This window comes from Apteryx mantelli, chromosome 7, assembly GCF_036417845.1.
Source record: "Apteryx mantelli isolate bAptMan1 chromosome 7, bAptMan1.hap1, whole genome shotgun sequence".
In the NCBI taxonomy this organism is placed as follows: domain Eukaryota; kingdom Metazoa; phylum Chordata; class Aves; order Apterygiformes; family Apterygidae; genus Apteryx; species Apteryx mantelli.
The window spans coordinates 39905031-40154328 of NC_089984.1; the positions used below are offsets into that span (position 1 = coordinate 39905031).

General features: G+C 37.8%; 2 protein-coding genes and 1 long non-coding RNA gene across 6 annotated transcripts; 2 read left to right on the forward strand and 1 right to left on the reverse strand.

Moving 5' to 3' along the window:
• The first annotated feature begins 16806 nt into the window (after nt 1-16806).
• TACC2 (transforming acidic coiled-coil containing protein 2) lies at nt 16807-150242 on the forward strand. Its single transcript, XM_067299616.1, has 24 exons — nt 16807-16839; nt 18048-18107; nt 29025-29197; nt 39513-45287; nt 63941-64066; nt 72456-72596; nt 103310-103467; nt 111166-112486; nt 115834-115869; nt 117332-117392; nt 118459-118666; nt 122616-122677; nt 123529-123644; nt 124418-124589; nt 126021-126161; nt 127084-127173; nt 134203-134346; nt 135238-135314; nt 139999-140042; nt 143606-143614; nt 146377-146537; nt 147111-147217; nt 148316-148436; nt 149688-150242. Exons 1-24 carry the CDS (start codon nt 16807-16809, stop codon nt 149751-149753), a joined length of 9402 nt encoding a protein of 3133 aa, XP_067155717.1. The 3' UTR covers nt 149754-150242.
• A 14514-nt stretch (nt 150243-164756) lies between these two features.
• LOC106499026 (uncharacterized) lies at nt 164757-206786 on the reverse strand. The gene is made up of 3 exons (XR_001295096.2): nt 206646-206786; nt 184306-184377; nt 164757-164801 (listed from the first exon to the last, which is right to left on the reverse strand). It is a non-coding gene; the product is annotated as an uncharacterized lncRNA (long non-coding RNA).
• Nucleotides 206787-207131: 345 nt separating this feature from the next.
• PLEKHA1 (pleckstrin homology domain containing A1) lies at nt 207132-243144 on the forward strand. Of its 4 annotated transcripts, none has more exons than XM_067300344.1 (13): nt 207132-207229; nt 221374-221534; nt 224555-224611; nt 226429-226474; nt 228234-228331; nt 229851-229982; nt 231910-232053; nt 232926-232994; nt 235859-235923; nt 236726-236789; nt 238039-238128; nt 239307-239377; nt 241519-241842. In XM_067300344.1, exons 2-13 carry the CDS (start codon nt 221394-221396, stop codon nt 241742-241744), a joined length of 1203 nt encoding a protein of 400 aa, XP_067156445.1. In that variant the 5' UTR covers nt 207132-207229; nt 221374-221393; the 3' UTR covers nt 241745-241842. The 4 variants fall into 4 exon arrangements, with proteins under 4 accessions (XP_067156445.1, XP_067156446.1, XP_067156443.1 ...); XM_067300345.1 differs by having other exon boundaries at nt 239307-239347; XM_067300342.1 differs by lacking the exon at nt 239307-239377 and having other exon boundaries at nt 207134-207229; nt 241519-243144.
• Nucleotides 243145-249298: the final 6154 nt, after the last annotated feature.

The following is a 249298-nucleotide window of genomic DNA, read 5'->3' on the forward strand; positions in this document are numbered from 1 at the left end:
CTAGCATTCCCAGACTCTGCATGTTTGTTCTGAACTCCAGCACAAATACACAAATACTTCTCATGAAATACGCAGAACAGTGCTGACTTGCAATGTTTTCCTTAAGGCAGCAATCACTTTTAGCAATGCTGTGGTTATATATGTTAGTCCTGTGCTAAACTGAATAGTTTTCCCAAATTTAGCTTACTAAGTTAGGTGAAAGAGACAGCTTGAGACTTCATAGTTATAGTCCTGGGGTGAAAAGCCAGAGTAGAAAATTCTAGTTACATTTGTTTATCATGGAGCTTCTCTCACTGTCTTAAGCAAACAGTATACTAACAACAACAACGACAGCAGACTGTACCCACTTTACAGGACCTATCTCATGTTATTCTCATCCAGCAACTGAGAATTCCTGTAAAGAACTGATGTGTCATAGCCCTACAGCTCCCTGGGTCAGATTCCTTACACTTCATAGCTATCCAGCATAGTGTTCTCAAACATAAGCCAATTCACATTAATAGAACACTTTCATGTGATCCAGGGAGAAGGGGGATCCATACACCGACTAGGAGTGAAGGAGTGCAGAAGGTTATAAAAATCAGAGACAGAGTGGTACATTTTCATTTTTAGTCTAGAGGAAAATTGGGTAAGTAATTTTTATTAGTCCTTTAAACTTAACAATGTCCAGACTGAAAACAGTATGCTATGTTTTAGACATTACAAAAAGGCAAAGAAAGTGTCTTATAAGTAAAAGAAACTTTTCTGCTTACCAGAAAAATTAGCGGCTCCTTTGAGGTTCTGTAGTTTCATGATCTTTCGCCTAATTTGTTTTACAATCCATATAACCTATAATGTAATGTACAGGATGATGCTTACTTTACTCAGTATCTTTCTAATACAAAGAGACTAATTAAAAAGTGTGCATATCCTAAAATAAGTTTTTTTAAAACATATTACAACACTATAGACTGTAATAGCTATTTGCGAATGCTAAAGTTCTTAAATATGGCTCTCTCCCACTGTTGTTCTTTTTTCAGAAATATTTCTAAGAATTTGTTTCAGAAAGGACTGCTTGTTGACTTTAAGTTGCCATGTAATGACAAGAATGTGTGTTTCATATGCAGAATTTCAGAGATAATATTAGCTGGCTATTCATTAGAAAGATTATGCAGGTGTTTAACCATGTTCTTAAGTGAGAACTGGCTACCCTGTTTTGTCCTTTCATACACAATAAAGTCTACTTCAGGGTGTAAAACACAACACTCTGCACATCTAAGCGTAGAATATTACCTTTGGCAACCCAAACTTTTTACAGATCTTCAAGTAGTTGAAGTCACTTCTAGGCTTTTCTATTAGGAGAACTAACCAGGTTAAAATAGTACTTCGCTAGTTTGAGATTAATAAGAATTAGATTATTATTATTATATTGAAATGCTAACAAAATTATATTGAAATATGTTGTCACACAAAGAACCCTTAAATTATTTCTGGAATTTTTTAATAAAAAGGGTTTATCTTACTGCTGTCGAATATGTTGTGGAAACTAATGTTCAAGTAATCTACCTTTAACAAGATAGATTTATCTTCAGACAGAAATTTAAGACCATATTGACAGACACAGGGTGACAATGGTAGAGGTGCTCCTGTAGCACAGTTGGTCTGTATTATGAAGCTGGTACTTCCTGCAATATCTGATCGTATCCACAAAATACACTGCTTAAAACTTGGACTTATTTCTCATGATTCAACTATTCAGGATCAAGCTGCTAATGACCTAAGAATACATCTTGTTCCCTTTATAGTTCTCAAGAGAATGGGTTAGAAACCTGCCATACATGAAGGAGTTAAGGAAGAAATCTCCATCCCTTCATGCCAAAAATCTGTTATTATAGATTCAGAGATGAATTAGCTAGATGCTAATACATGTATCCATAAATGTTATTCTAAAGAACTTTGGGAAGGAGAAAAGTAGAAGGGCTGGCAGATGGCTAGAAAACTCATATAGGCCTATGGATAGAAGGTGTAAGCCTCATTGACTTAATTTGCAGGACCGTGCCCTTTTACATGTACATCCATATTTCCATCTTTAAAACAGAGATCTGTGACAATGACAGGCCTGGGTACCCTGGTCTAGGGAGATCTATAACCACTTTGCAAGTGCTCCAGAATTATCTAGTTAGTATTCTTGGTCAAGCATCTTGACAATCCCAGGGCAAGCTGTGGAAAGACACTTAAAGCGGCCTAGTCCAGGAAAAAGGTCTTAGCTGACCTGTATTGTATTATGGCTTGGTTATTTATTGGTAAAGGAAGTTGTCAGTGACTGGATGTCTTTGGATTGTGGACACTGGTTTGTGGTGCAGCTTAGAAAGGACACCTGTTCATAACCAGTCAAACAACCTACTGAGAAATAAAAAAGAATTCCCCCAGTTCCAACCCAATACTTCGTATTCATAGGTCTGCTTGCAGACTGTGTACCCCTTACACAAAAACTAATTTGCTTTGTAAATTGCTTACTAGTCATTTTGTGGGACTTGGTACAAAGCTAAGCAAGCAGGAGAGGGATGGCAAAAAGAAGCAATAGTTTGAAGCTCCTCCAGAAACTGGGGGAGTATCTCTGTGAAAGTTCACGTTGTGAAATCTACTCTAGGCTGTGGTAGAAGGCTCTCTGCTTTCATTTGCAACTTCCATTTGTCTGGATGGTAGGAAGCAAGAAGGTATTTTTGTAGAATATTCAGGACATTCCTCTCTTCTCACTTGAAGCTTTCTTTAAAACTCTGTTACATCTCTCATCTTTTATGGCAATATTAGAGAATGATTGGTCTGAACCACTGGGCAGCTTTTAATCAGTGCTACACTGCTTCTTTTAATGAGGACAGTCAAATCAAACTTTCATACTGCCCACTGAACTTTTTTCTGAAAAGTGGGCCTTCATGCTGAGGGAGGTTGGAGCCACTACCCAGGCTGCAGAAAAATTTCAGGTCAGCTTTCATGCTTTCTGATTCCAGTGAAACAACATTTACAGAAACCCCTTAACTCTGTAACAAGTGTGAAGAGGGTAAACTTTTACCTTGTATCTATGACGTAAGCCTAAAACTAAGTGAATAGCTTAAATTCAATTGATTGATTCTACATTCAATTGCGGCAAGTAATGGTTTGAAGAGTTGCACTACTGTCAGCCAGTATGAGAGCAGAACCATAACAGATTTTAATTTTTATTTTTCCTGGCATAATCCTTTTTAAGTACAAGTTTCTAAATATTGCATCATGGAACTAAGTTTAATTTTTGTTTGTTGTTTATCATTAGAATCTCTTGAACACAGGATACTAAGAAAATGTCTCAGTTGATCAGGATATATATATATACAGAATGTACAGTGCTCAGCAAATTTGACAAAATAGTGAAGTATATATTCTTGACAAATTAAATTTGTCATAAAATGCTACTTAGGGCTTGACAGACTCATTTACTTCTCTGGTTTCACAGTAAGCAAATACTAGCAACAGCTAGCCCTCTTAGTTCTGGGTCAGCTCCAATACTCAGCCAACTCTGAGTCTTTGCAAATGGATTAGGATGTGTTTGTTTGCTTCATGTATAAAGCAATGTTGTGCTGTGGGGAATTTTATACATCTCCTAGCAAAAAATTCTGCCTACATAAATAAAACGTAAGACTGTTTTATTTTATTATGTAGATGAAATCTGCTTCTCTGAATATTAGTAATTGGAAAAGCTTCTCTGATTTGTGGCAAGCTGACTGGTGTATAATATAAACACATTTTTTCTTGCTATCAAAACACAATGTGCTAGATATTGTGCTAATATTTCTCATCTATATGAACAGTTTCCATATTTACCACAGAAACATTTTAGAAGGAAACAAGACCAGTATAACTGTGAGTAAGAGAGCAGGACCATGAGACAGTCTCCTTAGTGGCTGTTCAGGCAATGAAAGAAAACAGAAATCATTAGTAGTGAACCGACATTATAGCTGTTTCTGCACAATAGGTCTTCTGAATGAGGAACTGATCAAATTAGACCAAATATCATGTATATTCTAAATAGTTCTATGGAAAAGATGTTTTCAAGACTTCTTCTCCCAATTCTAGAAATTGTTTCATATACCAGATCTAGAAAAAATTATAAATAGTTTGAGGAGCAACTCCTAGCTGAAGGCAGAAGCGCAAAGGTTGCTCCAGTAAGGGAAGAAACTTTGGACAAAAAAGCAGTTTATGAGTATCAAATCCTAATTTTTACAGCACAGATTAATAAATCTGCAGTTGTAGACCTTACATGTCTCGCTATTAATGTACTCCATTTTGTTTTCAGCATGGTATAGATTGTGAATTCTCTATCACTTCAGGAGGATATGTGTGTGATACATTATGCACAGTTGTCATTCACTTCTGTTACTATTTCCCTGTATAGTATGCACTGTTGTCCTGTTTTTCATCATCATGAAGAAAAGCTTTTGATTAGACTAAAATGATTATGTTTTCATATTTCTGTGTCCGTCTGTATTAATGTACAACATATTGATAGAATTGAAACTGTAGTAATTATTAGCTGTTGGAATATGTTGCATGTGTACCAGTTACATTGTCTGTTATTCACAGTTTCCATGCCACTTCCAACTGTAAACAGAAAATTATACTTAACCACTTTCTTTATGAAAAGAAGCTGCTTTTACCCACAAATTTGGAGCATTGCACAGCTTTATTGAACCCATATGAAAACCTCCCTATGATGCAGCGGGGCAGAAGGTTTAAATTCATGATCTACATAAAGCACTTTCTTCAGTTCCTCTTCTGGAAGCTTAGTTTGTTACAGTATTCACATCAAAAGGTGATTTGTGTCAGGAACGCTGATCGTGGAGATATTTTCATTAAGGAACACATTTTATCATTGTGATAAATTAGCTTAAATATTTCTTAATTATTGTATGTGCAATATTTAGTCTTTGCATGATGAGCTGCCAGACCAAAACAGATATTCTAACCATGGCACTATTAAACCATTTCTATTGGTAAAAAGATTTCAGGAGTTACTGAAACTGGGCTTAAGCTTTTTGTAAAACCTGTTATGACGTCCTTTAACATATCATGCAGTCTCATCCTAGCTTTTTATGACAAGCTCTGTATTTTAGTTTAAAGAGATTTGGATCAACCTATAGGCTACCACACTTTTCAGAGAAGAACATTACTCCTTTCCAGATACGCCAGATTTCACCAAGTAATCCTTAAGAGTTTGCTCATACAAGAAGAAAAAAAATCACAGGCAGGGACAAGTAGATAAAATCTTGATTCATTGCCAACTTACTTGTCTTTAAACTGGACAAAAATTGTAGGCCTTATTTTATGCTCATTGCATTGAATTGAAATATGGTTAGTACCTCCTCATTGGGAACTAATGAGTGATACCTTCTGTCATGGTTTCATGTTAAAGCTAGAAGTTTTGTATTTTTTAGATTTACTAATATCTTGAAGTGCTCTCTAATAAGTTAAATACAACTAATATAGCTGAGATACAAAAGTGGCAGCTATGAACTTGCAAGTAGCATAGATGCTATGGCTGATTGCCATAGCATCAGCCTAGGCATCATTTGGAATGTTAGATGCTGTTCTAACAAGAAAGGGTGTGTTTTTTCCAGGAAGTCAAAGATACGCAATACAAAAAGGCACCTGGACAGACATGAGGCATGTGTAATCATATAATATTTCTATCTGAAAGGTGGAATCTCAAAGAAATCTTTCAAGCCACAAAACTAGAGTGCTACTTTTCATGTAACAGGGGTCTCCTACCATCACTGAAGACATCAGTTTTGGTGCTGACTCTTGGGATTTTGCATTCCAGTGAATTATCATTTTTACTTTTTGAGTCCCCATCCAAATATGAACACAATCACTGAATTGCACAGTGATGGTAGTGTGTGCTAAGGTTATAAACATCATGGATGCAGCTGGAGGAAAACTAGGCCAATGTTGTTTTTTTCTATTCACTTTATTACCTTTCATTATTTTCTCAGGGATAAAAAAAGATCTACTGAATGGTATTTAGTAGATAAATAGATAAATAGGAAGCAACTGCAGGATCAAGTTTTATCTGTTTATCTGTAAAGTTCCATCTGTTATAATGACAAAAAACAAAATAATAAAAGCTGATGTTCAAAAACACTTTATTAGATTTTGGTGTTAAAATCTTACTGAGATGAACAGAGAAATTCACATCTTTAAGAAGTAGGCTGTTTGCAGATTCAGGAAGTCAATAATGCAGCCATTTGCTGCTGATTTCTGAAGATTTTCATTCCAAATTTTTATTTAATCCCTGCTTAAAATTTAAGCATAGTGCCTAATTATGTATAACAACAATTATGTTGTGGGCCTGGTCTCTTGGTAACCTCCAAATCAAACACAAGAATAAGTTAAAGTACTCCAAAACTCAGACCTAACATCTTCACTAACAATGAAGAAATGTCAATGGAAAAATTCACTTGTAAATTAAGAGTGAACTTCTGAAACTGGATACTGTTTATATTAGTGGAAAATGACAACATGAATATAAATAGTGTAGATTCAGCTAGACAAGGCAATGTGTTATATGAGTTTAAATCTGGCATTAGGAGAAGCTTAGGTTTATGTCTGTCAAAAGGCTGAAGACTTGTGCCATCTGTAACAACAGTGACCAGCTTAGTTAACTTTATCCCCACCAAATACTGTGGATCACTAGGACCACTTCCCACCAACACGGCATTAGATCATCTTCTAAAAAAACGAATACTACAAGAGCAAACATGAAGAGCTTCAATTTAGGGTAGAATAATGCAGTTCAGGAACAGTCGTCAGCAACAGATGATAAAACTGTAGGCACTGTATTTAACTGACTCCTTAACCTTTGTTTTGCATGCCTGCTTACTTGAATCAAAGAGAAAAAAATTACATATTCATCTTAAACATTATGACATTGATGGAATGATGGTAACAGTGCTGGGGAAACATTCTCATTATTATGCAATTATTATCCTTTCAAATTAAAAAATAATAGTAATTTTAGCCTTGCTGCTTTTCTTCCCTTCTTTATTTCTGATGCCTTATAATATCTCCGTGATGTTGCTGGGCACAACAATGTTCTTAGCTGGCCATTACAAATAAGCCTGAGCAAGTATTTCGGTCCTGTAGCCTTGAAACCATCATTGAGGGTAGAGTACGTCTTCCATGTAAACTATTCATTTAGAATGGCAATGCCAAATCAAATCAGTAACCATTTTCATTCTGTACTGATATTCTGAGAACTGAAGACTAGCCCTAGTTTCCTGATTAGTCCAAGATTACACAACATATTAATGGCCAAATCACTTAACCCCTCTGTGCCTCAGTTTTTCCTTTTGTAAAATGATGTCAGTATTATCCTGCTTTTTAAATCAGTGGAGAACTTGCATAAATAATCTTACATAAATACTTACAGTACATAAATGTAAGTATTGTGCTTATTTAATGTAACTATTTTGATGATGCAGAACATTAGAGAAACTCAAGTTTCTTTTCAAAGTAAATATTGTTTCAGCCAACTTCAGCATTTTTGTAAACAATGATTCATGATTTTAGGGACACTGTCTTGACTAAAAAACTATCTCAAAGAGGTCAGTGACTCAGTTCCCAAAGTTAGTGCTGCAAAGATCTAGTATCCTTGCTTGGACTGGAGTCTGAAACCAAACCTGGCCTGGCTATTAACATATGATCTGTAGTGCAAGTGTCCTGAGAAACTTATTTTGGTAGTCTGCCCTCACTACTGATAAAACACAGCACATTTGGGAGTGACAATATTGTTTACTGATAAACATTCAGTAGCTGAGTTTATAACCTTATTTTTTTTCTCACCCAGTGATCAAACAACTCTGATGACAGAATGAAAAGCAGTTTCAGGTGAAATTTACCTGTATAGGGCAGGACATATGCATTTATATATATATATATATATATATGTCTGTGTGTGTATGTATATGTATACATAAATATATACCTGTATTGGGCCAGCACAGAAAATGAATAAGCTCCACCCCTGCACACACACCCCGCCCAGGCATATTTCTGAGTGTTGGAGGCTTTGTAGAAACCCAAGAACTAGTTTTCCTCTGCTAGGATATTTGTGTGGGCATGAAGGGTGTGTTAGCACAAAGCCCAGAGAGCAGCTGCAACCTGCCAACTCCGCCATGTCAACACAGCCCTCAGTAAGGCCAGTGAACCAGAAGATGAAATACTGCTGCCATCCACAATTAGAGAGAAACAGTTGCTGACAACTGGTTCAGACTCCACAACTAAAAGAAAACAAGAAGGAAGGAATCTCTCACCTTCTGAGCAGCTTTATGTCCTACGCCTCCTCTCTGTCACTCTCTGCAGCTCTCAGAAAACCAGACCTTATCACAACTCTTTGTTCTCCCTTGTATCTTCACTGAGTCACTTGGCCAAAGAGAGGAGCAAAGAGGGAATGTGTGGACAGAGGAAACAGGTAAACTCTAAAGGGGTCTGCAAGAAAAAATAGTCTGAGGGAGGAGGAACCTGAAATGAGGCAAAAAATAATTCTTCTTGTTCAGTTCCAATAGGTGTTTTAGACAGATGCATTCTTCCCATGCTTTATATGTGCCTCTAGAGAGCTATTAAACCAACTGCCCCCTACCTTGCTTATCCCTCCTTTTCTGCCTCACCCTAACATGGATTTTGGTCTCTCTAAGATGCGTCCCACAGTCCCCAGTGCTGTGACTGGACACCACAGCAGACAGACCAGCTTTGGAAGCGGAGAGTCAGCAGGTTCTGGAAATCCACCCTTCACCTCAGACCTCCCATCACTCCTTCTGAAACTGTCCCAAATTAGAGTTAACGCTCTTCCTGCCTCATCTTTGAGATTTAGGAACAACAGGGATCCTTTGCTTTTAGTGAAGGACTGTGTGCATTCAGAGCGTGGAAACACCCATGCATCCTGCGAAGCTGGCTGTGGACCTGAACTATACAGTCATAGATGCTTAATGATATAACTATGGGTGAGGTGGATTTTGTAAATCTGAATTAGCTGTTTGTAAGAGACGGGAGGTAATAACAAGGAAAACATTTGTGGTCCTGCACAGTTTGCATGTTCAGTAATAGGCAAAGATTGACCAGGTGAGCTAAGTAGGTTTCCTCCCCTCCTTTAGCTGGTTGTGGTATTAGGAACTTACATATCGAGTCTTTATCCACCTCTCCATACCCAGATACTGCATGTGTACAGATAGAGAGTCTGTGCCACTGTGCGGAGCTGTTTGTTTCTTCTGGACCAACAACCTTCCCTCTGACTTAAGTGCTGCATCTGGAATCTGGTGAAAAAAATGCCTGTATAAATGTGATTTGGAAAGAGAGATGCTCCAATACTTGGAAGATATTTTTTTAAACACTTAAATATTTTACAAAGTATTTTTAACATTATTTTTAAAGACTAGGACCTCTGCTTTACTTTGACATCTGCAAACAGTGTGAAAAAGATGAAAAATACGTGTGCTCAAAACATTTGATGCTCAATGCACAAGAGAAAGATGATTCAGATCAACAAATATAGGCATCAAGTGCCATTTTAGACATCCTGAGGTGGCCACATCCTCATGAGACTTGCATGTAAAACACAAAACTTACCTGAGACTCGTGTCTTCAGAAGAGGCAGTTGAGGGACAGGCAGGATACCCTATGGTGTCTACCATGTCACCAGATGTCTATTTTAGGCAATGGAATCCCACCTAAGATTCCCAGAATCATTTTTATTCATTATTGCATGAAATTATACTGTGAAAATTCTGGTAAAAAATGAAATGACAGACTTAGTTTTTTCAGCTGGGAAAATATTCCTGGATAGAATGTAAAATAACATTTATTAGCACCCCCATACTGCATTAGGACTATTAGGAAGGGTACCTCCTGTTGGAGATTTTAACAACATTAAGACAAATTCCAGCATAGTCTGGTATACAGGAGCATGCCAAGGAAGTCAGTGCTGACATCCTAGCTTTGCCACTTTTTTTTTGATCTTGGGCAAATCACTTCATCTCCCAAGGAATTTTCTTCTTCTCCCACACCTTTTGACCCATGAATGTTTAGACTACAAGATCTGAAGGGGGGGAGGAGGGATTATTTATACAAGAGTCTAAAACAAGAGATAAAGTCTTGCAGACACTTGATGTCTCTCACTACTTTCTAAAACCACTTCTAATGGTAATATGCATAATCAGGCTTCTGCATCTTTCTATAAATGTTAGCACTGCTGTATCTAAGTAATTCATAATCATGACCTTGAATAAAACTTTTCCAAATGACGAAGATGTCTGAAGAAGTTAAATACCATTGGAAATCAAAGATGCTTTTGAGTGACTATTTTTTTTTTTCATATTTCACACCATAGCAAAATAATCCACTTGCACTTCCTCACTGAACATTGTGATGTTGCAGCCTGACCACCTCTGGTACCACAACTATGTCAGATACCTCCATGGTACACTGACAACTGTGGCACAGGAACGCCCTAAAGTGACTACTACACTGTGGTGATTAAAATCAATGGCAGTGTGTTCTGTAGAATAGATTTTTTTCCAAGTTGTTATACTGATTGTAAATTAGCCAGAAATGGGAAGAATAATCTTTTAACTTTCTTAATCTGTTTTTTTTTTTTTAATTCTTTTGTCTCTTAATAGCAGGGTACTCATATTCCCCCATTTCTTTTCTTTCATACTTGTACATTAAATGGACCAAATCAGCCAAGGCTGGGCTGTATCACAGAGCTCATTAGCTCTCCTTAAAATCCTCAGTCTTTTCCTATATCCAGTGGTGCAGTCCTGATAGACAATTTCTGGTTATCTTTGGGAGGAGGGCAGCAAAATACCATTTCACACCTCTCACAAAAGGCCAGCTCAGCTTTTGGTTGCCAAGCAACAATGCAGTTTTACAGCAGATCCAGCTGATGGTGTTGCTAAGCAACATCTTTTCCCATCAACTTGTGCCACTTTTAGATCATTATGTGTTTACTAATATCCACTGTAGGATTTATATTTTCTCTCACTATTGCTCTTGCTATTTTCTGTACTAGAATTTGTGAGAAAATTAGGGCTGAAGGACTTATCATAGGTCAGTCATTCTTGCAGATCTCTAAGATGTTATTCTAATATGCAGAAACTAAGAATGATTCTGCATTAGTTATATCAAGATTAGAGAAGAGTGAAATTCTGAACACTCCCTCCTTCCTCTCTCTTACATATGAGAATAGCTGGTGCATAACTGTACGCTCAGTGATTCAGCAGAGCTTTGCAATTTAATCTGCTTAGTACATAGCACCAATCATGTGAATGTAAGAAATATAAAAGCATTCTGTCTTATTTTGGCGGTATTTATACCATGAAGTAAAATAAGCCCAAACTAAGTTGTCCTGTATAAATACCTTAGGTAGCATTTATTCTATATATAAAAAGCTAAGGTGTCTGAGTAGTGTGTGTTTGATAAGTATGCCAAATACTGTATATACTAGGATTAAACCTGATCACTCATGATGAGTTATTTGGATCATACTGGAATGCCTAACTCACTAAACAGCTACATAGCTAACCTCTATGTCTGAGTTGTGTCTTCCCCTAGTTTGAGTCTTCCAGTCCTCCTGGATTAGATCCCTAATTAGATTGAGGAAAGTCAGTCTCCCTGGATGAGCTTGAGTTCCCTCCAGCATGAAGCATGGGTGAAAAAACACAGGGGAATTCCAACAAATAACAGTAAAGCAGCACAGTGCCAGTACTTCTTCTCCCACCAGTTCTATCATAAAATCAAAGAGATTAAACTGAAACATCAGAGGATGAGGAGTGCTCTCACAGTTAGTGGTTTACACCAACTGATTTGAATTCATACTGGAACAGAGCAGAAGAGCAGCATCTGCACAGGTGGGAACAACTTGCAGTGAAGAGGCATTGCTCAGAATAGTTGGGCTAGTGCCTAAGTGTTTCCCAATTTAGACACAAGAGCGGGTCAGAAAATTGACCAGGCCAAAGCCTTGGGCTCTAGCCAGGGTCAAAAATATAATGCCAGCGTTTCCTGTCAGAGTGTTCTCAGTCCAGAGATCGGAAAGTGTGGTTGCTATGTGTTAGCATGTATGTCACTCCCTTCCTTTCACATTACTCATGGTTCTGGCCATAGTGAAGTTGTCTGTGTGGCTTTGCAAACCTTACACAAGGTTAGCCAAACAGAGGGACTCTCCCTTGCACATGTTTTGATAGCAAATAAAAATACAAGATCAGAAATCATAATCAACTACCAAAAGGTTGTTTCCCCTTGAGTTTGTGTCAGACAACTGTTTTGCAAGGCAACCTCCTCACTTTTACTTTGTGGAGTTTTCTTGCCGTAGTATTAGAAATGGAATTGCACCAAATATGAGCTCAGTTTCTGTATATGAGGAAATAATGTGGCTAGCAGAAGTGAGGATATATTAACAATCTTGTGTTTTCCCGAGCTCCCACAGGATCTTTGTTTTTTAAATTCATGGCATAGGGCCCAAATACAAACATTACATCATTTGTTGTCTATAGGCAATGAATTTTACAGTGGCCCTATTTTTTTTTTTCTAGGGAAGAGCAGACTAAAATTTTGGCTTGATGAACTTCAGCTTTTCCAGATCCTGAAGCAGGATAGGGAGACCAGAGAAAAGGGGATAAGGCAGCCCCTTTCACATCTTCTTATTTCTAAGCTTCACTATAGACCTTTATTTTTCCAGCTGCAGCCATCTTGAACTCTCTGAGAGGTATAGCACAGATTGACATTTTGTATTACGCACATGCCACCAAACTCACTCATATGTACCATACTGTATAACCTGAAAAAGTTGGGGGAATACAAGTGATTTACTTCTGTCCTACAGAATTCTTCTTTGATCGGTAACAGTGGGTTAAAATGGTATAATAATGCTGAAGGCTTGTATAGCTGGATCACCAACTTGATAAAAAACTCAAAACTTTATGGGAGCAGGGGTAGTCATTTAGACCGTGACCTTGCAACCGTTCATTCCAGCTCTTCACATGGCTAATGTTCTCAAGCCAGATGTTTGTAGACCAGGACTTTATGGAACAGAGAATAACCATAGGAAAGCCAAGACACAGCAAATAGGTACCCTTTGAAAGTCCTGCCATTTCTTCATGTTAGGTAAGAATTTGACATGCTACAGTCACTAATGCTGCCTTGCGACTCTTCAGGATACAGTAAATTGACAGTTCATTGGTTGCAAGCACCATTGGTGTGTACAGAAACATGTTAACTGATCGGAGTTGCAACTAATGAGAAATTCACTGGCTTTTGTTGTCAGCTGTCTTACTGAGCACCCTTTTATGGGTGCGTTGCTGGAATCGACAGTGAGCATCAATAGTAGCAATTAGCTCACCCATAAACCAGTACTTCTTGCAACATCACATTTCAAATGGTTTTTATCATGTCTCCACCCTTCAGCATGATTAAACGGAAAATTATTTTTAACAAGTAACCTGAACAGAAACATCAACATTAGTTAACAGATATTTCTGAGAGCTTTCAACAGTCCTACGAAGAAAGGAAAAACAAGCTTAAACATATAAACAAACTGAAAAACAAAATACTGAATAGATATTCCCCCCCCACCATACAAATCTTCCCCTGAAAACACATAACATAACCTCAATGTATTGTTGATACTGTTTCACTGAACAATCTTTATAATGCAAGAAGCACTGCATTAGCACTACATAGGCCAAGAAAAACTGGAACTTAAATATGTTTTGACCAAAAGCATTTTCCCACCGATACTTTTGTGAAAAACATTAGCATTCAATATATGAAATGCAAGCCACAGCAGTCTCTCACAGGAGGGGGGATGGAGGGGCAGGTGGAAGAAGTATAACTCGTTTTCTTTTATGCCTGGGGTGGAGGCAAGTTGCTTGTTCAGCAGGTTATGAAGGTGGGTCCCTGAAAGAAAGCTTACGTTTCATGTCAGTCTGAGGGAGAAGTAGGAGGAAAATAAGGTGGAAACTCGTGAGGTGAAGATGGAAGGAATGGTTTGAAGACACACTCTAGAAGTGTCAGTATATCCAAAGCTGCCAGACGTAACCCCAGAATGTAAGTGTAAAGTTAGACTTTTTCTCTCTCCCTTTTTCTTTGAGGAAACAACTTGTTTTATTGTACATATACAAATGTCTCTATAGGCTCATCAGACCCATTTGGTACTAGTGAGCACTTCTGAAATATGTAGTGCTAAAATAATTTTAATAATGACATGTAAATTTTAAAAGATAGTATAGAAAGATGAGAGATTATCTTTTGATTAGCCCGGGTTTATTTAATGAATGGATTTTAGCATGTTTTTAATGTTTATTTTAAATTCTATACATATGATAAAGTGCATGTGTTTTACAACCTAAGTGTTGCTTGTGCATTGAGAAAATGTTTTAGAAATAATGTATGTAAAAAGCATTAAAATAAAATTTTAATTCGAAAGTTTATCTTAGTTGCTCTGCAGTGTATTTCATGTATATTATTATTATCACTTATCTTACTGGAGAATCTACAGAAAATTTATTCCCTATTTATGACATTTATCTTCATTACTGAGCAAATGTTGATGTGAGAATTGTGAAGTTTCATATGTAAGGAAAGAAAAGAGTAAGTAGATAGCCTGATGTGATATGTTAGTAGGGATTTGTGATAGCTAGCACTTTCACCGTATTTTTATAATTTTGTACTTTAACACCTATATATTTTAAAAAATAAACTGTAAAAAAAGTATTTTTGCTTCAACTGAATATCACTAATTCAGGCTCTATTAGCAGTTGCTGTTCTTAAGAGTCCATGTTGCTTAGTTGGTGCAGCAGCCTTGAAAGGATATTATGCACTGGAGTGAATTTAATCTAAAATAAATATAGCAACATTATGTTATACACTGTCTAATTTATTGAAGAACCTGACATCTCAATTTGCATTTTGTATCACTGATATACAAGGGCCCACCCTGATTAACCAAATGGCTCCATAGGGACTTGGAAAGTTTTGTTCATTCTCTAGCAGATGTTATTACTGCACGTGCTCATGAAAGGACTGATTTGAGAGCTTTGAATTTCCTGGTTGTTTTCACATTATGTCTGTGAGAACAGAAGTGCTTGGAAAAGAAAAGCTTGTTAGGTCAGCGAGACGGAAATGCCAATATATTCTCCCGCAGGGAAATGTGTGGCTGTTGGGGGAAACATATTGTTATAGTGAAGTTATTTCTCTCCTAGGCATTGTACCCTTAGTTATCTGCTCAAACAGCATGAGAATATTTTGTTTTATCAATGCATATTTAAAATATTATAATCTTAACCCGCTGTCTTGAAATGTTTCACTGAGCTGGGTCTGAAAACATTTGTGTGTGCACACTACTCTGTGATGGAGCACTTCATACTTGAGAAATAATGATTTTGAAAATATCACAGATAGTTTTTAACTCAGTTACAGCACTGTTTTAAAACGGTAGATGATTTGTCAATGATCTCTGCAGGTAAAAGCTAGTGTTGCTAATTAATCGCTAAGAGTACAATCCTGGTCCCAGCAATTTCAACAGAAGCAAGTTCAAGCACCAATATATCCCCTGCAGACACTCAAGTCTAAACAGAGCATAGTTTATAAGCACAACACTGAGCTTCTCTCTCTCTCCAAGCCTCCTGTGAAAAAAAATAATCATTCAAGTTTAAAAAAGTGTATTATGGTAATAATTAATAACACTCCTTAAAAGCTTATGCAGCTAACAAAGTGTAATCTTTCATTTAAAGCCACAAAACAAGATTGACTTTAATGGAGTTTTTCTTGACATATGCCATAGACCAATCTCACATTCTTTGGAAAAAAAAAGTTCAAGGCAGAGTGTAATTTTATCTATCTCATAATTCAACAAATACAGTGAATATTACTGCCTGAGCTCCAAAATAAAATGTCTAGAACAAGAAGTAAATGTCTACAACAGAATCTGTATTGTGAACTGGCTATGCAATAATGAATGTACAAAAAAATACAGAAATGAATAATGGCTGGGGAGAGAATAATTCCACAGCTGCTGGTTACAGTTCTAATGCCATGAGAATTTTTTGAAATTAAATAATTGGAGTTGAATTAGTATAAAACCAATATCAATTAAGGTGGGCAGATCCTGTTAAGTATAAAGAAAATGTGTTTTAAATGGTAGAAATGCAAACGGCCTGTTTAAGAACAGCAGGACTGCAGTGATAAGGATACAGAATGCATTTACTCCTCCTTAAAGCTGAATACATATATGGAAAGGTTTTTTTGTTATAGTAAATGTTCAGGTTTAACTTTGCTGTTCCAGATAATGTAAGAATGCAGCTCAGTCCAGGAACTCCAAGAAATAAAAGTGATCTGTTTATCGTTAAAAAGGGTTTTGTCTTGGCTGTCCATCCATTCAAAGTAACTTTGGCAAGGAAAATACCTTTCTGCTCCGATGATACATGCAGTGTACCAGGCTCATGATGAACCAGAAACAGTTTAAGAAAACTGAGTTTAGAGGAGTGTCTGTCAGCATAAGCAGAATCAGCGTAGTGGAGACAGCAGGGAGACATTACAGAGCAAAACCATTAGGGGCTATTTTTCCCTGATTTTATGACTTAAAATCATTGTAAGACTAAATGTCAGGAGGGGCAGTTGATAGAGGGACCGAGATGATATTCCTCCCAAATATTCAGGTTTTTCAGTTTTTTTACAGAAGACTCACAGGTTTCTTATTTCTTCCAGTGCTGTTTCTTTAATTGCTGTGCAACACTGGACTTCTGCATCAAAATGGGCAATGAGAACAGTAGTGCAGAAAATCAGGTGAGTGCATACATTTCCTCTGCCTACTACCCTACGGCAAAGCTCACAGCAATGAATTGCACTGGCCCCTTACCTCACGTTTATGTTCTGCTCTCAGTTACGCTCCCGATATCTCAGTATTGTCGAAGGTAGCAGAGGGAGGGCGGCGTTTTGTTTGTTTGTTTTCCTCAGCAGTGACACTGCTATGCGTCCCGGGGGCTGCAGCCCCAGCCCCTGGCACCGCGAGGGAGGATGGGCAGGGCCGTTACGTCCCTTTAGTGCCCTCGGGGGCCTGATACGTGGCAGCGTCTCCTTGTTCAGAAATCACTTCGTAGTGTACGTGCATTGACCCAGGAATTTATCCCCATTTTAGAAGACGGGTGCCCTGTTAATGCGTGTTGGTGTTCGGTGATCTGTTTTCAAATTGTTGAAGAGAACCTGCATGTTTTTGCTAATTGTGTACAATTACATTAGAAGTTACCATGTTGATGTAAGTTTGAATAAAAGATGTATTCCATCTGATTTCAACATTTAAAATACCAGAAGACCTTTCACCCTCTCTTCTTCCATATGTTATGGTAGATGGTCAAATGCATTAAGATTCATCTTGTTTCAACTTCAGGTTTCAGCAAATCTTCCTCTTTGAAATACTGCTGTACTTTCTGTATTGCAAAGTTTACCCTCCCAAGAATCATTATTACAAGTTACCCAAATTTGCTGATTTTTTTTTTTTAAATGACTATTTGCTGTAATTCTTGTTTGTTCTGGACAGAGTTGTGTTGTTAACCCAAGATTTGGTCCAAACTTTTTTCAGGGGTGGGGGAGAGGGGAAGATGTTAATTCCTGTACTTAAATAATGAGAATTTCAACTCCAACAGCTTACATGTTAGGAAGTTCTTGAAAGTCAAGTATGCTTCTTCAGGAGTCCACATAATACCCTGAAGCTGAGAAGAATTTACCTAAATCTCATTAAGTTTATTAAGACTTCTAGTAAACATCTTTTCCTTTCTGATAAGAAAAAGGAAGCTTCTGCTCTCCTTTACAGACAGGGAAAAAAAGCTAGAAAATCAAATTAATTTAAAAGTCACTCTTCACAGTGAAATAACTAGTGGTAGTAATAAAACTTTCAAAAGCCACTTAAGCTGCAGAACAGCCATTGAAAAAGTATTGCCTAATAAATAGTCAGAACTAATATAGTCACTGAAATGTTTAAATGTGGGGTTTTTTAGGCAGAAGTTCCCAGTGCAAATAAAGTCATCCTTATACCACCAAGCCAAGGAACGCAGCAGGTAGTGGATGATGAAACTGATTTACATGATTTGCATTTCAAAATGCTAGCATCAAGCTTGGCTGTTCTTTTTGTTATGCATCTGCTTTTGGCTTTTTTTTTTCTTTTTTTTGACACTGACTGCAAATTTGCAAAGCAGCTACATTTAAGTTTTCAGCAAGTTGTAAAAAAAATCTGGTTTCTTTTAACTTTTTTTCTTTGGTAGCAATCTCTATTTAGAAAAAATGGCCTGTATTTGACCCTCTTTGCATGCTGGCTTTGTTTCCCACTCTAACACAATTAAGATAGAGCAGTGGATTTTGTTGTTATAGTCGGTACCAATTGACATGAGTTGTTTTTGTTTATATATTTATCAGGCAACACCATTGCCCAGTTCTAGCTCTCAGCTGAGTCATATAGAAGTTGTACATATGGTTTACATTAAAGATGGGAGACTGTGCTAAGTTTAGAACGCAGTAAAAAAGAGGATCTGTGGAGTAAATGTTCTACTACGAAGAATATAGTAGGCACTTACAGAAAAAGTAAAGACAAACTGTGCTCTCAGGAGAATATAAACTGAATTTAGTAATAATAAGCAAGGGTAATAAATAGATAAAATAAGGCTGGGGCCAGCAGTTTATCTAACAAAGTGATTTTACATTGAGACTAACCATGTTCTGCTTTGCTCTTGTGGTACACGAAGCTTGAGTTGCTGTGTGCCCTGTCCTATTAGAATGGCAAAGCTCACTTCCAAACAAGGATCTCTGTCAGTCAGTGGCACAGCATGTTGGGCTTATGCTGAATTAAATATAAGCTATTTTTAAGATACATTTTCCTTGAAAGGCAAAACTCCACATAAAGAGAAATATATTTAAACTAAAAAAGAAACAAATCTAGAAGAACAGTATTTTAACCCAGTTTGACCCTAAAGATCTGGCCTTTAGCAGGGGAAATACAGAGTTACCTCCTTTAGTGGAGAAACTATGAAAAGTACAGTTATTTCTGGAACTCCAGAAGATCTCAGCTGTTGCAGTGCCCATTAGATACATCTTTCTTCATCCATCCGAATGCACTGGCTAGCATAGAGGGAATGGCAAGGTCAGTCCTCAGGTTTTCCCCTGACTTTTCTGGACAGCCAAATATCCAAGTATCACATACATGGTAATAATAAAAAGAAAAGGATCAGAGTTTCACAAAAACTGGGGTATCTCTGGATTTCCTCAGCCCTAGGCATCTTGATAGTCTGGGCTGAGAGGCCAGCTTATAAAACAAACCCTGCTTATGAAACAAGCTGAGCTGACTAGGACCAGCAAAACTATCTGCTGCCTAAACAGTTTGGCAGCATGAGGCACACAGCCTGCGTGACGGAGCGTGAGCTCAGCTTGTCACTTCTGCAGCCCAGCCTCTGCCATTGCCACTCTCGGGGGTTCTGCAGTTAACTCAGGGACCAGCTCCCAAACTGACTATACAATGCAGAACAGATGATTTTCATCATTATTTTTTATTGTGATCTCCCATCTACTAGAATTATGCTATTACCAGGACATCTTTGTTTTAATTTTAAAGGGGTGGGTGGAGGAAGTATAAACAGAAAGAGCTCGCTAGCATTGGAAACATGAGCACAAAACATGCTAAGGCTAGAATAGGTTTTCTTGTTTTGTTTTGTTTTGTTTTAATATGTAATGATTTTAACTCAGGGTTTTAATTTTGGCCACTAACAGTTTTGAAGAGGAGAGTAGTCATATTTCACAGCCTTTCTTGTGATTTCAGAAATGTCAGGTTACCCAGTAACTGTAAAGCTCTTTGAAGGGGAAAATTGCTGCTGAATTGAAATTCTAGCAGCAAGTATTTTTCCCCACAGTGGAAGAGGGAACTTCAAAGTCAGTTATCACATAAGTTATTTCTTTATATTTTGCTTTATCCTTTCCCCTCCTATGTTTTCTGAATAAGTATGTAGTCAAACAAAGCTAGTTATTTCACATCTGTATTATTGTCTGTTTCTCTGTAAACATAAGCATTAATGTATTGTAATCTTTTTTTTGTTCTTGTTTGTTTTTTACCTTGAAATGTGTAAGATGGGCAACAGCTGCATACTTGCTGGAGGGACCAAAACTTCTGAAGAGTTTATTTGTTTGTCTGAAACATCATGCTCTGATCTTGCTAGGGCTTCTCCATTTAATTGTTCTAAACAAACCTGACTGCTGCACATTCTGCATTATTACTTTCCGTGTATTTCAACTTCCTGGTGCTTATGCAGAAGTGATGGATCTAGTCAATCAGCACGGTTCTTTTCACATTCCAGTATTGTGGGGATCAACAGAGAACACATTAGGCACATTAGCAGGCACTTTTCCAGCCTTCAGTTTTCATTCTGTGGATGATAACTGGGCAAATTCCTGTGAGTGCTAGTACTTGTACTGTATGTTTGCTCACCTTTTAAATAGTGCAAAAGCGTCTGTATACATTACATTGTTAATATTCAATTGTGAACAAAAATACATTGCCAATTTTCTACATAATGATATTGCCAATAGGGTTTTAATTAGGTGCACTGTTATCCTGCCTCGGCTTTTCTTTGAGCATATTGTGTTGACATGATTCACCCCTTTTACTCTCTAAATCATTATTTTATTTCATTTCTTTTCCCATGTAATCCATTGCACATCGTGAGTACACAGGACAGCAGAATTGTTGCACATCATTTTAGTCAACATTTCCTTAGAACAGGGTGGCAGTAAGCTACAGGCCAATGTGCCCATTAGTGATACTAACACAGTTCCAGCATACATCCTGGCACCACATTCATTAATGCTTACTTTCAAAAATAATTAGTACTGGTCCAATATTAAATTTCCATGGTGAGTAATGCCAAGTATTTGTTTGAATTTAAACAAAAAGAACACTGCCTCTTTTCAGAGAATTACACATCTATTTATGTAAGTTAACAAATTCTGGGACCCTTCTCACTGCAGTGATTAATTATTATACTTGTCATCTTGCCTTTTGAATGAAGGTAGGGGGGATGAAAGAAGCAGCAAAGTGGTGGTGGGGTATTAACTTGAAAGCATAGTAAAAAGGAAGTTGGAAGACCATTCCTTCCCTTCCCCTGAATTAATGGTTAAGGCTTTCTTTGCATCTGTAAAGCCATCACCTTTTCTAACTGGGAATGTGCATTTACGAGTACAGATGAAAAGGAAAAATATTCTACATTTATGAAGAAGCTCTATATTTATTCATTACAGTTCTCTATTTAGAAATGGTGTGAAAATGCTGGACCTACATTTTCCACAGCTAATGATAGTTAGTAATTGCTAGACAAGCAAACACTATCAGCTGGTGAGCACAACAGAGTCTAGATCTCAGTTTGGAGACAATTTTCCTAATAGTACTTGGTATAAATCTAACAGCATCCTCTCAAGTGTTTTATTGTTAGGCTGCTAAGAAACACTTATTAGAATGCTGTTTTAGCTAAAATTATATTGGCTTGAAATTGCAAATTATGTGATGAAGGTTTTTCTCCCATGACTATCAACTCTGTCCTACTGTATCTCATACACCTATCATCTTTAAGAAAATAATTTAGGTACTCGTCAGGCCTTCATGCAATTGTCAGCAAAGGGACAAAGGAAGATTAAAAAGCTACAGTAAGACTTTTGGAGTTACTAGGATAACTGGGAATTTTCCTTTGCTTACTGAGCATAAACAGAAGAAAGACTGAAGGTGAAGAAAGACTAAGTGTTAACAAGAACCATGAAGCCAGTTCTATAGCTGTGTTTCATTTAGCCTGGTGCAGACTCATTCATCTGCTATGTATAGTCTCACAGAATAAGGCTGAAACATAGCAAGTTGTTGAGAAGACACTTTTGTTGATGTTACAGGACCTGAAGATAAACAGTTCAGTGCTCTCAGTAGGCTGGAAAGATCCTAAACATGAACAATGAAGCCTGAAGGACTGAACTGCTCTTGCTTTAGCTGAGAGGAAATTGTGTATTCTATTAAGAATGCTAAACCAAGGATAAGATGGTGACTAAACATATATACACAAGAGTGTTTATTTTTACATTTGAAGCCAGAGCCATTTCTGCAGGTTTGGACTTACTTCTCTGGAGAAAAAGCAATTTTTTTTCCACTAAGAAAAAGTGATAAGGATTTTCAATAGAAGGTCACAACCAGAATATTCAAATACTCATTACTCTACTGCAGTTCCCATTGCCTGTTGTATTGGTAGGAAGCGGCTTATATGAAAATTCTACCAAATGACATTTTTTGCATTCCTGGCTCTTCTATTTTTTTAATTAGAAATGCCATGAACCTAAAATTCTTTTCCTGTGGGAGACAATAAACCCAGCTAGAAGCAATAGCCAATTACTGATTAAAAAAAAAAAGAAAAAAAAAGAAAAAAAGACTGCCATTGCAAAATTCTGCATGGAATCTCCCATAAGGACAAAGACTTTTTGCTTTTCTCATATGATCATTTTGTAGTTGTGTTCACCTAATTAAGAAGGCCTTTCATCAGCTATAAGGGCAAAAATCCAAGAAGTGGTCATGATGGTCATCACACTCTCTAAACTGCTTTACCCTGTTATCAGCAATGGGCAGGTGCTGAATAATGCAGACTGCTGTAACAATTTGTTTATTAAAAGCAGAGTTTGGTTCTCTTGTGATGTGACAAAACCAAATTTCTTGTGTAATTCTTCAGATCTTAACCATCACATGATGTTCAAGCCTGGCTCAATTGTCAGTAACCAGTTTCTTACTTACACATCTTGTAACCAGTAATTTTGTTGACCAGTGTTTACTGATTTGATTGAAAAGTTCTGGTTGTTAAAGCAATATCCACTGGTTATCTAATTTTTATCTAATTCAGTACCATTTCTCCAACCACTAAAGATACAAACAGTGAAAAATCTAATTTACTAGCCAATTATAGTGCCTGCAGAACAGCAGGAAAAGCCACGAGAGCAAAAAAGTAGCTCCTAAAACTGCTCTGTCTTCAAAAAAATTACAAGAGCTATTTTACAAGTATGATTTCCCAACCGTGTGACCTATACAATTCTGTTATTACAAAAGACTTACAATATTTAACCTTGAAAACTTTACTTTTATCCACTTTTCTAGCATAGACTGGGATACTTATGTCTCATTGGTAGTGATTTCTAGTAGGTGTCAGGGCATTAGGTGGAGGTTTCAGAAACTGTTTTGTTAACTTGGGTGTGTTAAGAATCACTGCAAGCTATTTTCTGATGTCCCAGTTTCAGTTTTAAGAAGTGGATTTAATACTGAAGTATAATAAAAAGAATGAGGAACAGCCTACAGATTAAGGCTTTGAATGAATAACTTTCCACTACCCTTTCTGCAGTCAGTCCTGCAGTGAAAAGAGCAATCGATTAGATGCAAAATATTGCAATAGAACCTTTTCGACAAGTACTGCGGGTACACTTTTTTTGGCTTGATAATAGCCTGCCGAGTCACACTTGTGCAAGGCGTTTGGCTGAGGAGGTGTGCGGCTGCTGTCCTTAACGGGGACCATATGTTCATCCTCCCGGTTTGGTCAGCGTGGCAGTTGTTCCTGAAATCCGAGCCTGGGTGCCACGGGCTGACCTTTGCGCTGCTTCCCGGCATTCACCTGCGCTCACGTTGCTGGCTCCACTGTCCTTATGGAGGAAGTGGTTGGCTTGGAGTGAATGGGCTGGGCTGGTAACAGGCAAGCTTTAACCCCCCCGTAAAAAAAAAAGTTTGTAGTGGAAGATGTGGAGAAAAATAAAAGGTAAGTTCTGGTTTATCGACAGAGACTTTCAAAGGTTTGTTCTAGTCCTCCCGCCCTCCAATAAACACAGGGAGTTAGGGAGAATGGAAACTTAATGTAACTCTTCAAAGATTGCTTTCAGCTGCAGTCAGAGTTATGGCATGTTCCAGCAACTGCTATAAAAGGACGTGTTTAATGGAGGAATGTTGCAGAGGGGAAATGTAAAAGGACACAACTTTTTTTGAGAGAAAGGAGAAAGATAGGGAAATTAAGGGAATTCACTTTTGGGAGGGGGGGAGGGGACTGAGTGTGAATACTAGGTTTTAAACCCGGATCTGTTTTGTACTGTGTGATCGGGAGCCTGGTGGCTTGTTGGGAAACACACTGCTGTAGCAGCACAGAATGCTGTTGCTATGGCTTTGAACCAGGAGCCGGGAGTCTGTGTTTTGGGAGCTGTGCTGTGAACACGCTCCCATGTAGAATTAAAGGAATTTATTTCTGGTATGATAACTTTAGCCAGGGTATGGCAGCTCACATAATCCTTTTGGCTACAGTGTTAATAGAGTTCTCTCTTTAAACTTTTAAGCTCCTGTTCAAAGACATCAGAAAAGTAAAATGATCCTGTAGATTTATTTTGTGTTCTTGCAGAGAGTCTAACCTTTGTGGAAAGGTTTAATGCAAAGTACATTGTGTATTTCAGGAGAAATAGATTTATTCATTTAAATATGGTACAGGCTCAAAGGAAAATAAAAGTACAGGTTTTATGTTCCTTCTGTTGTTTGTATAGTCTCTGTGAAAAACTCTTTTTTCATTATGCTAGACTTAAATAATTCTGATTTTTAATAAATAAGTTCTCAGCAGTTTTTAAGTCTTTTAACTAAGTAACTTTTTAGAATCTCAAAATCTTAAAGTGTATGCCACATTTAAACTGAATATAAAGTAAATTTAGCTGCAAGCTTCTTACAGTAAATTCACTTCAGAATCTGTATGTGTTGAAACTTCAGTGGTAATTTCTCTAATAACAGCTTTCTGATGATAGTTTTGAGCAAAAAGTAGTCTTTTGTAGTCTTTCTAATTGTTTTCACAGATGTTAATTAAAAATAGTTCTGCAAAGCTAGGTCAGCTACTGAGTTGAATAACTTTGTACCTTAAATTTGAAAAACTTAAGAGAGAAATTAAATTTTGGTTTTGCTGGCTGGCATAGATTCACAGGCCATGTTCCTTTGTGATGACTAAATTAGTACCTTGAATGTAGATAACCATATTTAAAGCTTTTCTATATCTTGGAAGGTTAATAGTCCCTCTCTCACTTAAATATCTACATTAAGATTTATTTTTATATTGTTAAAATCCTCCTTTAAGTCTCTCTTGAAAATATTTCCTGGCCATATGTGCTCTTGCCAGACTAAGTGAAAGGATAACTTTACTTTTTGATCATTCGAACACCTGACAGCCTGGGAAGAAAGGAAGACGTGTGTCAACAATTCAAACTCCTCCCTTCTCCTACAGGAATTCTGTTGTACAGACAGGTTGTTTTAATATATGTTAAATTTGGTCATGTTTGAAAGTCAGAGAACAAGAGTCAGATTTTTCCCTAGCCAATTACAGTTGCTCAGGAATAGCTGTGAGCTGGACTGTATCTTCTTAAATAGGAGATCACTGAAAGCACAAAGCAACTGAAAGAAAAAAAACAAACAAACTTCAATTTATGGAAAATGTTAAGTGTAATCTTCAAGTTGTGCACCTACCTAACCTTATGAGATATATATTGCTGCTATCATTCTTCTTGTCTTCTCTGCCCCATCCACTGTGTTTTTCTTTTAATATAAAGACTTGGTGTAACAGATGATAAAGCATCCAGGTATAGTGTTTATTTAAAATGTGTATGCTAAGTAGCCAACTTGTGAACTATGGAGTTAAATAATGAAAATAAAATCAAACAAACTGCTACCAAAATGATTCTGACCCCATACTATAAAGCATCAGACCCAGGAACTAGAAGGCAAAATAGCCTGACTCCATGTTGCGGTTTCAAACTCTCCTGCAAGAATTGTACTGCTAGCTTGTAAGTAAGTACCAGATGTAACCACTGTGTTATGTTTCATCATATTTGTTACTGCTATTTGAGTTTTGATGGTAATACGCTGTTAGGTTTATTATCTGACAAGCTGATGAGTAGTGTTTCTTCTAATACCATAAATGAGTACACCTTGCTGATTAAATTCAGGTTATCATGTGGCTCTTGGGATTCCTGGCTTTTCATGGGGATCTATAGAAAGGAATTTTACTTTCAAGATTTGTGTGCAGGAGGCATCCCCGTGATGCTGTGGCTCTGCAAGTGGGATGACTTCGGGCCAGTAAAACAGAGAGGATGGTAACCTAAAGGAGCCCTTTGTGTGAAGTGGTTGATCTTGTGAAAGAGAGAGCAATTAGAAGGAATGTGAGGGTACAAAGAGTGCAGTAGGTTAATGACTTAATTCTTTGCTGTGTTCCTTTGTGCCTTGGAAGATGACAGAGGCTTTAGAAGGAGCAGACAAAACATGCAGCTTTTCATCTTTTGAAGAGAGCTGTGAGCTGTTCTTCCTGCCTAGCACCAGAATCAGCTGAAGCAAAGTTGAGATGGCGGTAGTAGTAGTAGAAGGGAGGAAAAATAATTAGTTCTCACTGCTCTCACCAACTGCTGAAGGCATCTGGACAAATTTGTAAATTGGCCTAATTTCTTGGGGTTCTTTGTGTGGTTCTCCCTACTCTCCCTGTCCTGCTTCCCCGCTTCTGGGAAAGGAAAAGAGGTCATTTTTGTCTGCAAGTGGCCTGAAAATAATAATTCATCTAGTTGCTACTGTGAGGCATTCATCTGTAACCCACCACCCAGACTGACCCAAATGTAGCTCTCACAAGAAGACAGAATACATTGACTAAACTAGAGCGTGGCACCTTGGCTGCCTCACATGGCTTGTTGTGAATTGACCGACCTGCTGCCCTGCTCGTCTTGCTTCCTTGGTGAATCAAGTCCCGTTCATACTCTGAATACTGAGCAAAGGTTTCCATGGGGTTAGGTCCATCTAGTTGAGAGAGTTCCTCTGCTGCCAGGATGGAAATGCCCTTCCACCCCAACTTGCTGCATTCTCTGGAACAGTGATAAGGTTAACAGGCAAGAGGGGAAGGCTCTGAGTTGTGGGGATAGTGCTGTCACATGAGTGGCCGTTGGGTCACAGACATGTTCCAGCAGGGCTATGTGTGGTTGCAGAAGTCACTGTTTTGTTTTTTTAATACTTAAATTAATAATGCATTTTCACAGTTGTTTCTGTATGCACATATCTGTGCATGCTGAAGTGAACTCTCCACAAAAACTCATGCAAACAAAACTAAGGTTGCCCAAAACAAAGCACTGAAAGCAAAACAAAACTCCCAAACCTAAGCAACCTCTATTGTCTTCTGGCTGGAAAAAAACAAACTTCCTTGTTTAAATCTGGAGATGTTCTAGTAGGTTTTTGCTGTATGTTGTGCTTCTGGGGCCAACATATATACTTAGATAAATATTTCAAATGCCAGATGTCAGCACATGCTTGGTAAGTGCTTAATAATCATGAAACCAAGAGCCTTTGGTCTCTCCCAGAGGAAAGTGATGTGATAAAGGAGATTTTGCAAACAAAGCTGTAGTGAAGGGGATCCTCCAGGGAAAGGCAGAGGATATGAGAGTTAATCAAATTTGCCTTAAGCCTAAAGGAAGTCTCTTTATATTTTCAGTTTGCCCTGACCTTTTCAATTGCTCATTACACAGACTTTTCTTGTCCACTGGGTGTCTCTCACTCCTGGCTCTGATCAAGAGAAGTCTTTAGTTGTGTGACAGCACACCATGTTCACACAGAGAGAAATACAATTTTATAAACAATAGCTTTCTGCAATGAAAAATTTACTGACTCCTTCTAGAACAAAATATAAATTTAAAATTGAGAATAAAATTAGGGGAACAAGAGATTATTTGGAATTGTGTCCTGTGCTTTTCATCTGTGACATTTTTCTGAAGTAGCTCTCCTGTGGTCAGTACGTATCCTTATATGTCTTTATCCTTAAGTATGCCTTAGGCTTGTTACAATTACAGTTAAGAATGCTTAAAATGATGGTGTGATTGTGTGTTGAAGATGATCTGATTAATCAGTTTTGCCTCTCTTTCACTATTGCTTGATATGCAAGAGGATTTGAAAAGGTAGCTTCCTCCTTCAGACTTCTTCTTTGCTTGACGCTTAATTCTTTCTCTCCAGTTCTCTTGTTATAATTGAAGAACATGCTCAGATACTGTTCAAAGCAACTGTTATCATCACTTCTTTGCCTTCTAAAGATACTCCTGCCAAATAAATTCATCAGGAATTTGCCCCTACCTATTGTAAGCAACTTACAGAACCCTAAGGGTTTGTGGGCACACCACAGTTACAGCTCTGGCCTTTGCCCAAGACTCTGCTACCTTCTAGCTCCCTAGAGCAAAACCAAGTTTGCAATACTAAAACAAAGCAGTGCTAAGGAAAAGGCATGTCTCCAGCTATTGGTGAAGACCCTGCGTAAGCATTTACCTTTGAGAAGAGGTGATACAGCATTACCAAATTAGCATAATAGCATTTCTGTAGCTGTTACTACAGAAATGCAACATAATGGAGAATCAAGCCCTCCATTTCATTTCAGAGAAGTTCTGAGCATTGTTGAATTGGGAGGGAGATAACTTAGAGTTGGGTTCAAGTGTTGGGACTTGATTGAAGTGGGCTTTATTTATTTGTCTGTAACTTGACTCCAAAGATGCTGCTAATATTACAAGTGTCAAAGTTTATAGCTTGTTTCTATCCTTTCTCCTTTTTAAACTTGCTTAGCAAGGAAGCATTTGCCAGGCTTGGAAAAAAGAGAAAATGATACCCTCCTTGGGTCAGTAAAGGCCCTGAGTAGCTTTAGAGCAATTGTTGCATTCTTCTCTCTCTGTTCTTTTTCTCATTTTTATTTTTGGCTCAACCACTTCCTTCTGTTTTTCTGTAGTTAGAAAAGAAAATAGCTTGGCTTTGGAACCTGCAAGTTCCATCAAAGTAGTGAAGTCTACTGCAGAAGCTGTCTGTCAGTGGGCAGAACAAAACCCCTTAAGCTACCTATTCTCTAAAATTTCCTGTCCTCCAAAACAGCAGTAGTTGTTTAAATTATTCTTTTTCATTCTAGAGCAGTCCACAAGATTCAGAATCAGGCCAACTTCCTGGTAATGGGCAGGATATAAAAAGGAGCACTCAGGAAAAGAGTATAGAAAGATCTGGAGGTCAGAACATCTCAGATCATCTTCCTGCTGCTGTGCCACTGGCTGAGAGTATCTCCCCATTAAATCCAGGACCTACAAGGTAAGAAATGAACTTTCTTCTTGTGATAGGAATAGAATTTAAGCCCTGCTGTTGTTGATAGTTGGGGATGTTTGCTAAGTTTCTGTTAACTGATTTTCAGAATCTGTACTCTTGATGGGTGATGATGCAGTCTTCAAAGTAACCTGACAAAAACGAGGCTACTTACTGTTTACTAAACTGACTTTCTCTCTTTACTACATAGCTATAAACAAAACTCTAACTGTTGTAGTAACCCTTGACCTAAACTTCCTTTGCTGTTTGCTCGTACTAATAAACTCTTATCTGAGGCAGAGAAACATTGAGAAATATTGAGAAATCTCTTGTATAGTCATATATGATTGTGCAGTAAGATATAATTGTAAATAGAATTGAAAAATGCCATGCCCAGCTCTTTACAGCAATCCTATGGTACTAGAAACTACCAACTTAGCTAATGCTTATTAGTATCTTACACTTCGAACTTCTTAAAATTCACCAGATGAAATAAATAGGACTACTTTCAGAGTTGAGGTATTTAGCGCGATTAAGGATGGCGGAAAGTAACATAATCTGGATTTTATTAAATGGCCCAAAGGGAAGATTTTCTTTGAAGCATTGATACTTTTTAAAAAGTTTAGTCCTGAATTTTCTCACGTTACCAAGGCTTTCAGCTGCTACAATGGAGAAATTGTCTAATACCAGCATGATTTTAATATGGGGCTGCATACATTCCAGATCATCAGTGTGACCCAGGATACAATGATAAATATAACTTATAAGGCATAGCAGTGACTTGCTGGTATACGGGTAGGATTTTTAGGCTGTGGGTATCTTTTAAAGTGTTAATACAAGCTTTCATTAAGATTGGTAGTTTACAGCAGACAGACTGGCCACATCCTTTTCAGGTGGACTATGTGTGACATGAGCCTTCCTCTGTTCCTGCCAGCCATTCTCCTGGCTATCTTTTTTTGATTGCCACAGTCTTTGAAAGGTGTAATCTTGAGAAGCAAAAAACAAGAACAAACAGAAGACAAGTAAAATAATGCTCTTCCAGGCTGGGTGGCGGGTGTGTTTTTCTGTTTGTGTGTGTTTTTCTTTTTTCTTTAGAGATGTTGAAAATCGAGCATAAAATTACTGATGTCGCGCAATAGTTTGTGGAAGTTTAAGTCAAAGTGCAGGTAGTAAGTAAGGTCATAACTGACAACTTCAGGGGAAACTTATGCAGAGAAATGGCATGGTGTAAAAAGTCTTACCAATAGAAAGCAGTTTACAATCTGTTTGGCCCGGCTTAGGAGCTTTTACATTTCAATCGATTGTCATACTTCAATACACACTGAATAAGGTATTTATTTTTAATTATGTTTCTTTGAGAGTGTCTTTCCATTTTGATCTCAAATGAGGGAAGCCCCAGATGTCATTCACATGAGTTAGAAAAATTTGAATTTGGAGTTATCTAAAACTTGAGCAGAAAGAGATTTTTAGACGCATGTGTTCTTGTTGTTTATTATGGCTAACATATCACATGCATCCTCTAGCTTCTAGTTTCTCTAGACAGTATCTTGTATAATCATTATACTGTGCATGTGCCTAATGATGAGTAACAATGCTGTCCTAGATGGTAAATATAAATTTCTGGTAAGCCACTGAAAACATGTGATACATTGTGATTTGTGTCAGCAACACAGTCGTTTCCTGCTATTTTTATCAATACAGAGATTTTATTAGGAAAAAGGTAAAAGATAGATGGGGTGAAAAGTGATGAATATTCGTAATTGCTGAATTTTGTATGTAGGCCTAGCATGAGTAACATTCTTGCAAACTAAAGTGCTTTGTAAAATGGCAATATGATGGGTATTGTGTACTTAGAACTGCTACTCCACCATGTCCGTGCACCCTTTGATAGACAGATTTGTGCCAGCATCCACCTAATGCAGTGTTTGTGCCAAATTACAAGACCTGCCTTAATATTGCTTCCTTGGTAGGAATGAAGCAACTGCAGAATTCCTCTCAGAGGGTTTGAATTATATATTCTTTTTCTGATCAAAAAGCATCTCTATATAATCACTTTCTTTTCTGCATTTTAAGACGTATACACAGCCTCTTTCAATGTCTGCCTGTAAAGACTTTTTATCTAGTTTACCAGGAAACTGGAAGAGACAGTACTGTTGTTAAGTGGTCAAAATGGAAAACATGCTTTCAACTCCCTGACTTAACATTAAGGCACAGGAGTGAGTTTTATCACAGCAATTAATCTCTCTGTAGTTCATTTTCTGCATCTGTAAAATGGGTATAGAACATTCAAGGTTAGTACATTAAATAATTTAGTACCTTCCAGGTTAGGTACATTTGGTACATTTAGAGCAAGAGAATCTCAGATGTCACTAGAAAACAGAACGAAATATGCAGAGATTTAAACTTTCTGACATTCACCTGTTCAAATATAAGGAACTTCGATATACTACATCATCAGATCCTGATCTAAGAACCCTGGGGAAACAGAGAGCTTTTTATCATTGCTGTTATGTTTGGTTCATCTTTAAATTCAAAATATATAAAATAGAAAGTGTGTGGGGGGGGAAGGAGGCTGTTTTTTTTTTCTGGTCAGCAACATCCTCCTCTGCTATTGTCTTGAAGAAAAATAGCAGGTGGCAAAATCAGATCAAGCAATCAGGAATGAAACTGTATTCATCTATGCAGCAGGATTGTTTTTCACTTTCACCAAAGCTGATGAAAGCCTTTCTTGATGAAGTGCATGTGTGAACACAGCTAGAAAAGAGGGACGAAATGTCCTCAGTAGGAGGGGGAAAAGTGTCAGCGTCATGTCCTTCCAGTTTCTCTAACTATTCAGATGTGGGAAACAGTTCAACCCGAACTACAGAGAGGTCTATATCATTATGGGGCAACTGGAAGGACATGGTAAATTTCTCAGAGTCTTGTCTCCTGAATATTCTGAGATTTCTAGAATTCCTCATGGATCTCATGTCTTCATATGGGTGGACCTTTGTATCTTCATCCTGTGGGCAGGATTGGGCAATCCTACCACCAAAGATGGCTTGGGTGGGAAACCAAGCTACACAGTCTTGGCTGAAGACCTCACTGGCTTTTAATACAGTAAGGTCTGTCTTCTGTTTTAGTGGTGAATTCTCCCTTGGGGATGCAGAAATCTATTATGTGTTGCTAAACGTACAAGCAAGTGCTGTTCTTTCTGTTTGTTTCACTAATTTTGGTGGCCTTGCTTTAGCAGTATGAGGGGGTGCAAAATTTGGCCCTCAAATTATTATATCCGTGCTATTTTTTTCAAAAGCTGTCATTCTAATACTGATGCTTTAGCATACAATAGTACTATTGAAGATTCTTACTACACAGGTTTTTAAAAATATTTATCTTTTATCTCAAAGTAGCAAGTATTTCTTTTCTTTCTGCTCTAGTGGTGATAGAAATAACTGGTTAGTAGTGTCTGATTTGAAGCTAGCAGAACTCCAACAAGGAATTGGGCCAGATAGTTTTTTCTTTGTGAGTCTGGATTTTAGAGGGGGCACAAGTTCAGACTAAGCATGAATGGAGAAATAACAAACACTGGAGCTGAGGTGCGGTGTGTGAGTTTACATTAGTGTCAGCAGTTTTTGCATGTGGCCTTCTGAAAGACTATGCTAACTGAAGAAGCAAGTAGTTATACACTGATGTGGTTTGAAACAATAGACTGAGGACACCTAACTTTAACACAAGCCTATGCTGTCAGCCACATAGCGTATTAAACTACCCAAACTAGTGTTGGAGCAGACCAACTGTAGTAACAAAGTCTGTGGGATGGAGTCTCTTATCTTGGGTTTTAACTATTTGTGGTTTGGCTGCAGCTAATGCCCAATCTTGCTTTTTCTTTTTTCCTTTTTTTTTATATTAGCGTTAAGTATTTCTATACTGTTCTGTAACCAATTTGCATTCTTTTTAAATGTATTGCTCAAAAATGGCATAGCTATAGTTCTTCAGGGCATTCCTTTTCAAAATACAGATATTAAGAACACTTAGACTTACAGTCTAGCTGGCTAGAACAACTTTACACTTCAGCATGCAAAATTATAACTCTTCTGTGAGATGAGTGCTATATGGATGAGTCAGATTGAAGGCATTCATAAGATTCCTGTTTCAGGAAACATATTGGATGGGCAGTAGCTCAGGCAATTACCTTTTAGTTAGCCTTATTCTGTAAAACGGCTGGCACATGCCTGTTTTTGAGTGACTTTTAAGTTATCACATCCTGCCAAAATAGGAACGCAGACAATAAACGGAAGAAGCCTTGATGTTTCAGACTACAGTCTGTTTATTTTTAACTCTCACTCCAGTATACTGCTTTGAACACATTTTCCACTCTGAAATGAACTCTCCTGATTTTAAGAGCATATGATCAGCCTTATCCTGATGGAGTACCTCTGTGAAAAGTGTGTGGAAAACTACCACGTTCTCTCTTTTCCAGTCTTCTGAGTGGCTTTCTTCCATCCTCCACAATTTCTCTGAAATTGTTTCAGTCAGTTTTGAATTCTCATGTTTTGGGATTCCTAATGTCTATGACTCTCTTACCTAAAATACTCTGCTTCAGCCCAATTTTTACCTGTTTGTCACTGGTCCTGTATGTTGAAAAGTGTCATCCTCAGCAATTATCTGTTAGCCTTCTGTGTGCAGTAAAAATGCTGAAGATTTAGAATAGTTAGCAAGCTTCGGGTTTTGCATTGGTGTCTTTGTAAAATGTAGTCATATTTTTCTGCTGGTGCACACACAGAAGGAAAACACCTGGAGAAACCCTTTGCTTCTCTTGGGTAGAATTGTCCAGCATTTTCCTGCAGATTTAGAAACAAGTAGGTATAGCAATTCATAAGGTACACTTAGAAGGAGTACAGAGGAATAAGCACTTTTTGTGGATGAATTTGGCTACTTTCCCCACATTGTGCTCTGGACAGATCCTGTGGGATCGACAGAGCTGTCAGACTGTCGTTACAGAATAAAAAGCTAAAGTCGCTGCACATCCTGTAAGACTGTCTGTTCAGTGCTGTGTTTCCTGCCAACTCTCCGGATGTCTCAAAGAGAGACCAGGAGCCAGCCGTAGAACCAGAACTGAAGATTTGGCCATGTTCACTTGCTGTGGCAGTAGTACAGTTTACTTTTTTTAATGTTAGAATAATTTAGTTTGGTCATATTTAAAATACTGCAGGCCTTGCGTTTTATTCTGTGTGGAACAGGGAGGCGAAAAGTGATTTGGGAGGGGTGGGGAGAAGAAGAAGGGGAGGACAGTTCCCAGGAGGATCATATAGATGGTTATTCCTGCCCCACTTCTTCCCGAAAGCTTAGATATACAGGGAGGGCAGGAGAATCTGGCTGCTGTTCGCAGCCCTTTAGCAATGATGGATTTCTCATGTGTTTGTTTACACTGAAAAGTTCAAATACTGTCCAGCTCTGCCTCTAAAATTATGATCATAGAGGGAATGTGAAAATGATTTTCATGTTCGTAATTAATTTTCATGCAGCACTCATTAAGTTAACTCAAGTCCTCCAGTACATTGTGTCCAAACAAGTGAAACCAAAATGTAGATCCTGGTCTCTGACGTGTCAGGGGAAACAAAACAGAAACATTTGAGAAGTGGGTATACGTGTGGTGGTTGCAGAGCTAGCTGTGTGTTTGTCCCCTTCAGTGCTGTCCAAATTCAGCCTCAGATTTCAGGCTCTTATACTCCTGGGGATATAATCACTTGGCACAGGCTCTGAGTTACGTCAGTATGGATAGCAGCTGTATGTGACCCCTAGGTTTCATAGGCTTCAGCACTTGTTTTTCTTTCCCCTCACAAGTGTGACTGGTTAAAAGAACAGTCAGCCTTTCCAACCAACTGCTGTATATTTTAGAAGCAAGCTAAGGAATAAGAAAAGGAAACTTAAAATAATCCATGATTTTCTGTTCTTAGATTATCATTTCTTGTGGATTATCACGTAGGCTAAACATATGTGGGCACTGAGTGATTGTGCCGGTCTGATTTTTTTTTTTTCCTCCCCCCACCCCCAATTCAGAGAGCAAATGCTCGCCAGAGAGCTTTCATCTAGCTACTCTTCTCCTGGCCCCTTGCTTTTATGCTGGGTGACAAAAGACAGTAATGGATGTTAGGACTTCAAATGTTAATGGCTGATAGATGGGGTATGTCTTGTAATCCTGAAGTATATATGGGAGATGCAGTATAAGTCATCAGTTCCTTAATATCCATCATGATTTCACTCCCCAGTTAAAAAACAGCCAATACAGTCCTAATAAACATCTGAGTAACCAGTAGTATTCTTAAATTATTCCAGGATAATTCTAACCTGTCACAATATATTCTGAAGGTGCAAGACGTTGACTGCAGGTATTAAAAAATTAATCAGTAAGTTTGCAATTTTCTTAGAAATAAACAATTCCTCAGTAATTATTTATATAAAACAAACACCTTAGTCATATAAAAATTTAACTTATTGTTGTTTGATGTTAAAACTGGAGGGATAGCATTCATATGGTCCATGTGTTACGCCAATAAACTTGCAAATCCTTAAATGTGTGCTTAACTTTTAAGACATGGGAAAATTTTCCATTCATAGTTCTTAAGTGCAATGAGACACTCGGGTGTTTCAAGTTAAATATGCACCTAGATCTTTGCATGACTGCATTTTTTACATATCATCAATTGTGTCAATGATTATTCCTAGCAAAGTGGTTCTTTATGCCCTAACCTCTACGAGAAATATGAAGAACTCCTATGTTCTTTTATGTTTTCTCATTTGCATATGTTTTTTGTTTTAAATATTCCCATAGAGTATGAATTTTTTCCTTAATAATATCAAGCAAGTACAGATTACAGACAAAAGAGAGAACTACAAAAAAGAATGTAAACCTCTGTATAAAAAAAAAAAAAAAAAAAAAGAGGTCATAGCCTCTGTGGATCATACTGAATGGGTTGTCTGAAAATGCATGCTCCATGCAGGTAATTATTGATTGCTAATACATTTTCATGGAGATTGGGTTTTACTAAGAGGGGAATTATCTTCAGCCTGTGGTGTGATTCTTTTTTTTTTTTTTTTTTTTTCTTCCCTGTAGTGTCATTCCCTCTAAAAGGAGTGGAAGATAATGGGACTAGGTGTGACCTCAAGAGGTCACCTATTCCATCCTACTGCCTTAAAGCAGGATCAACTGTGCTTAAGTCACTCCTGGCAGATGTTTGCCTAATGCCTAACAGAATCTTGCAGACAGCACAACAAGATTACAAAAACTGAAAAGGAAGATGTAGGATATATTCCTTGTATAGTTTTCTATCTTACCTATATCAGAAGGAGGAATGTAAATTGAGATATTCTAAAAGACTCTTGGATGTATTTTATTACAATTTGAAAGTAAAGCCTGACATTTCTATGTTATAGCCCAGAATAAAACATCGAGGCAAGATGAAGTAGAATAGAAGATGAACATGTATTACTTCATTTCAGAAGTGATAGTTTAAGTTGCCATTACAGCATGTGCCAGCACTATCACTTTAATTCTGTTCAGTGAGTGCACATTAATAAAGAAAAAATTGTCCCAATTTCTTCTTGTCATCTTGTCCTGAATAAAATGAACAGGGTTCATTATATCAAACACCAGAATTATAAAACACCTTATATCAAAACCCAGGATCATAAAAGGATGTTACATTTGTTATAGTTGATTCATAGTGATGAACAGTTTGTTCACAGGATTGTCATCTCTACTTGAATCTGCTGAGTTAGTCATAATTTTACTAATATGAATCTTTAAAAGTTGCTGTTAGCATGGCAATAGACAATACAGGTTTTAGCAATCATATTCTAGAAAACTTAACCACTTAAGACTTGTTTGGAGCTCTTCTGTATTGGATAGCTGCAAATATAAATCTAGTATGCCAAAGTCATGTTTGTAAAGGTCTTGGAGAAATTTTGGACAGCAGGAATCTGTCAAATGCACATATATAATGATGTGTGGTCTGTATAATGCACACTACCAGTGTTTCAATCCCACACTTTTTACCATGCTTTTTCATAACTCAACTGATAGGATTAACAATGAGTAAAGAATAAGATCTTAAAGATGAGTGATAAGGAGAGACTGTAACTGTAGGTGCTGTTGTTTTCTACTTCTTCTAACGCTCAGTCTCATGAAGGTTAGAGGGCTTTTCTTTTTCTCCCCCTGGTTCTCCACTTGTCCTTTATATGAATGCTGTATCTCTGACAGGAGCCTGCTTCCAGGCTGAAGAACCTTGGACACACAACTGTTTATGAACAATTTACTTAGCAAGAAGGTAAACCTGCAAAACGGACAAATGCTGGAATGGCAATTTGCTCCCACTTTTTCATCCCCTCTCCAATTCAATTTTGTGGTTTCTGCCCCTCCTCTTCTAATCAAACTTCCCTGAGCACAAAATTAATGTCAAATGATAAAGTTTATTCCTTCATTAGGGAAAGCCTCCTGGCATCTCCTCGTTGTTTGGTCATATCCCATTATGCACCATGTTGCCAGTGATCGACAGATACCAAGCATTGCATTGCCATCTGTGTTGTTCCAAGTGTCAGCGAACTATATATGGAGAAGTATTTTCAGTGTGCTAGGAAAAGAATTCCTTTGAGCAAAACAATTTTTAGAAGTTGAAATAAAATGTATGGGTGCTATAAAATAAATAAACTGATGCTGAACATCACTAAAGCTTGGTTAAGCTGTAAATTAATTGTATCTTATAAACACTTTACCTTGGATTTGAGACTTACCTTTAACATAGGCAAATTTCAATAGCTCATTAAAGACTAGATCACTTTCCCCCACAGTGGTACTTAATAAGTTTTGGCGGGTCTAAGATAGGGTAGTGTTCATTTTTTACATGCAGCCCTCTCATAAAGAAATTTTGTTTCATTAGGCAGTCCACAGTATAAGGATGGCATTTTGTATACCATAGCATAGCCCAGTGCTCTGTGGCTTCCATGCTGCTTCAACAGTTACTGAAGAGCCAATGTTTGTCTAAATACAGACCTGAAGCTCAGGGGCCAGAATATGTCACTTGCTTCTCTCCGTATCATGTGTTCTGTGCATAAAACTAGGAGAGAGATGCTTCTCAGATTTCTGGAGATAAGTTAAAATCCAATCTATGCTTGACCTTACAGAAGGTGTTCTAAGCACATCTGTAGGGCACTTGGAATTTCTAAAACACAGCCTGTTACTGCTAAATTGTGGTAAAGCTTTGTTGACAAGTTCATCATGAACAAACTCTCTATATGCAGCTGTGGACTGCTCCCCTTTGAGCACACTACCTTCCCATAGATTTCCAAACACTTGACAACATGATGTCTTTATACCTTGCTATGGATGGAAGGGGATGGAGGACATTTATTATTTCTTGTCAAGTGAATGACACCCTCAAGAGACTTCTTTTTTTAGAAATTCAAAACCAAATATAGAACTGTACATATTTAATGCCACATTACTTAAGGAAGTAAAAATATGCCCAGGCTACTCAGATGAGATGAGGGAGAGAACAAGGTTAACCTATTTCATCACCTACAAACCTGTGGGTGGGGAAACTGAGGCCCACACAGTGCACATGAAAAATATTAAGAACACCTTCAGGTTCTCTGCAGTTAGTGCATCCACATCATTGCTGCTTCCATTTTCTCTACCATATCAAATCTTCAAGGGGTGGGAAAGAAAGATCATACAAACACTGCACTGAAATCAAGCACTGCAATAAAATGACCTCACAGGGTGTTTATTACTGTAAGACAATGTAGTTCTGTGGGGGAGACCTCTGCCCTTATGAACGAATTATGCTGAGTCGTAGGAGAAAACACTTGACAGATGGGCCCTTCTTATCTTCTACTACACAATAAAGATATAGCCATGTAATAGAAGTGATTATAGATTGCACAGCCTTTAGCTTTCTACAAAGTAGACCCACTGAAGGAAAGATGAAAAACCTTTTTTGAGATGCTAGTATTTTTTCCAGTATTTCTGTCTCTTTCGCATGTTGCTCTGTTAGCCTTTTGGGGGGGGCTGGGGAACACTCTACTAATTAAGACAGCCTTTGAAGTGGTTAAAATGCATGCCATGAGTATGATAGCTGTCAGGCAAGACTGAGGACATGTTTTTCAGTGTAATGAGCATTTGAATTACTGTAGCGTGTCTCTGATGGTTTGGCTCCTGAAAGCAGATTGTCAGCTTCTCAATGCATGTGCTGCATGGCTTTAAACCTCAGTGGCATGAATTGTTTTTACTCTCTTCTTCATTTTCTTTACTGACATGAAAAAAAATAAACATTTCCATTGTTGGCAGCATCAGTAATGAAGGCATCAGTAACTACGGTGCTGAAGATTTATCCAATCCAGATTCAAGCATGGTATCTTCAGAGGTGACAGGACAAAGCAGTATCTTGCAAGAACATGGAGAACAAACTAGCTCCAACTCCTTAAAGCAGGCTGCAGAAGCAAGAGAGAACAGTGTGCCTAGCCCAATGCCTTTAGCGGACTGTGCCAAAGAATCTGTAGCAGGTCTTACAAGCAGCACTGAGAAGTTACCAACCTCAGATTGTAATGAAACAGTGCCGTCACCAGATCCAGTGAATGACAAAGCAGAGGGAGTAGCATATACCGTATCAATGGACAGGAGCCCAAAATGTGACAATATTGCTGCTGCTTCTATGAAAAATAGTGAGAGTGATCCCAGAAACACCAGCTTGGAACCCAGCCCTCCTGCAGCTATTACAGAAATGCAAGGAGTTGCACAAATGCGTTTGAGTGAATTAGAACCGTTCTGGCAGCCTGAACAGCAGGGCGGCATGAGGGAGCCACATGTCATCATGTTTCCCCAGAGTAAAGCAGCAGATTATTTTACCACTCAGGAGGCCAAGCAGGAGCTAGGAGTTTTGGAAGTAGGTCAGCCACAGAGTGTAATGCAGCTAGGTAGACAGAACACAGATGGTAGAGAGGGTCTGCTAATGAAAAAGGAAACCTTAATCCTAAATTATCCAGCAACAGGAGGCACAGACAGTGAAAAATATGGAGCAATTGTGAATGCCCAGAGTTTCATTGAGAGGTCTGAGATCAATGAAGGCTGTAATCTACAGATGGGGGCTGTAACAATAGCTAAAGAGAATAAGGCAAACCCAGTTCTATCTGGAAGCAATAGGGAGCAATCAGAAGTTTGTACTTTAATGTCAGAGTTGCCTTTTAACCCTCCAAATCTCTTGCTGGCACCAAAGCCAGAAGAACCTTCAAGGGAATACATGCCTGGAAATGACTATCAAGATCCAGTGATAAGTGAAACAGTGAAAACAGCCTCTGAAAAAATAGAACCCACTTTTCAAAGAGAGCTTCAAAAGGAAGATGAGCTTGTTAGTGCCAAGCATTTCAGTGTGCCTTTATTATTTAAGCAAGAGGAAGAGCAAAAATCAGCTGTTACAACTGAGAGCCCAAAAGATCAAGCCAGTAGCAACAAAATCATAAAAGCTGATTGTGTGTCTAGAGACAGCACTGCACTTTCTGAAACAGAAAACATTATCAATCCAACGAAGGAAAATGCCCTGTTAGATAAAAGATTAATGAAAAAGTATGCATTAAGTACTTCTTTGAGCAGATCCACAGAGCTGAATCAAAAGAAAAGTGATACAAGTGTAACAGGAGAAAAAAACAAAATCGTGATAGAGGAGGCACAAGTGACAGAAACCAGTGAAGTATCTGAAGGGTCAGCCGAGGCAGAAAGAATAGTGTTGAACTCTAGTTGTAGCCACAACCAGGAGGTAAAAGATACCCGCTGGGGACACAGTTCCAAAGAATTCAGTTTTTTTGAAAAGACTTCAAAAGGTGACCTAAAGGAAGAAGCTGTGGGTAAGCATCTGAATTCAGACTGTAACTTTAAATCACCTGAAGACAATTCACACTCTCTTTGTTGTAAACCTGAAGGACAAATGAGTAAAGAGAAAGCAGCTGCCACAGATGACCTACAGAATAAGAGCAGCTTTCCACTTGTGGCTTCACTGCAGTCATCCAGGAAAGAATGTCCATTGAGTTTTGATTGCTTTAACACTGAAGCAGAAGAAAAAACTTCAGGCTTGCCAGGCTCTAATGGGACTGAAAAGGGTTGTTTAGCTAGTGCACATAGTTCACCGCTCCTCCGCTCCGAGAACAATTATATTACATGGAGTAAGGAGGATGAATCCTGGGAACAGGCTTTTGCTAAAGAAACTACATTAGTGTCCAAATGCAAAACTGAATGTCAAGAAAAGCCTGAGATCTACAGCAAGTCAGAAGAAAGTGCAGAAATATCCAAAACAAAACTTGAACTTCAGGGCTTAAATGAATTGGCAGGGACTATGGAATGCATTGCCATACAAACTGAGAAGGCCGCACAGTTTTGGGACAATAAAGAACAGAACAGTTACTTAACTGAAGTGCCTCACAGAGATGCAGCACAAGTACCTGCAACTGTAACTGAACAAAGCAGTGATATGGATGGTAAAGAAAACAAGGCTATTGAACAGGAGAAGCACCAAAATGCAGTGAAAAGTGTTATGGAGGACAAAGTTTTGGCACTGAAAGCTGAATGCAGATCAGATGTGCTGGTGCAAGCTCAGCAGGAACAAATGGCTGCAGGAAGTCACAGAAATATGCAGATGGTTTGTTCAGAAACCTCAAAAATTGTAGTAAATGCTACAGAGTTCACTCCTCAGCAAGTTCAAGTGGAAGAAGTGGGTGATAACAGCATCAGTGAAAATAACTACCCCTCTGAGAAAAACAAGTGCAGATTTGAGACCCTAGTATGTAGTATCAGGGGATTGCAAGAAAATGCAGATGTTCCAACTGCCCTTCCACAGGCAGAGCAAATGGAGAACTCAATGTTTGTCGCTGATGAAAGCAATTGGATTTCAAATACAGGACTCAAACAACAGAAACCTCAAAGCAATCTGGCAACTGTCACAAGAACAGACTATCAGGAACACAAAGCAAAGGCTCCAAAACCTGAGCAGTTACTGGAATTAAATGATCACAGCAACATACCAGAAATGTCTCTAAATATTTCAAACAACCTTAATAAAGAATCTCCTGTGGTAGATCCAGCACCATTCCGATGTGATTCCGACACCTCAAAAGAAAAGGACAAGGATAAAAGTACTGATATGGTGTCAGAGGATATGTGCAGCAATGAACACCTGCAAAATATTTCTGGTGTGGCCATGCCAAATTTGCAAGATTGCAACCATCAAAACAAAAATGATCTCAAGGCAGAAGAAAACTGTCTCAGTAAGCAAAACTCAAACAAGCCTAAGCAGGATAATAATACTTTGATCTCAGCTACTCAGCGTGAAGAAGCTTGTCATAGTGATACGTTTTTTAAAGAATCCAACAAGAATGAACAGCTAGTCAGCACATGCAGGATTAAAGACAATACTGGCAAAAGCAGTGCTACTGCTATAAACTCTCTTCCAGGGTCACAGAATTCAGTAAGTGCCACTAACATATCACAGGCTTTTCCAACTGATAGTGAAGTAGCATGTACTTATGATAATTCTGAGAAAAATGATCCTCGAGCACCTAGTCCAGAAACTCAAGAGAGAATGCCATTAATGGCAAAAAACTCAGACAGAGAAAAGATAGAGGCTCTGACTGCTGATAGGCAAATCATCCAGAAAGATGAAAACATGAAGATGAGTTGTGAGGACAGTGCTTCTGTCACAGAAACAAGCAATGTGAAAACTTGTACAAGTCCAGGGGCAAAAGGCTGTCCTTCACCTTTACAGGCACACAGGGAAGTAATTCCCACTGATAACTCCAGCTGCATTCAAAAGACACCAGGGGAGCCTGGTTATTGTCAAGGAGATTTTACAGCCCTTTCTACACTGACCTCTGCATTCAATCATCCTAGCCAGCAACCTGGCAACAATAAGAACAATGGTACTGTGGGGGAATTACTAAATAATGAGTTGGCAGGTATAGCATACCAAACTGCCTTAGAAGGTAATTCTACTTTGCAGATTGCTACAGGTCTTCAGGTGTCTGTGCGCGTAGGTCCTTCACCTGGGTTAAGCACAGGTAAAATAACAAATTCAGAAAACAGCTCTGCAGGGAATATGCATGTGAACAAGAAAGATCTTCCAGACCAAAGTTTTCGGGGTGAAGGAGAGAGAAGTTTAACCCTGCCAGAGACTTCAAGTGTGGGACAGATTACAGGAAGCTTATCACAGTTTAATTTTGAGAAGCTGAAGGAAGAGGTAGCTGCAATTAAATCCAGAGAAACAAAAAGTGATGTAAACTTCAAAGAACAGCAAAGTGACAGTTCATCAGAGTCTCTGTTAGCGCTCCCAACTCTAAAAGAGGAGCTGCTGAGCCTTTCATCTATTGGTAAACAAGAAGGCTGTAATGAGGAAATTGCAACCAATATCTGCATAGATGACAAGCACAGTAAGATCTTAGAGAAACCTGGGAATTCAGATAAAATGGAAGATGCTTTAAAGGAAAATAGTATTTCTCAACAGTCTGCAGAGAACCCTGGAAGAGAGCATGAGATTTTGACTTGCAGCTCTCTGAGCATTGGCTCCAGTCTCCCGGACTTCAGGGAGCATATCAGCCAGATATTTAAAAAAACTGTCCACAGTGCACTGAGTACTGAATTGCCCCAGCTTTTACCTGAAAATCATGCAGGCTTCAAGCAGAGTCCGGTGGTCAAGGATATGGCAGAACTGTGCAGTACAGAGAACTTTTCAGAATCAAACAGGGTGGGCAAAGCAATTTCTGAGAGCACCTCAGAAGCAGAGAGGCAAGAGTTGTCTTTAGCTACGGAGACTTCCTGCAAAATTCCCAAAGGCAAATTTCTACAAGAAAACACAGTGACAGAGCTGCCACTAGCAAGTCTCCAGGACAGTGAGAAAAATAGGCAGCCAGGTAGCTGTTTAGAAATGGTCCCCAGACTAGATGACTGTACACCTGCTGAATGCTCTCTGGAAGACCTGCAAAATCCAGACAAAAACACTGAGCATCTAGAGACCAGTGAGATGGAAAAAAAGGAAGGCATGTGTGCTAGTAACGCTGATCCTGAATCACTAATAAGCTTAGAGATAAAAAAGCAAGGATCTGCTTCATTGGATGGGGCAGCACCTGAGAACTTCACTGCATATTCTGCCAGTAAGCAACAACCCACTGTAACTAGTATCTCTACAGGTGGTGTTCAGAAAAGGGACTTAGACGCTGCTACCACGCAGGAAAATAATTTAATTACACACTGTAATGCAGAAACGGTTTCATCCAAAGATGATGTGAGTCTTCATAGCAGACAGTGCCAGGATTCTGAGCCAAATGAACAGGAGAAAAATGGGCACAGTAATCCAGTCACTGCCAACAGCGTCTCTGACATGGCATCTTCAGCGCTATTACCAGGAGGATTTTACAATCATGAAAAATCGCCAGACAATTTTAATGTGTTACCTGGGGAAGATCAGGAGACATATATTCACAGCAATTTTATGCATGAGATTAAGTCTCAGAATGACAGGCATATGATACAGAATGATCCAGTAAATAGGAAATCCCTGGAAACATCAGAAAATATGCAAGATTCACAGCAAGAAAACAAAGTTACCATGTATGGGTTAATAAATTACTTAAAAAATGAAGTAAGCCATGATGATTCCTTTCAAACTGACTCTAAACTAGAATCTAGCAGTGTGACTGAGGGAGATGTGAAAGAAAAGAGCAACACAGTGTTAAGCACAGCAAAGGCAGGAAACAAAAAACCTGGAGACATCCCTAAAACAGGTACTGCAAGGATGTTAGTCACTGGCGAAGGTGACTTGGCTTTAAACACAAGCACTGAAGAACAAGAGATGGACCTATACAAAAATTACTCTCAAACCATTCCTGTGATGGAGCAGGGTGAGTGTTCTGCATCTACAGATTTGACTGTTGTTTCTGAAAATCAGCAGATCAAGACGAATTCAGAACATGAACGCTCACTTCAGGATGCCAAAAAAAAGCTATCGGCGTTTGCATTTATTGAGTCTAAGGAACTTGACCTCAATGAACTTCAAGACTCGGCTGTGGCAGGATTACCAACTGAAAGGTATTTACTTTAAATTAATATGTGAAATGGTTGTCAGGACCCTGGGGCTTGATAGCGATAAAATTTTCAAGACAGAAGTTCATTGTTTGGGAGGGCATGGCACTTACTCTGTTCTTACATTTCTATTGAATTTCTGTTGCTTTTAAATGTGAACTAAGTGGAAGAAATTTGAAATAATGTACAAGGGCTAGATATAACAGAAGTGCTCTAAAACCTCAGAACAGTTCTCAACTATTCCATTTATTGTTTGAGATTCCTAAATTTATCTGTGATGAGTCACTTATGGATCCCCGTGTTCCTTCTTGTAGCCTAAAGTGTGGCAACCAAGTAACACTTCTTAGCCTTAAGTTAGTAGGCTTTTGCCTAAGTTTTTGTGACCCAGTTAAATTAGATCTGCAGAATTCACATGGTGGATTGCACTGTTAAGAAAAAAAAATTGCTCACACTGTTAGTTGTCTAGGCTTCCCTCTTATCCTCTCACATATTATAATTGCATTGACAGTGCCTGTGATCAATGTATTATTCAGTGTTTCTAATGACATGAAGTTGTTTCAGATGTGAGTTGTTGTTAGGATTTGTGGAGTCCAAGAATTCTTTATTTTCAAAATGTAGCAGTAACTGCTTTAATTAAATTAATCCTTTTGTTCCTTGTGAGTTTTTACATTACTGAATTACCAGTTTGATAGTAAGTTATTTCAAAAGAATAATGATCTTAGAATCATCACTTTCCCACTATCTAATCATGTCGTTGCTCTCTCTGTAACCTCAGCAACTTTCTTGAACGCTGTCCCCCTCTCCTTTCTGCACCTGAGAAGGCTGCTAGAGCTGTAACTGCCAATACAAGAGATGACAGCAGAGTAGAATGGTACAGTGAAAAACTTAAATATTTTAGATGGCATTAATGAATGATCTGTGCAGATGGTATCTTCCTAGGTATTACCAAAAAATTAAATGCCATTAACTCAATAAGGAGGGAAAATATTTCAGTGCCATGTTCCTTAAAACTTGAAATGATAAAATAATACTGTAAGTGGAAAATTCCTGAACAGTTTCTGTTATGGTGAAAATGTAGAGGAATTCCTTCTGTTCTACATGAATCTGTGATGGAGAGATTGAATACAATCTAATTTTATGAGCAAAATGTACGTTATAAGAATGTAGAGTGTTAGAAGTCTTCACAGCTACAGGACTTTCTCTTTAAGGATCTATATATAAAATGACAATGAAATTAAGCCCTGGTATTTATTTCTGGTTTCTTTCCTTTCTTTTTGTTTCCCTTTATATGATGGAAAGCTTCACAGTTGGGTGGCTTTGAAATTACCAAATTGTTGGCATTGCCTGGTTCAGAAGCCTTAAGGGACTGTGCAGTAGTACATACATATGTGTCTATGCATGTGTTTCATATCAGGGTGGGATCATACTTTAAATAAATACCTGTGGCAAACAGGGCAGGGTTCTTGAAACAGCTGCTGGCAATTCATGAAGTAGTTGCTTAATACTTGCATAAGCTTTAAGAATTCATTATCACCTGTTTTTCCAGCATGAGGGTTTGTATCAACAGGCAGCTGCTACTTTTGGACTACAGCTGTAAGTGGTGTCACACGCATACCAAGTGCGCATACATACGCGGTAGATACTGTGTGTGGAGCAGTATGAAATTGCAGTGTTGTAGACTTAGACACTGAGGACTCTCAGAGGTAGAGAGGAGTCTCTGCCTTTGTTCAGGTTTGTTTCTTATAGCAGTATGCAATTAGAATACAAATGAGAGGTAGAAGGCATTAGTTAGGCCAGCTAGTCTGTCTTCAGCTGGTTCAACACTGACTAGTCTGCTCTTCCTCTAGTTACCCTGACACACTGCTTTGCAATCAGGTGTGGCTTGTAGCCCATACTTCCTCTGAGCTTAACATTTGTTTTGGGCAGTTAAATTTCAAACTATATTCCATATCCTGTGTGCCTTGGTCATGGCATTTTTTTGCCTCAGAGTGGTTTCCAGCTGTTTATTGTCCTCTAATCGTAACAGAGGATAAACTTTTATAGCCATGCAAAAAAAGTGCACATTTCTAAGGGCTGAGTTTGGGCCTGATGGAAAGATCTGCATGGACAAAGAATCCTTCCCCTTCCCCCTCTCCCTCTCACAAAATAAAAAGTGGTAAAGAAGTGTTTTACTTTTAGGAGAAAGAAGAGGTATATCCTGAATTACTTCAGGGTTGTTTTCTCCCTTCTTCACTGCCCTTGTACAGCTCCATCTGTTACAATGTCCCTTATGCTGAAACCCTATTGAATTGGGGTACAGGGGCAAAGTTGCGGTCTGACTCTGAAGTCCTTCGTAGGATTTCCTTTTGTAGAAGAAATGAAGGAATTTCTTTGCTTCCTTGTCATGGCACTGGGTAGGAGGGTGCTCTCGTGATGAGCAGTAGACCCAAGAACTTTCTGAAGTGATTTCTCTCCCCACCTTGCCCCTAGAGCTGGGATGATGATCAACAAATACGAACACCTTTCATGTTTGAAGGGAATAGTACAACACCAATAATTTCCCTTCTAATCTTCAGTAAAAGGGAGAATTATTTTAGAAAGGAGGCTGTGGCAGAAGCTTTAGCCCAGCTTTCTTGTGGAAGTCCAGCTGTACCATTAGCAGAAATAGGGAAGGGTGGCATTCAAAAAACCTGACTATAGGCACTGCAAAATGAGTCAAAAAAACCTTTCTTTGATGCTTTTGACACTTCTATCTCCCAGTCAAGTCCATGACTGAACCTGAGTTCACGAACTTGACTTATTTAGGGATCAAATGCCCCTCTTTCCAGTTACTATTGGGCATCTGGCTGCTCTGCTTTCCTGTCTGAGTTTTACTCAGACTGGAAGAACAGGACTTGAGGGTTTGGGGGTTCTGTTTTGAGGTGGGTTTTTTTCCTCTTTTGTAATGACCATGCCAATACTTAATTCCTGTTTGGAGGGAGAAAGGAAGCACGTGCATGAAGTGTTACACCTTATGCCACTGAAATGCCTCTGTTTGCATCATGGGATATGGCACTTTTTGAGCAGTGTGTGGAACAGATCAGGAAATGCTGGCAAAATTTTATGCTGTTTGGAAATGGTGTGGAGTTTTCTGATAACTTTCTGTAACTCTACTGGCTGGCACGTGCAAACTAAGATCCCCTCTTGGAAAAAGGGGGAGCTTTTTTAAGTGGAGACAATGATGCCATTCCCAGATCTGTATCTTTAAGGTGCTGAGAACAGATTGCATCATTTGCTGGTTTACTGGCTTGGCAAAACACTTGTCTTGTTAGTAGGTCTTTGGGTGTTCCAGGACTGCGGAGATCCTTGCAGGCTTTGGGCTTGGGCCTGGGTGTGCTAGTGAGGGAAGAGCATAAGAAGCCATAAACATGCTGTAAGCACTGACACTTATTTTGCCAATGAGGTCAGGCTCCCCTCGGCACCTGCTCAGCAGAACTGGTTTGCTGTGCCAGGCAGAACGTGCTGCGCTTGCTGAAATGCTGAGCAATATGCCTGGTGGCTTCACTTGCCTCAACTTCAGGAAGGCATTATGCAGTTCCCAGAGCTTCCAGTCCTAACTGCAAATTGCACTGACCTCTTCTGGAGCCTGTGCTATGGAGGCAATCCTTAGTCCAGCCAGTATATGCCAGTCGTAGGCATGATGGAGTGCTCTCATAGTTGTATTCATTCAGTTGCTCATTCTTCCTCTGTGGTGCCTGAATCTCCATCAGGACCTGCCCTTCACTACACAAGTGGTATGTAAAGCCAGCCTTAAAGGGGGAGCAGGCCATGCTGCTGTACAGCTTTAGGGGCCAGGCTTCCCAACAGCGTTTGATACTGCAAGAACCCCCCCCCCCCAAACCGAAGGGCCCTTTCCCACCTACACCAGTGTACTGTAGGCCCTCTTCTGTCACTGCAGTTGGTTTTCAGAGAATTGAGAGCTCTACTGAATTAAGTCACATCACTTGCAAATCTAAACAATATTCTCATATGGAAAGTACATTGCAGCAATTGATATCAGAGCACAGCTACTTGAAAAATGTTCTTTATGTCTGTCCTTCACATAGGTCAGACAAGATCTATAAGTAAAGTTATCCCAGACATACTTTTAGATTTTCTTCATGTTTTATTCTTGCCATCAAAAATTGGCAAATTCAGTAAATTCTGAAAAGAATGATGACTCCTTAGTAAATACTGACTTATTTTTTTTTTTTTTTTTGGTCTGCATAACAAATACAGTACTAAATAGTCTAACAGTCTTGCTGCATGAAGGACGGAATGTAGAACTGCTTTCCGGATCAGTCAAGTGGGTTTTGAGCACTGACATTTTGTGCTGTTAGTGTCTGAAAACAAGATTTTGGAGTTAAAATGAAATTATCAAAACTGTGATTGTGCAGCTTTATTTCCCATTTTTTTAACTTCAAAATTAGCTAACTTGTCTTCAAGTAGTGCAGCACCTAAGGATCACAAAACAAAGGGCAAATTAGCTGAAGGTGATTTACACATTAATGAAATGCACAAAATTTGCATTGCAAGTTATTTGTCTCTCCTGCCTTTCTTCCTGACATCCTTGCATTTTCTCTTGGCTTTTTTTTTTCCCCACATCACTGTCATTGTTATCCTCAGTAGGAGTAGGTTAGTATGATTATGCTTTTTGAGGTGCAAGAAGCACAGCCTACAGTCCTTAACTAAATTAACTGGCCAGTGAGTTCTGTGAGAATTTTGTCTGTGTGAAGACTGTAGGATGGAGCCTGCAATATTTACGAGATTCTCCTATTCATGGAAGAATAAAACTAACATAACTCACTTTTACTCAACAGAGGTCTTGTATTGCTTTCTTAGAAATTAAAGGGAGTTTTGCCATTGACCTAATTTTCTGCTGGTTTAGGCAGTGGCTAGGTCAGTGTAAAGCATTTATAAAATGCTCACTTAGTAGTATGCCCTGTTGTGTTGCCAGCTACTCAAAGGACATACCAGGGGAAAACCAGGTATCAGTCTGGGTAATTTTTTAAATCTATATATGCCTCTGCTACGCAAAAACAGAGAAGTAAATCATAATCTCTGTTCCTGCTGAATTGCAGGTACATCTTGCTGTATTGAAAATATATTCAACAGCATTCTTGAGAACCTAAGCCACGTGTTTTCAAGGTAGGTATTGACATGGGTGGATGCTGGATGAGCTGCCCTTTTTCAAACATCCTTCCATGTTTCTCCAGAAATTACTTTTGCTCAGTCAAATATAACCATTTGTTAAAGAAATCCAGCGAGACTTTGTGATACTTTTTCCAATGTCTGGGTAGGCAGTTTAGCACCAGTATTTGCCTTCTTTTCTCATTAAGCTAAAAATTACTTTCAGATTACTTTTTCTGATTAGTTTTCACCAGATGTATTTTTCAACCTTGCTTCTTCCAAGTAAGCTTCTTATTCTCCCCAAATTGTGTTTGCAAGTCTTTCTATAGATCCCTATATTTTCTGTATTCCAACTCTTCTCTTCAGGCTACTTGCAAAATTGGATACAGTGGAGCTAGTTCCATTCTCCCTGTTTCTAATAGAATATGTAAAGTAGGATTAGTCCCGGCTTTGAACCCTGTGGAGGGCAGCTCTAAGAACAGCAATTACAGACGCAGGCGTGTTCTCCATGACTTGGATGTGGCTTCCTTCCAGTAATTCTGCCTCTTGGCATGCTTGTAGTGCTTCTCAACAGACTCTGGAGACATGTCTGAAGAACCAGAACTCATAGTACTTGCCTTTTCCTCTGCTTTCTGTTCTTCCTCCTTCATTCATTTTCTTTTTCTTCCTGACTTGACCCATGGTCACATTCTCTGCCCTTCTTGAGAGTTTCTGTAGGTAAAAAGCTTTTTGAACAGGAAAAGGTCAAATATATATATTAAAATGTTTGTAGATGGATTTTCAAAATGAATCAGGCAAGCAGTCTTGTGCAGGCTATGTTTCCAAATCTAAGTGATCACAACTGGCAGTTGTCTGATGCCATCAGGATCTAGCCAAAGATACTGAAGTTGGCTTTAGCTGATGTTTGTTTGCTTTATAGGCTAACATTCAAAATGCCTATAGATATGTGCAATAGGTAATGTATCAGCTGGAGAAGTGTGTGTTGGCAAGCAGGGTGCCTACTTCTGCCTTGGATTGTCTGTAGTCATTGCTAATTTAAATGTAGATTCCAGTTAAGATGAGATCGTTCATGCCAGCATGGATATAGCATGTCTTATCAATCTTGTTCTAGATGTATGGAAGCCCAACTGTGTATCATTAATGGCAGGTGAGGCTTATTTATATTTAGCTGTGCCTTAACATTTGTGTACTGTGGAATGTAGGAAAATTTCTTTGTGGATCTATTTGCAGTCTGTACATTTACAGATACTTTGACCAGTAACTTACAGGTTAATTCTTGCAGAGCTTCTTATAGGCCAAAGACACTGAACTACATCTAGAATTATAATTAATGTAGAAATTCTAATTGTTCCAATCAAAGGCTTAGTTGTTCTGAATTCTAAAGTCCCTATGAAATGCTGAGTGCCATCATTTTGTGCTGTTGTCAAGAATCAACTTTAATATGTTATGTTGATCTTGTTCTCATTGTTGAAACATGAAACACTGCTCCCAGAATATGCATCTCCAGATAAACTTTTCTTTGTTCACCCAGGCTTAATCCTTCCTTTTCTGTACCCTCCCTGTTCTGTACTTGCCCTATTCAACCTTGGTCCTCAGCAAAATAACCACTAGACTGACAGTGCCCCAAGAGACTATGCTGTTGCTTCCATTTGAAACTCACTAATTTATTTTTTTTTCACCTCTTGGAACATTCCTTTTAAGAGAGACAGGGGAGAAAAGGCTAAGGCTACAGCTTACTCTGTAAGTCAGTAAGCATTGAGCCAAATTCTTTGCTGTAGTAGAGTGATATCAGCAAAGAATTTGGTCCTGAGCCCCTAAGAGATCAGCCAGGAAGAATGCTGCACACAGCCGTATGATCCTTTCTCACCCTGACCATCCTACCAGTACGATACAACCAGTTATCCCATTTTGTTTAAATGAGGGAGGGCAGAGGGCCCTCTAGTTGTCGCAGCTAACAAAAATCAAATGAAGAAAACAAGCTGTATGTAGACATGTAGAATTTAAATGATCAGTTGACCTGAACTAAAGGGTGTTTTCCAACCTTAAACCTATGAGGCTTGGCTCCTCTATGTAAATGATGCTCTGATAAATGTAGAGCACTTGCTTCATGAAACTGAAACTCATCAAACAGCTTTCTTTATTCTTTTCAGCTCCTTTGGCTAATGAAATACAAACAGTGTAATCAATAAAGCCTCTTTTTCTTTTTTTTTTTGGCACTCATGAGCTTATGTAAAATCTTTGGAATTTGTTAGCATGATAACATTGTTATGCTCTCCTAGCTGATAGAAATATCAAAGCCAGCTAAGAATAACTCTGCAGCAGGCAGAGAAGATTGGCTTTGTTTTTTGGAATGAAAGCAAAAAGCATGTGTGCATTGCTCACTTTCTAACAACTATAGAAAAAATTTTAGATGCCTTGAAAATAAATGGATGCTTAAAACTCCCTCCTCCCGTCCTTAACAATGTCATTAAATGAGTCAAAATACAGAGATAGTTTGTGGGGAATATCTGAAAGTGTCCAAGACTTTCCACATTGTCTTTTTCTTTTTTGAATGCTGCGATGGTACTTGAAACTTCTGACTCATGCAGGATTCTTCATATCTTGTTTTTCTGATAGAAATTCCAAATAAACTAGGTTTGCGAGAGAAGTTATCACTGGAGTTTGTGAAGCTTTGAGGCTAGCCTAGGTTCTTTTTTAAAAAAATAAATCCTATTAATTTGGAAATTTCTGAAATGTCATCGTTTCCCATCACTTTGATCCTCCAAAATTGAATAGCTTAAGCTTTAACTTTTCATTTCTTCAAACCATAAGCTTAAGGTAAAAGTTTGGACTTTTAAAGAGACAGCCATGTCAAAGCCTTGTGCAACTCCCAGCAATTTTTATTGTCAATTTAATTTTCGGCAACCACAAATGAAGTTGTGGGGAAATTTGTATATGGAAAGAAGCGGAAATACAAAGTTCAGGTGTTTGTTACAGAAGTGGCTTGGATATCTAAGCCAAGTCATAAGCAAGTAATTGGTTCTGTGGTTTTGCAAAGTGTATGAATATGAACCTCTGATTAGGAAATGCAAAAGAGAAACTGCTCTTTCACTTTAAACAAACATATAGTTTTATTTCTTGCAAATGGCCTTAGAATGAGCACAAAGTTATCACAAAGAATAATTAAAAATTTTTCCCGCCTTTTCTGAAATCAGTGGCATGATACAGTCTTATTGTTCAGAACAAATACATGCATTGCAATTTTGCCAGCTTTTGCAAGTTTATCACAAATATTGTAGTATTTGTATTCTTGTTTCTAGACTAGTGATAATCTTAACCTTATTTAAAGAGGCAGGGAGTGGAGAAGAAAGCATCTTGTTTTCATGCTTGCATGGAAAAACTTGACAATCTGATCTGAGTTCATCCTGTATTCTCAAAAACCAGAAGGCATCTTTTTTTAAAGAAGCTTTTTATTTAATGTAATGTTCTTTTCAAGCCAATTTCATGGGGTTTTTTGAGGGCTGACTCTTTTTTTTTTTTTTTTTTTCCCTCTCAATGCTTTGGTTTGGCAATAGTGACATGGTTTATGGGAAAAACCCTCAGATCAAATTCCCAGCTGACAGGAGTGAGGCAGAATTGCCACCATTAATGATATGATGTCCATCATAAGTTTTCACAAGGTGTCCACCCGCAGTCTAAAAGCACCTCTGACCATTGAGGACAGCCTAAACGAAAACACTATAGTGATTTCTCTTTGTGACCTTTGTCAAGTCATAGTCCAGACTTCTCAAAATGCAGCCTAAAATTATGTCTTGGAATCCAGCACTTTTGATGAGATACTGAACTTGAGAACCTTTGGTTTTTCTGTAATTCAAATTTCAGTGTTCTTGAACAAAGGATAAAATTTTTGAATGCCTGAGGGGCATATTTGTATGTCAGTGCCACAGTTTAGAGCAGTATGGGTCACGGGAAGCAGGAGTGAAAGAATATGCCTGCTACGCCTGCCAGCACCATGGAGCTATGTAACTTCATGTAACTGTAGTGTCACAACAATAACTTTGTTATAACTGTGTCATGAAATGCTTAGCATTTCCCAACTTGGTCTAGCCTAAAAAATGACAATTATTTAGTTTTTTTTAGGGTCTCTTCCTCCCCTAAGGTTACAACCTGACTAACTGCTCACAAATAGCTTGGTAAATGTTGTTTTAGTGGAGACATATATATGTTAAGGAGGAAAAAGTAGGGATATAGCAGAGGAAGACACCTGAAAAAGAAGTTACTAAGCTGAAGGACTGGGTCTGAGTGAACTGCCTCTTTGGCTGTTACTGCCCTTGGACAAAATTGTGCAATTTTTCCACTCCCAGACCAGACTTTTGGCAGCATCTCTCCTGTAATGGGTATGAACGTGATTCTTCTCTCTTTGACTGCTGCGATAGAATCCCTCACCCAAATGCAAAATACTGGTTTTCTCTAAAGTACACCCAAAAATGCAATCCCCCCAATATAAACCACCGCAACCCGTTCTGGCCGTTCTTTGAGGCTAACTGTTCCTGCGAACTAGGGAAGGGCCCAGACTGCAGCTGGGCAGTCCTGCAGGATAGCTTTTGCCGTTCAGTCCCTCTCATCAGCCTGCTCACTGCTCCTGTCCAGCCCAGCCCTCCCGAGAAGTCTTCTGCAGCACTTTCTTTTGTGGCTCTATGGTCTCTCGGGCCCCAGCCTCAGTTAGACAGCATGTAACTTCAGGCTGCCCCTGGCCTGTAATTGTCTTCCAAGCCTCGCTGGGAGCTTGCTTGTCTCTTGGCTTTGTATTGCTTTTCTGCTCGCTTCCTCTCCCCTCCCCCGAGCCTTCTACGAAGGCAGATCAAGGCATTCCTCCAGGAGAGTCGGATAATCAAGCACACCTTCGCACTGTGTTCCTGTGGTTATTGCATATCAGGTTTCCTATGTTTGAATAGCAAGTCTGTACCCACCACAGAGGGCACAGGGAAGAAGGTGAAAATGTTTTTGCGAAAAACGTAGTTTGACGTTGTTTAGCAGTAGGTGTAAGAACAAAAGGCTTCTGGTGCAACAAGAGACTAATGAGTGATCAGGGAGAGGCGTGTTATTTGAGCAAATTAACCAATTAATTTCAAAAATGCTAAATTCAGTTTTGTTAGCAGGAACATAGCTAAGATTTGTGCCAAACTGAAGCGCTGATTGCAAAGAAAATCAAAATTTATTTTAATGAATCTTAAATGAATTTTAATGAATCTTTAAGGAAATCCAGGGTCTCCCTCCTCCCCAGGGCTGCTGTACCTGCAGAAGCTATTTGTGAAATGGTTTCCAGGTGATAAAAGAGTTTAATTCCCCCCAAAATGAGAGGGTGGCTGAATGCCTGTACCTGTGTCAGAAATCACAATAACTTTTTCCATCCGTGCTTTCCCTCTTCTTGGAGGCAGGATATAAGTGAGGTGTTCTCCCCAGAAACTTTAACTTTGCACTTGATCTTAATCCTTGCTGTCAGAGTGGATGCTACTGGCTCCCAGTACTGGAACTAAATGAATTCTCCATAGCACGCAGTTCTGTGTGTGAAGTTTACCCCTTGATAAACCACCCCTTGATGCCCCCTTGCACCCGAATGATGTTGATGTTCTACATGTTTTTCAGCCTTTTTTGCCACTACAGTATTTGATTTACAGTCTCTGGGGGGTCATTTGGTATATTCTTCTATTTCCTGTACAGATATCTGAACTGTTAAAAGCAGCAATGAGCACAACTAGCGAAAATCCTTAGCCTCTGTCTTCAGATATGTGTCATGAATGTGAGTGTTCTCTAGTAACACAGAGTTTATTTGAACAAAAATCTGTTCCCTTCTTTTGTTCAAAAAAAAATTGAACAGGGGCTAGAAAGAGAAACCATTTAAGAGTCAAAAAAAAGATGTTATGAGTACCTTTTTCCAACAGAGGTTCAGCTTTCAGTTCATATTTTGAGAGGTCTAAGTGCTATCTTTGCTGGACTGAGTTCTGAAGAAATGTTACTTTTGTCACCCAGACAGGATTAGCTGGCACCACAGTTGAATGACCAGAGTCTGCCTTGCCCATGGAGTGAGCTGGGAAACTTTAGCTTGGCTAAATGAAATCTCTGTAGCTTCAGTATTTTATCTGAAATACCTAGACTGGGCTTTTGGTAAGCAATGAACCTATCAAATCTTTTGCTGTGGGATACATATTATAAACATTTAGTCTATAGTTATTGTATGACATGTCATAAACATGATAATAATCTCTCTGGGTAGAGTCTAAACAATTAATTCCTTGGATGCTGGCAACTTGTGTATGCACTTTGGCTTCAGAGCAGCATATCTCAATGCAAAGACATAATTACCTATGAAGCCATTCTTTAGTGCTGTAACAAAACTATAGCAAACCAAAAAGATAAGGGCACGAGTTAAGGCTATTCCATTTTCTTCTAGCCAAAGCAGTGTGACTTTAGGAGGTGGGAATTAACACAAGAATTAAAGCGGAATAACAAGTTTTGCTTTAGGTTTACATCTGTAAACAAATGAGGTTTCAGTAGAAGTTGTCAAAACTTTTCCTGCATCCTGAAACTTTTTAAAATTAAAGATGGGCCAGACAGCATCAATTAAGCAAAGATCTGCTTAGGTTTTTTAATAGTTGTTAGGAGACATTTGTGTATTTTTTTTTAAGTGTTGCAATTTTATAATTTAATTCGTACAAGTCTCTCGCCGTGTACAGCAGATGGAGTTGTGAAAACTCTAAGCAGCTATCAGGTTGTCATGACTCAAAAACTCCTGGAAGAAATTCCATAACAAAAAAGGAGGAGAAAAGAATAAAAACCACGTGTCAGTCTTGCTGGCATACAGCATGTGTGAGCGAGCCACGCAGGCTGAGTGTTTGTGTGCACAGGCTTAAGCTTGCTGCGCGTTTGGGGTAGTTTGCCTAGTGATCGATGGGGTCCTTTTCTTTCAAGCATGCTGTAAATGTTCAGAAATGCAGAGGCGTGCCACAGTCCCGCGGCCCCACATTCCTCCGACCCCAGGCAGGATCAGATGCCTCTGGAGCAATTGCATGTTTGGTAGATATGGCCTTTCCTTGGGGAGCCTCATGGGAGGAGCCTCCGACAGACGGCTCCAGTTTTATAGTCATTGGCCTTTGTGCGCTTCAACTTTCAAACAGCCTCCCATTCAGAGGGGAAGCGCTCTGGAAATGCAGCACCAAACTCCCGTTTCTGGAATGTTGCTCAGGCTGCGCAGGAGAAAAGTTTGCTTTCAGTGGATTCATCAGTGAGCGCAGTTAGGGGAAGTGTCGCTTTCGGGGACTTGTGAAGCCTGGCCTGAAATGGTGGAACTTGAGGAATTGCTGCCGTACAGGAATCCGTGTTAAATTGGGGGCCTGTTTCGGGCTGTTTTGTTTGAGCTGAGGATGATTCAGAATATCAAAGCTGGTGGTTACTTCTTGATCTTGGTAAGTAGGCACTTCTGAATGAAAAGTTGGCCAAGTAAACAACTTAATAAAATCCAATGTACAATTATGAACTGTATTTAAAACAGCTTTTAGAAATAAAAGTTAGCTGTTGTTTCTGACCACTTTTCTCTCTCTCAAAAATTACAGCGCTTTTTTTTTTTTTTGCTTTCTTCCTGTCATCCGTTGAGCAATTCTTTTCAAAATAACATTTCTACAGAGTAAAACACTGTCTTTTTCATGCAGCTCTTTATTGAGCTCTCTAAGAATCTTGAATATGATGGGATTAACTATCATTATCTCCAAGTAGCTGAAAAGACTTTTTGGTTTTGTGGATCCTGCCATAGACTGTGATCGGATTTCTGTTGAACCGGCGTGTCAGCATGGGCTGCGACTTGGGGGTTAGTTTGATTGCACTAGGAAACTTCTGGTTCAGGTTTACTAGCTGGGATTTGGATACTTTTCAAATCTATAGCAGTGACATCACAGCATGGCTGAGAGGACTTCAGAGGTTCTAAAAGCTGCGTGGTAGTGACATCATGTGCTTTTTGTAAGGGTTGACAGGTAGGAAGCAAATACGCTTATTCCTCCTGTGCAGGGGTGATTTATACTTTCTACCATTTTATTTGGCTTTCTGCTGTCGCTCTTTTAGTTTATAAAGGAAATAATACTGCAGTGTACATTTCAGTCCACTTACTTTAGTCTTTTATTCTAAAATCACATATTTATGTGTTTTTATATATTACATAAATATATTTCATAAATATATATATTTATGTAATAACTCACCTTAAGTTTTAGATTTTAATGTGCTCACAGTAATGTAGGCTACCCAGGCAAAAAAAAAAAAATCTGTTTTATAGCTATGATTAATCACATTGGAAAAAGTTGGATATGTGTGTTAAAAAAAAAAAATTAAGGGACTTCTAAAATGGTCTATGCACAGCAAGAAGGGATGGGTGAGAGAGGAAGTCCCAGCCCTCAGGTAATCTGTGACTAAACATCATCCCCTGCCAGGATAACTTCTCTATCTTGTCAGGATTTCCACAAGCATTGCCAGAAAAATATCACTTCTGAGAATTACTCCCCATCATCACGCGTCTGCCGTGGCTGACCCAGTGATGCCATTATCATCCAGCTCTGTGGGGTAATTCGGAATTGCCTGCAGGGATTGCCAGCTGCTGCGCAGCTGGATTTTTGGGGTTGCTTTCAGCAGGTGAGGTATTGCCCTAAGAAAGTCTTTTAAAAGATGCTTTCATTCCTCTAGAAGGCAGTTTCTGCATCTGTTTTCCTTTCGTACTTTATTAACGCGGAAATTTGCACTAAGAGAAGGGACTGCCTTGTGCCTTGAAGCATAGCCTTGTATTTGGAGCAGGGCAGGCCTGCATTCCAGCATGGATTGCAGGAAACCTCGTGTCGCAGGCAGGCAGGCTGGAGCCTTTGCCACCTGCGCTTTGGGAGGCGCAGATTGTGCTCCTTGCTCAGCCAGGATGATGCTAATTCTCTTCACTGGGGACAGGTATGAATCAGGATAGTTCCAGTGGGCCTACACAAAATGCAGAGGGCTCAGGTGCTGCTTAAGCTGCAGTGGGTTGAGTTGACTCTTCCTGGGCTTTCCAAGCGCAATCCCATAACATCCAGACCCCTTCTGCTGATTGGACTTGTTTCCTGATTCTGGCTCAGAAAAAGAGCCTGTAAATCCATGTCACTGGAATACCTCCCTCAGGAGCCAGTTCTGATATCTTGGTGATAATGCCTGTTTTTATAATTGTAGAAATGTTGCTGTACTGTACACTTAACTTATGTGGCCCACATATGACAGTGATCTTGTTTAATTAACACATGCCAGTTTGTCTCTTGGATACCTTCATTACTCTGTTTGTACAGCATCCACCACAGTGGGACTCAGTCAGGCTCAGGCATTTAGAAGGTACTGCAGTTAAAATGCTAAGTGCTGATGTGAGGCATTTAAAGCATAGTTTCTCCCTCAGAGTACAGAAGAAATTTGATATATTTTTTTTCAAAATTACATGTTTGGAAGCGTAAGTAAACTTTGGGTTTACAAAAGGCAGTGTATTTTCTAAAACTTGAGAACTTTTGACTGGGGGTGTGTTGTATTTTGCTTTTAAATTAATCCTCTGTTATATCCTATCTAGCAACCAGCAAAAGTAACTAAGGACACCATAATTATTGCTACATCTATGTGTTTTTAAAGCTATTTCTGGTGTATGTACTTATGCTGTAGTGACATCATTTGGTTGTATGGATGTCCCCTTAGTTAACTAGGAAATAAAACGGGGCTTTACATTTTGGGATTTTGTACAAGAGACTGGATCTTAGCCTCTGACTTTTTTTCATAAAATGGTTAATACTAAAATGGATCTTATATTACCTCCAAAGAAGCACTATAGAAAAAAAGAGCATTTTTAACCTATGCTGGTTGCTAATTCAGCACTTCTGAGCTGTTTTCTGTGCAAGAGTAGTTTTTGCTTCTGATACTAGTAATGTTGATTTTTAAGCTGAGAAATAGCTTATCTCCTACTCTGAGAAATCAATGGGTATCCCACTAATCTTGCAAATACTTTTAAAGAACAGAAATACCTGAGGTGTGTGGAGTTACTATAGCACTTTATTGTTGGATTTTCTACACATGAAGTTTGTTTCAGTGTATGTAGCTAATGTATGAGATAAACTGCAAAATAAGAGGAGGAAAAATGTTACGAAGGAAATGTTTAGTAAAACGGAAGAAATTTTACGAAGTACAATCTGGTCATGTATTTAAACTAATTTAGATGCCACTACTTTCCCTTGCAAACAGTGTAAAAATGAAGAACCTCTCTCAGATACAGTAAATCCTCTCAAGATTTTTCTGCAGTGAATTGATATTTTTCCTCATGCATGTGTATACTAAGGCTAAAAAGATTAACTGTTTGGCCCAAGTTACTGCAAAGCCAACTGTTTGGCCCAAGTTATTGCAAAGCCAAGTATGAAATCTAGAGGATTTTGTGTCTTGGCCTTGCTCTACCCAATAAGCAACGTCTTGTTTCTTGAAGAAAATGAAATAGTGGGCTAAGAGAATGGTCAGACCTCAGTCCTGCCTTGGAGTGGTTGATGCTGTTTTCCAGAGATTTCCAGAGTAAATGCAGGATCTGTAATAATATGGTTATCTCATGAGGAACAACCAAGTGTTTGGACTGGGAGATAGTAGGGCTTGAAACACTTATTGGTTTCCCTTGGAGTAAACTCAAACCTGTGGTTGTTAACAATTCAGTGGAAGACACGTTCAGGCCTCCTGATTGGAAAAATGTGGATAGGGAGAAAATGCCAAGACCTGTAGCTGCTTTCTGTCTCCAGCATCAATGCCAAAACACTTTGAAAGTTTAGTATGAGTTAGGGTAAGATTTGCTTACATCTTGTCAGAGTTAGTAGAAGAGCAACAAATGGATCCACCACAGCATCTAGCCCTAGTTTTGTATGCAAAATTAGAGCCTAGGAATTGAACCATCCCTGCTTGCCTCTGTGTCCACTACATGTGAATCTATGCTCTTTTACATATCTAAAAAAATACTCTTCCTGCCTTGTTTCAAAAGCTTCCTGCCTCAATCGAGTTCAGACCCCATGTGTTTAAACAGAAATCCTGTAGGTTTATGCAATTATTTCTCATTCATTCTTTGATATTTAATGCACATGAGTAAAAGTTAAAACTTTGTCTGAATCCTGCTATTTGCATACCTGTCGCCTTTACAATGATTTGAAAAATTTCTTTTCAAGGGTATTAAGTAGAGGCCGTAAGCTGAAATTATGAAACACAAGAGACTAAGGACACTTGATGATCAGAATCTTTCACTTGTGACACTGATAACAGACTGAACCCTTTGGTCTTTTGGCTGAATTTAGTGTGCTAGCTGCAGCTGTTAGTAAGCAACTGTTTGTTAAACTGTGAAGTATTTTTCCTTTGAAAAATATTTCAATCATGCCTGTCATAAGTAGAATTTGGAAGTAATTTTAAGTAGATCTTCTTCCAGACTTGAGCCAGAATTTGGGCAGTGGAATGGAAAAAGCTCACAGCGTTTTTGTAGAGCTTGGTTCTTTCAATAAATTGGCCTAAAAGGTCAGTTGCTGCAAAGGACTCATTGCAGTGACTTTGTAGCAGACGCCTGCAAGGTGAAGGCAGTTGTGATGCACAGGAATTTCAGTGGTGGAACTAGTCTGAGCAGTTCTTGGATAGCTTTATTGTTTGTCCTGTGCTGAGCAGGGCAGCTTGACAATGAACTGCTTCACCATCACCTTCCCAAATTGAGAATGAGTTTCAAGTTACATTGTCCATAAACTGTATGAAAATTAGTGGCTCAGAGTTTGTTGTACAGCAAATGTGAGTGGGCTGAGAGAGCAGAGATGTTTATAATACAAGTATATGCAACTCTTAGCAATGAGTCAAAAAAGGTCCTTTTATACTAATAAACTAGAAGATTTTAGAACTTGTAAGTGTCTTAGCTCAGTGCTTCCTAAAACAAGGTGAGCCCTGAGGTGTTAATCAATGAACATGTGGACACTTGATTGTTTACTGTTGTAATTAGATAAAAGTAATATTGTAAGTTTCAAAAATAATCAAATGTTCTAGGCTGTCATCTGAGAGCTGCACTTGGTGCAAAGACTTAGCTCTGCTTGTATTTGTATAACTGCGGAGAAAACGCCACTTAAATTGTCAGGGCTGCCATAAACTAACTGGACTGAGTGCAGGGTGATGCTGTGATGAAACAGGAATTGAAAAGCAGAAACACTAGCTTAGCGTATGTAATTAAAAAAATTAATGTATGTAATGTAATTAATGTGTGTAATAAAAAAAGCAGAAAATAAGCTTGACAATTTTTTTTTCACGAGTGTTATTTTACACAGCTCTCAGATAAAATAAGTGAAATGTGAGTAAATTCTGATGGTGGTGTTTAGTCATTGCCAGAATAACATCAACATTATTATAATGCAGATTAACTCCTTATGTTCTTTGAACCGAAATAAAACTATAGTACTGAATTATACATGACAGCTGGATCTGAGGTTAGGCAAGAAAGTAGCCTTCTAGTGTTAAAAAGATAGCTGAGTTCCATGGTTTAGGGATTTTTAAGCTGCAGTTCCAAGTACTGTGGCAGTTTTCTACTAACTGTGTTAAGTTTATACACCTCTGCTCACATCCATCTGTGTACAGTGATTATATTCACTTGGTGGTACTGGGAACAACTCATGGAGTTGTTCAACAACTGAATGGACTTCAGAAAAGTGGTACTTAAAAACTGAGCCACCTGGGTGAACTCAGGGATGTGAAATTGGGACACCCAGTTAAGGGTAACCTTTTATGTATTCTAGAAGGCCAAGGATTTCAGTAAGCTCTGGAGGAAACTGATAGTTCTAGGGCCTTGGTCACTGGGTGGCCACCTAGGAACAAGAGCAATGTCTTCAGGTTGTTCACATGATTAAGTGTCTTTGTTTAAAAGAAACGAACGAAAAACCCTTCTTCAGCAGTGCTCCTTTCCTTGCTGATTCAAGGATATGTTTCCAAATAGTTGTCTTTTAGCTACTCACAGGCTGCATGCTGCTTTCCCTGGGTATGGAACAAGCTTGGGAGTCTCCCTGTATGCGCTCCTTGAAATGCCCCAGAAGCTTTTTGACTGACTCTGTGGACCACTGATGAGCATCCCCTTGCTAGGTGAAAGCCAGAACTGAGCTCCTTGTGTGTTCTTATGTGCTTTTTGTGTGTAAGGAAATCTTGCTATTTCTCTTGTTCAAGCAGTAGCTTGTTTTCTCACTTTCCTTTTAACAACTGAATCAGAACTAGGTTAATTTGCTGTTGGATTGTAGTATCTCATTGCTTCTGTAGTTGTTACACAGTGACGTCAGTCCTGTGGGAACAATCAAGATGTACACAAAAGCAACTTATATTTAAAAAAAAAAAAAAAAACCTACTTCCTTCACTTTCACTAACACATAAGTTAGCATACAGATGCTAAACAGCAGGTGTTTCTAACAGTCAGGTGACAATAATTCTGCAATATTTCAGACCTCTAAGGCTCCCATTTCCCCTGTCTTTTTTCTCCGCAGGCCTCCTGGGCCAGGTGATGATATACTGTTGGCTTCTCCCCTTGATACTTCCAAGCAACTGTTAGCTGTTTCTACGACTTGTGGAAATGTTGACCCTCTGGATGCTGCTGAGCTGACTGCAGCAAGGTATTGTAAAATACAGCTGAAGTGCTGGGAAGCAGCTGCCTACAGCTTTCTCATGTTGGTGGGTGGGTGAGAGGACTACAAAGGTTGATGCTGGCTAAGAAATTAGTACAGCTTTTCTTGGACAGAGATACATCTGGTATGGCTGGTCACTGATGGGCTTGCTGAGTCTGTTTGTAGTCAGTGGAGCATCTGTGTAACCTCTTATCAGGATTTAAATATTCTCTCTCAGTCAAAACCTTCAAAGGAAGATGTCATTTACCTTTCCCTGAGCCTGAATCATTTGGGACCATACAAGGTTGTGCCGCATGACATGGAGGTGCAATATGTGCCTTATTTTTATTTTTTTTAGGTGCTTATACTTTTTTTGGTCTGTACAAGGTAACTGATCCTTCAGGCATTTTCTTGTTAATCTTTAGTTTTGAGAAGTTCCTTCACAGCATGATGGTGATTATAAAGCAGGTCAAGTATCTCATTTCTGTTGGACACTGAGCTTTTTGTCTGCTTTTCTTTGCACTGAGTAGGTAAATTGTTGCTTTACTTGTGTTGGTGGCAGCTGGGTTGTCATGATCTTTGGACATATGAGTTTGTCTTAATTGCCAACAGCAGAGGAGGTCTTTCAGGGTGTTTACCCTTCAGTCATTGTAAATTCAGTGGAGTGTAAACTTGCACAATATATTTAAGCTGGCATTAAATTGGTTAGCTGAATACCAGCAATAGACTACCAAAGGTGCAAAGAAGCTTGTGCAAGTTGCAAAATCTACCTTGAAAGGTGGGTAACTTTGATGTTTAATCTATGCTGGTTTTCCACCAGTCCCCAAACTAGTGCATCTATGATAAACAAACCTTTTCCTACAACCAGGACGAAATAAGATGGTCTAAAGGAGCTTACGATGGGAAGCTAATGATGTGGATTTCTTCCAGTTATATATATTGTAAGTTTTTAAAGAAATAGACACATTTCTTTATTTTTAACAAATGTAATGGGGTTACTGTTTTTTGTGGAGTTTGTTTTTTCTTACTGATAGTCTACCATAGTGGCAAGCAGGTTAGAAAAGAGTGAGCAATAAATGAGTTGAAGCTATGAGCTTCTTTCTAAATGTAGCAGAACTAAAAAAAAAAAATTAATACCAGCAGTACCAGCAAGATCTATATATGGTCTCTTGAATACAGTCTGAATTAGAAGACTGTATTGCCCTTGAAGTGGTAGTTTGCTGTTTGTAGAGAAACAGGCACGCAGGCTGTCTATGATTAGATGTCATTTTAGGAAACCTTTAGGAAGAACAACCTTAATCTAAGTTTATTGCTTCTTGTAAACCTCATGAATTCACACTGATCACATTCTTATTTGGATCTTGAATTTAAGGTTAATTATATTAAACCTTTTGTTTTGCTCTACTTGATAAGATTCTGTCTTTAAAATGGATTTACTGTCTTTTCAAAAGTTAGTCTCAGGATTCCTTTCTTCATGTGAGTTGCATACATTGAGAGTACTAATGCCGAGTTGTAATTAGTCCATATAGGGTAGCTGAGCCCAGCAGGCAGATTGTGCAGCAGCCAGAGAATCTGGGTCTTGTTTCCATATTCTGTCCTTGCTGAAAGTGCAAAGATTTCTGCAACAATCCAGCGCTTAGAAGTTGCAAGCCAGGGATATTCTGCTTGGAAATAGGTAGCCTTCCAATTTCTGAAATGGAAGGTGAGAAGTAAATATAGAGTGATCAGCTGGAGTGAATCTGGCTGCAGGTAGTTCTCATGTTGTTTTTAGATTAAAAAAAAAAAAAAGCTGAACATATTCATTTGTGTCAATGTTGTTTGTTTTTTGTATTCCTTTATTTTGTATCATTGTTCAGCTTTAGACATAAAACCTGTGTGTTCTCTTTGGACCTGTCTTCCTTGTCCAGGCTGTTGTTACTTTCCAACTTCTCTGTTAGGAAGCAGAATGTGCACCTTGCCTGGGCATTTGCAGGTGTCCTGGCAATGGAAACACAGTAGCTCCAGTGTGTGTCAGAAGTGTGGTTAATCTCAACGCAGTAAACTCCTGCCTGAAATAGGCATGATGCAACTCCCTGCTTTCTTTGTGGTTTGTTCTGATCTAACCTGATAACAACATGATGTTAATGGCAAATGAAAGTAGTACTCTTAAAATTGATGGGATTGTGCTCATTTAAATGAGGTTCAGTAATAGCAGGACTGGGCTCTTCTTGCCCAAGGGAAGAGGTTCAATGATGGTTGTTGTTCATGTCATTGTCTTATCCCCCATCTCCTTTTTACCTGTTCTGTGACATGGAGCAGATACTTGCCTATATAGGTAAGACAGTCATATTACAGCCACTGTTTTTTGGCTTTTTATATAGAAATATTGCACCACCACTTTTCAATATAACTGCAGAAAAATTCTCTAATGCACAGACATATAATGTCTCAGTGTCAATGCTTCCTTGTTATACCTGTGTGTTATACTATTGAAATCTTAGCAGGTTTTAGATAGCATGATGTTATTCCAGTCTATCTGCAATAAAATACAACTGTAAAGTGTCATTTTGCAACATTTTTAGTTATTGACTAATAGTTCTTTTTGCTTCCACATGAGTATTTCCCCATCGGGGTGTCATATAATGCAGATGATGTGCACTTTGACAGGGAAAAATAATGATGTATATAAGGCAGGGGTCAGTTTGTGCTAAGTATCTTCCAGATGGCAGTGCATAATAAGAGATCAGATTCTGTTCCTCCATCTGTCCAGTCAAGAAACTGTATCTTTGTTTTGCTTCTTGAGGATGACTGTCTGCATCTTTTCCCCTGCTGATAACACATTGATCAGAAACAACACAGCATCATCTGTTCAATAAGTAGATTTTATTTATCAAATCTGTGGAATAGTGCCCTGAAAAAAGCTAGATAAAAAGTTCACTGACTGTTCTGCCAAGCATTTTTGTTTTAGCAGTGAAACTGAAAGGCCAAGTTCACTCTGATTTGCCACTACACATTGCGCCAGAAGAAATTTTGGCTAGACGCATCTTTCTCCTTATGCTGCAGGTGCAGAGCTTTGTAGCAGGGCTTCTATTGCATATAAGAAATGTCTGGATTGGAAAGGCCAAACGATCGGATAAATGCCCACATTGTGTAGCCCACAGCTTATCTGGGGGTCCATACTTTCTGAGCAGTGTCTGTGTGTTTGGTTGTGATTAGCCCTATAATATTTCTGCCTGTCTTGTGGGTAGAAAAGCAGCAGGAAAAAATGTCTGCTTGGAGAGCACTTGGTGAATGACTTGTCCTTGGGGGCAGTCCATAAGTAACAGGCAGCATGACCCAATCTTGTCCCTTTCACATGCTAAGGAAAGCTTCTGCTCTTATATTTAGTCTCAAGCAAAAGATGCAGAGCTGCAGCACAGCTTTTAGTCTAGACCGGTGTCTGCAGCTGAGTTGGCAGGACAAGATTGGGTACAAATGTAAGTATTAAGACGTTAAGGTGCTGACAGAGCTCAGTTGTGGATTCCAGGAAATGAAAGTTATTCTAAACCTGACTGGATTAGAGCCTTGTAAAACATTATATTCCTGTGCATCGGTCTCTTTCCCAGCTCCTGTTGTGAAGATGGTGCATTAAGCAATCGTGTCGGAGTCTGTAGAGGTGATGTCAGATCTACTACAAGCAGCGCTGCTCTGTCCGAAGATGGACCTTTCCCTGTCATATAGTTCACATCAGGAAATTGTTGATGCTCAGAGTGTGCTCCTTAGTGTTAGCAATACAGGCAGGCAGGAATACCTAGGGCCATCTATGCATACAGAAGGACAGAAAATGACTTTTGAGAATTACTTAAAAAATACACAGAGACACAACTTGAAGAATGTTTATTTTCTCATCAGCTCAACTCAGTAGGATAAAGACTGGCCAAAATGTAGTTTACTGTGCACTGAGAAGATTTGGCCCCATTGTTAGTATCCTTGCTACAACCATTTGAGTATTACCAGTTGGAAAGTAAGTTTAATGGCAAATCTTGTTTTAGAGCTGTAGAGAAGCAGAGGGCTTAACATAGATGTTTCAGGTCTGAGCTGGTACAAGTACCACATGTACCTGAGGATGATATGGAGCTAGGCTGGAGGATGGGTACAGAGACTCTATTTTGGACAGGGACATCTGTGCTGTGCTACCCTGGCAGGTTTGCCTCAATTTGTGCAGTCAGTTCCTTTTTCTGAACTGCTCTGCTTTTGCCTAGTGCTTTGTAAGCTTATTATGCCTACAGCGGGCAGCACCCATCTGCAGATCATGTGTTGTGGTGATGTCCAATAACCTGTACCACACTGCTGTTGCAATTCTAAGCATACTGAATAATGCCAAAATTATTGGGTGATGATACTAGACCTGGATCTGGTTTGCTTGTCTTGCAGCCTGCTCTCTGTGGCCTTGCTTGACTCTCCTCAGTACTGTGGTTCTTCCATGCCTTCTCAGAGCTATGGCAGTGGGGAAAAGGACTTGAGACTGTCTGTAGGTGTGCTGTCTTTCCCAGCTTTTTCTCCCTCAGTTTGTGACAGTCCTTCCTTTCCACAGGACAGAGGTAGAGCTGCCAGGCATGAGGGGTCAGTGGTCCCTGCCTTGGGGTCTTTTGCCTTGGGGAAAGGAAGACTCATTCTGTGCAGGCTTCTGCAGGACTAAGCCCCATAGGTGCTTGGGGGCAAGTCCCAACCTACCTTCCCCCAGGAAGATTTTGCTAGCTGGGAAGGTGGGATGGGAGAGGTAGTCCTGCTCAGCCTCCTTCTAACTTCCTGACTAGGTGATGTAGTAGCATCATGGTATTTGGTGGCTTCTTGGCATTTGTGTTGGTGCCAGATGTCAGAGAAGATCCAAATAACAATTTCTGTCTCCACTTTGTTCCATTTACAAGCCCACTTGCACAACCAAGCCAGCTGACACTTGACATGTATTGTCATTATGGGGATTTGTTATTTGGCGTTTATATGAAGCTTTGAATGATGAAAGGAGATTACTTCTGTGTTTTTTTAATACACATAGATGATATAGCTCATAAAAGCAAATCAAATGTTTTATAAATGCTAAGAAGCAGAGCTCTTCTAACAATGTCTGTATTTTGATAGCTGGCTTTGCTTTGCAGAGTGCTAGGAATGACATTAGTCAAAGTACATCTCTGTGAAAATGTTTCCCTTTTATGTGGAAAGACTTCAAGCAGAAGGCTGCTATTGGGGAAGCTGAAGGAAAGCAAATGAGCAGTGGGGTGTGTGTGTGTGTGAAGGGTGTAGATGAGAGCGGAACAGGTGCTACTGTAAGCAATTAACTGAGGCGTTTTTATAGAGTGTGTTTAACGTGAAGTCCGTAATTTTATGTACATTTGGTGTTCTTGCTTGACTGAGCCCTCTTGTGAATTGTTTGGGTTTTGAGCTTCTCTGTTTACTCTCCAAACAGATGTTCAGCATTCGCTTATTTTTAGCAGTTTACTTTTTGCTTTAAAATCTTACTTTCTCCAATCTTCATGTGACCCTATATAGTCACATTGCCTTTGTATATATTTGATGCTATTACTATATTAGGCCAAAGACGTTTTTAGCAAAGGGAAAAGTCCTTTGCATGAAAAAGGAAACAGCTTGCTGCTTTTATTACTGATGTGATTGAAAATGCTGGGAAGTCTATAGCTGTGTCAGATCACTTTGGGCAAATTGGGGAAAAGAGAAGAAAGAGGGTTGGTAGGGAAGGAAGGAAAGAAGAGAAAAGTGCTAATTGGCTAATTTCTTAGAAGAAATTACTTAAGAGCTAGCCCATATGGTCACATAATAACTTTATGAATGTGAGCTAATTAAGGAAGATCACTTTCAGAAATAGCTTTCATGATTTTAGTAAGTTACTGGATTAACACTTTAGGGAATAAATGTTCTCTTCCTCATGTATACCCTAACTAAAGTTAGGGATGTGAATTATGTATTTGAAGGCCTGTTCTGCATACATGTTTATAAAGTTATTCAACCATAGTTATTGAAGAGAGGAAGGAAATTTTAAAAGGAATGGGCAAAATAGCTGTTTATGCTTAGTTCTGGAAACCTAAAAGAAACTTCTCACCCAAGAACTGGTTTGCCAGTATTTTCTTAAACACTGGAGTCTCAGTCTCTAGAAGCAGGAGCTGGTGTGAGAGGAAGGTGATGCTGGATGTGGCTGTTACTCCAGGACATCTGTGTCCCTCTGGTATGCTGGAGCTGCCATTTGAAGGGATATGCGGCTGCAAAGGACAGGGAGGTGTAGGGTAGGTTCTTGTCATGCATGCCTGAATCTGGGATTAGTCCTGCGGCAGACAGACTAACCTGGCTGTTTTGTCCTAAGGACTCATTCTGTAATTAGGTGAAGAAGAGGTGCTGATTTGCTGTAGGAAGGTTAACCTGTCTGGAGTAACTCTCTTAAATAACCAGACAGTTGTTATCATTTTTCCTTAAAAGCTGAAGTCCCTGGTCTGAGCTGCTTGAGATCTCACTGGTTAGGCTGGATAGGGACCTGTGGGCCCCTTTCAGGATCAGCTGAAGAAAGGAGCATCCCTCTGGGAGAAGCATGAAAGTATAATTCTGCATGATGGCTTTTTTCAGCAAATAGCTTCCATCCACTATCTCCAAGGTGGACTAGGTACAGAAGGAGTCCTGCTTAGCTCATTGCAAAGCTGTTCCATTCTCTATCACACCTCAGCTGTATGAGCAAAAAGGTGAGAGACTTAGACTCACCTAGTGGTGTAGGAGGAGGAAACCTAGTTTCCACATTTCCAGTCACTGTGATGCAGAGTGGAACAACAAGATTGTGAAGGGTGGAGAATGACCCTTTTCATAATACTGTGCAGTCATCAGTAGCTTTTATGGCCCTCTTGGTGAAGAGGGGGATTTGGATCTCCAGACACAGGAGGGAATCAAACCTACTGTTCACTGACTCTTCCTTTGCTTTATGAAAGAGTTTGAAGACACTGGCACTTTTCAACGCTTTAAAAATACTCATTTACTTACGAGTGCTTAGCATTCAAACCGCAAAAAAATAACTATTACGTAGGTTTCTTATGTGCAAGCAACCGTTGACATATTTGTTTAGGTGTGGTAGTCAGTGCTGTTTTGTTTTTATTTGTGTATGACAAGCTAAACTGATTTTTAGGACCATGTGCTTTATCTACATGTTTTTTCAATACATAAAGTTATTGGTTATGTGGTTTATTTTCTGTCATTAGTTTAATGAATGTAGCCAAGAGCAGGAGGAGTATAGTTACCACTGTGTTCAAAGCAATGGAAAATGCAAATGAGTGTTTCGTGGGATGCTTTTTTGGAGGCACAGATGATTTACCTTCTTAAAGAGCGCTAGAAGGCTCAGGAGATCGGAGTGCTTTATTTGTGCTGCTGTCTATTACTGCAGGGAAGTCTGAAGGCTTTTCTTCTAACTTGCGTTTTGCTTAAGACAACAAAAAGTTAATAGACCCAGGGATGTCCGCTGCTGAAGCAGCACATTCTGTTCTGATTTGCCTTGAGAAGAGGGAAAGACAAGACTACTTTCTGTTCCATGTCAGTGATTTTGGCGGATGACTGTTTTCTCATGTATGCTGTTTTTTTGGCTATTCATAATCATCTGGCCTTTCAGTTAAATTTGGACCTTCGCTCCCATCAAGCGCACCTTTTCTCCGGGGACCAGGAGAGGGCACTCCTACCCTTAGTTCTCAACTTTTGTTTGCTATAAAGAAAGTTGGTCCTTCCAAACTGTATTTATGAGCTGTGGAATTCATTAAATGACTTTCAGTTTCTGAGCCTGGTTCTTGTGAGGCTTTGCTGAACAGAGAGACTTTTAGGAATTAACAAATACAGTAGTATTACAGTTCTGTAATTCATGTAACAAGTTCTGGGATTATTGTGCTTTTAAGTTTTACCGCATACTGAGGGCTTTTAAAATAAGAAATTTTAGTCCTGTTTTTTAATTTTTTTTAAAAAGGTAAGTCACTCCAGTAACCAGCAACTTCTCTTGAGTCACAAGGAGACTTAGTTGAATGTTCACTGAAGAGAAGACTGACAGAACTGCAAAGCTGCCATTTGTAATTTGCATTTGCACTATTTTCATATACAGAAAGCACAGAAAACTCTTAAATACTTCTGAGAGTTAATGTTGTGATTTAATAAGTGCTGTTGAAACTTTACAGTAGTACTACTACTATAAATGTAATCTGCAGATATAAATGAAACATGGTTTGTAGGAAGAAGTAATTTGGTGGTGGGATGGGAGGGAGAGACAGTGTTTAGGATTGGGGAGGTGGTGACATGCTCCTTATAGAAGTTTAAATCTAGTCAAAGGTAGCTCATCGTCTAAAGAAGCTCCACTGATGATTCTTGCACGCTTCTTAAACTTACCAGCTTATTATTTCTAATAATTGTTTTGCAGTACTTCCAAGCCTCATAGCTGCAAAGAACCTGATAACCTCCTTACAGTTGTTTCTGAAGATGTACCTTTGGTTGCTGCCCCTGGTGATGTTGTAGAACCAGCTGTTCAAGAAACTGAAGGATTCACAAAGGAAATAAAGAGGTATTGTGCAATTTTGTTTCATGCAGTACACTAATAAATTTCCATGTTTGGACAGCCACGTTTGCTTAAGAATACATAGCTAGTATAAAAGAGGTTGAATAACTTTAATGGGGCATTTTGCCTGAGTTATGTGAATGTTTTGTTGATATATTTTTGAAACCAAGTGCTAGCCTATTGAGACCTTACTCCAGTATATTTACTCCAAAAGACCAGAAGAGGGAGCTTAGACTACACTGGTTATTACTAAGCCAATCTTTCCTATTATTTTTGAACTAGTAGGTTTTTAGTTTTTTCCAAACATTTTCCTTTTATGAAGTTTGATAACTTTATTTTTGTATTTGGGGGAGGGGAGGTTGAAGCAGGTCATGTGCAAGAGGACTGTTCTGCTCATGGTCATTTCTCTTGAGGTACTCCCCATGCTTTCCCACCCCATGCTGGTGACTGGAATTGTGGTTGTCAGTACTGAAGGAAGAAGTTTGGCTTGGTTTGACCGATGGCCTGGGGAATTTTTGCTTGGAAAAAAAATCCAAGCTGAGTCTCTCCATCTCTATACTCAGGATGAGACATGTGCTTGGATATTCATGTCAGAGCTTCAGCTGACGCCTGTCTTGCGGGTGATTAACCAGTAGGCTGTAGTGGCTTGGCAATAAAGGCATGCCCTTATTGTGACATCTATTAATGGAAAAGGTCACAGCATAGATGAGAATATTAAATGGACACTCCCTGGAGAATATCATTCTCCACCCCACAAATACAGGTCAGCAGCTTGTGACAAGTACAATACAAGATAGGAGACATCGTGGGAAATACACCTATTCCACTTAATCTCTGTTTGGAATTGTCCAAAGATCCCGCTGTCAACAGGAGGATACTCTGAATCACAAATGAAAATGTACACAGTAGACACGTTCTGTTGTGAAACAGAATGAATAATTATGAGCAAAACCTATTCCAAAACTATCCACAGTATAATATCTAGGAGAGATATTGGTAAACTATTTGTTCTAAACTTATGATTATTTTGATCAGGAAATGGTGTTCTAACCGCTGGTGTGAGTTACATACTTGTCATAACATAGGTTGGGTAAGGTCTTCTGTATAATGATCCTCCATGATACTATACTGGACCCCCTCTTTTTAACCTATGTAAACTTGGTGGGGAAAAGAAATGCCCAAAGGTTAAGCTGGCATGGTTCTGCAAGTTCTGTAACTCCGGAGAGAATTTTCTGAATGAAAGGCATCCTGATCATTCTCTAAAAGCTGAGTGACATGGTCAGATGAGGTTTGAAGTTCTGTTAAGAAAATATTCATCTTGTTGGCTGTTTCCAGAGAAGCTTCCACAACCTCAGGCTGAATTTAATGTTCCGGGAGAGCTTTAGTACAGTTATAGGTGACTACCATTTAAAAATGCAGAGGTTTATCTAAATTTAAACTACCAAAATACACGGTGATTTTTTCCTTTTCATCACAAGTCCAACATCAAATGAAGAAAGTGGAAATTGTTTTGGAAATCTGTAATCAGGCAGAGCTGCTATGTGCATGTGTTTGCATATTTAAATTAGCTTATGCCTCTGCAGATTTTGTTTGGGTCTAATAATGACATAGCATGTTTAATAATGTAAATATCTAGGCATATATAAAAATCTCTCGGATAAGATGAACAATGGAATAATTAAATAATACTGGTAGAATTGCTTAATGCAGTATCAAAATCTTAGTTTCCAAAATGTACACTGGCAAGCATCGTGATTATGCCTTGAGAATAACATTCTTACCATCTGCAGCCTTCTCTGTTTAAAACTGAACTTGCATGTTTGTTCTTTGTAATGTAAGCAGAGGCTTCCACAGATGTTAATGGAAATTAAGATGCATACTGAGGTGAGAATTAGAGATCTTCTATGGAACGAAAGATAATTCTTGCATCCTCCTGCAAAGTAAATATATTACTGTTCAAATAGCTCGTTGCTGTTATAATCAGCCCCTTATGTAAATATTTCTTGAATCTCATAAAAATATGAGAGCGCCTGTGTGTATCAACTCCAGTCAAATCAGCCATGGAAAACAATAGCATGCAAATTAGGTTGTTTCACTTTATCACATTTATGGCAAATGCATAGAACAGCAAGATGCTAAACTTTTGCAAATGGCTTGCCACTGCACAATTTTCTGCAAAATGGATCATTGAGCCATTTCACTCTTCTGTGATTATGATGGTCACATTATTAACTGTATCACTGGCACTTCATAATTTGTTAAAAAAGCTGAAATACTGCGAATTCTCATTTATGGAACCACTGCAGATAGAACTAGAAAGGCTTTGGAGAGCTAATCCATCCTTCTGTATTACTTATCATAGAAGGAAAAGAGACAAATACAATTCAATCTGTAGTGCAAAAAACAAATGCTATTATTGTGCATTTTCTCCTCACTATGTACAGCTACACCTGTGGTGTTAAATGTCTGGTATGATTGAGAGGTGAGTTCGAATACCTAATGTCAATTTTCTTTCAAAAGCTAAGACAGGTTACAATCCAATTTGTTTGAGAAGCTGGATGGATAGGGAACTTCTGCTGGTATCAGAATCTCTGCACATTAAATACACACCCTACCCAATTCTCCTGAAATAAGCCTGGAACCAATATGAAGCACAGCAACAAATCTTTCTATCCAAAAGCAAAAACTCACAACCATTCTTCCGGAAAGCTCTTCCTTCTGCACTGTTGTTTTCAGAAAAGTAGTTCTATAATACTTCCCCAGGAGGAGGCAAAGCTGTATAACTGGTGTCACACAGAAAATCAGGATAAGCTTTATGACTTCTGGATTGAATTTGTTTGATCATGTGTTGAAAACAAGTTTTCCCCTTTTTTCCACCTTTGGGGAGAGACTTGGTGTAAAAATAAATAAATAAAAATCAATGTATTACCATCATTATTACCAATGCAGATAATCGCAGACCAGGAGTTGTTTTTACTGGTGTAATTGAAACCAGGAAGGGACAAAAAGTGACTGAAAAACACATGGCTTTTCTTCTTGAGTGAATTAGACCCCTTTGAAAGGGGTGAGTCATTCCACTTAGTTGATAAGTGCACCGAGTAAGTAAGAGATGGAAATAAGAGGGATACAAATGCAATGTCAAGGCCTCATTGTTTCCAAAGTTTTTATTTTGATGTGTGTGTGTGTGTGTATGTATGTATGTATGTATGTTTGTGTGTACGTATGTATATGTGTGTGTGTGTACTGTATGAATTGGGTTGAAATAAACCTCTAATGTGCATCCAGACTGCCTGATGCATAAAGGAAATGAATTTTTATAATATCAACAACAGAACAAAGGCATTGAAATGAAGTTGTTTAGGCCATGGAAACTAAAATCCAAGGATATTTCTTGAGGTGTGGTGGCTTATATCCTGAAAAGCATTCACCATCTTCTGAAGCACAAAGTGGAAGAAGAACTGTTGGGATCAAATAGATACCTTCCAGGTAAATCAGCTAGTCTGTAACAAATGGACAGGAACGAACCACAGTCCTGCTCTCCATTCATTTCTTCTTTTCCAGTTTCTTTAAAGAGATTGTGTCTCCTGGTCTTTGGCTGGCAAGGGCTGCAAGTGATGTGTTCAGACTGTCCTCAGCCCCAGGCAGGCGGATGCTTTGTGTTGCTCAGTGTAAATCTCTTCAGCTTATTACTGAGTAATGGCATCAAATCCTAGGATATCTGTTCTGTTTCAAGCCAAAAAGTACTGTAGACTAAGTGCTGTCTCTTGTAGCTGTGCGGGACTATGATATGGGGGGGTTCCCAGATGAGGGGGTGGACCCCACAGGGTCCTGTGCGTGGGACCCATGATGGGGGTGGGCCGGGGGTCCCATGCGTGATGGGCTGCATGCCTGGAGCCCCATGTTGTGTGCTGACCAGAGGACACCTTCTATAAAACAGCAACAATTCAACAGTTTTCAGTAATTGCATTTTTAAGAGGCAAACCATGATGCACTAATGGATGGCTGATAGAAATGTGAAATTTAACCGATTTTCTAAACATATTTTTGTTCAGAGATGATGCTCTTTGGGGTATATTCTGGGTGTATGTTTATGCTCAAAGAGAGCAGTAATTTGTGTGCGCTGTAAAGCTTCTGTCTGTATACGGCAATGGACAAAAGGGTGATCAGGAGCCCTCTGTTTGCTTGTTATCACTGTGTATTTTACAGGTTCCCTCAGGCAATATATGGTAATTTCCTTGCTTCTAAAACAGGTTCAGCAGCATGAAAATGAATATGTCATTATGCTAATTAATCTATCCACAAGGAATTTTAGAATAACATTAATCATCTTGCTTTAACCCAGCAAAACTAAAACTATGGCAGTACAGATTCAAGGCAGAGATTATGCGTCTGGGTTAGTCTGCGGTTTGCTGGTGCTGTGGCTCGTGCTGTGACAGCTCTGAAGGCACCAGAGGAGCCCAGCAGAGCCAGGGGTGGGGGGACTGCTGACTGGGCTTAGGACTTGTGTGGGATCACCTCTTGTTCTAGAGCAAATGACACATGAGTTACAGCATATGAATCATGCCATTGTGTCAGATGTATTTTGTATTTCTCACTAGTCAGTTTTGTTATGCTTAAATATGGCCTGTGCTTTTGGGGCAGGAGGCTCCTTCTATTCTCCACCCCCCCCCCAAAAAAAAAAAAAAAGAAATCAGCTGAAAAATACCAAAAATATTTCAAACCAATTTTCTTCTAACTCTTAACATCAAATTGAAGTTGTAAGTTAATCTTTTCAAATTACTCAAGTCATAACTTTCTCTTACCTTCCATCTTTGGCAGTCACAGCAAAGACTTATACTAGATGAGAATACTGTTTCTGTCTGATTTCTTCATCCTGTATTATCATCATCTAATTCTTCTTCATTTAGGCCTTGACGGCAAGGAACCTTTGGAATCTCCTTTCTGAAATCTCCTTTTGCAATGCGATTCCCTGGAGAATACTGTTTCTTTTGAACTTGTCAGCTGAGGGCAGGTGCTTGAAATTCCCTAAAAATGTCCATCCCCTCCCAGAGTTAGGCAGTTCGTCTTCCTAACAACCTTGGCTCCAGATGTCTTTAGGGATCCTTTATCTATCACGTTTAAATGAGAAGAAGCAGGGAGGCAGGAAAAGATCACACAGTCTACAATGGTTGTTTTTCAACTCCAGTTCACAGAAATGTTAACAGAACTTTGGGGGTTCGGCTTATGGAAAGCGGTCTGCGGAACCATTTTCACCAGTGAAACAAACTCCTTTCTTTGGTGTGGTTACGCTTGTAGTATGTGCTATGCTCTCTCCATGAGAGAGTCTGAAGACTAAGCTTGAAATTTGGAAGTCACTGCTTTAAAGCTTTTTTTTTTTTTTTTTTTTTTTTTTTTTTTTTTTTTTTGGTTCGTGGTCCAGTGAATTTGGGCCTGGTTCATACAGTAACATGATATAAATGAAATCAAAGTTTAAGTGTCTATGCCCCAGCAGGAGGGGAAAGCAAAGGAGCAAATCATAGGCCAAAGGTTGCACAAAATCGTATGGAACAAATAGTTTCCCATGGTGGTTTGGATGCCCTTGAGCCTTAAATTAGGACTTCTCTGTAGATCTGCAAGATAGAAAGACCTCTGTGTTTCTTAGATGAAATCTCTGAACAGTCACCACGGAAAGTTTCCACTCCTGAGGGTGTGTTCAACTCCCTGATATCTATTTTCCCTGTTTGTATGGCTTCTTAATTTAATAAAACCTTTTTGTACATGAAATCTCCTAATGTGCTCAGTTCTCGTATTACCAATCATAATTCGCTGTTGATCTCTGAAAGGCTGTAGCTCCAGTAGCATCCTGAATAGCATTGTTTGCGTGTCTCTCTTGTTATCTTTGCAGTGGGTTCCCAATCCAGGAAATTTCAGTAACTGAGCAGATGTCTTGGTTATTTCATAACTTTTAATGCCATTGATTTCACTTTCAGTTTAGTTTCAGCAGTGACCTTATCAACCGAACAATGATCAATAGTTTAATGGTTTTTTTAGAAACACATTTTAGCCATATTTTTCCCTACAAGTTGCATTGCCTGTTCAGAATGCATCAATGTTAGTCACTCAGATATTTTTTCTTTAAGCTATCGAATGAAAGTATTATGTTAATACATTCAGGTTTCAAATCCTGGGATACTGCGCTTTTTTCATGAACTAACAATGCATCGGTGCAAATAAAGCATTTACGTTGCATTAATCTAGAGAAGTGCATGTTATTTTGTGATACTATTATGTTACATTAAGACCAGGTAGGGCTGTTATGCTGGATGCTGTACAGAGGCACACGAAGTAATTTTTATTTTTCTTGAAGAGCATATTGAAATACATCCCACTGATCTAACAGACTTCCTAATTATTTTACTGCTTGGATATCATTTACACCTCCAAGTCATGAATCAGTATCCCACCATGGCAAGCCTGTAAAAAAAAATGCACATGTGCAAGCAAAAACAAAACAAGCTAACAAAAATACCAAAACAAAATGATGGTTTCAATTTGAAGATCTTTCTTTCTTACTCCAAGGCTGAATTTCTGATTTATCTGTACTGGATGAGATTAAATTAAGGATAACTAGATCTTTCAAAGATGGTGATAAATGTGTCTTTAAATTGCTAATTATAGACTATAATCCTATCTTAACTATACTGTGGACACAAACTGCGTTAAATGCCTATTTGTAAGGCCCTACTGCAACATAGGTTTACAATTTAGGTTAACATTTTACTGGTTTTTGGAAACCAGGTGACAGGTTTGTTGCATTTTTCAAGTAACTTTTCCTTGTTGTCCTTTCAGTCGTAGCACAAGGTCACCTATTAAAGGGGAGAAAGCAACAGATCAGCTTTTCTGCCGTTAATCTGGTTCCCTGACAGCACCAAGAATTACCTCATTTCTTTGACAATTTGTATGGCTCTCTAGGAATTGGCATTTGTTTATATTTTCTCTTTGGAATATCATCTATCAAAATAATAAAGTTTTCTAACTGTCTAAATGAATGTATTCAAATGCAGTACCTTGACTATTCCCTAAAGAAAAAAAAAAATTGAATCAAAACTCTAGAGAGAGAGAGATAGAAGGGGGTAGGGTGGCTTTCTGTGGATAGGTGTGACATTCTGAAGTACTTGGTGACAAGTATTAAGTATTGCCACTGTCCCTGTCCCACAGCACTGCAGTTAATGAGCTGGATCGTGGAATGATCTAGCTGAAAAATAAATGTTAAATTGAAGTTGTCTCAAAAAAATTTCTGCTAGCATAACTCTAGGGGTAAAGTAAGAGTAGGAGTTAACTGGAGAAAGTGAAGAAACAGAACATAGGGTAGCAAATGCCTTGCAGTGTTCAACCTGCAGCCTCAGCAGCTCATTGCTTGGGGAGACCTTTTAAGTAACACTCCTCAAGGCAACTGGAAATCATAAACAAGTGGTCTCCTCATAACTTCAGAGAGGGAGATGAGACTAAGGAGCAAAAAACCGGCTACAGAAGTGGGAGAGACTGGTTTGCAAAATAAACCAACAAGAGGAAAGCCTAGTCGTCCCAGAGCTGAAAAAAATTCACGAGGAATAAAGCAGTGTAAGAATATGTGTAACTGTGCCAAGAGCCGTGTATTTTTGTGCAGCCTATAATGAAGAATGCTTGAATCCTTTAAAAACCTGTAGAACTGCGTACAGTTTTAGAAAAAGACCTTTAGAGTCTTTTAGTGCCCACATGGCTGAAATCAGTCTGCCTGACCTTCTCCATAACACAAAGGATCAGCACTGGTCCTAGGGGACCTTTATTTCTGGGAAGGATTTAGCAGACAGTCGGTGCTTAGACAGCGTGTCAGGAGAGGCCAAGGAAGGTTGATGCTCCTGGAAGGGATTTAGTGTACATGAGTCTCCAGCCTCGGGGTGTCCTAACAAGGTTATCACCATTGCATTTCAAAAGATGACAATACTTTTATGTGCTAATGTGTTCTTAAAAGTACAGTTAGTCTCCCATAGGCACTGGCTGGTCTGCCTTGCAACTGTGTCTACAGTGTTGATTTTTGTGTAGTCTGGTTCTGTTAGTTCCTTAGTAAAGATGTTGGGTTTTCTGTTTTTGGTTTTGTTTTTTTTTTCCTTTTTTTCTTAATCACTCTGTTGTTGAGGATGCCCTAGTCACATGCCCTTTAATATCAGACAGCCTACAAACAAGCGAGTCCTTGGGGTGCAAAACTTCTTCGTAGTCTGCATTCAAGGCTTTGGGTTCTAAAGCCAATACCACCTAAATATTCTTGCGGTTTTTTGGATCCTGTTTAAAAATAATCTGACCTCTGTTAACGTTTTTCTGGCACGCTTTCACACTTTTTTTAATTTATAATCATATAAAACTTTAAAGACATAACTTTTGTTTGTTTCTTTGTTTTTTAGCAATCATATTCCTCAGAGCTTTGGCAGCAGCCTTCAAGATAGCAGAGGAACATCCTTTTTTGTTGTGGGAGGTTGCTGTTTGTGAGGGTTTTTTGTTGGTCTTTGTTTTTTTGCTCTATTCTCTGAGTTTTCTTTATACAGGCCTCATTTCTGTACAGTACCTCAATAATGCGTTACAATTAGGAGGCAGAGCAAGATGTTTGCTCACCCCTTCCCAAGGGGAATAAATGTGTGAGGAAGGGTTTTCTTTCAATAGGCTCTTTGATGTTTCTGTGTGCACGTGTGGTCATGTTTATAACTAGCATAAAAGCATAGCAAGATGTACAGTGAAGCCAAGACTAAAGAAACAGAACATAAATTTTAGCTGATCATAAACTTTATCACGGTCATGTCCAGCACTGCTTTTTTGATAGAAGCCAAAAAATTTCACATCGGGTGCTAGTGACCCAAGTTTGAATCTATATATAAACATGAAATGTAATAAGACCAAATATTTAGGGGCCTGTATATGGTTTTAAACAACTAACCAATAGACATTGATGTTTAATAAAACGTTCATTTGGTATAGACCAAAATTTGGCTCTTACTTGAATGGATGAGGCAGACGGAAAGAAAAAATTATAAATTTTAATGGATGATACTGAAACTTTAAATATTCTTTTCCAGCAGTCAAATCATAAGTTGTTACATGGCTGTTATCTGAACAACTCTAGGCTGAAATGCCTGGGGACTCTTTAAGTCTTTTGAAGCCCCAGTGAGGTTGTGGGGGTGTTATTGTTCTTGTTTTTAAGCTACAACTGTGTTTTTCAGGTCCCAGGCAAGTTCTTACAAATTGTACTTGTGGTGTCAGTACAGTTCTTACATATTAAAAGCCAGCATGAAATTTAGTACTAAACTGGCACTTCTGTTGGCCTGCCCAAAGGATGGACTGGGGCCAAGAACAGAAGGGAGAGCTCCCTTCTTATCAGAGGTATTCCTCACAGGTCATGGGGGCTGCCAGGAAAACCATCCATTGCTGCTGGTGACACTGTGTTTATGCACAGTCTCCAGGTCTGTCAGACTGCCTGTGCTTCTGTTTATGTCCCACGGAGAAATAAAAGGCCGGAGCCAGCTTTGCAAACTTGTTATTGCTTAGCTGTGTTATGCTAGCTTACATGTCCTCTCTCTCTGAAGTGCAATAAGTGAAAGAAGTGACACGATACTTTGAGCATCTAGAGTAGTTTAAAGAAATACATGGTTTTAGGTGAATGTAGCAACAAGCAAAATGACAGATTCTCTCCAACACCTCAAACCAGTGCTGGTCCACTGTCAGCTTTATAGTTTAACAGACTTCATGGCCAGATTGTAATTAAATGATTTGTAGTCTGGCTTCTTGCAGAGCACTGGCCAAAGGCGTAGTCTATTTCTTAACACTTGCTGCCCTAAGTCAGCAAACACTTTCAAGTCCAAGGCTACGTTACAGCATATCTTTTTTTGAAAGACCATCTTAGTTTGAAGTTTTGAAATGATTGCATATGTTCCCTCCCCAAGAGTTAATTGCACTCACTGTTAAGAATGTGCATGTAAAGGTTGATTTTATTTTCCTAATTTTAGTTTATCTCATTGGATCTTGTTATGATAGTCATCTTCATGATTAGAGCTGCCTGTGCCTTTGAGCATATAACTTCTACTTGTGCAGGTGCCTTTGGGTGTGATGGACTGTACTCTTTTCATTTTCATTCTGAAACATTTTCCTCAGGTCTTCTCTGGCTGGTCAATGAAATATTGACACTAGAACTGGCAGTGGTGTTTCCATCAAGGTCTCGCTGGTGTTGTAGATCACCTTGTTTTATCAGTACTCTAGTTGGTTGTAATCAAACTGCTTAGAAATTTCTTTTCAAGGAGAAGAGTTAGATCCTCTACTCTTTATAAGCAGGAGCAGCATCAAGGCAGTGAGTGGCCCTCATGGTGAGTCTTTGAGCCATGCTGTTAGCTGTATAGACGAGAACCTGGGTGGGAGGGAGGAGAGACGATGGGAATGCACTGTCTGTTACATGCTTAATGTCAGATTACTTGGTTGTGCAATCTACCTGGAGCACTCTGTTGACTCGGATAGTATGTGCAGTGAGGCCATGGGCAGAGTGAGGCTCAAAGGTTGAAGCGCCCGATCCTGCAGAGCGTAAGTGAATGTGTTGCCTAAGACTTGCAGTTTCTGGTGAAACTCATTTGTCTGTTGCATAGAAGTGTTGGGGAATGGGATAAATATTTTCTCTGCCATACAGTTTCTTCATGAACCCTGCAACCTCAGAGTAGGATTCAACCCAAGACTTTATTGTTTATTTAATAGATATAAAATACACTTGAAATTTGAGGGAGTCAGCACAGGCATTTTAAATGTATTCTTTATGCTTCTTGTTAGGAAGGAGCCATATCGTTCCTTTTTTCCTCACTGGCAGGACAAACAGTGCCTGTGTTGTCCCTCTTGCATTCCAGAGAACTGCTAGGGCTTTGTGGATAGCTTTTGTGGTACTCTATTTTTTCAGTGTGATTTTTGACTTTTTAAAGATCTAACTAAAAGAATTTTTTCATGCTCTTTCTTGAAATTCTGTATTTTACTTATTTGGGGAAGCTCTTGATAAGTGTATACTTGTCATTCTGTCGAGAATTTGCACACACACAGTTATGTTTTTAATGTCTGCTGAAGCAAATGCAGCTGTGAAAAGGCTTAAAAGCAGTTTGCATTCTATAACACACAAATGGAGAAAACATGTAAAGTGACAGTTTCCTGTATTTTCCACTTTTGTTCTGAGAGTGGTGGAATTGTGACAATGTCAATGTCTGGTTCCTCATCTCTTCTCCTGTGGTGATTGGAAATGACTGTTTAGGCAGGTCAGGCTGCCCCAGTAGTCAGTGCCTTCCCTTGGGAGCTGGCAAATACAAAAACCCAGTGAGCTGCCACCACCTTGACAAGGGCCCACAGAATATCAGACTGGTGCTCTGCCGTAGGGCTTGGGGTTTATATTTCAGGGTGGCCCTAACGTCTCAGGCAATGAACTGGAAGCCAGAAATTCCCAAGTTCAGGTCGTGAACTAGGTACGGACGCTACCTCTGCTTCTCTGGGGACTTAAAAAAAAATGTTGAGCAATGGACACTAGAAATGGGGCATAACTTTACTAGAAACGAAGCCAAAATTTGAACTTGCTTGGAAGTTTGTGGCTGAACAAAGTGTTGTCTCCCTTGCTTTTACCCTTAGGAAAATAAGACCTGTCGCGTTTATTTTGGTGCTGTTTGTAACACAGAATTCAAGTTTAGGTAGTCTCTGAAAATGAAACGTACCTTGTGTTTGCTAAGCATCTTTGGTTCTTCTTATCGTGACAGCAGTTTATTGTGGGGCCCACCTAGGTCAGAGAGACAGTTCTTGGAATGCTGTGAATTATACATAAACCATGTAAGTGTATACGGCATCCCTTATTCAGCTCTAGATTATTTTTGTAAGTAGGCAAACCCTAGTGGAGTTCCTTTTTCACAAACAGAAAGAAAATTACCAGAAGCTGTTTAAGGTGTGAGCCCAGTGAGGCCTCCACTGAAATGTAAAAGAAATGCTGTGTTAGGTGCTTCACATTTTAATGTTCCTGTTAAATATATCTGATCCTTTTGAATTTTTCTCCCTGCCCTGATGTGTATCCAAAATTATTACATAGCTTTAAGCCATCTGTTTCTCTGGAGTTAAATGCTTAATATGGGAGGTAGAACAACTGATGTTTTGCTCCCTGAGTGATGTGAAACATAATTTGTATGTGGGGCATCTGTTTACTAAATGCAGTGATGTGAAAAGAGTGATGGTTTCCAGCCCTTTCAGCTTATGCACCTAACTTCCCAGTACCCTGGTACGCTCACTGTAACAAAAAGAAACTTACCTCTTTGATTTGGAAAGCTGTTTGCTTGGGTTTGTTTTTTCTAGGCTTACAGATCCTCACTGTTAATCACATCAGTATTAGCTTATGAGCACCCAAAGGTTCTCCACTTTATCATTAGGCAAGAGGGGTGTCTCTGCATACAGAAGCAAAATGGTTAACTGCACTGAGCTTGTATGATGGAGCCGCTCCGGGTACGGTAGGCTTCCACATTGGCTTGTTTACCTTGGCTGCTCATGATATTCTCCCTACTTTCCCGATGGAAGATTCCATTTTTGCAAGAGGGATGAGCTCATTTATTTGAATGAAGAAAGCAGCCATCCTATTTATTAATCCTCTCTGCAGTCATCCCAATACGTAGAACTTGTGTGTTATTAGAGGGAAATGTATGCACAGCATCCAGAGCACGCATGCATTTGCATTTCAAATCAGCTGAGTCAACACAATATAATGGTCCTGCCTGTAGGTCCTTAGGGAGCCACAGTAGCTGACAATGTGTGCTTAAAGGGAGGGTCTGCTTTATTTTTTCCCTTCTTCTCCCCCCCCTCCACCAGTTTCAATAGCCAGTAGTCCTGTTTATAGAGGCGCTTGCACCGTAGCTGCTTCGATCACTGATGTTTAGCAGATGATTAGCCTGTCACAGTGGCTGAGATTTTATTTGATTTTATAAATAGTGTTCATCTGGACGGGGGAAAAAAAAAAAAGAAAAGCACTGGCAACAGTTCAGAGAAGAGAAGCTGCTGCTGGAGTGTTTCTGCTGTTGCTGCCACTGATGCAAGCAGCTGTTTCCATCTGCACTGCAGTATTGCAGCCTCTCCACAGTCAGACCTCTCAGGGCTTCTTGCTGGTGGAATTACCAACGAAGCTGGCCGTGCTTGCATCTAGCTCCAACTCAAGGGCACGCTGAGGATGGGAGGGTCGCAGTCTCTGCAGCAGGCACAGACAGGTAGCCTGCACCGGGAACCGTCAGAGGCGATGTAAGTGTGCATTCCCTTTGCTCTCCTCTTTTTGTACTGCTGGGCCTGCAACCTTTCTGCACTTAACCTATGCGGTGCGTTAAGGAAGCTGACTTCTGTGTCTGAGGCCTTTGTTTAACGTTAATTGCATTCAGCTGGAAACATAGTTAAGGTTTTGCTGTATTTTGCGAGTTGCATTTTATAATACTTTCCTAGCACGTAGGCACCTCGTTTGGACTGACCACCTCAATTCATTTGTGTCGAGCAATAGCTGTGTACCATATGTTTTGTCTTTTCATGTTTTGGGTGCGTAATCAATCAAACACAATGACCGTTTACAGTGAACAAAAAACATCCCCCACCTCCATCCCAAAACTACCACCTCTGTGTTTTCTATTTAAAATGCATAGCATGGAGCTGCATTTCACTGGGTTTTTTTCAGAGCTTCTCTTTGCTTTTTTTTATACAAATATTGTTTTTCAGGTCACATCACCCTTGTCAGCGTCAGCTACTGTCTTGGTATTATATCCTGTGATGAATTGTAAGAGCAAGGTGTCCTTAGATCTCTTCTCACTGAAGGCTAACTCTGAAGGGTAGATTTATTTGGGAAAAAAAGGAAAAGACAGACAATTATTGGTTATTCAGAACAGCATATCACCTTTTCAGAAGACTAAATTGTGTATGTAAAAAAAGCACAAATATCTATATACACATACAGAAAAAGCAGAGTCATCTCCCATTTGTAAATGGGATTTTGTCATTTATTAGTTGAGAATTTATCATTTTAGCCAAAAATCTCTTTTTTTGCCCCTCCTGTAAACTACTAAGCTAGCATGCTAGAGAGTGGCCTTTACGTCTTAATGTATTTTAGAAGAATTTTCTTGTCTCCTATTGTCTTTTCAGGTACATAGATCATATTTATTTAACATGTCTGAACACTGAGTTAATTTCTGATCATGTATTTTGGCAAGTTTTATGTATGTGTCTGCTAGGGCTAATATATAAACAGGTCTCATGTAGGTCATTTTTAATTTGTTTTAAAATGTAATATCTGCTTATTAAGGTAGATCTGATTAGAGTTCAGACATCATTTGTATATTGCAGAGAAGCAGCACTTCAGAGTCAATGGGGAATGACAGAGTAGTAAGTGAGGGTTTTACCCTTATAATAGGCCTAACAAAGCAGGTGTACGCTCCCTATTGTCATATTCCCATGTATCTGCAGATAGCTTTGCTTGAGACTGCGTTGCTATATTTTAAGATACAGGCCTAGCAGGATTTCTGCATCCTTTGTTCCTTTGGTGTATAGCTTCACCAATTAATAGCTTCACCAATTAATAGTACTAGATTCCTATATGCAGCATCATTTTAATGATACAGTGGAATAAATGCCTCATTATCTTTAAAGAATGGTAAATTACATTTTCACATACACAAACTGGGGTCTATTTTTAACAGTGGTCCAAGGACTGGGCAATAAAAGGGATGGAGATAGAGCAATGTTCAGTGTTTTTATCTGCTATTTTCAGTCTTGTAAGAATTCATTCTGTTGATGAACATGCTGATCAAAGTGTATTTTTCTTTTTTGTATTCTGGCACATGAGTCACTTACATTGTCATCTCTTTCAATGACTCCTTTTATACAGAAATATACTGATCTTTTGCAGTTAAAGTTATTGCTGTGGGGCTTCAATATAATCTTTTAAGGGCTAACATGCAACAGCTATACTTTTAGCTCAGAAATCATTCAATAACTGTTGATTCTCCTGGGAAAAGTTTGTAAAAGGTATTACTCATCATGTATTAAATAAATCAGTAAGAGCATGTGCTGTTTTCTTAAGTCCAGCTGCATACTCTTAAAAATATGATAAGTCTGGAGATGTTTCCTCATCCTTGAGAAAGTATGGGCCTGTTTTCCCGAAACAAGAATTCCATGACAGGATGTAAAGGTAATCAGTTCTGATGTGAAGTTTTGACTTTATGCCGTAATTAGAATATAACTTTTACCAAGGCTTTTTAAATAAGGTTTCATTTAACTTACTTGGCACACACAAGCAAATTGCTTGATGGCAATGGTAGTTCAGAGACAAAAAACATCTGGCTGAGTCCCAGGCAAGTCGGGTAACAGTCTGTCCAGTTACGGCTTCCCTGAAGTGATCACTCCAGCAATCAAGAGAGACTGGCTGCTTGAATGGAGACAGCTTTTTAACAACGGGAAAGCGGAGTGGGATTTGGCTGCCTGGAGTTCATTAGATTAAAGGCGTGTAAATCAGAAATCATCACTGAAATAGATTTATGCTAGCATCACAAAAGCACAAAGATGAACAAGTTTTTTAAATAGCTGCTGTTTAAAAGTTTCTCCAAAGTCTCCTATGATAGAAGTCTGCACTGAATACTAAATAGTGAATGTTGCTGAAATAAATTGACAGTATAATTTATGCTGAAGAGGAGCCTCAGTTAAGATTTGAGAGTGTATCCTTGATTAAATGTGCTCTGTTTGTGTGTGGATGCAAAGTCCCCTATTTTAATGTAAATTTGTTTCAGTTGGGGGTAAAAGTATTTGTAATAAAAACAGTTTTGACACTGTCAGGACTGGGTATTCTGTGGTTCACTGTGGATTGTTAGTAACTCAGTCACTGGCAGTAGACAATTGACCTTTTATTTAAAAAAAAAAAAAAGAAGAAGAAGAAGAAAAAAAGGCATTTCTGAATGATGGAAAGGGAAAGCCCAAGGGAAGCCCACGACAATAAAAGTTAACTGCAGATAAAAGTGGCGTGGTTCAGACCTTGCCATTGACATTATAAGCAGTCATGTGCTTTGCAAATTGGAGTAGGCACCCTAGTGGTCATGTCGTTGGCTGAATAAAGGGCTTGTTTCAATCAGATAATGGAAATGGACTCAGTCAAAATAAAAGCAAATGATACTATGATGGTGTTTAGTGTGTGTGCATTTGTTCTGATGCTTACATCTTTTGCACATGACTGAATCCTTGCCTGTGCAGTCGTTCCACGCTAAGATACCAGTTTTGTCTTTCTCGGGCTATGAACAGTATTCAGCTTGCCAAGCACTATCACTTATACTCCAGTGGTTTTCTTTTTAATAGTGATATATTTCTATCCCTTGGTAATTCTTCATAAGCATTAGAAAACTGGAATTGTTGGTAGCTCTTTAAATGTTGGTGGCTCTTCTAAAGGGTTCTCATCTCTGACTCATTTTATTTTTTCTCTGATTCAAAGCATTCCCTTTTCCTGGGCACTAAGTGCACCTTGCTTTTGTGGAGCACTATAGTCACTCTCCCTGTAGCAACCGGGCAGGATTTCCATTCAGTGCCTGTTTCTCGATCAGCTAAAGGGCTGATGATGTGTTATTTCCTCCCATCAGGAGCTCTACATGCTGCTTCTGTAGTATTTTCATCCCTTGCCAATCCAAGAGGAAAATGACTGAAGACTGAGCCAGCTCCCACTGAACTCAGTGGTGAAATGCCCACTGACTTCAGTGGGAGTTGGATCAGACCCCAAGAAAGAAATTGAATGTTACTGTTCGCTGGTGGCAGGCCAAGACGGTGCCCTTGTACGCTGTTTTTCAGTATTTCTTTACCTGCATGGTCTTTTTCTGTTTGTTGGTTACTAAAAAGATTCAGAAAAATTTAAACTGGGTTAACGCAGCCTTGCTCATGGGAGAGTGAGTAGCTGGTGTGTGTGCATGTGTATGTCACAGCAGTTAGTGTATGTACACAAAAACACAGCCTTTGCTTGCTACTACGTTTTGTATTTTTCTGTCTCCAGAATTTAAAAGAATCTACTGCATGTTTCTTAAAAGTTTGAAAGAAATTAGTCTGGTTAAATATTTGTGCAGTTTTATATGCTCATATGTAGGGAAATGATTTTGATGAATAATACATTCAAGAGTGGGAAAAGTACTTATACTGAAAGTATTGAAAATAATTCAGGTGTTTTGAGAGGAGGGAAATTCTGTCACTGAATTAATACTTAGTTAATCCCTTCTTGATACACAGTCTTGAGTGTTCTGCATATGTTAGACTTCTGCTTAGATTTTCTTTTCTTGTTCCTGCTTATTGACAATCATCAGTAAGTGTCCCCATCGATAAGCAGAACACACTTTATCTTCCAGATCTTTCTACTAAGTACGGTGAGTTGCAGGAAAACGTGGGGGTGTTTTACTTAAAAGAAAATGGACCAGCAGTAACAGGCAAATTCTTCTGTCAAGCTTTCCTGTCTTTTATACCAGCCTCCTTTATTTGAACCTAAAAGATCTCATTTCTGAAGTCAATAGTAGTGCTTCCTTTGATGTGAAAGGGTATTACATCAACCACTACATCTGTCACTAGAAGTAGGCAGGTCACATTTAGACTTGAGAACAAAATAGAAAGACCCCAGAATCACTCACCCTTCTGTTAGCAAAGCATGCCACACATCTGGCAAATATGTGTATATTTTAAAGCTCTGTACTGAATGATTTGCCCTATGCCATGCATAATGGGGCTGCTGTCGTCTATTATGTATTATGACATACAGGCAAATTGGAAAATGCTAAGTGATGTGAGGTAGTAAAAACATGAATGAAAAGGCATTCCTGCACTTGCATTGTGGCTGTCACTTCCAGCTTTTGCTTTTTGCTTTGCTTGACCCAGCAGTCGAAATACCTGCTTGTTAAATTTAAGTCAAAGATGCTTTTCAGTACTGTACATTTCAAGAGTTGATAGTCCGGGTGATTTAAACATTTTTCTAACATGATTATAGTACATGGGAAAAATAGTTCTATTATAAAAACATTTGCTTTGTTTTAAGACCTTATGCTAATAGAGAGCATTTGTATTTACTGATATCTTACATGTCATTTTCCTATTCATTTCTGATACTTTGTATGGATTTAGCTATGTAACAAACCTCTTATGCAGATCAGTTAAACAGACTTTTCAGCGGCAAAAGGCAGTATTTAACTGCATCTAGAATTTCAATGCAATTTGCATTTTTTAGGGGGAACTTGGAGTGTCTTAGAAAAAAATTGGGTTCCTCCATTTACTGTAAGAAGTAAACAAAAATTGACCTTTTTATTATGGAAAATTTTTCGAGGAAAAAAGTAGTGTGGCAGATCCCAGTCTGTGACATTTTAGGTTTTTTTTAAGGCAGAAAGTTCTTTGATGATGATAGTGATATAGAAAAATCCCTCCTTAGCTCTAGAAACCCAAGTTAAGTTTGCAGTGTAGACTTTCTAAAAGCTTAGCTTTGGTTTAGGTAAGTGTAGATATCTCTGAGACAGACCTCAGGGTAATGGTTTTTCAGAGTAGGGCTTTTTTGTTGTTGCTTCCCCACTGAAATGTTTGTTACAGCTCGTCTCCTTCAGCTATGAGGTGTGATCAATGAGGTTAATGGGTGGTTAGGAATCTTCTTGCCTTGGAGAGAAAGAATTGAGGCCATTGGTTCTGTTGGGATGAAACTTCGGGGGGAAAAAAAATGAGGCTTTTCATTTCAAGTTTCTTTCATTTAAGAAGAACCACTTTCTAAGGTTGGGACCCCAACCTTAGAATTATGTTCAAATTATGAGATAAGGCTTTTCTAAACAAAAGCCTGTATGTATGGTTAAATGTAGATCAGATTTTATTTGAAATCCAATAGTAGTTAGAATCAAAGAAGCTCCTGCTTTTGAGTTTTGATTTCCTTCAGCCTAGAAACCCGCGTTTATTGTTCTTGTTAAGTTTACTGCTCTCATTAAAAATGAATCCAGTGCTGTGAAGGGAACACGGTTTGATTTCTATGGGAGGAGGGAAGATGAGTGAGGAATTTGAATTCCTGTGTTTAACTTCTCAACTGCAGGACTGTCCTCTTCAAAATCCAGAGCACTGGAAGAAAAAGTTTGGAGCTGCTGTGTTTTGCCTTAACTGTGTTGGTAGGAAGTACATCTAGGGTGCCAGCTAGTGAGGTGCCCTTGTAAATCATCCATGGCTTTTTCCAGCATGCTATTGTACTGTATTGTAGGAACCTCCCTCAGCAGGGCTTTCTCACAGCACTTACTGTCAGGGACACTCTCACTGTGTTGAGAAAGCTGAAGCAGCATATAATGTGTAAACAGGAGAGGTAAAACTGTGGCTCTGCTGAAGTCGGTGAGAAATCTCTCAGAGAGCTACGCAGGGCCAGAGTCAGCAGAAGTATGTCACCCACCCCCTGAGTCAGGAGATGAAATAACTAAGGGAGGCTGATGCCTGATGAAGCTTTTTTGTCCCCTCCTTGTTAAGAGGTTCAGCCTGTTTCTGTCCTTTGCTCCTCTTGCTTCCTGGCTGTGTTTATAGGCGTGCAGCTGTTTCACATTTTGAAGTAAAGGAGTAAAGGTTAGCGAGGATCTGTGCGAAGTTCTGCACAGCTTCAGAGAGCTGTGCAGGGGTAAAATAGACCAAACAGGGAGCCGGTTGGTGCAGAGGAACTCTTCTCCCCTCTCCTATCTTGTTAAATGGACTCCCCCCCCCCACCCTCCATTTAGCCCTTATCTCCTTTGTGGAAGGAACAACAACAAAGGGAAAACAGTCCGATTTTTCACATATCGCTATTTTCATGAATCTCCAGGCCTCTCAAAATCAGCTGGTTCCTCAGTGATTACATGTCGTGTATCTTTGCACTTCACAATTGCTGTTATGTCTTCTGGTCCTGCTTATGACCTATGTGGCTGTGGAAAGCTAATTCCAAAGGTAATTCCAATAAGCAAAGCAATTGCAAATGTTTGGCTCTGGCTCCCAATGAATTATTGATTATTTTCCCTTGAGACCTGTGCATGATGCTGTATAGCTGTGATCACAGGCACCTGGCTTCCTTTCTAAGGGTATAGTTAGCAAGCTGTTGTTTCCTGGATTAAAACTTTAGAGCTTGGTACTGAAGGTAAAGGAAAGGTATCTGTCTTGAGTAAGAAATGCTTAAACATCAGCTACTGATTCAAATATCTATCCCTAACCTTGACAGTATTGTGAACCACAGAACAAAGTGCAGCACTGACTGGGATTGTTATGTGTTAACTGATTGTAACTATTTTTGTGGCAGATATTTTCTGGCTTGGATATTGGAGTATCCTGTATGTTGACTGTTTCTTCTTGTCTCTTAAGAGATTTGTGTATTTGAATTTTTAGCAGCTTCTGGTTATTTAGTGACATATTAGTACATTTGTGGTCGTGATGTCTGAAGATAAGTGTCTTTAAATGATATTTTCCTCTTACTCCTCTGAGAATAAATCATCTTCCTGAAAAGAACACAGAGATTAAAAAACGTACAGGTCTTTCAATTCAGAGTCCTGTTTCTGTAACATAGATGTTTTCATTTTTCAGACTGAAGCCAGTAAAAGGAAAAGCAGGCTGGTCAGAAAGAACGGGGATTAATTTCATCATTCATTTGTATCAGTAGTGTTGAAAAACAAACCCTATTAGATCTCAGTAAAAGTGTTAAAAAGGAAAATTTTAAAGTGAATTTAATGCAGTAGAGGGAACTTGGTGCTAATCAGTTAGAAAAATGAGTTAAATAGTTTGAAGAGCTGCTGTAAGTATGCGATGCTACACCCTTCTTTTTTTTTTTTCCTTCAGATGTGGCTTCCCACAGCTTGAGATATTTCTTTCTTGTTGCTGTGTGAAAGCAGGAAATGGCTTTTGTTGGGGGGAGTGTGAATTTGGCTTCTGCACAAAATGCTCTCAAAATCACTGAATAAACAAGCAGAAAAAGCTGGAAAAATAATTCCTTCTGCCTGTCTCAGTTATGATAAGGAGATTATTTGTAATGTAATAGATTGAAAAACAAAAATCAGTGTTATTTTTAAGTTGGTTATGCCCTCTTAGTTCTCTTCTGCTGCAGTTTTAATCCTATTCTGTAAATGTAACCATCTTGTGAGAAAAAATTGCCCTTTTTATAGCGTGTGTTTAATGTTCAAGGAATTTGTAGATTTTCTTTTGTAATCTGTTCTAGAAAACTGACCTGTGTGGTTTGGATAACACACAATGTATTTTCCATTGCTAAAGTCCCATGTAATAATTTGAAAATAGAAGACAAGGCATTTTATTTGTTACCTCACCTAGGTAAAACATAAAATCCAGATTCTTGCATCTCAGTTCAGACACTAAGTTGCCCAAGTTGCAAGTTACATGCTATCAGAAGAGCAGTGAAGCCCCTCAGTAGCGTTACACCAGCACCAGTATATAATTGAGCCGTACTTGCTCATTCCCACCAAATTTACACTCATCGAAGTCATTAACAGTCCAGCTGAACTGTCTTCCCTGACTTGCACTGGGGCAACAGAGGGCATTTCGCTATTGGGCTCACAGTAAGGAGAAGCAGAAAGCTGCACAAAGCAGGAAAACAACTCTAGCTGCTTCTGAGCATAATTCAGGATGATCCGCCTCCCTTGTGTCCTTAAACTAAAACCTTGTGCTTTTCATAACCCATCATTTATGGGCTGGGAAGCATCACCTTCGATGTAATATTGATTGTTTTTCTGTGGAGCCATGTTTTCCGCAGGACTTGTAGGAATATTTATGCTGAAATAATCTTGAAATCTTTCTCTGGAGAGTAGTGCCTGCCCTGCTCTCTGAACACATCTGCATTGATATGAGTTCTTGTATAATTGCATTGCACTAAGGTAGGTCTCTGTCATTTCAGTGGAATGGGATTTATTTGATTAAAAACTGTATTTTTAAGTGAAAACTGCAAAATATACTTCTCTGTTGCTTTGTAGCTCAAGCCATAAAGTGGTCACATGACATTTATCCAGTTCTTATGTTGGGCAAAATACCTCTGTTGAGGAAGAAAATGCAGCTGATTTTAAAGAATATTAGTTTTGCTTTGCAAAAGCCCATGATGGCAAAACATAATTTCCATCTAAACCTCCCAACTTTGATTATGATATATTCTTCTTATAAAAAGAGTAAAAAGAAAAAAAAAAGCTTTTTTATTGCTAGCTGTTTTGCTGTTCCACAATATTATTTGTATTGGGGTTTTAATGTATCAGAAAGATAACAAGACAAAGAATGAAGATACCTAGGAAATTGGCTTAATTCCAGGTGGAGGATGTCTTCTATAAAGTTATTTTAAATTGCCCAGATTCAAGAAGCTGAAGTTGTACCCATTTTTCCACAAAGTCACATCCAGTTTTAAAATAAATACAAGGAGAGATCTACAGGGCAGCAATTATGAGTGTTATAAAGTGAGACTAGGGAGATACCGCAGCACTATAGTCTAAACTGAAATAATCCTGTAATGAGGAAAAAACATTGTGTCAGGCTTTGCAAGGCAGAAATTATAAAATATACCACCAATTTTGCAAGGCAGGTGAGTAGCCCAAGGTTTAAGTGACTTTTCTGGTACATATGTATACATATTCTGTACCTATGCCATGTGTATCATATAGCAGATGAAAAAATTCCCCCGGGGGTGATATACTTGCTTAGTATAGATTCAAGTGTAGAAAGCTGTGAATTCTCTTTTATTTCTGTTATAGTCTAGGGCATTTTGCATTTCACTGGAGCAGACCCTCAGAATTCATCAGAGAAAAATACACTTTAGATTTGCTGTGGCTACCCTGTAGATACCAAACATTATTTTATTTGCATGAATCACATGTAAGGCTTGATTCTCATCTTGTGTGTGCAAATGAGTAATAATGATGATGAGACAACAGAATTACACCACTGTGAGCAGGATTTGAGCTGAAGACCAGGTTGATGATCTGACTGTGTTTCCTCCTCAGCATCTTCTTGTGACTGATTTTGCAGTTTGTCTCTTCACAGTGTAGGCTTGCTGTGAATTTATTTAATCATAGGATAGATGATCTTGTCACTGAATAACCTTACAACAGCATGAGAGAAGTCCATTAATAGTTAATGGTCAGAAATGTGTCCCTAAAGGAACTGTCTTGTAAATAGAGTCCAGTGACACGTAAGTGACATGTTTGATCCTCCCCCATCTCCTGACTCAATATAATAGTGAAGTCCAGCACTGAGAACATTCCCCATGGGGAGAAAGAGAAGGGAGCAAGGAAGGTGGTTTTAAAAGGTCCCTGATAAGTTATGGACCTTTTAGCTTTGATAGGCTAGGCTAAGGTTAACGGTTTTGCTCTTCTCTGTTCAAAAAGTTTTCAGAACCATATGTTCTATTGAACTGTTTTTGAGAAGTTTTATCATTTTAATGATGTATTTTATTAGAGAGAAGGGAAATATTGCTTGTGTGAGGGTTATGCCTAATACTATTTGTTGTATTCATCTCTGTTGTTTTTTTCATACCATGCATGTAAGAAATCCTTCAATACTAGTCTTGATAGGTAGATTAATTCAGATACCAAAGATTAATATCTAATATATAAAATAACCAGGTGAATCTGTCATTGTACCCATCATGTTTTCTACATCTTGCTGAACAAATTTTAATTGTTTAGTATTGTTGGATATTCAAAACGTAGGCAAACAATGACAATCATAATATTAAAAGAAGCTAACTGAGGAATGTCATGTTAGCTTGAAGTCACTGAGTAGGCAAATACTGTACAAAAATATTTATACAAAAAAGTTAAAACATCTTTGACATTACCCTAACCTGGTGCTGGGGAGAAATAACCTTTTGTTTCAACTGTAGAATATTCTTGTCCTAGTGAGTAGGCTGGGGGGGTCGGCTGATGGCTGCTTGCCTAATCTGGTGACTTAATCTCCAGGAAATGGATTACAATTTGGGCTCTCTTGGTGATTTTGAATTTTGATCCAGAGCTGTATTTGTAACAGTCTGTTAAAAAAAAAAAACAAAACAAACAAACAAAAAACCTCTGTATTTCAGAGTTCTGTAACTGCAACATGAATGATGCCACAAGATGAACTATAGGGGATCATCCATTATTGTATTTTGTAGAAACAGAAGAGTAAAAACCCAAATGTAATATATACCACTACAGCAGTTTTAAAGGTTTTAGTTTTTGTTTTTCTCTGGACTCTGCATAAATTCATAGCAATTAGCTGTTCATGCCATTAAGAGATTCCCAGTAGATAAGGCAAACTTAAGGTGGATGCAGAAATAGAAGTGAATTGACCAAGACCATGCAGCAGTTCAGTGGCAGAGTTGAGAGTATGATTGATCTTCACTCTGGAGAGATCTGTCACTGAAACATGCTGTTTCCATGTTGTTGGGTGGTTTTGGTTTTTTTGGTGGTGGTGATAGGTTTGGGGGGGTTGTGGTTGTGGTTGTTGTTGTTTTTAAGATTTATCTGGAAAAATCAATTGTACTATGAAAAATGGGACCAGGATTTTGACCAGCATTTGAAAAGGCTTTGTCAGGCTGTTCACAGTGGAAGAATTTTGACTGAAATTAATGTGCATCTGTGAATGCCTTGCCTCTGTGGCTTTAGAAACCCTAAAGCTTAAAGTTACTGGGTATTTTTTCAAATCTGTCAGTCTGCGTGGCTCTCATCAGTGTAGTGTCTGTGCCTGTTTAAGTAACATGCGAACTGATTGACCTCAGAAGTGCAGAGCCAGTTCTGCATCCTTGGTTCTGATTTCATCAGCAGACCAGATGAATTATTCATGCAGGTTTTATGAGGATCATATCCAAAAATGATCGATGGAAGTGAGAGTACAGAACTCATTCCTCCTTTTTATTTCCAGCTCATCTCCCAATGGGATTACAGACATGAAAAACAAAATTCATCTCCAATACTATATCGAACATTGTAAGGAATCACTTTTTTCTTGCTGATTTAGATTTCTCTCTGGTGTATGATGAATTGTTTAATAAATAATGACATGAAATTTATACCTTAGTTTTTAATATAACAGCTACAGATGCTTTAGAGGCCTAGATCTAATTGAATCTGTGCATTGCTTTTAGATGTTGCCACAGATAGTGTTCATGAATTAACAATGCAGTATTTACTCATTTAGGTCCTTTCATTGCAAGGCTTTTGGAATCCCTGTTGATCTAGGAATACTGCTAGTATGTTTAGTGTACAGAAATCTCAACACGGAAATCAAGCATTGTGGGGTTCTCAAGATGTCCATTTGTTAACAGAAGCATGTGCTTTGTGCATTCTTATGTGATCACTAAGGCCCAAGGGAACAAATCTGCAGATGACTCTGCTATGGTCTTACATGGGCCCTAAACTGCAACTCTAGCCACATGCCAAGAACTTGTAGATGCAAAGGTGAGATGAAGAAAAAACACAAAGTATCCCTTTCTCTCTCTACCCCCTCACGTGTTTAGGACTACAACTATATGTCAAGAAAAATCTGTGGAAGTTATTGCTAGTTAAATTGATCAAGTAGCTTAGCATCATGGAGGAAGGACATGAGAATATGAGAAATTACTCATCTCTGAGACAATCACTTTCTCTGCAAGTTTCCAAAAGTCCTGCACATAATTAGAGGGCAATGTTTAAACAACAGGATCAGTTTGGTGGAGTGCCGGGTGGGCATCAGTAATGCTGCAGGTTTGATTGACAGTCTGTATGTTCTATATGAGAGACTTCAATCAACCTGGGCTGTGTGCATTAATAAGGCAAATTTGTCTTATTTTGTTCTGAGTGAAGAGTAAAGTTTGGGTGAAAATATATGAGTTTAAATATAGATAAACAGAGGCTCTTCTGCTTAGTTCTGGTGGAACAGAGCACCGTGAAGCTGGTCTTGATATTGTTACTTGTGGTTCTGCAGTCCCCAGCTGGTAGAAAGCAACTGTTTTGGCTCCATCCCACTCTCCCCACTCCCAGCACAGAGCGCTCTTAGAAGATGAAGGGAATCCAACTACTGGCTTCAGAACTCCCAAATATTACACAACCATTCCTCTCCAGATGTACACAGCACATACCAATAGTTCAGTGCACCATAAAGCAGTTAGGTATGGATTTTTTTCTGAAGGAGGATATATGGTAAATAAAAAGTCAGTATAGAGTTGATTTTAAGGGAAGTAACATTGGATTCATCAGTAGGAGATGGTACTCCTGACCTCAGCCCTTTTGTAAAAGCTCTACTATAGGCCCCTTGTTTTGTTTGTTTTAAATATCAGACATCCTTTTCTCCCATTCTTGCTAAATAAAACCTGAATGTATGCTTACACTGCTTATACTGCTGTAATGTAAATATTAGAAAAACTTGAGACAAATTACAGGGTTCCTGATATGGCTGAAGGCATTGTAACAGCTCTGTTGCAAATTATTTTTTACTGAACCTAGTCTCCAAGTGACAACAGGAATTACCTCATTTTAGTGACTGTAATGCTTGAATAGGGAAAACAGAGGCAGTGGAATGAAGAAATCTTTTTCTTTCTTACTGAGTGCTTTCCAGCTACAGTTACAAGGAAGCTATTTTTCATTCGGAAGTAAGGGAGGACCTAAAATTATAAGCATCTGTGGGTTACTGAAAAAAAGGTAATATACCTTATAAGGCTGGATTTTCGCAAGGCCGAAGGTGAAGAAGAGAGGTCAACCCTCCCTTCCTTATATTCTCCTGAAAGTTGTATAACAGGCCAGGTGAGACCCCAAAGTTTCCAGGTAAGAGTGGGAGCACTCCCGCTTCACAAGCTGATATAGTGTTGCCAGGGTTGTATTGATGTAGTATGATTCTTGCATTTCTTGCTGCTCTGCATCATGCAGAAAGTCTGTATGTGTTGTATTTGCTGTTTACTGACCATCTTTAGAAAAGGAAGATAAAAGAGATGGACTGGAAGAATATTTCTAGACATTTTGTACTTGATTTCTATTATCTAATTATTTTGTAGCTTCTACTATCCATAACTTTTTACATTTTTGTCCATTATGTACAAAACCCAAAGGATACAGATGGAAAGATACCTATGAAATATTATCATGGCAAGCTCCCACTAATTTCCCAAGTTGACTAAAAGAACGCATGAATGTATGCTCCATCCTTCATTGCTTTCCCATAAAATAGTCCTCCAAACTTAGGCTCTGCACTTGCATGCCCTGTCTCAACAACTTTACAAACCAGGACCAGCAAGAGTTTTCCATCTCATAAATCCATGTTTCCCACCTCAACCTGCTTCATCCTGGACTGGAACTTCAGACTTCAGAATAATATTCTAGATGAGATAAGAGCTCTTCCTTAGTAAGAGCTGGCCCACAGTGGCATCTGTGGCAGCTGCTCCTTGCAGGGCAGTACTACTTTGAGTTGGTGCTGATTCTCACAGCTTATCACCTTTTGACAGTCTGTTTTATGTCATGAACTTTAGAGCAGCATTACTTTTTCTGTATATTCCTTGTATTTCTGAGAGAAAAAAAATTATGAATAGAACTGGCTGAAATATGCAATTTCTGTTTCACAGGAAATCCTGTTGTTCTGGGAAAGTCTTTTGTTACAGTCTGAAAATAAGACTGTAGTCTTAAAACTACCTTATGCAAAAGAGAGCATGCATATTTCCACTTACGCAAACTGACTTGACTCAAGACAGGGTATCAGGTTTCCAGGATACGTAACATAGACCTTGGAGCATGGTTCTAGTATGAGCTTCCAGGCTTTATGCTCTCTTCCATAAACCCTTTGGCTATGACAGAGAACCTTTTTCTGGTATTGAGCATCCCTTCTTATTTCCTTGCCAAGTATCTTATTTTGCTAGCATGAGTGCACCTCATAACAAACTCAGCGACATTTCATTAAAGAAAGACAATTCTTACTGGTTACACTGCTGCTCATGGGGGTGTGCAGGTGGAAATTAGCAGTATTGCATCAGAATCTTTTTGTGATTCTTAAACTGTAGCAAAACAAAGTTGTGTGCTGAAGGTTAGAAACTGGAACTGTCTGTCCACAGGCTCAGGAAGTGCCCAGAATGGAAGTTCATATTCACATGATAAACTAAAAAAACCAAGCATTTCTCTTTACTTCAAATTCTTCATTTGTTTGAAGAAATGCTTATGTCCACCTCATCCAAGGAAGAGACCAAGTACTCATTTAAAAGGAAGATAAGCATAAGTAAAGTCTCTATCATTAAAATAAAGGAGAGCACAGAACTGTGCCATTAAGTCAGTTTTTACAAAACAGCTGCAGACATGAATAGCACATGAAAATAGAGATTTTTTTCATTTTCCATTATATTATATACGTCTTTATTTACTTGATATACCTGCTATAGAGAGAGTTAGGAAAAAAGGGTCTGAACATATGCAACTCTTACTGTTTTATGATTACAGATCAACACTATTTGTCACAGTCACATGAAATCCGGAGAGATTTGCATTGCCTTTAATTTTTTGTTTTAGGTGATAACTTTTTAGATTTATTTTTATGACGCAAGAAACATCTCTATACTAGAAGGGTGTCAAACTAACTCTGTTTTTGTGTGATTCTTCAATTTAAGTTTCCTGAAACAGCTCTGTGAAAGAAGAAAACGTTTTTCTGCTGAATAATTATTGTGTAACTTTATTTACAAAAGCTCTTTGTTTGTAGCTATTCTTAAGCTTAAAATGTCTTGAACTTAAGGAGTGGTGCATCTTTGAAGGGATATAATTTAAAATGCCACACCCCACCTCTTCCAATTAGTCTGTTCTGGTCTGTAGCTTGGTGAGTGAATATGGTTTAAGCAGCGACACAAAGTTGCAGCAGTAGATGTAATTGATAGCCAGACACTATTTTTGAGCAGTTCCTTAGATAGTGACAAAAGCTTGCTAAAAGAATTCTCAAAAAAAAAAAAAAAAAAAGAAAGAAAAGCATCCGAAGCTCCTTACTCTTTGCTGATGTGGAGGTGATCAGACAACAAATGACAGCAGAGGTAGAGGTTGATTCCAGGCTGTGGCATGCACCATGACAATGAGTGAGAAGACTGGAGCCCTCACTGAGAAACTGCAGAGGCAGCTGGAGAGAATCGAATCTGCTTTGCCCCTTAAGCTGTCAGGAGCAACATCAGTGTCTTTTCTTCTACAGAATGCATAAGGCTTCATGCTGTGAGAGATTTAGGCAAATGGAATAGAATGCAAATCCTGTACTTGTACTTCTTCTGACATGGAACTGCCTAAAATAGCCATGAGCTTCAAGAAACCAAACAGAATCTGGCAGCTCAGAGTTATTTTTTAACTTGAACAAAGTGTGAGGAGTTCTCAATTCTGTGTATTGTATCAGCATGGCTTGTAGAATGGTTCTGGGGATGAAATGGCTTTTCACTTAATGGCAAATTTTGTCCCTACTGTAGTGGGCATGCTGGATGTGGACAGCTGTGAGAGGTGGAGGAGACTGCAGCCCTGCAAAGAGTCCCTGGAACTTGGCAAGTCAGGCCTGTCCTTCAGGAAACTGGCATGTCATTCAATTCATGTTATTGCAGACCAGGGGTGAAAATATGCTTCTGACCAGCAGAAATGCTTGCTAAATATTTAAGAAGACACTATTGTTACTGCACTCTTTGCTAGCAAAAAAGCTTCAAAAAGAATTTTTTAAAAGTTAAAATTTAGTCTCAATTTGGTTTAAGAACAAATAAAATCTATAGCTTTCAGATCTAGAAGGGCAGTTTCCTAAAGTGGTGCTCCTGTAAGAGCAAATTATATGTCCTTCTGCAATGCAAACTTTCATTTAATGTTTAGGTTACTCTTCGTTTTGTACAGTTGCTTCCTTTCAAGCTTGCATTTCATTTGGTTGGCTCCATTTTGTGTACTGTTGTTTCCTTTCTGTGCTTGGACCAACCCATTGTGGTCCTTTTGTTCTTTTGGGCCTGCGTAAGCACGCAGGGGTGGAAATGGTTTATTGACAATACCAGGACTCCATGCGTTGTCCAGTGTTGTCTTACCTTGTGTGACAAACTCATATGCTTACTGTTCCTAAAGGGCTATGGAAAAATTCTGCTAAAATCAAATATAGTATTTCCATGGTAATGGGATATACAAAGGTTTGCTGCACCTCAGTTATCTCAGTGTGTGCTTTCCTACCTGTAGGAGCACACACACAACTTTGATGCTGTTTTAGAGTCTTTCTTTGAAACTATGAAATGATGAAGCTATGAAATTCTCTTGAGAAGTTTGTACACTTGCACCAAAGAAACTTTCGGAAACTAATACAGACATTCTAGTGTTGTTGTCTTCATGGCTGAGCCTCCTTTACAGTAGAAAACAGGCTCTGTGGGATGGATTTATTTCCAAATGTATGTCCGTTTTTGTAACACAAAGAAATCTTAAGTGACATAAAGATTTCTATGGAGAAGACCATGAACATGATATTCCACTCTAGAAATCATACTGTGATGTAAATCTCCTTGTGGGTTGTCTTTGGAAAATGCAGAGATAGCCTGATGGCTGAGGTTTATGCCGTCAGCTCAGAAAGCCTGTACTTACAAGTATGACTTGTTCTCTACAAATGTGAATCTTCATTCTGCTCACTAGTCAAGACTGTTAAGGAATCTCTCTCTCTCTCTCTCTCTTTGTCTCCCTTTCTCTCTCCCCCCCTCCCTCTTTTTCTCCCTCCCTCCCTCTCTTTCCCTCTCTCTTTTGTTTGGTTTTACCCAGGAGCTCTGACTCTGAAGAAGCATTTGAGACCCCGGAGTCCACCACACCAGTAAAGGCTCCACCTTCACCTCCACAACCACCTCCTGAAGCAGCAGCAGCAGTTGTAGCAGACATAGCGGAACAAGAAATAAGACCCCAGCTGCCCTTGGAAGATGCAGGTAATAAGCACATAATGAGTAGGACTGGTTGCTGAAGAAGATGAAACTAAAGGGAGGTATCTGTGTTAGCACAGACAAGGAATGGATGCTAATAAAAAGTTTCCTAGAAGATTAGTTTGTGTGTGTTGGGTATTATCCATGCTGAGAGGAAAACCCCTGACTCCTCCTGGAATAAAGCATTGGGGAATCAGTCCATGATATTTGAGAAATAATAACGGAAAACTAGAAAAACTTTTTTATTTCCTGATCAATAGAACTTCATTCCCTTCTCCCAATATTTTAGGAGCTTTACAGAGTCAGATGACTAGAGAAAGGAGGTATGAGATACAGATACTTAGGTTAACATCACTAATAGTGACAATTAATAAAATATTATTTTCAAATATACTGAAATCTGAAATAGAAGGTAAACAAAAAGCTCTTACAGTGTCAATAGAAATATTAATATTAGCTCCACGATACAATGCAGGAGTAACACAGCATTGTGTGTGAATGTGTGTATAATACACATGTATAAAAATTGGAACATAATGACAAAGTAACCTTTGAAAAGGGAATATTGCATTGAAAAACCAGTGCTCTTTGATCTACAAATTGGGTAATGGAATATAGCAGAGTAGAAAGCGTTGTGTTAGCAAGGAGTCTCAAATAACTTTGTCTGAGACAGCTCTACAGTTTAAGATCAAATTCCCTATCATGCTTTCTTTTTTTTCCCTCAGAGAGGCAAGACAGCTTGATCACCTAGCTAAATTCCACAAAGGTAATTTTACTCTCAGCAGACTAAAGTTCATTTGTATTTCATTTGGAAGGATGCATAGCAATGCCATGCAATGATTGCCATGCAAAGCTTCCACTCTAGAAGTGGCTGTGTTTAGCAGTGGGTGAAGCAAAATCCATGAGTGGTGAATAGATTATAAAGGCCGTTGAGCTTTGATTTAGATCTTTGGGGAAGTGAAAAATACATCTTGGAAATGTCTTGAGTCACTTGAAGCATTTCTGGAACTTATGCATTAAGGAACACTCTTTGAGATCATTATTTATGATATGTCTTTATAAGAAGTTAAAAAGATGTCTGACAAACTGATTCCACAAAATAAAAATGAAGTAGAAGAAATATGACACTTTTCCCTTTCTCCTGTTACAGATCCCTCTTCATTGTAGCAAACAATTTTCCTCATCTTCTTTTCTATTTTTTGGTCTTAATTTCTGTGATTACAAAATAATTTAAGTGCTGAGAGAACAAAAGATTGGATATGATAAACAGGATTAACGTGTGTTTTTAATTACTGCAGTAGATTATCTTCAAACCTTTGATTACACATGTGCTTCCCTGTTACATGTGATTCTTTTCTCTCTATATCCCAAATCTACCCCTTCTTTCTTTCAGATATTCCTGAAGAAAGAGAGGAAACTGAATGCATCTATTAATAACCAGTGTGAACTGTACTCTATTAAAGACCATTTGATATATTTGTGCTGCAAAGATTAAAACATTTCATTTGCAGATAAAACTTGTCCATGGGAGGCAAGTTACTGCAAAATAATAAAGCTATGTTCAGCATTCCAAAATTATGCAAGATGCAGGGTAATTTTTGTAAGTAAAGGAAGATGTGTAATGCAGAAAGATTTCAAATGTAGGAGGGCAACACAAAGCATTTGTTTCTGAAATCTTTTAGAAGATATTGGTGTTACTAAGACTGTAACTAAATAAACAGGTTTCATTAAAAGAGGAATAAGGAATATGGGGAACTGGAGAGCCTGGTACACGGTGAGAGAAAGCAACATCCAGCTGGGTGTTCTGGTTTGCCAGCCACATGACTTTGTCTTCTCAGTGAGGTTGGTGATGGAGCATGTGTTTGGGTGGAAGAAGGAAGCATAGTAAGTGTTTAAAGGATTATTTCATCTATGACTGACAGTAGCTACTTCTGCAGACGGTTGCAGTTATGCTGCATGATATCATTAGCGCAACAGCTGGACCCCGCTGCTGGAAAGCCAAAAGGAGAGTTTTTAATTAGCTTGACTTCAGTGCTAGCTTAATAAATATGATGAAAGTGAAATATAGTGAAATTCATCCTGGGTTTGTGCCAGCTCCTGGCAGTGTAAAAACCTGCTGCATGGCTGCAGTCCATCAGCAGCAAACTGTTGTGCCTGAGCAGAACAGGGGAGTCAGGACAAGGAGAAGGCCTCTGTCAGGGGAAGAGTCTGGAGGAACAGAGGAGTAACGGAGCATTTAGGAAAGCTCCTCTGAACCTGACAAAGTGTCACTAATGAGCCCTTCCATTCCTCCATTAATATTTTGTTTGCTGTGGAGAACATGGGTTATACTGTTGAGGCAAATGACTTTGAGGCCGCTTTGTATTTTAAAATGTTGCTAGTATTTTAAATTATTGTTTGAGGTGCTTTTCTGTAGGCCACGTGCTTTAAACACACACTCCCCAATACTTGCTGATCCTGTTCAGGTAGAATGAATGCATAGGAGATGGCAGATCACCAGCCTGTCTCATCAGCTCCTTGTAGCAGCATCCTCTTCTCCTTTGTTCCAAGCATCTGAGCACCAGAAAATTCTCCAAGCCAAGGCAAGCTCCCAAATTCCCTGTTTCTGGCCAGGAATGCTTGCCTCAGCAGGGGCTTTTTTTCATCTCCCCCTGCTTGCCCCAATTGTTTGATTACATCAAGTTATATACACAGAAGAGCTGTAAGAATTGTAGTCCCCTCTATGTGTTATAGCCCACTGGTAAAAGATATGGGAGACCTATATTTTATTCCTTCCTCTCTCTGGGGAGTTGAAGTCAGGCTTACCAGTAGAGATACAATGACCCAGACAAAAATAAACTGAGTTTTTGGCATGGAAAATATTCTTCTTCCTCGTGAAGCCTGATACAGAAGAAATTAAAATGAACTTTATATCCAGCATTTTCTCTCAGAATGAATGGCAAAGGTATTTTTACAAAAATTTAAAAAACAGTGCTGCTAACTGATTTCATTAGTTCAAAGACTTTTCATAACAAGCAGGAACTTGAAATAAAGCAACTGTGTTTCAAAATGTGTGATGTTAGATAATTCCAATTCCTATATGCTGTAGGCCAAGTGTGCTTGTCATTAATACTGTACTGAGATTCATTATAATGGAGTGTGTGTGGGGGTGTCTGTATGTCATACTTATCTTTCAAGGGTATTTTTTGGTTTGTTTTTGTTTAGAAACATTAGCTTCTTTTGATTTGCTTTGTTAGGTCTGGTTAAGTTTTGTTTCTAAGCCTTTCAATATAATGTTCTTTTTTGTTTGCAAGTCACCAGTGTTAAGGCCTTCTATTTTCAGCCTTTTGTTTTTTTCCCCCTATTTTAGAGTTATGTCAACAAAGGAAAAAAATACTTAACTGTCTTAGCACACAGTGCAGCTCAACCATAAGATGTCATAATTTAAAGGGAGAAATATGTTAAAATAACTAGAAGTACTTTATATGTTTTAACTCCTTAATATATTTTCATTATTCATAAAGAAATAACCAAAATTTAAGTCCAGTAAGCTAGTAGCTGGTGCTGATGTTTCATTTGCTTTCCTCTGAAAATATCTTTAGAACAAATCTGGAGTTGCCTCCAGATTTTTTTGAAATATTTCTTTTGTGAATGCATATCAGAAAAGTGCACTATTTGCACTGTGGTACAGGATACCCCAAGATGCTGCATCCTCGGTCCTTCACAGCGTGGGTACCTTAGTGTTCAGAGAGGAAGGGATGCAGGTATAGAAGAAACTGCAGGTGAGGAAGAGAAAAGCAAAAAGTGATACTACATCAAAATGAAACAGGTTCTGCCCTTGCTTTGGCTACCTCTGTAGCTTTTTCTGCAAGTACTGCTGATAACTTTCTGCATTTTTTTCCTAAGGCTGTAAGAAGATAGACTCAGATATAAGCCATAATACTAGACTTGATCTAAACTTATGAATGCCTCCTATCCTTTCATATTCGATATAAAACAGCGGTGATAGTAATGTCATAAAAATTTTGATTTCCTCATCAGTGGACAAATCAGACCACATGCATGAGATTTGTTACTGTTCAGACTACTTTGTGTTGTAGGTTTTTGTTTTTGTCTTTTAAAGAAGGCTGAGTTAAATGAGGTATTTGTCTACCTCAGTGCTGCTGCAGGACATTGAAGCTTTTCTATCATGATCTGAAGTGCTATCAAAATCTAGGTGATTATAATGTACAACAAAAACAGAAGTTAACATCTCTGTAATTGCTCATAAAAATAAATTAGTGGTTCTTTTTTGATGATACCAACAATAGAAGATGTTTTTTATTAATGCGAACAGTTTGGGTTTTTTTATAATAGCCTTCTAGCTTCCTTTTGCTTCTGCCATAGTAGGTGATAGATGAAAATGCCAAGCATTAAACACTTCATCCAGCTCTTGCTTAGAATTCTCACTGCCTTGATGACAGAAGTCTGATCTTTTTTTTTCTTCATACCTGATCCAGACAAACTTTCCCTAAAATTATAGAATTTTCCTTGAGGAAGGAGCAGAATTTGGACCTTTGTTTTTAATGAATGTAATGGGAGGTTTTTCAGGGATCACCTGCTCTTTATGACAACATAACTTCCCCTACTGTAGCTCATGAATCAGTTGTCCATGGAATGCTTTATAGTATCTGATATCTACCTGGGGGCATATGCTACCAGTATAATTTGTAGTGGCCTGTCAGTATATTGTTATGGGCCAATGCAAGGCATAAACCTTATTTAAAACCTCTTTCTAGGGCCTCTTCCCAGGGCAAATCTTGCCTTAATTTACATAGATATGTTTGTATTGTAGCACATTCCTTTGTGATCAAACTTCATTTTAATAAAATACTGTAATTAATAATATTATTTTGCTTAATTCTACAATGTAAAAAGATAAATTGCACTGCTGTCTGGATATGCTTTTAATGCCAGGAAAGAATGGTCTTAAAATCTCTTTGTACTAAAAAAGCTGTGTTGTTTTGCAGTAGTGGGTACCATTCATGTTTTCCTCTGCTGCCTTTCTACTGTTAGTAGTGTGGAGTCAATTCTGATGTAATGCAGGAAGAGTAGTACAATAACAGCACTTCATTTCTACCAAAAGCTATGTTTTCTCATACAATTTCACATATTGTTTCATAAAGAAACAATAAAAATATCACAGTAGTGACTCAAGCTGCCTTCTACAGAAATCTATACTATAAGGAGAGGATTTGGTTAGGAGGAAGTTATGAAATGAGCAATTAAATAAGATTAAAGTGCTGCGCTATATGTGGAGCACACAGAATTTGAATAATGTTTTAATTTGAATAGCTGGAAAACATTGTACATTCTCTGCTTCTGTGATGTATTCCTAACCCCAGCTCTACCACTTCTGTGTCTCTGAGATTCTAAGTCCTGCAGGGCATTAACTCGTTTATTTTTTTTACATACATGTTGTACTGACTTTGAACAAGGGGGCCTCAATCCTATTGAGGCTTTTGGCGCATGCTGTAATGAAAACAACAAATGATTTTCTGAAGACTTCCTGTTCAGATCCCCCTTTAATTTCATGCTGACCTAGATTTGTACTCCACTGACATATTAGAGAGATGCCAGTGTTTATTTTAATGTATTCCATCTAAGTGTCTTCCATTCTCTTTTGGTGTAAAATGTACAGATTACTCCCCTTAACAGAAGTCTGATGGGGAGTGTGTGTGTGTGTGTGTGTGTCTGTCTGTGTCTGTGAAATGAACACCAGCACAGCTGGCCAGCCAGGTCTATTTAATAACCATTCAGCCAGACTGAAACCGAGCACAACCCTGTGGAGATTAAGGAGAAAAATATACTCTCCTGAAGTACTTTCACCTCATTAGTATTAATTTACCAGAAAAGCATAGTAAAACATTATTTTTAACTGATGTAACTGAGTAAATTTTACAGTCTTAGAAACTGTGTAGCTGTCATTTCTTTGAAAATCTCTGAAAGTGCTTGATGCCACTCTAAGGTGCTTCTTGGGGAAATGTATCTGATTTCTTCAAAGATTTCGGTTCTTTATATTCATAAATAATAATTCTTGTAATCTCTATGCAGACATATAACTTCCTAAGACACAAAAAACCCCTCTTTTTTTCTGTTCTTAATCCATTCATAGCTTCTGACTAAAAGTAATTATTAATTGTCTGTGCTGCCTTGATGACAAACATTAATGAATGTAACTGGGCAAAATGGAAATTAATTTGCAAAACGTGTCAAGATTGAAATGAAGGAGATGTGTAGAAATTTCCCTGAGTTGGTTTAAGGATGAGCAAAGCATTCATTTTTGGTTTGACTGTATTTTTCTCTATAATTGTAGAATACAAGCATTGAAAGCATGAAAAATCCAAAATTGCTTCAAGAGGAAATACTGCAGCATTTTGCTGCTGTGCTCATCAGGGAGAGCTCCGCCGCTAGGTACAGGCCAGCTAGCTTACAATAGCTTGGATTGTCTCTTTAGAACTGGAGGGATTTCCCAGCTCTCTGATACCCTGGTTGGGGCACGAATAACACTGGTGAAGGTGACTGACTGACTGTCACGTTCACATACATGGCAGTACAATGACAGCAGGGACATACCATATTTGGGATTTGTAAAACATTTTGATAATGAACTTGAACGTGTTGGAAGGCAGAAATGACCATCATCTTAATTCTTTCCTAGCTATATGTTTTTTTTACCTTTTAGATATATACTGTATATTTTTCTGCTTTGTCCAATGTAGTTGTATCCCAAGTAGAGAGACCTTTATAAACCCTTTTAGAATTCCATTCAATAAGCAAATCTTTAATTACAAAGAAAAGATTTTTGGCTGAAGAGTTTTAGCCTATAATTCTGTGTATAAAATTCTTTTTTCATCATTGAATTAAAACTACACTTTGAGAAATCTGTTTTAAATTATCTGTGGTTTCTAGTGGTCTTTCTTATGGAAGACTTGCAATTGAGAATATTTGTACAGTTGTCTGGTTGACTAATTTTCTTATCTTTACCGTAATTTATTTCATATGAAATTTTCAGTGATTCATGGTAAAAATGTCTCATTATAAATTTGGAATTATGAGGTCAAAGTGGAATGTATTGACTGCTTGGGGCAGAAAAAGGAGCAGCGTTGATGGGCTGTGGAGAGGAAGTCACGTTCCATAGATTTTTCCTCTGGGAAATTGGTGAAAATAGCTCATGAGAAGCAAAACTTACGGATCAACATGTAATTGCTGAAGGACCAGGCAATTCAGGAAATTTACTGCAGAAGAGCTCTGACATAATTCAGTGGACTCTTTATGATAGTATACAATGTGAGTGATAAAGTGCTCGATGTTCAGATTTTCTGGTATTTGGCATGTGTTATGGTTATATCCATGTCTCTGTCCTCTAAACTAATTCTCACTTAGTTAAGCTCTAGAGGCTTTTACAAGTGCCTATTTTGTATTTTCATGAAATTTGCCTTGAATCCTTTAGTGGAAAGAACAGAACTGATTCTCCTCCCTACTCTTCCCCTCCATCAATCTAGACTATGTATTGCAATTATTGCTTCAGTTTGTATGTCCTTTAATCATTTCTTGGTCCATTTGTATGATTTGAACCTTTTGCTTTATTTTTTATTTATATTAATATTAGATTATAGTAGAGCTTACTAAGCTCTGATTTTTAAAATGTTTATAATTCACCAAGTGTTGTGTTTGTTCCCACAGGATTATGTTCAGAATCTGTATCCATAACTGATGTGTCACACAGTGAATCAGTTGAAGAAAGCCCTTTCCGTCCCCCTTCCCATTCTTTTTCCACTGTGTTCGATGAGGACAAGCCAATAGCCAGCAGTGGAACTTACAACTTGGACTTTGATAACATTGAGTTGGTTGATTCGTTCCATGCCTTAGGACCGAGCTCTCCAGAAACTAAGAATCGTGACCCCAAAGCGAATGTACGAAGAAAGTCTACTGATTCTGTCCCAGTTTCCAGATCTACATTATCTCGGTCTCTTAGCTTGCAAGCTAGCGATTTTGATGGAGCGTCTTACCTTGGCAATAACGAGACACTAACACCGGCAGCAGATGTATACGGTACTGGTTCAAGCAGTGCTTCTAGTACCCTCAAGCGAACAAAGAAACCCAGGCCAGCTTCCCTGAAAAAGAAGCAATCAGCAAAAAAGCCTCTAGAAGCTCCACCAGTGAAGGAAACACCACAAGAACCATCTGACCTTAGCCAAGTAGATTCTGCCCCAGGTGAGGAAAAAGCAGTATCTGAAACAAAGGTTGACTCAGTAAAACCTGAATGTACTGAACCTTCTAAAATCTCTGCTGAGACACAGGAGGCCCCAGCTGTGCCTGAAGGATCCCACCCTTTAGATCCAGACAGTTTTGAAGGGATTAGTGCATTTAGCGCCGGAGGCAGCAAAGTGCAAAACTCCCCCACTGCCAATAAGAAAACACTACCTCTTACAACGGCACCCAAGGCTGTGGAGGTGACTCCACCTGACACTGGAGGACAAGAAGACCCTCCAGTCAAAGGCCCTGCAGTGAGGCTCGAATTTGATTATTCTGAAGAAAAGAGTGCCAGTGAAGACCAGCAAGAGAGCACTCCTGCTCCCAAAAAAGTAGGTAAAAAGCCTGGTGCCAAAATGCCACTACGGAGGCCAAAGACTAAAAAGTCAGTGGAAAAGCTTGAAAATGCTCCAACTACACCAACCAAGTCACCCGCTGATCCAAATGACATCCCTATCACAAAAGGCTCTTACACTTTTGATATTGACAAGTGGGATGATCCCAATTTTAACCCATTCTCTTCTAGTACGAAAATGCAAGAATCTCCCAAATTGCCTCAACAAACCTACAATTTTGAGCCAGACATGTGCGAGGACTCTATTGACCCTTTTAAGTCGTCTTCTAAGATAGCCAGCTCACCTTCTAAATCTCCAGCATCTTTTGAGATACCAGCCAGTGCCAATGAAACAAATGGAACCGAAGGAGAAAACTTAAATAAGCCCGCAAAAAAGAAGAAGACACCACTAAAGACGTAAGTTAAAGAGCACAGATGTTTCTGGATTAGGAGCACATCCTTATAGTTATACCAGTTTTCTATTTGAATAGAGATAGGAACATTGAGTGTTATTAACTGGACAACTGGACTCATGTTTGGGGTCTGTACATGCCTTCGCTCAAACTGTTATCTCCACAGCTTGATGTTTCCAGGCCAAATGGGGAACCAGAGAGATGTCAAGCCAGATTAAGCCACTGGATTAGCAGTAGGCTTTTTGAAGTTTTGGGGTCCGGTGTAGCTTTGAATGGGATCAAGTTTGAGTCCTACCAATTTTGTGCCAAACTTTCTGTGACCTCATCTTGGGTGCTAGATACTGTTTGAGCTAGGTAAAAGTATTCACACAAATAAAGATTGTTATATGAATTAAAGTTTTTGAGAGTGGAGCATGGAGCAGTAAGGCAAAGACAAATCTGCCATTGAATCCAGTGGGAAGATGGTTTTATGCAGTGACTTGCAATATTTAAAAGAAAATAAACTGAAACAGAAAATTGTAGTATTCCACAAAGTGAAATAATGTTTTCTGTTGTTGTTGTTGTTGTTTTTAATACAAGACTATACATTTTGAACAGCTTCCTTTCTGTGAAACAGTGTACAAATATCCTAAGGGTAAAAATCTCCTAAGCTGCTACATGTTAAGCAAATATCTCATTTTTAGACAGATTTGACAAACTGCAGGATGAATTTTCTGGCTGCTGTATCTAGATATTTGGTAATTAAACTTAATGGTTAGTTGTATTCCTTCCATTGTTAACTTGCTGGAGTACATGTTCTGCAATCATACCCTTTCAGATACGGGTTTTTTTGAGTTAGTAATCACCAAGTTTATATCCCATTTATCTGAAATCTATCTCCTGTGTTTCTGTAAGAAAATATCTCTCTGCATGTCCCTTATGGTTTAAATGTGGTAGCTAACTAACAAAATTGTGACTAAAAATTGACAAAAACCTGGCAATTTGAAGATAAGTTACTGCAAAGCAGTGCAAAAAATGACCTCCCTTATGGAGTGAGAGATTGTTCAGCTGTTTTCTGAGTAGTCTGCTATCCTCCAGGCTTCTAAATCAAGTCCCTTGACAGATTTGAAGTAGTTTGTGCCCTTTTTCTTTAGGTTATTTTTTGAGGGAAGAGCTTAGTTTTTTCTGATGGTGCTTCGTTTTGAGATATGCCTGAAGTTTGGGGCAAATGAAGGAAGGAAATAAAATACATGCTAAAGCTGAGACATTTTTCTGAGCCTGTAGTCCAAACTAGTTTGGTCCAAACCCAGAAGACTGAAAGTCTGACTGAAAGAGAGGGACGATTTGGATTTCACCTGTGAAGACTAGAGGGAGAAGGAAGAATTTTGATATCATCAGAGGCTGATGTCTGATATTTACAGCCAGCAGGAGTCTCCTTATGTCTTCCAGTGGCTTTAGTGGAGTTGATAGACCCTGTATAAGCCCATTGAGTCTGTTCATCAGTTGTGAATATTAGAATCAATTACAAAGTTAGTAATTTGGGGACAACATGAATTTACAAGGGGTTAAGTTTGTAAAACCGTCCCTTTTCTTGGAAAAATCCATAACAGGAAGGCCTTATCCTGCAGTCTCAGAGTTCACTGCTGGTCTTTATCATGCTGTAGAAGTTAAAACACTCTGGAGCAGGGCTTACAATTGCTTGTATTGAGGGATTTACAGGAATTCTCTGCCCTTGTTTGGGACTGCTTTCACTATATTATGTTTTATGTCTCCTTGCTGCAGCCCCATAACCTACTTTTACAAGTGGTTTCTCACAAAGAAGCGAATCTGCATATTAATACACATTGCTGCCTGGAGCCATAATACTTTTTTGAAGGAAATTAGCCCTGGGCTTGTTGGGGGATACCATGGGAAGCAGTGGCTGTATCTGCATCTCTCTGTCCCTAGTCTCTCCTCTCCCCAGAAAGGGCCTCTGGTGTGACTCCTCCATGGGGTCCGGTGCTGGAGAACCCCTGCCTGGTAGGGAGACAGCCTGGAGGGCCCTCCTGGGCAGTGCTCCTTGAGTGGGACAGCAGAGAAAAGCCAGTGCAAAATACTTCAGCTCTGAGAGGCAGAAAAGAGTGTGTCAGAATTAGGAAATGATGCTGTAGTATTTCAGGACTTCTAAAAGCCTAATTAATGGATAATTTTGCAGAGCCAGAGGTTTTTATGAGCGCTATTGAGGGGCACAGAAATAAAACCCTGTATGAAAATGTGTTCTTCAAGAGGAAAGATGGACGGTGATTTCTGTATTAGACCTATGGGAGGTGAAGGAGACAGGCGTGAGCTCTAGCCACTGCTAGGCTTGTACTAGGTGGAGTCTGTGCCATTCAGTAAGTCTTATAAATGTTAAAATCAACGAAAAAATGGTTATTATTCTTTAATAAAACAAGAAGCGTTCTAAGAGCTGACTTCTGTATGAAAAGGTGCAATTTTAGAATGGATGTCAGCTTGACGGAAGTTATTCTCTGGTCATGTACCTAAATGCCAAACTGTTCTGCAATAGATATTCTTGCTCAGATGATACTAAATCTGATGGCTCCTTAATACCTGCCTATAAAAATAGGTGGCTTGTATAAACATTAGGCTCCATATTGTTGGCTGATTGGAGGCTGTGTTTAGAAATGGAAGGTGTCAGCTTTCAAGAGCATCCTGCATGAAGGGAGTGGAGCTGAAGTTGCCAAGCTTAGAAGTAGATGAGAACTTTTCTAAGCCTCAGTTACTTGGCAAGGTTTGCTTCTGTTTTCAGGGCAATCAATTTGGTCTGTCAGAACACAAACTTAGATTTCACCAAGAGCCAAAATATATGAAGATTTAAAGAAATGTAATTTTCTTTCTTGACTTAGGTAAATAATTTGAAACACTCAGTCAAGTAGCTTTTTCTGTGCTATCATAACAGATCAGTAGACATAAAGTCTTGTATAACTGCTTTTTCCTTAAGCTTAACTGCCACTCAAGAACACTTTCTACATCCCATGTAATAACAAATGCTGTGTTTGGGGGGGGGGGAAGCAGGTGGCTACCATCAAATAAGGCAAGCACATTTAGTATGTTCATAGGAATTTAACTCAGAGCTCTCAGCTTTGAAAGATGTGTTTTGTAAGATGAAAGCATGTCAAAAGTGTAACACTGGATTTAAAAACATTAGAGGATTTAAGAATGATTATTTTTTTCTCCCCATCTATTCCACAACAAAAAGTAGGGATTAAGATTATACAGGTAGAAAATATGCATGATCAGATTGCTATAACACATTAACAGAGTATTTGTAGGTATATCCTTTTTGTCAGTTCCTTCTGTCTGTCTCTCTTTTCTTTGTCTTCTTTGTCTTAGGATGGTAGAAGATGTGATGTCTGTATGTTCTCTGTTGTAAGTAATTCTAAGCTAACAATTCAAGTTTCTTCTTTGATTTATGGGCTTTTTAATTTTACTTATTTATTTTATAGCATGATCAGTTATTCTTCAGCATGAAGCTTTTATGTTAACTACATCATTTTACTGGCACATGTGAAAGCTATTTTAAGTAAAATGCCTGGCTGTGAATGAGTTTGAGGAATCTATTACCTCATTATGTTTGCCTGTCAAATAAAATCCTCATTTTAAAAGTATATAGATTTCATATCTTTTGGCTAATACATGAAAGTTTTATTTCTCTTGTTAATTTAAATGATAGAATACAACATTGTAGAAATGTTTCTCCTTCTTAAAGGAATAAGTTACCCTAATTATTTCTGGCGTCATAACTAGATAATTAGCAGCATTGAATATACTAATATTCAACTGTCCAATTTATTTTCCCCTATAGATAGATGGTATTGATTTACTTTCTATCAATTGAAACTCTTCATTATAATTTTTAGCATTTATCTTGCCATTCATTGATCATCAGGAGGAGCTGATGGGCAGTAATTTCTGCCACTGCACCTTGGTTCAAACATTAAATCTTTATCAAGATTTGATGTGAAATTTTTTTGCTTCTTCTAGTTAATAGCAAAAATGTATTTGATTAACTCTGTCCCTATGCATTAAAAGAGCTGGTAGATACTTGGTTTATTTCCTGGTTAGGAAATATTTTTAACTGATAGTGAACAAACCTAAGGCAACATTCATAACTGTACACCTACACATAGTGTATATTCTTCATTCTATTTGCTTGATTTAACCTTGTGGGGTTTTGAGGGGCTACAGTGTCTGTATTCCCAGTTTGCACTGCAAGCTGTTAGGGGACCCAGAAGCAGAATTGCCATGTTTGTTGCTATATTCATTTTAAGGTGAGGGGTTCCTGTTGTGCATATTTGTAAAGATAGAATGTAGTTCATCCAAAGCATACTGATTTCCTACTTAATCTTAATGATTTATGTGGTTCTTGGAGCTTAATTCCGAAGTTTAGCACAGGTTTCACTCTCGGATCATTCTTGTAAAGATGTGTTTTGGACCTTATATTCAGATGGGAAACTGAAGCAGACAGAAGCTAAATAATTTGCTTAAGGCCACTGAGGATGTCTGCAGTGGAGCAGGGATTTGATTTACCCTTGCCGTGAAATTATACCTCTGTTCTATAAATATGGTAGCATGAAAAAACTTTTTCAGTGAATCTACAAATATGTCAATCCTGCTTTCCTCAGCTTTTGGGAGTCAAGGCCTGTTCCAAATGCATGATAAGAATACGTACCTACAGCATGTTTCTCTGTGGTGCCACTGCCAAATAAATGGGAATTTAAGGCAGAAGGGTTTATAGTGGTTGCATTTTCTGTAGCTGTCTCTTGCTAAGTGTAAAATGACCTGATTCTCTATGGTATTACTGTGTTAACTGTTTTAATTTTGCTTTTAGTGATACATTTAGGGTGAAAAAGTCACCAAAAAGATCCCCATTATCTGATCCTCCTTCTCAGGTAAAGTACTGCATTGTTTTGATGCCTGTGGTTTGTGGTCTTGTTAGGGGTAAATAAGAGAAATTTGATATATGTTACTGTATAATTCTACTTTCTATAATAAAAAAGTTTTAGTAAACAATATTAGCATATTGATGTCCCAGGTATAGTGCATTGGGCTGTAGTCATAACGTATTAAAATTTTGGTCTCTCAAAGCATGTATTCAGTGTCTATTAGACCTAGTGTTTGCTCTGGGAATTCCAATTAGACTGTTAGTGCATATGCTTTGGAAAGACCCACATTACAATGGAAAGGCAATATGATTAAATACCTTCAAGTTAGGTATTATTCTGAAAAATTAAACTGGCTATCCACCCTGAAATTTTTAGATTAGGAAGTAATAAACTAAGTGCGTACAATTGGTAAGCTGGAAGGAAAATAGAAATAAAATAAGTCGGCTGATCTACCAGGATCATGTGCTTGGATGGTTTTACTCCTTGTTGCAAACAGCTGGCAGGTGGTTTTCCTGGAAGAGGAGTTAACAAAAGCTGTTCTGTGTGTAAACGCCTAACTGCTTTGATATGGCACAATTCTTTTCATGCTGTTGTTCGTCTTTGCACAACCCAACCTACCCTTTTATTTATGCTGATGGACAGCACAGAAGTGTCTTGAGAAAGAATTCATGACCTCAGAGACCTATGAAGGCCTGCTACTATGAGGGAAGTCTAAAAAGTCAGTTTTGCTAGTCAAAGACTTCAGCCATGGATGTGTGCTGCTTATGTCAAGTGCCTAACATTTAAATGACTGGATTTTCTTTCTTCCTTGTTATCAGGGCAGCTTTGCACTATAAGTATTTATCATCAAAGAGTTTAGTTATACTAGGAAAACTTACCACAGTAGAATTCTAAATGCCTTCAGTGTGAAGTGCTTTCATTTTTTTTTTCTTTCAGTACTTTATACAGAACTGCAGTAAAGAGTATGGAATTAAAAAGATAACTAGGGTCAGGCAGAAGAATTCAGAAAGCTGACTACTCAGCATGTTATTTAAAGATAAAAGAATTATAACAGACCCTTGTTTTTATGCAGGATCCCACTCCACTGCCTACTCCAGAAACACCTCCCGTCATATCCACGGTGGTTCATGCAACAGATGAGGAGAAACTGGCATCTTCAGTGACCAGTCAGAAATGGACGTGCATGACTGTGGACCTGAACACGGATAAACAGGACTACCCACAACCCTCTGATCTGTCTACATTCGTTAATGAGACTAAATTCAGCTCCCCTACAGAGGGTATGCTTTATAAGTGATTGGATCCAGCTAATGTTTTCTTTATTGACAAAGGATTTTCAGTTTGTTCTAGGATGTTGGCATGTGCTTTGCTGAATGTGGACTGTAGTGTTTGGGGAGAACAAGATACCTAAAAAAGATACTCTTTGACCAGTCTGGGGAACTTGGCAATTATGCAGATCTGAAAGCTGAAGGTGTGACCCAAGTAGTCTCATCTTGGGTTTTCAAGAAAGAATAGAGAGGAATCTTAAAGGAAAATGAAAGGGGCCTTCACAGAAAATTATCTTTTGCTTTGCATGCTTAATTATAGGTGTACTCTATTCTTCAGTACATGCTACCTGTTCTCACTGTGCCTTCACAGGAGACTGTGGGCTGATTCTGCTTTTGGTTAATGGTCTTTAATGCAAAGTCGCTGTACTACTGATTTTGTCTAAGCCTGTTTCTTTAACTTGAGTGGGAGAAAATGAAATATAGTACTAAAGGTCTCAGGTTAAAACCCTGGTCCCTGGGTTAAAACTTCTGCTCAAAGTTTGTGTATTACATAAAGACCCTCAACATACCATCTCCCTTTCACACTTTTGGGATCCAGGTTTTTTCATGCATAAAAAATGTCCAGGATATCTCCTGTGTAATCATTCATGTGCCACATAAAATCTTATTCTATATCTGCTTATTCTATGTCTGCTTATTAAGATTTTTATACTTTTGCCTTCCAATCTAGTTGCAATCTAAAGCTGGAAATTTGAAATTTCTGTTAGCAGAACTGTTGTTTCAGGTCTGTGAAATGTGGAAGACAGAATATAGCCACTTGAACATTTGTTTGTGGCCCCCATTGGGATTAATGGAAGAAATAGTGCTTTGTAACATCTACTCTAAGGGCATATTTTCAGCTTTGTGGGTGGGAGGATTGTATGAGTTTAATTTAGCTTTAATTTTTTTCTTCTTGATCAGACTTAATTTTTTCCCTCACCTTTTGACCCATATCCCAGGCTACTACTAAAGCTATGTTATACCATTTTAGACCAGGTCTCTAAGGAGTTTCTGCCTGATTAAGATCTATGAAGGTTTTAGGTCAGATGTGTTTGACATTAAAACATGAATAATCACACTGGTTTTAATGGGACTGCACATGTTCATATGCGCATGCCAGGCTGCAGGGCCTGGGCTGTTTGGAAATCTGAGTCTCCCATTTAGATAAGTATTTAAGTCTGGATAATCCATTTGATTTTATTTGTCAAATTATAATTTGGTTCCATTTTAAACAACAGGTTCACCTCAGATTCATTTAAAAAAAAAAGTCAATATGTAATTTTTAAAAAATACTCATTCGGGCAAATGGAAATTATATGGAAGGAAATGGAACAAAGGAATAGTGAGAGATATTCTAAGGCAATCATCTGAGCTATCAAACTGGTAGAAGAAAGTGAGCAAAGCTCCTAATTAAATGCTAATTGTCTTGTCTCATGTGTGCTGGATGGTATATTCAGAGTTTCAGATTACATGCTAATTATAATCAACAATGCTTCCGCTTTTCAGATCTCTTAAAAATAATAATTTTTTTTCCCTTGACAGTTCAGCTTCTGCTGCTTTGAGAAATTTTTGAGTAATTCCAGGGCTGTTTCTCAATGCAGGTATTTTTACCCTTCCCAGACACTGGTGTGACTGTTCGCCTGTAACCTGACACTGCTTTTGTACAGATACAGCCCAGCTAGTGAGTTAGCCAATACATCCAGCTCTCATCTGTTGCGTGCTCTGCTTATAAGTGCTGCGATTTTCGTGTTTCACGGACCATAAATAAGCTGTAATTATTAGCAGAAAATTCTGATGTAATCTTGCAGCTATTTGTAGGAGGAGGTGGAGGACATCACTTAGTAAGTCTATTGTATGCATTTATAAAAGATAATTATCTTACATCACAGGATATCCTGGGCATTTGCAGATTTTTAAATGTATAGAAGAAAACTGAAGCCTAAGATTTTGTATGGGAGATGATGTCTTACAGGAGATACCTTGTAGAGAGGAGTTGGTGTTGCTGGAAACCTCAGAGACTAGTGAGACAAAACAAATAGTCTTTAGCTAGATGTGTTATTACTTTTGTTTCTAGTTGAAGTCTTTCCATCCGTGTTCTGCATTTCTAAATCAGTAAAGTTAAATATGTGTTGTCCCAAAAGTCAATTTGGATTGCCATTGCAGGGCCGCTACCAGCAATGCAGGCAGATGCAAAATTATTGCCATCTGTGCCAGCAGAGGACAGTGGAAGTACGTCTCCTGTCTGTGAGGTGTGTTTGTATGCTCACTCACAGGTTGCTTTCTAGGTTTATAAAGCTGCCCCATAAAGATTTTGTGATGCAACTGACTGGGCTGTATTTGAAGATAAATGAAATACAGAAGGACAGTTACAAAACACTGGAAATTGCTGTCTGGTATTTCATGATTTCTCCTGCAGTACTGTACCCAGAAGGTGATTTTCATCTCTTCATTTTGGTTTATTTTTGCTTTTGCTAGGAAGAAGCATGTGTCTGATACCAGGAGCTTGTCCATCCTGCCTGGATTCCTATAACTGCTAAAAACATACAGTGCCAGGCATTTAAACTGGAGGAGCCTGCTACTATAGCATTCTCTTTAGTTAAAATTTTTTTATTAGTATCTCCCAAATGTAAGAGATACTGTGAGATTGTGGCTGTTTCTCTTCAGTGGCTATCTTACAGAATACATACACTTGTGGAATTACACTGTTTGTCCACTGCAGTGCTTTTTTAGTATACATTTTTTAAGCATTGTAAATTCACTTTGCACCCTCCAAAACTTTTTTTTAAACAAAAAGAAGTAAAAAATTTTCTTTAGGGTTGGTTCATTTTTAAAGACTACATGTTTTAATGACAATTACCATCTTCCTGATACAAGCCCTGCTTTTCAAAAGCTGCCCAAATCTAGCAGGATTTTTGCACACATTTTTATCTTAATGTAAATGCTAGTGTGCCATTCATTAGAACTTATCTATAATAGAAATTAAATTAAATATGTAATTTAGTGAATTAAATTCATGGCAACTGAGTAAAATACAGCATTGGGAAAATACTTTTTTAAATTTTTAAATAAAGGCATCATTCAACAAAGTCTTTACTTTTATTTGGGTGCAGGAGGGTATGCTCTCCTTTCCGTTTTGCTGTGTTTTATCTGTGTCTTCAACTATATCAGCTCAATACTGGTGACCATGGATTGGAAAGAAATGCTGGTTATTCCCTCTAGTGTAATTCAGAAATTAGAAGTAAAATAGCAGTAAAGATTTGCATTTTTGTTAGGGTTTAGATTTAGGGTTCTTTGTAAGTCTTCCTGCCTTAAGCATTTCCTGTGTAACTAAAACGTGAAAAGCGTTGTAAGCTGGGCTGTTGTCTAACCCTTTGTTCAATGAGCTTTCAGGTATTTCATGTATCTTTTTCTTTTTTTTTTAATCTCAAGTGACATCACGGTAGTCATTCTTGATTAAGATCTGCATGATATACCTTAAGAAACAGAAAGTATTTGATTACTCATCAGCTTGCAAAATCTTTTGGTTTACATTAAAGGAAACCAGGATCAATGTTACAAACCATTGAAAAATATGTTTTCTGTGATAAGATAACATGATAGACGGAAGTTTCAAAGTGCTCTGAAACTTTGTTAATATTCTGGACTCTAAGACAGAATCTTGGGCGGAACAAATTGATAAAGCTGGAATTTTTCAGGCAAATGAATTTGCCTGAAATGTGTCATAGGTTCATTGTTGAAAATCAAAGCACAGTACAGCTTGTGCTGTCTCTCTGTATATTCTATTTTTAATGTCTTGTAGAAAAACATCAAGATTAAAATTTCAGAATGGGGTGACCCTTGTAAATGAGATGAGATCTCATTTACTTATGCAAAAATCATTTTATGGCACATATTTAATGGCTCTTTTTTGTTTCTGTTGCAGAATTGGAATATGGCAACTCATATGAAATAGAATATATGGAGAAAATAGGCTCCTCTGTGCCTGTAAGTTCTCACTTCCATTTCCATTCATTTGCATTCTCATGTCATAATGTACTGTCTTGATAATGCCATCAGCCTCACTACTCCTTCAATTAATTATAGCACGCCTGCAGCAGATTTGTAAACCCAGTTCCTTTAAATTGGCATAACTGGAATAAATTGCTGTGCTTTGTTGACCTAAATCCAGTACAGTTAGTTCCATTTTGTTATTTTATTTTTAAATTAGTATCATAGTAGTTCTTTTTGGAGATTAAAAGCAGATCACTATTCCCAGCAGTGTAGAGTTCAGAGCTGTCTATACCAGCTATTGAAGTATTGGGGGGGAGGGAACAACAAGAGTGAAACTTCTGAGAAAATGATGGAGAGAATCAGGAGAGAATACGGAACGAATGTAAAATATGGAATACAGTACTGTACATTATCAGTGGTTTTGCCTGACTTCTATTTAATTAATGAATTTGATAGCTTTATTAGATCTAATGTGTGTACATCTGCAGTGGCAGTTGGGAAAATTAAGCATGTATGTGAGGTGCTCAAATTGATAAGAATAAAGTTGATATTAATGAGTGTTTTGGTAACACTAAGTCAACAGATGCCTCTGCCTGACAGGATCAGAAATTTGATGAACTCCAAAGTGGGAGAGGAAGGGTCATTTACAAAGAGTGACCTCTTTAGCCTATGTTCTTTAATTGTTTATTCCTCAAAGGGATCGTCTCGGTATCAGTTAGTGAAGACTGTATTACTGTCCTATATTATTAGTTGTTTATCAAGTCATTGGGTCACTTGAGGCAGTGAATTAATTTTAATGGAGAATGGTTGAGTTGGTTAATGAGTCTTTCCTTTCCTGTTGCCAGCAGGATGATAGCACCCCGAAGAAACAGTCTTTATACTTAATGTTTGATGCACAGCAAGAGAGCCCAGTCAAATCACCTCCTGTCAGACTGTCTGATTCTACAACGCCGTGCTCAGGGTATGTCGCTGCAAACAAATTCAGCAGTGAAAGGATGTCAGAGAAATGGGTTACCATAATAGCGTATACGCAGGCAGTTCTTCCTTTCACTGCTTCTGCTTTTGCCAAATTTTTTGTTTAAAAATAGATTCCCATCTGCGTTCACATATGATGGAGATTACAAGGAAGAAAGGAAATAGGAGATACAGAAATTGTATAATGGGGGGAATAAGGACATGTATTTCTCCTTCATATTCTTACTAAATAAAGTCGCAGTGGCAACTGTTTCTCTAGACTGTGGCTTCCTACTTAAGTTTTTTTCTCAGATACTGAGGTCATTTTAATTTCAGTCTAGAAATCTGATTGCAACTCTTCGCTTGGCCTTTGCAAGCTATATTTTCTGAACAATGAATCTAGTTCTTAATAGCAGGATGTGTGGGTTTTATTTACTTTCAAAAATTGTGCTTGTTAAGGACATCTGTTCTCAGTAAAAGTTGTTTCTTGGGAGAAATTTAGTTCACAATGCCAATGGGGTAAAAAGACAAGTGAGAAATATTTAAGGCATGTGCATGTCCTTTCTGATGGAAATGGGTTTATTTAAATGGCTCCTGTGTGTTGCTTTGAAAGGGTATTTCAAAAATGTTATGAGATATAATGATTTAAAGTTGAGTTGTAATAATTTGTATGTATAAACATATGAAAGTTTTGAAGAGGACTTGCTTAGTTGTTAGCAGAAGTAGAATTATAACAGCCTTGTACTCCACTCTGAAAGTATGTACACAATCTTTCCACAGGTCAAGTTTTGAAGACCCTGAAGCCCAGCAATCCTCTGGAATGAAAATACAACATCCAGCTTCCCGAGTGCTAGCTGCCAGTCAAGAAGCACACTTACAGTCACCTGACAAATCAAAACAGAAAGACCTAGAGTCCATGACTCTAGGAACAGTTTCAGAGACCATTGAAATAGTAAGTAATTTATGATAAGTGTGTGGGAATCATCTTCCTGTAGAAAATTCTTATGTCATGGAAGACAGCACAGTTAGGGCTTGTAAACAGAGTAAAAACTCAGTGTGGTGCTTAAAGATTTTAGTAGCAGCATGTTGACAGGATCCAAACAAGGGAGAAAGTTTGAGAGAACACTAATGGAATTCAGAAGAAATTTCTGAATTCTTGCCATAGCTTAAAATGTTGTGATCTCTTGCTCCAAGTAGATACTCTGAAGGGCTTTTTTCTTACAAGGCTTTTTTATGCTGTGCTTTAACCCAAAATTTTTAGAGATGTTTTGTATATAAAATAGGTATTTTTATATAAAAGTACAGAATTGGTTTGTTCTGTTACATGTGGTGTGGGTTTCAAAGGTTTGTGGTGAGGAACAGGTGCTCTTTCACATTTTTTTTTATAAACTGTTAACTGTATTGATGTCATCTGATGCTGCAGATGTAAAATTCACTTCTTTCTTGATCATTAGAACTCAGTCCTGCTTCCAATTAAATCGCCCTTTTCAGTGGCTTCTCTGGATTGGATTTGAATTAGTGGTCAGCACTTCCTTACTTCCAGCCTGTACTGCATACAGACCTCAGGGTATTGGTTCTCAAATTCATGTAGGTTCCCTTAAGGCTGTCACTTTTCCAGGCAAACTTGTTTCACAAATGCCTACAACACTAAGCATGCTCACCTGTATGACAATATATGATTTACTAAAGAGTCAAAATGAGAAGAAGCTCACTTTAATACTATGCTTAATTGTATACCTTTTTGTTGTTTAACGATGCTGTTGACGTTGTCTCGTAAGGCATTTTTATTAGACTGAAGACTTTCCTCACCAACTGGAGCCTTGGGTACTCAAATCCCAGAGGTCATGTTTTTAACATTCTAATTCTGTCCACCTTCATGTTACATATTTATCCTGATCATGTTATCATAGTGAACGTAATTGAATTTACCCCCTATAAACAGCAAAAGACTTTGCAGGGGCTGCAAGAAGAGTCTTGCTAAGGTTCTTCTCAGTTTGGGTGGTATTCAAAGCTTTTGGACTGCCTTAGAGATACCTGAACTGAGCATCAGGTATTGTTTGAACACAACTCATGGTGTTAGTCTGAAAACTGTTGTAGAAGTATCAGGAATGGCCTGTGACCCATGGTTTGAGAACCATTGCTTTGGAGGTCTTAGTATCACTTACTTCATGTTCCTATCTTGCAAAATTTATTCAGCTTTTAAATTAGGAATAATTATTCTTTATGTCTCTTACACACCTATCAATCATTTGTCTTTGAAAAGGAATCTTCAGTGTGCTGTCAAATTAGTCGGAATCAAAGATTTGCAGACAGATATGTCACTTTAGGCCTTAACTGCTTGGGCAATCTCTGTTACTTATTCTATATCCTCCTTACACTTCAGACATCTCCTGAAGACTCCTTTGTCTCTGCTGATGCTCTTCTCAATAGGATATCTAAGAAAACCTCAATATGCGATCAGCCTGAATATCTAGATCCTGACTTAGCAGAAAAGAACCCTCCAGTATTTGCTCAGAAACTTCAGGTTTGTAGCAGAAATGTAAATGTCAATTTTCCTTTCTTTCTTTCTCTACACAGGTAGGGAATGCTTTACCCTGTCTGAAAGGGGTGAGGGGGAAGGGAAGGGGGATGGAGAAGCAAAATAATAATTTGATTCTTTCCAAAGTAATTTTAGCCTTTTAGGAACTTGAGGGACATAGAGATTTTAATTTAACTATTATCATACGTAAAGTTAAACATAAAACAGTTTCAGCTATCCAATACCATGGACGTGTATGTTTTGTAAAAGTCTTTATAAAGCAAAATCTTTTAAGCTTGAACACAGGACCCAGTGTAGAGGGTTGTCTTGACACCTGGCCTTAGTGCTTCAGTATGCATAGAGTGATTTCCAGAGATTTAGGCCCTAATTCTGCTCTCTGAAGTTAAACCAATACTAGACCTGGGTGAAATGAAAATTAGGCCTGTTTTTCTGCTAAGTTGTCTAATGTAGAATTGGCATGGTGTCTTCTAGAAAAAGGAAATCTTCTGTAGAGCAATTTTGTGTCTCAGGACTTATTTTCTAGAATATTCATATTCAAATTTCAAAATGGCAGGATAAGGTTGCAGTGAGAACAGCAGCTGGCATAAATTCACATAAAGTAAAAATGAAATGAGAGAAAATGTGAAAAACAACTTTAACTTAAGAAAACATTTATTTTGCCCAAAGAGTTGTTAGTCCCTAATGAAAATTGTTTGTCTATATACCTACCTCAAAACTAACCAAAACCTGGGGTTTTGTATAGATGTTCTCATCATGAAAAGAACATGGGATGTGTGTGTGTCATCCAGGAATTGTCATCACAATGCATTAAAATATAGTCTTCCTTTTTGGAACATGTTAAACATTTTCAGTATGTTCTTAATATTTTTTTTTTTCTGTGGATTGCTCATAACCAAACACTTGACAGGAGGAGTTAGAGTTTGCCGCAATGAGGATAGAAGCACTGAAGTTAGCCAGGCAGATTACCCTGTCTTCCTTCTGCTCCTTAGATGCCGAGGTATCTGTTTTATGCCTGCTGTGTGTGTGTGCGCACAGATTAAGAAACAGAGTGCTGCATTTTCTTTAACAATAAGGTAACTAAGCCTCTCTGAGTGCAGCTTGAAGCTGTGTGCACCTGAAGTGTCTGTGACACCAAAGCGCATGCTGAAAGCAGTAGTGCACACAAAAAAGCTGTCACCTGCTCCACTCATGGAGTACCGCCACATTCATATTCACAAAAGGCAGGTTTGAAGGCAAGAAGCAGGCATGTATCTATCACAGGAGACAGTCAAATTCTGCAGTTACATGGCCATTCAGTTTTTATTTACAGCAAGATTTGTCCTAAAATGTTTGATGACAAAACAGGTACCAAACGTACTTCTTACAAAGATGATACAGATTTTGCTGTTGCGGCATTTTGCCTGGTCATTTCAGGTTGAAATCAGACCTCTTGATACTCAAAGTTAAGAAGTGGCAAGTTCAAGCAGCACCCCACTTCGGGCTCCTGAAGAATGGAACTCCAATGGTTTTGGAAGAGCTCTAGAGCTTTCGGGGAAAATGGCCTCCCCCACACAAAGTGTCTTCATTCATAAGATCTAAAGCTTTTTTAATTGCTGCTTCTATAGCATGCTGGTTAGAGCCTCATCAGTGTCAGAGGGACATTGTCAATGTGACACTGCTCTAGGATGCATGTGATCCTCACTGTGTTTGGAACTAGACTAAAATGCTAGCTCTGTGTACTGCATTTGATGGTTAGCCAGTTTATGATGCCTTTTATGGTGCTCTTAACAAAAAAGTCAAAAGCCAAAAAGCGTTAGTGACTTTCTTGGAATGTGGTATCAACAGGATGTTGACAGTGTGGCAGCATCCTGATACAATGAGACATTTTATTCCAAACGAGGAGAATGCACTTCTGATGTATCGTTCACCAGTGACCTTTCTCTTGTTATACTGGCCATTAATAAGTCAGTGGCAAACCTTTTACCTGGTCCTGTATCATCTTAATGTTCGAGTAGTAGTTCATTGCATAATAACTACATTCGGGCTGGTTATAAAGTAGAATGTCTTGGTGCTTTAAAGATCAACCATAAAGTAGCTGATTCATAAAGTTTTTTTTTAGATGAACTGTACTTTGATTTAAAAAGTGATGAATGGTTTGATTATATTTGATTTTTTGTGCTTATCTTAAATAGCCCATGAGCTAGCCATTTCCATGATGTGTGTATATTTACCAAAATGAGCTCATTCCTTACAGATTTACAGATGTTTTAAAGTATATGGCCATAATCTTCATTTTTTTAATCAAGAAAACCGTGCTGTTGTCTTCAGTGGAAACTGAGCTTATTTTTCTAATTAGGAATAGAAAGAACAAAGAGGAGGGACTGAAAAAAATAAATACCATTTTCATGTTTGAGCACTAATGTGTGCAACTATCCCGTTGCTCTGTTGTCCTGAGTGGTCTGTCTCAGAAAAGGGTGAGATGGGATCACTCAGCTGCTTTCTCCCCTCCTTGTCTTTCCAGCACTCTGCTGTAATGTGCAGCAGTCAGGCTCTCCAGCATCAGAAAACTTGAGATGAAACACATAATTATATCTAGATGCTCTTTACGGGTTATACAGAAAACTTCTGTTAGATATTTGTATTCTTGCTACTAGCCAACACAGCAGAAATTTAAGAAAATTAAAAATTCAGAAACTTGTTAGATTGTTCTATCTTAAACAGAAGACTGTAGATTTGTGTGTATGTGAATCCTTGTGTGTTACCCCGGAAAGATTCTGAGGATCCACCAGATGACTGCAGTGACTTAAATTCCCCTGCTAACTGGCAGGATTCCCTGCTGGATGGATGGCCATAGTTATTCTTAATGTGGTATAATTTTATTAAACATTTGCTAAACTATTACAGGATGGATAATAAGCATAGGATGCTAAATAAAAACAAAATAATTTGTTATGGCAAATTAAGTTACATGAAAATTGAGATTAATTGAAGTATTTTCTGCTAGTACCATGCCTAAGAATAAGAATGAAGTTTGTTCTTTTCAGATAGAGGGGAGTTGTTTGGCCGCTCCCAAACTTATTGTCATGGACTTCAACAACAGGAGGGCAGGTCTGCTATTTTTACATTGCCAAAGATTTCAGTCTTCCAGTTTTGAGATTAATTAACACTGCTGGATTGAACTGTCTGCACTAGTATATCCTGTGGCCATTTTTTTTCGATGCAACTTCAACAGGAGGCTGATTGGGTCCATGTCAGCCTTTCTGTACAGATGTTGAGAGGATGTAGAGTTGTGGTGTTGAAATTAGATCTCAGTAAAGGAGAGAAACTGAAAAGAAAGATATGGGCAAGAATGGAATTAGAATGCATCTCTTCTTTGGGGTGTTCACAGTAGTAAGGTAGGTGTATTTCCTTCAAACAGGTATACTATTTTTTTTCTAGTAAAACTTTGCATGCAGAGCTTATACCTGGATTTTATTTGCTCTTCAATATAGTTGGAAGCATAAATAGGTCTTGTTACACCTCCATTGACCTGCCTGCACACGTTAGTTAGTTAAAAGATTAGATTATTTGATTTGAACCCAAATAGTATTTGAGTGCTTGTAAAGAGCAAGCTAATTTTCAATAGGGCTAAATACTTATTCCTCTAAACAATATAAGAACTATTTTTCACTTTCATTGCAATGCTCTTGTCTATTTGTTTTTTTTTACTTTGACCTTGAAGTGAGATAACTATAGCTGGTTATTCAATATTCATTTAGTTTCATTCTGATCAGATATCTGGTTTGTGTAAAAGATTCTGGGAAGAGAAAAAGAAATGCACTGGACTTTAATATTTACACTGAGATTGCAGTGACCACATTTAGTTGTAACTCCCCTGCAGGCTCTATAATCTTTCTGTGTGAGGTTCAGTGACTTATAAATCCATATGCGTATTACTTCCGCAATTAACTGCTTACCTTCCCAGCAGTTAGGTGTTGAACTTAAAGCATTGACAGAGTTAATTGGGGCAATACCATCATTCTGTTGATCAGATTATTTTATTTTCTAATGATAGGAATATTTGGAGGCAGGAAATAAGTTACTCATTTGTACATCATCTTGGAGCTGCATAAAACTGTTTTTTGAGATAAAATCCCAAAGACTAGTATTGGTTCTTATGACAGGGCTGTCTGGGCAAGGGCAGAATCCAGGAACCCGGCTGTGATTTGTGTGAAGTGTTTCCAGAGTTAGGACCGTAATGATCAGACCGGTACTGCAAAGGTTTCTATTAAATGGTTAAATTCCAAGAGTTTTTACAATAGTTTTTGGAAATTTTAAGTTGTTTTGCATTTTATTAATACTATTCTTTTGTACAATTTACTCAAATGCAAGACAGAGCTAGAAAAATGTAGTGCTTAATACCAGACTAATATAAGTATTTTTAAAAAATGCACTGTTATGTGTTAAACAGTTTAAATGTTCTTCTTTTCTTAAATATTTTCATCAGACTGGCAGTTATTTTGACACATGTTTTCGTATCAGCTTGAGAAAATTTGTGTTTCTTTTACCACAATTAATAGTTTCCAGCAATGTCTTCAGGGGAGTTCATCAAATTAAGCTCTAGGAGGCTTTTGAAATATGATACATACAGTTCAGCAGATTGATCTTCATTATAGCTTTTTTTTTGAGGGCAGCTTTGATGATATAATAGCTCTTTTTCATCTCTAGGTTTTTCTTGCTTTGTGTTTGAGGAACAAATAAAGTACTTTTTTTTTTTTTTTTTTTTTTTTTGAAGTTTTGATACTGAGTTTAGCCAGGACTAGTCTTTTTAATTGGTTACGTGTTTTACCTTCACTGAGGACAGCTCCATGTGTTTTTGTATATGTGCACATACATAGATATCTGAGCTTGTGTCCCAGATGTACTTTTTCCTGCGTAGTTGTTATATATTGGGAGATACTTTCAAGAAGGCAGGCTATGTAAATTTGATAGATCTGGTGATGCTTTTTGGTGAGGTAGGCAAATCCACTGGATTTGAGGTAGCACCTCATAATTATGTTGGAACTGATCATTATTTTGTGTGTTCACAGCCAAATGTAGAAAGGAGAAGGAATGTGCCTGCTCTGCAAATGCTAGAAGTAAGATTTAAATGACTTGCACATTTAAAAATGAACAAAAAATGCTGAGCAAATTAATGAGTCTCTTGTATAAATACACATGAAGTATGGTGTTTTGTAAGTACTGTTTAGCTCATTCTTGCCCTAATTAAATTTACTTGCCTAGTCTTTTAATGTTGCTGGTGTGGTTTCTTAATGTTGCCTACAGATGTGGAATCCTTAACATCTATCTAGTCCTGTGTTTTCCTAGAGAAAGCACTGTATATAATTCTTAAGATAGTTTCTTCAGTCAGGTGTGATGTGAGGACCCAGCAAGGACTGCAAAAAAAATTAACTGTACTTTTGGATCCTTTCTATTCTAGGATATGTGAGGAGAACTGAGAACAAGTGAATAATTTATGGCATAACATCTGACGTTTTCTTTAATTGTGTCTGTACAAAAGAATGTGCTGTTGAAATTAATGAAGTCTATTTGCGTGCCCATTGTGGAGAGAAGAACTGAGCCTTGATTCAGACGTTATCTACTCACTTTCATGAATGGACAGAATTAGAATGTTAAAAATGACCTCTGAGATCAACTCAGATTTGAAATTTGTAAGTTAGAATGCAGTTTTGAGACTGGCTCAGCAAGCAACACACACACACGTACACACACGCACACTTGAGTGTTCTGTGCTATGTGCAGTATCTTGTATCCTGTTAGGTCACAGAAATTCAAGGCATTTCAGCCATTCTCCGATACAAGTTCTCTCCTACAAAGTTCGTTTGGATGGAAGGATTTCATATCAAGACAATGAGAAAAGAAAATACATAATAAATTCAAGTACAACATAGTAGTCCACCTCTCTGCGAATCACAAATAGAATGGGCCCTGTTTCTCCATAGTCAAGCCCTCCATCTTATCTTGCACTTCCCATTAGTGCTAACCAACCATAAAATCCTGCTAAATCAGACTGGTCATTGAAGTCTGACTTTACACAATTCTCTGGATGAATGGAAAGGATTGCACAGGGCTGTGGATGACCAGGCCTCTGGAGACCAACTTCTGGGTTTTTAAGTAAGCAGTAAAATGAATGGACAAGACCTGTCACCTGGCACAGGCTGCTCTGCTTGATGCAGAGGTTGAAGCCTGGAGCACATCACCCTGCCTGGGGTTGGGTGAGGAAGAACATGTGCCTGGCCAGGGCCGAGTCAGTCTTTCTGCTGCTGTGCTCTCTGAGGGTTGTATCTTGAGAGATGGAGGAAAGGACAATTCAGTTGTCGTGGGCTTTCATCGAGACACACAAAGTCTAGATGTTTTTCAGCAATGTCAGAACAAACTTTCTAATCTGGGGCTGTCCTGGGCAAACTAGGGCAACTGGGTGACCCAAACCAGTCCCTCAGCCTCTAGTTCTGTGAAATGGAGGTAACAGCCTATGTCCAGATCATGGAAGTATCCTGAGGGTGATCTGACCTGTGTTTGTATGTTGTTGTCATGTGGATTGCAGCACTCGGCAGTCTGAGGGAATCCCGTTTCTGTTCTCTGAAACCTGGAAGCATGACAGAGCTCATAAAGGTGCCTGTTACTGTTAACCTTTTCTCCCATTTGGTTTCTATGTGAATTTTCTGTTCTTCTTTATAAAGCAATTTGTTTTAATTTTTTGTGACAATTTCATTCTCCAGCCTGTTTTAGCCTGGTATTGTAAGGAAGCACAGTTTAGGTGACTGCAATCATCTGTGTACTGTCTTCCCCTCTCCTCCTCCTCTTCCTCCTCCTCCTCCTCCTCAATAATTTTGATTCCTTTAGCCGATTTCATGCATGTTTAACAGGGGAGTCGAACATTAAATCCCAACAGTAGGGATATGGTCTCCTCAACCCCTGAAATTATTTTTTTCACTCACCAGCAGCTGAGGGAATATTTTGATACGTTTCTCAGGCAGCCAGAGACAGTACCCAGGCAGGCAGGCGGCATGCGTGCATTGGCTGGTTGATCACTACACACCATGTGTTGGTAGGGGACAGAGGGAGGTATAGCTGTGAAGGAATATATATTAAAGGAGGGTCATCTCTGAGGGGTTTGCTTTAGGGGAAAAAGTGCATGGAAGAGGCACTGTGGTATACTGTGCAGGGGAAAAAGTGTTGCTAAAGTATGAAAGCATACAAATCCAGACTGTAGTACTGCTGTGCACGGTATCAAAAAATGGTTTTTTGTTTAGCATCTTCCTAGCTGTCTTTTATAATCTCCCTAGTTTCAATGCACTTTGAATAGTGTTGTTTGTATTTGGAGTGTTATTTGCAGGGCAATGTATCTGAGTTTCACATAACTTTTTTATTTTTCTGTCTTCCTCATTTCACATGCTGCTTGCCTCTTGACTTAATCTGGACCACTGACATGAGTAAAATTGGCAGCTGCAAATAAAATCTGACTTAACTTACTAATTGCATGCTAAATACCAGAGGGCAGTAACATCACTTCGATATTCACACGTTTTATGAAATACTATTTATGATAGATACAGTATATTGACAGGTCAGAACCAAGAGGGTGAGATATCTTTTTGCTCCTGTTCATGTGGTGTCATCTATTGTTTTATGGAAGCAGAATTCCCTTTAACAAGCTCTCTGCCCTAATTCCAGTTTCCTCTCCTCAAGTGCTTTTCTTGTGCGTATTTTTATGAAATTGCTACTTCAGTTGCTAACTTTTCTAATATTGGGGACAAAGTTCTGTCTTTATTTTCTCTGCATAAGGGTAATATGACTCTCCTGATGCTTTCCTTGGATCTTAAATGTATATTTTCTGATTGTTAAATTCAAATTTTCTAATCAATGTTGTTATCGCTGTTATAATTTAGTAGTGAACAGGATTCTAGTGCTAGCTCAAAACCCTGGTGCCTAGCACTAAACCCAGAAAACATATTAGTAAAATACATATTTAATGCTTCGTTTCTTTGTATTTAAAAAACAAACACAGAGAGAACCTGCCATCCCAGCAGATGTTTCCATCTCTAAAAGTGCACTGTACTCCCGGATCGGCACCTCAGAGGCAGAAAGCACCACAAGTCTTCTCTACCCACAGCAAGACTTAGACTCTGCACTACGACTTGCCAGAGCAGAGGTAATTTTCTTCAGAATCTGGAAAAGGAAATATGTTCTCTTTGTGGTATAGTACTTTCCTGTTTTCTCCCAAATCATTCACAATTACAATCACTTGCTCTATTCTTGAAACTATTCCCGGCTATGCTAGAGTCTACCAAAGCAAAAGGTGCTATACTGTAAGTTTTATTTATTTGGTGTAAATGAAAATCAAGCATTATGTGAGAGGAATCTGTATTGTTTTTAGCCTCGTCTGTAGTCTGTGCACCTTGACATTGGTATATAATTATATAAACATTGTGAGATGCTAAAAATTGGTATTTCACAAAGGTACACACAATACTAGTCTAGTTCTTAATAATATTTGTACAATCTAGTGTTAGAGTATTTTAAACTGTGTGATAGAATGTGTTAAGGAAAGGGGCAAAAAGGAGTGCAGTCCTTTGGATATAAGATTTTGTGGATACTCAGCTCTACATATGCATGCAAAACCAGTAGATCCCTTTGCAGGACAAATCAAGAGACCTTATTCAAGAACCATGTACAAAAGAATTCTAAGATTCCTCTCCACGTCAAATCAGACAGAATGACACACCATTTATAGAGAAATACAGTATTTCTTTTAGTGTCCTGTTGTAATCGGTGATGAAAGACGAAACAAGAATAACATTTCATCTACTTTCCTCAGTTAGTTTTGGGAAACTTGAGTGTGTTTCCACATCCAAAATTATTTACTTGGTTCTTACAGTCTGAAACAGAAAAATTATTTGGGGATGCTTATATCTGCATTTAAAATCTGTATCTCTGCTGTTAGAAGTGGGTATTAAATGAGAAATTGTACACATACTTGTCTAAGTTCCTCATTAATGGAATGCTTGTTTTTACCTGTTTTTCTTTGCTTTCTTTGTTTCAGATTGTGGCCAAGGAAAGAGAAGTAGCTGAGTGGAAAGAGAAGTATGAAGAAAGCAGAAGGGAAGTGATTGAAATGAGGTAAGTTAACATGTCACTAATCACACTGACAGAGAGGCTCATTTCAGCCACATATAACAATTGTACACTCTGGTTAGCTGAAAGTTGTTATTTTTTAACTGCAGGCTTTGGATTGATCCTAAACTCATACTTTGTTATGCACGGTGGGCAAAATTCACTTTTGTTCAGAGTAATCATTGAAAACTTGTATGTTGCTAATCTTATTTTCATCCTCAAAACACTGAGATAGAGCATCTAATCTAGGTTACTGTACAGGAAGAATTCCCTCCCGTTTGTGCTGTGCTCCTCACTTGTGAATTGTCACATGGATTGTGTGTAGTATTGTTTCTGTTGTCTGACTGAATGAGTCTGCCTGCAGAGGTGGCGGCATTATGCATGTGCTAATTTAAAATTCACTTTCCACAAATAGTTTTGCCAACAGAAAAAAGCATGTGAAGGCTTGTAAATAGTGTGAATAGTACAAGCTCCCTCCAGGGGATTATTGTAAAGTTTCTTTAACACTATGAACACAACTCTAATTGTTAAATTGAAACTGAATAGCCATTCTGCATCATTCACTATGCCAGTCCATAAAGGACAAAAACCCAATTACTAGTAGGAAATTATTTATCACAGAACCACCACTCTGACCTCTCGGAATTGATCTTCAAGGAGATTCTATGTTTTCCTTAAAAGACAAGTGCAGTAACTAGAACAGTTTTGGACACCAAAACTTGTGGTCTCATGCAGATCCATTGACATTTTGTCCTATTATAATTTTATTGTTATCCCTTTGTATCACAGGGGTGCCAAAGACCTTTTTCTCTCTGCCTTCCACAGGATTTAGCTTACAGTCCCACAGTGGTTGGCTAGTCTTTCCTTTGACCTAATTTTTTTTTAATTATTAAATTTATTAAGCATGATTTTGGTTAACCATTATTTACCTTGGATTTTGCTGATTCTTTTGAGAGCTGAGCTTTTCATTTTTTTCTAGTTGTATCTGTTATTTTAATGTATTTTATTTCTCCTTGGAAACCTGTTTTTACTACATTAAATATCTATATACTGGAACATAACTGGTTTGATCTAACTTCCCAGCCCAGATTCTACCACTCTCAGGGGTGACAATGAAGGTATCTTCTAAAGTCGCTGTAGTGGATACAGTGAGAATCAATATTGCTTCCCATTTAGTTCACTCAAAGTTTCAGCTGTATCCAAAATGTCCTTCTTCTCTTAAGGTGGTAATACTATGAGAATGACATACAGATAAGCTTGACCCGCTCATTAATCTGAATCTGAGAAAGTCACCAATTATAAAAAGAGACTGTATAAAAATATTTTATGGCATCTTTAAAGTCTTTATTGTTTTCTACCTTCAGACACAAACTCATAAACAAAAGAGAACTGTCAGGTTATTTCAGAGTCCTTCCTTTAAGAAATAATTTCTACAGTAACTTCTGAGACTGAATTTTCTTCAGAATCACTTCTGTCCTGGTTCCAGCTTCTTCCTCCCAAGATTAAATATCTCAACAAGTATTTTAAAGCTAAAGCCAGTGAGCTGTATCAAGTGATGGCCTGTATATGCAGTTGCTGTATATGCATCTGGAAAAGACAGGGACAGCGAGAACCACCTTATTTCTTTGAATCACCATCTCTTAGTACCCAGCTGATTTCTCTCACCTCTCTTTTGCTGTACTTCAGAAAGGAAATAAAAACCTGGCATAGCTTTCTCAAACAAATAATGAGGGAAAATGGAAAGGAGCTGCTACGCACCTAAGAAGCAAAATAAAGAATAAAGAAATTTGAAATTGGGTAAAGAATGTCTCGGAGTCCAGCACACAGTCAAATGCAGTACTTGTTCTATTCTGCAGAAATAGATGTGTGCTTGTGTGCGCGGACAGTGACACAGGTTGCTTACTCCTCAGTGAAAGAACAGGCAGCAACACAGAGCAGCTGACGCACTATAGATAGGTACCCTCCCTTTCCTCACAGTAACTTGCCTGTGTGTCTGTATTCTTAATAAAATTTGGTTTGAAAAAGTCACCTTATCCAAGCCAAATTTCGCATGTACACATTTCCCATACATGGGAAGAAAATTGGCTAATATTGTCACAAAATAATAAAATACTCATGTGCCCACCAAGAAAGATTGCTTTTGGAAGATTAAATGTTGGACTAGACCACATATGGTAAATTAGAGTTGCAGCAGTTAGAAGTGATGTAATTATTAGAAAGAAGCTGGGGGAGAGGCAGGAGTTATCTTGAGTTGCATACATAAAAGCATCGCTTTCCACACCCAGAAGGTAAAGCAATGCTCCTTAATTTAAGTCATGCATACTATACCTGGAATATCCAGTATTCAGTTAAGTTACAAGAAAAACATCAGAGTGGAGGAAATTCAGAAAACAGCAGACAAGGTGAGGAGCCATAATAATGTAATATATGACTATTGGAGAGATAAACAGTGGTGGACAATACCATAATTTAAGGCAGGCAAGATATTTGGATGTCTATTTGATTATGCCTCAGTGTGGGAAGTTGAGCAGATGACCTCTTGAGATTCTTTGTAGCCCTGGGTTTCTGTGTTTTTATGACTTATAATATCACAGGAAGTTGAAAAATAGGCTGAATGTTTAAAATAACAAGTTAGGCCTATGTGGCACATCAAGCTAGGATTAAGAGGTGCTATCACAAAAAGGAGTGAGCATATTTTGGTTCTCCACCTATAATGAGCTATATAGGCTGTTCGAGTGATAGAGGCTTTTGACATGAATCTAGAACAAGAACCAAACTCACTTACTGATGCATGAGGAGAGCTATTATTAACTACTTTACTACCTTGCTTTCCAAATTCAGAATTGTTAAAATCAATGAGATGTTGTAACATCCATGTTTATAGAACAGCTGCCACATTATCCATATGGCTGGATAATGCAAAGAATGTGATATGGACTGAACAATGCTAAGTTGACAAAAATAAGTAATTGATAATATTATTTCACTTTCCCGCCAACTTCTATGGTGTAGCCTAGTCTGGGAAGTTCTGTAATATTAGAGCATAGTGTTTAATGTCGTGTTCATTGCTAAGAGTCCTTGGCTTCCTTTTTTAAAGTGAGAAAACTTTCTGAAGGATGACTGGTGTTATAAGGATGTAACATGGCTTTAAAATTATTGTTGCTTACAACAGGCCTTTTTTTTTTTGAGGCAATCTTTTTTGGATGTGAAACCGATCTTCTCTTTTAGTGGAAAATACTTGCAGTTATCTTTGCTTTTTCTTTTTTTTTTTTTTTTCTTTTTTTTTAAGGTAGATTTAAAACAGCAGGACTAACAGCATAGAAAACAGCAAATCCTCACCAGAGCCAGCCAGTGGAGATGCAGTGGAGCTGTATAATTTGTGCAGATCTCTGCCCTGCTTTCCAAGAGATAGCACAGCATGTGACCACATTGTCTTTGGCCCCAGTCAAATGGTTATTTCTACCTGGAGCCTTATTGAGGTCAGCAGGATACACAGATGTAAACACTCTGCTCTGCTGAGTGCTCTGGAGGATGAGGGCAAGTAAGACACCACTACTGACCTCTGTGGAAGGTGGCCTTCTCAGGCATTTCCATGGTCTGATCCAGATTCAGATTTCACATAGGAAGTGTTGGAGTTTACTGAAGTTGTTTTTGGAAGCTCCTCAGCTCTCCCTATTCATTACCGACTTTTGTTTCAGAATTTTTGCACATCCTTTCTGTAACCTTAATGATTGCAGCAGACTTATCTAAAATATGGAAAGCAAAAGCAAGCTAAGACTTCAAAAAAGACGTGTTAAAATACCAGTGGGTTATTTCAAAGATCTACTTTAGATGAAGCGTGTGGTAATTTTGTTTTTTGTAGACTGTCCTATGTGACTCACAAATCAAAGCACATATCAAGCTAGTCTCATTTCATTAGTTTTATTTGGCTCTGGAAAAGGGTGGATCATCTTTCTAAATCATTTTTAATCTGCTTATTTTGGCTAGCCTCTTTTCAAGAAGGAAATTCAAAGCCTAACATGAGTATGTGAAATAAAATAGGCTTAAAATTAACATTTTGCAGCCTCTGTTTCAAAACAGATTTGCAAAAATAGGACGTGATGGACAACTGTGCTACATAACTGGCTATTTTGGTCTTGTTCTCTTAAGTTCTAATGGATCGTTTCTTCTCATTTGGAGAATGGAAGATTCGGTAGATATTTTTTGGATGAGAGCCAGCTATATTTCTGTTACGTTTACCTTTTGCTACCAATTATAACTTTTCTTGAAGTTTATATTCAAAATAAGCAAGCACAAAACCAGTAAAAGAATAAAGAGGGGAGGGAAGAAAACAATGGAAAAATCAGGCTACAGAACTCTTAAATTAGTTCAACACAATTATGTTTATATTTAAATCATGATTGGTAATGCAGTTTGGGCATGTTTCAAATAAAAGAATTTGTTTCAAAGCATTTCCTCTTCCCTCCCCCCGCCTATGTATTAATTCATAGAGAATAAAAAATCAGAATCACCATTTAAACTGTGAGTTTTATTTGTTACTTCAGGTTATAAAAAGCATATGGAAATGGGAAGTGGATCTGTATCCCCTTTATAATGACACAGTTCAGTTATTAAGTAGCATTATTTTTTAAGTAAGCATTAGCAATTATGATGTTTGCCAAAAGCTTTTCTTTTTTTTTTCCTCTTATAGGAAAATAGTTTCAGAATATGAGAAGACGATTGCTCAGATGATAGGTAGGTGTTTCTACTATGAAAGATGCTATTCTGCACTCCAATTTTCTGAAGGGAGCATAGAAACATGGTTTAACTCTGTGGGCTTTGTTTTAATGCTAGTACACCTACTGATGCTACTGGGAATTGTGAATACATCTGAGGACACAAGTGTGTGCTACTAGGTTATGATGAAAAGCTAGTGTTTCATTTTAAAGAAGGTAGACCCAGAGGCAGTCAAGGTAATACAGAAAGGTTAGAGCTCGTTCTTTTGCAACAAAGCAAACTGTCCCATAGGCAACATGTTCAAATGCTTTGCCTCAAATTCATAGGTATCTCTGGGAGGGAAATTTAAATGACCTAAAAACCTTTTAGTCATCTGCTTGCAACTATGTTTTTAATTGGAGATACCAAATTTAGCTCTTTGTAACAACAGGGATTATCTGTGTTAAGTACATTGGTCAGGCCAAAACCTAGATTAACTCCAATCCTAGCTGAGTGATTGTGAGCAGCCAATCCACCTCCTCAGTTATTTAGTGACGTTAAGATCTCAATTACAGAATTTTTTGCCTCACAATAATTAAAAAATGCCTTTTTTAACAGAATTCCTCACAAATAAAACATGCTACTTGCAGTACTTTCCACAAACAAAGGTTGCAGGACTCCTATGCTTTCTTGGTGTTGAAGGCCTGGCCCTGGGATACAATTTTAAAGACTCCTTAGAAGGCTTCAGAAGCTCTTTTTCTTAGTCTTGCTATAGAAAGATCCCATTGCCTTGTACTGGTGTGGCCCGGAGGGACTTATGACTGAACAGTTCATTATGGCCAAATGACTGGGGAGAAGCAGGAAAAGAAACAGTAGCTGCTAAGAACAGTGGGACCAACCTCATCTAGACAAGCTTGAGTTAAGCAGTATAGAAGAACAGTGAAATAGTCTTAAAAGCTGCTAGGAGTGAAAAACGTTCTAGTTAATTCTGGGATGTGAGCTGTAGGAGAAAGGCTAGTCTAGCTAATGATATCATCCATGAGTAGGGAGTGTATGATGTATCCAGGATTTTTGTACAGTGTTTATTTAAAAAAAAAAAAAAAAAAAAAAAGGTGTTACTCCTCTGAGAGAACTGTCACAGAGAATGTAGTGTACCAGGAAGACAAATGGTGTAGGTGCATCTGTCTAAAAGATTTTATAACAAGGATTTTTATGGTATAATTTTGCCTCTTTTAAAATTCCCTCCACTCACATACAGGCAATATTGCATGACCCGCAAACGTTTGGTTGCTTTTAAAGCATTTTTTTCCTTTTAACACTTGAGTTGTGTTTACACATTTATAACAAATTCGCTTATTTTTGCCTAAAGAGAGTGAGGTGAAGTTATTCAACTGTCCGGTGCTTTTGCTGCCTTTCTGTATTTCACAGTCCCTGGGAGACATCCCAGTCTCCTTTCATGTAAAGGAAAAAAGAACTTAAAAATAGGTATTCATCTCTTGGCTTCATTCTCTACAGTGTTGTGCCTCTGTTACCTTTTGTATGCAAAGCTGAGCTAATCTGGCTACTTTCTGACATAATCTCTGTGATTCTCATCATGCAAGTGTTAAAATAGGAGCGATCAGAGCATGCAAACAACTTGATTTCTTACATTTTACACAGGCTGTTCTCTGGTATGGCTTTGTGCACTATCATGGAAATTATTGAATGTGGCAAAGAGTCAGGGTCCAAGTCTTCCAAATGTAATTTCACTCTTCTCTTACACTGGAGAAATTGTTTCCTGTTTGACAAGTTTTTTTTGTCGTCAAGTGATTTATTTCAGTAATTCAGAGTTTCATTTCAGAGTTTTCAGCATGTAGACAGAAAAACAGTGTCCCATAGTTGCCCTGCACTCAGCTTCCCGGGAACAACTTAGGGAGTTCTTCAGCTTCATCTGGCCATTCATGTGGACAAGTACAGGGCCTGTTGTTTTCTCCCAAGCATACATATATAGTTGTCAACAGAAGTTCATTTTCAATTGAAAATTCAAATTCTATTATTGAGAAACAAATTTAAAAAAAAATTAAGATTGTGACACTATAATGCAACCAGAAGGTACAGAATAGGGGTGCTAAGGCACAGGACAGCCATGCATACATAGTAAAATTCTACAAATTATCATTTCCTCTTGTTGCAAGGAAGTCAAGGATAATTAAAGCATTGGGCCTCTGACCACTGAGGAAATAGGAAGATATTTCAACTTCAAATTCAGAGTAGCAATTGGTACCTTTTCTAGTCTGTCAAATGGTCTATAGCAAGTTTTTAAGTGCAATGGCTGTAAGTAGTGTAATTTGCTGTCCATTTTGAAAAGAACTGGAACAACAACAGTCATACAGAAAGTGTGTATTAATTAGAAAAGTATGAAAATTCTACTGCACAGTAATATGTTAAATGCAGGTCAACTTTCCCAGCATTTCATAAAAGTTCTGATCTAATTATTCCACTTTCTCCTGTCCTCTGTTGTAAATTACCATCCCTTTTGATAAAAGAATTCACTCACCCAAGTGCTGCGTTGTAGAGGAAAAATGACCGGCTACATGCTATTTACATATAGCCTTTCCTGAATTATTATCACAATAATGTCTTACTGCTAAAGCAAAATATGCATTTCAGCAGAAGAAATGCCTGTACTGTTTCTATTTATGATTTAAACCTTCTGAGCTATTTATAAAGCTCTTTGTTAAAAGGTCATTATGACTGAACCTATTTCAAGAATCCTCTTAAGGAATGTTCAGTTCGGTTGATAGGTCCTACTCAGCTTTTTATAGGTTGTCATGTGTATATAAAATGAATATTGAAAATTTTACATATTAGCAATATATGATTGTGTATGTGTTTGCATGCAAAAGCATTGAAAGCATGCATTGCAAACAGTAATTTTCATTGATTTCAAGGGCTTTGGCAGGTATTTGCTGTCATATACCTATAGAATTGAGTATTACCCAACTTAGCTCATACAGTTAGTTCCATGTAGTACTCTGTACAGTCTGAGCTTGCAAGCTGCCAGTGTGTAGATTCCTATTAGTGGCTCTTTGCATATATATTTACTGATGGTTTAATTTCTTTTTCCTTTCTTCTTGCATCTGCTTCAACCCCTAACACATTCTTGTTCATACTGGGGGAGAGGGGGAAGGCCTTGCTGCTCAGGTTTTCCAGGCTAGCCTGCTCTACTCATGCTGACTGTTACCTGGGTTTTGCAGCTCACAAATGAATGGCACAGCAGCCCTGTGTAGCAGAGCCTGCATAACCCCTATGTTCACTCTACCAGGCCCAACGCACACCTCAATCATAGCCATCCACAGTTCCCTTCCAAAATCCCTGTTCTGGATTTACTTTTTATTGTTGGATTTGAAATGTTTTGGGTTTTTTTTTTTCCATTAAAAATGTATCCGTATACTTGTAAGCTTAAAGACATTATTAAATTCTCATTGTGAAGAAAAACAGGTATTATGCTTTGTGCATTACAGGTTGTTGCATTACTTATTTTCTGCTTTCCTAACGATTCCTGATTTTCTATTTTGCTTCCGTTTTGTTGCTTCTTGCTATTTGCTTGCAAAAACAAACAGGCAAGCCTGGTAAGTAAAGCTTTTCACCAACTTTCTCATCAGCATTATGCATTTTTCTTTTCTTTTGCTTTTATTCTCAGTTTGCTGCATTCCCATTAAGTAATATAATTAATACTTAGCTGAGCCTGAAAGCAGATCTGCTAGCCCTGTGGTGGTGATCTGATTCTGTCAATTTAAATAAGTGTTATTCCTGAGCATACTATTACTATTTTTGATCTGCTGTGGATAGTGTTTGCTGCAGACATGGAAGCCATTTAATTAAAATCTTTTAATTATATAACCTCATACTCATAAACTTCTTTAGAAATGAATATCTGTAACAGCTTAAATAAGATTTGAATGGCAAACATTATCACCACAGTTCTACTGAGCAGCATTTTCATTAAAGCTAAATCATAGTTTTGGAAAATATCTCATAGATCTCCTAGTCCTACTCCAGCCAGATGCCAGTTTGGTTTTTATAGTATATAACAACTTTGGTTCTAAATGTCTTTTAACTGTTGATCTGAAATCATCAGAGATGCACCTTTTCTAACACACACTGGAAACTTTCTCTTGCTCCTCCAGTATGAATTCCTCTTTTTCTTTGGAGTCTGAATAGGGCCATAGCTCACTCCACAGTCTATGGATATATATACATATACTATAAAAATACATATATATACACTACATATATATGTAGCAAGCAGTGGAAGGGAGAGGAAAAAGTGAGCATCTGATATCACTTGCCTCTAATTCCTGATGGTCGCTGAAGTGGGGCTGGGGATGAGTTTCTGAAAGCGCTGGTCCAGCTGTCTGAAGAGAGAAAAGGGTGCCATGATGCACTGAGAGGAAAAAAAACAAACTTTATAGTTGTGGGGGAGCGAGTCATGAATTACAAACTTTTCAGGCTGCCCTAGAAACAAACAAGAAGCAAGTTGCTAAAATACCATGGACAGTAATCTCTGAGGTAAAGCAAATATGGATTTCCTTGAGTTGTCACATTAAATACATTTAAATGCATTACTTGATCATGCAAATTGATCATTTCTCCTGCATGGAGTTTTGCCAAAGAATAGGATCCTGTCAGTTGAGTGCTTTGGAATTAAGCTCCTATATAGTTTATAATCTCCAGCATGCTTAAATGAATCTTTTGCTGGAAGGTAAAGTGACAACTTCTCAGATTTGGGAAAATAAATGAAGGATGATAAATCACAATGGTTTCTCTTTTTTTTTTTCTTTTTTTTTTGGGGGGGGGGGGGCCTCAAAGTCCCCAAAAGTCAAAATGGAAAAGAATGCATGGGGGTGTTTTTAAATGTTATTAAAGTGAAATGGCATTACAAGGCTCTGTGTTTCTCAGTTCTGCCATATCAGAGGTGTTTGTTTACCAGTAAAATAATGCTGCTACAACTTTCAGCACTGCAGACTCAAGTGCAGGTCCTGAGAACTTTACTAGTTCTTTCAGTCTTCCCCATGTTGTAGAGCAAGATAATCTCAGGTGCCTCAGCGCCATTTGTATCGCGCAGTGCTGCCCGTGGGTGTGCAGAGGCAGAACACCTCCAAGTTAACGCACGGCATGGAAATGCAGTGTGTCATCATCAGTGCTGTGTGGACTTAGGCTAGCAAAAAAAAAAAAGAAAATAAAAATTCATTAAAAAAATGAATGTCCAAAAGCAAGAGATTAATCTCAGTTTGGGAAGTCACAGTATTAACTCACATTTCAGAGCTGACCAATACTAGGAAATGTTTATTTCAAATGAAGGCTTCAATTCACGTGAAGAACTAAACTCTTGTCAGAATGCTTCAAAATACAGTTGAATGAAATGTCAACTTAAATGAAAAATTGCAGATTCTAAAATGTACCATACTTTTTACATACGAGAACTTCTCACCTTATTTTTAATTCCAATGTAGACATAGGAAAACAATAATTAATATAAAACTGCCAGTTTTTGTGGGTTTGTTTTCATTTAAAGAAGCCCTTAAAACATGGACACAAGAGTTATATTTTAGGAGACGAAGAATGAGCATTTTATTAGACAATGTCAGACTTTTTCTTCTAGTATTATAAAGATGTGCTAATTTATTACTAGGTCATTACCTAGGTCATTGGAAAAGAGTGTTCTTCCGTATAGATTTGGATTCCTGTTTTTTTTCTCCCCACCCTCCCTACTTCGGTTTTAATTATACAGAGGAGAAGCTCAAAAGATGTTGCATTTTCTGCAAATCAGAACTTAGAAAGTCTGTCTAATGTTAGATTTCCTTTCTGGTGCTTTCCTACAGTACTCCTAAAAAAAACCCCAGGTTTTACAAACACTATTTTTGCAAGGGGACAATTTGAGTTGAATTAAATTAAACTGACTGGTCTGTACAGGATTAGACAAGATGCTAGGAGATGACAATCGCATATAAGAATGGCAAATATATTATTTCCCATGCTAGTAATATGAAGAAATGTCGTTTCCTTCAGCTAATGTCTCTTCAGGCAAACAGGGAAAATCCCACATCTGCTTCTTTCATGGGAACAGCTGAGTTCAAAGTGAAATAATTCATCAGTATGAAGATGTTTTCACATTTTTTCCCAACATCAAAATAATTAAATACCACTAAAACTAGCAACATTTTTCCAAAACAGGACTGTGCCTTTGTATGACTTTTCCGGATCTTCTGCAAACTTACTAATACACAACATACAGCACAGTATAGTAGAAGCTATAGATGAAAATGAAATCAGTGTTCTTATCGCTATTATCCTTCTGAAAATTGCCTCTCCACCCTTTTCCTTCTAACAGAGGATGAACAGAGAGAGAAGTCCGTGTCCCATCATACTGTTCAGCAGCTTATAGTGGAGAAGGAACAAGCTTTAGCAGATCTGAACTCAGTGGAGAAATCACTGGCAGATCTTTTCAGGAGATACGAAAAAATGAAAGAAGTGTTGGAGGGGTTTCGGAAGGTGAGTCACATTAAAGTTCCCCTCCTTTAAAGAGCAAAGCACAGCAGGTTGTCATGTGGCAGTATAACAATACAAGAAGGCATGTTTCTAGTCACGAGTCTGATTTACTATGTTAGACTGTGGTGTGCGGCAGGGAGGGAGAACATCAGTGCACATTTGTGCTTTGTTTTTGGAATAGTTCTAAAAAGGTTAAGATTTTGCACAAGAGTAACTTGCTCCTGTATATGACACTGCAATTCCAATAAATGTCACGTAACTGGAGGACTTCAGCATGTATCAGGGCTGGCTTTCAGAATGAGAGTTCTGTTATAATTTAGTATGTAAATTCCTCTGGTCAGAGATCATGTCTGAAGTGCATAATGTTACGTAATCCTTAGACAAATTCCATCCAGATATCAAATGCAAAAAGAAGCATTGTAAAGCTTTTTGCATTGTATAGTATTGCTTCAGATGGCCTCTGGGTGTGGGTGTCAGTTAAGACTGCATCCCTTAAAGTAGTTGAGTGCGACTCCCACAAGCTTGTCACACACTTCAATCTCTTGAATTAAATTTAATGTAATTTTTTCATTTAAGAACGAAGAAGTGTTAAAGAAATGTGCCCAAGAGTATTTATCACGAGTAAAGAAAGAAGAACAGAGGTATCAAGCTCTCAAAATTCATGCTGAAGAAAAACTGGACAGGTAATTGATTGTATACATATCTTTTAATTTAAGAGTTCATGCTGCAGGAAAGTTCTTGTGGCTGGACCCTGCATCCCAAAACTGCTCCTTTAATATGCAGAGCAGAAACGCTCTGTGATGGAAGTAATAATAAAGAAATGCCCTAAAGAGAATTTGTGTATTGTGCTGGTGTTTCTTCCATCTCCTGACTATAATTAAAAAAAAGAAAGAATTATTGTCATACTGAAAAGGCCCTCCAAGAGGGGGCCATATAGAGTGCCTTAAATTTTTACCTTTATCAAACGTATTCGTGTTTGTTTAATTTTCCAGGGAAGATCAAGAAAGAAGCCGTTAGCTAGGTTTATGCAGCTATGGAGGGCTGTGCTCAGATATTTACATCTGCAGCTAATATTCCTGCCCCCAGTGCTTTGTTATTGCCCCTATGCTGTATTAATGTCCCTACGTCAATCAGCAGAACAGATCATGTAAGTGCTACTCAACTATTTCAGTGCAGAATCAGTCAGGTGGCCTCTGTCTGTTTATACCGGCTATCTAAGCTAGATCAGCCAACTGTGTGCTGAGGGTGGTGAGGAATAGTTGCACGAAAGATCGTGCCAGGTCTGCCTGGATAGTCACTCCTTAAGCTACCCTAAGGAGTGAACATTTGAATGTGGCTTAAGACAGGCAGCTCTGGCTGCCTCTTTTTTTTTTTTTTTTTTTTTTTTTTTTTTTAATGCTTCCGCGTAATGCCTGAGCAAGCATTTCTAGAGATTAACGTTCAGAACTCATATCACAGTCCCCTTGACCCAAGAGATGTCTCCATAATGTCACTGAGATTGATCAATGCCTAAAATGAAGTGATACTTGGATTCATGTCCCAGCTGCGGGTCTGTAAAAATTGGAAAACAGGTTTAGAAACTTCCATAAAATACCTCTGGCTAAATGATCTTTGTGACTCCAGCACAGATGTCTCAGAGAAGCGGGGGGGAACAATGCAGACATTAAGATTTTGCAGCCTCTACTGGGAAAGGCTCAAGCTTTTCAACAGGAGAAGGCTCTCCTGTAGAGAACCTGACAGGACAAAAATCTGTTTTTTGTTTTTTGTTTTTTTTTTCCTAGAGCCAACGCTGAAATTGCACAAGTGAGAGGCAAGGCTCAGCAAGAACAGGCAGCATATCAAGCCAGCCTTCGCAAAGAGCAGCTGAAGGTGGATGCATTGGAAAGAACACTGGAACAAAAGGTAAAGGGTGTCTCTCGATACCCTCGGAGAGCAAGGGCAGAGAAGGCAAGAGGCTTGGAGTCACCACTGTTGCCATTATGTTTCGCATGAGAGGATGTAGTTTGGCTGCTGGCACAGTCAGCCATTTACAGCAACTTAGACTTCAGTGAAGTCTTTCTTTTCACGTAATTCCACGTTCCATCTGGTGTTTCTAATGTTTCCAAAGGTCAGCACATGACAGCAGGATTTTTTACACATGGATAATAGGCTAGGAGCGTCCTGCCAGCTCCCTTTCAGAAATTCAGTTAACACTGAAGTCAGCAGTAGAATCCAAGTTAACTGAAACCTCCTCCCCAGCGTGGCTGCATCCGGGACTCCTCTAGAGCTCAGAGCGTGCCCGAGGTCTGCCCAAGGCCCTCTCCCGCTCCTCGTGGCCAGCTGGCCCCGCAGCTCCATAGCCCCAGGAGAGAGCAGCACCACCCAGCCCTTCACAACAATATCAGCTGCATGTTCCAGGCGGCTTGGGCAAAAACTTCCATCTGCCAAGCTTTGTTATAAGTGATCTCAGCCACCAGACCGTGTTATGGGCTAATTTGGATTCCTGCTCAGTCAAGCTCAGTGTACACCTGTGTACCCAACATGGCCCTTTGTTTCCTTTAATTAAGGAATTTTAATTTAATTTAATTTAAGATCATTCTTGCTTTAGTTCTTCTTTCAGCTTTTAGTTTTAGCTGTGATTCCAACCACTTTCATTATAGACAAAATGATCGGCTACAGATCTATACAACTTAGGACAATAGTGGTTGTAGAAAATCCCCATTTATATATCTTGTTCTGTAGCTTAGCAAAGCAACTTACCTCCGTGTATGATGCAACTGGTTCTCACTTTGAGCCCCTAGGAAACAGAATGAAAATAATGCTGTAAAAGAGCAGCCCAGAAGCATATTTACACTACATAGAATTACAGTGTGCTAAGAATGACTGCTATAAAGCAGTATGCTTTAGTGCTAAATTGCATTTATTGAAGTAGGAGGAATTCTGTGTGGAAGTAAGCATATTGTTTGAATACATTATACATAATACAGCTATGTATGCAGATAGATATATATCAATTTGAGATTTTTTTTGTCACTTCTAACTTCCTTCTTTTCTCAATATTGGTGAAAACATTGTTCTCCTGCATTTCTCCCAACGGTTGGATTTTTTTTTAAAGCACTCATCTTAATGCAGAAATATTTTTCATAACATTTAATATTTCCTTTTATTTTCCAGAATAAAGAGATAGAAGAATTAACAAAGATTTGTGATGAACTGATTGCCAAAATGGGGAAAAGCTAACTTTTAACCAAATTTCTGGACTTCGATATTGAGTGCAATATGACCATTGGCACACTGATGTCCATACATTTATGTGGACAGGTTATATTTTCACTTTTTCGTATGCACTACTGTATTTTCTTTCTAAATAAAGTTGATTTAATTGTATGCAGTACTAAGATGACTATCAGAATTTCTTGCTATTGTTTGCATTTTCATAGTATAATTCATAGCAAGTTGATCTCAAAGTTCCTGTATCAGGGAGATTGTCAAGTTCTCTAATAAATTACGAATTGCTGATCCTAGCCTTCCCTTTGTACATGAGTTCCCATGTTGGATGTCTTTTGGATTTAATATAAACATGTATTACTTGCATGGGGACTCTTGCCTTAAGGAGTGTAAACTTTATCTGTATTTGCCGATTTGTAAAATAAAACTAAAAATGAAAAAAATTAAAATGCATGTCACTTAAATGAAATTCTCTATTGTAAATAAATTTTTTCGTTGAAAGTTGGAGATAAGTATGACTTTATTTTACATACTTTACTTGATTACTTTATGTGAAACACCAGATATAGCACCTCTTATTAAGGAACTCCTTCAGAGATAGTACTTTATTTCATTCAGTAGTGTCACTGCGTGTTGATGGTACTGGGGCACTCTGCCATGACTTAGTGATAAGAATGAACTACTTATATGCACATACATATACATATATGTATATAAATATATATATGCTAGATTGGGACCATTCAACTTTCAAGCAAAGGCTTAATCCTACAAAATGTTTAATACTCTGACCCTAATCCAGCAAATCACTTGGGCAAATGCCATGAGACTCTGCATGAGCTGCAAACTGTGATATCAAATGATGGGATGGTGTTTTTTAAGCCTATCTACCATTAATATGTGAATACATTTTCTTCTTCCTGCCACTGGAAGAATCTCCCTGCTTAGTTTATGGAGGTGAAGTACATGTGGTTAGAAGTACAAACAGAATAAGCTTGTAGCATTTTTGCACACCTGTTTATCCTATAAGTCATCCTCTGCAGAGGATTAGGTTTGTAAGATAAGCGTTAAGGCTTTAATAGCAAACAAACTGCTTTCTTTGTCTAATGGTACATCTCTTGTATCTCCATGATGAGGACAGTCTTCAGCCTGGTTCTTGTCAGCTCCCTTTTAGTAATCAAAAGTAAGTGAACTTCCTTTCCTTTCCACTCCTTTTTCTTTTCTTTGTTTTTCTTTTTATTTTCCCCATGGTTTCCTACCTTAGGCATGGGCTCAGGCTCTTTGCTGTGTTCTGGGCTTTTCTCCTATGTTTGTTTGTTTTCAGATCGTGTATGTGGTTAGCAGCACAGAATTTTACCTCCACTAAGTAATGTAAAATATAAATGTTTATGCTGACAAATTTAAATGTGTCCCTGAGGACATCAGTTGTGCCTTTTGCTTTGCAACTTCTAAGTGTGATATTTTAAATATGTTTCAAATTCATGCTTGCTTTCAAAATACCACGTAGTTTGAACTAAGGATATACTCTGGGAAAAAAAGGATCAGGTTATGATTATAATGTTTAAACAAAAGCAAAACTCTTAAGATATACTGTTGTAGCCTTCCAACTGAATTGATACTCTTAAGAGAAAAGTAAACGCAGATCACACTAAGATTTTAAGTTTTTACAGTGCACTTTTTAATGGTATTTTGAACCAAAGAACATGCTGAAGAAAAAAAGAAGATAATAGTCAAACTTGTTCTAGTGTATGCTTCTCTGAAAATGTTACAAGAAGGTGTGGATGCAATTACAGAATATCAGATACTCGTAGATTATTTTAAGTGCAAGTTAAAACAACCAAGTAACATGTGACTGATTTTTATATCTTAAAATGCAGTATTTGGACTGATTCTGAAAAAGAAACATTGATAGGATTTTACATAATCTTTAGATATTTTTAATGCATTTTGTAACTTTTGCATGTTCTTCAAACAAAATTAGCTGCATAGCTGTTATTTTAAAATACTTTTACAAACTCTAAACACTACCATTGTAAGTTGTCGTCTTTCTTAATGACAGGTGAAGCACTGCAATGTTACACTTGTGTAGGTTCTAGTGATGAAGACTGTAACAGACAAGGAACTCAGCAGTGTCCAGGGCATTCAGATGCATGTGCAGTGATAAGAGGACAAGCAAGTAAGTAGCCACAAACACTTCAGACTCATTAAATATAAATAATAGAAATAAATAACCAGTGTTGGAAGGAGAAGAAGGTAGTCAGATAAGGAAGAAAAAAAAAGAAAAATGTTTCCTCTCAAAATTAATTCTGATAATAAATCTCAGTTCCTAATTTTAATGGATTAGCAGCAAATTCTCACTGAGTTTGATTTGTTAAATCACCATGATGATGAGCCATATGCAGACTATGTGAAAGCTATAAAAGAGTGTCTTAAATATTAGCCACTTCTTACTTAAATCTGTCATTTTTAAATTAAATGACTTATCTTGAAATTAAGAAAGAAAAGAACCTAATGAGACACTGTACTTGAGTAGGTTCCAAAATATTTAAGGTGCATCAGTTGTATCAAAGATAAATTACAATTATTGAAACTTAAGTGGGAGCTTGGGAGTGTGCTATAATCTGATGCAATTGTATCCACTTGCTTGTAAGAATGGACAAACCTTTGTTCTTCTTGACTATTGGATGGTCAGGTTCATGTTAATAAGATGCAGATATGAGTAAGTGAAGTTGAGCATCCTGCTATGTTTGGGTTCAATGTGGCTCTGTTCCAGGTGGCATTATGAAGTCCTGTTCGTTCAGGTCATTCTGTGAGCGGGCAAAGAGAGACGGATCCAGAGCGCCTGGAGTGAGTGTTCACTGCTGTTACTCAAACAATTGCAATGCAAAAAGCCTGGGCTCAAGAATCACCACTTCCACGAGCTACTTATCTCTCCTCATTTTTACACTGTTTTGGCATCCATTGTTTAAGATGACATGAAAAAAAAATAGAACCGTAAAGCAACAAGTCTGCCTTTTTTGAGAAGATTTAATGTATTTTCTAATCATTTTACTCTGTGTACCATATTTTTCAGCAGAAAAAAAGCAGTAGGCAGACCTGACAGATGTTAAGATAAAAATTGTTGCATCTGTTAAAGAAAATGTCTTGACGTATATTTAAGCATATATGCTCTTCTTATTTATCTTAAGGGGTTTATTGTGATAATATGTAACAGTTTTCTATGACTTGGATAATGTATGTAAAGAGAAGGAGAAATCTTAGCTGCAAGTAGCAGCCTTGTAGTATGGTAGAGGGCCAATATCTTCCAAATGCTGCTTAGTGTTGGCTTACATTCAGAGGAAAGTTAAAATTTTCAAGCACAAAATGACTGAAAACTCTAGTAAGCCATGATGCAGCTAATCTTTCAAAAAACATTTGCAAACTGGGCAAAGCAAGAAAATTTTAAATAAGGATGGTTTATAATTATTAATATAAATTGCTTAAGAGATGGTCATTAAGAGAACAATGCATGAAAATGTTATGTATATTTCCTGAAAATCCTTTTCCATTCTTGTCTGATAATGTAAGAATCTTACTATGACACTGGAGGGAAGGAGAAAAAGAAAAAAAGAAGCTTGGAAGTGGTTTGGAGTTGGTAAGCTCCCCTCCAGAGTTCAACAACTTCTATCTCTACTGCTAGTTTTGAGAACAAGATGGTTAATCCTGGTGTTGTAATCAAATTACACCTTGAGTAATAACATTTTTTAATCCAAATTCTTCTTGCAGTTTCAACTATGTAGTTCATTCTTCACTGTCCTAAACCTGGTTCTTTGAGAGTAAGAGTATATAGTCTCACCCCTCTCTCGTTGACGTCAATAAGTGGGGGACTTGGTCTGTGATGATTTATATATCATTTAAGTTTTGCAAAGTAGTGAAATTACTTGGGGGTCTTTCATGATGTAAAGAACTAAATCAACATAATCAACAATCACATTCATTGCAGTCTTACCAAGTAAGCACTCAGGAACGGGACACGTCACAGAAGGCATTGTACATCACTAGCTAGCAGGTAGACATTACTTTGACGTGGTTGCATTCAAACTAGGCAAGACACAACACACTGTGACAGCAATAAGCAGGTTATTGGGTCTGTGATACTGCAAAGCAGGGCTGGGAAGGTATAGGTAGGTGGTACCTCCATTGATTCATAAGTGGGAGTATAGATACGCAGGTGATCAATACTCATAGATTTTTAATATCCAGCAGTGATGATCTGGTCTAATCTGCAGTACACACAACACACAGAACTGATGTAAAGTCCAATAGGTGTAACTCAAGTAGAGCTGGTCTTGCAGTGGAAAGTTGTAATTTTAGTTGCTCACTTAGAAAAAGATATGGTCATCAAGTTTATGGAACTCACAAAATATTAGCAATTTATTGGCAAATTGGCAAATTAGTTTTTCACTAGCCTTCTGTTGTGACTTTTTTCACTCATTCTTTGAAAAATCAATTCCAGGCAGTGTGTCTTAGGATTCTGCAGACATTTACAAAAAAATTATCAAGAAGATTGCAACCTCTACAGAGTTGCTTTAAGTGAAATCACTGAAACGTCCAAGTCCAATATATCCCTAACCTCCCTTTTAGCGGTTGCCTGTCACGCTGACCAAAATGTCCCACTGCTTTCTTGAACTGTTTCCGCTGTCTGGATCCTTTCATCATCTTTTGTAGTTTGTGAATGCTTCAGCCTGGGACTATCCTTTTGGATTTTGTTTGCATGGGATCACAAACAGTGGGGTTCTGGTCTGTGATTAGTTGCTAGGCACAACCATAAAGCTGTTAAATAAGACTGCAACAATGCAAAGAGATCTTGGTTGAGAATATAAATTTAGACTTAAATAACTCGTGTAAAAAAGACTAGCTGATAAATATTTTTCATTTATTTTCAGCTTGAATCAGTTTCTTCAAGGCATTCTGCTACACTAAACATGTATTGACTGAATCTTTTTTTCTGATTGTACTGTAATGACAAATCCATATCATATGTAGTGGCTGTATATGCTCTGTGCATTTTCTTAATGAGAAGTTGAAATATATGCAATGTCTGAGAATGTTTCTTGATAAACAAAATTGCATCTTTTATTTGGGATTTCCAGTTGCATGTTGCAGACTGTCTTCCAGCAGAAATTCAAGCTTTCTCAGTAGGATGTATTGCTTAAATTGTTAAATAAAGTAAAGCATGTTGATAGTTTTCTTACTGTGAAATTTTATGTTAAAATAAGAAGGTAATGCTCTATCCCCTTGACAAACACCATCTATCATTCCTGACTACTACTTTAGGTAACTCACAGACACCCACCCCTTCCATTTGATTCTGCTATTCAGCTCTTAAAAGGCTGTATTTTTCTTTTTGTGGTTCTGACACTTTTCCTTCCTAATTATGAACCTGAAGTGTGCATGCATGTATATATCTAGAAATGATAAACTTTATTTATGGATTGATAAGAGATATTTCACAATGATTCTTGGCATAAACATTAACAGGAAGACAAGCACAGGAACAAGATAGAACAAAATAGAACATTTTAAAAACTCGTTTTTTAAAAAAATCTCCATTCAAAATGCAGAAGGTATTTTAAGTTGCCATTAACGTGACTGTGCAGAGCTATTCCTAGTCATATGTAATTGTCTTTAGTTTCATTGTTTTGATGTCTCAAAACCCATGTAATCATTTCTGGCCCACTGTTGCAGTTTTTATCTTCCTTAACGTTGACAGACAATTGAGACAAAGGGAGCAGAAACTGGGAATGGATTGGATTCTGCTGCTACTAAAATTTTTAGAACGCCTTTCTTGCTTCTTATGTCAGTTGGAACTATTTAGTGGATCGGTTGGGTAAGTACTGGGTTCTCAGTGGGGAATAAGAAATTGTGGAGGCTTGTGAGCTTTAAAATCTAAATCAGAGAGGATTACATAAACACTGGCTGTGCAATTTAATGAAAAAAATGTACATATCTGTGTCACAGACAAGTTTCTTTTTAACTTTTTCATGTGAAATGTTAGTTTTGTGGCTCTGTTCAGTAGAGATTAAAACAAAAAACACCCTTGTACCTTCTGTTCTCATGTCCTTATGAGCAATGATGCCCTGGTTTCAAATGTTTCGTTGTGAGCACATCTGCAAAATTTCTTAAAGTTTCTGGACCTTATAGATGGTTGGGACGTAGCAAGGAGCTGTGATCTGTGCAGTTGAAGGTTATCACATTGCATACACATCTGCTTCCCCTTATCATCCAAGAACGTTAGTGTATGAGGCATTTTGTAAATTTATGACATGCCTAGCATATTTACTTCTGACAGAGTGGAAAAAAATGTTGTCCCAAGTAGATACTATGCCCAAACAGCGTAGCTAGAAATTCATCTTGTTGGTGGCATATTTACAAGTAAACTTTGTTAGTCAGTACCTGAACAAAATAAGGGAAAAGTCAATTTGAAATTCAGTTCAGAAAGAATTAAAGGATAGGAATGTAATACTAGCTAGTGTTGTTTTAATGAAGCAGGTGTTGTCAAAAAATCACACTTCAGGTTAGATTTTTGTCAACAGAGGTAAATACATAATTTTGAATTTTGCAACACATTTCAGATAAATTACAGTGATAATATACACACAGAGTTCAAGAACTAGAAGAGTGAGAGGCTGCAAGAAATATGGTTCTCAGTAGAAAGTCTTTGTCAAATTGTATCTTGGCTACAGGATGTCTTGCATCATCTTTCTGAAGCACTCATGATGTCGCAATAAGCGTCACAATAACACAGTACTAAGTTTTCTGCATGAAGATGGTCCATCCATAAACCATCAAGATGGTTTATGTAACCATAGGGACATGTTTCTAAGGGAGACAGGAGATGTACTTTTCTGGAATAAAATTAAAGCAGATGAATGAGAGCGGGAGAAGGCGCTGAGCATTTTGTAGCTAGCCAACACTCTGCTTACAACCAATAATCTGGAAAGAAGTACACTATTATTAAAATTGCTTGTCATATCATGTACACCTACTGGCTTTTCTAGTACACACATATCTCCCAATTTATCCTAGCAGACAATGTTTCTTTCAAAAACTGCTCTGTTAGCTACTAACTCAAAAGACTTGTAAGTATAAGATAATGTTTGAAAGGTGAAGAGGGATTTCTTGCTTTAAGATTTTTCTCTTTTCTAAAAGGCTTCCTGCCCTTCCTGCCTCGCAGAAGTGTTTTCCCTTGTTTATTTTAAATACTGAAGGGTGGTTTTTGAACACCAACAGAGTCCTGGCCACAAAATTAAAGCTAGTTTTCAAATGCAGTCACTAATTCCTACTGCCTTAATTAGAGACATCTGTAATCTCATTTTAAGGATGCTGGTCACTCTCAGTTTCTGACTTCAATGGCAAAAAGGTCAAAAATATCTGTAGAATTGTCCTTGCAGTTCAGACTCACTGGCTGGGATCTTTTCAACTGGTTCAGAGCCTAATTTTGACCAAAGTAACTATGAATTTTTGATATGTGGTTTTGTCCCTGTGCTCTTCCTACCTTCACAGAGCTTTTGCAATGTGTTCTTGATATGTTCAGTGTGTTATCTCCCTTAGCAACTTGTTTTCAGCCCCTTTGGCAGCTTTTGGAGGACTTTTATCTTCATTAAAGGAAAATATCTATGATATGTATGAATCTGAAGTTCTCATACGCATGCTTCTGTGGACCAAACTTCTAATAGCATAATAATCTCTAAACTGCCTTTCCTAACTCGATAGTGATTATTGATTTCAGTATTTATAAGCATCAGAGGTTTTGGTCTATTTTTCTTTGTGCTTAGTGTATGTAGATGTAATGGTCAGACCTATATAAGCGCACTCTGGAGGAAGCATCAGCAGACATACTAAAGCACAGAAACTGTGTTTAAAGCAGGATCCAGAATCCATTGCCAGGGTCCAGCCTTGTTGAGGGTGCAAGGTTTGAAGAACCAGGGATTAAGATGCACAACACAGTGAAACACAGAAATAAGCTTGAAAGCAACCCACTTTCATGTGAAAAAATAAGCATCTTTGCAGCATGAAATGGCCTTGGTGCCTCTTTCAGTCTCGTCTCTGCGATTCTGTGAAATCTGCCATCACCACTTGTAAGTGGGCAGGATGCAAACTGTTAGTGACAATTCTGTCTTCCTCTCTCCCCTCATGTAGTCCTTTTCAGAGTTAAGCTTTGCTTCTGGGAGCTGTTTTTTTGGACATCTCATTTGCACTGTAGTATTAACAGCACTTAGGACTATTTGGCAGTCTCTATCGGTTTGGTCTCTACGTTTTCCCAGACAGCTGAGTCCTAGTATCCTATTGGATAAACATATCTGTTTTTTTAAAATATTCAATTTCAATGAATATGACCCTGGAAAGAGAAATTTGGTTGCCAGGAAAATAGATGAGTGGGCCAGTTAACTGAGCCAGGAAAAATGTTCATCAGAAAGTCATCTGAACCAGGCTGCGTCTGTAGACACAGTGTTGCCAGCACAGAGCATCGGTGGTACATTTATTAGCATTCCTGTAGTCAAGTGTAGGCAGAGACTAAGGAAAGGGGAGATTTATCAGGGTGCTTTTCATTTTGCATCATTTGTGCAACAGATAAAAATGAACAGTTTACACTTGGATTCTGTTCAATTAGCTCTCCCCAAGCTTTAGGACAGGGAGGAGCTCTTACTAAAGTATCTTTCTGTTTCTGACTCATCTCTGCTCTAAGCAATTGCTAATTTTAAATAGACTTAGTCCCAACATAGATCTTCATTCTGAATTCTAACACATAGCTGTGGTGTCAAACCCCAGGCCCTGAAGTGGATGCATGCGTGACAAAAACCTGTCTTTGTTTAGGGTACATTGCTCTTGAAATGACAGCAGTTTCGCAGTCAAGCTGCCTTCAACAATCGCTGGCAATTTCCTTATGGTTTCAGCTGTGATATTTTAGGAACTGTGCAAGCCAGTAAGGCTTTCAGAGTTGGCCTCAGTGAGACTGTTATGAGGATAATGGCAGGTAGGAAAAAAGAGAACTCATTTCACACTTCCTGTCAATGTTGCAGAGAACATCCTTTTAAAGCTCATCTTCTCAGTACTCAAAAATCAGGATCCCGCTTGGAAATGGAAAATAATACTTTGCTCATCAATGACCTGTCTAGTTATCTAGTCCAACCTTTACTTTAACATGGCTTATGGAAAACTTTTTATGTTTATCCAAACGTTGGCTACAGACCACACTGACAGCTAGAGCTATTTGGGGCAAATCCTGGTGGCTTTTCTTTCAGCTTGCTATTCAGAAGGATGAATAGTGGATTACTAGCCCATGGACTAGGTGTCTGGAGCCAGCAAACAGAACATCCTCCCGTTTTGGAGCTGATCTCTAAGGCATGGTGTGCTTGAGGCACCAGCAAGGATCTTTGTGCCCACTCTCCAAGCACAGCAGACAGATGGCCCGTGTGCTGTTTTTCTTCTAGAAACGCAGAGTGAATCCCAGCTCTTAAAATATTTTTTTGCCCTTTTTTTTTTCCGTTTTGCAAATGTGATCTAGATTTGCCCAGAAACTACAGAAGCATAATGTTATTTTAATTTCCTAAGTGGGAAACGGAGGTCAAGACAGACACAAACCCCAGTTCGGCAGAGGAAACGGGATTTGAGTAGAGGGCTGAAATTAGGACAGGGTTTAGATATTTTGCTGCCTTTTGTCCTGGCTCAACCAAGATGCCTGCAGACACTGAATGTCAAATATCTCTTAGCTCTGGTCCCTGTCTTAGCTTCAGTTCCTCTCAAAGCTGGAATCTTGATGTCAGCTTTTTCCTGCTTTACTGGAGGTTGTTGCTCATAATTTGGGTCTATTGTTCTAGCTCTGCCTGAAATGAAAAATCTGAACAGTCTGTAGTGCCAAATTGGGAACTCATTTATGTATTCCTTGTTAAGCGTCAGTGTGCTTCATCTTAACTCTTCTTTCTGTGGTAAAATTACCTTTAGAGCTTTGCCACAGAATTAACAAGAAAAACTCCTTAGGGTTTAACCTAATCAATGTACTTTCACTCAGTCAGCAGTAAGCCTGTCTTTAACCCTTTTTACACATTGGTGTATCCACACAGTAAAGCAGATCTGTCACCTGGGTTTGGATATATAGGACAAGCTCATCAGATGTATTTACCACCACAGCCTCTAAAAAAGGGTGGCAAGCTGGACAGATAACACAAATGTAACTTATGTTTTATCTATTCATGTAAACAGAAAAAAAAAAGGAAGAACTAGTATAAATACATTTTAGTTTTGGATAATGCTCTTGTAGCTGTGATTGATAGATGAAAGATGTAAAGTGAGAGGTTTCTGGGTAGGGAAAGCATCTTTAATGAGACCAGCTAAGAAAGTTTAAGAAAGAAGTAGGCATGCTTTCAGACACAGAGATCCTTCTGCAGATCTGGAATCTCTTTCTCTAAAATACACCCATCAACCCAATCCAAAGGTCCATTCCTAGGGTGGTTTTCATGGAGTTTTGACTGTGCGATGTATGTTTTCCTGGAATATTTGCTGCAATTCTGATGCTTCAAATCTCATACAAATCTTTTTGCATGTTTGCATTCATTTCCTTCCAGGAAGAAAATAAAATAAATGTTCTGTTTGGAAAGATATTGTCAAAGAAAAGCTAATAATGAAAACAATCACTGTTTCCCTGAAGACAGAGGACCCAGAAGTCACAAGAACTGCTAAAGTGCATGTGTCATGTTATCTAATAGATAGCAATCATCTCCACCGTAAATGCCCCTGGGACTTTTTTCTTTCAATGATAGTTCTACATCAAATCTACAACCACTTTTGAAATGCTAATACAAATATCAATTTAATATGTTTCTTGCAGGATTTGCTGGGTTTTAGCAACATAGTTAATAACTGATGCTGAAATTTTGCATTTTGATCAGGGTAGTGACACAGAAGTAAGTATTACAGTACTAGGCCAAATCTTTTAACAAGAACAACAAGCCAGAAGATCAGCCAGGAATTATCACCTTCCTGAATACATTTTGTTTATTATGGTCTCATAACAAGTCACCAGTATTGAAGGTGGCTCCTTTTCTGCCTAATCTATGGAATCCAGCCTGTTACTGAATCTTCTTGGTTTACTTCTCCAGAAGGGCCCACATGAATGAGTTCAGTATAAAAAGGCTTAAGCTCTCACTTCCTTTTTTGTTAAAACTCCAGTTTAATGAGCACTGTAAATTACTCCACATTCTGTCGTTCTTGTTTACATTTAGGACTTAGCTTGTTTGGTTTCTCAACATTTTAGAAACTAGCTGCAGGTACAAAATCAGTAAATCTACTTCTACATGTACACCTTTTAAATTCTAATCCTCATTCTTCAGGAACCCGCAAAGGGTCTCTGGAAAGCTATAAAAAAACCAAAAGCCTACCAACAACCTTTCCACTCTTGGCCTGATCTCTTCCCTTCACTAAAGTCTCATTAAAAAGGAGAAAAAAGGAAAAGAGGAGAATGGTGCAGCCATAGAGTGGAGTTGCTCTGCAGACTTCAGAATATGGACTGCTAAAAATGATGGGCTTTCTACCACAGTCTGAACACAGATGACAGGGAGAGGTTGTTAGGTGTATGCTGACCCCCTACCTCAATCCCTTTCCTTTGCAGGGAAACCGAAATCCCGCTGTCATGTACTGCAAGCCTCAGGGAGCCCCTCCCTTCCTCCATTTCCCTGGATACTCTGACCTGGCTGCCCCAAAACACTTGTTTATAGGAACTTCTTGCCATACTGGTGTTGTCATGTTGCGCACTGGCAAGTTTTAGGACCTTGGCTGTTAGTCAGGGTAGGTCAGTCTGAGTAGAGGCGGAGAGTGTAATGCAGTGCTACATGCAGGTGCCACCCCAGCACCCCTGGCCAGTGGGGTGGTGGCCAGGCAGCGTGGCACACTAAAGGGGCAGTATTGCTTCCAGGCAGAAGAGGCACTGCAGTTTGCCAGGGCTAACGCCTCACTGTAACAGTAAAGCCTGAAGCTGACAATGAGGCTTGTCTCCACCATCACTTCTCCCACCATGGCGTATCAGACAGAAATCTAGCATCACAATCAAAAAGCTGTGATGTGTGGTTTAAATGTATGTTTTACAACAGCATGCATCTTCTAAATGGAAAGCAAATCCTTTTCTTCTTTCTTTTTTATGTTGCTTTGTGAAGCTTTTGGTACTGTGCTCAAGGACTTATACAACAGTGACGCAGAGGTAGAAGAAGCTAATGTTTTGGGAGCCTTGGCAGCTGCCTCAGCACCACAGTCCCATAAGCTCTTCCTGAAATAGGTAGATCTTGTTTTAATCTAAAGTCCTGTACAGACCTGTGATGACTCCCACGGCTTGACCTACCCTTCACAGCTAAGGGATTTTTCTTTTCTGACGGCTGGTAGGGACCTCTGCATTTGAAACTGTAGAACAGAAAGTCTAATTCTGCTTTCTTAGTTAGTACTGGTATATTTGCTGTCTCCAATGTGTGGCTAGACTGCAAGATGTTATTCCCATCAATCTGCTATCAGTGTGCACAAAATCCATGCCATAAACCATATAATCGTGAGAGAAACAGAGAGGCAAACAGCTAAAGCATAAATAGTAATATTATAAAGAGAAAATAAATATCCAGTTTTGTATTTTTTTTAAAGGATAGATTTATGCAGATGCCTGTGAAGCATTGGGCTAGAATATCTGAATCTATCTTAGCTGAAACTGTCAACACTGAAATGTTTTATGTGTAGGAGGACCGGATTTTTCTCAGCCCAGTAGCAACTACAGATTCTTCACAGCATCTCATGAAGTATTGCACTAGTACACCAATACCCCAGGGCCATCTTGATGGTCAGACTTGTCTGCCATGCAGTTTGTGTGGCCCTGCAAGCGTGGCTGCAGGAACAGCTGGAATATGGGAAGTGGCATTTGCGGCTGTGTGATGAAGCATGTCTGGCAGGGAAGGTGGACAGGCTGCTGGATACTGCTGCCCCGACAGCAGGGCCATTGGGCAATGGAGCTGTTCAGAGTGATACACGTGGAGCCAACATGTCCTGGATCCCTTACGCAGCCAGTAACTCTTGCAGGGAGGTCAGGTAATTCTGTCACTCCTCTTCCTTTTCATACGTCAAGAAAATTAGGAATTGCTATCATTTATACTTCTACATATAAATATTATATGCTACATCTATTTATCCTGCACTAAAAGCCAAAACAAAAGCCCAAAGCCAAACAACCATCCCCAGCTATTAGCATAGTGTAAATCTCTTGTTCATCTGAGTATTTCATCCTGAATCCTGTCAGTACCAACGGACCTTGGACATCCTTAAAATGCTTGCTGAGTTACTTGTGTTGTTTCTGCTTATCACACCTAGTAGATATTGTGCTAAGGAGACCTGGGACACAGAGTCTGAATTCTCCCTGAAAGCGGAATGAAAATGACATTAAAAACATTAGATTTCAAAGGCCCTGTGTTGTCCACTTTACTGCATTATCTTAAAGTGAAATGTGAGCCAGACAGCAGTACTTTTTAAAATTCAAGAAGGACAGAGTACATTAGAAAATTTCCGGAGGCCTTAACTTCATGTTTTATTTGCTAATCCTCAACACTGTGCTATGATAAAAACCATAACAAGTAAGGCTGGGAAAGAGGGGGTTGGTACAGAAGCTGAAGCCCTAACAGATTGTAGTCAGTGCCTCAAGAAAGGACAAAAGGAAAACAACTTTCAGTTCAAATAAACTTACTTGAACTAGAATTGCATATCTCAGCGGAACCAGAAATGTTCCAGTTAGCTTAAGGTAACTATCTTGATTAGTAGAGAGACTCATGAGAGTGTGCTGTGCAGTATCGCTCAGATTTTTAATTGCTTTTAAAAATAGTAATATATACAAAGCAATATGTTAACCTCTGCCTTCCCACAGAAAAGTCAAATGATCTCACTGAAGGCAAGGAAACAGCATACAAAAGATGACACAGGACATTTGTGCCAGGAATAATCAGTTTTCACTTATCAATATCACTGTGACTAGGCTTGGAGTCAACAGTAGCTGTGGTATCCATTCATTTGCTGCTCAGCACCCAGGAAACACTTTTTGCTGGACCTGTTCCCTAGCAATAGTTCTAATTCCGCAGCCAAGCTGTTGCTCTCAAGAGGCATATTATTTCATATATGCAATGATATAGTATAAATCTATTATATTGGCAAAGCTAGTATATTAATGAAAGTGATCTATAGAGCTCTATCCCAGACAGGAAAAGTAATCCATGTAATAATGTGTCTTCTTCTCAGTGTCTCATATCCTCAATAATATGCATGCAATAGTTTTGTTTTTGAAAACTGGGGAGCTTCCTGTACAGTGAGAACATTTTTTTGAATAAGAAATAATAATAAGCAGTAGCAGTGACATCTACATATCCTTAAACTTTCAATCTACAGTAGTTATCTTGCTATAAAAAAGAGGATGATGTGATCCAAAGTGTACAGATATAAGTGAAAGTACTCCTGTGTGCTCTGAATCCAATGATTTAATTCAGGTAAAGCTTCGGTGTTTCAGTTTATTGTAATGCCTGAATTCATTTGAGATGTAGCTGGTTTTGCATAGCTTATCATTAAGACTATCTGCAAAATTTCTGGTCTGGCTGAAACACTGTTAAGCCATTTTATACTATTGTTATCTAGGAAGGAAGTGTCTATTACAGTTATGTTGGCATTCTTATTCCTGTGAGTGCTCTTCAATATAACCACGCTAAATCCAAGTTAGCATGAACAGTATTTATATAATGTTTGAGTTAACATGGTTCTTTCAATAGAAATGCAGTCAGGACCAAATTTAGTTGCCATCATGCACACATGGTTTTTAGCCATTGCTTTTCTGAAGACACGTATTAGACTGCTACTTGAATTGTGCTAGCACCTCTGTATTGCTATTTTCTCACAACAGTAAACTTGGTAATACAATGGTATTTTGAAGTGTAACTCAGATTTCATGCATGGTTTACTTACTTTTCAGGGGCTTGTTTTCTGTCTCTTGGCAGGAGAGCCTCACTGTGAGCATTTCTAGAGTGAGAGAATGGCAAAAAGAAATTGTTGAAGCACAAGAAAACAAATACCAATCACAGGCATGAAACAAGTCCTTTTAGTTTGATATTTTAACTAGAAAATATTGCATATATTTTTAATTTTTTAATATTTTTCTTGTATTATCAGAGTGTGAGACCCTCTTGGCAAGCAGTAACCAGGTAAACTTGTTTTACAGACAAGGATAATTGCTGTCTCTCTTTCATATTCCTGTGTTTGCCATATTTGATTCACTGATCTGTCTGATGTGGAGACCTTATTTTAGCACATCCAAAATAATGACAGCAATGACAATGATTGACAGGAATTTTGAAAAATCAGAATCAGAGCCACTATGATTTCATCCACAACCCCATTCTGTGAATATTTAAGCATCTTTAAATCCCACTTAATTTGCACATTCAGGATTTTTTCCTTTGATGGGGCAAGATATCAAATAGCAATAGAGAAATGACTGATTAAGATCATCAGCAACCAGTTCTTGTAGGTTCATTAAATTACCTCACAGCTGTCTGATGTTCTCCAAACAGTTAGGAGAAGTAGTAGAGGAACTTTCATGCTGAAGTGAAGTAAAAAGAAATTACTCCTTCTGGAGGAAAATATACTCATACGTGGCAAAAAATATCTATACAAATATAGATATCCACTGACACCACCCAACAGATTGAAGAACTCAAGTGTACATTACCTTTTCACCCAGCATAAATTCTAATTATATGGAAGTCAGACAGAATTTTATAATGGATCACGAATTTGGCCCTGGGAATGTAACGCTATTTTTTAGAAATAAGAATACACAACAATTATAGCACCTTTCAACTGAGGATTTCAAAACCCTTCAGACACACACCTTGTTTCCAACTCAGTCCTTCTCGAACAACCTCCTCAGCCCTCTTTCTCTGCTTTTCCCAGAATTAGGGAGGGCGTTAGCAGTCGTCTTGTACTGGAGCCTTTTGTCTCTTCCCTCGCTCCTCAACTTGTTTCTTGTTACCTCTTGTCACTTCATTCTCTTCAAAATCACTTTTTTTTCCCTTTTCTTTTCCTCCATGTACTAAAATAATCAGATCATCTACATATTCATGGTGTGGTCACCCCATATCACTTTCAAATTCCTTCTGAAAAATTCTTTTTCTCAGAAATTCTTCTTTCATTTTACAACAACTTTTCATAACCTTTAGTTTCTGAAATATTGCTGGTGCTTGGCCTGACATCTCACTCTCACACAGATTATTAAGCATGCTTCCCATGCTTTTCTAACAGTTATAAGAAACATAATACTCATTCTGAAGACCCTTACACTGTGAAAAGATCTTTTGAGTTTTCCTCAAAGAAAATGCCAGAGAAAGTCTTATTGGCAAACAGTTGCTAGAAACTAGAGCCTCACTCCACTCTATTATTTTTAACTCATATCTCTTGATGTTTTGTGACAAAAAAGATGCGCTCCTTTTTATCTGATGGTTTTAAAATAATTTTTTCCTCTGTGTCACAGGTGGCTGTCCATAATGGAGCATGAAATTTGCTCAGCCAATGTCTGTAGCTATTACTCTGCTGCTCGTAAGGTGAGTTAGGGACACTGCTCTGGGTTGGGAATGTCCTGTTGCTTGAGTAGCTCCTTACTTCAGAGTAACTACCTGCTAAATCTCAAGCTAACAAAACTGGGAAATGGCTCAGGAACCTTCTAACTGCTCTTACAAACAAGCTCTCAGGCAAATTCTTTCACTTGCATTAATTTATATATAACATCACTGCTCCGTGTCTTTGTATTATGTTACTTGACAAAAATTGCATGCAGAATCTGTTAACTATGACATGTATCCAAACTTAAGATGTTAAATAATTCACCAATCAATTTATATCTATCTAGGGTGTGATATTTTCAGTCATTGATTTTTTTTTTCTGTGGAGTTTGAGTTTTAGGATCATGAACAATATAATTAAATTAATATGAAAATAAAATTCTGTTTTGTTCTGTTTAGCAACAGCTTTATACTTGAAACCTTATCAGGCTAGCAGAAAGCCATGCATTGGATTTTACTTCTTCGGTTAGATGTCTGTAAGCAGCTGAATACTACCAGCTTCCACCAGCAGATGGTGCTCGGGATTTACAAATGTCTTTGTAGGTGCTTATCCTCTCTGTTATTTATTTAATCAGTATAAACAGGAATCCCTAATGACAGACTGTGAAAGATGGCTAGCAGTGAACCTTGCTCCTCAGCTTAGCAGTCAGATCCATCTACAGAAACTGTCCCAAGATTTATTGCATAAAGTGCTCAGATTCTCCAGGTCAGACTGACATGTAGTTTCTTGTTTTCTAGGTGTGGAATTATTTTATTGTTCTCAAAAGTAATGCTTCCCATTAAACACATAGCAGACTCGCCATTTCTACAGTATTCTGTAAAAGCAACCACCTACTGAACACACATCTCATCCTTGCTATAATTTTTATTTAGACATTGCTAGAATCTAAGACAAATCAGTTGCAGCCAAGCCCCTGTTGTGCTAGCTGCTATACAAATGCAATAAAAAGGTATGAGTCTCCAGTACAAACCTGAGCTGAGTAATACCTATGATTACTTGGGAGTTATTTCCCCATAGGAGTTTAATTTCTACACAAAAATCTTTAAATATTCTTTGTAGATGTTCATATTTTGTAGGAAGATACTCCAAATAGCAATGCACTACATCACAAATCGACAATTTCTGTCTGTTGGATGACCTGCTTGTAAGCACTGTCATAAAAGTTATATCTGAAGAAGGCCTGTTTTGCAAACCATATGCCTTCAGGTTTGTTATTTATTGCACATTTCTTGCCAGATCTCCTGTGTGCAAATACTAGACCTGCTACACAGTCATTGCCATTTCACTTAATCCTGATTAGTTCTCCTTTATAGGTCTCCTTTATATTAGGTCTTCTTTATATAAAGTGCAATAAAGTCGAATCAGGCAGAATACAGTGTTAAATAATGAAAAAAAAGAGGATCAATGTGTATGTTAGGTCTGATGGACTGTGCTCAAAGTATCAGCTCTTAATACTGCACCCATCGTAATATCTTAACTAAAAAACTTACTGAAAAGTTCTTGCTGTTCAGCTATTTCTACTGATAACTACGTCAATCTCCTTCAGCTATTCTATGCGCTTTTGGCATTATTAGGAGAAGTCTTGGAGTTAGACTTGTTATGAAGGCTCTGAAATTCATGCTCGTGTCTTCCAGCTCCAGGGACAAGCATAAAAAAAAAAAGTCTATCCTGTAAACATGACCGCAGTGACCCAGAGCAGAGGGAAGGCTGATGGGATAAGGCTCTGAACTGCACATCAGTCTTTTACACCCAGATACATAAATATTCTATTTTTGAAAAATAGCTAAAACTTTCCCCACAGATGTATAAACATTCTACCATGTCTGGAAACACTATGTTGTAACATAGCATAACATGTCCACTAGTGAAGTGGAGCATTTTAAAACAAACAAAAAATGATGATGGGCATAAAAACATGAAGACAAGTTTTCTTAAGATTTGTTGTTGTTGCTGCCTTTTTCAAAATGAAGCAGTCTGTAGATTTGTAAGAAGGTTCAAAATATTGACTGTCTTTCTTCCTCAGCTTTTGTTTCTAAGCTCTTCCACCTTCAACTAAAGTGGTGTTTTTTGTTATTAAGTGTAGTTTATCTGTAACAAAGTCCCATTTGGTTAATTCTGTTCTAATAAGAAAGAAACTAGAATTTAGGGAAAGTTAGAAATGGTTACAGTGCCATAACCTACTCATCAGAAAGACTAGATTGGGATGAAGGTGATAAAGGGCTTTTTTCCTCTAAGTTCCTGGTTTTAAAGCCATGACAAAAAATCTAATCAGAATTTGAAATTCAGTGAAATGAGAATATTATTGATAGATAAATATAGGTGTGATACCAACTGACATTCTTGTAAACAAGAATGACCCCCTAATCAATATAAAATTCTTATTATTCAAAAAAATGTCAACCGTTTTATTTATTTAATGTGTTCTGAAATGTCCATATTGGTCCAGAATTGAAATAAAAGAATATGATGTAAAACTTTATCAAAAACATAATACAGCATCCTCATTTATCTCTCAGTGATATCTGGATCATAATATATTTCCTTCTACAATCTCAGAAAAATATTAGCCAGTCCTGCAGTTTAAATGCTGTTTCATTTCCCAGGTTGCTGGGATAATTTCCACCTTTGAGATGTTAGCCCTTGCTAACTCTGTATGCACTGGATACCAGGTCTGGGAGTAGAATTCCTATTACATTCCCAAAGTGAAGACTGATGCTAAAGTGAAGTTAGCTGCTTTACTCATTCTCATTTGTCATTTACTGGCCACTGGGTTTCTTCATTGTAATTAAGAGTATAGGTCTCCCACAGTCTTGTGCTGCACCTGAAGCATCAAGTCTAGATTACTGTAATTGCAGGCAAACACACTGTGTCCATATTGTTATCTATAACTTGCAGTGGACTAACAGATCTTTCCTATATAGTTTGTAACCAAAAGTAATCATTTAATTCAGACCATAAGGTCTTAGTTACCAGCTATACTAATTGTCTATTCCTTCCTAAACCAAACTTTCCAATGTTAATGTCAAGTGTCAAGCAAAACCAGAAATACATGGCTGTTTCTGTTAGACTTCTCCACTATAAAGTATGCTTTTCCTAGTTCTGATGCAACTCATACTGACGTCTCTTTTTCCACTGGAAAATCAGTACTTTTTCCTTTACACCAGCTGTCATCAACAAACAACTGTGGTCACTGGATTCCTCAACACATTCACTCACCTTTTGAGCAGTCTCCTTGGCACGTACATTTTCATTGGCAAAACTTGGTACCCTTATGCTCAGCCAGAGATACTTTTTTTCTTCTAATTTGAAACTGTCCATTCAGAAGGTCTGCTCACTCAGGCTCAAATGAGTTCCCCTGCTTCTACCTCTCAAGTTAATGCTGCATATGGAATACAGGGATTTTAGCCTGTATGTCTTCTGCAAGCATACAGCAATCTGAGCTTGTTTCAGAACGTCTCTTCTGTAGTTCCTTGTATTTCTGGTGCCAAAACATACCACAGTCACTTCTCATATTCTGCACTCTTCTTTCAGGCTGTCAGCATTCTCCAGTAGATCTGAAATCCTCATGGCCTTCCTCATGGAAGTCATAGTGTAGTTCTCACACTATGATTCCTCACTCTGACTATTTTCCTTTGCCATCCAATACTTAAATCAACTGCCATCACACTCTTCATTTCCCTACTTTTCAGGCAACCAGTATATAAAACTGAAATGATTCCATACATTGAAGGAAAGCATGATTTAATAACCTAGGAAGACCAATACTTTTCCAGTAGTTACAAAGCTACAGTTGTGAACAGAAATACATTGTATTTATGATTTTGATATGGAAATTTTAGGAAACAGGCTTCTGGACTCAAGACTCAAGGATTTTATACTCATATAAGCTCTAATGTGGGAGAACAAACAGTAAGCTACCAGTGCCAACGTTGGCACCAAAGGGGATGCAGGCCGTTATGAATGACACTGTGCTGCAGTGCTTTCTAAAATGAAAGGCTCCTTATCCTTGGTCTTTCAGTGCCTTTTAGAAAGCATTTTCATTCCTCAAGTCAAATTAAAACAAGACAGGAAAGAATCTGGCTCTCACTTGAGGTCTGTCAAGAGTGAAATTCTCTATCCTTTGTATGGGGCAACTACACTCTGGATTGTGGGAGCTAAAGGGCTGAAATCTCTTCCCTTAAACAGGAAAATCTGGAACAGACTGGAAGACCAAGTGCTCCTGAGCCCCTGCCATTCATTGAGCCTAGCCTCCACTGTCTTTTGCTGCCGTCTCAGAAACCAGAGAAGGGTTATTTCAGAAACAGACAAAATATGAGAAGCTCCTCCAGGTTACAGAGTCCCAGGTAGCTTTTTGTCCAATAGCAAGTCAATTTTAGATATTTTAGACCTTACCCTGGAGACTCTAGAGTAAACTGTTGTCCAGCTTGTGGTGAGAGAGATCAGTTGGTTGATCCGTATTGCATCTTTCATTGCAAGTCACTTTGGGTATAGTGTCTTACTGTTTCCCAAATACTCCTAGAAGTCTAGTCTATGACACCTCTCCTAATGCTTTTGAATGCATCATGGTTTTAAACAATGACTTAAAGATGATATCATTAGATCTCATTTGATCTCATCTGATTAGATGATAATATGGAATAAATAATTTATGCCAATCTATTATTAACAGATTTTTTTCTTCCTGCAGGTTATTTACATTCAGTAAATTTGACCTACTGAAAACTACTCTCTGTTGGATCTTCCTACAGTTAAATCCAAATGTCCAGATAATTCCATCTCATGAAACAATTCTACTATACTTGAGGAGGTAATGAAGTGAATTTGAGTGGAAAGAAATGAATTCTCTGAACTCTTTTTGAAATATGAATTTTAATTTGTAATATGGTTTCCTACATTGTCAGGAATTAACCCTTAAATAAGAAACTATTCCAAAGTGCATATTTTTATTGCATCTTTGAAGTGTTCATGGAGAATCAGAGAAAGATGTTTTCTTTATTATAGTAATTATAATATGTCAGGGGATAGTTCATTTGCTATAACATCTTTTAAGGGGAAGGTACTGAATGGAAAATTACCTTAAGGTCCCTAATTATATCACATGGTGACCTGAGTCACATTTTCCTGATAGCTCCTAAAAGGTGTAGGAGACAATAACGATCTGTAGCCAGATTATACAAATAATTTTCTTATGTACACAGACAGAAATGTACTGATCCTCAACACAGCTTTAAGTATGTGACATTATAGAAGTATGTGATTACTATACAAGAAGAAGCTACTTTATTTTTTAACATTGCATCATTGCCTAGTTTCGTATTCCTTGTCAGGTGATATTCAGACTGGAACACAAGGTAAGATATTTTAATTGCCCGTAAACAATTATGTAAATATACATAGTGTTGCTTGTTGAAATTAATCATCCATTAGCACTCTGGGGGAAAAAAGGTGGAAATCAGATGAACTATATTGCTGCTGAAAGCTACATTGAAATTCTGTTTAATTTCACAATCTGTTTCCATAAATTATACTTGATGTGTTTAGATTTGCCCCAGTTAGTAAATATGCCCAAGGGAGGAGTCATTTTGAAGAGAGGGCAGGTAAAATTTATAATAATTATAGGGCCATCAAGAGATCTCAAAGCAGCTTATGGAGGGTAAACTGCTTTAATTCACATTTGTGAATAAGGAAACAGTAATACAAAACAGAGACTTATGTAAAGTTACTAACAAGACCTTGGACATGGAAAAATAGATGGTATTGCCTGACTCTGTCCTGTACCTCACATGATAGACTGCTTGCATACAGTTTGCAGGGGTCAGCTTGCAGGATAGGGAAAGCAAAGACTTCATTTATATCCAAGGCAATCTACGGGGATTCATTGAAGAGAAAGTATTATCCATTCCTGGTGTCCTGTAAGAGGGGGTGAAATTAAATTCTTAATTCTGACTTGGGCATCTTTAACCAATTAATCACATCATCTTACCTTGGTCCTTGAGCCAGAACCAGACCATGGTGCATCCTAGCCGCATGCATTTCCTCTCTTGGGCACTGGCCCCTCTGATATGCATCCAATATTGGCAGCTGCCTGTGGTGGTCATATGAAACAGTCACAGCATTTCAAGGCAGAGGAACTCAAATATACTGTGAACACCACAAGAGTAATGCAAAAACTGCTGAAGACCTTCTCTGACCTTTTGCCCTTTACTTGCTTGCCTGTTTCTTTAAAACGGATTTACTTATGTTTTTTTTATTTAGTTTTTTCTACTGTTATCCTCATGAGGCATTCTTTCCTATGAGTCATGCACACCATAAAGAAATTACTGTTTGGCTCAAAGTTACGCTCCCATGCCTGGAATCAACATTTTTTCAGTGAGAGATAGGAAATGAGCTGAATTTGTGGGTGATTCATTATTTACTATTTTGACCTGAAATATGTTTTTACCACTAGCTTTAAAAGAAAAGAAAATAATACAACAAAATCCCCAAAATACAAAAACAAAGCTATACGTGACTTGAGACACTAAGCATGTTCTTTAACGGTTTTGTTACATCACATACAGTAATAAAACCTTTTATCATTTAATGTTGACTTTACATTTTATCAGGATTATTAATGTGATTAATTTCATTCCCGAATTGTGAGTTATTTAAAATACCCCTCAAGAGTATATTTTCTCATATGGCTCAGAAGTATGGCATTGTTTTTGCATTTATATTCTTTTCTGCTAGTATGATATGACATAATATGCTGAGATAAGGCATTTTTAAATGTCTGTATTTATCCTGGATATAAAATAAAATATACACATACAGAGCATTTCTAGACACTAATGCCCATCTAAGATCAGAAACCCAAATTCTGAATAAAATAGAATTCTGGATGTCAAAAGACCAAATCAGATCAAAATCTGGCAACCAAAATCAGATGCAATAGTCAGAGGCAGAGCCCCAGAAGTGATTTGAGTCAGGGGACAGTTGAAAGGAATTGTGGAAAAATATGCAGGGACCCACCTCAATGGCTAAGACTTGGAGGAACATGCAGAGGTCTTCTTATTAGCAGGATTTTTAAGAATATTTTAGTATTATTTCCAGGTGGATTATAATAGTTTTCAGCAGTCAGAAAATTCCAGCAATGCTATTTGCTTAAGCTCCAGCCTAACAAGCAGATCCTAGAGGCAGTCCAGTCCATCTGGGTTGTCCAAGTCTGAGAGGTCACCACAGCTGATTCTTGTGCCTCTCTGTAGAAGTAGAGCAGTAATTTTAACAAATTCTGCCCATGCTGTTTTCAAGGCAATGGCACTGACCTCTGACTCTGAACTCTTAAATATTACAAGGCTGTGATCAAAGCTGATTATGGAAAAATAAAAGATGGCTCTCAGGAACTGTTTATGTATTCAGATCAAGAGGCACCATCCCAATACCATCACTTTCCTCTGCAATTAATTCATCAGAAGGTCTGTGACCTTATGGACACCATTCTAAAACTGAAGTTGATTTTTAAACAAGGCCTGTAAAACTACCCTGAAAAAATTGTCACCAAATTTTATTTCAGCATAACTTCTCTTAAACACACATGATTGAAGAAGAATACTCTTTCATTCACAACCCACTTGCAGCTTTCAAGTGACCCCACAATCTCACAAAAGTCACTTTCAGAAGTGAGCTTCCAAGACACCAAATACAAAATGCAGCTGGATTTTACCAGCACTGCCCACCCCAGACCCACCTTCCCACCTCTCCTCTCATTTGCTGTAGGCATTTCCTCAAAAATGAAGCATCACTTACCCACTAAGCCCATTGTGGCACAGTCCATTCAAGTTACCAAAGTTCCCCTGGAAACAAGGAAAGAGAAACCCTGCTACTGCTATCACATGGAGAACATTTCATAAGATAATTATTCCATCTTATTGTACAGTAGAGATATTTACAATATACCCTGAAAAGTCAGTCCTGGGAACAAAAGCAATGGTAGTGGGTAGTAGCAATCATAGACTGTACAGGGACAGTATTTTTTGACCCATTCAAATTTGTTGCTGATTTTTCTCTGTTGTATAGCTAATGGCTTGGTAACTCTTCCCAGGCTGACATCCTGCCTGCTCCACAGCACCTGACTACCCCTTTTTCTTTCAAGTGGTCTGCCTGGTTAACATATTTACATAATACCAAGAGCAATTATGTCAAACATGAATATGGGTTTACTTTTCTGCTTCTTGTCACACCTGCTAAAGTTTTGCTAAACACCAGGACTCGCCCATTTTTCTCCAACTCTGTCAGATGGGATACTAAAAGATACTCTGTCTTCCTACAAACTTGCCTCTCTCTATGTCAAGCATTTGAGGCTTTGAGGGCTAGACCCTCCTCCATCTCCATTATGATCAGCACCGATATGCTGATCTGAAAATGTGAGGGTCTTGTTCCATACATTACTGTGTATGGGTCATGACTATGTTAGACTTAGGACCTCCTATGGATCTATAAATCAACAGTAACTACATAAATGTCATGAATCAGCTCTTCACTTAAAGGAGTGAAAATAATCAGAACCAAGCTCTAAATGCCTTGGTTGAATCTTTTACAAGTCACTTTCTAAAATTAGATTTAGACATTTAGGTCATTATAAAGCAGATGCTGCCACAAAACTTGTTTGGATGTAACTAACTGCAGCACTTCTGCCAGTAGAAACAAATTAGAAAATGCTGGATAGCTCATCAAATCCTACTGATTTATTCATTTAGAACTAAACCAGTTGCAGACAGTTTAAGTAGTGTATCTCCATCCTTGGCAGATATTTATGAAAAAGGCAGTGACTTGATTTTTACTGCAGGAAGCAGAACACATCTGGAGCCAAGAAGTCTCTTTTATGGTAGCCATCACTTTGGTGGGAAGGGGAGGAGACAGAAGAAGGCATGGGGAAATGAATTTCACAGAAATATGCCACATTGTGCTAAAAACAAAATTGAAACTAAACTATTATTCAGAATGCTTTCTCCTGATTAAAGTGAACATTGTAATACCATTCCCAGTTCAGTTCTCCCAGGATAGCTTCTGAATTTGAAGATGGGTTTTTAAAGTGTGGGTAGCACTTCTGATTTGACTAATATTCTTGCAACCATATAGTGGTGAGATTGCATGGCAATGCTCCATGCAAGTAGATGGACGAAAGTAGAAGTTAGAAATGGTCTTCCCTCCCTTACTAGCCAACCAGGATAAGGCAGTATATGCACAAGTGTTGTCAACTCTTGCAATTTTTTCACAAGTCATGTGATGTTTGGCTAGGAGGAATAGAGTGTTTGAAAGCCCTATATCCTGGAAGCTGCTAAATCAGAATGCACTTGTTTAAAAAATCAGAACTGTCTTTCTAGTTCCAGAGAGCCAGAGAAGAGCCTGAATCAATCATCCCAAAATATTTTGAATCTCAGAAAGCCAAAGTTAAACAAGTCCCAAAACTATAACTTACAAACAGCAATGATATTTTAAGCCATCCCTTGATTTCTGGAGTCCAGTTAATCTGTTTGAATGGTGGTGAGAACAACTGGCACAAGAATGCTGTCTGACATTTTCATATTTTTGCTTGGCTGCAAGTACTTTGAACGATTACTTCTGAAAGGTTTAACTTCCAATTGGGCTTCGGCTTGTAGAGAAGAGACCAGGGCCCTGTCGTCCATCATTAGACGTGTTAGGGATGATCTTTTAATTACAAGATACTTTGAGGCTCTTAGAGCTGCACAAGCTAGAGAAGTCCTGAGACTCCCTTCCCACTCTTCATCAGGAGCAGAGATACAGGTAAATGATCTCTGCTCCCCCTTCAAAGGGATAGTCTTTGGCTCTGCCAGTTGAGTAATCTGTTCTAGCTGCTATGGTTCTTTGGCTAATTAAAAACAGGCCATTTTAAGTCTTTTTAATCTTGAATGAGTGGTTTCAAAAAGATCTAGCAGATATTACAAAATGAAACGCTGCTCAAAACCTGCTATAGGACTGTAGTGAATATAGCCTTTGCAAGCTATTTTACAGGAAATGAAATCTCAATGGCATTTCTGTCTCATTTCTGAACAAGCCCAACCACGTTCCTCTTCCTTTTCAGAACATGAACAATGCATTGAAAAAGTATATACATTGCTGCTGTGAGCTGTGTTTTTGTTCATTGTTAATGCAGTGAAAAATACAGAATTTTCACACAGTTTCCTTGGTAAAGTGAACTGTTAATTATAAGTAAATATTCTGTAAATACAGGATGCACACATTACATGAAAGAATGTTATTAAATTTGCAAACTCAAGTCTTCAAAAGTAATGAAATGACATGATGAAAACTTCTCATGCAATAGTAATCCAGGAGCCTTTTGTATAGGCCTTATAAAAAGCATTTACTTACACAATTAAAGACTCATTTTTGTCATTCGCTCCCTGTTTCCGAGTGAAGAATCATACAAAAAATGAGGTGTTTGCATGTTCTGTTTTATCCTTGCAGCCTATGGCTTTATCTTGCTGCATGCTGTTTAAACCCCTCTTTGAAATCATCATAATTAATGCTACTGTTAGGTTTTCTATGGTTCTCATCTCAACCTTGCTCATCAAACCTCACAGACATTTATTAATGATGTACTTTTTTTACCATTTTGGGATGTGAAGATTGAACTCCTCCATATTCACCCATGGGGACCCAGGGACAGAAGGAGATGAACATCAGAAGTGTCTGCCTTTGGCGCTCCATTGATGCCTAAGGCTTTTTATTTTTTCAGAAGATTTATAAATGTGTAGCATTTCATTTATTTGACACTCAGTCTTACCTGGTTTCAGTTACAGCTGTGAGTTATTGACAGTTCTGGGACTCAGATCTATGGTTTCCAGAAAACAAACAATGAATATCTGGTGACCATGTGGGGAACTGAGATCGAGTCAAGCTATCTAGGCACCAGGCATTACAGGCAGCCCAGTCTCTTCTCCTAACCAGACCCAGCTCATGCCAAGAACAGGTCCAGCCTGTGCAGTGACACAGATCAGTGTCACACAGAAAAAAAATGTAGTATGTGATCATGGAATTGCTCGTTCATAGTGCTTGTTCATGTGAATAAGTCTCCTTTTGGGGTATTTCTTAAATTAATTTTGTTTTAATGCATTTTGTGTATAACTTCCTTTATGTCTAATCGTGGTAATTACATGAAGAAAGTTAATGTTAGACTTACTGGACTGGGTGCTCTTTAACACATATTCTATTATCTACTGTCACAGGTATGAGAATGCAAGTTCTGGGTTGAATGAATACTGTAAATGTAGGAAAGACTAACCAAAACTGTTAACAGCTATTAATGGAATTTCATGTTAAGGGGACAGAATGGATTTGTGTTAGAACACGAGACCTGGAATGAAAGCAGTGTGTTTTGGAGGTAATGGTTCAGAACAAAAGAGAAAGAGGATCCAGGGCTTCTTCAGCCACATTTTTGCTGTTGCAACATTTCAAAAAGTCACAGTATAAAATATGTTTGCTGGATACTAGTCTGGGTTTTCAACACAACTCACTGGATGAACTGGCCTGCTTAATGTAATAATAATTTGTGGCTTGGAATTCTTGTCTGCTTAGGTGACTGAATTTCAAAGCATTTCAGTGCATTTCTTGCTTATTTTTATTAGGCTGAGATTTTCCAGTGTAGCTGCATCTTTCAGGTGTGGCACATTATTTGTATTAGACCTGAGGGAGGATTCAATAAAAATCAGCCAAGTCAAAGGCACACTGGATCTCAAAGAGAAAAGGCACTATGAAGCATGAATGCTTATTTACCCTAGAAAGGAGCAATTCGAACAACATGTTTTCTTCCAGAGTTCCAGTTTCCAGAGTTGTTATTTAACTCCTTTATTTCCAAAAGCTGCTGTATTCCCAGGCAATACCATAGCTGAGACAAATCACCATTTCCTCTTCAGAAAATGGAAGTGGTGTGCAATTGTTCTTTTTTTTTGTGGGAAAAATAACTTCTAAGTTCCTTTACCACTTTCTGAGTTGAGATACAATGACACAGATGCCCAGCCAACTGTGACCTTTCACAATGTGGGGGAGGAGATATGTTGGAATTATAGCTTATTTCTAATTTGTAATGATCCCTTTTAAAAAAAGTACCCAGTGGCTCAAAGTGAGCAGAACCTATGAATGCACAGCAACTCTGAGAAACAAATGACTAATATTTCTCTTTCATTTCCTTTAGAAGTTGTTGCAGTTGCAGTGTTCAGCTGACCTGCATATATGTATTCTTTGCAATAAGAACATTTATAACACTTTAAAATGCATCAACAAAAGGCAGCACATGGAAAATTTTGACTGAAAACAACTGGGAAGTTATACCAGAAACAGAGACTTTTTCTCTTGCCTTCTGCGGATGTTGATTTGCTTCACTAACAACTATTTGGGGAAAAAGTAGGGAAAATAAATTTCCTTTTTTGTTCAATGCCACCTAAGCCCTGTGGATCGATAACTATAACATTACTGTTTAGTCTACCACCAGCAGCATGTTCTTCCAGCTAAGAGACTTCTTTATCTTGAATCACTTATTTCTTATTAATAATTACTCAACAAAAGTTGCTAGTTATATATAGTTGTTTTGAACAGTCTTTCACACCACCTGCACTTAACTCTGAAAAATAGTCCTGAATAATCAGATTTGGCTATCATTAGATGTAAAATATGACTATTACAGTAAAACAATTTATTACTTTTTTCCCTCCTAGAGTTATTGGTTTTAATTATTTACCACTTAGTTTACTACTAGTAACCAGCTGCTTATTCTTGTTCTGCTTGTGATTGTGTTATTTGTTAATGCCAGTGACAGAAAGAGAAGTTACTACTATTAAGAGTGGAAACAATCTTAAATCAAATTCAGTCCTGACTTGCATCTCACACGGTCTTATTAATCTAAAAGAAGCTATATTGGTTTCTGAATTAGCAAGGGCTTAGCTCTGAATTCTTACTCCAACAAAAAATCAAAAAGTGAACCAACTACACAGACTTAGTAAAGAGTGTTAATGATTACAAAAGGTTAAATTGCTGGCATTACATGGAGTACAGCTTTCTTTTAATTTACCTCTGAGGTTGCTATAATTCATAAATGTGAAGAGCAAAATGTTAACTGTACCTTTCAGTTCATGAAGAAAATAATGGTTCAATTTAACAAGTGAGTTTTATGCAACTTAACTTGAGGTGATGTAATTGATATACCTTTTTTCCCCCAAACGGGTAATATATAATGGAACACCTTACTGAATATTTACAAACAATCCAGTAAAAAGAGGGAATAATTCCTGGTTGACATTTCTGCCCAAACAAGAAAAATCTACTGATCTGACAAGAATAGGATGTCCGATATCATACCAAATGTGCCTGTGTCAGATGGTATTTCTTCCCGCACAACAGAAAAAGATGACTGCAGCCTGTGCTGGATTCATAAACACACAAAATTTTTAATTTCATTACAGGAGTTCAAATTTTGGTATTCATAGGTACTGCACCAAGCTGTCGTAACTGCAGTCAGTCCATCAATGTATTTGCCATTCCATTTTGATTGTTTTACTTGCATGGGATCCAAGGATCAATCTACAGTGTTTGTTCTAACATTAACATTCAGCCTTATGAAAGTAATGACATTATTTTTTACATGTACAAACTGCTGTGATTTTTAAAAAATTCTCTTGCTTAAAAATTGCTTCTTTTCTTCCTCTTCCTCCTCCTATTTTACTGGACTGACGGGAAAAGCACTATGACTTAGTCATAGTTTCAGTGATAGATTGGTAATCTGATACGTCATTACCCTGGAAGAAGACTCATACCATTCAGAAGGTGAAATTCTCAGGTAAGAGATGAAACACTTTGTTGTGGTTCTCCAGTTTCCCAAATCCTTACATCCAGAAGAATACTCACTGTCATTTCTAGAGAATTTTAAATGTGCTTGTTACTCTCTTATTTTCCTCAGATTTTTTACAACTTGAATTGATGACAGTAAAAATAATTCCTGACTTTAAAATGAAAGATTTTAAAAGGACAGAATGAATAAAGGTTTAAAAACTTTCCAAACCATTTGTCAGATCATTTTTTTTCTGCAGCAGGAGGCTGGCAACAGTGACCTGTGCTGGGAAACGTGTGCATGAGCATAGCCTTGGTGTTTGTAGGGTAATTTTTGTTTTGAGTATAACTCTTGACTCATGGAAAAACAATCCAAGTGTTTTGATCTTCCTTGAATTAAAGACTGTCTGTTTCAAAATATATGTGGAGAAACTTGTATGATAATGTTTTTATCCTTTCTCCCCCCTCTTTTGCCTACTCTTTGAGAGGCTGAAGTCATTTGAAGTGAGTTCTTATAAGCTGTTTACAAAGTGGGTGGTTGGACTTTTTCAGTGTGTGAAATTTGACAATCAGCTTTATCAGAATCCTGCTGCAACTCCACTACTGCAGCTTCCAAAAATAAGGAGAAAGTTCATGTCAAAAATTAACATTAAGATATGAAATTAAATCAGACAATCTGAACCAGAATGTCATAACAGTTGCCTTAGACAAATGTCAAACATCCCTCTGAAATGTAGTATGCTGGGAGGCACATACACAAAACAAAATCTAAACAGCTAAATTTAGTCTGGATAGGAAATTAGCTTGAGGTTAAGTAAAGTTTTCTGCTACTTTGTTTTGTTTTTAGATTACCCAAGAGATATTCCTTCCTGGAAAGGGAAATAGGACAGAGATACATAGCTATTTTTTAATCCCTTCATTTACATGGAATTATTTCAAGTAAGTATTATAGTGTGTTTTGTGATTTAAACCTTACTGGCTCATATTTTCAAATGCAAGGGTTTGAAATTTCAATAACAGTTCTGCAGGCACCACAGCACCATTTCAGGATCTATCTCCCTTACAGTGGTGCACATTTCTTCTAAACTCTTACCTGCTGTGAACGTACATGGACAATGTAAAAGTTTATTTAAAAAATATTGTTTCCACCTAATAGTTAGAATCAGTATTTATACTAGTGATTAAAAAGTGACATCCCAGAATAGATAAAAAACAGTGAGCTCTGATATGTAACCTCTAAGCCAGAGAAGTCAGAGCTCCATAGAATCCAGCAGTTCCAGCCAAACCAAAGGAAAATCTAATATACAGAGTTTCTGAATTCATATTTTATCATCTACCCTAATGTTTTTGCTTTGGCACCATTTTGCTGAGAGATGCTCTAAACTAAAATCCTGGATCTTAGCAGTCACAAGTGGCTGTGTATCTGTTTGTATACAGCAAACCAAATCTAAAATTCCAGGTCTTTTTGATTAAAGATGCCAGTTAACGTACTATAGCTCTCCCTTTGCATATCTGTAATTCAGGGTAGAAGTAACTGTAGCAAAGCATACAGTAACAGGTTTATTTACTGATCCAGGATATAAATGTAGTTGCTTAAGCAAACGTGAACTGTTTAAGCAAAAATGAAGCATGAGATACACTGGAAAGGATTCCGTTTTGAAAGTTGGGGGTGTTTTTTTTTTTTAAGAAGGGTATACTGTCATTTCTTGTAACAGCTGGAGAAGTGATTGGAAAGGAAGAGGTCTCCTCAGTATTTGTATAATAAAGATTTCTTATTTGCTTTAATGACAAACCACCTTAATATTTCGATAACCATGCACCATATTACAACTACTCATATAGACCAGAACGGATTTGGTAACCAAAAAGCCACTGACAAATGACAGTGCTCTCCACTGCAAAGCCCATACAAGTCCCAATTTTTAGATTCAGCAGAAGAAGATGAAATCCTGCTCCAGGGTGCGACTGTCTCCCAGAGGAGTACACAGCCACCATGTTACATGTGCTGACTGGAAAATTCTCACAGAAAAGAGTTGTTCCTAAAGCCTCATGCAGACCAGTCCAGTCCCATCGGAATAGGAACATGAGCAAAATGTGCACAAACAGAATGCAGCAATGTTACTGGCACATCCACCATGCCCCTGACCAGGAGCTAACCTGGTACCCCTCCCTTAGACCCTGTTGTGGAAGTTTATTTTGGTGGGTAGCTGAGGGATCCTTAGCCAAAACTAGTGAGACTGCTTAGATGGCATTCAATACGCAGGGACTTTCATAGTTGCTGCAATTCAGGCTAAACTATAGTGCTGTGGAATCTCCCTTTGAAGGCTGCTGTTTACTTATGCCAAGGTTATTCTTTCAGAGGAAGTGATAGGAAAGTACAATTTTAGAGGAGGAAATACCACTGTCTCAATAACTCAATGTGTATGAACACAGGGCATTACAACGGCATTCCCTTGGACAGGCAGCTGTTAAAACCAAACTCTCCCCTTCTTGCAGGTAAACATCTGGAGGGTTTGCAGGAGATTAACTTCTGTGCAGCGCCTTGGCTGACACGGATCCTATCCAAGCATTACTATGCACTGAGCTGGAACAATCCTTTGCCGAACAAAAATGAAAAATGAGTGTATTTATTTTTGAAACTTAGATTATTGTACTATAGTAATTATATTATATACTAACAAGGTACCTTGAAGTCCTGGTAAGATTTGAGCTGTGTTATGTCAGAAGTTGTACAGAAGGGTGTCAAAAGCAACCTCTGGACTGAAAAGCTTTTTCTTCCCTGTTAAATGTATAAAACAGCTTTGGTAATACTCCTTGGGATATTAGGTACAACAGTAAATGATGGAGGGTACTGATGCAAAAAGGTAGATGAGAACAGAAAGGAATATATTTTTAGCCTGGTGGCTAGACTAATGTTATCCTTACATGCACTTTATAAATAATTTTTTGACTTTCTGCAGGTTTCTGAAGAGTGCACTATACTCAGAACATCCACTTTCTTTCTGAAACAGTGTGTTCACTACCAACTTGTGAGACACTCCTAGTATTTAATTATTAATATTTTTCAAGTATATATGAGTTTGTTCCTCTCCGCACAATGTTGTAGGTTCTTGGGAATTTTAAGGAGAATCTGATAAAGTCTAGGGGAACTTTTAGGTAAAGCTTTCCCTTGCAGCTTAGCCCACTGCAAAAGCTTAGCCCCCTGAAACAGGGCAGCAGCACTCACATGCTTTTCCACTGGCCCTGCTTGGAGTGCAGTCATTTCTAATGGCAGGGTGGCAAACAGCTGTGACTATCATAACAATTTCTGTGGCAAAATCTCAGCCTTGCCGTCCTTGTCTCTGCTCTCTCACTAAACATTAAGGTGCCTCGTCTTTCTTAGGCAATTGGGATAGTCAGCCCTACAGCAGAGACAGAGACAGTGACAGGGATGGCTTTCCCCTTCATCACTGTCAGTGCTCTTTGGGGCCATTCAGTTTTACCTCCTTCACAGTGGGGATGGTGAGTGTTTGCTGTAAGATGCTTGCCAGTTTGGAACTGGACTCACCTCATTTGCTGTAGACACATTAATCTACAGTAGGCTTAATCCAGCGCTCACAGGAAGAAAGTCAACAGGAAGTTGTATTAATCATATTGCATATTAAAGAAGCCCACATACTTCTTAAAATCCCCTTTCAGTCACCATCAGAATGAACTGGATTTGAACCAGGGACTGATAAGTGAATTAGTTTTTGTTGCTACGCATCACTCCCATGCATGAACCGTATTATCCATGCAGTTCTTCCTTGGAACCAGCTCCTCTTCTCTTCGCAAATACAGATACATTGCAAAATGAGATTCAATCTGCTCTGCTTCCCATTCTCCCTACAAGTTTAGCTAGTCATAGTTAATTTGTTTTGCTACTTGAAAGGGCTTACAGATTTGACATTCTAGAAAACAGCTGTAATTTTTACAGGAAAAAAGTATGTGATTCATAATTTTCCAGAAATATGCACATTACATACATAACATATTGGTATCTTCTGGAAAATATGCTGAATCTTGAGAGTTTTACCATATTGTTTATGTTTCTCTGCTTGCATACCTGTTCAAGCACCACACCAAATGTTGTCGCTTGCAAGGAAGAACCACTGTGGTCTATCGTGTCACCACCGTTCTCCAGCCGAAAGGAAAAGAGAGTGAGTTACAACTTGCAGCACATGTTGGTTATATAGTCTGTAAAAACTATGCAAGGGGAGTGCTGGCAACACATGATTAGTATCTGCTGCTTTCCCAGTGAGGCCACTTTACCAGCAATTACTTGAGCACTTTGCCACAGTCACTCTTCAGTAGTTTTGATCAGCTAAGCAACTAGTGACACAGGTCCAGTTCTCCAGTGAATTTTACCGTGTTGTAGTTTACAGTTCCAAAAAGTGATTTCAAAATGGTGTAGTTTTGTAACAGTATTTTCCTGTGGCACAGAGGAATATGTACTCATTGTGGTCTCAATAGAATGATCATTATCTCCATTTTATATTCGAAGTGTTTCACTGTAGACCTTACTTTCTAGTGTGGTATTATTTTAAAACTATTTCTTTGATTTTATGTTACAAGAAAATTTTTCTTTTTAGATTCTTTGTGACATTTGATCCCATTTATTGAGATGATCTGGTACCCGTGTTTTATTTCTTTAATCGTCTTTTAGAAGTCATGATACCATGAGGAAAAAATTTCCATTTATGAATTCTTCTTTGAGATAAAAGCAGTCAAACATGAAGGTTCACCATACAGCTTTTACACTGAAGTAAGAATTCCCATAGCACAAGTCTGTTTATGAAATAACTTTAAAGTAGTAATTTGATGTTGAGAAGAAAGGAAACAACTACAACAATCTCTCACTGTGGTACAAGTATACTCATGCTTTTTCTGCCTCTGACTGCAAAGACAATATTTACATATGCATACACATCATATCATGTAATTAGCTAGTGCTAGAACTGCAAATATTAAATGTATAATGCGCAAGGATATTTTGTTGATATTTTAAACTTGATGATCCAGAAATACCAAGCTATACATAAAAAAGTGGGTTGTCAGATGTTTTGCAGGGCTCATTTTCAGGAAGCTGGTTTCTGAATGTCTGCAAACTTTAAGTGTCAGGAAATTTATTCCATTATCTCCTTTCTAATGAAGCCCCATATCATCAAGTGGACATGACAGAATAGGCCAGTTCTGGTATGTAATGAATTTTCTAATTCTTTTCTCCCTAAAGAGCAGGTAATGCTCAGGGAACGTAGAGAACACCATTAAAAGTATCTCTACCTTCAGTAGTAAATCGCATGTTGAGATGCTGACTGAGATTATCATAGTACACATGTTGTTGCCATTTAATTATTCCCTTTCCTGTACAGAGTCTGGCTTTAATTAAATGGCAAAACAAAGTGAGAACTTCTCTCCAAGCCATTTTAAAGTGCTCACTTCCTTTTCTGTGTTCTGTGGTTTATTAGATTTGAATGAGTAATGGGGTGGTTTCATTTGTTTAGTTAAATTAAAGTGGTCAGTAACAATTTCCTGTCTGAATAAACTGTGGACCTATTAATAATATTGGTGATGTCTGTAAACATGTTTTTTTGTAATACATAGGTTCTACTGCCGGTCTGCTGTATAGGGAGTTTCCATAGCTTCTGGTACTTACCAGGTTCAGTATTGCAATCAAAACACCCGCCAAGACAAACTTTATGCTTACAGGGCTAAGCTGACAAATTAATAGTTAGAAAGGTACATTCAGAATTGAAAAGATTAAAGCACTGTAGTTTATCTTCATGCCTGTATGCCAGGAGGTACTGGTAGAGAGAGTAGAAAATACGCTTAGGGTTGCCCTTAAAAAAATGGCTTTAGCTGGCATTAACTTTCAACTGCTATTAACACAGCAGCATGGAGGAGATGCATTAAATACAAAATGTGAACCAAAGTTTATCTTTCTTCTCATACAACCATTTAAGTAATTTACGTTTGCAGGGCCAAGTTCAAAAGTGGAAAAGCAGTTGAAACACCAACAAAGTCTTGCCAATGTCTAGGTTTGGCACTTGCAACTTTCATTTGGGGTGGCAGAGTGCTTCAGAAATTGTTTCCCCAGTCCTTTACTGACATCTGTTTCCCAGTGATTCTGGAAGGAATGGCAATACTTACTAGGGAATCTCTTTACTTTTCATGGAAATGCATTCTTGTTTAACTACATGCAGCAATCTTGCAGAACCCTGTGATTCTGGATGAAAAGTCCAGGGTGACTCATCCATTTGAAACAACAGAAAAAAATTTAGGGAGATCAGATAGATACACTCATGCAAGCCTTGCCATGGGATTTAGTATTTTCACCCCTGCTGAAAACGCCACAGAGGATTTTATCAACTATGCAGAGCACACAGCTTCCTCAGAAACCTTCAATACACTTTCTCCTCTTAGCACAATGGTAGACCATCTTTAGCATAAAATTAGGGAGAAGAATATCATCTGAGAGTACACTTATTGCTCAAATCCAAGCAATATGGTCTCAAATCCAAGCAATATGACATCAAGTCCTATTTAAATCGTGCTTCCTGAGGCCTTTGTCACACACTGAATAGCAATGCTACTTAACCTAGCACTGTCTCTGATAGATGGGAAGTGGAGACAGTTCAGTATTGATCAACTCATCCAGAAGTCTGGAGTCACACAATCCTCTTGCAAAAGTCAAGTACGCATTTAGAAAAGGATGAATTCTACCAGTTATTCTTGCTATGTCTAAACACCGATGTGATATTCACGGCAAGTAAATGCTTACTGTATGTAGAAGAGCTCGGACTTTGATATGATGTGTAAAAAATTTGAAAAAACATGGCATAGTCTATGAATTTTAAAATGTGATTGCAGACACATGACACCACAGAAACATCAGGCTTGCAGCAACACCTATTGCATCAATGACCAAACTGCCGTCTCTGGATTTTTATTGTTCAGTGTTGATGACAAATATAATGACTTTGCCATTAGTAGACGTACACAAGGGCCTGTCAGCATATAACACTTTAAAAATCTACATCAACATCAGTAGTTTGTTCAAAGATCTGATTCAAACAAACTGCTGATGTGTTTTTGGTATCTTTACTTCTTCAGTCTTTGCCCATTTATCCTTACATCTACATATGACCATTAACTAACTTAGCTCTTTCTAGAAGTGGCAGAGTGTTTAAAGTGTCACAGTTAGCTAGGTGATCAATAATCATCAGTTCTCTAAATAAAATAATTTGTGCATCAATGACAATATTTTTTATAATTAATACCTGAGCATGAACAACCTCCATGCAAATGGCTTCATCCAAAGTTCAATTTTGGAGTTTTTGAGTTCCCTTAATTTTTACTGAAATTGATGACAAAAGCAGATGCTTAGCATTTCAAAGAAAATTTTCTTGTCATGTAGAATGAAGCCCTCATGGAAAATATTTATTGGCTATCTCAGCCAAGTAACTCACTAAAGCAAGGTTTTCAAATTTGTTTCAGCTTAGAAAAAAGTAACATTACTTCTGCGGAAGGAAAGACATATGCTAAACATACATTTAAAACACTTAAAAAAAAGAAGCATATTTCTTCCCTTAATCATACTTCCTAATGTAGATAACGCCAAACCCTTGCAGAGAAAGGAAGTCACAGAAATTATGCTGTTACACATGAACAAGCAGGTTGCGTGGGTGTAACAGAAATCAGAACTTACATTAATAAATGCTAGTTATATAAATGTCTCTCATCTGAGAATCCCAAAGTTGAGCAATAGAGAAGAGCAAGTGTTTTGTAGTTTTATAGATGAAGATACAGGGAAATTTAATGATTTAAGTGTCTTGGTTGAGGTCAGACATGAGGCTAATGAAGAGCATGAATGGTACCTTTGTGCTGCGACTTGCAGACCTGGGGTCTAACCACTAGACAAAAAGGGCATATTAAAATTTACAAAGGTATTAGAAAGGATTATGCTTACCAGCAAAATACCAAGTTCCTGTGAAAACATATGAATAGACTGTGTGGGTTTAGTTTTATGGGCTCTCTTTTGCAAAAAGTTATTTAAGAGACTTTGTGGTTCATCTACGTGCATGTATGTCATGACTTTTGAATAGTTACTCAGAAGTCAAATGTGTTTCTTTTCACCTTGTCTGCAAAACTCAGATTTCAAGTATAGATTACACATTGTCTGCTTCATGTCAGGAAAACAAAGTGCCCAGAGTTACCCCTTCCTCATTTAAAAAGAAACTGTCTTTTTGCTGCGAGTTCAAAGAAATGAGATTGCAGCTATTTTCCCAAACCAAAAACTTAGACAGAAGTTGTTTTAGAATTTTCAATTACTAATAAATTAGATCAAGTCCTCCAATATTAATTCTAGTTTTGGTTTTGGGTGTAGGTTCTGAGAGCATGGATACCATCAATTCCAATCTATGTGACATATGCTCTTCTTCTTCCATCTTCTTGGGTACATAAGGACTAGTGTTTCCTCAGCTGAAGATCTGATTTTAGTACCTGATAGGATTGGGAGAGTGGGAACAATCAGTTTAGCCAACTAATCATGTTTGTCACAGTGTGAAAATAAACAACTGCAGCCTTTCCTCATGTCATGCTCTTTTCAAGATTAAATTTGATCAACAGCCTGTTTCCATTACCCATAGGTTCTTGCTGAAAATTAGCAATTTCCTCTTTATTAGACATGGGCTCGGATGACAAAATCCAGCTCTAGATTATAGGAAAAGAAAGTTTGGGGGTGTCCACATCTCAGCTTTCCCACAGTTCCACATATATTTTCTAATTTTTATTAATTGAATAATATTTTCCAAATGGGCTATAACTTTATGAAAACCATGAATAAGCATACTCTAGATAACTTGTGGAACTGTTTTTGTAAATCTTTGAGTTTTACATGCCATTCTGTGCCCTCTCTGACCCTCCATCCTCCATCCCTTCCTCCTATCATACTTCTACACTTTGTGTTTTAGTACGCAACATTTGTCAGCCTCTGTTATCTACACATATGAGTTCTTCTGCAGCCACCCAGGTAACTCTGCCTCCCCCAGAATGGACAAAACACAGTGTGTTTGAGAGCTCTGTCACTGATGAGAGTAGATCAGAACTTCTCTTCAGGGCATGGGACCCTCGTTTGGGTGCCCCTTTGCACCACATAAAGCATCTAGCTGGACCAGCACTAGGCTTCCTATCTCTCTGAGGAAGGATTGAACTCACAGGATCATGGGTGATGAGCAAGAATCCTTGCCAGCAGGAGCTGTAGTATGGCTGCCTTCTGAGCAACCCTTTGCAAAATCCAAGGATGGGGGCACTGAAGGATATGTCACAACAATGTTTTGCCCTGCCTAAAAACCAGGCAAGTGTGGCAAACACCGCTGTGCCAGCCTTCACACGGGTCCCCAAGGCTGCTTTTGTTAGGCACTGGGCATACCTCACGTGAATATAGATCAGGAATGTTTTAAGAATGGATTTAACTTTACTTTAACTTTAGTTTCCCACTTCGTGAAGGGTATCTCTCCAAGATCTCACTGTACACTCCAGCAATCCCATCACCAAAGGGTGTTTATTGCAATGGTTAGAGTTAAAAGGGAGTATGTATCAGAATGAAACCATATCACTGGGGAATAAAGTCACTTAGCTATGGGAAAAACGTGTCTGTGAAGACTTCCCTTGACTTTAGCACACACATTCTGCTTGTTAAAAAAATCTCTTGTTATGCAACTTGACCTAACAACATCTGCAAAGTTCTTGCCTTTTTGAAACAGCTATGAATAGGTTGCTGTTTATTTCTTATTAAGTCCCATTGGTTTATCATTCTGGTCAGCCTTTCATTCCTGTAAATACATTTGCTCTAAAGATTCTCAGTATTTAAAATACATACTTCTTAGTAATGTTGAGATCAGGAGAACATTATTCCAAAGACCATGTGCATGATTCTACAGCATAAAGTTTATTTTTTGTTTGCTAGAAAAAGGTAGTGTGCTTGCACTAATTCAGAAGTTTGAAAGAAAATGCAAGATTGCTAATGTATTTTGCAATCATTTCTGTAAAACTATTAACAGCTAACAATTGGCTGAGTATTTAAATCTGAGTTTTTCCTAGAAACAGTTCAATAAAATGCTTTTTCAGTTATTAAATTTTGTAATTGAAACATTGACATATTTTAGGAAGTCCAAAAGATTTGGGGACATGTGTTAGCAGATAAATGCTATAGGTAGTATGCTGCCAAGTTCACACACATTATTCTTCACATATTCTAACACAGAAACCAATATTAAAGCAAAACTAAGACTAAAAAGATGTTTCAGCAGAATTCAGAACCCATTTGATTGGCTAATTGCAATCAAATTTTCAAGAGCCTAAAAAGTCCTAAATCTTACCCGTATCAAAAATTGGCAGGGGGTAGACTTCTGTTAGGACTCTGACTGAGGGAAAGATGCACAGAGCTTGGCTGAGGTCCTGTCCCTTTGGGCCAGCTGGCCGTCAGCATGTGCACAGCTCCAGACCCGCCTCAGTGCTCCTCTCTGGCCCAGGGGACTGCTAAGAGGACATGGGAAGGAGCTGGGATTCCTGCAGTGGGTGGACATAAGGGTCAGACACAAGTCCATAAGCTTGATAATTTTGCTGCTCAGAGAACAACTTGTGTCTTTGCAAAATTTTCACTTAAGGCTTTCATCTAGTAATTTCCCTCCCTCCCCCCCATTAATTTTGAGTTCTGCAGTGGCATCAGGTAACCCTAAAAATTGCATTACAAGGTGAACTGAAGATTGTACCTGAGGTGGGATACATGCTGGGATCAGCAGGTAGCTGTTCCAAGGGCTCAAGGGATTAGTTAACACAACATACTTTCTCAGCCCCCAGCTTGTGGGCCATTCCACAGGTTTTTGTTCCAGCTGCTATAAAGCAGAGCAACCACATCACTTCTCCAGCTGGTATTCGACCAATTTTGGCTTGACAACCTACGATCTGAAGACGTGAAAAAAGGGTTGCCTCCTCTCTGCACAGCTGCACTCTGATCTTATTATGATTGTATCTGTATTTCTAGAAATCTATACGTTTCCAGAAATAACCTACTATGTAATCTGTTCATTGCTCTTTACCAACCTCACTAGTTTATACCACTCAACCTGTTTGTTAAAATTAGTAAAATATTATGTAAAGGCTAAAATAGTTTTCATCAGTTGTAACTTTTATCATTTAGTTGTTGTGTTAAGTGAGTTAAGTTAAAGGGTGTTTTAACAAACACAAACTCAATTAACCTTCCAATAAAGGTCAGTGTGCAAGTGTCGGAAATTGCAAGAAACATGATATAGCTGCTAAGAGAATGCAGACAGATCTCAGAGACATTTCTGTCTTTGTAAACAAACAAACAGCAGAACATCCAAATCAGGCCAGTCTCGTGGAAAAAAATCTATGTCATAAACTCCATCAAATGAAAGGAAAGTCAGAATACATAGCAGCAGTACTTGTAGTTTTATCTTTGGGTCACCAGCCGTGCTGGTGTTGCAAGGCTATGTGGAGGAGCTGAACTAAGATGACTGCTTTAAGTTCCAGTAAGACTTTTTTATTTTAGCATTACCATCTCAAGGAAACTACCCAATCTCCTTTTTTTTCTGTTTTCTTCTGGATTATCTCCTCTGTTTTTATGTCTGTTCCATAATTTCACTTCCTTTTTCACTTCTTCCACATACAACCCTGTTCCCTTCCTTTGCTCTTTTATTTTCCTATTTCCATTTACTTTTTTCCTGCCAGCTCTCTAACTTTCTTAGTGCTCAACATTTTTTCTCCTGAAAACTAAGTCCTTAATCCACCCCTGGTATTTGCACACACATTCATTCAAGCAGTTGAGCTTACTATGCCACTTTTCATTCACTGAATTATATTCCCTGGCTGCAAGCAGGCCCATAGCCTATTGCAAACAGAAAATAAAATGAAGATATTTTAAGCTAGACTTTCATGTGGCTGAGTTAACTTATTAGACACAATAACCTGATCAGTTGCAATTGTCTAGCCATACCTTTAGTTCTGCTGAGTAATAGTCCCCTTACAGGACAGCCCCATTCATTTCAGTCAGTTGTAGACTGTAAGTGCCATATGGTTTGGCTCTATGTTGATTTTATGGTATTGAGGAAATAAACATTTATGATAACATCTTAAAATTTGATGCCTTGTTTTATTCATAGCGATGGTGTTTGGATGTGAGCTTCAGGAGTGAAATATTTTCAAATTTGGCAAACAGAAATCTTTTTTGCACATCTGACCTTTTGTCGATCTGGATTTTCTGTGATGATTTAATAATGCCAGTGTATTTATGAACAAGTATGCAGCCAGGGCATTTGCGTTTACCTTGCATGCCTAAAAGCGGTGACTTGGAATCATATCATCGTATCATATTTCTTTCATGGAGTCTCACGATGGCCCCAGATCTTCCTGTGTACCTGACTGGTGCACCGTTGCTGGAACAGCAATGTAGATTGCCAGTAACTGGTGAGTTACCAGTCACATTCTCCAGCTGCCTCCCAGATGCCCTGCCTCTGGGTTAGTGCCACTGACTTGTACCCAGTTGCCTCACAGTTTTCCCTTCCAGTAATTCATCCCCCTCCCTGCTTGCAGTGATTCATAACTGTCCACAGCAGAAAAGTATGAGCAGCACTGAATCACAATCATCAACAGTAACTTCTGTTGACCCCATTTACAGCTTGCAATATAAACATATGTGGCAGACCAAAGTGGACTTGGAAAGCCCAACTTTTCTTTAAACAAGTATATCATAGGACCCTGGAATGGAAGATTTGTTTGTGTGCTGTTCACTCCAACATGTCTCTGCGTGTTGTGCTGCATTCCAGAAGGAACCTGGTTTTCTGCAGAGAAAGAAGACAGAGCAGGAGCTGGAGCTGTGTGGGAAGTCTGGCTGTTAAGTTTGTAGTTGCAGTTCCTTTACTTGATAAAGTGGTATTTGAGTTCCCCTATGACAGAACAATTTTTTCAGTCTCTATTTTGGCAAAGTTGCTTTGTAATTGTAAATTCAGTTCTTTACCTTGCAATCTGAGATGATTTTAAATCTCCTTCTGTTTTTTGAAGTAAGTCAGAAAAATTAAAGTTGTACTGATGAACAGGGGAGGCAGTAAGTAACAAAAACCAAATTTCAGGCTTCAGGCAACCTGCATGAGCCTAAGGTCTGCCTGATGAATAAAATGAAGCCAGAGGGAGGCAAGTTGAATGGGTTTTAATAGCCAAGGACATATAACCCCAAATTATTCCTTTACAAAGAAAAAAAATAAAAAAAGAGGTACTGTTTTGTCTCTTTGGGCTAGAAACCATCCAGGGAAGGTGGAGCCCCTTGCTCTACAAAGGAGTGACTGAGCCCCAGCCTCCTCTTAAAGGCTTCTGCAGGGACTGTATGTGAGCTATAAGTACAATGCACTATGCTTACTGTAGGCTGCTCAGCACCACAAGCAGAGGCCGGGCCAGCCCTGCCAGATGTTCCTAGAGACACCCCCATTAGAGACAGCAACTGCCAGGGCAGAGAGGAGCTGGGCAAAAGATGCTGCTGCACTCTTCCCTCGAGATAAACCTTGCTATTAAGACAAAGCCTTTGGGGAATTTTGGAGGGTATTTTTTTTGTTTACTTAGCTTGTGGGAGTTTAATGTTTAATCATTGCAGAGGAGTTAGCTGGTTAGTCATATAATTGTTAGCCACGGTTTTTGCTTTCTTTCCCTTTGTCCTTTGTTCTTCCTGATCTTAGCTGTTTCATTTTGTAGAATAAATTGGCTGTCTATCACAGCCTGCTGGTCCTTGATTTCTCAGTAAACTGGCAGTTATATAGCGTTCATAAGAGTCTCTTAATTTAAACATCTCACATTAAGGGCATAGGACCCAGGGGCAGTTGACACAAAGATGACTCCCTAATCTCAAAGGATATGAGGAGGATCATATTTTTGCCAGGCACCGGTCTATTCTGGTACCCATCACTATGAATATTGCCTCTCTTGCCAATCAAAGCACTATCTCAATACTGTTTTAAAGGTTCATTGAGGCAAAGAAATGTTGAAATTTCTCAGTCTCATGCAGTGATGCTTGCTGATTTCTCAAATGAAAGAGGAGCAAGAGAAATAAATGAAAGTGTAATTTGAAAAAAAGGAACCATTTGCAGTTAAGTGAATATGGAACTTCCTTCTATCCACTAGCCTCAAACTGTAAAATATTTTAAGAACTCTGTTTTAGAGAAGCAGGCTGGTAGATAAAGGCACCACTACTTGCAACTACATATAGCATTCCAAGAGGGGATGTTCCTTAATGGCCAGGGTTGTGCATCAGGGCAGCTCCTCTGGGCTGCACTGTACACAGGAAAAGAAAGAAGTTTCCAACTTCCACCTTCTCCTTCCCCCCACTTGGAGGAGGCTGCCAAGGCACCATCTGCTATACAAACTATCTGTTCTATTTTGCCTGCCATCCTTTCTTCAGAAATGTCAGAGTTGGCTGTGATCTGCCACTCTGAACCACACTGTTACACTTTTAACTGAGAGTCAATTTTTTAAAAGATTTTGATTACTTTCGCTGGTTAATAATTAATCCAAAACAGTACCATGAGATGCTTCTCTCAGGTTCTTATTTTCGAGCACGAAAGATCCTTTTCTAACAAAGGTGTAACTAAATAATTGCTACAAAAAGAAAGATATGCATCTTAATTGCCATCAAATGTTTATTTTATCCCTTTTGCCTGCATCATATCTATCTTACTGCATTCAAACCTTAATTCATCTTTGTGTGTAGTTGTTCATATGACATTATTTAAAATCTAGAGAGGTATTTTCATAGCATTAAGGTCATTCCCAATCAGACAAATGGCCCATGCCATTACATTTGCTTTTTAATCTTTCTAAGAGTGTGATAAGCCTACCAAATGATTGAAAGAATGTCATTTGTTTTATTTCCCCAAGACAAAACAGGATTGATAGAATCAGTCATCTTTTCGTTATTCATAGAATTGCACTCAGTTATAAAAAAAAATATATTGAAGCATTTCATAGCCTAGCTGTCTACAAAATGATAACCAAAAAAACTCTAAAATGTCACAGTGTAGCCCAATGCACCTTTTCAAAAAATTGTCATTCCAGATACCACGGAAAATAAAAAAACAATTCAGTTACCACAGAAATAGGGTTTCTACCTGTGGAATATAAAAAACCCGGCTAACTTACATAAGTTATTGTTGGATGAGCAGAGTAGCTTGATGGTAAAGGTAGCATTCAGTTTGAGAAGAGTTGTCAACATCTGTCTACTTACTTCAAGATGACAGATTGTATGGAAAACAGAACCCAATATTGCCATTGGCTTAGTAGAGATGAAGATGACCTAGCAATACATTTGTTTATTCAACCCCTTGAAGCTACTGCTACAACCAGTGGAGCTGGTTTTAGCAAGAGTGGAAAAATCTGTGGGGAAGAGAGCAAATGCTGAAAAGCCAGACAAGCTAGAGCAATCCAGTAACTGTGTATTTTCAGTCAAATAATTTTCAGCAGTAGTTCAATTTCATCCATTTTCATCCATGAATGTATTCCTTGATGGCAACAAGATGGCACTGGAAAAAAATTATCTCCTAATCCTACCTTGGGAGCCAATAAGGAGATGCCACTATTGCCACTGTACCATGTGGTAGGTACTGTCTGTACCCCTACCTATTGTGGTGCAAAACCTCATCTCCCGCACTCACTGGGGATGTATCTGGGCCTGATTCTGTCCTCAGTCAGCAGTTATAAGTTCAGAGTGACTTTTGGATTTATACTGTTGGCAACAGGTGATTCTATAGAGCAAATGGGGTCATAAATGCATTGGTTACCATAAGAACATACTAAAAAGGCTTACTGTTACACTGATTTTAATAAAAGTGTAAATTCAAGAGAGGATGGAATAAAGACATAAGTATTTTAAGTCAGTATGATCTGAGCTGAGCAGCTTTTGATGACAAAATATTTACAATCAAATTACAAATGTAACCCATTACATAATGTGGGTCCAGTGTGCTTCCTCATGGCTTGGCCCTTATTACATGTAGTGGCAGTCTGTGCTGAACCCTTGAGAGCACTAAGTGTCATTAACTGTTTTGCAGGAAACCCATAGACTTGGTCTGTAAACTACTCTGGCTTCCTATATTAAAAATTAGAGCAGTTAGAAGTTATAAATAATTAAATGTGGTCAAGTTCTAGAATTCTGTGCCAGTTGCTCTAATCCTGATAGTTAATGTCAATCTTTCTTACAGTGTAAATAAACATACTGTTTATGCAGTGACATTACTGAAGCCAGCAGGATTAGCATGATGACAAAAAGAGAAGTACAAAAAGCAAATCATGCTGGAAGATACTGGAAGCTCCTCAGAAGCAATGAGGTAGGAAAAATTGGGATTGTCGTAGAAGGATGACAGCCATTTCAGACGAACAGATTACAGCAGTGATTAAGCCTGAAGGGAGCTCTGTTCTTCTGCTCAGAAAGCAACCTGAGACTTTAAAAAAGGATTTCTCTTAAGGAGATGTAATAGAGCGCTCAAGGAACAACCTGGGAAGGGGACACCAACAGGCTAAGAAGTTGGAATTTGGGAATATGTCACCAGAACTTCAGTGGATATATACTGAATATAGTAAATATAGAAGGGGATTCAAATCTTACTAGTCATTGCTGCCACATAAACAAAAAGCTAACTAAAGTTCTGTGAACAATTCCAGCATAATCAACATTCAGGTTGGTTTCTTCAGGAACTTGCAGAGTATATTATTCTCTCTCTAGTGAATAGTCTCCTCCATATATTACATGAGAATTATCTACACTATTTTATGGCTTACAGATATTTATAGCAATGACATATAATGTCTTATAGAACTATTTGCTAAATCTGGAAATTCAAAAATTTTTCCATTTCCCCTAGATACTTTAAAAATGCATTTCAATGGTAAACATTGCTTATATTTCTCTTTTTTAAATGTAGGCTCAGAATTGATATTTTTGTTATCTGCTTGAAGTTGGGTAACTGAATATGGTGGATTTTATAGATGCATATGTATCCTTTATTAAAGGATAAAGGATACCTTTAATAAAGTAAAACATGCTTTGAAGGATATATATCCTTAAGGCTTAATAAACTTCTTGGGGGCACACATCAGTCTTGAATGAGAAAGAACTGTTTCCTCCACACTGAAGGAAATGCTGAATTTTGCTACCGAAGGAGTACTGTTCCTGCAGTGCCTTGATCTGCCCCAGTCAGGGAAGCCAGGCTAGGATTTCTCTTGCAAACATGTCACTTCCTGAGCTGTGCTAACATTTGGGTGAGTGCAAAGAAAGCCTAAGTGCCCAGGCCTCCCCCAAGAAGTCAGGAGAGGGGCTCCTCTCCAGCTGCCCCGTGAACGGGACTGAGCCCTGAGTGGTGCTCCTCGAGCCGTGGTTACATCAGACCGGCACATCACCACATCACTCATGGGTACAAATTTGATCAGGATTAGCTGTGGGCGCACAACCACACTGCAGTTGAATGATCCACAGTATGTGCTCTGGAGCTTATGCCAGCTTTATGCTTTTACACTGTCTCTGTGCCAGCTGCAGAAGGACAGATGATACCTGATCTGGCATAAAGCCTGCCAGTGCCAAAGTAATCTGTGAAAAATGTTGAACCCATCCGAAACTACCAAATGAGCTTATGCTGGTTTTGTGCTCTGTATCGTAGAGCTGAAGCGCTTTTGAACTTGTACCAGGAACCCTAGTAGTCTAGATCCACTATGTTGAATCTTGCCTTCGCATTATTCAGAACCATGAGGCTTACTCCTCTAATGTTAAATATTAAATTTTTAGATGCTATTGCTCAGATTTACATCTGCAGAGCTATTCTTCTTTATTAAAAGTTTTGTCTACTCAGGAAAAAGAAGACAGACCATGATTTGAATTATTTGTTATGTATCAGAGATGAGATCTTTATCATTCTAAGACAGATACCATTCTGTTTTAATTTTCAGTAAAAGCATCACCAATGTTTACATTGAGTAACCAAGGTGAGTAAAGCTGAAAAGGGGAGAAAGGACTAGAACTGGGATTTTTGCTGCTTGTCTGCACAGCCCCCTTATGCTGGTTGACAGGGCCACAAGGAGAAATCCAGAGTGCCCATTACAGAGGTACTCCTCAGTACAGGAAGTTTTAGACACAGATATGCTGGAAGGTTTGCCAAGGGTAGGGCTTTGCAAAATACTTTGTGATCTTGCTGTAACTGTATGAAAGCCTCTCGTGGGCTGTACCTTAGATTGTTGCTCTGGCACTTTGAGTTGTTACAGTGAAGTATAATCTTAAGACTCCAGGTAAAAGTACAAATGAGAACAATTCCAAATATCTGCTTTGCTATGCACTACACTATCTAATAAAAATGTAAATGATCTCTGTAATATAGTGCACAGTGAAAAATTAAATAGTTTATCTCATTACATCTGTCTTGCGTTCTATGTGCTCCAGTAGAGTATCACTTTTTCTAGCAGTAGATTGTTTTTACACTACTGTATACTTTCATATGTAAATCTCAAACCCTTCACAAGGTAGGTATATATTATTAAACAGTATTTGGTAAAGGAAAGGCACAGTGAAGCTGTGAGCAGCCCAATATCAAAAGGTGTCTATAACAGTGCCAGAAAGTGAATTCACGTGTCCTGACCATGTACCATAATCACAAGACCATTAAAGCATTACATGCTGACTTTCTCTCAGGTATTCTACTGCTAAGTGTAATAACAATAAGATGCAAAGCAATATTCTGAGTTGAGCAAGTGAATGTAACAACAATAAAAGCTGAAAGCCCTCCAGGCAATTTGCATACATTTCAGTGTGGAATACGCCCTTTTCTGAAGAAGATTAAGCTTTCATCTTTTAAGCTTTGGAAAGAAAGAAATAGTCCTCAACTGAAAAAAACGTTTTCAAACTTTCTATTACAGGGACATTGCATTTTAAGGAAAACTATCACATTTGTTAATCACACTGACTCTTGGCTAAAATAGAAAAAGAGAAAAAAAGGGCTTTTTGGTTTTCAGTAATAAACATGATATCTAAAAAGTGATGGAAGAAAATTAGAAAGGCACCATTTGATAGAAACTGAAGAATCCCCATATATTTAATCTAGTATCATGCACATAGGAATGAGGAAAATAACTGCGACATAAAAATATTAAACCCCTAGTGCTAATGAACTCAAAGTGTTTAACATATGACTTTCGGGGAAATAGATAACTTAATTCAGAAAACTGAGAAATTACTTGATTATTGTGTATCAGTACTTAGATATAGCAGCTACATCAGGGAGCTTTTCTACCTCAGTAACAAATGAATAACAAGATCCAATGACTGGCAGCTGAAACAGAATGAATTCAGTCTCTATATGAGATTCAATTTCCAAGCTTTGTGGATATAATTTCACCAGAAGAGACGAAGTTTTCACTATTGCTTAGAGGCTTTAAAATGCATATTTTAAATATGCTTTAAAGCACCCTCTGAATTAAACTCTCTGCTTATATGTGCAAAGTATAGGGGTTTATAGTCAGGGTGGATAGTCAGGGTGGTCTCTTTCAGCCTTGCTCTCTGTGAACTGATTAAGGCTTCTGTTCATTTTCTTCCTTAGGGAGCCATGGAGGTAAAAAGCTTTTCTGCATTTCCCTCAAGGTGCTCATAACACATACAGTTTTGCTGTAAGGCAATGATTATAATAAAACCTCACTCTTTAGAGTTTTAGCTGGTTGCCTGAAGGGATCAAGAGGGAATTTTTTCTTCACTATCCATTAGCTAGTGATAGACTTGGGGATTATTTTTTGTTATCTTCTCAAGCTTCAGAAATTGTCCATAACTGGAGATGAGTGATAGTGTATTCTGAGGCGGAAAAAAAAATCTTGTTTCTTAGATAGTGTCTTGCTCACATGTTTGAGGTCACAGTGACTAACAAATCTGAGATACAAAGGGTGGTTTTTCCCAAGGTCATTTTGACAGGAACCTTGGGGAACTTTTGTCTATTTCAAAATTATGGAGAATAATTTAATTGTTGTAATAATCTAGAAATTTATTACTTAATCAATCCCATGCCATTGAAGAAAACTCAGACATTGGTCCTTTATGATAAAATCTAATGACTGAAAAGCTTTCCTTGGTTACTAATATTGAGTTGGTTAGGTGAAAGGTGATAGGCTGTGACATGCAAGGAGGGCTCAGCAGAGTAACAACCTCAGCTGATAATAACCTCTAAGAAAAGTAGTCCGATTGATTTCAATAACACTACTCTTAAAATAGTGCACAGGAGGCCTACTGAATGTGGATGGAATTTGCAATATTGAACCCATAAAAAAAGAAATAGTGAGAGCATTTTGCTGTGCGCTTAGTAATTCACTGGCCAGGCTTTTTCCTGTTTTCCACTGTAACATAACTGTTAGTTTTAACAAAACCGTTTTGTCTAAGGCAGAATAATTTCTTTATAGCAATGAAGTGAGGTTTTGTTCGTAGTTCTTTATTTCTGTGTATGTATAAATTTGCTGAACTTCCGCTGCTGGATAAAATTATCCCTCATGAAAATACAATTAGAAAAGTTAAGAATCATGATATTTTGGCATTGTTGAACATTTCCGTTTCATTGCCAGGACATGTGATACGTGTATATATATATATATATATTTATGTATATATGTAAATATATCACTCCTTTTAGTATTAATAACTGTGTGCTCTGCTAGAAGTTTTCATGCCTTCTGAAATAAACACTTCAAACTCAAAGAATAGTACATTGCATTACAGTTAAATGAATGGATGTGTGGTATATGTGTAAATTAAATATGAGGAAAATATAGGAAATTATATTAATATAATAGATTATTATTTTTTTAAATACAGAAGCACTGTACAGATCAGTGGGCACATTAAACCATTATTTTACCATTCCGACTGCAGGTTGATCCAAAGGAAGTGGCAGAATTTATGCAGCTCTTCAGTCGTCATGACTTGGGTGGAGACTCACTCAGGTGAATATGGGGGTTTAATGGCTTTTAATGGTACAAGCAGCCTGGAGCATTCACTCCTACTGTCTGACTGATCTCACTTGTAAGTCAAGAACAACATGACTTGAACTAAATGGAATGGCACTGCTGTAAAAAGACTGTAACATCAGAATGAGATGTTCCAGCAAACTTCCCTTGAGAGTCGTAATTTCTTTACTCCTGTCAAAAATAGCCTTGTGTAAAAGTGGAAAGTAATATTTAGATCAGTCTTACTACTTTGATTTCTACGAGAATGACATATTTCTGGACTTCAATGAATTTGCCTCACCCAAGTATAGTGTTTGAATCTATTTACTAAGCATCAGAGCTTTAACCATAAAGCTCTTTGTTTAAGGCTCTGTATTCTCCTTTGCCCAAAGAGTGGAAGTGACAGAGCTAACAAACTTTCTTTACGTAGAATAAATGCCCGCAAGCCAGATGTATTGACGTAATAATGGTGGAGTGACTCAAAGACACGTAATTGTTTAAAAGAATGGAATGGGCAGACCTTTACCTGCTATTACATGGCAATTCTCCTTCCAAGTGAAACAAAAGTCTGTTCTAAGCAAAGATGACAGTTAAAACTGGGGTTTTAGAGAATAACACAATCCTGAAAAACAGGAAAGGAGCACTGAAAATCTACAGATGGAATAAAGAAACTTCAAAGAAAGAAAAACTGTGAGCTTAGAGAACAAAAGTACATATGGTTCTATTTCTGTCAATCCATGTGCTTGTTTTTACAGGTACATAATAACTTAGGCCACTATTTATTATTGACTTTATTTTGAGTAACTGGAATCCCAGTAAGATTTTACATCCAAACTCTCTTTCCATTTCAATGACAAGAATTGCAAACCACTTCTGAGTAAAGATCAGTACAAAAGGAGTCTGTCAATATTTTTTCACAAGCATGAAGACTGCTGTTAAAGTACCTGCCAGCTTTTGAAGACTATGAATAGAGACAGCTGGAGAGGAAATAAGTGCCTGTCTTACAATTGTACTGGAATATACTGGGCTCCGAGCCAATTTCTAAACTGAAGTCAATAGCATTGCATGTGGCATAAGCCAGTGCAGACTTTACTCTTGAAAATTTCTAGAAGTTTCAGGGCAGTTAAAAAAAATAGATTCTATCCTTTCTAATCTTTGCATGTATACTTGATGTTGCAAAAGAACTGGAAAATATCCATGTGTGATATAATCACTTCATATCCGAAGTTTACCTCTTTACTTTGACACTACAATTTCTTTTAGTCATTAAATTTGCATACTTCATAGAAAAGAGCCATGAAAATATTGAATGGCCTCTAAGTCAGTAAGGTCAGCTGAGCGCTAAGTAATCTGTATACCAGTAGTGTACTGTACAATACCATAACACTGGCACAATCAGGAGCCTCCTACTGAAAGGAAGTCTTGCTTTAAATAGAGGAATTAGAGATTACTATATTTAGGTTTCTATACACATGGGGTGGTCTTTGACATCAAAGATTGATATTTAAATGGTTTAGTGCAGAGATACACCCTGTTGCGACCACCTGCACAATGTGTGTAATTCATTGGGGGAAAAGAATCTTTGCCTTCATTCTTCTTGATCTCTTCTGATCCTTTACAATTACAATGTGAAAACAGAGGGAAAAGTTAAAAGGACTTATTAAAAACTGTGAGCTTGGGCTCAGTCCCACTGCACTTCAAACAGCTAAGTTCAGCGCCTCTGCACTTCAGGGATCAGCTGCTGCATGAGTACTTTTTCTCATGGCCAAAATTCCAAACAAGAATCATTAGATATAACTTTTGTATCTAGTCCTGAAGGGCACCAAGTAGCTTTTACTACTCTGAATCTGAGTACAAGCAGAAGTGAACCAAGCAATTATTTTCAAAGTGTTCACTATACAACATTACCCTCACGCCCAAATGAAGTCACTGCAAGTTGTTGGTGATCATCACCATGGCAAAATACTGTGACCTCCACCTGTCTAGCCAAAAGCAGAGCTTCCGTAAATTGGAAAATGTTTTAAAGTAGGCTTTGTTATCTCAGAAAGCCATCATCAGTACCTGGAAGAACTATGGCAGAGGTTCCCCACTAACAAAGTGAGCCTGAGCAATGTAGTACGTTATAGATGGGGTGAAGCCACTCTGCTAGACCTGTACTAGCCCTGTGCAGGATCAGTCCGGTGTATCTGAACAATACTCTCAGAAGCTGAGAAGGACATGTTATCAGCCTTGTGGTATGTAGGGAGGAAGGAATAAGCAGCAGTCCCAATGCAATGTGGAGAGAAAAAAATAAACTCAGTGATTATGTCAACAAGAGCAATGATTACTCAATGAGGTCTGAGTTATTATTATAATAGTTCATGTTTATTTTACAGTAGGACATAGAGACTCCCAATGGGTACTTTGCATTTGTACCCATTGGATTAAATGTTCACAAACAAGAAAATGCTGAGCAAGGTATGAGCTTCTTTTAAATCAGCATAATGATATTGACTTCAAGGATCTGACGCTAGTCGCTGACTTGAAGGCTTTTTATTATTGACCAGATGTTACCAAATTTATGGTAAGCATAGAGATCAATATACACACATTCTAGACACAACTGCAAAATGATGCATTTCAGTAAAGCAATTAGCCATAGCTACAAAAATATTTTCTTAAATGTTACAGAGATATAACACAAACAGTTTACAGTCAATTTTAAAAGCATTCAGAAGTCTACATGTCTGGGGAGAGGATATGTGCAAACAGAACTATATGCTGGGTACAGAGGGATGGGTGTAGGTGACAACTGGCTTTTCCATCTTACACTCATCCACAGATGAGCTCTTTATCTCTTGATTCCCCAAAACAGAATGTCCATATGCATATTCTGGTACTTTTGTGGACAGTGCAACTGATAGAAGGCATTTGGCTATTTTTGAAAGTTTATATCTCAGCTTAAGCAAAGACATATCTTTATATACATGATTTTCTCCTCACTAGATTGTAAACATCAGAAGAGATAGGCCTTCTGAAAAGGAAGACTACAATAGTCTTCCACCATGGAAAATACGCTATCCTAAATACGAGGTTTCCTAACAGATTCCAATACAATATATATCTCCCTTTTAAATGTAATCTTTTTTTTTTTCCTTTCCTAAATCTCATTATCACAATATGTTCTGTTATTCAAAACTTCCTTGGGAGGTTGGAGAAAGTACTTGAAAGTTAAGACATATCAAACTGTAGATTTCTATGCAGTTTTCATTCTGCACGTGTGTTATGAAACGGCTTTTGATTGCACGGCCTCGTATCGTTTTTGCAAAGGCCCTTTCCATGCACAGTGCAACGGCAGGCCACATCCTGTAGTCCTTTTATGAACTACCACAATCATGATAGTTCTGTGAGTACCAGAAATGTCAAATCAGATCTTAAGCGGGGGAGGGACAGCATCAGGCTGGCTACTGTCTATTGTCTTACATTAACTCCAGTAAACCACTGTTAAGTAAAAATCATCAAAAATGTATGAATAATTGTGAATGGAGTACAGATTGAAAAGCTTCTGGCTCACACAGCTGCAGAGCGTGTGACCTATCAAGGATTTGATAGGAAAAAGTTACCATGGGAATTGTAAAGCATTGTTCGTAGCTGACTCCAACTTTGATTGTTGTACTCTCATTACAGCTTTTGTTTCACTGTAAAGTACAGTTATTAAATGCCAGCTTGGAACACAGATGTATTTACATTCAAGGACTGAGTTCAAATAAATTCTATTTTTAGAAATGTCACTGCTTTAAGCTAGGTAAAGGATTTTCTCCATTACTATTTTGAAAAACACTAAATATTTTAGTATAAATTTACTATGTGCATAGAACATAAGTAGTTTGCCATTAAAATGGTTAAATACCATTCCTGGACATTTTTATAGGCCACCATGAGCATAGTAGCTGATGGCTGCAAAAAGCTGTCTGAACTGATAAGCCTTCTGTAAGAAGATGAGTGTAGAGGAATAGCTCCATACTTCCAAGATGTTCATTCCTTTTTTCAGATCTCTCTCCATTAAATTTAACACAAAAATCAAATTAACTGCATGTTCAAAAAAATCCACAGAAAATTGTTATAAGCATTATAACAAGTATTTGTGTAATTTCTGGTAGCTGATGCTTTACCCTGTGTATGGCTTGTATATTAATCTGAAAATAGCATAAATTTTAGATCCATGAACTCTTGGACTCTTACAGACTCTGGTACAAAGCACTTGGAAGTCAGTAACCTGTACACCTTTGCATCTGAAGTCTTGCATATTGCTTGCCTCAATTCCCCCCTCACAAAATGGTGTCAATATTATTTATAGCATTTTTAAGCACAGGAGCCAGTGACTGCTGATTTCTGTCATGTAAAAGGAATGTCTCTCTCGTGATTCTAATCAATATGTGTTGCTGGCCACAAAACTAAACATATGTAGTGTATCACCTTCCTGTATGCTCCATAATTATTTTAAAGGGGTGCTTCTTTATTTAGACGATGAAGGATTGTATTCACTGCCCTTTAAAAGACTAAAAAAAATGTATTTATGGTACTAAGTAGTGTAACTACTGGTTGCTGCTAACTACGCTCCAAAAGAGCTTGTAGTAAAGTCTCCATATGAATTAAGCTGAAGAGCATGAAAAAAAAAAATCCAGGAAACTAAATCTCTTACTGTTTGCTAAATTACACAATCCATTTCTTAAATTGAACTTGATTATCATTTATTAAATATTTGGACAGTTCCTTCTACAGAGGGATCTCATCTAGCTGAGCCTTCTAGGTGCTAGAGCTACATAAATGTTATCATTAAATCACAGGAGAGAAGAATATTGTTTATCAATATTGCAAACTCTAATGATTTTGTAGTAGGTGTGATCGTATTACATATTTTTTTAAAGGCTTAGGATCAGTAACTAGCATCTCAGGTACAAGGAGTACCTAACCACTTACTTTGCTCTCATGAATTTTGGGAGTTTGATTTTTGAACTCTTGCAATTGGCAGCACTGAATCTGTTAGCACACTACATGGTATTATATTGCTATACTGGCTGAGGTGTTCGCACACGAATGGTCATCTGACTCCAGTGACAGCAACACTGACATTTTTTGTCCCAGTAGGACATCATTTTATTTAACGAGGAAATCGTCACCAGATTCTTAATTGTACTATAGCTAAGTGGATATAAATAATTCGTATCTTTTCACAGTATTAGATTTAGGGAATGGGTACCAAATGTTGAAAATTACTCTAGAAGCAAGTCAGACTCGATTTGTGGGAGTACTAAAAGGTCGAGTGAATGAACTGAGGGGATATTGCACATGACAGAAAATGTCCGTACCTTATTCCATCTGGCAGCCTACGTTTCTGATCCTTACCGGGGCCAAAGGGACATCCTCCAGATGACACAACACACCAACAGTCCCACATTTGAGTGTCGATGTCTCACTTCTGCAGCACCCATGCAGAGGATGTCGTCTGCTCTGGCGTGCTGCGTGGCCAGCGTCCCGCGGCGCCAGGCCCGGGCCATGGCACCCTGCGTGTGGAGACGGGCGCGCGGCGGCGCCACAGTCGGGCCAACGCCCGCGGCCCCGCGCGCGGGGACTACACCTCCCGCCATGCATTGCGCCGCAGGGCCGCGCCTCGCCGCCCCCGCCCCCGCCGTACTACGTATCCCAGGAGGCTCTGCGCGGGCCGCATGGTGCCGCCGGGGAGGCGGGGCTGTGGCGCATGCGCGCGGCGGGGCGGGGGGGGTTTCGGCGGTGTCGCCGCGGTCGGTGGTGGGGGGAGGCGGTAAAGTTTCTTCAGAGGGGGAAGGGGGGATAGGGCCGCTCGCCGCGCCGCGTTGCGCAGTGCCGCGCCGCGCCGCGCACTGCCGCTGGCCGGGAGCGCGGCGGGAGGCGGCGGCGCCGCGCGGCCCGGCTCTCCTCGCGGGGGCTCCCCGGACCTGCCCTGGACTCCAGTAAGTGCCTCGGCCCGGGCCGGGGGCGGCGGCGCTGAGGCCGGGGGGGCGGGGCGGACCCGACCCGCCCGGTCCGGGCCGGTACGGTCCGGGCCGGTCCGGTGCAGTCCGGCCCGGGGGGGAAGTACCTCGTTTATTTTCCTTCTTCCTGTCTTCCTCGATGTTTGACCAAGCAAGGCACTATCCTTTCCCTCCGACGCCTCTGCCTTTGTGTGGCTCCCCGTGTCATAGTCGTTTCGTGCCTCCTTTTCTGTCCCTTCTCCTTTCCCCCCCCCCTTCTTGTTTTCTCCCGAAATCGCTGCCTGAGTGTGGGGGCTCTCCAAGGGGTTTCGCCTCCGAGGAGGTTGCGGTGTAGTTACCCCGGTGAGCATTTAGGGCTCTGTCACATCCCCAGGGGTAAGAGGATGATCTCATTGCCCCCCCCCCCCTTTTTTTCCTTTTTTTTTTTTCTTCTTCTTCTTAACTTCGGTGTTTGAACATGATGGGAAGGAGCGATCTTATCTGGGCAGAGCCCTGCAGTGATGGTGCCGGGGAGGGTGTGGGCTCCCGGAGCACCCTGGCTGCCAGCTTGTGCTGCTGCCCGTCCTGCCCGCGCTTGGTGCTGGCGGCTCAAGCTGCAGCTCGAGGCTGTGACAGCTAACGCCTAGGCTACTTGGAGCCTTCTCTTTAGAAGGCACTAGCTCTGAGGAGGGCCTGCTTTAGAAAGCTGCTCTCTAATGTGCTTGCAATACAAATCTGCACTTCCGAGTTGGTTTCCCAGCTTGGTTGTAACCTAGGCTGCTTACTTAATGAAGCAGTGTGTCTTTAAATGGGTAACTTGACTATAAATGAATGCTAAGCTGTAACCAGTTTTGTCATATTTACAGTTTTTAGAACATGTGAAATTCCAAACATGCTTTTGATAGATTATTAGCTTATCAGGCAGACTTAAATACTGTATGTACTCTGCAGTTCCCAAAGGTGTAATTAATGCATAACCTTAATAAAAGGCATTATATTATTACATAAAATAATTGCCTAGTAACATTAAGAGGACAGCATTTTCTCTTTGGAGACAGGCTGCTATTTTTGAGGCCTCTGTTTCTTAAAAATTTTATGCCTAACTTTCACTGGTCACCTCACTAGTGAAATCAATAGAACAGAACAGTTTATCACCAAGTGGGGAAAAAGTTTAGTTATTAATTTGTTAGGCTGAGCATTATGGAGATAAGGCTATTGCTTATCTGAGAGTAAAGTTGAGAGAGTAATTTTCTTAGCTTCTTAAGATCTAGATTTCTTCATGGTTCACCTTCTTACAAAAGCACAGTACTTTGAAAGAGATTGTGAGGTTCCTCTGCATATAGTAATCTGAGCTGCATCTGCTTTTTTGTTGCCTACAAATTGCATATGTTATGCTGGAAGATGGAGCCATATTTGATCACAAAGTTTGGGCCTATGAGATGTCAGGAATAACTTTGCACTGTTGAATCCAGCAGGGTGGTGGGTTTTTGTTTTGTTTTGTTTTGTTGCTTTATCCTCTTCCTTTTTATACACTTAAGCTATGTCCACTATGAAGCAACACAAACACAGTCTTTACTGAGAGGGAGCTGTGCCTGGCAACGTTTTTTCTTTTATGCCTGAGTTTTGAAAATTATTATGGAAATAATGAAATCTTGCATCAGTTTTTCAAAACTGAGTTGCAGGTACAACTTTTAAATGAATTCCTTAGTCCTTGAGAATGTCTTACTATAAATCCCATTATGTATAGGAAGAATTCTTTCTTTAGGTTATATCACTTGTTGTCATGAAGTTCCATGCAGGATAAATTCACAAGGCACCCACTGCAATCTAGTAAGTCTTAACAGTGGGTTTTGAACAGTGGATTTGCCTTTTAAGTCCCTGCAATTCATAGCTTTTCACTAAGTCCTACTATTTCCTACTTCTGGATATATTTTTTTTCTTGTTGATAGATTTGCACAAGTAACAGTATGTAAAATTCTGTCAAGTCTATAAAGTAATGAAATATAGAAGTCCTTTTTTTTTTTTTCTTGCTTGTCATACCAGTAAGTGTTAAAAGGTTAACACTTTAGGTGGGTTACAAGTGGACAGAAATCTCTCTTGATAAATGCCTCTCTTAACCTGATTGATATTTGGAGGGGAGCCTTATAATTCAAGGATAAATAAGCATTGGTGCTGCAGAAAGTGATAATTCAATAGATGGTACTATTCTTTGTGTTACATAATTGGGTTAATACCCAGCATGATATCAGCGAGTACTGGACTGCTGGAGACAGCTTTGCATAAAATATAAAACTTGTGAATCCCTTGTGTTCTGCTTGCAGTTATTAAAGATTGCTATTTTACTTTGTTAGCGTAGAAATGTTAATTCCTGATTAAAAATAGTTTTAAAATATTCCTCATCTTTACAATTTAATATATTATATAACCATGGTTAATATTCCATCCTATAGGTATGCATTTCAAAAGTGGAAGAAAACGATATGCAGTAGGTGACTAACTAGTATATTACAGTGTTTAAATGTTTCAGAAGAGTAGATGCTTTTATATAAATTAAAGCAAAAAAGTCTGTAGATGGTTTCTTTTTATCTAGAGTTTTTTCTTTCTAAAAAAGAAGGTAATTGTAATTGGGGAAAGAATCAGTGTATGAAGAAAATCAGAAGTATCTTAATGCTTTTTCCTCTTCCTTCTCCTCTCTCCTTGTATTTGTTCTTTCTCGGGAGTAGGAACTGAGAGAGAGTAGGCAGAAAGAGACCTGTGAATAGGGAAGAGTGTATATTAGGAAAATACCTGAATGCAAGAAAAAGCTTTGTTTTTTCCTGGTGGTTGTGACTTATTTCAAAAGGCAAGGAGTCTAATCAGCAGGACTAATAAAGACTGACTGTATGTCAGAATGTTAGTATAAAAGAAAGGAAGTGCAAAAGTCAGTTTTTATTGACTGTAACAAATTAAAACTTTAGGACATTACTGAAATGTGAACAGATATGCACTTATAATACAGTCTCCAGTGGAGTGTTGGACATAGCCCAAACTGCCAGGCCTGTGAAATTCTTAATCTATTTTAGTAGTTTTAGAATTCCATCAGTGTCTTTACTGATAAATGTCCTTGGTTATTAGAACTGACATCTATCATAGTAAACGTAGTACCTCCAAAATGCAGCAAACCAGAAGCATTGGAGTGAGCGCATCATAAAACTGAGAAGTTTCCTAGCATGTGGAGGTGTGCTTTCCTATAGCCAGCTGTATGTCAGTGTTTGACTTAACAATAGCTTGTGAAGCAAGAGAATGTGTCTTTTCTGCAAAATGTTTTCTTCTTGATAATTAAGAACGATATAAAATGTTCTTAGAAAATATTCACTGGTACTTGGAGCCGAATAAATCTTCAGGCAGTTGTATGATTGCATGAAAATAGAGGATAATAACTTATGGATCTTTAGTGCCAGAATATGGGAATTTAGGTAACTGGCTTTAGCATAAGAAATATTTTATGAAGTGAAGGAAATAGATGTCACTAGGAAACAAATTATGCAAGAAATACAGCAGTCAGTACTCTCTTGCTCTCTCTTTTTTTTGCTTTTTTGCCTAAATACAGCATGACATGTCTGAATGTTGCTTTCAGTGCTTTATAAAATTTTATTAGGAACATGAATATCAATTCTGGTGAATTTATCAGATATGTAGAAATGTAGTTTATTTTTAAAAAGCTGTCTGCTGGAGAGATCAGAGAAACAAGTATTAATTGCTCAAGTTATGCTTTCATGAGTAAAATGACTGAAATAAATTGGAGTGAAAGATATGGGTGAGCTATTTCAAAGAATTTTCTACTCTTATACTGATCTTTGAGGTTTTAAAAATCTGTTAGTAATTTTTTATAAGTCTAAGGTCATCGTAGCATTACTTTGTGAAATGTTTGGATACATATTTGTATATTGGCAATTTTATAAATAACACCTTCCTGTTAGTGCTAGGTAAAGCAACAGGATTTTGTTACTGTAAAGGAAGGAAGCTTGGTTCATTGTCTCAATGCTAAGCAGTGTTTTCTCCCTCCAGGATCTTGCAGAAGCATCTAGAATGTGTAGGTGTTTCTTTAATCTTGGAGAAGGAACTTATTAGACTTTCTGGTGCAGAACTATGAGAGCCACGTACTTTCAACAGATGTTATCTGCATGAGGAGGGAGTTGTAGGTCTGGTAGACATTTGTGGCATTCAACAGTTTAAACAGTTTTCAGGTTTGAACATATGCCTTTGCCTTGAAAATCTGAATAGTTTCAGGTATTTTATGTAGAAGAAAGGTGGTTCAGTGGTGAGGTTGCTGCTCTGGGACTTGGGAAACAGGTTCAGCTCACTGCCTTGCCAAAAGCCGCCTGTGTGGCCTGGGACAAGTTGCTTCTCTGTCCCTCAGTTCTCATACTGAAACTGCAGAACAGTAGTAGCTCTCTACATCACAGAACTGTTACAAGGACAAGTCGGAGCTTTTGATATGTTCAGATATGGTAGTAATGTGCGGCGTATAAGTTACCTCATGTTATGAGGGAGAGGTTGAAGTGACTGCACAAGTTAAGAGCTAAGGTAAATTCTATGCTGAAGGAATAAAGTCAGAAAAAGCACATAAGAGTTTTGACTGAAAACATCTTGAATCGGTTGAAAGAGAGAGAAAAAAAATTGTTTAAAATTTTAAGGAGTACTGCACTGTTTACTTTAAAAAATATATATATTAAAATGTTTAAAAAAACTTAACCCAGGCAAAATCTTTCATTGTATCAAGATCCTGTCACACAAGGAACAATAGCAAAGCTGTGTTTGTTCCTGTTCTTTTCTTTGTTTTCAATTTGAGCTAAGCATTACATCTGAATGTTTTAGCTGTCAATTTTGTTTGTTGGTTCTATTGGAATGATTGTCAAAATCTCTTAAACTCCATCAGATTTATTGACCTTTCATTTGAAAGAATATAAGGAAAAATCAACTTCCCCCACCCCCGAAGGGAAAGAGAAAAAGAATTTGAAGACACTGCTTAGAAGTGGTTGCAGTAATTTTATATAGCTAAAAGTATTTGGGATTAAGAATCCTTCTGTTGGAAATGTAAGATGGTATTGCCATTGCTGTAAACTGAAAGTATAGACTAGAAAACAATAATCGGGCTTTGCAAACACGAGTTTCCACTGTTGAGAGTCTACGCCCCCAGGAACAGTGTCTATACTGAACAAGATGTGTGATAAACTTACTGGTTTAATATGTAATTATTTTGATGTCTGTGCTCTCCGCAGTTGCTTTGGTCCCCTATACATTTACATCCCATGTCCAAGAAAATATGTCTTGTTCAAACTTGTTCAGACTAGTGACTTAATTAAATGTTCCTCTTCTAAGCACTAGAACAGTTACATGTCAAGTTTGTTGTAAGAGTGAGCAGTCCTCTTAAAACTGCACTTGAAAGGATGTTGTTAAATATATTGGTTAACTCTTTAAGGAGGTTTATAATAACAAATACAAACTTATGCTGTACTAACAATTCATTTGGCAAATTATTTTTCATAGCTGCTAGCGTCTGTGCCTGTCTGCAAAGTTAAGTGGGGAATGCTTCAAGGATGTTCTATTACTTCAGAAACATTCCTGCTTAGTAATGACTTCAAGCTTTGGTTATACCTTTTTTCCTCCTGTGTGTGTGTGTGTTAAATCTAGTTCACCTTAAGCGTTAAGAAACTTCTTTATTTATACTGTATTCATACTGGAATATTGGTGCCCTGATTTTGGGGTGGATGGAAAGGATTCGTTTGGTTGATCCATTTGTTGCCTTCTTGGGGGAAGACTGCAGTATAGTATGTTGAAAATTTGCCTGTTGCATGTTCATGGTAGTTCAGGATTTCCAGGCATGTTGTTACACATACACAGGACTTCTGATACTTCTCGAGTGTTTGTGTCTTGCTGTGCATGGATCAGACATCAGTCCTGTTAAGTACCAGGAGCCTGATTGTTTCCTGGTAGTATTGGGATTACTTTGTAGGTGGAGTACTGTTATTCTCCATACACATGGTAATTCACTCTTTGAGAAATACCATCTTTGTACAGAATAATTACTGTGCAGTAAACCTGGTGTTTGTGTCATTGCACGTACAGAGGATAAGGAGGAAGATCAAACAATGTATTCACCTGAGACTGTTCTTTTCATTATTTGATACTTCAAATGAACTGAAAAATTGGTTATTTATACTTTTCTAGTTAAAATCTGCGGTTGGTTACAAGCGTTTAAAATATACCATATGCTGAGGTCACTGTAGACAAAATTTTTAAATGTTGTCTTAATCTTGTGTTCAGATGGCTTGTAATATGCTGTGCTGCTAATAAATATATATGCATGCTGCTATATTTTTAACAATGTAAGAGTATACTATGAGGCTATTTTCAACTTGTAAACTTCCTAACTAGTAAGCCTTTTGATTGTTGCGTGCTGCATAGGAAAAAGGTGCATGTTTATTTGCGCTGGTGACTTTGTGTCCAGGATTTGCTGTATGACTGGAAATGGGCAACACTGGCTCAGAAATGGCTGGCAAACACTTTACTGTATTTTTAACCAGCATAACCCTTTTTGCATGTTGAACTTCCTTGGGTCAGATAAGCTCCATCAGGATTTGCAGTTTGATGGAAATAGGTTTGGTCCTTCAAAGTCATTGGGATGCTTTTGAGAATCTTGCCTTTTCATATTTGAATATAAGTTTTGGTTGAATTTGAAATTACTGGCAGTGTATGTAATCAGAATTCTCAAAGTGATTGGTCTAAATGAAACAGTTACTAGTAACTGCATGTTTAAATAACATTTTATCAATAATGATACTTTATTTTGAAATGAAAAAGGTTTTGTTTGACTAATAAGTAACAAAATAATATCAAAAATAAAATCAAATCCAAACCTGCATTATTAAACACTTTTACTGGTCTGTAAATTTAAATGAACAAGCTTTTAAAAACTTATTTTAAAATAAGTCAAAGTGAGTTGGTGTAACTATCTTTTGTTTTTCTTTAACAGTTGTACTCATGCTCTCTTTGGTTTTATCTCATTTTTAGTAACTTGGTATGGCCTAGACTTAATATGGAGTGGTGACAACTGTACCACTGACTTCTGTAAAAACAAACAAAACAAACAACAAAAAAAAGTTTGTGATCCTATTCTTCCATTGTCTTTTGACTTTGTTTTACTCTGTTGCTTTCTGGGCTAGCTCATCCACCATAGGTTACTGATATCTAAGTTTAAAGAGTGCCTCTCATTATGACTTTGTTTCACAGGATGCTGTTTTTATTGAATTTACTCAATTGCATATAGAAGGAAAATTAAAGTACTTGTTTTACATAGGCAGAATAGGCAGAAACCATCAGTAGGTGAAGCAGGGTTGCTCTTTTGTTTTGGCTCTCTTAAGAGATAAGTTTTCTCTCTTGTGCATTGCATTTTCTCACTTCTTGGTATTCCATAGCCTCGAGCCTGCTATTGCCAATAATTTAACTTGGAAGAAAGGAGTTAATTTAAGAGCATGAAACTTCACTTGCATAAGTTTCTGTATAAACTTTTGAGCAAATTTTAGTCCATTCCATTATGGAACTTGCAGATCAGTATTTGAAATAGGCTAGCAAATGAAAGGTTTAGGTAAGTTGAGAACATTTTGCTTAGAACTCTGATCCTTCCCTAAAATGTACTGAAATTTTCATCTAGACTACAGAAGTGTCACCTCTGTCCAATCTAAAGGTGTAGAGCACATGCATTAATATCATTGTCCATGGTGAGTTACTGCAGCTTTCTAGCAAGCAATGTGGAAAATCTTAACTACAAGAGTAGTAGGAAGTGAGGAGGTGGTCTGTGTTAATTAACTGCATGCATCTTTTTCACAGTTAGTTTTCTCTCGGATGTTTCTTGATTCAGTGTCAGTCAACTCTTTTTCATTGGTATATTATTATACCAGGGGCCTCAGGGCAGTTAGAGATTTTGCTGAATTCAATTTGTACTGAAAGAAGGTATATCAAACTGTATACTGTGAAGGTATTTCTGTTTTAAAATGTGTTTTATATTATAATAGATGTTGGTTATATGTGGGTGTTAAAAGCGCCCATGATTAATACTCGAGGTTTTAAGAGGTAGGTTGTATGGGATAAAATGATAGAAATTTGACTCATTGAGGTATACTGGAAAAGAGAGGAATAGCTGGCTATCCTGTTTTCAAAAATTCTTCCCAGAAAACATAACAGATCAGATGTGTTTTGAAGACAGAATGAAGACTGAGTAAGACCTGAGTGTAGACCACTGTAATTGTTAGATGATTAGTGCGCATGATGCTTCCATACTGTGGCTTGGTTTGGTTTGAAGTTGGATTAGATGTTGGGAAGGGGTGTATTGTTTGACATGCCTCCTAGCCGCCTTGAACAGGGATAAGAGAGGTCGCTACTACTGATACTTATAGGGCTTTATTATTATTATTATTTTTTTTTTGAAGAGCAGTTTCTTATACTTAGGAATTCTTTCTCAGATGAGTACTGGCCTGTTATAGTTATTTTTTTTCCTTATTCTTGACCACTTTGGAGAAGGAATTTAGTTTTAGTGGTCAGTGTTTTCTGGAGGTTTCTAGTTCTCATCTGTAGATACAGTTAAAATATTAAGGATAACTTTGCTTTGTTTGATGCATATGCAAGTTATGTCTTCTGTTTAATGGACACCTACAATATCTGTTGTGTCCTGTAGACCAGAAACTAAACCATGAAGGGTGATTGGGAAATGCTCAACATGCTATTTTAAAATAGTTAATCCCAAAATATCTTGGGCATTTGTGAGGATCTGGTGGATGAGAGAGATCAGTAAAAAATGAGCAAGGCTGTTGTTTCTGGACCTAAATTATGTATACAGTGTTCTGCCTCTCTACTGGGAAGTTTTCAAGGGGTTGAAAATGAAGAAACTTGTAAAGAACTATCTCAGAAGACTTACGTAGCTTATTTTCAGAGGGTTTTCTGTGCCGTTTGCCTCAGTCTTTTCCCCCTCCCTCCCCATCTGTTTTGTCCTGGAAATGTGTAAGGAAGAAAGCCTTCATTGCTGTGTTTTTCAACGTACAAGCAGGGCAGTCTTGACTCGTCCCTTACCCTTGGGAGTCAGTAAATGGAGCCTACAGTAAAAGAGAGAACCAACTGGAGAGCTGCTGATTTACAGCAGGAAGCTGACACTAATTGCACAGGCAAAAGCCGAGAGTACTTAACAATTAAACTGTCCCTGGAGCTGCAGGAAAGAGTGGAGGAGATTGCTGGGGATACTACTTGCCTTTGCTGTGTAGTGAGGGAGCTAGTTTAAATAGCAGAGCCTGAAGGGGAAGAGGGGAGTGTGGGTGAGCATGGCTCATAGCATTATTTTATATTTATTAAATGTAGTTTTATAAATATTCATCATTTCACAGAGGTAAGTGAGTAGGTAGTAATGTATGTTTCTTAATCATCTTAGGTAATTCAAAAGAAAGTCTATTCTTGAGATAAGTTAAGTCCAAAGTTCAAAATACTCATAATCAGAGCAGGAAGTACAAGTGTCAGCCTAAATTACAAAAATGAAACTAGTAATAAATATACACAGATTTTTGAGGAAAATGCATGTAAAATAAAACTAAAAAGCATTAAGTAGCAGTGACTGTCTCACTTTATTTCTTAGTTAAGCTTTCCTATAGAAAGTGCAAAGTCTGTTTTGGACCCAAGAACTGCACGATCTTTTTATTTATATGAAGTTCCACTGACTCTTAACAGGCCTATGCAGCCGATCAGTGGTCTCTGCCTGCTTTGTGTAAAATGAAGTATTAGCTCTCGAAGGAGAGATTGGGCTATAGAACTGTTAGCATTGCGTACTACTTTAATACTCTTGCATAGACTTTGTACTTAAAGATATGGAGGAAGCAATGAAACCGTAAAGGAGGAACGGAGGTGAACTCAAGAGCAGATGCTGGTGTGAAACTAAAAATAGAAATTAACGTAGGAGACTTGAAACAGTCTGTGTTGTAAGGGGTGAAACTGGATGCTTGCATGCCTCTTCAGGTTCTACTTGCAGAATCATGCATTTACCGTTATAAACTGGGCAAAGGTGCTCTGTGCTTTTTATTTATAGTCATGTCCAGGGGGTCAGCCTTCTGTTTGTGAGGTGGTCCCTAAATGTTGAGGCATGTTAATATATGGTATACCCTCCAGGAAAAACAGTGGTGAGGGGAAATGTGAGAGAAGCTGGGCTGAGGTATGTATCTACTTAAATTAGTACATTGCCACTGGAAAGAGGGATGTAAAATTTCTAAAATAAGTGACGTGTCCTGTTTGGATTATAACACAACCCTCAGAAGGAATTTGAAGGAGGTGAAAATTTTTTGAGTTCTTATGTGCGAATGTTGATAGACACTACAAAATGGGATTTCAAAAATATTTTAGCTTCTGGTTGATTATGACAAGAACCAAGGAGGAATGTGTTACGGAGATTTTTTTCTGAAACAGCGCTGTATCATTGACCCCTGTCTCTTCCGCCACACTGAGGTGGGGGAAGGCAAAATGAAATGACGTGTGTGTAACTGATTCTAGGCTTGGTACCTTTTGTCTCTATTTTTTTGCTGGAACTACTGAGTTAGGGAAGATCTGGGAGGAAGCACAGCTTTTCCTTTCTAAGAACTCATAATCTTTTTTTAGTATCAGACTCAAAAAGTGGGCAAAGGATTTCTTATATTGCTCTGTGGTTTTAGTTTCTGCTGCAGCAAAATAACTAAATATGTGTGTAATTAAATGCTGTAGAACACGTTTCAGACTTGGAGATTTTTGTATTGGAATTCCCTGAAATAATATTTTCATGAGCATTAAAGTGTACCTATGTAAAATAGCATCCATATTCTGAAGCACACTTCAAGGCAAAATTCTGGTGAATAGTTAGATTGGTGGTCTTCCAGCCAAACTTCCTACATTAGCTGAGGGATTAACACTGAAGTTTTGTAATTCTTTCAACAAAAATCTTATAAGTAACAGGCTAATAATTCTGTCTGTTGCTTTTTTGGTCTGACTAGAGTTGCCAGGAAGGGTGTCATAGTGGTGGTTTTGTCATATGTGTTGAGTTTCTTTAGCAACTGGAAGAAAGTAAAAAATCGGTCTTATGTGCATCACTAAATTATGGTTTGTTAATGAAAGCTGAATAGAATTGGTAATAATTTACAACAGATTCTCGCTAATGTGTAATATGATGAAAGCAGTTTTTCAAAACTGAAATGATTGCATGATTTCACATTTGATTTTGATTTTATGATGTTTGAGTTCTTTTTCTTTAAAGAGCATCACTAGTAGATCTTAGTAATTCTATGAGGAATTTTGAACTAATCTGGAGAAAAAAATCAGTTATGAAGCTTTTTTTAATTAACCTCTAGTTCATCCTGTATTTTCATCAAAGGAAAAAGGAGCTGAAAGTAATATTTTATAGGCTAAAAATTAGCTGATAGTACTTTGAAGTAGAATATCTATATGGATTTTCTTTTTTCTGTGAAAATTGGTTTGACAAATAAGAGAAAGCTTTGTAATCTTGGGGTTTTGCCCTGAAAAAATTAAAGCACCTGAGTAGCTTGACTTCAGTGAAGTTATATGCTCAAAATGGATTGTTATGTGGTGTGTTTGGTTTTTTTGTTTTGTTTTTAAGATAGGTGCTCCTGTAGGGAAAAGTACTTTGAAAAATTTTATTGGTTTTATTCAGCAATTCTTAATGGGCTTTTATTTTGTTCAGAAACAAGTTTTCCTTGTTTCGCTTTCTTCACATTTGCAGAGAACTCGGTTTAAGCCTGCTTAAACAGGAAACCAACCACCAATATTTGCTTTTTATAGGCACAGGATTTTTCTAGGCTTTATATACTCTTAATGTCAAGCTGTAATTGTATCCAGGAAGTGCTGTATATTCTGTTGAGGGACCACATGGGACAATCTAGGACAATACTGGTGAATGGTGTTTATTTTTTTTCATTTAAATAAATTAGAAGCATGTGTGATGCCAAGTTTTGCCAGTTTAGAGGTATAATTTAGGGAACAAACACCCTTTAGCTACATGTGTATTTAGAGATGTTACTATAGTGTAAAGTGATCCCATGAACCAGAGCATGAATTACTAATGAACGTTAGTAACAGTTATGACGTTGTCTTAATGCTCAAGTGTGTGTTTTTACTGTTAGTTATAACCATAACTCAGTTATAACTTCTCAGACTTGTGATAATTAAGTTGAGGAACACAGCAAGAAAATTTAGATTACCTTAATAAATTTGGTTACTTTATTGAAGATCAAACCTATGCCTTCGAAGTTTAAACCACCATTGCATACCTTAAATATGCAGGCTCCTTTGCCTTCTGTGGCTGAAAAGAACAGATTGGTCACCTGTTTAATGGACAGCTTATACCCATTCAGTGTCCTTTCAGCTGTATGGAAAATCTTGTATCTCAAACAAAAGTGTGTTAACTTTGTTAAAGAATATAAATTAAAATTTTTTGATTAAAAACTATATATGCATTAAAATGCATTAAAAATGCATATATATTTAGAATTTAACTCTTTTATATTTAAAAAGACCTGAATTTTTGTAACAATCTCTCATCAGTTTGATATTGCAGTCTCTTCAGCTTTCTGTAAATAATTATTGCTGAATTAAATTTATTAGATGTAACCCTGATGCCAAACTCAGGATACCAGAGACTTGAATTGGCATCAGTAAATTAATTGGTGTTGGGCACCTAAAAGGTTAGTAATTACAGGCTGGATTAATTGACTCAAAATTGGTTGCTAGAATTTTTTCTAGTATGGTGTTGGAATGATGCTAATCAACAAAAAACTGTTTCTCAAAGTGGTTGAAGCTAGATTTGAACAGTAGTCTTGAGGAATTAGTGGTAAAAAAAAAACACGTGGTTTTAGATATATGCCTACGTCTACATATATGTATATCTGATCCCCTCCCCCCAATAAACACTTTAAAATGTATTTAGCAGTATATCATCTTTTGTTATGTTGCTTCAATATGTAGATACAGCTAGTCATCAGGTATCTGCCTATTATATGTATATATAACTGTATTCACACCAGATAACATGAAGCAAGAAAATAGTGAAGGCAAAGAAAATTTCAATAAATTTTAAAATGAAATTTTGATATTACATAGTGCAAGCTGGAAACTTATGATAAAAGAGTCTGAAGTGCTTAAACCTTTTATGTCTGATGTTAATATTTTGGGGTATGTACTATTTCTGAGTTTTGTAACAAAATGTAAAGAAGACTGAATTGTTTCTGTCCTGCTCCGGTAAAGATTGGCATCAGTCTACTTTTATCACTTTAAATGTTGGTTTATTGGCATTTTTAAATTAATGTGGAAATCTACTTTTGGTCTTATGAAGCTGGCTTTTAAGGTAAAATAACTGTCCCTTAAGATAAAAGGAAGCAAAAAATAATGCAATAACCAGCAGTAAAATGGAGCAGGAAAAGGTGAAGCAGGCAATATGGGAACCAGGTGGTCAGCAGTACAATTTTCTTAAAACAAACAAAAAACTTAGTAGTGCACATCAACATGAAAGATTTCAATTTTAGACTAACAGGTGCATTCAAAGTTGTCACTTGCGCATACATTAAATAGTAAAGATCAAATTGTATAAGGATGAAAAAAAAGTGTGATTTTACCATTGTTAGACTTGAAGTTCTTTTCGTAGCAGAATTAATGTAAACATTGTTTCTAAAAGCCTTTCTGTTGAATTTGCTTAAGCAAAATATGAAAAATCATGTCAGACGGAGCTGCTGACAAAGATCCTTTCTTGACCATGAAAGGCAACGTTCAAAATAAGAAGTGTAAGCCTAGCGTTATCTAGATTTTGTGCAAGTTGTGAAAGAGAATATTTGGTTATTCTCTGCTGATCTTGTTAAAACTAATAGTCTTGGTTTTCTACTAATATTTACTGCTTTTATCATTGCATTTAGGATATTAGGTATCCTAAACATATTTCAAAGAAATAATTCTAAAGTATCTAAAAATTTAGTGGTGATGGGGAAAACATTCGGCTTCATTTACTCTTCTGAATGTAGCATGCAGTATAGGTACAGAACAGTCTTAAAATCAGTAGCAGGAAATTTTGGTTAACTTTCATGCTTTTTGTTCTGCAGTGTAATGTTCAGGGTCAGAAATGCCTTATGTGGATCGTCAGAATCGCATTTGTGGTTTCCTAGATATTGAAGAAAATGAGAATAGTGGGAAGTTTCTGCGGCGGTACTTCATTCTGGACACACGAGAAGATAGTCTGGTGTGGTACATGGATAACCCACAGGTGAGATGTTCTTGGCGGTTAGTTATTTGGCTTCTAACAACTTCAACTTTTTTCTTAAGTAAATCTGTTAAATACCTGGAAATGGGTTTTCATATTAGTTTTATGGATCAAGAAGCTTTAAGAAAATATTATAGTCACATAAGTGAAATCACTGTAAATCATTCTCTCTCCTTTACTAATATGTGCAGTCCTTTACAGAAAAAATATAATTTGTATTTCTGCTTAATACTTTTCCAGTTGCAGTTAGTAGTAAAACACTTAAAAACAACTTTCTGGCATCAATAAATTGCCAGTATATGAACCCAAGTATTGACATAAAGGAACTGGGGGTCAGATGAGAGTTTAAATACAATCCCACATGTAAATCCGTCATTAGTTTTGAAGCCTGATGTGCCATGTTTATTTTGTTTTCCATTTAGTACCTTGAACCTGTGTTGCAGGTTCTTGCAAACACTAGGTAGTACTATATCATATATAACCAGATGAGCCTGAATCAAGAGCTAGTTTCACTACACAGATCTGTTAATTCAGCTTTAACCTTATGTGGAAGTATGTAGTTTCCTTTACATCGCTTGGGTCAGTTGATTGTTTCATGTTACTTTACCTCAACAGAATCAATCATCGAAAAACAATTCTAATGATTCTTGCAATTTTGATACAGCCTGAATGGTATATGAATGAGGAAAGCTTATATCCATCATGCTGGAGAGCATCCTTATATCAAAGTTACTTTTACAATATACACAGTATCAATATGTTTTCTAGTTCAGGGGAAAATAAATAATTGCTTAAGGTGTGGATACTGAGACAGTGAAAGCATAGGATCAAGGTCATCTGACTACTATATGCCAGAAGACTATTATGCCAGGAAAACTAGATTTAAAATGCAGTAGAAGTCTACCTTTCAAAGGAACAAATAAAAATTACAAAATGATGTGTAGATCAATGAATGTGACTTATGACTAAAGCATTCAAAAGTTCCTACTGGGGAGAAAAAAGAAGCAGTTTCTGAAAATAAGAGATTTCAAATGTGTGATCTCAGTGAGTGAAGTATTCTTTTTCCTTTCTTCTTGTGATATGTCCAGACCATGTGGGCAAAAAGCTTGAAATGTTGTAAAAATCGCAGTTCTTCAGAAGCTTTTTAAGACTAGTGGTACTTTCAGTTCACAGTTTTAGAGTTTTTATTTCAGGGCTTTTTTATTTTATTTTTCATTAATGTTAGTTCATGCACAAATGAAAGGGTGCCTTGCAAAGGACGGAGAGTTGAAGCCTGTTGTTTTTCTTTCACTGTGTATTTTTTAAGAACTACAGAGCTCTATAGAGCCCCTGTGTGGAGGCCACACTTAGTCCTTGGAGTGATGCAACTTTTGATATAGGTTGAGTTTGTGGGGTGTTGCCCTTCTGCTGCAGAACTTCATTGTGTTCTTTGTCATGGATAGATGTGCTGTATTTGTGTGTGTGAAAATAAGTTCAGATGTTCAAAGGAATGATGTTTTTAAGTCCACCATTAACCATGTGTAATTATTACCCTAAAATATGGATTAAAAACTGGTATATGCTGAGATCAAAATCATTCTAATAAACTGAAGCTTAAATTTATTTTTTTGGACAGAATAGGAGGACTTTTTCTTTCTTTTCAACTTCAGTGTCACCAGCCTATAGCAAATCTAACACTACTTACCTTTCAAATACAAATGGAATATAACCAATTTATTGTCTTTCTTTCTGACACTGTGGATAGAATTAGGTTCCTCTTTGCAATGTAGAAGTCATAATGCTGTACAAATATGCTGTATGAATAGATTGTCACATAAACTTAATTTTTTTTATGTTGGAAAAGAACCCTGTTAAAAAGGTTACTGAAGACTTGGGGTTGGGGGGAGAAGAGGAGAGAGCAACATAACAAAGAACACTTTAGCTGAGAAAAGGATCAGCAACCAGATGCAATATCATCCTTATGGCCTCCAGGAAGGTCTGCTGTGGGAGGAAGGAGAAGAAAGCACTGTTTCCTACTTTCTCCTCTGAAGGAGAAATATAGAGAAAAATGTTACTTAGTTTGTCTCCTAGATGAATAGCAAGCTCCAAGAGTATCGTGTAGTAAGAGCTCGGAAGTTGCTGGAGTTACCTATATGGGCATAGCTTAGGATATTTGTCATGATTAAGATTTGTTCTAAGTATAGACTTAATTATCTAACTATGAGGTATGTAGGAGAAGAAAGAATGATGCTATAACTCGAAGGGCCACTTTGAAAGGAAAAGCTGTAACAGAAAAAAGTGCATGGAAAACAATGCTCTATTTAAAGGAGTAAGATTATGAAGACTATTTCATCTGAAACAGTTCATAAAATGTTGACCATGTTTTATTGTGCTATATAGTACACAGTTACTAAATTGTTGTATTTCCAGCTGATTATGAATAGTAATGCAAATGTTAGCAGACTTGTGTGCTACACATGGATGTAAAAGTAACGGATGGCTCCTGTTTGGATTGTAAGGGTATTTAGGCTTAACTGCAGCTTTAGGAAGCATCATGGTCTTTCCCTGCGATAACTTGGCTATTAAATTAGAAGTCTATGATTTTTTTTTCAGTATGTTTTGGAAAATAAGTGAGACAGCCTTAGAAGTATCTGACCAATGGATGAATGTCACTTCTTGTCCCTTCTGCCTGCCCTGGCCAAAATACCTAAGAAGCCAACATCTGTTAAGGAAAAAGTATTCTTTCCAGATTTCCTGGATGCAGACCTGCAAGAATCAGTCTTCCTCTAGTAAAATACATAAACCTCTGAAACAATTACTATTGGTATTGTTTCTAGCAGTCTTTCTGGTTTTAATTGATTAACAGATGTGTGTCTAATAAACAAGTAGTTTACATCCTGTTACAAACACACATTGTGTATTGTCTATAAAAGCATGTAGGATTTTTTTCTCTGTTTGTGGAGTTGACTTATTTGTTTTTGACACATGTACATTGATATTGAGGATAACCTAGTTTTACTTTGTAATATTATGATTTGTTTTAGAATCTTCCCTCTGGATCTCCACCTGTTGGAGTCATTAAACTTACTTATATTTCAAAGGTAAGCTAATATATAAGGCTCTTGTTGCTAAAATGTGGTAATAATGACCAAAGGCCGCTTGAGAAGACCACAACTTTAGGTAACAATTTTTAAAGCCTCTTATTATATAATGTATGGGAAGTTTGTTGCCTGTCTGCTACTCCTAAATTTTGGAGGAACATTAAAAACATTTCACTAGTACCAGGTTAAAATAAAAACAGACTATTTACTATGTTGTCTAGATTTGTTTTGTGAGGTGAAATGGCAGCTCTTTTTACTTGCGTGCAATAGAACTAATATTTCTGAACTTGGTTTCACTTCTTTGCAATTTATTTTACGATATGACTATTTGATATTCCAGATAGCCTTGGAGAAAAGACGGGCCAGTTAGAAAGTGGAGACTAAGTCACTGGGTATAGTAGTTTGCAGATAATAATAACCTTTAATAGATTGCACAAAGAAATTAGCAAATACTTAGTTCACTGCACCCTGTGTGCATTTATTTCCAGTTAAGTTTGAAAGAAAATAGAGAGTTAAGAATTTAATCATCTTTATGGTTAAATTGGTAGCAGATATTGCATTAACAAATAAAGAGGAGAAAAGCAACTGACCTCTTGTCTTTCTGCTCTTTTCTCATCCTTTATTGTACACTTTTTCTTGTTACCATACTCCATCTCCTACCTTCCATTCCATCTATGTATGTATCTATTTATATGGGTTTTTCTCTTGTAAGAGGTATCAGTGATACTGATTATATCATGAGAGTACAGAGATATCTGTGGAGACCAGCTTATATGCTTTCTGTTTTCTCTCTCCTACTGCTTAATTTGCCCCGAATCTTAATCATCTCCTTAAGAAATCTGAAGCCTTGTATCTCACTTTTAATGGGAGCAGGGGTGGCTTCCTGTGCGTGTGCACCTGGATGCCCCTTGCAGGCAGCTCAAATGTGCCTCCTGTACTGTGGCTCCATCAGACAGTGACAGTGTGGTTGTGCTGATATTTAGGCCATTGAGTAAACTGAACTTTCAGTTGTGGGATGAAGCAAGACTGCGGGATTGCTAGCTGTGCTGGACAATGTATTCATGCCCAGCCCTGTCCCATGTAAAGCAGGAGGATTCATGAGTCGCCTCTGTCATTTCCCACATATTTACTGCTTGTCTAACTTTCCATAGTTGAACTACTACTGCTGCTACTAGTAACATAATATGTATCTTTGGTTTCTGCCCCAAGAAAGGTTGTGAGATGAGAGAGACTGCTTTTCTGTCTCCCCCAACCTTGGTAGAGGTGCTTTATAATGTAAAGATAGCAGTGCCTCCCACAGAACAAGACCCAGCTCCCCATCCCCCAAATTGGCAACATTTTAGAAAATGTGTGAAGTACACTTCAGAAAAATGGCTATTATTCTTTTTATGCAAATAACCAAAATAAAGCTGAGGTCTGAAAGTGCAAAGTGTCCTTGGTTGTGTGGTGTGTTTTTTTTTTTTTTTTTTTTTTAATTCCATTGGGACTTGAGTCTTCAAAGTGCAAGTAGAATAACTAAGTTTTCTGGTTTTAGCATTTCACATGAGATTTTCCCATACTGGGACGGTAATGAATCCTTAAATTTAAGGAATAGAAGCATATGGCTTAGATTGTCATCTTATTATAGATCATAAATCTTGAACTGAACTTTATATAGTACTTTTCTTTCTTCTTTTTTTTTTTTACACCCCCTCCCCCCAAGTTTGCTATGCTGCTAATCTTCAAATTCAAGCCACTTGAAAGAGAAAGAAAATTATGATGTATGGTGTATATCTTGTATACATAGCAATACTTATAAATCTTAATTTTTCTGTTAGGTTAGCGATGCAACTAAGCTAAGACCAAAGGCAGAATTCTGTTTTGGTAAGTTGTTGTATGCAGTATGCGTGTGAAGTAAGTCCTTCAGAAATTTGAAGCAAAGATATGTTCTTCAATTCTATCACTACATAGAGCTGGTAGTATATTTTTTTAAAACAGTTTTTATTCTCTATTTCCTGCCTAATAAGAGAGAGATGTTGGCTTCTCATAAGGTGTTGTTGTGTTTTTTTATATTGCAGTTTATTGAAGAGTAGTTGAGAGCTTTTTTTAGATATTTGATATTTTTGAGGCAATAATAAGCTAATTAAAAGTGATTGGTATTGTCAGAGACCTGGCATGCCTGTGAGCTATGCAGACAAGTAATTAACTGCTTTAATCTGTATTGTTGATAAAGGAGTTGATTTACTTGATCTAAAAATACAGTCATGCCTGCCAGTGATCTTTTTAAAATTTTAGCCTAGTGCTGCAATGAAGAAAAATAATTTCCTTAGGGTACTTTCTAGTTATTGGTATTTAAACATATTGTAATAATAAAAGGGCTTTTATGAACACCCAAAGCTTTAAATTCATTGAGTCATTTGTCCAGAACTTATCATAATCCTAGAATTTTGTAGTAAGCCATTGGCATTCGCAAAAGTGTATGTAAAGACTAGAACCAGCCACAGTTCTGTTTATGAATAATCAACCTTTATGACTGCATTCATGTAAGAGTTTTATCTCAGTTGAAGTTGCCAAAAACACCTGAAGGGTTTGACAGTGGCTCCCTATTGACTGAGGTACACTTGCCAGGCATAGTGTAATACAGGCCCAGAGAAGGCAGCTCTACCACGCTTTGCAGATCCACGTGAGACTAACTTATGTGCCTGTGAACCGTGCAATTCATGATTTTGGCCCTGTGCAAAGTAGTCTGCTTTGCGCTGGATTTCTCTAAGTCTCTGTATTGGGGCTAGTGAAACATTTGGTAATCACACCTGCATGCGAGATTTCAGAGATTCTGGACTAGTACCTTGTGTGTCAATTCAGTGTTATCTACAGATTCCTCTGCTCTGTGGACATCTCCAGATGTTTGCCCACATCAGCTATAAGGTTGCTTTGTGTCACTGGGTCAGGTCTAAGAAGCCTTACTGGTCCCAGATGCTGGCTTAAAGGTTATAATATTTCTGATTTATTAAAGCATATTCAGTACTTTTTGGAATGTCTTTTTATTTAAATACCTGGATTTCTTGTAACTTTGTCAACTCATTATATAGCTCTCTGTATTGTGAATTAATACGTGTATCTAATAATGTTTGTTTCAATCCATCTGCTTAGTGGAGAAAAGTGATGGAAGAGTAAAGTATCAGTTGCTGGCATATATTTGCTATTAACAATGTTCTTAACTGTTATAGGCAGAGCAGCAAAATCTGTTCAGTCTTTGCTTGTAATGCTTCAAAATTCTGGAGAAGCTTTAGTCACTGTTTACCTTAAAACTAATTTCAAGATAAGTTCTTAGAATTTATGTGAGAAACCTAGATGTTATTTTTACTCTGGTGTAGAAATATGTTTGTCTTTTTTTTGGGTGAAGGTATTCTAGATGTTGCCAGAAGAAAAAATAAACTTACTAAAAATGTGCTTTCTTTGCAAGCCTGTCAAGGTGTATATCTTAAGATGACTTTCCAAAAATAAATGCAGCATAGAGCTGCACTGAATTTTCTAGCTATCTGAAATAAACTCTTATGATGGTGTTAAGTTTGTTGTTAAATTTCAGTGTTGTTAACTTCTTTTATATATATATATATATATATATATATATATATTTTAACAGTTATGAATGCAGGGATGAGAAAATATTTTCTACAAGCCAATGATCAGCAAGACCTAGTGGAATGGGTAAATGTTCTGAACAAAGCTACCAAAATCACAGTAAGTAGTTTAGACCATATTTAGCAATGCTTTCAAAGTATCACTAAAATAATGAAGAAACTAATGGTGCCATGTCCCAAAGGCTCTCACTTGATTTAATTTAAAGTAACATCCAGACAAAGAAGCATTAAACTAATGAATGCATTCTTCTGTGTTAAATTACTTTTTTTGTTTTGTACCAGAACAGGTTGCTATCACATGATAGAAAACACCCACATATTATCACAGTCTTTTCATGAGGCAGAAGCTATGGTTTTGTTTTCTCTGCAATTTCAGGGAAGTGATGACATGAGCTGTTTTGAAAGTATGCTCTTGCAAAGGGCGGGGGGGACTGAGCACTGTGCATGTCTCAAATGTAATAGTTAATGATAGTTAAAATAAGTAGTTGGAATCATTTTGCACAGAATTTAGCAATATATATTGCATCAGTGGCAGGTGGATGCTTAACATTTTTGAGGGTTCTTTGCTTTACTGCTTGCTGATAAATTTTTGAAAAGTCCTACATCTCCCTTTTTTTCTTTGCTGCTATGATAATCAGAGTATTCAAAGTAAATGAAGAGGTAAGTTTTGCTGCTCATCATAATGTGGGTTTTGTGTAGCTCCCATGACTCCTCACCTTTACACCTCAATGATACAATAAAAGGTGCTAATTTTTTTTTCTTGAGTGAACTACTTTTATAGTGTGAACATGAGAACAGAAGATCAGCAGCTTTTGTGATAGATGACATTACACTGTGTAATTGTCATAAGCTGTGTACGTTTTGTCAAATGTATTTCACTGCAACTTGAAATGTTAACCTTTGGATTTTAATTGCCAAATGAAAAATATGAGCATTTCAAAACTTAGCAATCTAATTAATATTTACTGTTTCACTTTTAGCAACAGACTACATGTACTGAAATGCATACCTATGTCTTGTCCTTCAAAGCAGCCTGAATAGAACTCTTCCCCCCTTTTCAGTTATTAATCTTAATTTAAGCTTGCATCATTTCATAGTACACATGGTCTTCATGCCAAGTGTTGGAATGTGAGTGAAAATGTCATACTAATCAGACATAGTTTTTGCAAAAAAGTTTTTATACTGTAGCATTGAGTTTATGGCCGTATTATGCTAGTTCTTGTACAGGCAGTGGGGAATTCCCATTCTAAGGCACTTTATTACTGGTGTAAGTAAAACTGAAAGGAAGTGAGAAATGACCAGTTCTTCTACAAATTAGAAATGCTTCTTAAAGATCAAGTATAGTGCTTATGACAGAACTGGGAACTGATCTTAGATTTCAGGTCACCTGGTGAAATACTTTAATCAGAACTAGTTTTGTTCTGAAAACTAGAACAGATATTGCCACAAATTTTCATGTAAGCTATTTCTAAAGTTTTACAAATAAAGAACACGTGTTAAGTTCCCCAAAGATAAATAAAGAATGCTTGAACAATGATTTTTTTTGTGTGTGTATATTTTATTTATTTTTATTTTGGTTTTCATAAAACTTTTTGTTAACTATCGTATCTGACCTTCAGGTACCAAAGCAACCTGATCCTCTGTGTCAAATGGATAATGCTAATCGTCAAGCTGAAAGCCCAGGTGCAAAGAAGCAAGTGTCTTACAGGACAGAAATTGTTGGTGGTGTTCCTATCATTACGCCTACTCAGGTAATACCTTCAAAACAATTGGGTATTTTTTTGATACAGGAAGCTTTATTGTTTGACAGATCAGTGTAAGTTACATATCATAATATAGCTGTCAGCTTCATGCATGGTTCAGAGGGCTTGTACTCTGATGTGCACCTTTTATAGTTGCTGGATGTTCTTTGAGGATTTTTGTCTCCTTTATGCAAGACTATAAAGCATTACTTAAGTATCTGACTTTTGTTCACAGTAATTGGTTAGTATGCTAAAAACTTTGTTTTTCTGTGAAACGAATTGCTGGTGTGAATAACGCCAGTGTTGTCTATTTGACTGCCAAGGAACAGGGGGAAGAAAATGAGGTGATGAAGTTAGCTGATTATCCTATGTCATTAGTGGTATTAAGGATGACAGCAGATTAAACTATTGAGGAAGAGCCATATTAAATGGAGAGATTGGACAGATCGGATAGCAAGTGAAATTCAGTGAAGTAAATGTGAAGTAAGGCCTGCTGGGGAAAAGCAATCCTAGTTTTGCATAGAAAATACTAGGTTCTGAGATGACCGTTCTTCCCTGAGTGAGAAGTAAGGGTTATGGTAGTGTTATGAAAACATCAACTCAATGTTCAGTAACAGTAAAAACCCCAAATCAAGTATTAGAAGTCATTAGGAAAAGAAGAGGGAGCAAAACAGAAAATTTAGTTGGTGTATACTGTGTCCAGTTTTGATCTCATCTTAAAAAGGATATACTAAAATTGGGAAGGATTACACAGATGATTGATTAATGTGGAATAGTCTCCATAATGAGGAATAACAGAGTGGGCTAGTACTCTTCAGTGCAGATAAGAAATAAGTAAAGGAGAACGTAATAGAGATCTATAAAAATGATTGTCACAAAGAGAAGTGGATGGGATAAACTGATAAACCTTCTCTTCCAGTACAAGAACTATGGACTATTAAAGCTAGTGGTAACCAGGTGAAACAGGGATGGAGTTCCTCATTCAGGGAGTAGTAAATGTGAGGAACTCCTTCCCAAAAGATGGCATGGATACAAAAAATTTTCCTGAGTTCAGGAGGCTTGACATGCTCATGGAAGAAGAATCCATGCAGTGTTGATAAATACATAAAATTATCTGGCTCAGGAAGTTCTCTGAACTGAAGATAGTTGGAGGGTGAATAAATACGAGGAGAAAATGTCATGTTTGCTGTGTTTCTTCTTCTCGAGATGTATGCTTATGGTTACTGTTGGTGACAAAGCGGTTAGATGGACCTTAGATTTGAGACAGTATGACTGGTCTTGTTTTGGTAAAATTGATGGAAATTGTCTGGTGCTACTTATTCTTGTTTTGCAGCAGGTAGAAGAAAAATAAGTCTTTCAGCAGCCCATGGTAGTTAAAAATGGCATACCAAATTCAGTGTATGCATTTGCTTTCAAAGGAAAGAAATGCTCAAAGCTTCAGTAATACTAGATTACAGGAAGATACGTAGTTCTGTGTGACATAGTGGCATGTGTGAACATGAATTGCATTAGAAAGACTAGTGACTTCTGTTGTGTTGTATGGCCCTAGAAATTGTTTTTTACTGCCATAACCACCTCTAATATTTTGCCTTTAAGTCCTGTTATCGGTTTGAAATAAAAACACGCAAGTACTCTGTTTCTAGGTCTGTAAAGTTCTTCAGTTTGAGTGTCTGTTTGTTAGTATTATTCTAGAATATTCAGTGTTTTTTCTTACCATAATTTTAAGATGGACCTTGCATATACTCAGCCAGAGCCCTTGCAGAGAATCTCATTAGTTGCCTCTAAAAATCAATTGAAATATTTTATCCTTTTAAACAAGTTAGAAATGGGATTTGTGGGCATGGGATAATGAATTTATTTCCTGAATAGCAGTATGGTTATTCTTTAACCTTTAGAAAAACTTGAGAATTTTCTGAACTTTCCTGCTTTTATCTAGAAAGAAGAAGTCAATGAGTGCAGTGAAGGGGGTGATAGAAATTATTTGAAACGGTCACAAAGTCACCTTCCTTATTTTACTGCTAAACATCCCCCAGATAATGCTATTATCAAAGCTGGCTACTGTGTTAAACAAGGAGCAGTGGTAAGTATTTGAGATCAATGAGTTTCATTCATCAAGATCAAAGGTCCTAAAATGGTATTTGTACTAACCAAGTAGATGCTTTAAAAAACAAAACAAAACATAATTACCAGGAGCTTTAACACAATTGAAAATGTTAAGGGTGGCTAAAGATAAAACTAAAAACTGTAAGTCATAAAGCGCAGTAATACGGACATACATACATATTACTGGAGGATAAGCTTTATGTTGCTGAAGATTTTTTGGAGAAGAATGTTATCTGCACATGGATTTTTAGATTATGATTAGTGCATGCAGCTAAGGAGTCTGCTCTTCTACAGTTATGTAGAAATCCTTACTTTTGTCGTAAGCCATCTGAATTAAAACAGAAGTTCAATGTCTGCGTGCTGCTTAAATCTTTGAAATATTTAGAAAAAGCTAATTTTTGTGTGGGTAGGAGGAGGAATTGTATAACTTGTGAGACCAGCTAACACAAGTAGAACGACTTACGGCATACCTTACTAAATAAACTAAAAGAAGGAGCAGACAGTTCAGATTAAGCAAGATATGCATGCTTTGAGTTTTCAGATCCATTTAATCTGAGATTATGAAGCTTATTTTTGTAATGTTCCATGTCTTCATTTAAAAACAAGATCCAGAGACATTTAATATGCTGTCTGACATTTTGTAAAGGATACTTGTGTTCGTCAGTTGCTACAATTTCAGTAGAGGTTGATGGAAAAATATAGTAAAATAGAAAACAGTAGCTTCCAGAAGTTAAAATTGTTGCATTTTTCTTAAATAAATAAATAAAATAATAATAATTATGCAGTCTTGTGTGATTTATCTATCCATCTATAAAATCTTCCCCCCCCCTTCCTCCTCTCCTTTAACAGATGAAGAACTGGAAGAGAAGATACTTTCAGTTAGATGAAAACACAATAGGCTATTTCAAGTCTGAACTGGTATGTTTCCAAATATGTGTTGCTTTCAAAAGATACTTGGAAGTAAATGTGAAGAAGTATACTTACTTGTCTTTTTAAAAATGTGCTGTGCTGCTCCTGAAACTCTGTTAATTCTGTGCTACTATATTTTTTCATGATAGGGAAGAACAAAAAGTTAATAAGGATGGATGTTAGCTCTCTGATTTCAGTCTTCACTCTGGGAATCTGTTAGTAGGGCACTGAAGAATAACAATGGAATATATTCTATAATCATTCTGATTTTATATTAGTATCTTATATTAGTTAGTACTCACATATAATTAGTTATGTTCTAGGAAGAGCTGATCATTATGTGGAGAGACATAACTGTAACCTGAGTGTTTTTGCAATTTTTAATGCTAGGATTATGGTGTGTGGCTGTGTTTTGGGGGGTTTTTGTTTGTTTGTTTGTTTTTCCTGTGGGGTCTTTCCCCACACTGCCTTCACTTCACCAGGACCAACAAGGGAGGTGAAGAGCTCTGCTGTTCAGAAGTGAGGTTTATACAGTTTGTTTCTCTGTTTCAACTTCTTTCTTCCCCATTCATCACTTTTGAACCTTTTGACCAATTTTGACTAAATGTTAAGGGTCTTCAAGCTTAATTTAAAACTAAGTGGCTGGTACTGGAGGCAGTCTGTTTTCTCCAAGAAGGTATCTAACACTTACTAAACCAGAAAATCTGTACATAAAGAAAGAAGTCTGAGTTAATGTTGACAGCAGGGAAGTAGATCCTGCTTCACAAATTTGTCTGAAATCAGTTTTTTTTTTTTTTTTTCTTCCTCAGTGTGTGTGTTTGTGTGTGTGGGGGGGGGGGAGGGGGTTATTTAATTTTTTTTTTTTTATTTAAGAGAGTCATCCCTCTTCTCTTCAGGGAAGTAAGTACTGAAGAGATAACATGTTGTCTTTTTGGACCGTAATGGTTAACTGAGGAATTCCATGGTTAGCAAACATAATTACAATCATGGAGTTTCACGTAGTTCTTGTGAAAAATTAGGATCTGCCCTGTCTCAAACACATATTGGAGAAACATTTAATCTATCCTAGAAAGAGTAAAACTTTCACTGAGTGTGGCACACCAAGAAGAAGAAAACATCAGGCAACAACTTAAGTGAAAGTGTGATGGACAGATGGTTATCCCCTACAAATACAAAAAGGGTAAAGTGCTCTCTTCTGAAGATTTAAGGTGGTGAATGATCTCTTTCAGCGATGTGTGGGGTCTCTGTTTCCCTAATATTCTCCTGTTCCTAATAAGAATAATACAAAGATAAGATCAAAGTTCAGTAGCAATTGTTTGTTATGCCTTTCTGGCTAAGAAGGCTATTGTGCAGAGGCCTTATTCACCTAGTGTAGCATCAGATTTCTTCCAGTTCTGGAAGGTTTCTTTCCATTAGAGTTCAGTTCCCAAGAGTTACGATCTTCAGTCAAGTATGGCTTTTGCTTGAAGTTAGTTTGTTGTCTTGAGAGGAGAGCCAACCTGGGCACTGGTAGTTCAAATGAGTCTTACTGAATATCTTCAGATGTTACTAATTTGCATCTGTGGAAATACATCATGTTTTCTGTTCTTCCAATTAAAAATCCATAGATTCTGATTTTTCTCTCAAGGATCCTCTCCCTTCAATTTGAGGAAGAGTGTGTCTCTATCTTCAGATGGAACGTAGTGAAGTGCAGGCAACATCTGACCAGGAAAACTAACTTCTGAGCTGAGGTCTGCTAGACAAGCCTGTGACTTTCCCAGAATGTTCAGTTTTGTTGCCTTCCCTGTATTGCGTGCTTGTATTCCAAGAAAGATTACTGTTTACTGTTACTTTGAAAATTTACTGTAATGGATCTGTGAACCTAAGAAAAGGGGAATAATAACTGAAAATGTTGAGTTTTAAAATCTGCACCTTCAATCAACTATAGAGACAAATTACCAAATGAAAATTGATATTTGAGGATTGTTATATTTGAGTGACATTCACTATTTGCTCTAATAGCAAAAATTTCTTAGGTACATTAATGCAAATTTTAATTTAGGGAAGGTGGTTATTCCAGAGCTGACAAATTTGCTTTTGTCTACAAACTGAAGCAAACTGAAGTACTCCATAATAACACTGCTTAAAGAGAACATATTTGGGGGTAAAATAAGACTTTTTCATGCAACAGCCACATGAAAATGGTAGTGCAAAGACTTTTAGTGGTTGTTTAAAAAAAACCAAACTATATATGACATTATTTTGTCGTGGCAAAAATAAAAGCACTTCTGCTTGAATATCTACCCCCAGTGTGAATCTGACATAATTCTAACAACATTGTGTGAAACTGACAGAATTATAACATTTATCTCATTTTTGTAACAGTAACAGAATATTCAGATGCTTTAAGAATACTTACTCTTTTACAGGTTTTGGTACAATTGTGTGGGTGTGTGTGTATTTCTTTTTTTTCTTGTACTGAATATAGGATACAATTCATCTTCTTGTTTAAAGTTGTGTCATGCAGTACAATTAACAAAGCATCTTGTATTGTAGCATTTCATTGTAAATGAACGTAATGACAGTCCTACTGAAATTAGTTGCTAGGGGCCAGATTCGGTTTTCTGATCTGGTTAGGGGAAGAGGTCAGGGGTTGTCTCCATTATGATAAGATGAAATACTTGTGCAAGAAAAGCAAACCTTGGTTGACATCACCTTCTGTATAAGTGACTGCCTTGAAAGTGTCATTTATATAGTGCTGCTACTATCATTGGTCCTGACCTTTGACTTTCTGACTGTGCTCTACTTGTTAGATACACTCTGCTGAAGTAATTTTACTCTTTTTCTTTTTTTTTTTTTCCTTTTTTCTTTTCTCTCTTCTTCCTCCCCACCAGGAGAAGGAACCTCTCAGGGTTATACCACTTAAAGAGGTCCATAAAGTTCAGGAATGTAAACAAAGGTGAGGAGAAAGAAATACTGGTGCAATTACATGGGAGTGTTGTGTGCATGGCTTTGTCATGGCTAGACTGCTCTTTGGAAACAGTGGAGAGCTTTTTAATAACTTTAGTTGACTTATGCATATTATTTACAGGGCAACAGGTAATCTTGTGCATAAACTGATCTGAGTGTTCTGCGTTACTGTGTGTTCCAAACTTACAACATGCAGTAACCCTTTTGTAGAGTGTAAATATATTAGACGAGGGGTGGAACAAAGAAGTGTCCTGAAGTCCTTAATTGCAGAGAGAAGCACAGGCACTGCCTGATTTGAGGCAGCAATTTTAGGAGTCTGTGTACTCCTAATAAATATTCTGTAAGCCTTTAGATGACATTATCTTCCTCAAGCACTTCTGTTAGATGTCTTAAGTTGAGATGAGTATGTTCTTCCTTCTGTTTCCCTTTGACTAAGTGGCAATATACTGAGTGAATTCGTAACTTTAATTTTATCTGTGAAGTGCTTTATTAGTTCATTTTTTTAAAAAAATCAAGCACTTGCCATCCATATTATGTTAAAATTTATCTTTGGAGGCTGCTTTGTATGACGACCATTTTCTGCGACCTTCCTATTGACAGATGCTCAGATTTGAACAGGCATATCAAATGGTATCTTGTATGTATTTTTGTGCTTTTTGATTGGTAGAGTGTGGTAGAGAATGCAAAGGTAACAAATGCTCTAGTTTTCTACACTTCCTAGAATATTTTTTTAAATACAGTGGGAAAGTTGAATTTGCTATTTAAGTATTATTGATGTGTTTCATTTACAGTGATATAATGATGAGAGACAATCTCTTTGAAATTGTAACAACTTCTCGAACCTTTTATGTACAGGTAATGCTTTTCCTTTTTAAACTTTGGGCAAAACCAAGAGATTACCATATCCAAAGCAAAGCAGCACAACCATTTTGCTTTTAAAATTGTATTTAAATATACAGTGGTTTTTGGAGAGAATGCAATTTCATTATATTTCAGAAAAAGATGATGCATGTAAGAAATTTTCCACATAACAGCAAGGAAGTTATGTTGGTAGTGTATGAATGTAATAAATCCTAATACTTACTAGTATTTTGTTGGCATTCATTTCAAATTTTGTAGTAATAGCTCAATATATAAAAAAATTTTGAACTACTAAATTTTTATTTACAGTTAGTTCTCAGATTCAAATTAGCAACTGCCTTTTTAAAATGTCTACTAAAAAGCACAGCAGCACTCTGGATTTCAGTTGCCATCTAAAAATGTGTTGGTGATATGTATCCATATGCACCTTTATTCAGTGCATCCATTCAGTGTTGCCTTCTAAATGTTCTGTTATAATGCCAATCACAAAAAAGGCTTGCTTTTTAGGTGTGTGGGAATGTGATGCTTGTAGTATTGTTTCTCATATTTCTGGAGGAAGAAATAATTGCTGAGTTTCTCTTGTAGGATCAAAAAGGCTTACACCATTTACTACAGGCAGTGAGACCAGATGCTGAGTTATGAGCTGTCTTATGGCAGCTCTTCTACTGCTGAATAGAATTAAGTGACGTGTTATACAACTAATTAAGACACAACTTTAGCTTTTTATCCGTCTGTCACAGATATGTACACCCTTGGTGTTCACTTTTAATCTGTTGTATCTTTGTTATTGTTGTTTTAAGTAAATGTACAGCTAACCCCCTGACATAAACTTATTTTAATTTTACCGTAACTCTTCAGTAATTATCTCATAGAAGTAAAGAGCAACACTGGATGTGAAAACTACAGAAGTTACATCATTGGCCAAAATTTGTTAAGAGGTGTCAGCAAACCTTCTGTCAAAATAAGCAAAATTTGAGTTTTATGGAGTATATAAATAGTATAAATGTTATTTTATAGAAGTATATGCATATAAAACAATAGAAAATTCAGGGTAAGCATTTAAGAAATGTCTGCATTTAAAAAATACAAGTCCTGATAGCTTTAAATAATGGACTCCTTACATAGGGTAAGGCTTTCATCATGTTTTTATGCAGATGGTCAGGATACTGGTAAAAAAAAAAAAAAAAAAAAAGTTGAGTTATACAATGATCTTGAATATAATAATTCATATTGTTTGATCCAGGCGGACAGTCCAGAAGACATGCACAGTTGGATAAAAGCAATCTCTGGTGCCATTGTAGCACAGCGGGGACCTGGAAGATCAGCAGCTTCTGTATGTTATTCTGAGCCTTAGAGAAAATGTGATTAGTGGACATTTGTTTATGCACATAAAATTCCAGTGTTTTTTTTATGTTCATCTGTCCTCCATCCTGTCCTGTAGTAACCTGTCATCTTTGCATGGACTTTCATACAGATTGGATGGGCATAGAATATTTTGCATTTTAAAATGAGTACTTAATCTTATCTGTGCGTATACTGTATTTTCTTAAATATACAGATAATGCAAATGCTAACTGAGAAATTCTTCCTAGTTCAGTATGATCTTTGTCACTAAGCTGCTACTAGTTTTAGAAGTAAAATTTAACCTAATTCTTGCGAGGTGTTTTTGCTAATTGCTGAGTTTTACACTAAAATGACAGTTTCTTGACTCTTTTTTTTTTTAAGAGCTCTTGCTACTAAATTGCCATTCTCTACTATTGATAGTTCATTATACATACAGATACAGATTCAAATTTAAAATAGATTATTTCTGAAGGGATTATCTGCTCGCATGAATTAGTTCTTGCTGTTGGAAACTGTGTGAACACCATCTAGCATTACTGAACTGAAGTGCTGTGTCTGTGACAGATCATAGTATTTGTGAAGCATGTGGATGCCAGCATTTCATATATATAGTTGTATTAAAGCCACATTAGACATTCATTGCTCTTCACAAATTATTCTATTTTTGTGCTGAAGGTTACTGTAGTGTCACAGTGGCTCTAAGTATGTGCAGATTTAACAACTGGAATACTTTTCAGTTCAGATGCTGCAAGGTCTGGTTTTCACTTTCTGGCTAATGGAATGTTTTATAATAGCTGGATATATCACTACCCCCCATAATCTGAAATCCAGTAACTTGAATCTGGCTTTTTAATACAGACATACATTGATGTTGTGTTTCTGTTAGTTTGATCTAAACTTTCAGTTCTATTTTGCAGCTGAGAGCTGCTTCATGCTTTTAAATAAAACTTCCTATCATAAATTTTATTTCTTTTGGGGGTAGGAAAATATACAGGTAATTATTTTCTCTGTGTGTGTGTGTGTTTTTTTGTTTGTTTTTGTTTTTTTTGGTGGGGCTAACTGAGCAATCTAGCTATTACTGTCTGCATCACTTCTTTCTTTTTTCCTCTTCTTTCTTCTTTCCCCAAGTATAGGTTACTCTAATCTTAGCTTTGCACTGTGTTCCAGATGCGGCAGGCCAGAAGGCTGTCGAATCCTTGTATACAGAGGTATACATCAAGAACTGGTGAATGCAGCACGTATGTGGGCTCTCATGTAATCTTGCCTTCTTAACAGAGGGCTAGGACTAGAGACTAATTTGCACTCTAAAAAACTAAATATTGCTACCTGTTGCCATTACCATTATTGAAAACTAACTCATAAATTATATCATCTATTTATAGGCTTGCACTGTTGGTTCTTACTCTTAAAATAATTGGAATTTAAAAATGGCAAAAAGATGTATTTGTACTTCTTTATAATGTTTAAATATAGATTATGCTTTAAAGTAATATCATTTAAAAAGGAAAATATTAAAACTTTAATTTGCATGAGAGTTCATATTTCCATTTACTTTACATTTTTTTGAAACTGTGCAAAAGCAAAATTAAGCTACCCACAAACTAATACAGATGCGTGCACACAAAAATGCACGTTGTAACTCTAATAATTGGAAGGATAATATTGTAGCCTGATTTGCATGGCTTATAAGTCTCTGCATGAAATTTTTAGTCCAAATGTAGAAGCATTATAATATATGATCAGTACGCTGTTCAAAGCAATACACCTAGGAGTAATAAAGCAGCATAGTGTCTTAACTGTGAAATTAGTCAGTGTAGGTGGTAAAATATGAGTATCCTTTGGTTGGATTTAGCAAGAAGTTTATTACAGAAATCTTTTCGAAACTTCCCTTTTGTCCTATTTGTTCAAATAAAATTATTAATAAGATAAGAACAGTAGGAAAATCACTGTATCATGTAAGCTCTTAAAGTAAACTTTTTTCCTAAAGTGGAGTATCAAGCCAGGAATGAAATGCAGAACTATAAATAATATAAAATACTTCATGGAATTTGAACCTGAACACAAAATTGAAGTCCAAGTAAAGATGCTTAACTACTTCACCAATAATATTAGTTCAAAAAAAGAAATGTAAGATTATTTGGTAGAATCCATTATGATTTAACTTATAAATTGATGTCATAGCATGCTAAAAGAGACCTGGGAAACTGCTATGAAAAAAAATTATATATATTCCATGTAGGATGCATATTTGCATCTTGGACACATCTGTGATGGTGGTTTTGCTAATACATTTATTTGAAATTTGACTTGATTTGTGTACACACATGGCTTCACAGATTCCTTTAGTTCATGTACTAACACTGGTGATGGCAGGAGTGGCAGCAGCTGCAGCTCCTAATGCACGTGGAGTGAAGTATGCAGTGTATCATTGCACTTCATTTTGATCAGATCACTTAACAGAAGGCTCCTATGCTGTTTTACATGTCTCTAGGTATTTGAGACATCCTCACAGAACTGATGGATGTGATGCAGAATCTGAGAGACATTTTCTGTTCTGGAGATACAGCTGTAGGCCAGGAAGGATATCCCAGGATTATCTAAAATGGTACTCTGTGCCTGTGTTTTAAACATCTGAATCACACTGAGGTAGTCTGATAACTTGTTTCTGTCAATAAGTAAATGACGGAAGAATATTTTCACAGTTCCAAGTTAACAAAAAAAATTATGTAAAGGTCAATAGAATGTTATTTACCAACAATAAACGTTTATAAGAAATTAACTTGACAAATAGAAGGAATAGCTTTAAATTTGAAAGATCAATTTCTTTTGAGTGTCCGTTAATTTTGGAAACTGTTATATAGTCTTGATAGCACAAAATAATTCCTATGTTTATTCCGTCTTTGGAATAAATTAAAGCAGATAGTTTTCCAAGAAGAGGCAAGAGTAAAATGCATTACTTCAGCATTTAAGATGTGAGTGCCTATTGTATGCAAATAGGTTCAAATACCTTTTTCTCTTAAAGATGTCATTTTCAATAGACTTTAAAGTACATATCTTCAAAAGGTTACTTAACACAGTAAAATGAAAAGATTCAGTCTGCTAGACTATATTTGAAAGTCTAAAGAGCTGCTGAGCTTGATTTGAGAAACTTGATTTCTTCAAATGAAGAAATTCTTGCTGTCGCATACTGCTGTGAGCTCACTTTTAATAATACACTGCCTTGGGAAAGCACCTGCTTCCTACTGCTGTGGCTGACACTTTGCTTTGTGTATTTTCTGTCTTTGATTTATTTTTTTCCTTCTCCGGGAGCAAAATCTGAAATTGCATCTTTCTCATGGGACGCTAAAGATTTCATCTGATGCGTGCTCTTCTTTTCCAGGAGCATTCCGAGTCTTCTTCAGAATCCAACCATGCTTTCCGTTCTGCCAGCCCAGCAGCAGCCACCTCACATTCCACAGCCTCTCACAGCAGCCCTCTGGTCCCAAACCTTAACTCCAAATACCCTGCCTTGGAGAAGCGAGGATTTCACGAATCTTTTACCAAGGCCAAGCCAGGGAACTACAAGATCCAGGTTGTCGCTCCAAGAGAACCAGCTTCCAAAGTGACTGAACAGGGCTTATCAGAAGCCCAAAGTAAAAATGGCACTCAGGAACAGGATCCTGGCCTTGTGGATCTGGATGATGCAAGCCTTCCAGTTAGTGATGTGTAAGAATGGAAGTGTTTGGAGAATGATCCATTTGTTCGGTCCTCTAATTTCCTTGCTCGGACATTTAACCAAAGAAAATTATAGGAAAAAAGAACAAAGAAAACAGAACACTGATTTTTATATATATGTATGTGTGTGTGTGTGTATGTACACACGTGTATATATATGTGTGTGTGTGTGTGTGTAATGTTTGTATATTGCCTTTCAGCTGAGGGTCAGAAATGGACCTTATGCATTTTCTCAAAGCCTGATAGTAAGTCACTTACTAGAGAGGGGCCAAGCTGCACGATTTAAAAGAAAAAAGCAAAGACAAAAAAGAAAAATACTTCTGCAAATAAGTAAGGTACCAGCAACTTTTCATCCCTAATTTGGCAAACTAAATTTACAGTTATTGCTATATTGTGGAAAACTTATTGCCAACAAATGTTGCTGTTTTTATTATGAACTACAGTAAGGTTTTAGGCATATATGAGAATTGTTTCTCTCCATGATTTTCAGATGCCAGGAAATGCACAAAAAAAGTTTCTTCTGTTCTTTAGGATCAACAATGTCAACTGAATTGTTAACGAGAACAAGAATTCTGAACTCCCTTGGAATTCTAAGTATATGGTGCTGTAAAATTTCCACTAAAATAATATTTTGAATAGTCAGCCTATTTTTGATGTGCTCCTGAAGGTGGTTTATAACTTTTTGCACATTTAGATTTTAATGGACTGCATGTAATGGTGTTTTGGAGGGGGGAGAAGAGAAATTTGGGCTTTTGAATTTGGACACTTTACACCTTTTGAATGAAATAGGATTTGTATTGTGTTACATTAGGCTTTGCAGCAATTATTTTTATGAAATGTCTAAACATACCCTTTGATTACTGTTTTGAGATTGGTTTTCTTATCAGTGCTTTGCGAGCAGTTCTTGTTTCTATATTTGATCAGTGGAAGACCTTCTTGTTTAGTTTGTCGTTATTGGTACTGAACTGTTCATAGTCATGCAATTGTGGCCTATAACTTCTGGTGCACTAATAATCTTAAGTGCCTGTGTTTTTTCTCACATTGTTGAAACACTTTCAGACCAGTTATGTACACAGACGATGGTTTTGAACCTTCGGTTGGAGTTATTCTGAATAGCATAGTCCAAAACAGCTATTTAAAATAGAAAACTTATGCTAGGGGTACCAGCATTCTGGTATTGCATCTACTAGCTGTGCAATATATGTTTTTGAAAAAAATGAATATTTGTTGTTTGTGTACAGTGTCTTCTGGGGCTTCAGTGATGCAAATAAAAAGAACCTTTACATTTCAAGCATTGGATTAGATTGAGTCTGTACTTTTCATCGTTCTTGAAAAATGTTTGCTTTAATCAAAACCCCACAAATATCTCATGCTGCTGCTTATTGTGATTCAGATTGTTCAGCTTTGACATTTTTTTCATCTACTGGAACTTAAGTTACATATCATACAAGTTCATCTTCTCTCCAGCTTCCAGACTGACTTCTTTCTTGAGAGATATGGGTGGCTTTACCATAATAACTTGTTGATCCAAGGATAGAATAATTGCTGTTATATAAGAATGAAATATGATCTAATTTCAAAATCTTAAATTATATCAGCACCTTCAATATTTTTATCCATAAGCTAACCATTGTCATAAGGCAGTGGTATTTGTAAATTACTGTTTTTGTTTGACTCCTTAGCTACATGTGAAAACTAGCACAAAATTGGAAGTTACTGTAAATGTCTAAACTAGTATTGTAAGTTTTAACTTCTATTAAAAACATGACAATAGCTCTTTGAAGGCTTATTTTTTCACAAGTACATTCTGTGTGGAAGACACTTTGCATTGAAATATTTTTACTGTAGTCTGACATTTGAAATCACTTGCTCTGGTACAGCTTTCACACTGCATGTTCATTTTATTGTATTTTGGTATTGGCGATTTTACACATTGGGTGGAGGTAAAGCAGCTCCATTATGGGACTCCTTAAGAAGGAGGGGGGGGACAAACAAGCAAACCCCTACTACTTTTGTAGTTTGGTAGCATAGGGAAATATATGTGGTTGGTAATCGTCAGGGTCTCCTATTTATCAGTACTTTTAAAAATCTATGGAAATTGTTAAATTACTTTAGAATGAGTACTGTAAATATGTTACATTTAAATTGTCAATAAATCAGTTTGGGTAACTTAAAATAATAGCTGGCTCTTTTTCCTTGTACCATGTTAAATATTTTGTCAGAACAGTTTTCCTTTTTAGCATATAACAGGTCAAATTATCTTTTACTCCAGCTATAAATGTTTTTTTAATCCTTCAAATTGATTAGGTTGTGCAGCATAAGAAAGAAATTGAATAGAATGAGCTGGTTTTTTTTCCTTTTACTCTTCTGTTTCCTCTGTGCATCTCTGCTGTTTAGCTTTCAGCTTTTTTTTATCCTCTAATTCATTTCTTAAACTTTTTTTCACAGCCCTTAGAGACCTGAACTGTGGTCATGAAAATGACTTGGATACTTTTGTTTTACTGTATGTTGTCTTGCTTGTTTTCATTTGTTATGTATTTGCTGTTGCCCCTTTACTGAAGAAAGGATTGAATTATTATTTATGGTGTTATAATGCTGTAAATTACTCTATAATATCATGGGTTTAAATCTAACTGTTAAATCTGCAGTTCGAGTACCTGAAGGTAACTGCTAAACACAGTGGTGCATATATAGTTTAATCCACTGGCATATCAACCACATGGAATGGTGGGAGGTTAGCACCACCTAGAGGTTATACAATAGCTTTAAAAAAATCTGACTTGGGCATTTACTTTGAAGTATACTTCTGAATGTTTAAAAAAACAAACAAAACCCTTCTTGAAACTATCCACTATTGTTAAGTCACTGGACTGCTCCAGAAAAGTGTTAAAACTTTTACTCCTTGCAAACTTTGAATAGCAATGGTGGAAAATCAATCGAAGACAAAACATAACAGCTCTTTCTCCCTGCAGGTGTCGTTTACAAGATCAGTTTACTCCTGATGAAGCTGTAATGCTATAGGAAAAAGGTGAATAATCTGTTAACTTTTCCAGTGAATAATACAAGTATGAGGCTTCTTTTGATGCTGCTAACTGTGGAAGGCAATTACAAGCAGTTGAATTAACCATTTATAATCTGAAAAAGCAAATTCCCCAATGTAGCAATGCTGTTTCTAAAACACAAAACACAACATTAATGAAATATCAGTCTTAAACAACTGACACTTTCATATGATAAACCAGTGCAAGAAAAATCTATTGCAAATAGCTAGGTAGTAATTCAGTCTGGAAAGAGCATCCTGCATCCTTTTTTGAGGATGTTAGACTAATGTATAAAATGTGCACTCTCAATTACTGCTTGAAGGACATGCATATGTGTCTTAGTATAAGGCAATAACTTTCTATACTAAGAGATCTTAATTTGAGCTAGCTGACATTCAGTTACTGAAGTTTAAAACTCTGGAACATAGCTGGGAAACAGGTTATCTAAAATAATGCAGCTGGTCAGCAGGACCTGCAAAATGTCACATCTGAGAACCACCTCTTAAACTTTTGGAGTATAAAGGAAAAAAAAAATCTCTGCTGGTTATGGGAGGAGAAATAATGCTACACAAAGATATGAGAGTGTGTGATGGAGGTGGACCAGAGCAATTAGGGCTACAGATTGTAAGGGGGAAACTAATCAATTTGAAACTTACTTCTTCCTCCTAACTGAGCTGCTGTTTTACTCTTTTTTTCTTTTCTTGGCCTTTTAAACTTTCAGTTGTTGCAACTGTAAGGCGAGATGTATTCAAAAGTCAAAATTCTATATAGAAATGAGTTAAAAATGGACACTGCATCACAGAGCACTTCCTGTCATAGTAGCAGTATCATCTGGTAAGTGAAGTGGAAATGTTAATGTATTAGAAAGTGTTAATATTCAAAGGCTATTTTTTTAAGCTTTGTAGGAACTTCATATTGTAATGGAAGGAGAAATTAGTTAAGGCCCCCCCAAAAGTTCACTCTGAAGGTGTGTGGGACAGAAATTGCTGTTCTTAGCCAGATTGCATATTATTTATTTGAGGCAGAAGGGGGGGGGGGAATGAAAGAAAGGGATACTGGGACAGCTTATTTTTAGTCTAAAAGTTAAAATGGAATTAAAAAAAATCAGTTTGAAACACTCTGTGCTATGTATAGTTTTACCCTTGTATCCATTATGTTTAGTGTTTTAATACTCATCTCTATTTTGGAGCACAATCTATACAACTATTTGAGGCTCCAAGCCAATAAGCTCCTGAAGTACATGGTACTTCTGATAGGTTCCATGGAAGTAATGGAGGCTACTCTCTGAAATGTTAAGCATGAATCCTACTACTTAACTGAATCGTGTCACATATGTTTGGCTTGGTTTCTCATTTCAAATTTTCTGTGCAACCTTTTGGGGCGGGGTGGGGGGGGAAGAAGCTGGTGTTCATTGTAAAGGCACTAGGTAATGGTATAGTGGTAGTAACAGCATAATATTCCTTTTCAAATGACTCTTTAATTAGGACTTTGCATTTAAAATTTGTCAGCACTGTAATTTTGCATATCTATACACACAGTGAACACATCTTCTAAGAATTTAAACCACTCTGCTGCACTACATTCCTAACACTACCATTCTCATAATGGTAACTGAGCACATTATAGAACAGACATTACTTAGATTTTTTTATAGGTGTGAGTGTTAACTGCATGTTGTCATACCAGTGCATTCTATCTAGCTAAGTTAGATTTTACTTCATATTTTACTGAATCTTCAGTGTGTGTTTTATAATCTGTCTGAAGTATAATACTTGCACTTTTCATTGCAGCAATGCCCTCTGACACCAAGGAAAAACCACATGTACACTAATATATATATTTAATCTGTTCAAATTAGCAATTTTGTTTCTTGGGGCAAGTGGTTTGGTTTCCTGTGAGGCTTTCAAAAAGAAACCGTGATTGTTTGTTTATTTTGTAAATCATGCCAACACCGTGCTTGTCAAACACCGGTGGCTGAATTCATCTCTGGAAAGGAGTAGGTAGTTTTAAAAATTCTGTCTAATAGCCTTTCTATTCCAAAATAATGCCATTTTTCTATATGTGACAATGAATCCAGCATATGCTTGATTTTTTTTTTGTAAACAAGAAGTATACATATATGATTTGAGGCATAAGGCACTTCTACACAGATGGGTCCTTAGCAAATATACATTTGTCAGTAAACTAGGATATCAAACCTAAAAAACTTACATCTCACTTTCCAGAATAACTGAGATGTTCCTTTGTTTTGTCTACACAAAAAAGTAGTGAAGCCTATAAAACTAATATAATAAAATTGGATTTTTAATACTCAATATAAAATTCACATCTTTACCTGGTGAAGAAAACATGACAGTAGAGGGTCATCACACCTTGGAAATGCTACTGTACTTATTTGAAAGTGGACTGCTAATTGTGATTTTTAGGTAAGACTTTGGGTTATATTCTGTACTTGTGGTGCAGTGTTCATCTTTGATCTCTGTTAGAAAATGAGAAAGTATATTTATTGTACTATTAATATAAAAAAAGGCTAATGTATTATATAGGTTTTTAGCTAGTCTGTAAAGAAGGTTGGAACTGATGGTGCTGAGAGATGAAGTGTGGAAAAAAAAAACATAGATAATGGGAAAAATAAATGTATACAACTGGTGTTTCAAACTTTTTTTTATGCAAGAACACTACTAACCTGCAGTAGTTCTTGAAGTAGTTAAATGTATAGCTCAAGATTTTTAAACGCTATAAGCCAAACAGCTAAGTGAACATTTGACACTTTCGTTTTTGAGTTCATCCTTAATTGATGTAAGGATGTGTTCATTCAGTTTAGTTCTTTAACTACATATTGACTTACTAAATTATTACTATTCCAAATAGGCTTCTGTCAACAGGGCTCTTGTTAACATATTTTGAACGTCTGTTCGTGTCTTGCCTTTGCCCCCTAGAATGACCAATATCAAAGGATACTAAACTACAAAGGTAGAAAACGTCCATGGAGAGAGAATGCCTGAACAAGGAGCTTTCCCACTGCATGCATTTTTTTCCTACCTGCAGAGATAAGTCCTGTGGTTTCAAAAACCTATTGTAAGTAAGCAAACAAAGGCAATTTGACGGAAAAGCCAATAGCCTTTTGGGTGTGGGGGAAGACTAAACCCCACAGTAATTCTTTGGTCTGAGTATTTTGCTCCTGTTTCCAAATAGGAGCTTCAGCAGTCTTTTCTGAACCTCTGTTTCTTACTTTTATGCTGAAAGATGTCATCTTTCCTTGAAGACTTGGCTTTATTTCAAAGTAAAAAAAAACCCTGAAGCTTATCAAAAGTAGCCAGATAAGCAATGGATACACAATAAGTAATTTGGAAACATTTTACCTTAGCATATATAAATGCACATCAGATTATTTAAACTTGTAAATGTTTTCAGACTTTTTCTTAGACTTTTAAAAATCACAAGAATTATAATAATCTAAGTTAATTGTTAATTGTTGCTGTTAATTGTTCCAGATGACTACTTTAGTATTTTGGTCACTTTTGAAATCGGGTAATTCTCCTGAAATATCTCCTCTTGCACAGCGTAGAAGTGATTGGAAAAGAGCAAATTTAAGGGGTTCTTATTTAGGGCTTCTAAATGGAATGTTGGATTCTACATGCTCGCTACCTTCAATTATCAACCAAGCATTTCAGTAAGCTTGGACACTTGTGTTTTTGTGGGGACAGTTTGATAACGTTTCATAATGTTCTCTGGAACAATTAAGCTTGAATTCTGACACCTGGTGTGTGCTTCCACCTTCTTAGGTGGTTGGTAGTTTAAGATTATTACATTTTTCATAGGAGAAAAGATGTCTAGCCTGTAACAGATCTGATTTTCCAGATGTTTGTCCAGTGATGATGGATTGGTTTGGGGAGGGAAAGATGTCTCTTATCGGTATCCTATCAAAACCCATTTTTTATATCTGAAGGATGCAATTTTGCACAAGGTTTAATCTGTCCCGGTTGTCAAAGAGGCAGTTTCTTGGCAGCCTCTGTTCCACAGGTTCTGGCAGTTGCACAACTGCAAGATGAATTGGATCAACCCGCTGACGGGATGGAAAACTACTTTTCTTTTTTGGTTGGTTAACCTGTTAATTGTGAGTATCCACCTCCCCCCAAAGCTGTGAGAACCTAGATAAAGTGAGGTGGCAGGAATGTGCAGGGAGAAAGGGGAAGAGCAGAACTGTCTTGGGAGCATCCGCCTTTTCAATCCGATTAAGCCTAGAATGGGACTGCACCCTCCGATAACAGAAATGCGGTTAATCACCAGTGATCAACTCAACTTTCAGTGACGACTTTCCCAGACCTCTCCTCTGCAGGAATACCTTGCATTCTTGCTGGGTGGATGGCCTGGCATTTGCATACGTTAACACGTGTTTGAATG

What these genes read in the sequence shown, in the direction of transcription:
- TACC2 (XM_067299616.1), top strand. Translation starts at nt 16,807, where the DNA reads ATGGGCAATGAGAACAGTAGTGCAGAAAATCAG. An exon ending in GCTGAGCTGACTGCAGCAAG is followed by an intron (nt 64,067 to 72,455) that starts GTATTGTAAAAT and finishes ATTGTTTTGCAG; the next exon opens with TACTTCCAAGCCTCATAGCT. An exon ending in TATTTGCTCAGAAACTTCAG is followed by an intron (nt 126,162 to 127,083) that starts GTTTGTAGCAGA and finishes AACACTTGACAG; the next exon opens with GAGGAGTTAGAGTTTGCCGC.
- PLEKHA1 (XM_067300342.1), top strand. Translation starts at nt 221,394, where the DNA reads ATGCCTTATGTGGATCGTCAGAATCGCATTTGTGGTTTCCTAGATATT. An exon ending in ACAAAGCTACCAAAATCACA is followed by an intron (nt 228,332 to 229,850) that starts GTAAGTAGTTTA and finishes TCTGACCTTCAG; the next exon opens with GTACCAAAGCAACCTGATCC. An exon ending in CTGGAAGATCAGCAGCTTCT is followed by an intron (nt 238,129 to 241,518) that starts GTATGTTATTCT and finishes CTTCTTTTCCAG; the next exon opens with GAGCATTCCGAGTCTTCTTC.